The 288358-nt window shown below is 29.7% G+C and overlaps 2 protein-coding genes across 2 annotated transcripts; both read right to left on the reverse strand.

Moving 5' to 3' along the window:
• Window positions 1–13589: 13589 nt before the first annotated feature.
• Window positions 13590–171492, reverse strand: LOC129974927 (aminopeptidase Ey-like). Its single transcript, XM_056087727.1, has 19 exons — window positions 170807–171492; window positions 94798–94953; window positions 68680–68782; window positions 63979–64099; window positions 63184–63338; window positions 59136–59384; window positions 55715–55780; window positions 55563–55628; window positions 40906–41069; window positions 39960–40048; window positions 36671–36801; window positions 33795–33850; window positions 30702–30849; window positions 27199–27278; window positions 24431–24544; window positions 23134–23301; window positions 19733–19876; window positions 19560–19641; window positions 13590–17898 (listed from the first exon to the last, which is right to left on the reverse strand). The coding sequence occupies exons 1-19, from the start codon at window positions 171475–171477 to the stop codon at window positions 17746–17748; spliced, it is 2916 nt and encodes a 971-aa protein (XP_055943702.1). The 5' UTR covers window positions 171478–171492; the 3' UTR covers window positions 13590–17745.
• Window positions 171493–204214: 32722 nt separating this feature from the next.
• LOC129976203 (cuticle protein 6-like) lies at window positions 204215–238569 on the reverse strand. The gene is made up of 2 exons (XM_056089654.1): window positions 238438–238569; window positions 204215–206512 (listed from the first exon to the last, which is right to left on the reverse strand). The coding sequence occupies exons 1-2, from the start codon at window positions 238450–238452 to the stop codon at window positions 206078–206080; spliced, it is 450 nt and encodes a 149-aa protein (XP_055945629.1). The 5' UTR covers window positions 238453–238569; the 3' UTR covers window positions 204215–206077.
• Between the last annotated feature and the right edge of the window lie 49789 nt (window positions 238570–288358).

Consider the following 288358-nt stretch of genomic DNA (forward strand, 5'->3'; position numbering starts at 1 on the left):
CCAATTTTTTAAAATACTTTTTTTTACATTACTTATCATATGTTATCCTTTTAAATATTTGCTTCTTTTCTGTAAGCAAAGGGGATAAACTTAGAATTCTAAAGACAACCTATTATATTATTTTTATTATATTATACAACCTATATATTAATTACTAAATTTTTTAAAGGTTATATAGTTTCTTTGAGATATCTAGAGCATGTTATTTATTTGGTTAGTGTTTTCATCACTACTTGCATTAAATAATCTGAGTTGAAATGTGTTCACATTAAGCACTGTGTATTGCATTGTGAAGTTTTCTGTTATAAGAAATCTTTATATCATGCTTTTACTTTTTTTTTTTTTCATTTACTACCTCATATTTGAATTTTATTAAACCTGCTTAAATATTTTTACTTGCAGGTACTTATTACTTTACTACTTAAATAAATACAAATACATGTTTTACTAACATGCTTTACTTATTGAACAAAGAACATTTTTTTTTTAATTTGAAAGTAATCAAATACATTTTTCAGCTTTATTTATTGTATTTACATTCAATACATATCTTATTGGCAAAAAATATGTGTTGAAAATTAGTTATTTGATTTATGCATATTTTATTTAAATAATAATAATTTTGTTGTATTTATTATATAGTTTTTAAGAATAGTCTATGATTAACATTCTCTCTGAAATTCAAGTTCATTTATTTTTATTCTCTAAGTATTATTTGCTGCTTTTTCAAATTTTTGATTTTTTTATAATGATGTGTGCAATATATTGATTTCAAAGATATGGTACTTAATATATGCAAAAGAGAAGAAAAAAAAAAATCCTCATAATAGGAATTTGAAGTTGGTTCAGAAATTTAAATTTTATAGAAATACAATTAATTAAAAAAAATAAAATGTAACATATGCAATGTGATTTTCATTTAAATTTAGTCAAGCTAAATTGTAATTTCTATATTGTATCAATCTTTATAGATTGGATCCTAGTAATTTTCTGAGAAAAAGAAAAGATTGGCATTTTATGAAATGTTTAAAAATAATAAATTCTTTCAATAGATGATTTTATTATTGTATCTGTGATATTCTGTCTAGTCAGAATGAATCTCTTCAATCTAGTGAGAGTTTTATGTTTTAATCTTTTCAGTGTATTTTCTTATGGAATTAGAATAAAAGCATAATAAATGTATTTTGTTCCTTATTTTATTTCCTGTATTTTTAATGAATTATATTTTGAATTTGTTCCATATTCTCAGCTTTGATTTTGTATAGTATTAATAAAAAAATAGTATTTATAGCAGTAGAAAAAGCTAAGAAAGTAGTGTTTATGCTATGGTCATTGTGAATAGTAGGTTATTATTAATACTAACCGGTCATTATTAATAATAACAAAACCTGTTAGTATTAATAATTATTAACAATAACCGGTTCATTATTAATAATAATCAAACCAATTGGTATTAATAATAATCGATTATTCACATTGACCATGAAGAGGGTTGATTAATCCACAAATATTATTTATCATAATCTGACTCTATGCAAGGGTTTGGAAGCAATCGCTCTACATTTATTATCAAAAATGTAACTTTATTTTACAACCAACAATATCGCGCCTTGTCGCTAAGACCTACTCTGCATATATTCTTCCCGCTCTCTGCGAGGCAGGAAATGCTGAGTCATGCAGCTCCTCAATGCGATTGGATGATTAATTGAGATGAAACACACGTCACACTTTGGCGCGATCTCTTCGAGAATTGGAACAATCGCTATAACCATAACTCGCATATTATAAATGAAATTCCCTATTTTTTTTTTTTTTAGGAACTTTACTGTTAAAATAATAATGCAACATAGTTTTCATAGAATTTTGCCTCTTTCTGCAAAAATGCATAAGAATAACTGGCAATAGTAGTCACCCCAGAACTTTCTCGCATGAAGTCTAATAAAGGTGAAGAACCTCTGAAAAACATTGTGGTCTTTGGATAAGACAAAGAATGCCTTACAATGGCAATGACATATAATAGTTGTGCAATAACCTTTTGACTTTGGCGAGAATTTAGCATTTTTACTGAATATATCGTGTTATACTTGGTGAGATTTTTTTTTTTTTTGGAAATTAATACCTGGCATGCAGTTAATAGTATTTGAAAATCGAATTTTTGTTTAGACCGATTTGTGTTGTTTTCCCACCAATTAAAATAAAAATTCCACGCAAAATTACATTTAAAGTCACAAACTCTCATACCAAATTTGATGTACGCAAATCTTCCGTTTTTTTTTTTTTTTTTTTTTTTAATTATCATGTTTACATATTTCTGAAAAATACATACTGACGGAGAGTCAATCCCTTGTTAGATTTGACTCAAAATTTGAAAGGTATTTGTTCGGTAAATATCATAATCTAAATCTGTTAATAGACATTTAGCAGACGATTCCTTTTCAGACATTTTATAACTGCTACTATTTTTATTTTGTTAAAATATTATTAAAAAGTAAAAGCAAACGATTTTTTCTTTGATAAACATATTTTGTTAATATTATTTCGTTTATTTTTTGTATAATAACTGAGGATCAATTGTAAACCTTCTGGAATCTGGCAATTTTTGTAAGATACGTTATGTTGAAAGAACAAATAAGCCGATGGAATTCTAAATTGCTTGGAGTATTACTTTAGCTTTAAGAATTTAATATGCTCTTGCAAGCTATATTTTAAAGCTTAAGAAAACGGGTAGTTTTCTAGAAAGCATGCAAAAGTATATATACTATAGATGTCAATACTTTGCATCGAATGTTATCTATCTAGCTCTCTTCGTTTTGTAGTTATCGTGTTAAATTATATTCGCAGAGCCGAACAGACAGACTTCCTCTGAGTAGATTTTGCTGAAAATGTGATAGAAGCCTACAAATGTTTCCTAAGCACCGTATCCCAAATTTCATCCGTCAAGATCAAAGCATTTTTGTCACAGACAAACGGAATGACGAGCAGATAGACATAATTCTAAAAATTTGTTTTTTGGACTTTGTCACAAAGAAATATACATTTTTTTAAATATGTTTTTCGAAACTCACAAACTCAAAAATTCCATACACAAAAATGCAGCACTTCTTTCAATTCTACAAAATTCCTTATATTTACTATTAACATGTAAAGTTTCTTCAAGTTGTAGAAATTTTACACATTATAAATGTTAGTGTCGGTTGATGTCCAACATACAACATTTTACAAGCACAAATTAATAATTTACTTCAAATTTCTAATATTTTCTTGATCTATATTTAGTTGTTTGGTTTTGTAGCTCAAGAACCAAATTTAATTAATGATTAACACAATATTTCACAAAAATTCCATACCCAAACATGGAACACTTCTTCCCATTACAGGAAATTTTATTTACTATTAATTTACAGAGTTACTTCATATTGCATTAATTTTAAACCTCATTATAAATGTTAGTGTTAGCTAATATTCAATAAACAACAATTTACAAGCACAAACTTACTTCTTATTTAATAACTTACTTCAAGTTTCTAATATTTTCATAATTTATGTTTAGTGAGGTTTAGATTTGTGGCAAAATAACCAAATTTGATCTATGATTAACTCTGAATATTTGAAAAATATGTTTCACAAAAATTCCATGCACAAAAATACAACACTTCTTTTACTTATACGAAATCTTATTATTAACTTACAAAGTTACTTTATTATTATTAACTTACAAAGTTACTTTATGGTGTAGAAATTTTATACCTTATTACAAATGTTAGTGTTAGCTAATGTCCAATTGATAACATTTTACAAGCACAAATTAACAATTTACTTCAAATTTCTAATTTTTTTTAAAATTTATGATTAGTTTGGTTTTGTTTCATGGCACAAGAACCAAATTTGATCTATGATTAACTCTGAATATTTTACAAAAACTCCATACCTAAAAATGTAAACACTACTTTCAATTATACAAAATTTCTTTAGACAAATATTTTTTTAATTATTATTTTCCCCTCTTTATTTTTAGGAGAAAAGAAAAACAACTATGCAAAACAATTTATTTACAAAGACCTTCATTAAATAATATTTTAGAAATACAAAGTAAAATAATAATTTACTTGAAATTTTTTACTGAATTTTCTGTAATGACTTATACACCCAAGCAAAATCCTGAAACTATGACTTATAATTTAGAAGAATAAATAATATTGACACAAAGTAATTTATAAAAAATTTATTTAAACTTTATTTATTATGTAATACTTGAAGAGTTTGAAATTTCTAAAAATCCACACACATTTATATAAATATTCTATATATGTATAACTGAATCTTCAGCTACATATAAAAAATTATACATTTATTTATACATTTCATTTTTCCTTTTTGGTGAACCTAGAAAACAATTATAATAGTAATTGAGATTTCGCTTCATTTAAAAGTACAAATAAAACATTTGTTGACAAGTGGACATGAGTAATTAACAAGCAAAAGTCTTATAGAACTTCATAAGCATAATATTTTTGTTCTGATACTGGACTGTGTAAGCAAACTTTATAATAATGTTTAGGATAATAAAGAAAAAAAAAAAAAAAACTCATACTAATGGGAGTAAAATTTATGTTACTGTTATATGAAATGCGAAATACTTTGAAACTATTCATATAAGAGAACTCAAAAGTGCCTGCATAATCTCAAGTTTTAAAGTTTTTTTTTTTTTTGAAGTTTAAAATAAATACATTCTGCTAAACTTTTTTTTAGCCTCATGTCAAAATAAAAATAATTACACAAATGTTATTTCAATACCAAAATATAAAAATGTTATTTAATACTTTATTAAACTTCTTTCATAGAAAAATTGTAAATGAAAAGGAAAATTAACTAAGCTAAATAGAATTAAAATCACTTGAATTGTCAGTCTGAAAAAATAATGAGGTTGCCATTAAAAAAATTTATTCAAATTATATAGAAAAATAAAATTTGTACAAAACAAAATTTATGCCTTTCTAATTAAGGCAAATAAGTTTTCAGATAAAAAAATCAGAAATTAAAATTTACCTACTTGTCATTCAAGCCTATCACATTGCAACATTTTGAAGTTTTACTACATTTTTCACGTAAAGACATTACATATTTTGGCACTTAAACACATACATCTGATAAATCCTTGATTGCTTCCACTGCTCTGAGTAATTGCAACTGACCAGAGAGAAATTTTCTGATTTGGAATATCTTCAATTCTAAACAAGTTCTTAGGATATAAAGTGAATTGGGACATATAATTGTTTTAAATTTCCTTCTGATGTTCCAAGTAGGTAGAAACCATACTCCGTCACATTAATTATAACTTCCAATATTTTGCTCTTTCTTGAAGTCAGGAATAGAAACTTGCACAGTAGTTTCCAAAAAAATATTGAGAAATTTTTTTTTGTTTATATTTATAGATCAATTTTAAAATTTATTTTATTTTTAATTGCATTTTCAGTTTTGAAACAAAGGTTGCACAAAATTTTTATTTCATTGAATGAGAGATGTATTTCATACTTTGCCAGGTTGTCATTTGGCATTTTATAGAATGCTTAGAAAATGTATGAAATACAAATTGTTTCATACATTACTGGCTTGTTTTAGGCATTATATACAATGCTTGGGCATTCTATAGAATACTGGATTTCATATTTTGCTGGTAATACATATAAAGAATTATACATATACTTTTCTTCAAGTTCACTCTTCATTTTGCAGATTTGATGAACCTAAAAAACATATTCCTTAATTAGAATAATGATTGAGCTTTCACTTCTTTTAAAAGTGCAAATAAAATATTTGTTGACAATTGGAGATATGTAATTAAGGAGTAAAATAGATATATAGAACTTCATAAGCTTGATAATGTTTTCAATCTGATAAAACTATATAGGCAAATATTATAATAATGTTTAGGACAATAGAGAAAAATAATATAAACTAATGGGTGTAAAATTTATGTTACTATTTTATGAAAGGTGAAATAAACTATTCACATAAGAGTATTCAAATATAACTACATAATTGCAAGTTTTAAAGATTTTTTTTTTTTTTTTTTTTGAAATTTACAATAAATATATTCTGCTAATCTATTTTTTTAGCTTTATGTCGAAATAAAAATAATAACACAAATGTTATTGCAAAACCAAAACATAAGAACGTAATTTAATATTTTTTTTTAAACATTTTTCATTAGAAATTGTTGTTAACAAAAGGAAAGGCACTGTAAATGAAATGGAAAAATATCTGCAATAATTTAAGAACAGACACACACAAAAAAAAAAAGGTAGGAAATAAAATCACTTGAAAAGAATACAAACAAGAAAAGAAATGATAATCGTAGCTTACGCCTAACGCTAATAATATCACGTGCAACTCCATGTTAAGCAACGAGTTCGAACGGCTTCAACAAAAATAATCTTTTTTATTCACTATTTAGAATAAATAATATATTATTTACAAATATATAATAATAAAAACTTTACACTTACCAAGTTTCTTGAAATGACAGTATGCGTTGCTGGTTGAATTTCAAAATCCAATACACGCCAGGTGATTCATGGGAAATTTCTAAAATATGTTCGCATAGCGCCACCTAGGAAAAGCAACTTTCCCGACATCGAGGCGACTATGGGCCGATTGCTTTGAGCCGGTCTTTTTCACTAAGTCGCCGTAGGAGTTCGCCCCGATGAAAAAGCGATCTTCAGAGGCGACAGAAAAAAATATGGTCAAAATCCGATGTCGCGCCAATGCAAAGGTGACATTGGCAAAATACGGGCGGCGTATATCAGATGGCTGCGATGCTTGGCCAATCGTTTAGCGACTTCTCTTGCTGCTTGGGAAGGCATCTAAAACATAGAGTTTCGTAAAAACTCAAGTTCGAATTTTTTGACGATTATTATACTTTCTTTATACTTTATATAAGAGAGAGCAAAAAAAAAGGAACAGAAGATATTTGGAAAAAAATGGCGATGAACAAGCAGACTTAGTTGAAATCAATTGCAAGCAAGAAATAAAAAATGCTGAACAGAAAAAGAAACAACTAAATGCTTCGTTTGCATATTACATTCAGATGCGTATATGCAGAGTACAAGTAATCCTGCCGGCGTCCTGGCATAAGGGTAGCGCGATTCCTCGTGACCTGGGCGTCCTGGGTTTGAGTCCCGGTTCGGGCATGGTTGTACTTCATCTGTTCTTCTGTGAGATGTGTGAATGTCCCCCCCCCGCAAAAAGGGGTTGTGCAAGCGAATGTGATGCGTAAGTAGCTAAGATGTACTCTTGGCCCTAGTTGGCGCTACTAAAACAAGAGACGCTCCCTTGGCTTAAAATCTCTGACGTCGTTAGCGAGCTTGTCCATGGCAAGTGCCATAATAATCAACAACAACAAGAAATCCTTCTTTACTTTCTCGTATACGTAGTATAGCGAAAATATAGTAATCGTCAAAAATTTCTAACTAGAGATTTTGTTGAACCTCCACTTTTTAGATCTCCTTGAGTTAGAAAAACACATTTTTGGGAAACGTCTGTCCATCTGGTTGTCTGTCTTTAAGAAAGATAACTCTAAAACGCTTTGAGCTAGACTAATGACATTTTGTATATGCTCTTTATACCAAATTTGTAGATTTCTATCATATTTTGAGCAAAATCCGCTCAGAGAAGATCTGTCTGTTCCAGCAGTATAATTTAACACGATAAATACAAAACGAAGAGAGCTATATTGGTAAAATTCGATACACAGAATTAACATCTATAATGTAGACATCTATCAAGTTTTATGCCGAATCCAACAAGGTGTTGATCGTCTGTCGGTCTTTTTTTTTTTTTTTTTTTCAGAAACATGCATACGCGATAACTCATAAACTTAATGATTTGAATATGTAAAGTTTGGTATGGAATTTTGTGACTACAAGTATAGTTTTGTATCAAATTTTAGTTTCAGTCGTTTGGGAAAAAGGCGTCTAAAACATTAATTCGATTTTCAGATTCTATTAACCACATGTCAGAGATAATTCACCAAGAATCACACGATAGATTCAGTGAAAATGCTAAATTCACGTCAAAGTATTTCGCAATTGTTAGCCTTGCTGTGCAAGGCATTCTTGGAATAATACTTTTATTGCGAGAAAGTTTTAGGGGGACCATTCCTACTGTTTTTTTGTTGTTGTTGTTGTTGCTTTCGGAAACAGAATTCACAATGTTGTTAATTTCCATCACCATGTTTCTTTAAATTTAAGCAAACAGCTGATTTCACGGGATTATATTTTGCTGCTACAAAATTCAATATACTCAGTGCTAAAAAAATGTTTTTTTACTTTTTTGCAAAATAAGAGATATTGAAAGCTAAATGCCAAGTGATGGTACTTTGATATGAAATTAGATATTAGCACATAGTCTAGTAGCATCAAGACTAAATGCTCTTGAAAATTACTTTCTTACTTTGAAATCTCTTGAAAATGCATTAAAATTAAATGCAAATTCCAAATAAAACGTAATGAAAAATAATAAATGAAAAAAATAATTTGGACCCCAATTTTTTTTTTTTTTTTTCTCTTTTACTCCAGTTGGGGTTCATGATCCATAATTTAAAAATCCTTGATCTATAAAACTGATTAATGATAGTGTGTCCCCCACACTGTAAACATATACTTATGCTAGAGGGGGAACTGGATTAATTAATAGGAAAACTAGGCAATAACCTAGAAGCCAAAAGGTTTCCAGATTTTTCTTGTGATATTTTCAGAGAAATTTAATTTACAAGGGTTATGCACTCAAACTTGTTGAAATAAAATTAAATATTGTTTAAATTTTAGAACAGCATTTCCCCCGAATTTTGCAAATCTTTTGTATTGTCAAGTAGTGAAAAAGCAGAAAAATGGTTTATAAATAGTTTTTATTTTAGAAAATTAATTTAAAATAATATTATCATAAGACAGATAAAAACTCTAGAAAATCATCATAAATAAAAATGAATATCAACTTTTAGAAGAATTACTGAAGAATTATGGTATGACAGAAGAATCGTCTGCCATTCAATTAACTTCCTTTCTTTATCGCTATTTATTTGCATATTGTCATACTCGTGACAATACTACGTAGAGATGCATAATCCACGATTTTCTGAATAACAGATAATTTTACTATAGTTATTTTTAAATATTTGTTCCAGATATCTATTATTTGAATCATACTAATTATAAATTATTAATTAGATTAAATATAAAATTTATTAACTGTAATTAATACTTAATTTGCTAATTTAAGTAACGTGTGATTGACTTAATTGATCTACTTCAGCTTAATCTTTAATTTTTTTTTGAAATCTATTTATTTAAGTTATTTATTGGAATAAAGCATTTTCTGAAAAAGCTGAATGAAAAAAAAGTGTTATTTCTTTAAATTTTTCGCTTTAGTTCTATATTCTGCCAACAAATGGCGCCAGCAGAATGAATACCATTAGAAGGTCATGTCACAGGCAATTAGAAATAATCTTTATGGGATATAGCATCATCAAGTCACCGCTCCATTCAGTAGAGATGTATAATCCATGATTTTTTAAATAACAAATAATTTTGCTGTTGTTATTTTTAAATATTTGTTCCAAATATCTGTTATTTCATTCATATTATTAATTAAAAAGTATTACTTAGTATTAAAAAATACTTAATTTACTAATTTAAGTAACGTGTGATTGAATTAATTTATCTATTTCAGCTTACTTCCTAAATTTTATTTTTTTTAAACTATTTGTTTTATTTCTTTATTGGAGTAAACCCTTTTCTGGAAAATTTGAATTAAATATATATGTCATTTCTTTAAAATGTTTACTTTAGTTCTATATTCTACCAATAGATGGCGCCAGCAGTAAACTGAATATATGCAATCAGTCATGTCACAAGCAATTAAAAATTATTTGTATGGAATAGCGCATCATCAAATGCGAGCATCGAAAGGCAAGGTCACTCTCATGAAGTGGAACGGCTACTTCACATTTTACAGTGAAGTTACTGCTCCGATAAATTTCAGTGATATGATAATTCCAAGAATAACCGGTCCGTTCACTTTTCAACCCATTCACAGATTTCTCCTTTTCTGTTTTGTTCGAGAGCTTTCATTGGACAGATCGTATCGATTGTTTCTTTCTATCAGGATCCAAAACCTGTAATCAAAATATCATCATAAGATCGTATCAAGGATTTGAATCACACCCCTATTTGAAAAGTATTGATCACTGGTATTATGATATTGGTTATGTAATAACCGCTCGTAAAATATTCGTCATCCCTAATACTACTTTGCTTCATGATTTTAATAACATATATTGTTTTATAACTAAAAAACTATTTGGTCCTATAATCTAATGCGTTTAGATTTTATTAGAAAAATTGTGTCATTTTTTTTATTGTTATTTCGTTTAAAATTATTTTTAAATTTGAATTTTTTAAAGGACGATATACTTTTTAAAAAAGCGACTTGAAATTAAATATTTTGTTATGTCAGTTTTATCAAAATCTATAATTTAAAATAATTTATGTTGAGATTAAATTTAAAATCAATAAATAATCTGGTTTTAGAAATTAGGAAGGGAAATGGTGGCCCTGAGATTTATATTGCCTAAGGGTTCCCAGAGGACTTAATTCGGCCCTGGTAACAGCAGCATTCTATGTTTGGCTATTTGATAAACATAGTGAAGAAAATCAAATATGCAAGTTGGACCTCTTTTCTTTACTCGATTAAGTCCAAAATTCGATAGAGATGTACAATTTTAGATTCACATTCTCATAAATCTGTAGTCCATTTCTATTTTGAGTAACAACATTGATACACATACGAATACTCTGAATGACTGAAAAACATCCAATAATTTTTACGGATTTAATCTAAAATTTATTCACGTTGCAATTCTGATGATGACACCAGTATATCAAATTTTTATCCCCGAACATAAATAATGCACTCAAACGGACACAGAACTATAATTCGAAACATATATTTTCGAAGCGGAGTAAAACCTGAGATACATCAAATTCTCGTTGTTAAATTCTTTGGCGATTACGTTTTTTTTGTGGAATACAAAGAGAAGTTTACAAAGAGAAGGCACAAATTATAATTTAGAAAAGTACATTCTATTTTGTTTATGTACTGCAAAAAGTATTGGAGCAAATTCGTAACCTTATTGATTGTCACAGGCGATTTGTTTGTATTATTATGGATTCGTAAAGTTGCATCCCAGTGCAGTAAATTTCCTGGCAAGAGAGGACTTTACATTTAATTATGAATTCCGAGCCAATGACTTTTGACGTTGTTGTACTCCGTTCATGTTGCGTTATCGCTAAGATTCCAGAATCAGCAAGAATCTTAGCGATAACCTTTTTAGGATGCGAGTAATAGATATTTTTCCAGAACCTTCTTTGCCTGTTAGGGAAACTATAAAAAGCCGGGAGATGGGTGGGAAGTCAGTTAGTATTAAAGCCAGTAGTCAGTTGAGTTCAGTTTAATAGAATAATTGTGCGAGTTCTCTCTGAGCGCTTTGTGCTCTTAGTGATATCTGTAACAGATTCGCTGCTTGTACGCTGCCATTTACTGCAAATGTTGTTTTTGAGTACATTTTGTCTGAATTTTGTACTTTCGTATAGAATAAAGCGCCATTACTGGTTAGTGAGTCGTCAGACTGTTTCCCCATGCATCCACTGTATTCAACTTTGATTTTGTGGTGAATAGCATATAAGCCAGTTAACAGTTCTGCTACCCGAACAATTGTTTTGGTATCATGGTCATGTTACTGGACTGCGAACCATAACGTCCAAGGTTCTATCCCCGCGCATAAACCGCAACCAAAGTCGTCAGACTGACTTGACGCAGCAATCAAAGTCGCCAGACTCACTTGGCGTATCAGCATCAGCAACCACTCACTCATACACACACTCGCTACTCAAACTGGGTACAGGCGCATTAGAATCAACAGCTAAATACATCACCACTCAACAGCCATATCGTTCGTCTCACCTCCGACTCACTGGAGGGAGAGTCTGTGGTGACTAGCATATAAGCCAGTTAACAGGTCTGTTACCCGAGAAACTGTTTTGGTATCATGGTCATGTTAGTGGACTGCGAACCATAAGGTCCCAGGTTCTATCCTCGCGCATCACAGACCGCTAAAATTTTCTGATTCAATTATATAAGAGCGAGAATTAAAAAGCGCAGTCAACAAGGTAAAAGAAAATTTCATATGTGAAAGTGACACCAATATTTTATACCTTGTTCGAATTATAGTAGACTCAAATAGGCAAAAGGGAAGAGGCACAAAATATATACTCAATTTTTCACCAATATACGATGACGCTAAACTCAAAGCGCGCTTTATATATAAATGTATATGAAAGAGTATGATTACATCTGATTATTAAGCATTCTATCATGAACATGTTATAGTAAAATGGAATTTAAAGTGTGCAAAATGACTAAATTCTTTAGTGCATTCTTTCTTAGTGTAAAGAGAATTTTTATGACCTATAATTCTCAACAAATAATACGAAACCCATAAAATGGTCATCAAAGACGGATAGATTTTAATATGTTCGTGCATTTTTATTTATTTATTTTTGCTGATTTATTAAATAAATATGTATGAGCTAATTCTTTCCAGATTCTAAAATCTTGAATCGCACAGCAATTTTTTATTTAAGAAAATAAAAGCTCTTCAGAAAAATATTACGAACTTCTTTTGAGATTCCCCTCATTTTAATGCATTAAATTTCTTTCAAGAAATATGGCCCTGTACTTGGAAAAGGATTTCGATCTTCTTAAGACGTATTTCCAGAATCATTAGGGACAGAAGAGCCGTTCATGTTGCCAAAGGAAATATTTTTTTATGATTGATATTCTATTCTGGATTCTAGGTCGTTTTAAGACTAGGCGGGAGATTAATGTTCCATTTAAATCGCTCCTGGAAACGAATGTTTGAATCATATCCTTTCAGTTTATTCGAGATTTTCAGAACTATTAAAGAAAATGTATGTTGCTAGTAATAGTGGCGAAATTTGGGGATAAAAGAGTATAGCGGGCCTTACAAGAGGGCATCAATTTTGTAGGGTCCAGTAAAGACAAAATAGTAATGGAGATTTTTCGCTATTTTAGTCAAATAGGACGACAGACAGACAAAAAAAAATATTTAACACTTGTTATGCAACTTTATACTTGAAATGGTTGCTGGCTACTAGAAAATTCATTAATACTTTGCATTAAAACTTTAAGAAAGTAATAATTTTTTTTCGGTGTTACGTGTTTTTGAATATTTGACTAGTTTACTGCTAGAAAATTCATTAATACTTTGCACAGATTAACTTTAAGAAAAATATCATTTTTTTTTCGGTGTTACAGGGTTTTATATTTTTGAAAAAAATTTAAAATAATTTAAAATATTTTATAAATAATTTAATAATTTAAATAATAATAAAATAATTTAAAATATTTTATTAAATATTTTTCCACACGAAAAAAAGAATGCTTAGATGATTCCCCTATTATATATATATATTTTTTCATATTACCATAAACATACACACTGACAACAAATATAACGTCTACAATAAACTGTATTTTATTTTCAATAAAAAGTGTAAATACAGGAAAAGTATGTTTCATACATCCAGAATTGCCCGATTTCTTTCGTGTACAATGGAATGTAAAACTCATCCACTTCGATTGCAATTTGATATACGCGGCCATAATCAAACCCGCATGTTTTAATTTTTCTGCTAAAAGATTTCCCAAAATATTAGCTTTCTCTGTAACACATGGAGTTTCAAAATGCATATTACAGAACATATATATCAAACATATTGTAAATAACAAACTTCAGTCAGGAAATTATTCGAAATGCCTTCCCATGAATTATGTTATCTAATTAAATGTGTATTTCTCATGCAGATGTTCTGAATATGTTTTATGTTACTGAAGATTCCATATATAATTAAAGAGAAAAAAATTGAATTTATGTGTTGGCCTTTCATTGAAAGCATTCATATAATTATATGTTCATATTGTAAAATAAGTCATATGTATTAAGTAGAAAATTAGCTAATGCTCTGCAATTTAGAGATAAAAATGTCAAATGATTTATATTTTTATTAAAAAATATTTATATAATGCTAGTCTAAAAATGTTGAAATGGAAATCTGGATACATACAATATTGAATTAAATTTAAATGTATACAGTGAAAGCAATATATATAATTTATTAATTGGTTTTGAACAATAAATTTCATAATTCAACTAATTAATTCTGACTCGCTTATATCCAGTGTTTCGAATATATTAATATCTCATTTAGAAGTAACATAAGAGTTATGTTGGGATAAATGATTTAAAACGCGGTCAGATAACGAGGACAAAATCTGGACTGATATCCTTTTCTCCAAACTTCTGCATCAAATTGGTATGAGGACCTCTTAACTTTCGGCATGGCGGCTGGCCTATGCACGAGTTCACGTACATGATGGATTTTTAGTAGAGTTTTTCGGTTTACTTGGGCAAGGAGTTTTTTTTGTGGGTGGGGGAGTTTCGAAGCCTTATCTTTAAATCATTGCCCAACTCCCTCTCTCTCTCCCTTTTTTTTTGGGGGGGGGAGGGTCGAAAGATTCGTTATGTTATGAAAACTTCAGCTATAAATTAATCTTTTAGCTGTTTTATTTGCTTTTCTATACTTATTGCGCGTAACCTTCCACTTTAGAAATGCATTATTTATTGATTGCATGGTCCATCCAATGCTTGAGATGTTTGTAGATTTTTCGTCATTTTAAGATAGAATTATGGATCTTATGAAGGATTTTGTTTCAGTCTTCAAGTTTAAAAGTAGAATAAAATAGCGGTCATGTATGCTAAGGGATTTAAAATAAAAATTCTTCTCATTATGAAATTTATACGTTATGGCCGTTGCAAGTTCGTGTAAGCTCTCTCGCGATTTTATTTTGCATGAAAATGACATAAAATAATTATAATATGTTGAGTAGTATATCGGTTTTTGTAAATTTTCATATTATGTTAAAGATAAAAAATCAGAATTAAAAAAAAAAAAGATGCGTAAAAATGAAAACACTGGAGAGATTCCTTTTGCTCGTTTTATGTATTTTGCTTTGTAGAAATGCTACATTACATAATTTTAAAAAGGAAAGAAATGGTTCCTAAGTTTTTCATAGATAAATAAAATAAGCATCTTCAGTCTTTTGTATTTATTTATACTACGATTCCTCGAAATATTACTGGCAGATATTTTTATTAAAAGGCCACGAACTGTCCAAAAACTATCAAATTTTAAGTTTTAATAACTTGAAATATTTAATAAGAATAATGAAATTGATTTGATTTGCAACTATGAGATCGAAAGTATAGTAACAAATATGAATTTTTAGGTTATAGTATTTTACAAATCGTATATTTTTCTCCAAAAAATAACAACCTATTATTATTTGTTTTATTCACCATTTTGATAAATTCATGTAAGATAAAACATACAATGAACATCTATACACAATGAATACATTACATAAAAACAGACTTCTTTTCTAAAGTTGTAATAATACTTCTAGTAATATGTATTTTGAAAAGTTTTCAAAACTTTTTAGCTTAACTCTTTGCATGATTTTTCTTAAAATGTTCTCTAGTATGCATTTAATATTGTTTGAAAGAGATAAGTTTTTTTTAGTAAAGCTCAAAAAATTCACTAGTTTAATTTTTTAAAGATAGTAAATGGTAAATAATATTAAAAGAAAACGGATGAACTAGTTTTAGAATGGTATTATTTATAATGGAATCATAGTTGTAGGTATCAAAATAAGCTAAGAGCTAATCAGCCAGTTTTCGGATTTTCTAAAATTTCAAGTATTGCTTTCATGGATTTTAAATTTGTAATTGAAAATGAGAATTTCTTTTATATAACTTTTTTTTACATTAAAATGGATGATTCACAGTAATTTTCAATCGTCTACTCCATAGATGTGCATTCGTACATTTGTATAATTGAATGCATATCTTCTATTCAAATGCTACAGCTATACTTGATGTAATCGTTAGTTAGATAAGCATTTATCATAATAATATTAAAAAATATAAAATTAGCAAATATTTATATACTCTCGCACTATTTCACATCATCTGCCATGCATAATATTTTAATCCAATGCAAAATACACAGTTTTCAATGCGAGTTCGCAAATTGTACAGACTAAGTCTATGGCAAAGGATACCGACGTGCTCTGATTGGTTTAAGCCTTGGGAATCCTTTTGCCAAAAAGATGCCATACCGAAATATATTTTTACAAAAATAAATAAAATTTGTGGATTTATCCCCCCCCCTATTTTTTACGGTTTACATGTAATATTAATCTAGAACACATATACAGCGGAAAAGATCAAATCCTGAAACCTAAATTCAGGAAATATAAAAATTACAATTTATTGAAAATAATTTTCTTGTGTGTTTCTTCTTAATATTATTTTGATATAACTAAAAAAAATTAGCTACGAAATCACATATTCCGTTAAAGCTTACATATTTATACGTTTTGGGCATTAAGTAATCATCTCCCCATATGTAGTTGATGGGAAAGTAACAAATGCTCAGTAACAATTTTCAATGACTGCATAAATTATCTAATAAAGGCACGAAAATCATAGAAAAATAAGAATTATTTAATTGCTGCATCATATGTTTAGTAATTACTTTCATATAGTTTTTATACTTCTGTGCATAAACAACATTAGTTACTTGTATTACTAGTATCATTAGTAATATTTATTATTATTATTATTAATTAGTATTAGTAGTATTACTACTAATATTTAGAGAAAACAATTATATTAATAAAAATTAGACCGTGTTGATATTCACTCGTATCTTCCATAAAACTAATGAAAGGTACAAGGTTTGAACCAAATAAGTGAAAACTAGACTATTATGAGTGCAAAACATTACCAAAAGGATGCCAAGATAAATCAGAGCACGTCGGTATCCTTTACCATAGACTTAGTCTATACAATTTGCGAACTCGCGTTTTCAATGATAGCATAATTTTAACATGCTTCAAAAAAAAAATTCAGTGAATTGTGACAACATTTGTTTCAAAATCATAGTTCAGCTAATCATTTCGGAAATCGTTGCGGTTTTTTATCCTTTGAAAACCCACTAAAGAGGCGATTCATGGTAAAAAAATGATAATTTAATGATTATTGAAAAGATTTTATATACTATGACTTCTTTTCATCTAATTTTGGTAGTAATTTTTTTTTTTGTTCCATGAAGTCAATATTTGTTCAATTGTGTCAGTTTAATTTTAGTAAACCATTGCCTATATCGTAGCATGGTATAAGTCAACATATATTTAAATGTTATACGGCATACGCAGAACTGAATTGGCATCGATATACATATATCTATATATATATAGAAATATAACATCAACAACGCGAGGTAATATGATTTGTGAAATGATATAAGATTTACACAATTTGTACTGAAGAGAATTACCAGCGCCTTTCTGATATTTTCATTGAGAATTGACAACGAAAGTGTGGTGCGAATCACAGATGGCCGAAAATGAATCGCCACTTGATCTCTTAAATTGTAAGGTGACCATTCGTTTTTAGCCACATAAGCGCAATTTGATGAAATGAGATCTGCAGTTTCGGCTAAGATATTCCCAGGTTTTCTGTCAGTCAGTGGATGATTATGAAGGTCACTTGGTGCTAGTGTTCTCGAGCCATTGGACGATGTGTGCGTAGTTGGTGTCCATCCACCGGACATTCGCTTCAGCGTTCTCGATGGTCTGCTCGAAGGCTCTCTTAGCTGTACCCAAATTATTCTTGTGTTTCTCGTAAAATTGCTTCAGCTGAAATATAATTTATACATTACTTAGTGGATTTAATTTTTTTTTAGGTTAGTACATAAATAATTATTTAAATATTTTTTTAATGCATTTCATTTTTAGAACGGATTAAAAAGTAGAAAATAATTTTTTTTAGTCCTATACAGATTGTCTCGAAAATTTGTGTTGTGAGTTTTAAAAATTCACTATCATAAACTTTCAGGACAATCTCCATGGGTTTATAAATCTGGTTTAAAAATGGAATTTTAAAAATTCACAATCACAAAATTTCAAAACAATCCGTATTAGGCTAGGAGAAGGTATTTAAAAGTTTTGAATCCATTTGAGATACGGGACACATAAAAATTTTTCAATTAAATAATTATTGTCTATTTTTTAGAATAATTTGTTTGCAACAGAATTTCAAATAACTTTCCAATGGGTTACACACAATATTGAACTTTGCACCGAACAGACAAGAAAATGAGTTATTATTTCATTGTCGTCCAGATTATATTTTCAAGTATGTATTTCATCAGGAAAGTTTAAAATCGATGCATAATTTGTACCATACAGACAAACAGACACATAAGAAAACGAGCAAACAAAAACATAAGAATAAAAAATCATTTTCAGAGCTTTTTAAAGAAAATTTCCTTTATATACTTTATAAAGGAAAAATTATTACTTGTAAACGAGCCTTAAAAAAAAGATTTATGCCTTATTAACATCAGACCGAAAAAAAGTTACTTATTTATTTACTAACCAACGGGAATTGTTTCCCTCTAATAAATTTGTCATGCTAGAGAACGCTTTACATAGCATTGGCATACAATAGCTACGAAATATTAACTTTTGGCGTAAATGTAATATTTTTACAGAATCTATCGTGTCATCCTTGGCGAGTTACCGAGCGGTTAATCCCTGGCATGCTTTAATAATATCCAAAAATGAAATTTGTGTTTTAGACATGTTTTCCTTAATCGAATGATACAAAAATTTGATATGAACCTGTATTTGTAATCACAAAATCCCATACATAATTTTATATATTTAAGTCACTGTTTTTTTTAATGATCGCGTTCGCATATTTCGGAAAGTACAGACCAATCGACAGTCAACTTGTAATTGGATTTTGCTCAAAATTTGAGAGGTACCTACACTATAGATGTTAAATCTGTATACCCAATTTTATCATCCAGCTTACTTTGTTTTCAAATTATCGTGTTAACTTATATTGAATAGGCAGACAGACGGACTTTAATTGAATATACTTTACTCAAAATTTGATAGAGATATGAAAATGTAGTACTAAGACCGGATGCCAAATTTCATCCGTCTAGCTTAAATCGTTTTTGAGTTATCTTTGTCTCAGACATACAGACGGGTATGTTCCGAAATTATAGCTTTTGAAACTCATGGAGGTCTAAAACGCATAGATTCGTCAAAATCTCGAGTTCGAATTATTTAATGATTATTATATTTTTCTGTACTACGTATACGAGAAAGTAAAAAGCATTTTCAGTTCTTTTTTAAAAAATTTTCCTTTATATACTTTATAAAGGAAAAATTACTCCGTACTTTAAGCGTGCCTTAAAAAATGAAAGAAAGCTACTGCGTGTCTTATTAACAACCGACCGAAAAAGAAAAAAAAACGTTCATTTATTAACTAATAAAGTTCATACCTGAGATAATTCAAATTCTGTATTAAGTGATGAGGTGACCGATTTAAGTAAACCACTGATGGCGAAGAAGGACTTTCCGTACCTTTAAAAAAGAACAAACAATATTTTAAGTTTTGTGGAATTATTGGAAGGGGATAAAATTCCACATTTTAAGAATGAAATGCACTCCTCACCTCTTGAAGATAACGTCCCACTTGTCCCGAATATAATTAAAAGTGAGATCTCGGCCATACAGTTTTGCGCCAACAGAACGGAATACGTAGCTCCCGTCTTGACGACGGATGCCGGAATCGGATGTCAAACTCCAGTTCAAGTACCTATAAAGCAAAACATATTTTTAAATTACCATTGGAATTTGTAAAAGAAAATGGCACATAGTTATAACAACTATATGACAGTCTATTTATTTCAAAGCTTATAGATAAAATTCCTTAAAATTGAAGAGTGATACGAAAGTGTTACAAATATATTCTTTCTCGGCACTTTGAAATCTGTAAGAAACATCCAATCTATATAGAGGAACGCAAAGTCATTAAGATTAATTTTTCAGTGTAATCAGGGCCAGTTTAACGAATTTAAACACCCTAGCTATAATAATTTTGCATCCCCATTAAAACGAGCGATATTGATCTTCATTAAACTTTCTCGCATACTTCACAATAAATTAGTCATGCCAGAGAACGGCTTATCTGGCATTGGCGTACAATAGATACGAAATATTAATTTTGGCTTGAATTTTGCATCTCCATTGACTCTATTGTATTATCCTTGGCTAGTTTTTTTTTTTTTTTTGGCGATTAATCCCTGTCATGCATGAATAGTATCCAAAAATCGAATTTTTGTTTTAGACACGTTTATCACAACCAACTGGAACAAAAATTTGGCACAAAACTACACTCGTAGTAATAAAATCCCATATCAAATTTGATTTATATAAGTCTTTGCATTTTTAAATGATCGCGTTTATAAATTTCTGAAAGTACAGACCAACCGACGGTCAAACCGCCGTTGGATTTTACACAAAATTGTCTTGTAAGTATCATGTTAACTTATATTCGAACAGTCGGACAGACAGACTTTCTCTTTTATTAACAGATAGAAATCTGAAAATTTGGTGTAAACACTATATACCAAATTTAAACCATCTAGCTGAAAGCGTTTCTGAGTTATCTTTGTCACAGACAGACAGACGGACACTTTCCAGTTTATATTTTTCGAACTCATCGAGATCTAAAACATGAAAATTCATCAAAATCTCAAGTTCGATGGTGATTACTGTATTTTCTTTATACTACGTATACGAGAAGCTAAAAATAATCAGGCATTTCAACACTGCGTGGCTCAACGAAGATACATGCTTATTGAAATAGTTAAGGAAAAAAGTAATTTGTTCAGTGATTAATGTTTTACCATTTTGCAAATCAGAACTTTTTCAAAAGAGGATTTGGTAAAAAATTTTTGCCATCCGAGTATATACATCTAAGTATATACATGTTATATGTTTTAATAATCATATACAAAAAAATTCTATATATTTGTCAAAAATAAAAAAAATGCAGTAATGTACTTAAATTTAACTTAATTAACATGAAATTCATAACATTTTGTATGGTATTTAACTTTCATTTTAATATTTGTTTCATTGATTCAAAAATATATATATATATATTTTATTTATAGCATAGGATATAAAAGTTATAATTTTACATTACAAAATCATTGGCTATCTAGTTTCAAGCCCTAATCATATTCTATATTTTAAAATATTTAAAATTATAATTAAATAAATTTATTGATTCACAATTAAAATAAAATCAATATAATAAATTGTTAGGTTCTTTTGAATGAATGTCTTCCATGAATATGTAAGGGGCTGCTTCTAAGGGGCCAAAGCGGTAATGAAGTAATGTGTAAAATAGAATACTTAGTCCTTGTAAGATCTTTCTTATTATTCAAGCTAAGTTATCAATAACTTTTATTTCATATTTGCCTTTTGTTGCTATGAATAAAGTATTTTAAAATTTTCACATTTTATAGATGACAAGAGAACTTTTCGATGTACATTTTCCATGCAATGATGTTAACTAAGCTTCGTCTTGTTGATCGTGCAAAACGTGTACGCCTGAAGACACCCGAACATAGTTGGTGGCAGAGCTGCGGGCTCGTCTTTTCCTATCGAATATCAGTGGGGAAAAAAATGGGCAAATCATAATATATGAATTGTGGTATACCACACATAAACATTTTTTGATTTGTGTGTGGTACTCTAATACACCACACATAAATCAAACATTTTGTAGCATTCATTGAATGTTTCTATTGGCATATTAAGATATTCTGTAGATAATCCCCGTTTTGAGGCCCTTCTGTTAATAAGATGGTCTATTTAATAATGTTTTTAACAAGCCAATAATTTATTCTAGACTATTATTTTTATAATATTAACTTTATGAATATGTATTTATTTTTATATATCTGTTATAATTTCAGATTACCTGGTATATTCACTTTTGTACACAATATTATTAAAGCAGATGTTCGATTTTATTAATAGTCTGACAACTAAGTGAATCAATTGAAACATATAGGAACCTGACCAATTATACTTGATAAAGTATTATTATTATCCTAATATTTTATAACTGATAATTCTTGTATTTTTTATCAACTTATTTGGCAATTGGGAATTCAAATCTACCTGCAGCTATTTAATCTGCCTATTTGAAAATCCGCTACTGCATGTTTCCATAATTTTTTGTTTACGCCTATCACATTTCTATTTTCTTTTTAAAGGAAATAAATTCTATGCACTCATTTTATATTCGAAAATCTATTGATGAATTAAATAAACTTGCCGCAAATTTGCAAAAATGCTCGCCGAATTTTCTTTTATTTATGAAGAAATTTTCTTTAATTTTTTCTGATGTTGAGAAAATAATTAACATTTTAAATTTTAAATACACTTATCTAGAAAATAAGTTGGATAGTTAAGTCGAAGTTGGAAAATAAGTCGAAGATATTATAATTGGAAAGCACACTGAAATCAAATGGCACGCTAGCAATTTCGTCCCAAGAATAGAACATTTCAATAACCATCTGTAATGAATGTTATCCCAGAGCATGATGTTGAAAAAATGCTTTTGAATTTTAACTTACAGGGTATATATTGATGATTCCATAAATGAAACAATAAACAGATTGCGATTGTTATTCATGTAATAATGACAGAGGGTGAGATTCAGAATTTTGTTAACATATTTTTCATGAGAGTACCAAATTCCGTTGATAAATGGTACCCCAGATTCATATATTATCAATCATTTCAAAACAGGAGGTTACATGATCATGGTTTTCTATGCAAAACATTCCGATACAGTTAGTTATATCTATCTGGATTCATCCGGGAGTTTATATCCGTTATCACCTATATGCATAATCGGGCCCATTGTTATTAGGAATACGTTTGATTCCTATGATTGTAACACTCACAATTACTTTTAAAATTTTGAGAAATAGATTATAATTTAATGTCAATAATTGCTTCGAAGAATGCATGTGGCGAAAAACTGCTTACCTGGAGAGCAGCCATGGCTCTCTGGCGCATGCCAGAGCATACATGAACTTGTCCTTCTCGGATGCCACTTGAGCTGTTTTGTAGCGTTCCCACAGGAAGTCCCACACTTCCTGTCCGCCATGGTTGACGGCAGTGCAGTACACCACGCTGCGCAAGTTGGGAGGCACTCTAAAAAAACATAAAATCGATTAATCTTTATTTTTAGCATAGCATTTAATGTGGGTTATATAGAGAATGGGTCTAAAAAATTTAACAAACTATGCAAGGGGAAAAAATTTCAGCCTATTATAAAAATAAATTTTACATTGGAACATGGAGTGGCAAACACAACATAGATCTTTACAGTGGTTACACTAACGATGAAACATAAACTGTAACCCTGGCTGATACTTCCAACTGAGTTTATTTCATGATGAAAACTGCATTTCCAAGGAATATTATGATGAACATACATCACTGACACCTGTAAACATCGAAAAGCTCTCGAGTAACAAGATACATAGAATACATAGCATTGACGTTTGTAAAGCGAGAAATTAATTGCTCCTGTGACCTGCACAATTCGACGCGAGCATTCACGGACAGTCTTAAAAAAATCTCAAAAATTAGGACAAGAATCATATTTTCTTTAGTATGGCATTTTGCTCCTTTTATGACTGAAGAGTAACAAAACATTCTTTTGCAGCCATTACATTAGTGACAATTTGTTTCCATTTAATGTTGCCTTATTTTGAAGAAAATTCCATATAATAATATTATCCCCCATTGGGAAGATTCTGATGAATAATTCTTGGAACATCTGATTTTTGTATTTCTCCGATCATGACAATTATATAAAGGGTATACAAAGAGTTTGTAAACAGCTAAAGATAGACATATATTTACTATTAGAAAAGGGCTTTAAATGATGGGACGAATTATATTTTATGCCATTTGTGTCAGTAAATATATTTCCAAAGAAAATTAATCCTTTAATTTTTTATAAGGATTTAAGGTCCTATCATTTATACTTAGTGAAATATTCTTAAGATAGTAACATTTTACACACACACACACACACACACAAGATTACAATGGAAAGAAACTAACAAATTAAATCACCCAGAAACCAATTCATAAATACTTTGGATTAAACACAAGATGAGAAACAAGATTAACTGCTTCTTCACTCAGCAAGCAACAGAAGTGAAAATAATTCAACAATAAATATCACAAAAATAGCAACAATAGATATAAAACATAAGGATATAAATAACTTTCTTGTAAAGATAATAAAAGATAAGTAAAAATTACTTACATGTTGACATTTTCAGGCTCCTGTTTCCATTGATTGAACTTCTCCTGGGCCTTCTGGACACACTCTTTATAGCCGTAACCGCATAGCCATGCTAGTGTGCTCACACGCTTGTATCTGTAAAGTAATGCAATCTTAATTCATTCTGAATTTAATTCATAATTCTATGAGAGATATATGAAACATAATTAAGAAGGCTTTATTAAATGAGATGACAAAATGTACGGTTTAGTTAATTTAAGGAGTTGGTGTTAATAAAAAACATCCATATATACACAGCAAATAATTTTCGATGGGAAAAAATATTAATTACCCATATATTTAATATAAAAAGAAACAATAATGAATCAGTACTCAGCCTTATTCACTGGTCCGATTTTGACAATTTTTGTTTCGCATGAAAGTGCCTTCCTTCGATCATAATTTTTGAAAGAGACCGAGAAATACATCTCTTCACTGTACATTTTCTATGGAGAAAAAGATCAGTGGAATTCGCAGCCACAACAGCTGGGCCCATTTTGAAACGTTTTATGTCTTATGAAACCGCCTGACCACCTACATGAAACGTCATATGTCACCTGCTTCCCATTGCTCATCATTTTCGAGAGGAATCGAAAAAACACTTCTCCACTAGTATTCTCTATGGAGGAAGATCTCTGATCAGATTTCTATAAGCTTTATTTCATATGAAAGCTCATAATCTCCTAGATGTGTCATCAGTATTGTCTGCTCCCTCCTTTTTCTGCATTTAGATCAGGGATGGGCATTAAACCGATCGTGATCGACCAGTGGACCACCAAGACATTTTGGGGTGACCGCCTTTACTAAGACTTAAGACGCTCATGCCAAAAGAAGTGTATTTGTGGAACACCGATGAAAAGTTTCAAAAATATTCCTGACGAGTTGTTTAAAAATGGAGGTATGTTAAACAAAGAGAAATATTATAGTGAAATAATAAAAACTCACTCCGAATTAGAGGGATGCTTTCAAGAATTTACTAGACTAGAACCAATCGTTACATTCATGTATTACCCATTTGGCAATGTTGATGTGAAAGAAGTAACTGAAAATGTAAATTATATATTCTCTTTATCTCCCGAGGAAAAAAATATTCTCTTTTTGACGAAGTTTTTCTCCTTCAGAATGACATAATTTTAAAAGCACGCAGTTCAGAATCTATGAATAACTTTAGGAATCTAATGGACGAAGTAAAGTACCCTAGTTTAGTTTAGTTATATTAACGTTCCGTTGTAAAGGACCACTAGGGCTATTTTAGGATGGGCCTCGTAATTTTGAACCGCGGTCAGATGACGTGGACGACATCTGAGATGGCACCCCCCTCTCCACACCACACTACACCAGTGAGAGGACGTTTGGCATGACGGATTTAACGTGCAACAGACCCCCTTACACGACGGTTCTTCGGTGGAATCGGGTCTCGAACCTGAAACCCTACGGTTCACAAGTCGAGTCCTTACCACCAGGGCTGTAAAGTATCCTATTTTTTTTTTTAAAGTTACTATCATTTAACATGGTTTTTTTAGTTCTACCTACTTGTGTGAATCTGCATTTTCAACGATGAATATAATTAAGACAACATATCATTTCTGTCTCACAGACGACCACTTAGAATCCAAGATTAGCAGTTAGGAATTGTATACCAAGATATTCAAGATTAGTGGACAGTATGCAGACTAAGTCGTCTACTAACTATAACAAAGAGAACTAACCATAGATGAAAATGGTTTATTTTCTAATGAATTTTGAATTGTTTGATATTGTAGTGAAAGCTTAAAAGCCAGTTAACAGCTACGCTACCCGAGCAATTGCTTTTTTATCGTGGTCATGTTACTGGACTGCGAACCACAAGGTCCCAGGTTCTCCGCGCATCCCAATCCGCCACATTGGTGACTTCGGACGATGAAACTTCAACCTTCATACAGCTGTTGTGGCGCCATCTACCCGAAACCCAAAGTCGTCATATTCACTTGACGCAGCAACCACTCACCCACACACACTCGCCATAACGCTTGGCGCTACTCAAATGGGTACAGGCGCATTAGAATCAACAGCTAATACATCCACACTAAACAGCCATATCGTTCGTCTCACCTCCGACTCACTGGAGGGGGAGTCTGTAGTGAAAGCTTATAAGCCAGTTAACAGCTACGTTACTCGATCAATTGCTTTTGTATCGTGGTCATGTTACTGGACTGCGAACCACAAGGTCCCAGGTTCTATCCTCGTGCATCACAAAATGCTACAACATTAAATGCATCATTTGATGTTATTATATTTGAGGCTATTATTAGTATGTTGTACTTATGTAAGTAAGTACATATTCCACATTTATTATTAAATTATAATAAATATTGTATACCTTTTTTTAGCTCACCTCACCTACGCCACTGGGTGGACCGAAACACCTTAAAAAAATTAGGAGTAGCCATATCCTGGAACAGTCTGCTCACCCTTGCCTTAAAACGTGGAAATTTTTCCAAATCGAGAGATCCCGACAACAATATTTTCTCTTTATTATATTTCATACGAGAGAATAAAAACGGATCCAAGCATAGCCAACTTAGAATTCAAGTCGTGGTAGAATAAGAAGGGAAAATAATGCCGCAATAATTCCCTCCGCCGAAGAATAGGGGCTTCCCTCAGCAATGCGAATTTATCGCTTTTTCTGGTGCCTCCCCAAACTCCATTTCTTTGCGGCGAAAGGAATTTATTAGATGAGGAAAGAATTCATGAGGTTCGAGCCTACTTACTGAGTGAGGATGTTCTCATCCGGGCTCTCCTCCCAGCCGAGAAGTTCGTAAGTGCGCTTCAGTTGTTCGATAAGATACGTCTGCAATACAAACAGGAATTAGAATTCTGGATCATATGCGACCTTAGGCAATGTATATTATGAGCCACTTCTTTTCTAATATATCCATTTAGTTTTATATTTCAACAGATTTTTAGCTTTTAACTTGTTAGTGATTTAGTTTAGTTATTTGCTAATTTTAATAATTTTGTGAAAATATGTTTTTATTTATCTTTTTTTTAGTATGCATATAAGGAGACAAAAGTAATTAAATAAATAAAATTCTTGAAAAATAAACCATTATCGTTGGTAAATGATTTTCCAATTTATAATATAAACATTTAATTGTTATGAAAGCTATGAAGAAATATTAAATTTCAAATAAAAATACAATATGAAAAATTACTATTTTACAATACTGTAAAGTGGAATATAACTAATTAACGAATAATTAATTTTTTAATGTATTATTTTTTTCTAAAATATTATTTATTTTGATTATTTGTTAATTTTAGTAGTTTTGTGAAAATATGTGCGCTTATTTATATCTTTTTAGTATGTATACAAAGGGGCAAAAATAAATAACTAAATAAAATTTTTGAAAAATTAACCATAATCATTAAGTAACATAACAGGTAATGATTTCATTGACAGCATTTAACTGTTATGAAAGATTATGAAAAAATAAAAATATAATATGAAAAATTATTATTTTATAGTATTGTCAAATGGAATATAACGAATAATTAATTTTTAAATACATTATTAAAAATTTATTAATAATATGCATATTTTAATTAATACATTTAATCTATAATCTATATTTTATCTATTAATAGTTATATCTATAATTTACTTCATAATCTATATTATATTATCTATATTTTAATTCATAACTTTCATAATTCAATGAGAGTATATACTGTATTCCTAATATTTTATAATTCAAGCAGCTTGCATTTCAGATGGATTTATTAATTTGTTAAGTAGTTTAATAACACTTTTAATTGAATTTTCAGCGGTTCTCTTGAGTCTTGCAGCCCTAGGCAGCTGCCTACTCTGCATATTCAGAAATCTGTCTCAAGAAACATATTTCAAGTTTGTTCTTCAAAATTTTGTCGCTCCTAATGAGAAATTTATTTAGAAACAATTATATTCTTATTGTCGGATAATTGTTACAATTGGTTTAGTTAACTAAAAAACTGAATTTTAGCGATATTTTTATAAACAATTAGTTTAGTTTGGCTATCAACTTATTTAACCGAAACATTAGTTTTTCTCAATGTAAAATTATTATGGATATTTTGTAATTTTGTCCTCCAAATGGGCACTATTTCCATTATGGGGTAAGATTAATATACTAAATTTTAGTTTATTATTTTAGCGAATAATAAAGCATTATTTATTAATTTCTTTAATTAAAGAAAACAATTTCTTTAATCAATTTCTGATCTAATAAAATAAAAACTGTTAAAGTTTTGACTATCAAGCGGAAGATTTTGTTTTATTCCCAATTTAAAGATTGAAGAGTCCATACTTCCACTTGCAACTTCAAACTGTTATATTCTTTGTAGATTTACCGAAAGAGCGTTAAATAACTTCAATACATACTTGAATAAAACTTTAAAAAGAAAAGAGTTATGTACCTCTAAACTATTGTTTTGAATAAAAACGAAAAAACAAAAAATGAAAATATCTTTCTTTGATATTTCCAATGAAAGAAGCTGTCTTCTTTTGCACCGTATAATTGATATGAGTTTTGAATAGCCATGATTCTATCGAAACATGAGGAAAATATATAACATACAGCAAGAGAGAATTTTTGTTACCACAAGATATTGTACGGAATCTTCACGGTACTCTTTGATATTCTGAATGAAGTCACAACATCGTGAAGACATTGTAGTAATATTGTTGGGCATTTTGTGCTAATAGGGATTTGTCTTATATGATAAAAATTTTTTGGCTATAATTTCTTGAAAGTATTTTTAAACTTTTTGGGTGATTTGATGACATGATTCTGATTCGTGATTCGGTGATTCATGACTTTTTGGTGTCATGATTCTGTTGAAACATGAGGAAAATATATAAAAAACAGCAAGAGAGAATTTCGTACAATATCTGTTACCACAAGATATTGTACGAAATCTTTAAGGTACTCTTTGATATTCTGAATGAAGTCACAACATCGTGAAGACATAGTAGTAATATTGTTGGGCATTTTATGCTAATAGGGATTTGTCTTATATGATAAAAATTTTTTGGCTATAATTTCTTGAAAGTATTTTTAAACTTTTTGGGTGATTTGATGACATGATTCTGATTCGTGATTCGGTGATTCATGACTTTTTGGTGTCATGATTCTGTTGAAACATGAGGAAAATATATAACATACAGCAAGAGAGAATTTTTGTTACCACAAGATATTGTACGGAATCTTCACGGTACTCTTTGATATTCTGAATGAAGTCACAACATCGTGAAGACATTGTAGTAATATTGTTGGGCATTTTGTGCTAATAGGGATTTGTCTTATATGATAAAAATTTTTTGGCTATAATTTCTTGAAAGTATTTTTAAACTTTTTGGGTGATTTGATGACATGATTCTGATTCGTGATTCGGTGATTCATGACTTTTTGGTGTCATGATTCTGTTGAAACATGAGGAAAATATATAAAAAACAGCAAGAGAGAATTCCTGTTACCACAAGATATTGTGCGAAATCTTTAAGGTACTCTTTGATATTCTGAATGAAGTCACAACATCGTGAAGACATAGTAGTAATATTGTTGGGCATTTTATGCTAATAGGGATTTGTCTTATATGATAAAAAATTTTTGGCTATAATTTCTTGAAAGTATTTTTAAACTTTTTGGGTGCTCTTGATGTTGCATTTTAGAATTAATTTTTCAATTTAGAACAGCAAAGTTTTCAGACTTTAAGATTTAAAGATACAGCAAAGTATTTCAATATATTGCGGAATAACCATAATTTTAGCTTTGGTCATTATCATTTTATAATATTACATAATATTTTTTTTTATTTCCATGATTTGTATGGAAGACAGAGACGATACTTAAGAAGACTTGATAATTAACAGTTCTTGTATATGGAATTTTGAGATATCTTGCCCAGATGTCTTATAAAAATTCGAATTTAATTAACGCATGCAATGTAGAACTGAAGGTATCACCGAATGGTATCAGATATAATAATCCAATTTTTAAGTTTGTAAACATATATTAAATCATTTTCACTTTGAAAGAAATTCATGAGGAAATCTCTCGCATCTCTCGCGTCTGTGATTACTAATTCGATTTAAAAAGCAAAATAACTTCCGAAATACAACACATAATCAAATCAGGCAGTCAAAAAAATAATACTCTAAATAGCAAAATAACATATTTTGTATATAAATAAAATATAGAATAATTTTCCAATGTAGAATTGCAAAAAAAAGTACCTTCCATTTCCCATAGATGGCGCTTCTACAAATCATGGAATCTATGAATGAGAATCCGTGAAGAGCTGCTTTCCAAGGCAGGTAAGCATCCTCTTTTTTCAGATAAAGTGTAGTGTTCAGAGCAATATGGTAATTCAGTTGACCGGCTCTAAAGAAAGAAAAATATAAAAAAAAAACAAAAAACATTTTAAAACAGACTCATATTTTATTTCTATTCTAGAAGAAACAGCTACATAAGCAACTATGCAGAAAATATTTTACACAGTTGAAATATACATACCCAAGGAAAAATTATTTTTATTTCTCCTTAATACATAATACATCCAATACATTTTATATAATATATCTTACCATGTACCGTCCGCCACAAATGCATCAGGATATTTCTTATTATTCTTAATCTATAAAAGCTAAAGTCAAGGGAAATATTTCATTCAACTTGGAAGTATGCCTTCTTTAAAAATTGGAAAACTGCGTCATCAGAAGGGGCCAAAAACATATTTATAATTGCACAATTTTCAAATTTTCCAACTACAACTCTTAATTTTTTTTTCATCCTTTAAATAATTCCGAATAACAAGAAATCTCCGGGTATAAAATTATAGGCAAATCGGTTCTAAATAACTGGAGATATACAATAAAAAATATTTGGGGACTTAAATGTAGCAAATAGGTCACTCTACCAATGCTTCAATCGTCCTCAAGTTTTCATTCCATTTAGTGACTTTGCTCTAAAAAATTATTTTTTTTAATGTTCATTATTATGAAGGAAGAAGCATGACTAAATAACAATTTGGAATTCATGCTTTTATTTGCATACATAGTAGTAATAAAATAGAATTCTCAAGGCATATCGTTTAATATAATGAAAAATTCCGAATACGTTTAATAATTACTATTAATAAAACATACTTAAATTACAAAATAATGTGGAACAGAAGAAATAAAAGATAGATGCTTATTCCAGGAACTTTATAATTGATATACAAATAGCGTAATACGGCTGATTTGCATATTCAAAATTCCAGCAAATGATATTTTAAAGGATCTTTTAAAATTCTTCTTATATTCAATCTCTATCAGAAAGAATAATAAATTAGAACTATATATATATATATTCCTACCGAGAATAATTTTTTAAAGTTAAGATGCCCACAAAGAAAACAAAAATAATGCTGTTCGGAAGGTTTACAGTTTTTGTTATATATCTTGAAAACTATTGATGCAATGGATAAATTTGAAACAAAGAGTTTTAGGACTTGCATCTTTCATTGGCAATAAAATTTTTGCGAATTTCTATTTAAAAAGTTTCAAACTTTTAACTTTAAAAACTATTAATAAAACATGAAATACATTCTTATACTTTTCCAAACATATGACTTCTGCCTTTTTTATAAACAATTTTAATATGAAAAATAATTAATATCAGATATTCAATACATTTTGAAATGTATAGGGAAAAACGACGACTTTCATTGAAATTGAAAATTAAATACAATTCATTCATATTCATTAAAAATTTATAACATATTAATCTTTTATTAAAAATTACAAAATGTTACATGTATTCAAGCTGTTTTTGATTTTGAGGATTCGAATATGCATTCGATATAGGGTATTGATATTTGAAAAGATTGAGTTTGTGTAAATCCAAATACCAAATCAACACTTTGTATGAAAAAATATTTTATATACTTTATAAACATCATGCATTTACAGCTTTCTTATTTAGTTTCAGAATAACGTGCAGCGTCTGGATAATTTTTTGATGGATTGTACATTAAACGATAATGAACATTATCTTCTTATATCACAATTGCTACTTTTTCTCATTTTTCCTTACTGCTGTGGTATTACAGAAGGACGATTTATTTATACTTTTTATTCATTAATCATGAAATATATCTTCGTGAAATATTGTCCATGAAGACTTATATCTTCATTGGAAATCTGTAATTACAGTCTGCAAATACAAATTAAATTGCAGAATTAAGAGACGGAATTAAGAGATTAAGTTATCAAGATTTCTGTGGTCCTAGGTAGTGAACATTAAAAGGCCCCTTTTTTAATAAATTGGTGAATTTCGTTTCACATTTCGGCATATGTTTAATATGCTAATAATTTATTTTGAGTGGATATTTTTAATTTTATTAATTTTGGGAATGTGTATTTTTTTTATTATAACTCTAAATTTTCCGGACTTGCGAATTTCTATACAATATTGTTGTCGCAGGTATTCCGTTTTAGAATTATTCTAATAACTAAGTGAATGCATTAGAACACACAGATACATGAGCAAATATACTTAATAACATTTTAATATCATCCTATATTTCATCAATCATAGAATTTTTTTTTTTTTTTTTTTTTTTTTTTTGCAAACTTATAGATCTATTTGCAATCCCCCTCTCAACTTAGAAACCCTAGGCAGATTAGTTGAAAATACATCATAGTTTCGATTAAGTTATGGAATTGTTAGAAAGAAAATGCAAGAAAGTTTTTATTGTATAATAGAGTTAATAGGGAAAATAGAATTATATAGAAGAGCATAATTAACGAAATCTTTTTATTCTTATGGTAAACCCATCATTTATTATTACATATTTTATTCTGATACATTATGTATTTGAATAAAAGCTTTTAACAGCTGCAAAAATAATTAAAATATTTTTACAAGCCCATTATACAAATAATCCCTTCCAATCGTCGATATCAGCTTCGTTCTTCCAATTAATTGCCCTTGTTACTTTTATACTAGAATTCAATAAATGCAGAAGTGGTTATGCAATTTAATTAAATGTATTGCATTAAATGCACTACAAATGCTTATTTCAATAAACAAGTAGCTTTTGTAAATCAATTCAATGTTAATAAGGGAAAACGAGATTAATGTTTATAAATTCGAATTCCTACGTCGACCTTAAATATTAGCCGACAGAGATATAAACGAAGCTGTCAGATGTCTTTGTAAAATTAAGTATTCTAATGAAAAGAAATCGAAGCATTTTTTTTTAATAACAACTGTTTCTGAAAGAAAATTTATTTTTTGCTACGTATTTCGTAATAAAATTTAGGGAAGGAAGTTAAACTTACCTCGCTAAATCTAACGAATCATCTATGATCTGAGCTCGATTTACAGTATGGATTTTCTGAAAAACCAAAACACTACGTTAATTTAAATATTATATTTTCATACGAGTTTCAGAAAGGATATGAGCTTAACAGTTTAGCAATTTTAAATACCTTGAAAATTTTGCAATAAGGGTTTTTGAGTTCAAGACAAGTTTTTAAATTTACAAATAACAACCAGTGGGCTTGATCTCTCCAAAACTTCCTCCCATAATAGGTAATAAAAGTGTTATCTTTCTCCCTCCCCCCCCCTGCATAAAACTGCGGGCTAGGCCCGAATATCTTGCATCGTAATTATAAACGATAGTTACAATATATTGATGTTTGGCTTGAATTACATCTTTTTTTTGTACTGAAAATATAGTGTGTTTTTTGGCTATTTTTTGGACTATTAATCCCTGATATGCGGCTAATACACAGGTACCTGAAAATCAAATTTATATTTTGGTCGAGCCCGGGGGGGGGCACCTCGAAATGAGGATGAGATGCATGGTGTTTGGATCTCGCCACCCTGGAGAATACACTAATAGATGTTGGATCTGACTCCTCCCATCGATGACGGGACGTACTTTCTTCGGGGAGGGTTGTACCGTGGCCGGTGATGAGCCTTAGGGCTCGACCAGAGTTCCCGCCAATGTTGCTGTTGCGGTGGTCAGGTCATTCAGTTTTTATGGTTTAAATCTGTGTGCCTTCGTGGTGGGTCGGAGAGTTAGATGGCTGGCTTATATTTTGGTCGCCTCTTTCCCGACCAACTGAAACTAGAATTTGATCTAAAGTTTCAAATATAGTCTCGATATGATATATTAAATTTTATTTATTTAAATCATCGTGTTTCTGAAATATTGCATTTAAAGAATGAGACATTACAGACCGAAAGAAAATTAACTATTTCTAAGATTTTATTGAAAATGTGATGCAAATCTACACATTAGGTGCTAAAACTTTGCACCATATTTCATTTATCTAGTTATTTACGTTTTATAGTTATCATGTTCAGTTATATTCGAATAGCTGGACAGAAATATGTCCACTGAAATTTCGTCAAAAAATTTGCTAGAAATCTACAAATGTGAAGTAAAGTCTTGTGGCAGATTGAATTGAGTGAGTGAGGATAGAACCTGAGACCTTGTGGTTCGCAGCCCAGTAACATGACCACGATACAAAAGCAATTGCTCGGGTAGCATAGCTGTTAACTGGTTTATAAGCTATTCACCATAGACTCTCCCTCCAGTGAGTCGGAGGTGAGACGAACGATATGGCTGTTGAGTAGTGATGTATTAGTTGTTGATTCTAATGCACCTGTACCCATTTGAGTAGCGCCAAGCGTTATGGCGAGCGCGTGAGGGTGAGTGGTTGCTGCGTCAAGTGAGTCTGACGAGTTTGGTTGCGGGTAGATGGCGCCACAACAGCTGTACGAAGGTTGAAGGTTCATCGCCCGAGGTCACCAATATGGCGGATTGAGATGTGCGAGGTTAGAACCTGGGACCTTGTGGTTCGCAGCCCAGTAACATGACCACGATACAAAAGCAATCGCTCGGGTAGCGTAGCTGTTAATTGGTTTATAAACTATTTACCACAGTCTATACACCAAATTTCATCCGTCGGCCGCAGCATTTATTTGAATTATCATTTTCACAGATAAATAGACAGACATAATTCAAAAATGTATTTTTTTTTACTTTCTCGTATGCGTAGTACAGAGAAAGTACAGGAATCGTCAAAAAATTTGAACTGGAGATTTTAATGAATCTCCATATTTTAGATCTCGCCGTTTTTGGAAAATTTCTGTCTGTCTTTGTGAAAGATAACTCTAAAACTCTTTGAGCTGGACGGATGACATTTGGTATATGCTCTTTATAGCAAATTTGTATAATTCCACCAAATTTTGTGCAAGTACAATTCAGAGGAAGTCTGTCTGTCCGACTCTTCTAGTATAAGTCAGCACGGTAACTACAGAACGAAGAGATCTAGATAAATAAAATTCTATGCGCAGAATCAACATCTATAGTTTAAACACCTATCGAATTTTGAGCCAAATCCAGCGAAAGGTTGATTGTTCTGTTGGACAGTTACTTTTATGGAGGTATCATGTGTGAAGGTATCATGTAGGCATGATACCTCCAAAACGTAATTATTTAAGCACATCAAATTTGGTATGGGATTTTGTGACTACAAATGTAATTGTGGGTCAAATTTTTGTTTCAATTGGGTGGGAAGAAGTCATTTACAACAAAAATTTGATTTTTGGATACTATTAATGTGACGCCAGAGATTAATTGTCAAATAACACGCCAAGGATGGCACGATAGATCCAGCAAAAATGTTAAATTCTCGCCAAAGGTTAATATTTCGTAACTATTGAACGCCAATGCTGTGTAAGGCATTTTCAAGGTAACACCTTCATGCGAGAAAGTTTGGAGGAGACCACTCCAGCTAGTTGAACTCTGGGAGTTCGGAAACATAAAGCGTCACCAAAATTGAGTTTGATTTTTTTTTAGTAGACAAGGTAATAATATCTTTATCTAAATATTTCCTTTAAGAAGTTATACATAATGCAAATCGTTGGGTGGGTTATATTTATTCATCTTATTGAATCATTCTAGAGAGTACTCATTATTCAAAAGATAGTTACAATTAATATGATAACAATATGTAGTTTCCATTATTTCATTCTGACATTTCTTAACACGTTAATAATGTTACATAGCAGTTATATAAATAAACGATGTTTTAAAAGAGTATATATTAAATAGAATCCTTTTTTATTGGTATATTCTGTAAATAAAATTTAATTTTTACTTGGTCTCTTAAATAAATGGTCCACGTGATGGCTGACTTACCTTGTGATCATCCTGGAATTGTTCAATAAGTAATTTCCAGTTATGCTCATCGTAGTTCACTCTGTAATAGCCAACCTCCTGAATGTTGGCCACGACCCAGTGATTTTTACCAGGAAGGCCACTAAGACTGCCTACAAATATACAGAAAAAATTTTGATTGATTTCCTTGAAAATGATATAAAAGTAAACACTTTCTCCATTTAAAAGTGCTTTTTTTTTTTCTTTCAATCTATACTTATATAAAGCTCAATGTGTGTGTGTGTGTGTGTTGGCGCTCTACAGGCCAGACCGTTTGATCTACAACTACCAAATTTGGTACATGTATACCATGGACGTCGGGAATGTGCATCTGGAGTCCCTTTTTTGAATTTTTAATTAGAATTTTAATTATTATTTAAAAACTAACTTTCCCGCCAAAAAAATCTTCATTTTCCCCACCACCAAATGAATAAGGCTTCAGTTTTTTTCCCCACACTAATACGGCTATGCTTAAGATTTTTCGGCCGATTATTTCAAACGATTCTGTTTATTTTCTTAATGTTTGATGCATTTAAAATTAAACATTGCTAATGAATCGATCTTTCAGATTCATTCTGAAGTACTTTTGAATTAAAATAAAACAGAATAAAGGAAATTAAAAATTTCCAATCTGCATAGCGTTACCCCAACTGGCGCATTTGCGTTACCGTAACTGACGTTGAAAATTCACGCATGCGCATTGTGTTCTGATTGTTGTGACTGATTGCGGACTAAATAAATTATTTTTAAATTAGTTGCCTGCTTTTGTAATTAAATTGTATTTGTGTTATTTTTATATATATATTTTTTGTATATGCTTATAGTTTTAAGTACATCGTTTTTTAAGTAGTTTTTTTAATCTGTTTTCAACCGATTATTTAATACGATTCGTTTTATTTTCTGAGTGTTTGATGGATTTAAAATTAAACATTGCAAATTAATTGATCTGGTCATGAGGAATCTGAGAAAGTTTGGTTGACAAATTCTTGAAATATTACATAAATTAAGAAAGATATTCTTTAGTGCCCATAAGGTTTAAACGCTCAGTGACTCTGTTTTCAGTAATCTTATTACAAAAAAATACTTTGTTTCAGTAAAAAATATCTTTATATTAATTGCAGATTAATCCTTTCCACTTTAATTTAAAGTATAAATTCTACGGGAACTAACAAAAAATTACAGAGATACATATTACGTTATGACTGAAGGCCTTTATAATATTATGAGTGAATTATATGACTATTAAAATTTAGATTTAAAAAATATTTTGATGAAGAAGCTATGAAAGTAGGAATTGCATAAAATATTTAATTATTAAAATTTTAACGAACATTAAGATTGGCGAACCGGCTGGTCGCCAAATGCGGCTAGTATTACATAAAGCAAAAATTTCTATTTACTTTCGAATGGTTTAAAAATTTATTTTAGAATAGCTACTATACCCTCGTATTCGTCTGCGTCAATTTGTTGTATAAATATGTAAAAAGCTAAATACATATTATTTTAGGTTATAAGTTTTCTTATGACGAATTAAAGCATTTTTTTAAATTCTTATATTCGACGTCTTAAGATGCTTTAGAACTATCAATGCGAATATTCCAGAATTTGGCAGCATAAATTTGTGTGTGGGAGAAATTTGAAGTTTCTGAACTGATACAGACATGTTTAAGACATAAAATTTTAAATTAAGAGAGCATCAATTTTAAAAGAAAATAATCTAAAAAAATTCTTTGGTTTCGAATATTTAATATTTCTTTGATTTATTACTTGATGTAGTAGTATAACGTAGATTTTTCAATATTAATAGCTACTTAACAAAAAACAAAATATATGAAGAAAATTTAAAAAATAATTTTTCTGCAATGTTATGTTCTAAAGTTTGGCGGAAAAACTAAAATTAATAAACCCCTTTTTCACCCATTTTAGCGGGCTGTATAAATATTGTAATAGTGTAGTTAATTTTTCTAAGTGCTACGGAACGAGTGTGCCAAATTTTATTTGAGTTGCTAATTGTATATAGTTTAAACAAACAAATAGGCCGGCGTCCTGGCATAAGGATAGCGCGTCTTCCCCATGATTAGGGCGTCCCGCTTAGGGCATGGTTGTTCTTCTGTGTTCTATCTGTGAGTAGTGTGAATGTGCCCCCCTGTAAAAAGGGGTTGTGCAAGCGAATGTGATGCATGAAGTAGTTAAGTCGTACTCTTGGCCCTAGTTCGCGCAACTGAAAAAACAAGAGATGCTCACAGGGCTTAAATCGCTGACGGATAACTGTCAGCAGGCTTGTAAAGTGCCATAAGTCATAACACAACAACAAACAAATCGACACTTAATTTTATTTCTAGGTAACATCTAAATTTCTTACCAAATGTAAGGGAATTGAGTTAAAATACTTTCCCCCATATAGGTGTACTGTTTTAGCTAACACTGGAAGGCAACAATTTGTGGAGTTATCATCAATTAATACCAAGGTATGAACTGTTAGAAACCCTTGGATTAATTAATATTTCCATAATATTAAATCCAAAAACTTCTGGCTTTCACAGTCAGCCAATGAACTAAGAATTCATAATCTTGAGAGAAAACAAAAAGACAACAAACGAAATACAACATATTAAAAGGGAAATGGTACTTCAATTACGGCAATAAAAGTCAAGATACGTGTTAACATCTGTTAACATTGATGGAAAGGGAATCCTAAGGGTTTTTGAACTCGCACCAGGTTGTAAGAAATAAAAATGAGAGATAAGTTTAAATGCCGTTCTAGAATGATAAACAGAAGGGAGACTGAAAAATCGATGAAAAATCAGACAGCAAAAAATTGTTTCATTAAGTTTAAAATCCCGAGGTTCTAACCAGAGTACATCAGCTTGTGATTTCATAAGATATATTTTAAGAATTATTTCTGGACAGTCCGAACTAAAAGGGTCTAATATTATCGAATTCATCATTAAATTACAGGATTCATATAGAATAGAGATATGTGGAAATTAATAAGTTAAAATCTTAATGAAAGATACATTGGAATTCAATAATTTGTTGGGTATGACTATGTAATATTGAATATACGAGAGGCATTAAAAACAAAGATTTGAATGTGCCAGTAATATAATGCGTAATTCAAACAGCATACAAACTGCTTAATACTTTAGGAAATTTTAAAATAAATTTCAGTACAATACAATACATTCTTTACTTGTATATGACATTATTTTACATCTATATATATCAATTTCTTCAACAAGTCATCTCTAAGAAATAAAATACCCCTTACCATTGGTTTTGTGAAGCCACATCTTTGTGTTTGGAGTCCAATCAGGATTCAGACCATCGGTATAAGTAAAGGGAATCTCCCAAGCGCTTCTATTAAAAAAAATTATATATATATATATATATATATATATATATATATATATATATATATATATATATATATATATATATATATATATATATATATATATATATATATATATATATATATATATATATATATATATATATATTGTAATGTGGATGTTATAAACAACTGTCTTGGCACAAATAAACGGATGCATTATTAATTTAATTGAAAGCAGAATAACAATAAGAATTTTTATTATTTAATCGAAATTTTACATTGAATAATGCAAAAACACTGAGTTATAAAAACGAGTGTGAAATATTAATGTTTTGAATTTCATTATAATAGCGGAAAATGTTATAACAAATTAAATATTTTAAAATGCTTATCAAAAATGAAAGAAAAATGTCCATTAAACAATTGCCAAATTTAAATATTTATGCAGTGAGGGAATCCTATGATATAGCTTTCGAATGAAGAATCTATCTAAAGTTTAAAAAACTCTAAATAGAAAATTACTCAAATATCAAAATATTCCATCATTTAAAAAAATCGAAATTTCGAAAAATCCTCAAGAGGTTACATTTCTTACCCCTCAGTGTTTCAGACAACAAATAGCTGCACACTCATATATAAAATAAAATAGTAATATACGTCTTAAGATAATCATTAACTATATATACCTAGTATTATAACTATTATACTAGTAGTAATAATTATATTGTAATTAATTAATTATAGTAATTAATTATATTACCTAGCACATAAATTCAAATCTCTTCATATTATTAAAGTTCTTCATGGTAAAGAGCTTCATAATTTTACTAAACATTTCATATTCTTATTGAAAAAATAATTAAAGGGGGTTTGAACTCACGTGTCCATGGCACCACCCTTTTCGAGCAGGAACCGGACTTGCTGGACGGTAGCTGTGCCTGCTGAATAGTCTCGGATAACACTGACCACAGGGTATCCAGTCTGTAATGTCCAGGAATCCATCACTTTCTTTACATCGATGCGATCTGCACCGTTCTTCTGAATCTGTAAAATAACAGCACCGGTGAATATAAACCGTCTAAAATTTCTTATGCCAGTTTCAGGAGAGAGGAGCTGGAATTTCAGTCAGAAAATTATTTGTGTAAACCTTTTACATACTTCACATGTTTACTGACGAGGAAAAAAATAAACTTCAGTTAAACCTTTTTAATAAGTCGTTCAAAGGACATCCCAAAACGACATATTAAGAAGAAAGATGAACGATCTAAACATGATAAACTACTCATATTACTTACACAACATGCATGTGTAGATATAGGGGAAGAAATTTAACTGAAAAGTACAATATTATGAACAGAATTTTGAATATCTTTTCGCCAGTGTTTTGAGAGATAAAACAAATTCGAAATTTATCTAAAGTGCTCGTTGAGTCTTTAAAGGAATGTGGAATAACTCCTCACATTCGTCTCCGTTTTTTAAATTAGTATCAGACAATTTCTCTTCTATTAATTCGAAAATCATGACCCCCCCCCCAATGCCGGTAACTAGTCATCAATAGCACTTCTAACCGATATATTACATGCAATGCAGTATCAACAAATTGTTGGAGAACAGACATTTCCGGATATTTCAAATAATCAAAACACATATTTTTAAATACTATTCAAAATTATTTAATAGAAATTTAATATTGATTAAATACATATATAGGTGAAATATAAATTAATATTATTTGTTAGATATTTATAATTTTTTTTCCATTTTTTTTAGGCTAATTTAACATTAAAAACGTTTAACATCATTTTCATCATCATTTCGTTTTAACATCAAAAAACTCTCCTAAAACGTTTTTGCTATGAAGAGTAACTCCAGCGTTTTTATATAAGCCGCGGTGGCCTGGTGGTAAGGTCTCGGCTTGACAGCCGTAGGGTTTCAAGTTCGAGACCCGATTGCTCCGAAGAACTGTCGTGTCAGGCGGTCTGTTGCACGTTAAATCCGTCATGCCAAACGTCCTTCCGATGGTGTGGTGTGGAGAGGGGGGTGCCAGATCAGGTGTCGTCTTCGTCATCTGACAGAGGTTCAAAATGACGAGGTCCGTGCCAAAATGGCCCTTGTGTTGCTTTACAACGGGACGTTAATATAACTAAACTAAAACCAATGTTTTTATATTCATGTTGAAACAAAAATTCCGTTTCTTTTTCTTTTCTTTTTTTTTTTATTTTGCTAAAAAATTCTTTTGCTATTAGCTTTGTTGTGAGGCAGAATTCCAGAAGAGAGTATTTTCGCGGTTTTTTAGTTTTGCGTATATACCCGTTCGTAGTTTTTCACTATATATCTGTTAATTCCGGAATTTTCATCTAATTTCTATAGAAATTACGGGAATTCCGCAGGTACTGAGGATACGTATCAGAATCACATTTCACATTCTTTTCGAAAGTGACTTCGAAATCAGCGTGGGAAACGATGTATAACTGAAACTTTACATCATATAAATAAAATTATTTATCATTAGAATGGGTATAAATGAATCGGAATGTGAAATGACGTATAAATGAGAGACGCATAAATGGTGCTTTATTGAATAAAAATAAGGAAAAAAATTGCGAAATTCCATTAAGAATCGAAACGGTGTGTGGAATGTTACTACAACTTATACTCTTAAATAATAGGAATAAATCAGGTTAAAACAAACCAACACACTAGTGGGGTTTCACTGTGCAATAATTAAAATCTTTAAATTCTGAAACATGAAAATAACTTATAAATAGAATACATTTTATAACTTGATTAAGAAGGGGTTTAAAACAAAATGTATAAAACAATCACAATTATTCAAAAATTGAAACCTAGTAATTCAAAAGGAACATTTAGTGCATTTTACATTTATCATTTCCCGGATTTTATTCTAAAACGCTTTGATGCTGAATAAGACAATTAATAAAAAAGTTTCTGTCTGATTGGAGATTTATAATTCGTAAAACAAACGATAATTGTAAATTTTGTTATTTGTGTTGTGATTTATGGCACTTTACAAGCTCACCGACAGTTATCTGTCAGCGATTTAAGCCGAATGAGCGTCTCTTGTTTTTACAGTAGTGCCAATTAGGGCCAAGAGTACGACTTACCTACTCACACATCACAATCCTTTTTACGGAGCGGACTTCATTCATGCATTTCAATCACTCAACCACAGATGGTAACTTAGACCTGAATCAGAGAACAATCACCTCTGAACCAGTACCCCCAGACAGTATTGACGTGGAGACCAGAGGATTTTGTGACCACGACAGATTTATACGTGCGCCAGCCACCCCACACACGGAGAGTCTTCGGCCGGCGGGGTTCGAATTCGCAACCCAAGGGATGCGAATCCAATGCACTACCAACTAGGCTACCCTGGCCTCATTTTGTTATTTAATAATACAGATGAAATGATTTATGTAGAAATATAGAATTATGTAGAAATAAGGAAACACAGTGAAAATGACCTTGTTTGTTAGAAAAAAATGTCAGATAAATAGCTAAGATAAACACAGTCAAAAAAATGTATCTTTCAAAAAGCAAAGACATTTTTCGCCTAAAGTTTTATATCTCAAAAAATGCTTATCTATTTTCATTACAGAGAAAAGCAAGCATGCTTTTTTTAGATTTTCATGAACTTAAGGCATGCATGGAGAGAAAAAAAACAACAAAAAGTTTACATTTCCAGCAAAAAGTTGGAATATAATCAATAAGGGAAATTATGGTAATCAACTTTTTCTTTCAACGGAATTAAAAGGTGGCTATCATTGTTACAGAGAAATTGTTGATTCTAAAGCTTCGGTTGAATTATACAAGATGGAGAAGCCACGGAAGTTTCTAGCATTATAATGTGATAGTAGAGAATTACAAGGAAATTTTTACAACAAAAGATAAAAGGTCGTATTCAAAACAAGCTCCTTGAACTGTAGCAAAAATACTAACTTCATCGTGACAGTGCAAGGCCATTTTCCGCAAGATCATTTGAATAGAAAATGAAAGTGATACGAGTCTTACTGAAAAACACCCTTGTCAATTTGTTTTTCTTCTTCTCTATAACAAGTTATTAGATAATATTTAGAAATGAAAACAGCACCTTGAAAATTTTCGGGTATTCTTATTTATACTGAATGATAATGATGTATATGAACATAGCTATTGCCCTATCATGATCATATCTTGTGATTTCAAAAACGCTACTAGGCATTCAAGTAGGAAATATTTTGTGTGTGTTTGTTAGGTGCGAAAGAGCTGATTGAACATCTGGAGAAGAGATTTTTTAAATGCGTGACTGTATGGCGTCTATCACTTTTTCAGCAATGAAATTTGACATACAAGTAGTAGTAATGGTGGTGAAATGCAGCTCTAAAGCCTGAATTTTAAAATATAATATAGAAAAGTTTTTATTTAACATTTTTTTGTTTTATTTAACATTTTTTGCACATATTTGTCCATGATATCGCTTCTAATAATGATCGAAAATCGGTGTATCACCGAAGAGCATGAACTTTGCCGTTCTTTTAAAAAAATTGTTTAAAATTCCTGACATAATTTATCGAATTTTGAGAGATTTTTAAGAAATAACAACTTTACTTGAAAAAGTTTAGAAATTAAATAAAAGTTCTTGCGTTCTATATTTAAATACCATTATATTTCCAAATGTATTGATGTTACTAATCGGAAATTTCTCTGTAATTTAAAACAAGAAAACTTGTAATAATTCTTTGATTTTAAGTTCAATTTTTCTTTCCTCATGAGTTCAAAAATTTTTTGCGCATATCCGCGGGGATCGGCATTTGGAAATCAAGAGAAGGAATAGGGAAAATTATATCGGCATAGTTTAAATTCTAATAAAATCATTTGAAGAAACATTTCTAATTCCGTAATCTCTCCTTTGCAGCGCGTTTTTATCTTCAGATAATTGTTTTGATTTTTTTTCACTAGATGATACCATTATCAATAAGAGACGTGCAAAATCAATATGCTCACGAATTGCTTAAAATATTTTTTTTATTCCACTTATTATCAGAAACAGCTAACTTGACCAAATTGATCATAAATTAATAATTTATCCATGATACTGCAATTGATTTTGGCTCTTCAACTATATTAACAGCATCAGCTGTCAGAAAAGCGAGTGAGAGAATCAAATATTGAAACCAGCTGTTAACTGTTTTAAGAAATAAATTTAATGAGTTGGCTAATAATTAACACGCCTATATTGATTTGAAAATCTTTTATATCGACTTGGAGGAATGCACTTTCGGAAACAGCGAATGAATATTCAAAAAATTCTTAAAATCTTATTTTGAATAATGCATTGAAATGTAGAAAATAATTTTTTTTAAAACAAAAATCAAATTGATGAAAACAAAAATCGTCAAAAATTAAAGCACCGATATAAATACTTTTGAATAAATTTGAAATTAAACCATATTTGTAATATATTTTAATGCTTATTTAAGAATTTTATTTTTTTGATAATTATTGTAACTTTTCACAGCTCCATGCATTTATAACTTTTGCTCTGAGGACCGAATTCTTTATAGAATTTGTCACCTTAGTAAACAAATAATAGTTTGATTTTGAAAAAAAAAAAATTCATATCCTAAAATTTATTCTTCAGTACATTTCATTATTCATTCATGATATTTTTTATGGAATAAACTTATAACCAATCTTTTTCAATTCTTTTAACAAATGCCATCTTTCATACTGAATGGAAATGAAATTCAAATAATTAATGTAATAAATTTAATTCACAATTAAATTGTGAATTTATTACAATATGCAGTTTTCGCAATTTTAAAAACAGAAAAAAAATATATAATTTCCGCAAGTGGTCGAAAGTTTGAAACACTAGGATATAAGAAAATAAGTGAAAAATAAATTTCGAATTTCTCTCTTTAGAAATATGCAACAAGAAAGTTAAATAAAAGAGTAAAAATAAAACGCTTCCAGCAAATATTGTCTCTTACTTTTTTTTATCAGTTCGACAAATTTTATCTAAAAATTTTTTAATTTAATGAATTAAATACGCATAATTCTGTTATCTAAATACAAACAGATATATTTTTCGTTGTTCAGAAAACTAGAAATTAAATTCTATATTTCTAAATTTTGATATGACGACAAAGAGATTATTTTTTCTATACAAATTACTTAATTCAAATAAATATATCTTGTTTAAACATTTCCTCATTCCCTAATTACTAGTTATTTATAGATTAGCACCTTTGACAACCAACTGGCTTACCTAGAAAATTGATTCTAATTATTTTCAATTAATATATTGTGGATAACTTATTTATTCTTCTCAGAAGAAAAAATGTGTAAGCATCAAGTTATGGACGACATTAAAGCCGTGCCTTTTTTAATAATCTTATAATTATTGTTTTCATTGTGCATATAAGCCAACCGAAAAGAGTCAAGCCCTATGACATCATAGCGCTTTTAATGTCATATTCATCTGTCTTTTGTAATACTGTTTCACTTTATTATTCATCATAAATAAACATTTAAAAAATCCTTTTTCATCTGCTTAAAACATAAAAATGATCATTAAAAAGGCTTTTTGATTAGACTAAATTACGTATGAATAAAAAAATATTTTTGTTAAAAAAATTTCAAAATGTTGTAAAAATTGTTTTTTAAATAACATTTCGAGAGTTATCGTGAAAAAAAAATCCCAAAATCTCATTTAATTTTTAATTAATTAAAATCTTAATCAAAATGTTTTTAAAAATCACCCTGCGTTACACATACCGACTTTTTAAAATATATCTATGCCAAAATTGGTAGTTTTAAGTCAAAAAGTCTGTCTTGCCGAAAGCCGCCACACCCGCAGCCCCCCCCACCACACAAACAAACAAGCATACACACACACACACACACAAACAAACAAACAAACGTACACACACACACTTCTTTCTGTATTATTAATTAGCCGTCTTTGGCGACCATTTGGTTGTTAGATTAATGGGTGATAAAAATCACAGTTAAATATGGTCCTTATAGTTTCTTTGGCAAAATGATTTTGGACAGATTTCTATCAATACTCATTTTATTTTAAAAGCCTCATGCAATTCTGTTCATTATACTGTACGTTTTCTAATTTACTGTCTGAATTTTAATACACCCAATTATATCACAAGAAAGTGAAACAGAATTTTAAAATGGTCTTTCGCATTTAAAAAAAATTTATCATTGTTTTATTCTAAAGTTAAATTTCAATTGTAAATAACAAACTTTCAAATATTTAATTAAAAGCATGCCTTATCTATTCAATATAAAAAAATAAATCGAATCTTCATATTTAAATCATTAACATTTAAAAAAACAGAATGAAATATTAGCAGCAGTATTTAAAAAATGAAATATATTGTAATAAAATAAATTAAAAACATTTTTTAAATCAATTGGAAGTAGAAAAAAAACATCCGACAGAAAACTGACATCATTGAAAATATATTTTTTATTTATTTAAAATGATTAAAAACCTTTTCAGTGCAATAATATTTTCGTAAGTTATCACAGAAGAACCCTCAACTTTAAATTTTAATTAAAATTCCATTTAGATTTTCTAAAAAGTATTGCTTTCAGTTGCACACTCCAACATATATATATGCAAAATTAATAGTTCAACATCTAAAGGTTTGGTTTGTAGAGCGTCAATACCAACACACATATAGAACCATTGATAAACATAAATACGCGTAAATGCTTTTTATCTTAATTATTATTAGAGCTCAGATTCATTCAAATAAAACTATTTTAAGTTCTGGCAAACTTATCTTAAAAATATACCATTTTGCCTTATATCAATAATTAGTTCATGGAGGTTAACGACACTTTTGAATACATGGATTCAATCAACCTACTCCATCATTCTAAATCATTAAGGAATTTAATTGAAAGAATTTCTTAGAAAATCTGAGCAAGACGAAACGGAAGAGTTTTTCAATATATCTCGAAAGATTCATTTACTTATACTTTTAAAAAAGTGCGACTCAGTGCTAATATAAAAAAGTAGAAAAGTTCATTGACTTCGTGCACTTTTTTTTTTTAATCCCTCAAATTCAAAATATGTAGGCAGCTTTCAAAAAGACATAAAAAAATTGCAGCGTTTGAATGAACGGAAATCGTGATTAAGAACTCATGTTAAAAATATGAACGAATATATTTCTAGAGTACTCTTTCATATTTGTGTGATTTGTCAAAAAAATCCCCCTTTAAATATGAAAAGTTTGAAATCAAGATGCAAAAAGAAAATTGTATTTTTATATATATTAAAAATACTATGTGGGAGGGCACAGCGCTTTTAACAGACGATTTTTCAATCAAATAAAAAAAAATATGGGATTCATATATAGTTTCGTACAGTGCAGCTGATGCCAATGCTGTGATAGAAAAGTTGACTAAATATCTATCCACTACTTTGAATTACTAACATAGAAATTTTTTTTCTCAAAAAATTGTTGTTTATTCCTGCATTGTTTGTATTTTACAAAGCCACCTTTTTTTCTCCAGGAAACTCAAAACAAACTGACACGACCTGTCATCGGACCATCTTTCCAGAAATTTCAACTACCTTTTTTTGAAATCTGTAGAATAAATATGTTATTCACTTTCTTTTCTGCACGCATGAAATGTTTTTTTGTTTGTAAAAACTACCATTGTATCTGTAAAACCTGTTTAGTGCATTTCAGTAAAATTTGCTGTTTTGAACGATCAACATATCTGTACATGTGGGTAGATCACTGAAGAAAACAAAACTGTAATACCTGCAATTCTTTATTTCGTAGAAATTCGTGCGGTAATTTTATGCAAAATTCAATGAAGTTTAATTCACTAACGAATTAATTTGCTACTCCATGACTAATTTTCAGAGGACAAAATACATTTTTTAGCCTTATAATTTGGCCAAAAGTACTATACAATCTTCTCGCTAACAAGCGAAATTCAGTTTGTTTAATCAGGAAGAATTTTTTAAAATAATTTCAAATGCTTGTTTAAATTTTTCACCAACAATATTTATTAACATTAAATTATCTCATGTCTTTAGCAAAGTTGATTCCCGTCAAACGCAGTGGATGAAAAATGTAATTTAAAGGTGGGTTTACACTTAGCCAGTTGTAAGATTCCAGTTAGCCACGCATGCGCAATAAGAAGATTGTGCAAGCACTGAGATAGCAGACAATAGCATGTTTTTGTCCCGACGAGACAAGTACTTGCTACAGTACAGTTTTACAGTTTCTGTGCATGCTTGGTTTTGCTGGATGATTTAACCCCCGGGGGGCACCTAGGAATGAGGATGAGATGCTTCCGGCATGGTGGTTGGATCTCGCCACTCTGGAGGGTACATTAATAGGTGGGGGATCTGACTCCTACCATCAATGACGGGACGTACTTCCTTCGGGGAGGGTTGTACCGTGGCCGGTGATGGCCCTTAGGACTCAACCACAGTTCCCGTTAATGTTGCAGTTGCGGCGGTCCGGTCATTCAGTTTTTATGGTTTAAATCCGTGTGCCTTCGTGGCAGGGCAGAGAGTCAGATGGCTGACTTACTGGATGATTTGTAGTTGGCTGGGTGTAAACCCACCTTAAAACAATATTATCTTTATTTCGTGCTTTTCTGCAAGATGCATTACATTTTCTTAACCTTTATATATATAAAAAAATTAAAGTTCATAATAGCAAAAAGTGGTTAATTTATCTCTAAACGATTGTGGCGATTAGTTTTTTTTTCCTCCAAACAAAACCGGTCGCTTCGTCCTGCTAGAAATAACTTCAGAATCATAAACTATTTCTGTATTAATTATGTTGTAAAAAATCATTTCTCACAAAAAAATAAGCTTATGCCGTATAATTAAGAATATTTCTGACATTATACGGAGAAAAGAATATGTGTCGATCAAACGAATGATATGGAATACAATGATTTCAAATAAGATCAAATAGAAATTAACAGACTGATATAATTTTCTTCTATTGAATCAAATATTTACCACTGTACTGTATTCTTGTTCTCTTTTGAATGCAGATAAATTTTATGGCCATGTATATGGAAACAATATGGGCATATTATAGGTGTTTCTTTTGTTTCAGGACTCACGAATGTAAAAGATAAGACCTCTTCCCTTTGGCTCAAACTGCAAATCCCGCATCCAGAATTTGGTAAAGGTTTACAAGTTTGGCATTGAAATTCAATTTCATCTATGTAAGTTGTATTTTTGTGCTATCGAGTATACATACACACCAATAACTCTTTGATACATTTGGTCCAGAATTTGGCACATATTCCATAAATTAATTGATAAAACTATATGTTAGGCGTTATCCTAAATCGTTGCATTTTTGTACTATCGCGTTCACATGTACATGCATGTCATTTTGTAATCCAGATATCTATTGCAACCAGAATTACCACTGAAATGGGATATGGACGGATATAATGCCATCCTATTCACCGATAGTAGTAATCCTAAACATTATCTTACTAATTCAATGGGATACGGACTGACATCAACTCACCTCATAACATTGCTACTTATAATCATTTGGATTATGTTAGTTATTTGAAAGGCATATGGACAGAAATGAGATCACCTCGTTTACCAATAACTTAACTATTCAGATTATTTTATAATCGAGTGGGATAAGGGCGGACATTAAACCACCTAATTCTCTCTATAGTTGTAACCATTTAAATTATTTTATCAGTAGAATGGACGTGGGTATAGATAATGCCACCTCGTTTCACCGATAGCAGTAACAATTAAGATCATCTAACTAATTTAATAGGATATGGACGGGCATCAAACCACCTCATAACACCCATACCTATAATCATACGAACCATGTTATAGATTTGAAAGACATATGAACAGAAATAATGCCACCTAGTTTCCCGATAACTTTGATCATTCAAGTTATTTTAGTCAGTTAGGATACTGACGAACATAAAACCATCTCATGTCCTCGATATTTATAGCAACTCGAATTATCATTTAAATAGGACATGAATGGACATAATACTATCTCGTTTCACGGATGTCAGTAACCATAAGGTTATTTTACCAATCTAATGGGATAAAGAAGAATATCAAAGTACCTCATACTACCTATACCTATAGCACTTGGGTTATCTTATCCATCTCAATGGAATAAGGATGAGATAAAAATTACCTCTTATTACCAATATCTATAACTACTTGGATTATCTTATTTACTTCAATGAGATAAAAACGGATATCAAAATACTTCTTACTACCAATATCTACAACCACTTGGATTATCTTATCCGTTTCAATGAGATAGAAAGACATAATGCCATCTCGTTTTACTGATGCCTGTAACCAGTTGGATTATCTTATCCGTTTCAATGGGATAGACAGACGTAATGCCATCTCGTTTTACTGATGCCTGTAACCACATGGATTATCTTATCCGTTTCAATGGGATAGGCAGACATAATGCCATCTCGTTTTACTGATGCCTGTAACCAGTTGGATTATCTTATCCGTTTCAATGGGATAGACAGACATAATGCCATCTCGTTTTACTGATGCCTGTAACCACATGGATTAACTTATCCGTTTCAATGGGATAGACAGACATAATGCCATCTCGTTTTACTGATGCCTGTAACCACATGGATTATCTTATCCGTTTCAATGGGATAGACAGACATAATGCCATCTCGTTTTACTGATGCCTGTAACCACATGGATTATCTTATCCGTTTCAATGGGATAGACAGACATAATGCCATCTCGTTTTACTGATGCCTGTAACCACATGGATTAACTTATCCGTTTCAATGGGATAGACAGACATAATGCCATCTCGTTTTACTGATGCCTGTAACCACATGGATTATCTTATCCGTTTCAATGGGATAGACAGACATAATGCCATCTCTTTTTACTGATACCTGTAACCACATGGATTATCTTATCCAACTAAATGAGATATGGACAGACAAATAGACAAACTTTCATATCTTTGTTTGGCAGTTTCAGTGTGCAGGCTGAATTCTAAATTTTGTTCATCTAATTTGGTCCGTACCCGAGTTATCTCGTTAATATACAAACATTATAGCGAAAATATTTTATTACATTTCAATCAGATCTAAATCTTCCAGTCAGTAAGATGAGACGAAATTTTTTTATCGATTACCACCCTTTTTTTTTTCGCACTTCGTTAGGTGAATGTGAAGAGATAGCATACTTATAAGGGAAATGACATTCTACCTCATCTGGAAAGTTAATCGAAAAGCCAACGCATCTAAATGAGGGAGATTGTTCAATTTATAAAAATACATCAGAAACAGAAAAGGATTTGATGCTCCTCCACAAATTAGTTTTCGGAAAGAAATTACTTTTCGGTCTCAGAGGGAGGTGAGTTCTCATAAGCTTGAGGGTTTGCTTATTTTCGCGAATTCTGTCTTTTGAACAAACGAATATAAATAGAATATAGTAGAGTTTAAAGTAATTAAATAAGTTAATAGAAACTATTTTTAAAAGCAATATTTTATTAATGTATTAAAAATAGAGTTATTTCAATTATTTTCTACATACTTTTTTCTTTAATTTATAATTCATTTCTATAAAATAGGATGGAATCTTGAAATCAATATTATCTCAAATTTACTATCAGATGGCTACATACGCTATAGAACCAAGATTCTACAAAAGTAATTTATTAAGACTGAAAATAAATTTCAAAAGTCATTAAAATAACGTGGTGTCATAAAGAATACATAAGTGTAATTTTTAAAAATTTTTTTAGCATATTAGGAAGTGGGGATAAATAAAATAAATCAGATTAAATAAAAGTTTATGGTAATAAAAATACCTTAGAGAATAAATTACAGTAAAAAAGGCAATAGTGCATCGTCAACTAAATAACAAGCAATACTGCATAAGATATTCAATAAATTACCTTTTAATGTTTGCCATCTTAATATATTTGCATTTAACGTTTGATTATAATATATTTACATTGAACATTTGATTTCCCACTTTTTAATGGTATTTTAGTGAAAGCTTATAAGCCACTTAACAGCTACGATGCACGAGCGTTTGCTTTTGTATTGTGGTCATGTTACTGGGCTGCGAACCACAAGGTTCCAGGTTCTATCCTCGCTCGTTACAACCCGCCACAGTATTAAATAAACAGCTTTCAATTAATCACAGCTATGGAACTCATTATTAAATTTTTCAAATAACTGATTTATAACTAAACATTCTTATCTGTTTTTTGGATAATTTAGTTTCAAATTTTAAAATTTTCTACATTTTGAGAGTATTAACTGAGAAGACCTAATGGTTTAAGGTTTTGAATGAGTAGCTTTTAAATATTACATTAACCAGTTAACTGCATTCGGATCTCCATTTTGGTACGGTCATTCTGTGTACACATTGTATAAAATAAAAATAAAAAATTACCATTTGATATAAAAATTGAAAACTTCAATAAGATGTATTACAAATTTTATTTAGTGATTAGTAAACATTTTTCTAAATAATACCAATCAGTCTTTTATAAATTTTAAAAGAAATTAGGTTAAATTTTTTTTGTACAGAAATTATTTCAAGTACAATATAGCTTTGCAGAACTGTACTGTAACTGTATATCGAGTATCGTATCTTTACTAACTGTAATCGTATCTTCACTAACTGTACTTAACTTGTATATCGAGATTTTCCTGTATTTTATTTGTATATTCCTTGAGAACGATTGTAACAAGATAAATAAAATATGAGAACTTTCAAGTTAATGGAAAATTTTTAGTTCGTGGGAACTACGTGATACTCATAAGTTTAAAAAAATCTTTCTTTGTGTTCTTTAACTATTGTCAACATTAACATTGGTCGGCTAACTGCAACACTTAATCATCTTTTCGAAAAAAAAATTCCTCAATACCAGCAACAGCATCAATTTTGCTACTTTGGAAAATCGTTGGCAATATTTTAGCGCAATTTTTAGATTTTTAATAACAATACTTTTTTCAACAATGAATTGTTAATTTTTTTAATCTACTAAAAATGAAATATTGTTCGAATTATTGTAATTTTCTCACAGAGTTTATTAAGCAATCATTTGTATTGCGTCCTATCGTGTATACACGTCATCACTTGATTTTGATTATGCAGTACATGATGAACTTTTAAAAATAAATTCCGCAGTTAACTGATTAAAATAATTGATTATTCAATTTCTTGAAAAACTGATATATAATCAGTTATTTTTTATTTAAATTCTTGATTATTCAGTTTCAAGTTTTAAAATTTTCTGACATTATCTGAATAGGTTTTAATCTGTTTTTTTCCCTACCCCTTTTCTAATAAGCTGGAGAATTAGTTATGAATTAATTCCAAATTATGTTGTGTTTTTTTTTCTCTGAAAAATAATAGTATATTTACTTTAAATATTTACATCCTCATTTAACAAATAACACGATTTACATCAACTTCTGTATATCATAAAGGAAAAAAGAAAATAAATTTTTTCTCGACCAATAAGAATAGCTTTGACTTCTTTTACGTCTGGTTTGAATATGAGACCATATGCTCATATAGACTTTTATTTCAGGTGTTATCAAGCAAACGAAAATTGCATTTCTCTTGGTAGTTGTTTTCTTAACCGCAAAGCAATAATTAGTCACCAAAAAAATCATTAATGTTATTTTTTTATTGTTCACTAATGGTGTCATGTACTCAGCAATTTCTAGTAAAAAAATTCGCGGCTGGTGGCCTTCTTGTATGGTCGCTCCTATGGAACTCGAGGGTCCCAGGTTCAAGACCCGATTCCACCAAAGAACCGCCGTGTAAGCAATTCTGGTGCACGTTAAATAGGTTAAGGCCAAATGCCCACCCGCTGGTGTGGTATGGAAGTTTGAGAAGGTAGTGGTACCAGCTCAGTGGTAGAGGTAGCGGTACCAGTGAAGGCCAGCTCAGGTGTAGTCCTCATTATCTAAATAACCTTAATATTGCCGAAATGGGACGTTAATGTACCTAAACTAGGCTAAACTTCAAAAATCCGCTAAAGATGCCAATTTAATCATAACTCAAATTTGCTGTGTTCATCACCAATATACAGTGAAGCATTAGTTCGCTAATGGCATACGATTAATATGCAAGTAGCCTTCTTATTACAAGTTCTTCACATATGTTTGGTTATATATAATTCCCAAAATAGCCTTAGTTTTGCTTTAAAACGGGACGTTAGTGTAACTAAACCAAACTAAACTTGGTTATATATAATAAACCAAATGGGAATGAACTAACTATCGCCCCATACATAAAAGTAATTTGAAATCAATTTTAAAATCAAAATAACATCCGCTTTTATCATAATAGCAAAAATATATTTCAGTTATCATAAAAAAAAATCTGCATGAAATATTAATATTCATGTAAGAAATGACATCTTTAAGCAATAAAGACTAATCCGACGATATTTCAATGGCGCATTTGAAATTAATAATAAAAAGAAAGATAAATGTCCTACTCACAGCAGTCAAATGTTCCCAAAGGTCGTCTTGCACTGCGTTGTCGAATTTTTTGGCATTTAGATAGTTCTGTAATGAGATGGAAGGACTGTCAGTAATCTTTAACCTACAATAGCATGGAATCAACTTTTGTATTAGTTTATCTTTCGACTTACCATCAATCCATTTTTGAAGTTGTCATCACCCAAAAAGTACTTCATCATCCGAATGATGGAAGCACCCTAAAGTATAAAAAGAGACAAGTTATAACATTAGAAGTTATATTGATTTCTTATATATATTTATATATAAGAAGTTATATATTGAGATATCACTTATCAACAGCGTTTCTCATATCAAAGACAATTTGAGAAATTTGATAAAATTATATGCTTTCTAACATTCTGTGGACAATCATGGATGTAATTCTGAAACGATAATAGCAGACGGTAATAAAGAAGAGATTTTTCTATGTCTTTCAAAGGACTAACTTAAAAAAATATATAAATAAGAATGCATATACACTCATGTCCAAAATTAAGGTCACAAAAGTGTTTTTCAAAGTAATTCTAAATAGCTACCAGTAAAATTTAAACAAATTATATTTTATATATTGTGAAGGACCGGCAACATGATATTAACCTTTGTTGTGGAAAAAAAGGTTGTTTAGCATTAGTTTTTGAGGAATTACTGAAATTAGACCGTTTAGGCATCTGGGATTTTTGTCTGCAATTTTGTGAATATTGAATTAAAACAAAAAATTTAACATGTTTCCGATGAGAATAAGTTCTCATAATCGTTTAGACGAGTAATTGAGATGGAGAGCCGTTGGCAGGCTTAAAGCAGGGCAGTCTCAAGTGGAGGTAGCTCGATGATTACAAGTGCCACCGAAAGTGGTATCCAGGTTGTGGAATAAATTCCAAACAAGTGGTATTGTAACCAGAATGGCCGACCAAGGCCGTCACAGAACAAAGACGCCTGCACAGGATCCCTCTTTGGCATTAAGCGCACGACGACATAGGCTGACAACGGCTCCTCAACTTGCTCTTGGCCTTGCTGCTGCGTCTGGAATAAGAATTTCCAGACAAACTGTATACAGACGTCTAGCAGAGAGGGCCCTTTATGCCCGGCGACCAGCTGAGTGCGTCCCTTTTACTGCATCAGAGAGAAAAGCCCGGTTCTTGTGGTGCCTAACACAGCAGTATTGGGCACAGCAAGAATGGGGGCGTGTTCTTTTCAATGATGAGTCGAGATTTACCACACAGAGTGACACTCGTCGAATCTTCATCTGGAGAGAGTGAGGAGCTCGCTATCATCCCTCCTACGTAAAAGAAATCAACAGATTTGATGGCAGAGGAATCCTTGTCTGGGGTGGCATAATGTTGGGCAGTTGTACACCACTGCACGTCTTCGATGCGGGTACTGTCAATGCACATCTCTATAGCGATGAGATCCTTGAAGCCTATGTAAGGTTGTTCCGGGGTGCTTTTGGCCCAGACTTCATATTTATGGACGAAAACGCGTGTCCACACAAAGCCCAGATCGTTGATGATTTTCCTGAGGAAGAGGATATTCGACGTATGGATTGGCTGTCGAGGTCTCCGAATCACAATCCTATTGTGCATGTTTGGGATGGTCTCGGAAGAGCTATTGCACTGCGTAACCCCCCTCCTAAACCCTCCAAGAGTTAAAAGCCGCGCTTTTGGAAGAATGGGCTTTGTTGCCCCAAGCATTTATTCACACCCTCATAAACAGTATGAAAGCTCGTTCTGAAGCCTGTATAGCAGTGCACGGTGGTCACACTCCATATTAGACAGGCTTTTTCCGAGATAAATGCTTTATCTCTGATTCATAATGTAACACTTTTTAATATACCTTGTTTCTTAAATCCCAATTAAAATATTTTCCACGTTGTTATGTGTCTATATTCTTTCTTCCATTGTAGTGTACCTATGTGCCAAATTTCGTGGCAACACAGTGAATAGTTTTTCATTTTTCTCAGATTTTATGTTTGTGACCTTAATTTTGGACATGAGTGTATTTGAAATATTAGTAATCAGCTTATAACGATATAAATTTAACGCTATTAGTACAAATTCAAATAATAGTATATTACTACAGTATATCGAAAAAAAAAATAAATTTCAAAATTAAATATTTTTAATAAAAATGAGAACACCTAGCTTTCAATGCATATTTTGAATATTAATTACACATTTCGTAATTTATACTATTAATGTGAATACAGGTACACATTTAATTAAAATAAAAACGAGCACGTGGTCTATGAGCATTAATAATATCATTATGGAACGAATTAATTTCTTGAATATTTTGTTTTTTCATCAACCTTTTGTCTTCTTTTATGTCGTATAAGAGAAGTACTTTACAATGGTATGAATTAAAGGATATTATGATGAAATTAAATATAAATGAGAAACGTATAATATGTTTTATTATACCAGAAATATGTCACTGATATGTTTCTGGTATAATAAAACTGGTATAAAATTATGGTTTTTGGTATAATATTTTTTGCCATCTGGTACAAGATGACATAAAAATAGTCATGGTTTATTACATTTCATAAAAATTGGAGGCATTAATTCACAAATAAAGGTCCTATTTAAACTACTATGGTTTAGTTGCATGACCGCACATTTGAAAAAAAAAATGCAAGTATTCGATTGGGAAGTTTTGGATCATGTAGCTTTGGACTTGCTACTCTCAAACTTCCATCTGTCTGGAATCATGAAAAGGTTTTCCGTCTGTTAGAAATTAGACTTTGGCAACAACCACAAATGGCATTCAGTGCGATCAAAATTCGCACATTGTTACAATGATGAGATAAAAGCTTCAACATGAATAGTAGCTACTTCGAAAAGTAATAAAGTTTAATGCTTTCAGTTCCGTTTCATATTATAATGCATATAATAATAAAATTTTTATTGATATCTCTAGTATTTTTTCATAATAAATGAGTTCTGCAGACATAATGAAAAAGTAATAAACTTAAAAAGTGGTAAATTTTTATTTCTATTTCACATGTATTATGTTTTTTTACTATTGGTTCAAAATTATATGCTTTACTTATCGATATCCTCAGTATTTTTTGTAAGGTAATGAAGTTCTGTATCAGCACAAATGGTGACTCTGCATATGCAGAGATGGTAAGAAATCTCTTAAAAACAGCAATTTGCAAATTAGTAGCATCATCATCAACTCCAGCCGTTTGGTCTTCGAGAACTTTGGACTTTCGATCATTGCCTGGCGATTTTACTTGCAATCTCAACAGATAATTGTTTACCAAAAATATTCTTACTGCATCTTAAGTATTAATAATGCTACTAAGCAGTAGTAAATCGATTACCATACAATAATTTATTACCATACAGAGAATTTTTAGAGCCAACTTGAACCACAGATTTTATGCGGCTGAAATCTAAAATCAATCATATAAACTTTTCTCAATCATATAACTTTTTCTTTGAACCAAACATATAATCTTTTAATTTCAAACATTTTTAATCTGAAGGCACCATAATTTCAATGGAATTCAAAGAAACAACTTTAAGGAATAAAAGATCCATACAATACCTTTCCATAGGAGATCCTATCAAATATCTCGTTGATCTCGTCAGGGTGCCTGACGGGCAGCGAGATAGGATGAGAAGTGCGCAGGCAATCCAACTCAAGGACATCCTGCAGATCATCCAGGACAAACTGCTCGTCCATTTTCCACTCGGGGTGCACAGCATTCACTCCTAGGTATTCCACGTAGCTGGCGAATCCCTCGTTCAACCATAGATCGTCCCACCAACGAGGCGTAACCAAGTTTCCGAACCACTGCGAACATTTAGGATTATTCAGAGTAAATATTTATAGTCTCAAAAGCAAAGTAAAAAAAAATCGTTCTTAATATTATTAGAACGAATATGACGCGTGATGGTTGAAATTACAGATAAAATTTTCCCTCTCTTTACCATCTGTAAAATTCATTGAGTTAAATCTCTCGAAAAGACTGTCTATTGACGTTAATCTAATCTAGCATTAACAATGAGATCTCATACCATCAGACCTTCATACGGTGAATAAGGTCATCAAGACAGGTAGAGAAAGCTACTGATATCAAGTGAAAAAGCGCAAATACAAACTACTGAACAGTTATGTACAGTTAATAAAATACGAAGAAAATAATGAATGAATATTGAATTAAATATTAAATACGTAGAGAAGAAACTGGTCAGTCTAACATCATCTAATTTACTTTCTGCAAATTCATTTCTCTTTCTTACTTCTTTAGTGAAATTTAATTGAGCTTGTATATCATAAATCGATAAGCAAGGATCATTTAATTATCAGCCGAAAACTGTAACCGTAAACGAATACCAGCTGTGCCAAAGCATCCTGGGTAATCTCAAGAGCAAGCCGCCGCAAAAGCATAGTCAGGCACTAAACTGAACTCAGAATGGTCCCCATTACCCATACAACTGTGTATGCCCCGACATCAGCACGGAGGCAGCTTAGCAACACGCCATTTCTAGACCCACCAGGGAAGCAGGGATGTATAATGCCCTCCTAGTAACCGGTCAAATCTATATCTCATCAGTTCAACTCGCTAAACATATATCTCCTCTTTGTGCCTGTACTTTATCGCCAAATGGCATGATTCGAATCCTCACTTTCTGGTGCAAAGCATAATTTAATCGTGATGTATAAAACTATATACTTCTCATAAAGATTGTCATTACCATTAACAACAATAACCGTTCTTGACGGCAGATTATTTTAGCAATATACTCATTTTGTATGTTCTTTTTAAAACGAAAAGTAAGTTATCACAGCTACTTTGATTGATTAAATTGTTGTAGTTTGAATCAGTCCGAGTTGGATTTTAGGTAGTTAATTTTTTTGCGAGAGTTTAGTACGAAAAAGTGGAATCATGTGACGATATTAACTTATAAATAAAATGAGCGATGTGTTTAAATTCTCTCTCTAAAAATGATTATAACTATCGTGATAACGATTTGGAACCATGACAATAACGGTGAAGCATGGTACAATTCATAGAAATATGAATATAAGAAAATTATTGATCAAAAACAACCATCTGAACAAATGAAAGAATTCCATGTCTGTAAACTAATGTATTAAGTCTGGCTTCTATGTTGATGTGAAATTGATACTTCCATCGATATCACTATTATTTTGTTTATGATTGATTTTAATAACTTAAAATATCTCGAATAGGAGAACTTAAAAGATCTTGAAGATCGCATATTGGCGTGAGATACATGAAAGCAGAGGCTTGGTGGAAAGATGGCCTCTATTTCCAAAGAGTTAATATACCAAAAACAAGAGGAAACAAAAGTTACTTTTACATGAAATGCATGACTTCTGAAAAATAATTTTCCTCTAAAAGGATACCCGAAAACGGAATCACAAGTAATTGAAAATTCAAGATGGTCAAGTAATTTTTCTAAAAGAAGTCAGATTATCAAGTATTCCTTTATCAAACAATACAACCTCTGTTTTGTTGGCATCAGCAATAGCAGTCTACTTAGGAAGCCACTTCTGGAGAAGTAACAGAAAAGTAACTTTCTGACACAATCCAAAAGAGGAAACCAACTCCAGTATCATTTGGAGCTCTTGGGGCATGATGTCATGATAAGACAGAAATCTGAAGTGTAGCATATGGTCCGCAATCCGAGTTTAAGTTTCTTCGCAACGACCATTGTAAGTGAAGTCTCTTTGTATCACAACATTAAAACCCTTTTATATGTAAAATAATTCTGATGGTTGAACTAAGTACTTCCCTTTCAGCTTAAAGACATAGAAAAAGGTCTTTTTTTTAAAGTAAAGCAGAGACAATCTAAAACAGAGACTAAAACTAATTCCTCAAATGCAAACTGATTTTAAACTTTCTAGACGTCACAGAGTAAAGCATTACAATATGATATGCATAACCGTGCATATGTACAATAAATATGAAAAATCGATCAAATCAATACAGTCATGTTACGAAAAGATTTTGGAAAATTATGTGGAATGGTTCAAAGAAAACGAATAATGCGAAAATAAAAAATAAAAAAATGCAAAGAATCAAAAACTCTGAAGAATTTTAATAATTAGAGCGAAAATGGGAGGTAGAAATGAAGTTAAAAATCTGGCATAAGTGGTCTCCTCAAAATCTTCCCGCATATTCTCTAATAAAGGTGTAATCTTTCATTCCTAGTATTAAATTGTGGAATGCCGGCGTCTTGGAATAGGGGTAGCGCGTCTTCCCCGTGACCTGGGCGTCCTGGGTTCGGGCATGGTTGTTCTTCCCGTTCTATCTGTGAGAGGTGTGAATGTACCCCCCTGTAAAAAGGGGTTGTGCAAGCGAATGTGATGCGTGAGTAGCTAAGACGTACTCTTGGCCCTAGTTGGCGCTACTAAAACAAGAGACGCTCTCTTGGCTTAAAATCACTGACTTCGTCAGCGAACTTGTCCATGGCAAGTGCCATTATAAACAACAACAACAAATTGTGGAATTCAGGTTAGACCATGAATGCCTTGCATGATATTGGCGGATAATAGTTGTGGAATGTTGATCTTCAGAGTGGATATAGAATTTTTACTGAATCTGCCATCATAACATCTTTGGGTAATTACTTCCTCTCCTACAATTAATTCACAAATATCCAAGGGTTTGTAATTTTAATATTTTCTTCCGTTTTACTAAATCCAAATTCGACGAAGAACTACAACTGTAGTCACAGGATCACACACCAATTTTTTAAAATTTAAGTTAGTTCGTCTTTTAATTATTATGTTTACATGCATGCCGACCGAAAGACGGTCAACCCTTTGACAGAATCTTGAAAAAAAATCTATATATTAAATGCTAACCAAATGCTGTACCAAAATTTTATCGTTCAAGCTCTTTCCATTTAGCATTTACTGTAGTTCACTGGTATTCGAACAGTCAGACAGAGAGCCATCCTCTGAATAGATTTCGTTAAAAAAATTGTTAAAAATCTGCAATTTTGGTAATATACCCCCATTTCAAACATCTGAATCAAAATGTTTTTAAGTTATTGTGTTCACAGACAAACAGTAATAATTCCAAAAATGTGTTTACGAATTCACAATCATGGGAATCTAAAACGTAGAGAGTCGTTAAAATTTCAAATTTTTTGACGATTACAATACTTTCTCATTATGCACTTCGTTTATGAAAGTAATAACTATAATTTTTGAAATTCCAATTATGTTTTCGAATCCACTGATAAGAATAACAGGGGTGTTTGAATTTCTGTTTTTGTGAAACCAGAATATGGAGGAATATTGACAATTTCGAGGATATTTTCTTTAAGTGATGGCTTGTTTCTTGTATAATAGGAAGATAGATGAACGGGAAGAAGAAGGTCAGTGATTGACCACTTTGTAGCTAGGGGCCAACTGCCCCGAAGAGGATGTCAGTTTGGTGAATCGATCAGTGTTATGGATGGACTAAGCTAAAGATAGCAGTCGGTCACAACAAATCCTGTCGATACTGCTACGTTCAGTGGTGGTGGGGTGGTCGGCTATACACAAGAAGAAGAGGCAAGAATAATAGAAACAGATGCACTCTCTAATATTTCAATCAGGTTAAAGCGAATACCTGATGAGCGATTTCGTGGGAAATGACAGTAGCCACACGCTGCATGTTGCTGGCGGAGGAATACCGAGTGTCGTATAATAAAGCCGTCTCTCTATAGGTGATCAGACCCCAGTTCTCCATGGCGCCAGCGCTGAAGTCAGGAATTGCCACCATATCTACAAAAGAATTATTATGTTTACCATTTTATAAAAGATAAGCAAAATTTAAATCATTCTGATTTGCAGTTAATTATTTTCGATACTTTAGACAAGTGCGAAATTATACAAGCGAATGTTATATACTAAGAACAGCGCCACCTTATGGAATGGACAGTAACTAGAAGTATAAGCTATGATTTCAGAGAGCGAATATATACTCACACACCTGATTAAGATTTTGTAAATTGTGAATTGATAATCTAATTGCGTTTATCTATTTTATCGTTTTATTAAAATGCTAAGGGGATGTTTAATGTTAATGTGATACATTTAAGTATTTGAAGAAAGCTAACTGATGTCATAAAATTATAAAAGACAATGGCTTTTACGTGCACATTTCGTTTCGAGATCTTAAAAATTGTGTAAAAAATACTTCGAGTGAAGGGACTTCCAATGCCTGAAATGAATCACTTCCGATAATTTCTAGAAATAAATCAAAGCTATCGAATTATTTTAATCCTATTACAGAAACTTTCATTGTGTTCAATCTCATTCAAAGAAGGCCAGGATAAGTCGGGCATAAAAATAATGAAAGAAAAATGCCTTTTTTTTTTTTTTAATTTGAGAAAATACGAAACTAAAGCAATAATGTACGTACCTGTTTTAGGCAAGGGGTACTTAACCTTGAAAAACGTTTCATAGAAGCTGAGAATCTTTGGACCCACTTGCAAGGCGTAGGCGGTAGTGTCAATCACAGATTTCCGGCTCCACACAGCAAACTATTTGGGAAAATATGAATACTATTAGATTCTAGGATATTACATTCTTTTTGAGCTCAGATTATAGATTAAAAAAAATTCTGAATGAATAAAATAATAATATATGGAATGCTGAGAAAAGGCAAATCTATTTTCCCCTGAAATAGATTTGAAAGATTGATCGAGATTGGCATTCAATAGCATTCGATAAAGATTTTATAATCAATATTTTCTTCGTTTAACGTTAAAATTACTTTGTATTCTGGCTTACACTTGGTTCTGGGTTATTCGTGAAAATGTTGGACACTTAATTGGATCGGTAGATAAATAAAAAGTAATTGGCATTTCAACTGTTTTGAATAGGAATGGAATTCAGGATTTTTTAAATACCTATTCGGTTAAATGTTCAATCAAAAGAATAAAAAAATTGATTTTATGGTAATTTTATTACTATTATACATACATCATTCTAAAATTTAAATTGTGAACAAACAAATTATCGTGAAATGTTATTTAACTTTTAATTAGTTCAGAAGCATAGTTTTCATTGTTATTTCTTTTCAAAAAAAGAAAACATTTTTACGCTTGACTAATTATCGATTAAAAACCAAAAAATGACTTAGATCATATTTTTAGAACAGTCTACCAAAAAAGTATTGGAACACACAACAAGTTCACCTATTTTATCATAATATTTTACTTAAATGTACAAATGACGCTAAAACAAAGATTATTTTGATATATACAAATCACAATAATTTAAACAAAACTCTAATATTAATGCAATTATTGCTATAATTAAAAATAAAAAAATCAAGTAAAAACACGTTCTCAAAAAAGTATTGGGACACTTCCCAATAGATTAAGAAATACAATGCAAACTTAAAAGTTAATATCTTATTGGGCCGCCCTTGCTTTTTATGACCTCTCGTAGTCTATTTAGTATGGATTGAACTTTTTTTTTTGCAAAATGATCAATCGATTTTAACCCACTTTTAGACCAAATGCTTTCTTAAATACTGTTTGTTAGAAATTTGATATTCATACATTTTTTGCTGCAAATAATCCCACACATGCTCAATGGAATTAAAGTCTGTCCTTGTGCAGGAGTCTTAATAACAGTAGGCCAGTGGTAGAGGATCCATAACTTGTAAATATCAGCATAACTTATAAATATGTTTCGGGTCATTATCTTGGTCTATCTTAAAATGTCTTGAAATTTCCAGCTTGCTTGCACTGAACTTTAAATTTCACTTGAGAATGCAATATAGACATATTTATTAATTGTTCCTCCAATAAAATGTATGTACCCGGCAACAGTGTTTGCCATACAACGCCAGACCAATTTGGACCGCCAACCCAATTTAGTTTCCACCAAACTTTTTGCCTCCCGTCTGATTCGAATGTATTAAATTTGCTTTCAACAACAAAAATTTACAATTTCCCAAAATTCTTTTGGCTGCTTTACATACTTTTAGCAAATACTAGCCTAGCTTGTCGATTAGCTTTGCTGATGTAGGGCTTTCTTTGAGGTACTCTGCTATGATATTTATGTTTTCTAAAAACATTTCTGACAATTTCAGGATTTACAGATTTTTCAAACTTACTTTTACATTGCAGAGTCAATTTTACTGCACTAGTTTATGGATTAAAGTGAACTTTTTTCACAATCCACCTCTTTTCACGTTCATTAAATGTCCCTGGAAACCCCGATCTTCGCTTGTTTTTAATACTGTTTGTTTTCTTGAACTTTGAATAACGTTAAAAACAGTAGACTTGCTCAATTTCAAGATATGCTCTATACTACGAGCTGATTTTTCAGTTTTCTAATGACTTATTAGAAGATTTCGTACATCAACCGATATATCTTTGTTTCTCCACTTTTTTCTATAAGTAATCTTATTATAGAATTTAAAATTATAGTAAGAAAAAAGTGGTAGTAAATTCAATTTAATTGATGTGTTATAAATTTGTTGAGTTTCTCATTTCAAAAGTGTCCCAATACTTTTTTGACTCCTATTTTCTTTTGAATTATGTTTGAAAAGCTATATCAAATTATAATTCTAAAATATCAATCAAATTTTCCTTACAAACTGTACACCAAATGTTAAAATATTTCTTGATTCACTTTCTTTTTATTTTAATGTGATAAATAGTTTTATAAATAGATTTGCAGTTAGTCACGCCTAGTGTCCCAATACTTTTTTGAGTGACTTTATGAATAAATAAGCCTTCAGTAAGAATTCGGGAAAGAAAAACTCAAATTCAGTACAAGAATTCAAAATTGTATTTTTAAATATATGTAGCAATTTTTGAGAATTGTTAGCACACTATTACTAAGAAGATCACGAATCATGAATAGATTTTTGATGCCAAATTTTAAACAGTATAAATCAGATCGTGCAACTATTTAAATCTCAAAATCCTATAATTGTTAACCTATTATAGTTCTAATTTACGAAGATTAAGAAATTTATTCTCATTTTCAATAGCGATATTTCTTTTTTCTGACATTTTGAAGTTTTTTACAAGTTCCTCGGATATTTTTAAGAAAAAAGAAATGCTCATTTTCTACCTTTTCACATGTTATACTTTCTTTTTCTCATTTTTTGTATACTCTAAACCAGATGCAATTCGAGGTGAATTTATTTTGAACGCAATACAATGCTTATTTTCACATTTAGAGAGATTTAGCTAACATAATTTATCTATTATTATCCTGTAAATTTTTTAATGAATGAAATCACTCCGTAATGTGGGGTATTCTACACAATATAGTGAATTCAAGTGAATTATATATCTAATGTAACTATAGATTTAACACGTCTCTGCTATGATTTAAGCATGTAATTCGGCTTACCAATCTAATTAATCGAATCCTTCGTTGATATTTTTTAACTATAGAAGAGAAATGGGTTTTCTAATTAATGACTGATTATTCACTAGGGCTACAGAATTACAGAACTTTTTGAAATTATTTTTAAAAGCCACATTTTTTCCCCTTCTTATTTTCCTACTATGACATTTTGATACTCTTTGCTTACTTTTTCACTCTGAGAGTTCGATGTACAACAAAAATCGAACAGAACAATAAAAATGTGAAAAGAAGACAGAGCATAAATCAATAGGCAAGAGAAATGCAGGTCGGGATTGTTTTTTGTGCAGCCCATGAAAGCGCACAACTGATTGAGTAATTTGAAGACTATACGCAATATGTTCTCTTTGAATTAAGAGGCATTAAAAGTGCAGGAAGATGCGACCAGCTGATTCTTTTTTTCATTCAAAGTTTGCTTTCTTTCTCTTATTTTATTATTTTTTTCTTATTTTCATTGGCTATTTATGAGTTTCGGTTTCGATTAAACAGAAACACATATGATTTTCTTGAATATTCATTTTTTTGTTAGTAAGGAAAAAGGTTGGTAGTAATTTTTAAAATTTTTATTCAAATGAAAGTTTTTGAGAGATTTGTTATTATTAAATGTGAAAATCGCGAACATAGAAGATCAATTTCTATACATCTATCTGATATTCATTTCTGAACGAGCATTAATGAGCTGACTAGGCGAAGGTGGAAGCGAGTGTAGAGAGATATTACAGATAGTTCTAATAAATGTTGAAGGCCGCGGTGGCCTAGTGGTAAGGTCTCGGCTTCAAACCGGAGGGTTTCAGGTTCGAGATCCGATTCCACCGAAGAATCGTCGTGTAAGGAGGCCTGTTGCACATTAAATCTGTCCTGATCAAACGTCCTCCCGCTGGTGTGGTGTGGTGTGGAGAGGGGGGTGCCAGCTCTGATGTCGTCCTCATCATCTGACCGCGTTTCAAAATTACGAGGTCCATCCCAAAATAGCCCTAGTGTTGCTTCAAACGGGACGTTAATATAACTAAACTAAACTAAGCTAATAAATGTTGAATGGATGCCAAGTCAGTAAACCTTAGTTTTAATGACAAATGTGTCAATTTTGCGGAAAAAAATGAAGAAACAGAATATTCAAGAATCTTGACGAAATAACCATTAGGATTCGAACCTCAGTGTTTTTTATTAGAAGTTCCTTTGCCTTGTCACGTAAATTATAGGAAGCCGAGAGAAAGAGATGAAGAGAATCACTGGTAGTCAGTCGAGTCGAGTGTAGTTAGCTGGGCAAGCTCAAGCAAGTAGGCGATCGAAGTTTGTCTTCGGAGTGATGATATCCAACGAGTTCTCTTTGGAGGCTCAGCACAGTTTCGGTTGTTTAATATCGACTTGTTGCTTGTGTGTTGTTGATTTCTGCAACGGCTGTTTCTTGTACACTACGTCTGTGCATTTTTAACCTTTCTTTCTTTCCTTCGCCACAGAATATCCCCGAACAAAATCCATGTACATTTTTAACCGTATATTATGTTTTTGCGTGGAATAAATTTATTAAATTGTTTCTGAACCTGTTGGACTTTTCACAGTATAATCACAGCAAGGATTCCCCCCCCCGTAACAATATGCTACTTTAACTACTGACAGTAACAATATGCTACTAGATAACTGTCTAACGTACTTTTAGTACAGATACTCTTAAATTTAGAAACAGCATATACATGACAAATAGCAGTGAAGAACTGAAATCTCACACCTGATCCGTTCCTCTCTTTCCAAAGTCGCAGACGATGAATGCCAACAGGTAGGTAGACATCCGCACTGTTTTCTGGAATCGGTCGACTACCCAGCCTTCACCCCTGAAATCATAAAATTGCAATGATTGTGCATGATTTTATGCTTTTTGAAAAACGTACAAATTAAAGAAAAATTAATTAAATATTACACTAGTGTAAATATTATATAGTGTTGATTTGATATAGATGATCAAAAAAATTATAATCTCAAAAAGAAATCAGAAATTTCACCATATAGATTTATTAAAAGTGTTATTTATTTAAATAATGAGTAAATCCAGTATTTTGAGGAGTTGTCTGACTTCTTACACACAAATTGAGCATTTCTTAATATTTCTCAACCAAGTTCTTCTTAAGTTATTCAGTGTAGATTGGAAGTTCAAGAAGCAGAGATACCCCAGTGACGGTGAATAATTGTTGTAAATTTGCTTGTTAAACTAATCGACATGGAGATATCATTGTATTTTCTTAAACTCTTTTTTTAATCTTTTTTTATTATCTTTTAATTAATCCTTTAATTCCCATATCCAAGTGTCATATGTGCATCGAATTATCGCTTCGTAAAGTTATAAGCTCAAATGAAATCTTATAACTTTAAACGAGTAATCTTATTCTATACATATAAATTTATTTCTTGTATCTCGGAAACGGCTCAAAGGATTTGGATCAAATTTTATATTTAGATAAGGTTTTGCTTTTTAAGTTTATCGTTATAGGTGTCTTTTCTGAAAAAAATGAAGACTTTAAACACACAAAAAAGCTTTTTTAAAAATTAACTATTAGAGTCTTTATCTATCTGCTCTGATGCTGGCAATGTCATATAGCGCCGTCTCGTAAAGTTTTGTTTTACTTGCATTGTTGCCATAGGATGATAACCTACTGGTACCTCAAAATTTTGTGAGATGGCGCTGATTGATGTAAAATGGGATAAGACTGGCATGGCACTGGGTAATGGGCTGGGGATGTAAAATGGCGTAATGGAATATATTCATATGTAATCAATATTTGATTAGCATCAAAATATTTTCTCAATATATATATATATATATATATATATATATATATAATTTTGCAAAAAAAAAAAAAAAAAAACCTGCTGAGCGAAGCTTGGTTTTCTTGATATTTGTTCAAATATGTTATAATTTGATACAAAAGTTACACATAAACCTCAAGCACATCCAATAAATAAATCAAAAGAACAGATAATTCCGAAATAGAAATTATCATCTAATTGAATAGAAAAGAAAAGAAAATAGTTAAGGGATTAATTCTCTTGCAATCCGCTAGAAAATAGTTAACGAGTTGAACTAGACACCTTCATCGTCCATCGAGTCGGGAGATAACATTACTTGAGAAACAATCAGCAACATTGTTTTGGGACAGCGATCTTTTTATCTGGATATCGTCAGTTGTTTTTGAACAGAGATCTTTTATCCGAACATCGACAATTGTCTTGGGACAGCTGTCGATGTTAAATTAAAACACGGAAGAAAGGAAGGAGATGAAGCGATAAAATCAAAACTTTTCGAAATGGAAAACAAGAGAAGATGAACTTGCTAAAAAAAATTATTTAATTAACTTAGGTGAAATAGACATTTACCACATGTTTTTAAGTAGGTATTTTAAAATCATACAAAGATCCTAATAAACCTATTTCCTTGTGACAATCAGAGATAGTGCTGAAAAAACTGAATAATATCAGAATATTTTCTGAAAAAATGTTCTCCATTCAAACACAAGGAAAGAGTTAACCAGGCTTATTCTCCCTTCTAATTTCTAGTATAATTCCGCACCATGTAAATTTTGTGTTTAACTTTTTAGTAAAGTAAAGAAAAGAAAGTACATTTGAGATTCCTTCCTCCTGATGGATTAGAGCCAAATTATTTTGACATACACTTACAATAGTGATATCGAGACCGAATTCCTTATTTCATATTTTTAACTCAGTGAGTTTTTGAGTTTTCACATTCACATCCACAAAGACATAAAAAAAATGTTAACTATTTTATTAATTTTCTGTTTTGAAATTTTTATTTACAGTTATGATACTAACGTTTCGCTGGTTCAAATACGGAGATAAGTGATAAAGAAAATTTCTTTCACATAAAATAAATTTATGGCACGAGTGAAGAAAGGTTTTATGCTTCCATAAAATTTCGTCTAAGGTAATAACTGTTGATTATTACTCTATTTTCAAGATTTGTTTTTCTGTAGTAGTTCCGTCATGATCTTCGGACACGTGTATCCATAAAATTTCAAAACTTCTGTACTTTAAAAATTATATATGTACTTTCTTTTATTACTGAAAACTTCCAACCTTTAATGTATTAGCAAATTGCGTTTTTAATGATAATCATTATAATAAATAAATTAAATAAAAATATATTTTGTGAACTAGAAGGTGGCATTTTCAAAATTCAATTACTTCTCATTTTTGTCTATATTCAATAATTTCTTATTATGAAACTACAAATTCAAAGACCTGTTTCGAAGTCTTAAAATTGCTAGTTTCTCTAGAAAAAAATTATAAATAATTTATCGGAATCTTAAAATTTTTTAATGCATTTCGTCTATTTTAAACATATGACCAAATGCATAACTTGGAGCAGAATTCTATATGAGAAGCCTACATTTGGTAAGTCATATCATTGACTCTCCGACCCACTCGAAGGCACACGGATAAAGAAAACAGAATGACCGGACTACCGCAACAGCAACACTGGCGGGAACTGTGGTTGAGTCCTACGGGCCATCACCGGCCACGGCACAACCCTTCCCGAAGGAAATACGTCCATCATCGATGGGAAGAGCCAAATCCCCCACCTCTTTTGTGTACCCTCCAAGGTGGTGAGATCCAACCACCATACTGGAAGCCTCTCATCCTTTTTTCGAAGTGCCCCCCGGGGGTTTAGTCTATATTTGGTAAAAGAAGCGAGAAGAGATTTCAATATTCAAAACTGGATACAGTTAAGCAAGCTAAAAAAATATACATTAAAATTTAGTTATTAGCATCAATAAATTACAAAAAAAAAGGGAAATTTGATTTTTTTAAAATATATATATAATTTTTGTAAAGGATAAAAAATTGCTGTTGGTTTTTACTATAACAACAGACTATAACAACAAATTAGGATCGATAAATTCTAAATAAAAATCAAGTCCCTATATTATCAAAATTATATTTTGTTAAGTTCCATCAAAACCGAAAAACTAATAAAATATTTTTATTCATATTTTTAGAAAAAAACTTAAACAAATAAACATTTATCTAATATCTCCTTCTCTCTACTTCTTTATTTATAAAATATAACAATTCTGACTTCTAGGAATTAGGATGATTGCCGAAATTTGCGGGAGAAACGACCTCAAATTTTTCTGGGATATTTTTCAATAAAAATGTTATACCCTTCTTCATACATAAAGAGTGCAAAATTGTGTCCAGAGTTTTATTTTCAGAGTAACGACAAGAGCGTTTTGTGCTTCAATAACGGAAAAAAACTGAGAGAAGCGTTTTGAATGCCTTTTTTTCAACCGAATAAAATCAAAATTAGACACAGAACTACTATTTTCGCAGCAAAATCGTATACTAAATTTCATCATCTATGCCATTGTATTTTTGAATTATCGTATTTGCAAATAGCAGACCTACAGACAATCAGTTACTTGGGAAATATAGTTTGAAATTTGAAACGGACTCATATTTAAATGTTAAAGCTGAGTGCTAAATCTTAACTATCTCGCTCTTTAAATTTTAAAATTTTCATGTTCGCTTGCGCTCGGATGGGTAATAGACAAACGTTAGGGGAATTGATATAAGAGTTTAATAAGTTATTCTACAGCTTATGTTTAAAAACCACATACCAAATTTGAATCGATAAGCTTAAAGTGTTTCTGAGTTGCCTTATTCACAGATATGTCCTTATAATTCCAAAAATACAATAATTGAACTCTGGCATGTTTGAAAAGTGAAGATGTGTCAAAATCTCAAGGTGTTTTTTTTTTTTTTTTTTGATGATAACAACAATTTTTGTTTGTATATTTTATATTCCAGAAACTAAAAAAAGCGACTCACAACCACAGATCTAAAATCATTAATAGGCTATGGAAAGTTGAAAAGAAGCGAGAAAAAAATTATTCATACTATTTTTACAAACAGCACTATTAAGACGGAAATTAAGATGTTTCTAGAGGTTTACTCGCATGGAGACTCTATAAACTCGGTGTTATTAAAATAACTACTTCCTTTATATAATAACATCTGGCAGAACACAAAATAAACATAAAATATTTTTATTTAACAGAAAATTATATATATATATATATATATATATATATATATATATATATATATATATATATATAATAAGTAACCAATCTATCAAAGTAAGAAATATTTTGAAAACGAAACGAAATAATTACGGAATCACAACTAAAAATTATTTCTTATTCAAGCTAAAACCAAAAAGGAAACAGGTAAACACATCATAGTATTTAGAGAGCGCAAATGCAGCTACATTTAAAACACAGATAAATTGAGACAAAAGTAATAAAAATCAAGTTAATATGAAAATCAAATTAAACGAAATAAAAAAGAATCCGGCCTTGAAGACTTTTTCAAGGGTCACCCTCAGGCAGGGATTCAAAAAAGGGGATTTTTTCTGTGAAGGAATGCAGACTAAACAGTCAGATAATGATTCCGCGTAACCCGAAAATTCCCTGAAATTAGGCCCAAGAGAAGGAAGAAATGAGGCCCATTTTAACAGAAAGGAAAATGCAAAACAATAAATTAGAAGAATACATCCACTAACAAGCAAAAATACAATAACAATAATAACAAAAAATACCATATAATAACACTCAAACCAGTAATAAAAACAAATATATATATAGATAGATAGATAGATAAATGGATATTTGCATATAACAGAATATGTAACTAAAAGTTATATGTTTATAGTTATAGGTTTCGAAAACAATCAAGTATGACTTGCGGCAAATTGAATTCATTAGCGCCCGAACAGGATTTAGACATAACGTGACTACATGCTGTGTGATATTCGAGAGCAATAGTAGCCTAACAGAATATATAAAGCACCAAACAGTATATTTAAACCATTTAAACTATGACAAAATGGATCAAACAAATGTGAAAACATTATCTGTATATTTACTAAATTCTGAAACATATTTGTATTCAAGGAAAAGAATCTAGTCACTTCTATAAAATGAAACCAAGGTAAGATTGGTTCTAGGCTAAGCGAAGTGGTTCCCCCCCCCCATTTCTTCTTTCCTCTTGTTTCCTTTTGTCTTTTTGTCAATGCATTTGAATGCACTGCCTCGAAGGAATAACCTAGAATAGACTGCAGAGAAAACGTTTCAAGTTTTTCGCTTTCGCTTCAGAGTTGACTGAACTCAGAAATAATTTTTTTTTTCGCGGTCGCCGCACTTTCAGGTCATTTTCGATTTTACTTTCACAGCAAGATTTCACGGTTCGATCGGTTTTTTTTTTAATGTTACTTTCTTTGCTTTACCTAATTAATACAGGGTTTTAAAACGGATAAAAATTTGAATTGCTTTTTGGCACAAAAATGTGCTTGGATTTAGAGGGCGGAAAATGATGTATATTTTCCTTGAAGAGAGAAATGGGCAGTAAGAAATTCTACAAATAGTGAGAAATTGTTGTCTTACATTTTTAATCTCTTTCAAATGAATACAGTAGACTCCCGATTATCCGAGGTGCGGATTATCCGCGCCTGTCGCACAAAGTTTTTTTTTTTTTTTTTGATTGATTTTTTCAAAAAGGTGCAGTTTTACAGTTATGCTTTTGTAATTACATAATACATTACAGTATTAAAACAGTACATATGTATTAATTTTTCTGTGTATCCTTGACGCCTCTCGTAAGTACAAAGCACTTTTCTGCTTTCATTAACAAAATGCATTTTAGGTTAGTTTTGAGTGATATACTAAAATATTAAGCGTTAGTCAAACATTTCCTGCTGTTTATTCTACGTTTTATTGTACATAAAACGATTTTTCAAATTTGGAATGACTGTTTTCTCTTTTGCTATACCCGTTTTTAGCTTTTTTCGGATTATCCGCGATTTTTGTTATCTGCGGCGGCCGCGCCACCCAATTCCGCGGATAATCGGGAGTGTACTGTATATTATTTTGTCTGATGCTTAGGATAAAGATTTTTTTTTCAATATGTCAATTATTTTTTTTTCTTCTTAAGTATTTTCTTTTCAATATGCTGAAACGTAACATTCATTAGTTTGAGAGATTTCTTTCAGACAAAAACGATATTGCAATGATATGTCGCGACTTTAAAATATGTCTGCAGATTTTCACCAATAATGACTTAAGAATATATATATAATAAATTCAATTTATCCGCATTCTAAAAATATTTATGTTTTAATCGCCTGAACTCAGGCTTCACTTTAAGTTCTGAATTGTGCAAGTTATTAATTTCCGACATTGATTTTGCACGTTCTGAAGCCAAAAGTGCCGTGCCATCAAATTCCGTTCTAAAACTATACAAGTTCCGACTACATTCATATGCTCTGTTTTTTCTGTTTTCTGCTATCCCCACACCAGTGCTTTGTTATGATTCTAATAAAAAAACTTTCAAATGATCTTATAAATTACAATATTTTCTTAATCAAAAAGAAAGAGAATAAAAATGGGTTATTTGGTACTATATATATATATATATATATATATATATATATATATATATATGATAGATTGTCAGCAAAATAATTCAAGTAATTTTGGTCAGCCTTTAATGTGCGAGGTATATGTTGTGGATAAGGGGAAAACCACCAGCGAGTTTGTGGATGGACAGTTCAGTTCAAAAGGTACTGAAATGGTTTGAAATAAATTTGTATTTCTCCTTAACTCCTTTATAATTGAATTTAGAGAGAAATTTGAAATTAAACGAATAACCATCTCATCAAAAAGTAAAAAATTTGCGTTGAATTTTTTTTATAAACTTCAATAACTTAGGAATTAATTGTTGAAAAATGAATGTGAAAAACTTTAAATTAGATTCCTTCCTTTGTAGGTCTGATAAATTGTTGGATAAACTCTCATCAAAAGCAATCTTTTCCACTCTTTTTCTCATACTCAGAGCTCTAATTGATAAGAAATTAGAGGCAGAAATAGAGAAGGTCTGGAGATGAAATTATATATCCTTACAAAAAGATTCTATCGTCATTTACTGTCTTGCTAATAGGAAATTTCTTATATGTCGACAGCTGCACGTCTCGAAATTATAGTAATCAACCTATTTTTTTTAATATCCAACATACATTGAATTTATATTGAAAAATAAACTTTCTGTATGTTATATATATTGATATAGCAAATTTTTGTATTACTTAATTAATAATGAACGCTACTTTCATATTTTCCTAAGTAAGTATTTCATAGATATTAAAACCGTTAAAATGGTGGCTCCGAGATTTTGATGATTTTCAATGTCATAAACCTGATTAAAAAGGGATTTAATTATGTCTAGTTTTATTATTATACCTGAATTGAGTTAATACATGCCTGAAATTAATGCATTTTGTTTCTTGAATTTTTGAGTTATCTTTTGAGTTAAGAACGCAGGAACTGAAATATAAATATACACTCAACTTCATGATGAATTGAAGCCAAAAATATAAAGACGCATTTTAATGGATAAACCCACACATAACATTTCATTCTTCTACTTAATATATAGCAGTTATTCAATTCATAAATGTACAAAATTCCAAAAATATTTTTCTCCGATTCATGGAGACTTGCAAAGAGAAGATTTCACAAGATTTCAAAGTCGGAGTTTCGATTATCACACTTTTTCTCTCTTTACTACTTTCGTTAGAAAGTAAAAAAAGGAATGCTAGGTAAGAATGGAATTTAACATGTAGTCTCGATATTTATTTACACTGCAGTTTGGTTTCTTGCTTTAGACAAAATCAGTGTAAAGCGAAAAGATTTTTTTTTTCCTTTAAGTCTCATCAGTATTCTTTATTACGGCAAAATACTGAATACTACTTAAGAAAGATAGCAGTTTTACTTTTTCTTTCCACAAGAAGATACAAGCAAAATTTGTATTTACATAAGAAGTATCAGGAATATTTCATGCGCATTTAGGTGTGGAAGTAGAGATAAGATATCTGGAGACTTTTATTGATTTATAAAGTGACAGCTTTTATCTATGAATTTTGTAAATCGTACCGAAAGGTAAGAACAAAATATCCTGTAATTTTATTTTATTTTTCTGAAATTAAAACCATACCTAGAAAAGGGATTATTGATCAAGAATAGAGTATTTTAGTTTTAACAATAATATGTAATTCTGTGAATGGTTGATATATATAGTTGTGCTTTTTTTAATTTTGAAAGTCTGTTTTTAAAAATTGATATTTTTAATGCGATATATTCATTTAAACACAAATTCTCTAGAAAAGAAATATACGAATTTTTTAGTAAATAAATAAAAACTGCATTTAGATAATAATAGTATGAGCAACCTGTTGGTCCGCTGGGAATATTTTCTGAAAATTTATTGGTTGTGTCCAGTTTCAGTTACATTTCTAATACATTAGATATTCACGATTTCCTTAACAAAGTATTTTTTAGAATTTAATTGTTATAGAGATAAAAGTGCGCTATTTCTATAGCCTCATAGCTATTCAATTTATTATGAACTTGAATCTTCTAAATGAAGTCAAATCCTGACATTCATGATGCCATTAAGAGAGTAAATGTTAAGGTAATCTATCCTCTAACTGCAGATTGTTTTTCGCGATACTCTAACTTTACTTTTTTATTTTTCATATAAATCAGAATTTTTCGCCCTTAACTTCCAATAATAAAACAAAATACTTGTTTTCTTTCATTTTTTTTTTTTTTTTGCCCGATAAAATGGCATATTTTTATTGTTCAGTTAACAAGCTAAAATAAAACACATATCTCATCAACGATGTTTATATGTATATTTAATAAATGCTTCAATTCTATAAATAACAGAAACTCCATTCAAATATTCCTAGAAATGATTTAAATAAAAATCTTTTTTTTTCCTTCAAGAAACCTTCTTGAACACGTTGTTTACCTATCTTGAAGGAATATCTGGATATTTGTAAAATCCTTATGAAATAAAAAAGTTCCAGAATTAAATATTAAATTCTTCTTTATAAAAATGGCAACACTTACGTAGGGTGGAATATTACTGCCATTATAGAAGCTTTTGCGGACCAAACATGATTAGCGTGTTATAAACAAACTCTTTAGAAAAAGAAATATTTCTGCTCAGCAAAACAATTTCGATTTTCTTTTCGCAAAAACGATTACTGTAAACCATAATTATATAGATTTTTTCTGAGAAGATTTCTTTTTGTTTCTAGGAAAAGAAAAGTATAATAATGACTTATTGTTCTTGAAAAGAGACAAAAATTTTAACAAGATCCGCTTGTTTAGAAAATTAATATTTTTCATATGAAGTGTATAACGAGCTTTAAGTAAACATTTCTCTCCAACTTCAAACATTATTTAACTATAGAATTTTATGGTTAAATAATTTAACCATATTTATTTAACCTCAAAAGAAAATACTAAAATTTTCTTTTAAAGAAATATAAATATGATTATTTAATAAGAGCTATATTTATTTATTTAAATAAGATTTATTTATATATTTTATTTTTTATATATTTTATTTAAATAAGAGCTATATTAAACCATATTTATACGGTTCGTAAGACTTTTATTTCATAAAAAAAGAAGAAAATCCGTCTTAAAATTTTTAAAGTATTTTTTCAAACCGAAAAAATTCGTGACCTGACACACGAAAGTGTGACATACTTTATTTATAGTGATAAATACCAGAATAGCTTGATAATCTTCAGAAAGGAATACACATTGCCTTTAGTGTAGCAAGGGTAGAGGGCGATCATATCGCACACACCCACCACATACATTTATTATAACTGACCTTATAAAATGCAATAAGTGTACTAATAAATTTTGGCTTTGCAACTGAAAAATGGGCCTTTTATATCCCCTTGCATCTCGTCGCTACACCACTTCATCGATTGAAACATTACGATTGTAGAATGAATAATCAGACATTGAAATATGAATCTGAAGGTTATGGATACTACCCTCAGGATGTGCTCCAAAGTTATACAAAGAAATTCCTAGATCTATACATGGTTGGTATAAGGAGTTTCTCTGCTCACGAAATGCATCTTTTTCAGCATCTATTTAATACCTAATAATAATAGAAAAGGGAATAAAATTTCTGTTTTTAATTTTTTTTCTACACAACAGTATAAATTAAAGATTCTCAGTATAAAATTCAAACTGCGTTGTGTCGATACTTTTGGATAAAGATGTGAAGGAGAAATACATATGCAACCCAGCTTCAAGCGAAAAGTTTCTACGAAAGCAATCTATCCCCGTATATTAAATATAAATCCAATTTCTACCTCAGGTATAATATTTTAAACGAGAGCCTAATTTTTTAAATCTCAAAAACTTTAACCAATTCAGAGAACAGGTAATAATTTAAAAATAAATTATTTATTAAGATTATCATAATCAGCTCAGTTAAAATTTTAATATTTATTCTAAACATTTGCAGGAACACAAGGAAATTAATCCTCATCCCAACAAAGTTAAACGCTTGCCTAAAAATTATAGACACATAAATCGTACCAAAGATAATTTTAGTCGAAAAATAAGCCAACCTGCGAGAACTTTAATACTCGTATAGGGTGGTTGTAGTCTGGTGGTAATGTTACAGCTGCGGGACCAGAATGTTCTAGATTCAAAACTCGATTTTACTTAAGAAGCACCGTGTAAATGGTGCTGGTACACGTTAAATCTGTCGGGGCCAAATGTCTTCCTACTGGAGTGGTGTGGAAGTTTGGAAGGGAGAGCTAGCTCTAGTGCCGTTTTCGTCATCTGGCTGCGATTGAAAATTACGAGATCCGACAGAAAAATAGCTCTTGGGTTGTTTTAAAAATCGGGATATTAATATTGTTACGAATCTGTAATGCTGCTTCCCAGCATATTTGGTTCCACCATCGGAAAGAATGTTTCACAGTCATCTATATTGGACGGAGTCCGTATGTCGCGTCGGAGGTCCCGGAGCTTGGCGACCATTTGGCGACTTGGCGACGAATTTGGCGACTTCTCGCCAAAATAGATTATACCCGAAACATCGAGAATTTTCCCGACCGTCCAGTAGGAACCGAGATACGTCTCGAACGTTCCTGATTGGTTGAGAGGCTTCTAGCCCCGCCCCTGAGACCTATAAAAGGAGGCGGCCGCGGCTGCCAGGAGTAGTCGGAACCGACGGTAAAGAACTGGCCTTCCAGAGCTAAGCGGAGCAGCGATGGAGTGAAGCTAGTGCTGAAATACGCTGTGTACTACTGTCTGCAGTAGAGTATGTTGTATGCTGCTGTGTATGCTGCACGTCTCGGCTGAAGATAATCGTCTTCTGTGCTGTATATAGTTGTCGTCTTTGTGCTGTCCTGTGTGTCTTCGTGTAAATAAACGTCGTTGTTTTATTTTCTACTGCCGCCTGGTGATTGAGCGTTCTTCACACCTTATAACCCTCACTATCCAAACGAACCCCGGAAATTTCGTAACAATAAAATGCACTAATCACTTAATGATCCTATTTATTACTTTTCCTAATATGTATGAATCAAGAATACATTTAGTGCGGCTGCAAGTTCTCAGAACTTTAAAGCAGTGAGAATCTGATACCCGAAATTCAGATCATGATATTTAAGATTTAATTTCCTAACATGGTGGTACCTGGAAGCTCGAAAATCGCTCTGGGCAATAGAAGATGTCATAATTTTCTTTCATCGCGAAATTTTGATTCATTGAATTCGACTAAATTTCATAACCAAGTGGTATTAGAGTGATATAAGCTCTCGATAACCGTCATCGATTGACTTGTTTTAAGTGAATATTTCTAGACTTATTAACTGCCAACTCTGCCGGCGTCCTGGCATAGGGGTACCGCATCTTTGCCGTGATCTGGGCGTCCTGGGTTCGAGTCCCGGTTTGAGCGTGGTTGTTCTTCCGTTCTTCTATCTGTGAATGTGCCCTTCTGTAAGAAGGGGTTTTGCAAGCGAATGAGAGATGCGTGAGTAGCAAAGTCCTAATCTTGGCCTTAGTTGGCACTTCTATAAAAACAAGAGACGCTCTCCCACCGGCTTAAAATCGCTGTCTTCGTAACAGCGGGCTTCTCCATGATAAGTGCCATACGGAACAACAACTGCCAACTCTCCCTTAAAATTGCCTCTAGAAACTTTTTATGGTGATGCTTCTTGCTGCACTGATGGGCACAGAAAGAATGTGGGATCTACGATTATCTCCCAACATATGGCGAGCCGTCACTCTTAAGGGAGGGGCTGTACCGTGACCGGTGATGGACCTTGGGACTATAATTCCTGCCTATGCAGTAGCAATTTTCTGTTATTATATTTTCCCATTTGCTTCAGAGATGATTTCCCGATTGTAATTGCGATTCTCTGATAGGCCAGTGAAGAAATATTTGCTAATATTCTGTTTATGTATGCCCAATTCTGCCTTTATTGTCGGGAGTCATATCCTGAATATCTCAGTGGAATCAGTCATCAGCTTTCGTGGAACAAAAAATGTATCACACTTAGAATAAATATCATTGAAGGAATTTTCATCATTCCAAGAAAACTTTTGGCAAACAAATCTACTGCAAGTAAGCAAGAAAAGAAATTTAATAATATTCCGGTGTTACGACGATGTTACAGCAGATTGTCACAGATGCAAAATATGCAAGCAACTGCAAGCTGGTTTTTCTACGCAATCACCTAGAATAATAAAACGATATATAAGGAAATGAAAATCACATTTTTGTTGGATGTCATGGAATAAAATTGCTACTAAACATGAAATCTCCGTTCTGCGAAAGATATTCCGAAATCGAATTCCTTTCGAATTTTTGCGGCGCTAGTTGCATGAGAAACGATTGCGAAAAACATACAGCAATAGACGAACAACGTAAGACTTCTTCAAACGATTCTATCTAGTTCACACGCGGCTCGTTTTTGGTTTTTCGAGAATGAGATGCGTACATATTTAAAGATTATCTCTGACCTACTCTGAAATGTTTGTTCTGAAAATATTAACTAATTTGGCTTTGTATATTTACATTTCCAAGTAAACAAATAGGTTAATATTTTGTAGAGAAATAATTACCAAGGGGATTTACGAATAAATTTTTTAAAAAACCTAAAAACTAGCATTAGTTTAAATTAATTTAGTTACAATAATGTTAATGTTTAAGTTTGAAACAGCACAAGAGCCGTTTTGATACAAGCATCGTAATTTCAAACTATGGTCAGATAACCAGGACGACACCCGATTCACTCCATACAATCAGAAGGACTTTTTCGCCACGATGTCAAACATATTATATCAATATACACTACGGAATTTTAATGGAACCGGATTTCAAATGGAATTCTTACGGTTAACCTCAAACCTAAAACCCCATTCCCAAATGCGGCATGCAGAAATAATCTGATATAATTTCAAATAATTCATTACTACGATACACATACGTATATTAATATTTTATAAAAAAATATTAGTAACTCCCAAAGAACAATGTTGGTAAAAACTTTTGTCAAACTAAACAATATTTTATCAATCATATAATTTCGTGATATAAATAGATATGCATATTTTCCAAGCAAAATAAAACTGAAATTTTGGAGGAAAAAAAATAGAAAAAGAAAATGGCAATTATAATCATTACATCATTTCAAAACACACATAAACTGTTTCGTTTTAACGTTTTTTTAAAACATTATTCTTATGCTTAGTTTATTTGGGAAGAAGTGAGACTAAATTCAGCGACTCGAAGCATTTGTTTTATTTTGCGAAATAATTGTAAGATCATCTTGATCAACAATATATTTTGATGTAGATAATGAATCTTCATTTAACTATATCTAATACTAAATTAGAATTTAAATTATGCATTATAAAAGACATTATGAAAGAACTACTATCAGAAAGATAAAGATTAGTTGGAAATAAAGAATTCTGACAAGCTATTTGGTATTCAATAAATTTCTTCAAAATCTTTATTTCATAAATTTATGATCTCGGATCCATAAACTTCACATGCAGTTTTAGAAAAAAAAATTTACTTTGTATAGACTGCGTAACATTTTGTGATCAATGTCCAAAGGTATTTTAATGCCTGCTATAATTTGACCAATAAAACTGAGCGCATTTTGAATAGTAATATCATATAGCAAGTTTAAATAGTTAACTGAGTATTAGGTTGTGTGAGATAAATCGGAAATTTTCATTTGATGATTCTGATTCTTTTGTTCTTTTCTGTTGTTAATAAAAGTTAGAAAACGTTTCTAAACCAGCTGGAAAGATATCTCCATCTGACCGCCCCCCCCCAAAACACACATAATATTGTAAATCTTGGATAATCGCTGCGAAAGTCTTAAATTGCAATGGTTAACATAATTATGAAATATCAATCTTTGGCGTGAATATAACATTTTTACTGAATCTAAAATGTTTGTTGTTATTGTTTCTAATGACACTTGCCATGGACAAGCTCGCTGACGAAATCAACAATTTTAAGCCAAGGGTGCGTCTCTTGTTTTTTAGTAGCGCCAACTAGGACCAAGGGAAAGTCTTAGCTACTCACGCAACACATTCGCTTGCACAGCCCCTTTTTACAGCGGGGGTAAATTCACACATCTCACAGATAGAGCAGATGAAGAACAACCATGCCCGAACCGGGACTCGAACCCAGGATGCCCAGATCACGGGGAAGACGCACTACCCCTATGCCAGGACGCCGGCTATCTAAAATGCTATCTTTCACGATTAATCCTTGCCATGCAATTAGTACACAAGTACCAGAAAATCGTATATATATTTTGCATTATTTTTTCCCGATCGATTGGAAGCAAAATTTTACGCTGAGTCATATTTTACGTTGAGTTACCTGTAGTCATATGACCATATACCAGTTTCATTTATTTAAGTTTTTCCATTTACATGCATAAAGAAGGGAAGGTAGACAGACAGTCAACCTTTTGATAGAATTGGTTCAAAATTGGATAAGAAACAACATTTTCGATGCTAAACCTGTGTACCAAATTTTATTTATCTAATTTTTTATGTTTCGCAGTTACCGGGTTCGCTTTTAATCGTACAGCAGGACAGGCAGATTTCTTTTGAATGGATTTCTTTCAAAATTTGAAAGAGATCTATAATATGGTAAAAGATCATATACTAAATTTCACTCATCTGTCTCAAAACTATCATTTTTGAGTTGCCGTGTTCAAAGACGGATATAAAAAATATTTTACAAAAATGTGTGTTTCGAATGTAGGGACGTCTAAAATATAGAGATTCATAAAAATCTTAAGTTTGAATTATTGTAAATTTTACAATAGTTATACAAGAAAATTAAATATCAAACCGTTATAAGTCTGTTGTTAGCGCTATGTTGAGGGGAAACATTGAGAACGCTTGCTAATAACCAAGCAATAGACAGATTTGTCAGACATAATTGAAAACTGTAACAGATCTAATTAACATTAATCAACAACAGTGCATTCAATCTAAAAGGGAGTGGGGCAGAGAACGACATGTGGACAGGTGTTCGACAGATGTTCTGATTGATGGCCTGCTAATCGATTATGAAGTGCAAATACTTTTGTAAGTAATGCTTTAGTTCATTGCTGTTATTTTTTTATGGATGGGTGCCCATTTATCTCATTGTTTAAGTATTGTGTAGTAAATTGCACATTTCATTTAGTTGATTTGTTTCGAGTTTGCAAAGACGGAATCTTGTGATCGATGTTTTTCTCTCTTCCGGATAAAAATATGGTTGATGTGTATTTCTTATCATAATTCAATTATTCAAAATTCTCAAAGCCTAACTATTATTTAATGGGTTAAACAAATCAAATTTTAATTCCATATGAATGATTACACTCATAAGTAGATTGTAAAAAATTGATTCCCTTTAAGATTCCATTTTGCAAGGTTAATGAACGATGACTGATATTAAAATTTGTATTTTCAAAACTGTTTTCTATAATGTAAATAATGTTACTTGTAAATAAATTAAAATGTTCCTTATTTTGTTTTTAGCATCGCCCAATAGATATCAGTTATCTGGAGATACTGAGAATATAGTTATTTCTATAATTATATGAAGATAGAACGAATTTTATCATTCAATAAGGTGAGATTTCATTACATTAGGATTTTTATATTCGTAGCTTACCCGAATAGAGAGATTCCACAATGTTGGATAGGAAGGACATGTAACACTGATTTAACATAACTTAGCAAAAAGAGAAGAAACGCTGATTTAACATAATTTAACATAATTAAGCATTGATTTAACATAAATTATAAGCCAAAGTTAAAAAGTAGGAAACAATGAAAATAACATAATTAAGCACTGATTTAACATAAATTATAAACCAAAGACTAAAAAGTAGGAAACAATGAAAATAACATAATTAAGCACTGATTTAACATAAATCATAAACCAAAGGCTAAAAAGTAGGAAACAATGAAACTAACATAATTAAGCACTGATTTAACATAAATTATAAACCAAAGGCTAAAAAGTAGGAAACAATGAAAATAACATAATTAAGCACTGATTTAACATAAATTATAAACCAAAGGCTAAAAAAAAGGAAACAATCAAAATAAAAAAAAACAATTTTTTTTAGTATGTTGGTAAAAGGGTGTATTTAAAACTATTCTCATTAAAACCTTTCGACGAATATGACAAAAGAATTAAAAATATTAATTAATAAGAATTAATTCACAGTTATAAATTAAATAATCTACTAATGCAAACATCGCTGAAAACATTAATTAATAATAATAGGTTAATTAATGAAGCATCTATTATTGAAACATTATGAATGACCGATTTATGAATTTTTAAAATTAAATAATGAAGAGCGGATTCTGAAAAACTGAATATCTCATATAATTTTAATTAATACAGTCAAAAATAACAAAATAATGATAAGATGAGAATTTAGCCAGCAAGATATTATTTTTCAGCTTTTTCTGACAAAAAAAAAAGAGCAATTAAATATCTGTTTTTATTATTTGAATATTTTAGAGGTATTATCTAACACAATTCTTAATATTTTTTATTTTAACCATGCTTGCTATGTCATCAATCCTGTCTCGTTATATTTGATTGACACGGTTTGTTAGTCAAAAATGTTAAATATTTCCGCTTGAGAATCTGTAAAATGTCTGTATGTCTGCTGAACTCTTTCTTAAAATATTCAAAGGAAAGGGTAAAGAGAAATTCCTAAACAACAGTCTTCTTAACAAATTCTTAAACAACAATCATTATTTAAATCAACTCAAAACAACAGCATAAAGACTTTCATTTTCGTCGTTTTCCGACTTGTTAGTATAATGACGTACAATATAGCAAATAACGATCTCGGCTAATTAAAAAGAAGAAAGGTTGCGTGTCTGTGTGCGCAAGCGCGCGCGTGTGTGTGTAGATGCTTAACAGGGTGAAAGATTATTTGACCCGCCAAATTTGGCATAAATATACTTCGGTGAATGAAAATAAGTACGACGAAATGATCATGTTGACATTTTAATGAATTAAAAATTAGAAGATATTTTAGTGTTTTATAACAATAATTTAAAAAAATTTCTTGAACAAAATTATTTTTACTCCATTTTAAAATTAAAATAATTATCATTCTAATGATATCCATTTAATTGCCAAAAAATTTTATCCCTGAATTTTGGCAATTTTTAATAGTATATTTTCGCTTGATTTTCAATGCAATGATTTTAATTGTTGCACAAAGAGCGTTAAAAAGTTCTCATTAGTACATAAAATAGGATTATTATATATTGCTACATGAAATCTCCCGATTCTGTTTAATCCCTATTACTACTATTAAATAGCCTCCTTTGGCGACTAGATGGATTTTAGCAGGGATTAGAGTTAACCGAAATTATGAATATTTTATGTAATTTGGTCTCTTAATAACTTATTCAGCAAAACATCTTTAAACTTCAACTTTTTATAGTCAGATAACTCATACTAATATAGAAGCCCTAAGCCGTTATGTATTACGTATCAATTTTTTTTGTCAAACCCTGTAATTTTTTTTCAATTAAAGTGGGAATAGTTAAACTTAAAAACATTTTTTCCTGAAGCCTGCAAAAAATAAAACTGCACAATAAGGGTTTTTACATTGTTGTAAAATTTTAAAATTATCTTTTTAATGATATTACTTTATTATTCCTGAAACGTATCCTGAATTTTGACATTTTTAAAAAAATAGTTTTTGCTTTATTTTAAACAATAGATAAATTGCTGATCTTAAATTTAAGTTTCTTTTCCATATTTCATTAAGTATTTAATGATAGTATTTTCTTCTATTGCTGAAAATAAACATTTAGCTATTCCTTCTTCTATCGCTATTCAGTATAAAGTAAGAAAGGATGATTCTGTTTAATATCGGTGTAGTTTACCAGACGAATATAAAAGTGGATACTATAAATAAGAAAGCACCACACAATTGCGTTTTCAATCCGCTGCGATGGCTAATTAATGATTTGCTTTATAAAAATCCATATACACTTTAAACAGAAAATATCTTTCGAAAGAACATGCTTTTAATGTTTGACAGTGTGACAGAATCATGGACATAAAATTACATCTAAGCAATATGACAGAAATTAAATATCAGAGATATTCCTGCGATAATCTCTATTTTTAAATATATAGATATTCTTACAGCTGGTCGCCAAAGACAGTCAGTATCTGTATGATTTATAAGTTGTAAGAAAGTGCAGTTATAATACTGAGAAGGTGGTGACGCGAAGTTGAAAGATAAACCACCCGAGCAGCTACGCTTTATAAGCACTATGATATTATGGAACTTCGCTGTTTCGGAAATTATGAGCATCAAATTATAATTAAGAGATTTTAGAGAAATTTGTCACAACGAATATCTAAGGTGATATCCACACAATGGTGGTTATTTAATAATATCTCGTATTCAATCTACACTAACTACCTTCAACATTTATTATCGTTAACATTATGACCGTATTCTATTAAATCGAAATTTTTTTATTAAAACTCTAAGTAATTCAAACGTTCAGGTAACGCGATTCTTGCGATTTATTGAAGCATACAATGAAAGATAAGCTAGAGATCTGCTGGTATGTATCTAAAATTCAGTCAGGATAAAGCGTACCCTACCTCACAATTAAAGCCGGATGAAAACAGGCTTCTCTTGTGATTCAACACAATAAATGGCCTCGTTCGTGAAATATTCCATTCACTACTTTTGACAGTTTTTGTGCAAGCTCGTTTAGTCTAAATGAGATTCGTCTTTAGAGGGCAAAAAAGGTTAACTTCATGTGCCAGGAAAAAATAAAAATATTTTAAAAATCATCCGTTATTAACTTCAAATTTAAAGATACGAAATATGCTATGCTTGATTTTCAAAATAATCAGAGCTAATTACAATTCTTCGCATCTTAGTTTAAATAAAGCTGGTTTATTTATTGCTTATGTTAAAAATCGTATGTTATTGCTTATGTAATTGCTTATGTTTTTTTTAATCTTTTCGTATAACTAGGTTTTGGGAATTCTTTTCTTTACCAACTAAAATAAATTAACATCTGCGAATGTTTGAACCTCAATAACATTTTATACAATTCCAGGAAAGTCATTTTTTGTAAATTTTGAATAAAATTTCCAATACTAAATGGAGCGTTAGTCATTTGAAATACGTTCATCTAAGGAAGGATGACTTTTTTTAGCCACTCAACTGCTTCGACCTCTTCAGAAAATATTTATCTAAATTGTGCCTCCTGATTAATTATTACTCTTGACGAATAAACTCATCATAACGCAAAATGTAATTTTTCCATGACGAGTATACTCGTCAAAAATAATTAACTGCTTAATACCTACTCGGTTTACAGGAGGAACAAGATTGTGAATTCCCAGTACCCGAAAAATGTGCAATCGGAAAATAGATGACCCGCACAATTTGATGATATTAGGATGTCATGAAATATAGGAAGGTTCATGGAAGGAAGGTATATGGGGGTTCATGTACCAAAGTAAACGGAACAGGTGTAAGATTATGTAAATAACTAATATTTAGTATCTATTATATTTTGATGATTAAAAATACTTTGGAAAGGGAATTAACAAATTTTGCATAAGAGATTTTACTGAAATTATAGTTATATTTGTCAGTTTTTCCAGTGAACCAACTGGAGGCCAAAGGCGGCTAGCAGTGAATAAAGAATGAGTTTGAATCATTCCCCTCAAAACTAACTTGTAAAATTACTGAAGTATAACATGCACGTCGCATTGTTTTAGAAAAAATGTCATAAGTCAAAACACGCACAAATCAAAACAAATGAATTTTTCTGTTACAATTAGAACCACTAGTAATATATGGCTTTTAGTGACATTATACAGAGATCTTGAAGGAAATGTATCTAACCTATAGTATGTTGCATCAATAAAATGTCTGAGAAAAACTGGCATATGATATTTTGATAAAATTTTGGTAAAATATTTTACTATAATTAATGAAGGGTTTATGAACTGTGCGGCCCTAGGCAGCGCACATTTTCAGATTTCTCTATTTGAAAAAATGGTTAGTTTAGTTCCATATTTCAGCACATTTTTAGCTTAAATATCAAATTAATAATTTATATCAGATTATTTTTATTTTATTTTATCTAATCTTTGAAATATGTATGCCCATTTATTTATTTATCATGACTCATAACAAAGCGGAGTCCAGTTTTGCTGATACTTATATTTAAGCAGATACTTGACGCTTATAAATGCCATAATAACTAAATAAATATAATGAAACAGATAGGAAACATGATCCATTGTAGTTGGCAAAATATTAATGTTATTACTCAAAAAATTAAATTGTTTTGCACTAATATTTATTTAATAGCATTGGATGTGGTAACTCTTCAATTTACTGACTCTAGTCAGGAATTCGCCACTCATTGTAATGCAGAAACACTATAATATATATTTTTTATATATGTATTTGAATAGTAAGCATTCCAGGAATAGCTCTTTAAGTAATCACTAAGCAGTGGGCTATATTTCGGAACAAACAAACAAACAAAAAATCAGTCGTATCATCATCCACTTTTTCACTTCTTGGTCTCTACTACAGGCGCCACGATTTATTTCGTGACTATATAACTTCGTGGAAATATACGCACACGGAGAAATTAGAGACTCTTGTCCTTCATTAACCGACTAGTAGGAGAGGGATAAAAAAAGTCACCCTGCCACGGTGTTGCAGAACATGAGGAGAAAAATGACTGACAAGGATCAGAGATCCTTTACGAGCGAGTGGGAGATTTGGAAAAAAAAAAGAAGAAGAAGATGAATCGTAGTCCATTTGTTTTTAATTAGTAAGATGTGTATGTCTTGGAAACACTCCTTTTGTTATAAGTAAGTTTCAAATATACACTCAGCTTTAAATGAAATGATTTGGTTATGAAGGCGCCACTGTTTTTGCAGAAAATGTTCTTTCGTAATAGTTTTTATGAATTTTTAATTATAATTTTTGAAAAATGACTAGTGACATTTCAGGAATGGTGAAATATTCATCTTGAAGCAATAAAAGGAAATTAAGCCTTGAATGAAAATAAATTGGATATAGTAGAGCAATCAGAAAAAAAAACAATCATTTAATGGATTGGCATTTTATTTTTTTTAAAAATATAATATGAGTAGTTTGTTATGTAAAGTTAAACCAATCTTAAAAGTTGAGCAACAAACTAATTAAAATTAATATAGGAAAAATAAAGCATTTGGACATTTTTCCAGGGAAATAGCAGCCTCAAAATATGGAAATTGAAGGTTGTTCCTCGTTTTATAACTGAACCCAGCTGCTTACGACACAAAAAATTAATGATTTATTTCCATTAATCTTTTAAATACGTATATAACGAAAAATTGTTGCAAAAAATATTGGGAATACACATATTAAGTAAATAAAGTATATTTAACCGGATAAATATTTGTAATGTTTGACTGATTAATTAATTGATTCGTACGTATTTAAGCTAATTGATTTCTTTAATTACTATATAGACATATGTGTACGAAGGCATGCTTATAATACCTATATAAAGCATTTAAAGCTTTAAATTCTAAATAATAGCCAATGAAAATATGTTGTTTTTAAAAAATCGTCCCAATAATGGTTAACGTTCTGGTTTGAGCAGCACGAAGCTATTATGTCACGCAGTTATGAACCATTATCCGATGACATGAAATTAAAAGATATGAAATAAATTTAAAACCGAACAATTATTAAAACATAGAATGTGTTTTTCAAGCACTGATATTATTACGTGTTTAATGGTTTGTAGAAATTATGACAAAATATTAGAATTGTACATTTATAAAGTTATTGGAGTAAATATAAAGTAAATTTAACAAGAAAAAAAGCATACATTCCAGAAAAAGAATTCTGAAAAAACGCTTACTTAAATGTTATAAAATAACGAAATCTCAAAATATACTTTTAAAATTGTTGTCTGATAAACGGGAAACAAACAGATGCCCATTCTGTTTATTTATTATGGCAATTTTTAGGATATGTGGAGAGATTAGCTACAATTTACGGCTTATGGATATCTCTCAATACATCATATATATTCATGCTTTAGAAATCTTAAATAATTTTATTTAATTAGCAAAATTAGTAATTTTTTATGTAACCTAAGTTGTGATAACTCGGTTTTCCAGCAAAAATTTTAATTGATTTTTAAGGAAAGTGGTATGAAACGAGCTTATAAGACTTGATGAATACGTCTAGTTTGAATTAACCATAGTAACAATGAGACAAATTTTGTTACTATTTGCCTGGAATCTTGAAGAAATAAGATGTCTAATCAATACCTGGAATGAAAATAATAATATAGGCAAGAGTAAATGGTACCTAAGATTTTGGTACCATAGATCATTTTTGTCAAAAACTAGTTCAAGGCCATCTGAATTATTTTTTTTCTTTGCTTGTCCCAATACTGCTGAATCAAACCAACAGGAGTAGTACCTCCAAAGATTGCTCGAATATTCTTTAATAAAGATACCCCTCCCCCCGCTAAAACTGAGAATCTAGGTCAAGGCAATCAATGCCTTCATGGCATTAGTGAATTATAGTTTTGAAATATCAATCTTCGGCGCGAATCTGCCTTGCCGTAGATTCGCGCCAGTTTTAATGATCAATCACTGACTTGCGGTTAATACACAAATATCAGAAAATCCAACGTGTGTTGAGGGCGTCTTTCTTACGACCGATTAAAATCAAAATTTTGCACAAAATTATAATTTTAGGATGAAGATCACACACCAAATTTCATTTATTTACATCACTGCGTGTTTGAATTATGTATGGATCTACGCTTTAGGCACTTAATTTGTGTATGAAATTTTATCTATCTAGCTATTTTCGCTTTGTAATTATTGAGTTCATTTTTACTCATGCAGCAAGTTAGACAGACTTCTTCTAAATAGATTTAACGCAGCTTTTGGTACAAATTGGCTAATTTGATATAAAGTTCAATATCAAATTTCCCTCGTCTAGTTCAAAGCGTTTTTGAATCATTCTGCTCACACACATATAAATATAATTACACAAAAGTGCTTTATGGACTCAGGATGGTCTGAAACGTAAAGTCATTAAAATATCGAAGGATTTTTTTTTATTATAATACTTTTGTCTTTGTGTACTTTGTTTACTTTTTGTTTTTGTATACCTTGGCTTAATGAATTTCTTGCTTTCAGTATTCAGGTATGAGTAACCAGACGTTTACTTAGATCTGTGGTCATATTTTACTCAGAGGGCATCTTTTACGAAGACAGATTAAATTTGTCAATAAAGGTATTTTATAGAACGCGCCCAAGAATGATGTAGAAAACAACAATTCATCATTGAAGGCTATAATTAAAATTACAAAATTTTGGAAATTTTAAATTGTAACACTTACATTTTTTATAACCTATCTTCAGAATATGAAATCATAATTAGAACTGGAACTGTACCTGCAGCTTTAACTCCTTTCATAATTTTATTCTTTGTTGCGGAAATCATGAAGCTGCGAATAAGAAATTTAACTGAAATTAAATCAATATTCCTGAAGAAGCAGTTGGTCGCCGATTCGGCCAATGAGGATGTATACAATATTGATTTTTTTAAAGGAACACATTCACATTGCAACATACTATCAATAAATGAATTGTTGTCTCCCCCGTGATCTAGGCGTTCCGGGTTCGAGTCCTGGTTCGGGCATGGTTGTTCTCGTCCTTGTGTTCTCTCTGTGAGATACGTGAATGAGCCCTTCTGTAAAAAGGGGTTGTGCAAGCGAGTGTGTGTGCTATCTTCATTTGAGCTAGAAGTCAGACTTCTGCCTTCGGGTGCTCAGGGGTCTTTACCCTCAAAAGCTACTGAGCAAAATTTGGCTTAAATAGTCACACGACAAAAAAAAATGAATTGTTGTGGCAAAGAAACAACAAAGAATTGTTAAGAAGGCTGATAATCATTTATTTTCAGGTAGAAAAAAAACCCCTTCTTTTCCAGAGACGTTGTAGCGAATGAGTATAGTTAAAAGCTTTTGGCAGTGGCCTATAAATATAAGATGTCTGGACTAATTAAATATCAGAGACTATATGTCTTCAGGAAAAAGAGATCCGAACTTACGCGTTACAATTTCGAACCTCCCAAAACTTTAGAATGAACTGTTTCTCAGTGCATTAGGCATCAACATGTATACTGAGAGTTCGATACCATACAGTTTTTGAAATGACTTTTATCTTACTTCATTTCAAAACTTAAAATGATGAACGACTTTTCGGAAAGGTTGTAATGTTCGCAAGTATGAAAACTTTCGCAAACTTCCGCAATTATGAAAGAAACTTCGGAATTCCAATCAAATTTCAGACAAAAAAAATAGAAAAAATTTTGTTATTAAAGAATTGCAATCAACTAATTTTATAAAAGAATATTTAGCATTATAAATTTCTTGCTGTACGTACTAATTTTATGTAACGTTTCTAATTTTATGTGTATTAATTTTATCTAATTATATCACGAATAGGAGAGTGTCGATTTTTAAAAATTAAATCTAAAATAATTTTCGTTTCAGAAATTCAAAGAACAAGATGGCTTGTGTACTCTAGCAGTATGTAACTATTAATTGGATAACATTTGACTCTAAATGCCATTCAATTTCAAAGAAGTTATTGACACTTTTGCTAAAATGAAGCTCTAAATTTGCAATTTTACATCAATCACAAAATACTGCTAATTTACATTAATTTGGAAAAAAGTTGCCTCAAATAAAATACTAAGTGATTTTGCTACTTCTTTTAAATTATGCGATCTTTTAAATTCAATGAATAGTACAATAAAAAGGAGGAAATGATTTTAAAAATGGTATTATATAATTAGTGATAGTGACATGTTTGATTTTCTATGGTTTCTGATCTAATTTGCTGGAGTTGAGAATTTATATTACTGTTTATAAGTGTCTGAAAAAACGTGAGTAAATGCATGTAGCAAAATAATAGTTTAATACCAAAGTTTGGATTGACATTGTGATAGATAGTTTACTCTACTAGTGTAAGTGCTAATACATTTCGTGAGGAAATCTAACCGATATTCTCGGAGAAGTATTCCCAGATTTTTCCTGGTAAACGTTAATCGCATATGGTTTTCTTATCGCTACGACGTGGTCTTGACGTATCTTCTAACTGTCATAGGTTTTGTATAATAATGATCCATTGTACGTATGAAGACTTAAGCATTAAATTTGTCTAAGATTTTTTTTATTCATTTAGCATAAAGAAAAGGTATGTTCAAAAGAAAATAATAGTAATATTCGGTCTAAAAAATGAAATAAATAGATCATAATGAGAGTGGTATTTTTGGAAGAGATGTATCATATACCTGGGTTCTGAGGACAGAAGAGGCATGTTGGAGAGACTGGTCATGTTGTCAGGACGTACCAGGGTGATATTGAAGGTGGCTTTGAGAGCAGGTTCGTCGAAGCAGGGAAAGGCTCTCCGAGCATCTGTCGGCTGGAACTGGGTAGTGGCCAACCATCTAAAAAAAGAAACATCATATTACATTAAATTTGGGGATCGAAAATTATTCTTCCATTTTTAAACAGAGAACAAAGCACGAAATCCATTGTGATTCAGGGAAATTCGGAAATGTTAACACATAAATTGGGGATATTGAATTCCTGTAAAATCAGTTAGACATAACTTCAAGTCCATTATTTCTTCGAATTGTCAGATGTTAAAGCCGCGTTGTTTTAATTTTCTTACTTAAGATCGGTTTATCGTTTGCATGAACTTTTCTAATGGAGATCATTCTTATGATAACATAGTGGCATTAAAAACGTAAATGTGCTTCCAGATTTCAAGGCGTAATTTCATTTTTTTAAATTCAGCTTGTAAATTAAATTGATATTAAACAGAATCCTTATTCATTTGCTTTTAAAAATGGAGGAAAATCCTTCTATTAAATATTTGATGAAACAATGAAAACGGTTTGAATTCCGGGTCAACAATGTAAACTTTTGTTGGAAATGACGCAAAAATAGGTTTGTAAAAATTACTAAATTTAAGTACAAAAATTTCCATGCCAATTTAATTGATTTCATAAGATATTTTTATAAAAAAAATTTGGAACAGTGTAACTCATTTTTGTCAATTATATTTTCGGACTTTATCGTGGATAAACGGCAAAATTCCGCTCAATTTTTAATTAGTTAAAATTCTAATTAATATTTTTCTAAAAATTGTTCAGATGTGGATATTCCATCCCTCCGAAGTTAAAAACGTGCCAAATTTGGCGCATTTAGGTCAAACTGGCTGGTATGTAAAGAGCCAACATATATACATATTCAACTTTATTATTAGTATAGATTCGTTTCCAATTTATTATCTACCATAATTACTAAACGCTTTTATTTTCAGATGAGAGATCTTTTTTTATTGATAATTAAACCTTTCTAATATAAAAAGAGATTTTTTAAAGAATTTTATTACCTTAATATTTTTTCCCATGTTATACGTATTAAAATATGGAATAAAAAATAGTTTTACATAATTACTAATGCAAAAATGATTAAACGGAATCATATTATAAACTTGTTGATTAAGTTAAAAATGTATTGAAGCATTAAACTAAATTGGTCAATAACACTTTAATGTACACTGTGTAGGGCCGCAAAATGTTAAAATCCACCATTAAAAGCATATTTTAACTAACGAAAGTTAAAACTTTTTATTGCCCTTTTTAAATGAGGGGAGAGAGTAAATATTTAAATATCATTTTTTCTCTTTTTTTCTTTTATTTATAATTATTAAAGCAAACGCTCTTTTGTTATAAAAGAAAAAAAAAGACGATCATTCTTTCAATCATCACTTTTTTTCATTCACATTAGAAAGCTAAAATAAAATCGCATCTTAAAATCTAGGCAACCAAGCAAACTATTTCCGATTTCTACAATTTCACGTACGTAACAGAGTTTAGTTTGTAACAACTTCCATTCTCTAAAATGCCAACTTTTTCAGTAACTGCATCTTACAAAGTTTGCACAACTATTTGATTCTTTTCTCACGTTTTCAGTTCACTCCAATTCCGAAAAATAGCCCGATTTGGTAGATAAATAACTAGAAATATGTCTCGGGATCTGCCTTATTTTAACACAAATTCACAGAAGAAGAACAGCTGAAGTATTCAGGGAATCTATATATCAGAGGAAAACAATGGCCATTATTTCCAAACAAATTTCTGAAGAACTCGCATTTATTTCATGAAAATCGTTTTCACGAAAAGAGTCAATGTTGAGGAAAGTAAAAGCTGCGCATGCTTGGACTAATTTCAAAAGAAACGAAAGGTGCGAAATTACAGGAGATTTGTTGAAAAGTAAATCAAACTTCTTTGTGTATGAGAAGATAAAATGTAATTTGTAATGTTTTTATGAAAACCATTTTGCTGAGGTAGCTTAAGTTTAGCATATACATGTTTAATATTACTTTCAGAATTTATCCAACTTTAGTTTGATTGAGCTGAAATATCAAAATTTTATGCCGGTATGCAATATTAAAAAAATGAGGCTTCTTATACATAAATGGCAGTATTGATCAAATCAAGAAATTTTGCTTATTTTTGTAACTTTTAGTCGAATTATTCATTCTGGGCACTTCTTGTTTGTAAACAAATTTAGAGTTGTTAATGTAATTAAAAAAGATAGGACCTTTGCATCACTTACAGACATTAAGATTGATTTAAAATACATCTGCGAATAGTAAAAATGACCTCGTTATAAAATTTATAGCTTTTGTTTTCATAACCTAGTTTTAAAAATCTATCACAAGGCTAACAATCGGTATTTTCGAATATACTTAAAAGCAAAAACGTAATGACTAAAGCAGATGTAATTTGTTATGTATACTTGGTCCAAAAAGTGTAGCTCTGATCATATTTTGGGTTCAGTCGGCTGGAAAAAAGGTATAAAAATTTATACTCAATATTTTCTTTTACTATACTATGAAGTAAAAACTCTCATTCCAGGGACTAAAAATTTGAAGACTGCGAAAATATAAACTTAAACCTATGCGGCATTTATGGTCTATCTAAATGCATACAATTTTATATAAGGAATCACATGTTTATTATAAAATATACTAACGACTTTCGGGGCGAACACTTCCTTCAGCGATTTTAAGCCAAGGGAGCGTATCTTATTTTAGTAGCGCCTACTAGGGCCAAGAGTACGTCTTAGCTACTCACACATCACATTCGCTTGCATAACCCCTTTTTACAAGTGGGCACATTCACACATAGAACAGAGAAAGAACAACCATGCCCGAACCGAGACTCGAACCCAGGGCGCCCAGATCACGGGGAAGAAGCGCTACCCCAATGCCAGAACGCTTGCATATATATGTGTGTGTGTGTGTGTGTGTGTGTGTGTGTGTGTGTGTGTGTGTGTAATGATATTTTAAAATGTTAATTTAATCCAAATTAATTTCCAAAGCTTTATCTTAATTTAGCCCCTAGTAATTTCAGTATTTCCTGATCCAAATCCATTTTCTCTACTTAATTAATTCAAGAAAAGCTTTGTAAAACTGCTTACATTTGCACTTTACACTCTCCGCGTGAAGGGATAGAAAAATGTTCGGTAAGCACATTCTTTTTAAAAGATCCCTGTGTTTCCCGTACTTGTGATTGACATGCGTCAGAAATCCCTATCCGAATTAATATATTAGCAGTGTAAAAAAATATTTTCCCTATCAATATCTCATGTTATATAAGACGAGGGATAATTTATTTCTTGCTCTCTTCCTCTTCCCGACTTCTGCTTTTGTGTCGCGCTGTGGCGGACGTGCCTTGTCCACGCCTTGTAAATAAATCATGCCTGCCTCCCGAGAGAGAATTAATCGAATTTAAAAATTCCAAGTCTCTTCCCTGCTTGTCGCACCTGCATTCTGCTTAACATAAAATAATGCTTACATATATATATATATATATATACAGCGGTGGTGACATTTTTTTACAGTTTCATGTTTTTCAACTTTGCGTGCTTGTAGAATATATTAATTTTCACTTAAATACAAATGTTTATATATCACATTGAAGGTAATTTACTGTAAAATTTAATAACAAAAACAGTATTATAATATCTGTATTACAAAAAAAGTTACGCTCATTTTAGTAGAACAAACAAACACAAATCGTTTTGAATAATGACGTGTTTTGCAATAAAAGCGTACTAGCCAATCACAAACACTGTTCTGAGGACCCCATCAAATGTCTGTAACTATAGTTTAGGTTATTTGGTATGTAAAATAGTTATTGTTGTGGAAATATTTTGCGGAATGATGCATACAAGTACAATTAAATAGAGTATTGCTGTTTTTGAATATTTTAAGTCCTTTTTTCTAATTAAACTAATTTTAAACAATGTCACCAACAAGAAGAACTGATTGGACATCTACAAAAAGAAGCCGAATTGCCATATTGAAAGAAATTGTCCTCTCTTATGCTGAAATTGCAAGACAAGTTGGTGGTTCAGTGACTTGTTCTGGTGTACGAAAGTTCTGTTTACGTTATGAAAAAACGAAATCAGTGGAAAATAAGGCCAAATCAGGCCGAAAAAAGTGCACAAGTGTTACTGCCGATAGAAAAATTAAACGGCTATGCCTTTAAGATAGAAAAATTTCATCAGATGTCATTAGATGTTAAATGAATGCAGCGGGTATTGCAGTAAGTTCAAGAACAATAAGAAGAAGGTTATCAGGATTTAGACTACAAGCTAGAATTCCAAGGAAAAAACCATATTTAAATCAAAAGCAACGCGAAAAACGAGTTAAGTGAAAAGAACACATTAAATGGTCAGAAAATCAATGAAAGCAAGTAATCTGGAGCGATGAGACTAAAATATCGCTCTTTGGTAGCGATGGTAGAAAATATGTGAGACGTAGAGTAGGTGAAGGACTTCATCCTGATTGCATTGAAGCAACTATAAAAACTACAACAAATGCCATGATTTGGGCATGTATTTCTGCAGATAGTGTGGGCCGAATTCAAGTGATTGATGGCATCCTGAATGCCAAAAAATACATCGAAACTGTCCTGGAACCAAAATTGATACTTTCCATCAGGGATTTCTTCCCCAACAAATCACCATTTATTTTTCAGCAGGATTCAGCTCCATGCCACACAGCAAAAGTATGCAAAGCATGGTTTCAAAATAAAGGCATAGATGTATTACCATGGCCAGGAAACAATCCTGATCTCAAACCGATTGAAAATTTGCGGCAACGTTTGAAAATTCTTGTATGAAAAAAGCGTCCCTCCAATAAAAGACAACTTATTGAATCTATAATTGATTCTTGACACCATGTGATTACGAAAGATGAACTCCAAACACTCGTTCACTCGATGAAAAGACGCTGTGAAGCTGTCTTAAAAAATAAGGGTTATCCTACTAAGTATTGATTGTGTAAGTATCACTTTAAAAAAATGCAAATCTAAGATAGATCTTACTAAAATGAGCGTAACTTTTTTTTGTAATACAGATATTGTAATACTGTTTTTGTTATTAAATTTTACATTAAATTATCTTCAATTTGATATATTTCTAAAAAGATTGATATCACAAAATTTCCTATGAAATACACAATAAATTTGAATTACATTACATAAAATAAGGTAGCCCTCTGTTTTTTGTTATATCTTATACACACTTTTTCAATAAAACATATTTTCTAATTCAATAAAAATTTTTTATTTAACTATCAAAAGTTTAATATCGAAAATTTCTGGTATATTTAAACATTTTAAAAATTATATATAGTAAAAAGATATTTATTTTTGGAGATTGTCAATTCCTTTATTAAATTATTATATAAAAAAACCATTACACAGTAAAGAACATCTGTGCCGTAAAAAATGTAAATAAACAGCTGATAAAGTTTTCTTCAAGATACTTAGTTTTAAGATTAATGTCTTTTGAAAGATTTTATCGGCATATGTTTCAGCACATTGAAATCTACTGTCCGATTTTATCGTATCGAAATTTTAAATGTTCACACTCTAATTCTCACGATTCTTTCTTTTTCAAAACAACTTTCAAGTTATCACGATAAAGGTGATAAAATATTCATTAATGAAAGAAGAAAGATATTTAATGATCCATGAAGCAGTGAATTCTCTAAGATGCTGTATAAGGATCTTTGATCAAGCTTAAGAATAAAACAAGCAAGGAAAGGATGTTTATTTCAATTCAAAAGATTTGAAATTTCACTTTGAAACATGCAGAATGGAAATATTAAAATTGCTATAAAATCCAGTCTCGAGATTTTGGTAAATTTCCATGTGTTAGAGTTTCTTGAGTCCGAAAAAATAATGTTTAGAGAAACTTTACCTCTATATATAAGTATAAAAATTCAAAAAAGAAATAAATTAGATACAGAATTTTAATCAGGATTTCGACAAAATATGTCAAATCAAATATTCAATCCAATCGCCTGAATATATAAAGCGATAACTCAAACATGTAGCAATTCATAGAGATGGAATTTGGCATATGATTTTGATACCAAAATTACAGATTTTTTCCAAATTTTAGGCTTAATTTTTCAAAGGAAAGATCTCGAAATATCTTGTTATATGAAATTTTTTATATGAGGTCCTGAAAACAGAATTATAAATAGGAATGGAATTTTGATTTTAATCGCTCAGATGCAAAAGAATGCCAAAATTTGGCATATGATCGTGATACCAAAACTATAGATTTTTCTAAATTTTGGATCTAATCTGTCAAAGGAAACAGCTCCAAATATCTTGTTATAAGAAATTTTTATATTAGATCCTAAAAACAGAATTATTCATAGAAATGGAATTTTGAATTTAATCACTCAAAAGAGCTCCAAAATTTGGCTTATGATCTTGATACCAAAACTATAGATTTTTTCCAAATTTTCGATCTAATCAGTCAAAGAACAGAACCACAAATACTTGTTATATGGAATTTGGTTCTGAGATTATGAAAACAGAATTATAAATAGGAATGGAATTTTGATTTTAATCGCTCCGACACAAAAAAATAATCGTCCAGACTCAAAATGTACATTAAATTTTTAAACTATATTACGAAGAATAAGAGAAAATGCGGTAATGAATATATACGAGAGAATTGATTTCACTAGTCTTAAAGAGCCTGGTGGCTTGGTAAAAGTTCAAAATTTGTAATTCAGTTTTCTAGAAGAATTATCATACAAGCCCGTCTGATGCACGTTAATTTTATCGGACCATATCCTTCTCGTTGGCTTGGCATGGAAATTTGGAGAGTGGTTACCATTTCAGGCATCATCCTCGTATACCAATCCCGATTCAAAATCATGAGATGCATTTCAAAGTAACTTTAATCGTGCTTTAAAATGAGATTCTGAAATAACTGAACTAAATTGCTGCATCCAAACATAAAAAACTGCTTATATGACCGTCGAAAACTGAAGAAGCAAATACAAATGTTGTTATTGTCCGAATGAAATATATATTAACTGTCTAGCTCACATGCTTTTTAACTCCCATTGTGGCATGCAATTTAAAATTTGCTGAAAACAAAAGGTCTTTTCTTTTAAAAAATACTATTATTTATAATTTTTTTTAAAGTTTGTATAAATCATGAAAAATAAGGTGTCCTCTGGTGCGTTCTGTTATTTTCAGCCCGTTTACAGAAAGCAGTAAAATCAGTAAAATGAACATTCTTTTTTTGTGTGTGTATGTTATCTTTATCACTTTTTTTTCCTCATTCCTTTTAGACTATTGTGGATTTGGGCAGGAGCATTGATGCAGCTTTTACTGCTCTGAGATGAATTTTGTTCTCTCTCCCCCCGCATCCGATGCCAATCACCGGAAATAAATTTTTCCTCCGAAATATAGTCTGCGGATATAATGGGTCAGCGTACCTTTCTCCTTCAACTCGTCCGTCTGTCATAAAACGTTCAGATAAAAAAAAGTCTCGTCCCTTTTTTTTTTTTCCATCTAGAAAGAAGGATGCCCAATAAAAGAAAAAGGATCTTTTATTGTTCACTATTATTATCTGTTGAAGACGATAAGAAAAACTAGGAAAGGGAGTTTACGACGTTTTCGCCTTTCCATCGTTAAAAACGAAAAATTTTCGCAACCTTGTTATTTTCTTTCTTTGTGGGTGGAGGGTGGGGGCTGATGTCAGGGGGTTGTGAAGAGAAGCAATTCGAGACGTCTCTTCTCAGGAATAGATTTTATTCCTTGAATGGAATGTTCAACTGACTTTATTTCGATTCTTATATGCATGAGTTTTATTTCATTGCAGCAAGGTAAGAAAACGCTTGAAAAAAATTGTATCATCTCAACTACAATGCCTAAAATTGCAACTAAGCGGTTTCAAAACGGGATGGAGCTGATTAAAGATTCCGGATGACTATTTTCATCAAAACACCAAATGGAGCTAAGAATGCTTGAAAAACGTATTTTCTTGCATAAAAAAGTTGCATTTAATATGTTTTTATTTTCGTATGCAGTGGCGGTTCTGCTTAGTAGCCGCGGGGGGCTGCAATTTATCCTATATTTCTCGGCTTCGGCATAACTGCTTGATCAATAAAGTTCTCTATATATAAAACGCCAAGTAAGTGGAACTGAAATCGATCTTATTATTTACCGTCGAAGGGCAAAAGCCACTTATAAATATACAAACATTTTAGACTGCTGCATCGAATGCCTTTGGAGACGCAATTGATTCAGCACTTCACAAATTAATAGAGTTTCAGAATATTGTTAGAAATGCTTTGGAGAGAGTTCGCTGTGTTACGAAAAACTCCATTCAATCAGAGGAAAAAAGATATAATAGAAATCAAGAAAATCGGCATCAAATAGAAAGCTTAATGGAGCAAGAAAATAGGTGTAATCAGCGAGGGTAATCACTATGTTTTATCTCATTAAATTGACGATCATATCTACCAAAATTATTATTTAAAAAAAAAGTTTTTTACATTATGTTAAACCTCAAAAAATTACCTTTCCAATTTTATCACATAGTTTTTGTTTGTTTGTTTGTTTGTTTTGATGTAACACACAATATATAAAACCATTCATTTTACTGATTTATGCTTCTTACAAAATAAGGCTTTGCACGTGATCCTTTAAAAAAAACACGAAATCCTAGTTTTGGTTTATTCGTCCATAAATACGCTATTTGAACAAAACACCAAATACGGCGAACAATGGCATGCTTAACTGTATTTTTAAAGTTATGATTAAATTCAAACTCCTTCATTATAACATTTTATCATGTGCCATTGCCGATATTAAAATTAAGATTAAAAATTGCTTTACTTTCCTTTAAAGCTGTTAATATATAATGAATTTATATCCTGATATATAGACCTATATGTTGTTCCTCCATAAACTAAATTTAATTCTTTTAACTTGAAGAGTTTTTGAGTAATTGTACTCGCAGGCAGACTGACTAACAGACATAATGTCAGAAACCAAATGTCTGAAACGTGGGTATCCAAATAATTTCAATTCGCCAAAATTCGAACAATTTTTTTGACGATTATAATACTTTTTCTATATTTCGTATAGGAGAAAATAAAGAAGTGAACGAAAAAGCAAGTTAGTAGCACTTTTAAAAGTGTTTTTGTCCATTAAAAGTATTTTTTTTAATCCAAGTGTGCAAAAAATAATTTTTATGAACACGCCAATATGAAAATATTACATACGCATATCTATGTAGGTTTCCAAATCCCTGGATGGTTGTATTGCATTTGTGGGACTCAGTGGGGTAGTGGAAAGAATCGGCCATTCTAAGCCTAAGACAGTTTTAGTTGAATTTTTCAGAAACAGTAATTCTCAACTTCACCAAATATTATTATTACAAAAGAGAATATTACAAAGGCAAAATGACATCGTAACACGTATACGTTCTTTTTTTCGTCTTTTGGCCCATCTATAAAATACTAAAAGTTGTCAGCTTTGATTGATTTATTCATTAAATCACAATGAACGCCTCAAAAATATTAAAGGAAATTAGCTATTCAGTAATTATGCAGAACGATTTCATGAGCTGAGACATCAAACAGACGATCCGAAATTAGAGCGGGACGGAAAGCTTACTCAATGGTTGGGTACTCTCTTAATGTAAACAAACGCATCATTCGCTAGTGACGTCATAAGTATCTAGTATACCCCCCCCCCTCCCGCTCTAATTGAGCACTAGCGCTTTGGGCTTACAGTCAATGATCCCTTAGGGTGAGTAAGACCCGGTTCACATTCTCCTGACCTCACTAACCTACTTGGAAGTCGAAACTAGAAAGCCAAATTAATTTTTTGGAACGCCGATTCGCTTCTCGTAAGGATTGATGTTTCTGGTTTAGTGCTGGCCAATCAAACAAACGATGTACGATGCGGTTGGCGAAAGAAATCATACCGCAGATCACTCCGGCGAAGAATTCCTGCTGTTTAAGCGAGAGTAAAATGAATTTAATGGTACTTTTAGGACGCGAACAGCTGCTGCTTTCCCATGATGTTTTGACACAGAAAATATTTCATTTATGAAGTATTTCATAGATTTCAAAAGTTTAAAACGTGTACAGTATTATTATCATTGGCGGAGTAGGGCATTTTGCGGCATCAGGCATTCAGTTTAGATTTTCATTTAAATTCAGTTATGGATCGATTAATTTCATGTTTCAATATATTTTTATTGGTTTATTTTATTTTATTTTAGTTTGCTAAAGTGCATGCTTTTATTCATTTACTTTTTAATGCACATATAACAGAAAAAACAACTATATGGATCACATAATTAATCATCGGATGTAGTCTCAAAATTTTCTCGCATACTCTCTAATAAACTTGTCCTGCCAGAGAACGACTCACATGATATTGGCGTACAATAGTTAGAAAATATAAACTTTTGGCGTGAATTTAGCATTTTTACTTAAATTATGGTGTCATCCTTGGCGAGTTCTTTGGTGATTAATCTATCGAATTCATTAATGCTATCCAAAAATCGAATTTGTGTTTTAGACTTGTTTTACCCAACAGATTAAAATGAAAATGTGGCACAAAACAACACTTGTAGTCACAAAATCCCATACCAAATTTGATATATTTAAGAATAAGCATTTTTGAATTACCGTATTTACATATCTGAAAGCATGGACCGACAGATAGTTAACCCCTTTTTCGATTTGGATCAAAATTTGACAGGTGTCTACACTAAATTTTAAAACTTTGTACCGAATCTTATCTATATAGTTCCCTTCGTCTTGAAGTTATCGTGTTAACTTATATTTGAACAGCCGGACAGACGGACTTCTTCTAAACTGATTTTACTCAAAATTTGATAGAAATCTGTAAATTTGTGATGTAAAGAACGTATACCATGTTTCAGCCATCTAGCTCAAAGCGCTTTTGTGTTACCTTTGTCACAGACAGACAAACAGAGGAATATTTTCCAAAAATGTGTTTTGCGAACTCAGTGATTTCTAAAACACGGAGATTCATCCAAATCACGTGTTCAAATATTTCGATGATTACTAACTACACTTTATCTATACTATGCATACGAGAAAGTAATAATTAGGGATACGACGTAATTAGTAATAGTTAAGATTTCCACAATTGTTAATTAACGTATTAAATAATTAATACAGATTATAAGAAAAATATAAACAAAAAAATATAACAACAATATTATTATTTAACTGCATAACTGTATATTATTTAACTGTTCCTCAACCTGCGGTACGTACTCATAACTTCAGAGATACTCGAAATGATTTCAGGGAATACTCAGGAAAAGAAAGCCATGGACACTTATAGATATGTAGATGTTAATATAACAAAATTTGAAACCCCACCCCCATTATAAACAATGGGGTGAGGTTGGAGTATGAAGGAGAGGGATCTCAAATCAAGGGGTCTGCAAGCAAAAGAAGTTTTTGAGAAACGCTCTTATACAGGGTGTGCCAAGTGAAATATAACATAACCAGTAATAAACGAATAATTAATATCCCAATATATAATAAATAAGTAAGAATTATAGTTAATTTATTTAATAACGATTTAAATAATTTGAAGTAAACACATACGGCACTTCATATATTTTATTACTCATTAAAAATTTTTTAAGTTTAATTATTTGGCAAGTAGGTTAATAAAATTTTTTAATTGATTTGCCTGCTTCACCTCTCAACCTAGTGACCAAATAAGAAATCTACCACAGTTTACCATTCAGCGTTACTAGAAACATAATAATGTGATAGTTAATAAAATGAACTTTAATATGTGTTATATTGAAATAATGTTATAAAATGTCATGTTTTGGTGTGGTTTTTTGGCGCTTTTCCATGACAACATTCTAAAAAATTACTACACAAAAATTATTTTTACACTATTATAAATTTCAAAAAATTGTCTTTTCAATTACTTAAATAGATATGCATTTTTTTTTTTCCTGATATTCTGAAATATGTACTTGCATGATTTTCACTAACGCATTTCATTGGTGCAATGAAATTCAGACCATTTTTGCTGCTTTATTAAATACTAGCCGCCTTTGGCGACCAGCCGGTTCGCCAATCTTAATGTTCATTTAAATTTTAATAATTAAATAGCTTGAACCGGAGTTTAACCCCCATCTTCACCAAGTTGCGATAACGCGCCAAAGCTGGCAATCTTTATTATGCACTATGATTAAACATCTGCTCCTTTGCTTTTGAACATTTCGCAAGGCCGTTGTTGGCTATTTTTAAAAGCAGGGGGTTAAACTCCGGTCGTACCATTACATATTTTACGCAATTCCAACTTTAATAGATTCTTCAGCAAAATATTTTGAAACTTCTAATTTTGATAGTCATATAATTCACACATAATATTATCAAGGCCTTCAGTCATAACGTGATATGTATCTCTCTAATTTTCTGTTACCCCTCGTAGAATTTATGCTTTAAATTAAAGTGAAAATGATTAATCTGCAATTAATATAATAATATTTTTTACTGAAACAAAGCATTTTTTTTAATAATATGATTACTGATAATAGAGTCACTGAGCGTTTAAACTTTATGTGCACTAAAGAATATCTTTCTTAATTTATGTAATATCTCAAGAATTTGTCAACAAAATTTTCTCAGATTCATCATGAACAGATCGATTCATTAACAATGTTTCATTTTAAATGCATCAAACACTAAGCAAATAAAATGAATCGTTTAAAATAATCGGTCGAAAACAGGTTTAAAAAAATTACTTAAAAAACGATGTACTTAAAACTATAAGCATATACAAAAAAATATATAACTAACATAAATACAATTTACTTACAAAAGCATGCAACTAACCTAAAAATAATTTGAATCATTGAAAACAGGTTAAAAAAAATACTTAAAAAACGATGTACTTAAAACTATAAGCATATACAAAAAATATATAACTAACAAATACAATTCACTTACAAAAGCATGCAACTAACCTAAAAATAATTTAAATCGTCCGTTGATAATGGTTGTCATGGCAACAATCAGAACACAAAGCGCATGCGTGAATTTTCTTCGCCACTTACGGCAACGCAACTGCGTGAATTTTTCTACGCCAGTTGGGGTAACGCTATGCAGATTAGACATTTTTAATTTCCTTTATTCTGCGTTATTTTAATTCAAAAGTACTTCAGAATGAATCTGAAACATGGATTAATTAACAATGTTTAATTTTAAATGCATAAAACATGAAGAAAATAAACAGAATCGTTTGAAATAATCCGCCGAAAAATGTTAACCCTAGCCTCAATTCTGTTGGGAGAAAAAAATAACTGAAGCCTTACTCGTTTGGCGGTGTTTAAAATGGAAGATTTTTTTGGCGGAAAAGTTGGCGGTGGGGAAAATGGAAGATTTTTTTGTCGGGAAAGTTAGTTTTTAACTAATAATTAAAATTCTAATTAAAATTTCAAAAAAAGGGACCCCAGGTACACATTCCCGACCTCTAAGGTATACATGTACCAAATTTGATAGCTGTATGTCAAATGACCTGGCCTGTAGAGCGCCAACACACACACACACACACACACACACACACACACACACACACACACACATTGAGCTTTATTATAAGTATAGATTTCATAGCGTAAATTTCTTGCATTGATGCAAGCTAAAAAAAGGGAGGTTTTGTTTATTATCTGTGCAATTTTATAGGAGAACGTGCAATAAAATTATTTTACCTTTTAATTATTTCTCTTTCTCTCCCCCCCCCCTTTTATTTTGAAATATATGTCATAATCAGTTTACTATTCCATGAAAAATTTTCATTTTCATAACGCACAACCGCTTGCTTTGCAACTTCAATGCCATGTCAATACCTATATCAGCTGTTAAATTCAGAGGTTAAGGATCTTGAGTTCAAGAACTCCATAACACACCCCTCAAATCGGCATGATAGGATTATCCGACAGTTACGTTTTTTATGGTACTATAATGGGACTCGACGACTTCAATTACCGTAGTTCATGTAATAAATTGAATAGATGTATGTAATTTTATTAAAATAAGACGACTTTATTGTCTACAACATTCATGCTGACAATATGTTTACGCAAAAATCATGTGCTTCAAAATTTTATACAACTCAACAAAATGGGTATTTTCAGCGAAACAACTAATCGCCAAAGGCGGCTAGTTTATAATAAACATTATGAGGTCAAGATTGACTGCTTTCAATATTAAACCTATGAAATCTATTAAAATTCTATGTAATGCAGATTTTGGGTAGGCGATTTCTACGATTCACTAAATCATAAAAGGAAATAAACGTTAGTGAAAACTACTAGTATTTTAGTTAAGTCTGAATAAAGCATATTCTTCACTGCAATTAAAGCCGGGTAAAAACCTGTTCCCTTAATTATTCACCACAATAAATGGCCTTGTTCGTGAAAAAGTGCATTCAATGAGTAAGGAAAGCGCGCCTCCCCAGTGTTCTGAGCTTCCGGGCTTCTAGTGCTGGTTTGGGCATGGTTGTTCTCCCCCTGTTCTATCTGTGAGATGCGTGAAAGATCCCCCCCCCTCCGTAAAAAGGGGTTGCGCAAGCGAGTATCATCTTCATATGAGCTAGAAATCAGACTTCTGCCCTCGGGTGCTGAGGGGTCTTTATTCTCAGAAGCTACTGCACCCCCTTTTTGTTGTGATGCGAACATGACATCATCATCATCATTAATTCTTCGGAAATACTGAATATAAAAAACATTAGATGGAGTGGATTTTTGTTGTTTTATTTGTTCAAAAGATTAATAATCACACGAAAAAGAAAAGTTCTCCATTATCTTCTTCATTTCTCGAAATATTTGAATAATAATGAATAATAAATGATGTACTCCCCCTTTCAGCTCATCAGTCTAATGAAGAAACATATTTCATGCTGGAAACAGTATGGACAGCTTGAAATTTAAAAAAAAAAAAAATCCTTAAAACTCCTCCTGAAACATGTTTTATGCTCCTTTAGAATTTTTACCGATGTAAAGATTTTCAACAAAAAAATTATTTCGAGATTCAATAACTTATCACAAGAAAAATCAAAGTAGCTTTCCAAAACGTAACTTGCATACTCATTACAAGGGTGTTCCTTCTTCCTACCTACCATTAAGCACCTGGGAAAGACTGTGACCCCCTCCCCCTTCCCCCGAGTGCTCAGATTTTCATTTTTTGAATTCCATACATGAGAATTGTATGTTTAGTAATACAGTAAAGAAAAATGACACCACCTTGGCAAACAATAAGTATGAAATATTGATATATTTTGCGTCAATCAAACATTTTTATTAAATCTAGTATGTCATCTTGGCGGATTTTTCTTGCGATTGATAGCTAAGAAACAGTTAAAAAGCAAATGCCAGGACACCGAATATGTATTTTGGAAGTCAATTTTCCAATCGATCAAACGTTTTCATTAAATCTAGAATGTCATCTTTGACGTTTTTACGATTAATCGTTGACATGCGGTTAAAACACAAATGCCAGAAAAATGAATATGTGTTTTAGAAGTTTTCCGGTCGATCTAACGTTTTTATTAAATCTATAATGTCATTTTTGGCTTTTTCGCGATTAATCGCTGACATGCGGTTAAAACACAAGTGCCAAAAAAACCGAATATGCGTTTTGAATTCCAATTTTTCGACCAATTGAAACCAAATTTGATACAGAATTACAATCGCCGTCACAAGATCATATAATAAATTTCATTTATTTATTTAAGTGTTTAGGTTTTTGATTTATCACGTTTACAGGCATGTAGAAGTACAGATCGACAGTCAATGAAAATCCAAATGGACTTGGGTTTCAAATTTGATGCTACACATGTGTCTAAAATGTTATTTATCTGTCTCTTTTCACCTATTATTAGTTAATCTATTAGCTTGAATTAAGATCGCTGGATAGACAGACTTCCTCTCAATGTATTTTGTCCAAAATGTGATAGAAATCTACAAATTTGATGTTCAAACAGTATATTAAATGTCTTCCATTTAGCTGAAAGCTTGTTTGAATTATTGTATTCACCTACAGCACAGAATCATAATTCCATTTTTTTTTTTTTTTTTGACTCGAGATGTCTGAAATGGTAAAATTTGCCAAAATCTCAGTTCCAATTTTTAACAAATACATCATTTTTTCTACGTATATTTCCTAAATAAGGAAGGGAAAATGAGCCAATTGTATTTTGTCATCGAATCCTGATAATAATTGGTAAACTTTTATTTCGTCAGTTAAAAATAATGTTACTTTTTTAATTTAATCAAAATTCCAATGTTAAACAGCAGGTGTTCATCCACTGAATTTTTTATATACAAATGCAGTGTGATATTCTATGTGTTTAGCTTCCATGTATTATGAAAACCTATATCTTTGACCTATTGGGCCAAAAACTTCATACAATTCTACAATTTTGTTGGCAGAACCACATACTATATTTGTTGGGTTGTTGTTTCCAATGGCACTTGTCACAGACAAGCCCACTGACTTCAGAAGTCAGTGATTTTAAGCCAAGGGCGTGTCTTGCGTTTTTTCAGAAGCGCCATCTAGGGCCAAGAGCACGACTTAGCTACACACACGTCACAACCCTTGTTTATGGTGTGGACTTCATTTATGCATTTCGTTCACTCATCCACAGATCGTAAGTTAGACCCGAATCAGGGGAGGATCACCCCTGATCCTGTAGCCCCAGTCGTATCACTCTCGACACGGAAGATTTCGTGATCACGACAGATTTATATGTACGCCAGCCAACGCACACACGGAGAATCCTTGGCCTTCGGGTTTCGAGCTCGCAACCCAAGGGACACGAATCCAGCACCCTACCAATCAGGTTATCCCGGCCCCACATACGGCTTTTGAGTTATTTAACTTCTTACATTCTTTTGACGCTTACACACGCACACGATTAGACAGATAATTTTCATTGATGGGTTTCGGCTAAATTGTTTGAAAGTAAACAATTCTGGTTGAAAAAGTATAGGCCAAACTTCACCCATTTATCTTATTTCGTTTTTGAATTTTCCTTTACATAAGTACATAGGCGAGAAGGCAGATATAATTATTCACAATTTCATCCAGGTTCATACTTAGTAATAAAAACCTCAAATTTAATTTTAACCATCTAGTCTTTTCTATTTTTGACTCAGTATTTTCATATGTGTTGGTAACAGAAATTCATAAAAGTCTTAATGTTGAATTTTCAGACAACTATTCACTTTCTCCAAGTTTAATCTATTTAAAAGATGATTGTTGATGATGATCATAACGCCGCCCAATAATTCAAGTTAATGTGCCCAGCCTATTTATTTGGAGATCACGCAAGTAACTGTAGGTTAGTAGTTATAATTTCTAATAGTGTACCATTTCGTATAACGTTGGAGCCCCTAACTTCATTCTAATGTTAACTATACAGCAACAAACTGAAAAAATTTTAAAAAAATATGCGAGAAAACGAATTTTATTTAAATATGAGGGAGAAATTAAAAATTCATTCACAACATATCAGGAAAATTCGAATTTTCGGAAATTTGATTTTCTGTGTTTCTGATGTATCTAATTTGACATTTTAGTTTCTATTAACACGCAAAATAAAGCTCCCAACATATTCATTTCACAATCCCATTGCTAAAATAATTTTATTGTTTCAATTTAACTGCTAAATGGAAACTCCAGTAAATGTGGAAATATATGTCGTTGTCCTTGAAATTTTTGTTTGTGGAAACCGGATTTCAACAATTTCGTTTCTAATTGATTCAATTCGACATTTTAATGCTCCGTAATAATATGCTAAAAATATTGCATAACCTCTTCCACATTTTAAATATTCTTAATTGGGATATTCCATTCGCCTCAATTGTATTTCATATTCTCGGGAACTCATATCGCCTCTTTATTGCGTTGAGTTCATATATGATTTTCAAATAGTAAATATTAAGAGATATATTAAGAGATTTTATAAATGAAGGTGGCTTCTCGAAGATGTGCTTGAATGAATTGGTGGATAACTGGATAACAACTTGAAAAGACAAATTACAAATTACTAATTTTGATATCCTTCATATATATACATATCTAATTAATAATTATTTGAAATTAGTCTAATATTTATTTGAAATTAACCCATATAAACTTCATTCTAAATGGTTCTCTTATTTTCTGATCCAATTCCTCACAGGCGCTCGCAGGCGCTTTAAAAATCTTTTTGGTGTAAAAATTAAAAAATAAATTATATTATAACATTTTTTTGAAAATTTTATTCCGAGCGTAGTCAGTTTACTACTTAAGTTTTACTACCGACTTAGGTTTACTTTTTACAATAATTTTGCGAAAAAACTATTTTCTAATGCCAACACAAGAAAAACAAAAGTATTCGCATCATGTTGTGGTCACCTGCCATTACTGAACGAAAATCTTAAGCAGCATTAGAACAAAACAAATTCAATGCATATCATATCAAACAACACTAAAAGACAAAAAGACAACAACCAGAGAAACAAACGGTGCGAAAACAATCGCATGTTTTTCTTTCTTCCGACTTCATTTGTTCAGCCTCTTCCACCGGCCAGCGGGAACAGACACGCACGCAACGGATAATCATTGTTTTTACAGTAAATGTCTTACAGGAATGTTAAAGGGTGTCCAACAAAGGTCTCCATCATTATAAAATTCAATTACTCAGCAACGAAGGTCAGTCAAAGAATAAACCAATGCAATATTTACTATGAACCAGCAAAAGAAGTTTCATATTTAGATGCATAATTTAGCTGTCGGCAGGTGGCGCTATATGATACAGTAGCATATGAATACTGTTAGAGGTGGGCTCAGAAATATTTCTTGTGGTTTTAGAACAATTGTTACCTCCTCTATAAGATAAATAAATGTGTTCTCATCTGGTTCAGTTGCAGTTAGTTATCGGGTATTATTTGGTTTGGTTAGCAGTTATTATTAAAAGGAAATCGAATTGAGAAAATAAATTGAATGTATTTCATATCAACTACTATTGAAAGGCAAATGAACTGCAATTTCAGAGAAAAATAACTTAGGGAAAAAATGCATGTTTTTATTCGATTTCACTTGTTTAACTATTTTCACCGGTCACGAAAACTGACATTCACACAAAAAAATAATAATAAACATAACAATTTTTTGTTACCATTAACGAATATTTCTGATTTTTTTGACATCTGATATGAAAATAAGGTTTATTATCGTACTACCCGTGAAAAAAATCACAATTATTGATAACTGTTTGCGAAAAATTTAGTTTTTTGTTTTTCTATTGTAAGACTTCGAAAAATGAAATAAATGGACTTGCTTTTTAAGCGAGAATTTTTTCTTTTTCTATAGATTCCTTGTTAGAATATTATAGAGTATCAAACAAAGGATTACCTCATTACAAGATTAAATAACTTGGCAATGAAGGACGATCGAAGAATGAATCTAACGGTATGTTTATTCTGATGTTGCAAAAATCTCACGTAGTAGCTTCAAATTTAGTTGCAAAGTGTAAATGATGACAAGTGACACTATATCTGCAGTTAGATACATTTTTTTTAAAAAAGACACTACTACTGATCCTCCTTGTGGTTTTCTTAACCATTTGAAACAACTCCAATCCCTCCAAGGAGTCCAATCCCTATTCATACAACAGAGGTTTAGAGCGACATAGATTGGCTTCTGTATTCAACTGATTTCTCTCCTACGATTATTTCTTGGGGTGCATATAAAAAAAGCATTATTTACCATAGCGATCTGTTAATACTGCACATGCTTGAAAAGTTGATCTGATTTTGAAAACTTAAAATTAGTAAATGATAGAAATTTCAATCTTTGATAGCTTTTTACAGACTTACAATTAAACAGTTCACAATCTTCTTCTGAAACTCCGTGTAGCAACTGCATTGTGCATCACTACTTGTTGCAACATTTGTAACTAATTTAGGAATTTAGTATGAGATTTTTACAGTTTTCAGAGTAAATATATAAATGAATTAATCTTTTTAATAATATCATTTGCAGAGTTAATTTTAGCATGAATCCGTTGTGGTACCTGTATTTATTCTACAATTCACACAATTTTGTGGAAATATCTTCACAGTTTATTTGAACATAGTTCCCAGAGCTTGTTAGAGCTAGAGATATCATGTGAAAATGGTAACTACATGATGATGGCAGTTAACATGATTTCAATGAGATTGTAGGGATGAATGATATGTTGTATGAAGGGTGAAAATATCGGATGAGCACATAGGTGATCTATGCATCTCAAAAGGGATTGGATGTAGTATAATCATAACCGGCTACTCCGACCTGTTCGAAGGCAGTCGGAAAAATCAGAATGAACAGATCACCGCGACAGCAACACTGGTGGGAAATCTATTTGAGTCCTAAGAATTAACACTGGAAACGATACAACCCTTCCCGTGGGAAGTACGTCTCGCCATCGATAAGAGATAGCTGACTCCCACCATTTCTGTACACACCAGAGTGGCGAGAGTCAACCATCATATTGGAAGCTTCCACATTTCTGAAAAGCCCCCAAATGGGAGTTGAAAGTGATGTGGTGTGAAAATTTTCATTTCCCTATAACTCCCTCAACATTGAGGACAGAAAAATAATTCAATTTAGTGTTATTATACTGTATTACAACAAATAACTTCTGAATTGAAATTTCGGTAACTGCCACTGCTCAAAAACATTAGAAACTTGAAAATTATGTTTAACCTCTTATTCTCATCGTTTTTCAACTTTAGCTTGTGAAATCATATTGAAAAGTTCTCATCAGTAGCATTTTTTTCCCGCCTCATGGTTCTAGTGCCCGTGAAATCAAAGGAGGAGTATAGACAAATGAAAGTGGAGGAGTTCTATATTTTAGCTCTTAACCCAAGTATCGCTTTAAATCAAAGGTTGGTTAAACAAACTGAACGGCCTACTTTAATAACTTGAATAAACTTATCTTGATTTCGTGTTTTCCGTAGTAAAACTACTGGAAACATCTTTATATGAGAAATTAATTTTACAATTTTTAGAAATGAGAAGTTTTATTAAACAAATTGATTTAACTCAGCTTGTTCATGCTTGCAAAAATGGAATTCTGCAATAATTTTTTTCACAAAATTTCTAATGTGTTATGCGAAAATTTAGTATATATATGCATTGTTAATAACAACACACTATTTTAATATTCTCAGAACTTAATTATCAGTCAAACATTAATTGAATTAAATTTCAATTCTGCACCATTGGAATTATGTGTTTAAGAAACAATAAATTTCAAGAATAAAGCTTAGAAATAATTTTTAGAAACTTCTTCTACTTAGAAAATAATAATGCGATATCAAATCTATTAAATAGCTTTATTTTAATTTTACTTAAAAACCACAAATTTGTAATATGTGAAATCCGCAATCACCCAACTCCTGTTTTTGGCTAATATTTCAGGAAACATAACTTCCTCGATTAAGACATCGTCATAACTTTGTGCGACTGAGACAGTTTCCACATTTGCCACAAACAAGGATCCAGGAGTTTCCAAGAATACAAAAGGAGGAATTAGTAATTATTTCTTCTGATTCATTATAAGAATCGTCACATCAATCAGAAAGGATGTAACAATTCCTTTAATGAATCAGAAAAGAACTAATTTCCACACAAAACGCAGAACGGATGTGGCTGAACCTCAGCTCTATAAGAGAATTCTTAGAACTTGAAACGAGGTTACAAATTCAGTAGTTCCTTTCTATCAGCACTTTTGTTTTCAGTTTGTATTTCCGTATACAATTATATTGCCACCATTCATAATATTTTTAAAGATTATATTTTAGACTAGCCGCCTTTGGCGACCAGCTTGCTCGCCAAGATTGAGATTTTTTAGGTTATTAAATGATTAATATGGAATGTAATTTTAAAAATTTCAGTTTATTTTATAGGAATTAAAAATAGGACTTTAACTCAAACATTCTGCAATAAATTATTGTGACTATAAATTAAAAGTGTATATATTATGAAATATAAGCGGATGTAAAAATCCTGTTTTAGAATTAATGATAAAAAAAGTAATTTTTTATCTTAATTTCAACATTAGTAAAAGCACGCGATTGAATAATTTGACGGATGAGTTTGAATTTCATAACATTAAAAAATCAACCGAGGTGAGCATACTTTTAAAAAAAAGCTTTCTTCAAACCATATCTAACATTAAAAGCATCGTAACACTGTAAATTAAAAATAATTTATTAAAAGTAAAGAAACAATTGTATAGAAATAAAATCAATATCATTAAGAAGATAATTTTTTGAGTTTTAAGATAATGCAAAAATCTTTTGGAGAAATTAATAGTTTTGGAAGTTATATATTTCCAATAGATACGTCATAGCGAATATCCATAGACATGGTTAAATCTATTTTCACTCTCGATTACTAAACTCGTCGATTAAAGTTCATTTCTTCATTTCTTTTACATCTTTTGACTGAATGAAGTGTTTGACAAGATGAGCAACATTTATATTATAATAATTTCATTTAATGGTCGAAGTGTTGAATGAAATTCAATTGTAGAAACGCTGAAAAAAGCAGTCTGCTGAAACTTTCGTACATCGATATGTTTACATCTCATTATTACCATTCCGCAACAAGTATTATAAGCGATTTCTGTGATATTCCTCAGTATATATAATCTTTGTATGAATGTTTTTCTATAAATAAATTTGCTATTTTGATATTATATTCATAGTCGTATATAATGAAAAAGTGTTATTGCTGTTTGTTTGATTATAACATTAAATTCTGAATGATATCAAACACCCAGGTATTAATCTTAAAATTCAAATGCATGTTAATTTGAATGAAAAAAATAAGCTCCTTTCAGGTGCCTAATTTAAATTTCGATCATTTCATTTGTATGAAAGGGGATGCAAATTAGTGTCCTGGTACTGATATTAGAATATCACATTTCCTCTATAAATGATTGCAAGCGGAATAATTATTATGAAATCCACTCTTTGTGTTTATCGTTTCTGTTAGTTCAGTTCCTATTTCGAAAAAAAAATTGAAATTCAAACTTCGTATTGTTGTTCTGACGCCATTTCATTTCACGTTTTCGCAGTAAATGATAGCAAGCGGAAAAAAATACAATAAAATTATCCATTTCCCTGGAACTGACCTTCGGCTATCAGATTATACGTTCGGAATATATTTTTTCCTGGGTGAGGGATTTATTTAAAATCTCATTTTTTCTTTTTTAATTAAAAAATAAGAATTGAATGAAATCAGTTCACCACAGTTTACTGTGAGTGCAAATTAAAAGAAGTATATATTATGAAATAAAAGTGGAAGTAAAAGTCTCATTTCGAAAAGACCTCAGGAAAGTAATTTTTTTCGTGAGTAGATTGAATAGTATGATGGCACAATGAAGTAAGTTTGAATTCATCGTAACAATAAATACACGCTATATATATTATGTGCACAGTTAAATTTAAAAAGTTTATTCAAATTAGAAAAAAAAATGTATTGATATAAAATTTTTGCTGTTGTTGTTTCTTATGGTACTTGTCATGGACTAGCCCGCTGTTACGAAGGCAGCGATTTTAAGTCAGTTTTTTTGGGGGGAGGTCTCTTGTTTTTTTAGTAGCGCCAACTAGGGCCAAGAGAACGACTTTGCTACTCACGTATCACCCATTCGCTTACACAACTCCTTTTTACAGGAGGGCAAATTCACACATCTCACAGATATAAAATTGGTATCATTAAGTATATCATTTTTTTTCAATTTTAAGATATCGTGAAAAAGAATTTTTTGTATAATAATATTTTTGAAGATATAAGTGAAAAATAACAAAAATTTACTTAATTTTTTATTAACATATTTTAATTAGCATTAGGATTTTAAAGCGTAGCGATCCTTCTTTTGTTTTGAAAAGCATATGTGCCATATTTCATCAAAATCGGGCAAAATTATAGATTTATACTATAAAAAAAACTGCAAAAAAAAACATTCATGGTTACAATATTACAAAAAATTGATTCACAAGAGTTTGCAGAAATTATTAATTAAACCCCCTTTTTTTGTAGAATATTTCTCTTTATGTATACGACTTTAAATTTATGTATAAGTATTAATTTTTAAATTTACCCATGAACAAAAAAGGCAAGCATTTTCAAATACTAGAATGGATATATTGTAAACGCTTTAAAAATAAATAAAGGGAAAATATTACATAGATAAAGTTCCTTGTAATAATAAATCAACTTACGTTGCGGTCCTAAACAATGTCTTAATAATTTTCAAGTTTTCTTTTAAATTCTGTGGCCTTTGCCTGATTTAATATCGAAATAAAACAATTCCCTAAAAAATTTGAATAATATTTTTTACTGAACTTCTCTTCATTGATCAATAACCGAGTACCTAGTTTTACAAGGTCATTTTCTTATCAAAACTTTGTGGGTGACAGGAAACGGAACCATGTTATATCAAGAACCCAGTGTTTATTAGGGCGAGCCAAGAAAGAAACACACACACACATTTTTATCGATATTCAATTTGGCACACTGCGTAAAAGTTGTTATTCGATGTCAGTATTGACTGAATTATTTATATTTTTTCTTGTTAAGGTTTTGACACAAGCGACTTCAAGTTTTTATTTTGAAAGGGAAACAACCGGTGATAAATAGACTCAAAGAAAAAACTTCTCATAAGCGAATCAATATATGCTGAGTATATTAGCAGATGCTGTGTTAGATCAAAAGAGAAGCTTTTCAAAGTCCTTTGTTGTTGATAGTAAATTTTAGGTCTTTTTGACTATTATAGTTAATAACGGCTATAACATAAAATGACTATCCTCTTGGCTTATTATCAGAACCAAACAAAAGCTCTGAAAGTGGCTTTGGAATTCGAATAAACGCAACCAAGACACGCAACGAGAGAATGACTATAACATTTGATAAAACTGCATGAAAGAATTAGAGAACAATAAAACTTTAATTTAAAAATATTTTTAAAAAATTGACGTGGCATTTGAATGAGATCTGAATAAAATGTGCGATGCAATATTCTTAATAATCATTTGTACAGAGATATTGCGTTATATCGATAAAAGTTTTTTAAAAATATTCATAGGAAATAAAATATGCTAAAATAATGAAATATACAACGAAGAGCTCTTGTATTCAAAATTCTTAACTGTAAACTTTGGATGAAGCCGCAAGCTCTCCTGAATTAATAAAATTGTATGTTAAATTAGAAATATTTTTCAATTTAATGCCAAATATTTAAAGAGAGGGCCACAAATCTTACATAGATGAAAAAGATTTAATTGCAACTGTTCATGCCTCCAAGTTCATGCTCTCATCCTATCTCAATCGTAATTAAACCCTGCAATCCACTATTAGAGCTATAATTTAATAACATTAAGCTGCTTTAGTTATATATTAGCGTCTCATTTTGCAGTAATATTAAGATTATTTAAGCATCTTTTAATTCTGAACCATGATCAGATGACGTGGACGAAATCTCAGATAGTAACCTATCTAAAAGTTTCGGTTCAATATTAACGGTGGATCGTTTGCCCCACAATGTTATATTTAGCTTGCACTAATCTCATATCCATGACGAATTCATGGAACTAGATTTCAAATCTGGAATCTTTCAAAAATCTAACAACTGGCAGCCTGTTTTTTTAGTAATTAAAATTAGTAAATTCACTAAGCATAACATCTTTTCACCTATTGTGAAAGACTTTTGGCGAAAAGAAAAAACAATATTATTGATTTGATATATATATTTTTTAATCAATTTAACCTCCGAAATGCGGTTTATTTCTTTTTTCAATTATTCTATTCAATTTATACATCAAAATACATCACTGGCAGATGAAAGGATTTTCGAAATTTTTAAGCTGAACATTTTGTCTTTGCAGTTGAAACTTTTTATCTCAGTCACGAAGTAGATTTAGAGTAGTAATATCAACTGCTTCTCAAAATAAAACTAGATTAATTAAAAATTTTAGCTTTTTTAACAGCTTTAAATATTTTATCTATACATTAAAAAAATTTGGCTGGAGATTTTTATATTTTAAGTTCTATTTACCGAAATATATAAGCAACTATTGGCCAATTAAGTCCATTTTGAAAACAACGAGCTTAAAAATCCTTCAGAAAAACTGAATGTAAAAAAAATCATTAAATTTGTAGATTATCATTTACTTATCATCTGTAGATTACTTATTTACTTATCATTTGTAGATTATTAATTACTTACTTACATTAATGGATAATTATTAAATCTTAGAGATAAGTATGTACACTATATTGGGAGAATGCATCAAATCAGGTAAATAATTATATTTTGCATTGTTTTGAGTCAATACATGATTTAATGAAATAAATACGAAATTTAAAATTTTATACATCTTTAAGTCAAATAAATAATATTTAGAAAAGTATTCTTAATATACTGGCATTTTAAAAGAAAAAATTCTAATTTTGAGATTAAACTTCCGAGCTATGACGATTTGAATTGCATTATTTTAAGCCAATCAATAACGATTTCACGCAAAAATTAGCCTTTGATTGATTGATCTTAGTTGAGGCAACTGAAATGATCTCGAATTTCGATATCCAAAGCTTCATTACTTAATTAGTTTCAGTCGTAGAAGAATGGAACTTTCTCGTATAAAATACAAAAGGTTCGAGAATATTTTACTAAATATGAACTAATAAATCTGAAAAAGTTATGAAAACCAAAGAAAAAAAATTGCCCGACAAAGAAAGTTGGTATAAATGAAAAGTTAATTCTTTTAAGTTCTAAGTTAATGCAAAAATGGTTTTCATGCAATAATTAAAATTTTTAATTTAGTTTATATTCTAAAGCAGTTTGAAAACTGTTTTTGCGATAATATGCACTGATTTATTAAAATCATTAAATTTTCAATTTGCTCTTGACGAATTAAAAATCTAATTAAAATGTTGGAAATCTCCTTTTTAGGGAGCATTTATCTATAGAAGAAGTATCAAATTGCCAACTTCAATAGCTCTGGATATAAAACTCTGCCCTCTAGAGTTTTGCATTATTATTTTTGTATCACGTAATTTGCAAACAATATGTCTGTCTAAAAACAATACCTGGTTAAAAGTCTACTGTAAACAGCAAGCGTATTAAATTGAAAGAGAATTTTATTTAATCCACATTTACGAATCTTGCATTTAGAATAAGGTATCTTTGTTTAGTACTTAGAAATACGTAGAAAATAAATACAAACCATTTATTTTTAAGAAAGCGATTATATTTTTACATCATAGCAAGTTAGATTTATCAGAAAAGTGCGTATTTGGTAAAAGATTATTTATTCTCTTGGGGATTCTATAAGACGAGCAGCATCCATTTTGCAATAATGGCTGTAATAAAAAATGAATAATTTGGAATGCTTTAATCTTCATTTAAATAGAAAATAAAATTCTAACTCTATAGAGAATAAATGATAAAAGACTAGTTTTCAAAATATATTATTCATTTCTAATGAATGGATATAAATATTATTACGTATCTATTTTGAAAAATTGTTATAACTTAAATACAAATGATTTGTGTTTATACTATTTCTTTGAACTTAACATCACAACGCAATACAAATTTTTGCATATGATTTAATATTTTAGGTCACTTTGCTTTTAATTTAATTTACCTTTTCAACAATCTTAGACATTTTGTTTGCGTTGTTTATGCAATAAAGTTGAAGATGACTTAATTTTATTAGATAGTATACTGTCTTTACAAATTTATGCTATAAATTTTTATATCTAAGAGTTATGTAATCATTTAATTTTTATGCGTCCATTCGATCCAAAATTTATGGTAGGAATTTATAGATGTTCAGAGTATTCAAAGTTTTTGTTTCATTTCTAAGGTTTCAGGATATTTTGAAAATATTTAATTTGACAGTTTTATTTCAGGAGTTTTAGATGTTTATGTTAAATATGAGTTTTTTTAAAATTTGATATTGTCAAATTGTGATATGTACTATACGTCATATTTTTTGAAGTAATCAAAATGGTCAAACAGTGGGCCCATTCGTCTGTAAGGTAGATCGCCGAACCTGCAGCCATCAAATTTGTCATGTACTTACTTCTTCGGTTATAAGAAAGAAGAAAGAATTTCGCAATGTTTCAATTAAACTTTTAATTAAAAAATTTATAAAATTTCTATAATTTTCATTTAGAAATTAGGAACATATTATTATTTAAAAACCAATATTGCGCTACTTCAGGATTATTTATTAAAAAAAAAAATAAACTTTCAAATATGCTAACTTTATTCTCGAACTGTGCTTTTTCTAATTAAAAAGATTTTTGATTATAATTGTATACATTTATATAATAAATTAGTATGAAAATAATTTATATTATTATACATTTCATTGTTTTATTTATCACTGCATATTCAATCTCATTGTTGTGCTATTAAATGCATATCGTTATTGCTGCTGTGTAATAAGAGATAATTTTGGGAACTAAAAAAATAATAAAAGATAGACGAAGCAAGTCTAAAACTTATCTAAATGATGGCTAGGTCTACAGATTTTATCTTCTTTATAATTTAATACTTACAAACAATTTTTTTCCCTAGAAATCTGACAAAATATTTTCTGTATTGTTCTTTTCAATGATATAAAAAGCAATTTTCAACGGTTATTGAAACCAAATATTTTTTACGAATCAACAGTGAAACAAACATAGAATTCCATATTTTGAGTAGAAAAAGCGAAATATTTTCGAAATTGGCTGTAAAAATATAACCAAATGAATCTGAAAATAGTTTCAATTAGAAGTTTATTGCTCTAAATTGTTAATAGCAAACAGAAGAGGAATCTAGTGAAAGATTATCATGAAAATTTTGAAACTTGCTTGTATCAATTTAAGGAAAGATTCCAAATCCATGAGAAATTTGTTTTCTGCAGGATTTTGCGACTTTCAAAAGTAGTGCATTTGGGTATTTAGTGGCCCTAAGCAGTATATATTAAGAAATTTGTCTTTTAATAAGATGGTAAACTTAAATTCACTTTTCAATACATTTATAACAAGGTAATGATTTTTTTAAAATTAAATTTATTTTTATTTTTATTAAGCTTATGAATATGTACATATTTTTATTCATCTATTATAGCTCCAAACAGTCTGGCATTCACCTTTAGGCACAACATTATTGAAACAAATGTTCGATTTTATAAATATTCTAATAACTAACTGTACATATTGATCCTTTATTTACCGAATTATTTTACCATCGATTTTTCAAATTTATTTTAGAACTATTAGTTAAGCTTTTGGAACAGAATAAACTCGGGAAGAAGAAAAACACTTTTTAATTAATAATTTAATTAATTAAATTATTAATAAAATATTTTTAGTGTCATTTTTAGTTGATATCTACTGCTTTCTATTGTAAATACATTCTTCGTGTTCTTTCAAACACTGTAAGAAAAAATAACCATATATTTTGAAGATATCAGCCAAATTTAAACGGTACTTTAAACTACCATCAATAAATAAAAAGTAAAAACAAATGAAAACCTCACCATTTATATTTGATAAAGTATTATCATTGCCCTAAAATGTAATCATTGTCCTGTAATTTAGAAATTGTATTATTTTTTTACAAACATCTTTATTTGGCAATCATGAAAATAGAATTTCCTAATCGAACTGCTTGCGGCCCCCTTTCAGCCAAACGGCCCAAAGCAGCTGCCTAGTCTTTCAAGTAGTATTATTAAACGAATATACATTACTTTTTACTTAGCCTCGTATGGTTTTAAAATTTTCTCTAAATATTTAAACTTCTACTTTTGAAACAAAGTAACACGAATCCGATTGCATCGGTATGTAAAACCACAGATTATAATTTATTCATTGGAACAATGTTTTCGCAAAATCTTACGCAAGGATTCCAGGAAAGACGTCTCAATAATTAATGTTTCTACTTAAAATCGACCTCTTGTTGCCAGGCGTTTCTTAAATACGCAAATTGCGGAAGAATTTCTGATGAGGAAAGAAATATGCACATAACAAAGAATATTTCAAAAAAGAATAATAATAATAACGTTTCAGGAAGGGACCGTTTTATAGCGGTACACGTGATATGCCCGTGTCCTACTAACCAAAATATCACTCGTAGTTTGAATTAAATTTCGGAATGAATTATTTATTTTCAAATAAAATTTGACATAAATATTAATCTTGGAGCTTATTTCGTTGGTTATTATTTTGTATATTTTCTTTTTGTTTTACAAAGAAATAAGGCAGGTACGAAATTTCAGCGTAATAAAATAGCAATTTTAACATGAATGCATTTATTATAATTATCCTATGAAAAATTGTAACAGCTTATGTAACGATATTAAAGAAGTTAAGTCACGTTACTCCGTTGTCAAATTTTGAACGCATAATTTGATTAAAATAGAATTATCGCGTACTTAACCAGCGGGAATATTCTTCCCTCGATAAAGATAATAATAATACCTCTTTTTTTTAGCTTTGTAATATCTTGAAAAAAAAAAAGGAAGTGTTTTTTTTTGTTTTTTGTTTTTTTTTGTTAAACTTTCTCGCATACTCTCAAGTAAAGGTGAATGCCTTCATGACATCGGGGCGTAATAGTTACGAAATATTAATATTTGGCGTAAATTTAGTATTTTTACTGTATCTATCGTGCCATCCTTGGCGAGTTATTTTGGCGATTAATCCCTGGCATGCGTTAATAGTATCTAAAAATCGAATATGTGTTTTAGACGCGTTTTCCCCAACCTATTGAAATAGAAATTTGACACAAAACTGTACTTGTAGTCACAAAAATTCAAACTAACTTTGATATATTTAAGTCATTGCATTCCACCGTATCATCAGGAACCACCACAGTTCATGCCATAATACCTAAAAGTCAAGTGTAATCAGCCAGTCATGTAATTAAGGTAATAGTCCTATTCCAAGGACGGGTGCCCCGACAAGCCTACCATCGAAGTCGAAGTTGATATATTGCGTTTACATGTTTCTGAAAGAACAGGCCGACAGGCAGTCAACCCGTTGTTGGATTTCGCTCGCAATTGGACAGGTGTCTACATTATAGATGTTAAATTTGCATGCAGAATTTTATCTATCTAGCTCTCTTCATTTTGAAGTTACATGCTAACTTATATTCGAACAGCCGGATAGACAGATTTCTCATAATAAGATTTTGCTCAGAATTTGATAAAAATCTACAAACCTGGCTTTAAGCCCCGCATGCCAAATTTCATCCGTTTAGCTCAAAGCGTTTTTGAGTTATCTTTATCACAGACAAACAAATAGACAAAAGGGTGAGCATTTTCCAAAAATGTGTTCTTCAGTACTGTCTCTATATTTCGAAAACGAGAAAGTAAAAAAAAAAAAAAAATGTATTTTCAACTTGTTTACTTTAACCGATTAAGCGTACGATTTGATTGAAATCTCTAGTTTTCGGTGACAAGATCAAATATTGAAATTCATTTAACTATCTCGCTGTGTTTAGGAGTTATTATGTTGACAGCAAGCGATTAGATAACCATATGCGTTCTGGATCTCTTAGCACAGAAAACATTAACTGATTACTATCTCTATTTTTGTGGGAGAAAAAGCCACCTGTCAAATTTCATGTACTTATCTCATTGAATTCGCGAATTTTTGCGTTCACACTTCAGCGAATAGATAACAGAGTTTGCATTTTGAACATTTTCGTTTTACTTGAATGAATCTAAAGTTGTTTTTTTTTTAACTCTTTAATATTTGTGACAGTCCAAACGTAAAATGTATCGTACTTATACGTTCAATTTGTAAACTATTGTAAATTATTAACAAACTACCTAATATGCATTTTGGACTTCTTTGATTTGTTCGATTGAGTCCAAAATCAAGTTCTTTTTTCTCAAATACATATAGAGTTTATCTTAGTTATATTGCAGAGTTTATGAGAGATTTTATTCACACAGATATGAGTAGATAATCAAAAATGCATTTTGGATTATTATTATTATTATTATTTTGCTAAGCCTGATTTAGTTTGAAATTTGATTTGGATCTGTAATTTTGGTCTCAAAACCGCGAGCCAAATTTCTCATACTTCTTTCGTTGCTTTATATAAAAGCCAATAGACATAAAGACAGGTTACCAATCTGATATCACAATCGATACAAAATTCGATAGACATCAGCAATTCTGGTAATAAGAATTTTATACCGGCCCGGATAGCCTGGTTGGTAGGGCGTTGGATTCGCGTACCTTGGGTTGCGAATTCGAATCCCGCAGGCCAAGACTCCCCATGTGTGTGGTGGCTGGCGCACCTATAAATCTGTCGTGGTCACGAAGTCCTCCATGTCGAGAGTAATACCACTGGGGGTACTGGAAGAGGGGTGATCGTTCTCTGATTCAGGTATAAATTGTGAGTAAGTGATACCTGTGGATAAGTGAATGAAATGCTGGAATGAAGTCCTCCCCGTAAAAAGGGTTGTGATGTGTGTGTAGCTAAGTCGTACTCTTGGCCTTAGATGGCGCTACTGAAAAACAAGAGACGCACCCTTGGCTTAAAATCACTGACTTCTAAAATCAGTGAGCTTGCGTATAACAAGTGCCATTAGAAACAACAACAACAGAATTGTATACCAAATTTTTTCTATAACTTTATTATAGTTTTGAGTTATCACATTCAAAATTAATCAAACCAACATAATTTCAAATTTTTTTCCCTTCAAGAGGACCTAAAACGTATATATTCTTCAAAATCTTAATGTTCAAAACTTTTTAACTATTTCAATATTTTCTCTTTGTATATTTCTTATACAAGAAAGCAAAAAAGAAGATTATTTTAAAAAACCCTCAAGAGAGAATTGCTTTAGATAGAAATTGTGAGAGTGGAATAGTTTATGTTGAGAAAAAAGTTTTTTCATTTAATATTTTTTATGCTCTAGTTTGTATTAACAAGTAAACTAAAATTTTTACTTTTATAATAATTCAGCTCAACAATGTGTAAAGTAACATAATTAACATCACTCGCTGTTTCTTCTTCTATTGAAATTCCCATTAGAAAATCGTTTAAATCCGCAGAAACATATTTTGTTAAAATTTCAATCTTATATCTGTCTGAGTCTGAAAAGAAATTTTGACTTATTCGATCTGTGAAAACAATAGCTCCACAATGAAACAAGATATATACATAAAGAATAAAAAAAAATGTAATTTCCTATACGAAAAAATGTAATTTCTGTACAGTTTGCGCGAAATCTGCCAATAAGAAGTTTCTCAGTCTGTGATAATCTAAAAATGCAATGAATTATATGGAAGTGTTTTAACACCTTATGTTATAATTATAATTAGTTCTATGTCGAATTTTGAATCCAAATCTGCGATGATTTTGATGCCCATTGATGATGCAATTCACACGGATGTGAAAGTTGCAAATCAAAAACATAAGAAGCTAGATGGTTGAATTTTAATAGACGATTTTTTCGCCAAAATTTAGCATATTAATTTAATTTTTAACTAAATTCTATTCTGTTTTATGTCTATATTTAAATGAATTGATAAACTCCCAGTAAATAATATAAACAAAAGTTAGCATGAAGTCTTTGCATCTATAAAATTTTAGGCCCAATCGGTTTAGTTACATTAACATCTCATTTTAAAGTGACCCTGGGTCTATTTTGAGAGGGATCTCGTAATTTTGAATGGACGAAACCAATGACGAGGGTGACACCTGAGCTGGAACCTTCTCTCTAAATTTCCGCACCACATCAGTGGGAAGGCATTTTTTTTCCAACCAATTTTAATTTGTACAAGACCCACATACACGCCAATTCTTCAAATTTAGAAACTATAACTCTCCAGTCCCGAAGTTTGGGCCTTACTAAGTCACAGCGACTATAATCAGCCAACGGAAAGAGATCGAAAACGTACACTCGATTTTAATTTGCTATTCGATTCTAAACACAAAATGGGCTATATTATGTGAATATTTAAGGAAGTTGATGGTAGAATATACCTTCCAAATTTCTTTTAAATTTGTGAAAATTCTTTTATTTTAAGTGACATTAATTAATTTCTAACAGTCATATTAAATATTTGTAGTCTAGAAGCCTTACCATTAGAAGTACTAGCATTAAATATTGCATAATAATGAATACTTTTCATTTTTAATTGTTAAATGGAAATAACTTCAATCATTTCAATTTGCTTAATCTAAGCAGTGTTTCTGCACATATTTTATATAATTAGTCTTCTGAGGGTATTCGCAGTATATTCATCTATTTGTAAGAAAGTAGTTAATATTTTTATAAAAACACCTTCTTAGAAAATCAGTTTGTTTCTTTTGGGGATTTTTATAGCATCTGAATTTTATTTCATTTTTAAACCATTTCTGTAGCGTAGCGGTGTATCGATTAGGTGCGAAAATTCAATTTAACAAAAGCGCTTTATCAATTATGGATGCCTTGAGGGTTAAATTTCCCCAGAGCTGCGCACAACGCGTATTCACAGAGAAATGTTAAGTTTCTACACACCATTGGAATGCTCATTTTATTGCTGATTATTAAAACTATCTCTGCATTAAAACTATCTATGCAATTTCTGGTAATGATTTTTCTACAGCATTAAAGTTCCGATATAAAATAACGATATTGAAATGAAGGTAATTTACAACTAATTTTCAAAGAATATTTTTATCTAACATTTTTATTTTTTATCATTCGAAAAAAGAGTAAATATTATAAACGCCAAAAACTTGATAACGAAATTTCGACGAATCTTCACATTTTAGATTCTCCCCACTTCCGAAAAAGAAATTTTCTGGAATTATGTTTATCAATCCACCTATGAACATAATATCTCAAAATAGCATTAATCTGTATCAATAAAATGTAATATGTGGTCTTTATTAATAAGTTTGTATATTTCTATTAAATTTGAATAAAATCTGTATAAGGGAAATCTGTCTATCTGTCCATATGCATGTGAACTTGATAATTCAAAAACGGAAAGACATATTTTTACATATGCAGTCTTGCAATTAAAATTTTTTTTTTTTGAAATTTTGAATATATTATTTAGAAAGGAAGATGTTTTATGCATTATATGAAGAAATACAAAACGCACTGCTACACGAGGAAGTGCGGGGGGGGGGGGGGGGTAGCAATCACACTTGTGAACTGTCATGACCTACGAAAGTTTGTGTTGTCTTTTATTAGTTTTTCCATGACTTAAATTCGTGATTTTATGACTATTAACAATCTAATAAGATACATTGTATATTTTTATTTGTGAATGTTGAATTGTCGAGTTGAGTTGTTTTTATTTATTTGTCATGATTATGTAAATTTTATGGCTATGATATCATAACCATTCAGGCTTAATTACATGCTTTTAAACACTGGATTGTAAGTATATACGCAGTGTGTTACATTTTTAAATTAAGAATAAATATAGAGAGTTAGACATATTGCTGTTTTTATTTTCTAATGTCTTGCTTATTTTAAATTGAAATAAACTGCTTTCATAGGAGGTGAAGGAGTTATTTTGTAACAATAATGACAAACCATTTAACCCTATTTCCAACAGTTTGACATCTCTCTTTCTGTACTATCCTACCCTGCTATATGACAGGGAAGGAAGCAGAAAAGAGAATAGATGCCAGTCTGTCTTAGTATATTAGAAAGTTGAGGGGAGAACACTCTCAATAACTTTGTCTTGTAATTGTCTTTTATCATTTACTAGCTGGTACCCGGCGCGTTGCTGCTGCAGAAGAAATAACTTTGGAAATATCGTTTGAAATTTAAAATATCTATCTTGTTTAATTAGGAATGATATAAAGAATGATATTCATTTTCTTGATTTATGAATACATTCATTAAAATTTCATGATATATAAAGAATAAGTACAAATAATATTTATTCTTATTTTTGACTTTATTATTCAAGTGCTTTACTGTCGACAGATTTTTTTCCGCCTTCAACACAAAACAAACAAATTTCTTGGCTGTCGGACTCGTACGTATCCAGCACACAAATGGTCATGTGAAAGACGTGGATTTCGTAGGTTCAATCCGCACACTTGAAGTGATTGACCTTGCGCCTTGTTGATGGTCAGCGAGAAAACAAATCGAATGGGGAACTACAGTCGTTTGAAATTAAAAGGCATGTCGGTGGGAATAATGGGAATGTGGGAGAGTAATGGTGGGAATAATGGGATTGGAGCACATCTGCTCCAATCAATTTTCCATAAAGAATAGTTGTCTTGCCTCTTGCTGCATATTGGCCTTTTGATTATGATGCGCGTGATCAGGTAAAATATAAACGTTGCCTTTCGATTCTTGCCTCAAGTTGACCTTGAAATTCTGAAGCACGTGTATTTGCGGTTGGAAAACGAACTGCTTTATTGCTCATTTGACGCTCCTCATTAGTTTGAGAATCTCGAACTGGCTTATTTCTACGTGCTGCGCTGAAAGTTCTATTAAGTGACGAACGTTCGGGGACATATTTTTTGTCGAAGCATATATGCTTGTATAGCCAAAATTTCGTTTGTCGATTTTTTGAATAAATCGAAAAATTACTGTTTGCACTGGAAAATTACCATTATATATAACTTAACTTGGTCAGCATCGATAATAATAACTCTCTTTTGTATGTGAGCGATAAACTCTGCATAATATGTGCGATTTGCCGCAGACAAAATATTGAGCACGCTGAATGACAACATCCTGTGTAAAGACTATTCCTTAATGAGAAGAAAAGAATTAGAGCTTACACTAAATATTTTCAATTTCATTTCACTCACATTGATTGGAATCAATCGCAAGAATTTTATATTATGAATTATTATATTACGATTAATTCCGAATGACATCTGCCACTTGATGTTTACTGTTTGTCTTCAATTTTAAAATATAACCTTCGCGCAAGTGCAACCAATAAGTTGGCGAAGTTTCATCGCAATCGGTTAAACGGTATGGCAGCACATAAGGTACGAACAAACAAAAATTCATTTTTATATATTAGATATGGTAACTGTACTATGCCTATAACCTTCGCGCAGGTGCAAGCGATAAGTTGAGAAAGTTTCTTCGCAATCGGTTGACTTTATACGACAGATAGACTTCCTCAGAATAGATTTATTTCAAAATTTGAAGAAACCACAAATTTAATGTGCAATTTATAAACCAAATTTCATCCGATTAACTTGAAATATTTTTGAGTTATCGTATTCACAGACAGGTATAGATAATTCTAAACAGCAAAAATGACTACCCCAAAACTTTTGTGCATACTCTCCAATAAAGTCATATCACCCCTCCCCCACTCCAACTTAAAATTGGGCACTTTTGTTAAGGACAAGAAGGCCTTGCATGATTTTGGGAAGCATCAGTTATAAAATATAGATCTTTGAACGTTAATCTAATCTTTTTACTGAATTTATCATACGAATCTATACTTTGAATGCCTCTTTTCTGACCGACCGTATCCAACCTTGACCCGAGACTAAAGTTGTAACCATAATATATACTGAATCAACAGACCCTTGGTCAATTCTGAGTTAAAATATAATACGTATATATATTTTAAACCTGTATGCCAGGTTTCATTTATCTAGCTCTTAACCCCCCGGGGAGCACCTCGAAATGAGGATGAGATGCTTCCGGCATGGTAGTTGGATCTCGCCACCCTGGAGGGGTACACTAATAGGTGGGATGTCTGACTCCTCTCATCGATGACGGGACGTACTTCCTTCGGGGAAGGTTGTACCGTGGCCGGTGACGGCCCTTAGGACTCCACCACAGTTCCCGCCAATGTTGCTGTTGCGGCGGTCTGGTCATTCAGTTTTATGGTTTAAATCCGTGTGCCTTCGTGGCGGGTCGGAGAGTTAGATGGCTGACTTTATCTAGCTCTTCACGTTTTGAAGTTACCAAGTTAATATGTGTTGTAGACTTCCAGTGAACGGATTTCGTTCAGCGTTTGATGGAAATCCATAAAAATAGTCTAACGTTCATATAACTACCACTAGCTCAAAGCGTTTTTGAATTTTCGTATATACAGATAGATAAATTTAATGTCAAAAATGTGTTTTTTGAACTTCGAGAGATCTAGAAAATGTAGATTCGTCAAAATGTCAAGTTCATATTTTGATGATCAACACAGCATATTTTGAATTTAACCTTGTCTTCTAGTATGATCTTATCCGGTATGCATTTGCGATCTCGAAAAATTGTGGCAAAAATTCGATACATATCTAAACTTTTTACGTTAAAATCAAACACTAAATTCCATTTCATTTCATTGCTGCTTTCTTTTAGTTATTTTACTCATACACATACGAAAAGACTTAAAAACAGATTGTCTAACGTCATAATTTATATGCGAAATTTTATAGATTTTTGGATTTTGTGCTATTATGCTAAATTGCAAAGCATTGTTTGAAACAGAATGTCCTTTATCTATTTTGGTCCCGATACAATTTTCTACATATATATCTATAATTTTAATGTCGCGGGGGACATTTCTGTTTCAGATTTCCTCTTCACAGACATACAAATCAACAAGCAAGCTAATATATTTCCAAAAATGGTTTTCCAGATTAACGAGGTCTAAAATATGGAAATTCTGAAAAATCTCGAGGTCGTACTTTTCGACGGTTACAAAACTTTTTCTTTGTACAAGAAAATAAATAAAAAACATGCTCCAAAAATAGAAGCATATTTTTAATAACAAATATCAACAACAAGTTATTACATACTTAATGTAACAATATGTTTTAGGCCTATTTTTTATTTTAAAAAAAATAGTCTCCAAAATATATAACTAATTTTTAATTCGGTCTTTGAGAGGCAACATTATGTAACATTTCGGTTTCCTCCAAATAAACTATTTATTTCCACGAGAGAAAGGAAGTTTGTTTAGAGCAGCTGATATTAGTTTGAGTCAGACAAGCGAAGTCTTTTGCATGTGAAAGGAAATCAAAATCATCCCTACTGGAATTTAAACATGCAGTGGCCTCGTTTCAACCTCCAATTTAAAATGAAGCCAGCTGCAATTGTAGATACGGAAAATAATGCGCTGATGATTCGTAAAAGATAATAAAAATGACTTACAAGGAATCATCAACAACAATAAAAATAGAAGTATTGTCTACTTACCCTATGTATAAAAAACAATGGATATGCAAATTTCAGTTACATTAATTTCATTGTTAACATTGCCACATTTTTTTCAAAACAATAAATAAATAATGCTTTGCCGCAATATTTGCGTATTTTCCTGAAAGAGTATTTTTGTATCGAAGAGTAATTATCAAAATGCGCGAGAAAGGCTTTTGTTTTCTTTCAATTCGACTTTCTCAAATTATGTTTATTATTCATTTATTTGCATTAAAAAGTATACTAATTAAAAATAAAAACATTATTTTGATTATTGTCACCATAGTTTTCAAAAATAAACAATATTTTTTAATTACATTTTTATGCAAATTTTAAAAAAATTGCTAAGATTACAACTTTTAAAAACATCATATTATTGAAAGCATTGTCTGACCTTTCGCGTTTTTAGTCCTCGTCATTTGTATAGGTGATTTCTAGAATCTAAAATTCTAGAATTAAAAATGTTTTTTTTTTAATTATATCATCGTTATATCGGGAATATTGTTTCATTCAACATTCTCCTTTGTGATATATTGGAGTAAAACATTAATTAAATTTAAACATCTAATTCCAATAAATTATATCAAATATTATTAATTTAAGACAAAATTTTAGATGGGATGGTCATTAAGAATTCATTTGAAAATTTCAATCATCATCACTATTTAACGTTCCAATTTGGATTATAAGTTAGAGACACAAAGATATCACATTAATACTATCGATTTTCTCTGTTTATTAGTTGGAACATTCCTTCGTTTAATGGTGGCCTGGTGGGAAAGCCTCGGCGTCGGGACCGAATGGTTCCAGGTTCGGTATCCGATTCTACCGAAGAACCGTCGTGTAAGCGGATCTGGTGCACGTAAATTCCGTCGGGGCTAAATGTCCTCCCGCCTGTATGGTTTGGATGATTGGAGAAGGTGGTGCCAGCTCAGGTGTCATTACCGGCATCTGACCTCTTTCAAAATTATGAGATCCATCCAAAAATAGCCCTATTGTTGCTTTAAAACGGGAATTAATATAACTAAACTAAAGCGTCATCTAAAATCACCAGCAGGTTTTTTGACTTACCTCTGCTGTAATTGATAGCGCAAAAAAAAAAAAAAAAAAAAAAAAAAACCTGAGGTTTTTTTTTTTTTTTTTTTCAAAGAAAACCTTATCAGCTATCGTCTAGGAAGATAATAAGCATTCCATTGCAGTGCAAGAATTCAAAGGAGCGGATCATCACAGGAATACGATTACTTTCTTTTTGTAGTAAATTACTGATAGCCTCTATATACGGCAAATGGACGATCAGGTAATGAGAGTCATTAAAAGCCCATATAAGTCGCATCTTATGGGTTGCGTATATACAGCAGTGTAGAGTTTATATGTCTTTCAAGAAAACGACACTAAACGATGCATAAAAGAAAAGGTGCCAAATCAAAATATTTTATAAAAGTCTTGCTTAATACAAATTTTATGCAACTAATGGCTTTAAATATAATAACATTAAATTTTTTAAGGCAGTGCTAATATATTACTACATAGTATAAATAATATTAATCCATTTAAAAGTAACAATAACAAGTTTGTTAAAAGTACTAGTAACATATTAATACGTAATATAAATAATACTAATTCAATGAAACGTAATAATAGAAAATCTTTAAACATACCAATAATATATTACTACATAGTATTGAAAACGTTACGTTAATTAAAACTTAAATATTTAATTAAAAATATAATCCTCATCTGACACGCTGATTACTTACAAGTATTAAATGCAGTACCTTTAACTGAATTCAATTCATTGAATATTTTTTCTAGTGTTTTGGTGTGCACATATAATAAGTTCAATGTTTTCCAACGGATTCTAATGTGTCTTGTCTTTAAAGAAAAGTGGATACTTCTTCATCAACATTTGAACTAGCATCAGATAATTGGTCTTCTATCGATACATCAATTAAAAAACGCTTTCTCTCTTAATAGGAACGATGGAATAATAACTGTAGTAAGGTTTGCGCAATCAAGGAAAGGGAGAACACCGTGCATAACCTAAATTTTGCGTCGTATAAATAAATCACTTTGTCATTATAATAGCTATGAATATATAGGGGATGCAAAGAAATGATGTATAAATAAGAAACACATAAACAGTGCTTAATTGTAATATTTTCCCTTTTGACTAGAATATATTAAAACTGTTATATCACTGAAGGATCGGTTTCATTTTCTTCGCATAGTTAATTTGTCAAAACGGGATCTTTAATCAACCAGTCAATAATTTTCACAGCAGTCCCAGCGTGTCACCCTCCTGTGATAGATTAATTTATTGATAATTAGGAAATACAAAAATTAAACATACCCACAGGTTTTCGGAAGATCTCATCTCCGAAAATCAATGAAAGCACTTTGCAAAAATTTCTTAGCAATTCTCACAAAGAGGATATTTGAAATCTCATCTATTCATAATCTGAAGACTAATTCGTGCATAAAGTTTAGCATTAAATGGACTTTGTGATAAGCAGTAACATATGCACGAAATAGAGAAATATTCCGGAAAAGAAGATATCTTCCAGAAGAAAGAATATCTTTTGCTTTTATTCAGAATATACATATCATAATAATGAATTTGAATTATATATTAAATTATGTATTTTGAAGTTTTTTCTGAGGCATAAAAATGATGCTGTCACAAATTAATCCACTTTACCCATTTTTTTTTTAAATTTTCTTTAAAAAAACATAGCAAAATAATAAAATATCTGTAATTATCTATTCCTATATTTTTTTTAATTATACTCTCCTTAAAACTCTAATAGTAGATTTATTTTTAAAAAAAATCTTCAGCACATAAAATGCCAGAATTACGGACAATTTACCGAACAGTAGCTTTATGAGAGGGGGAAAAAAGTCGTTGCAATGAAAAAACAGCCTAGCTACTGGGAACTTATTCCAATGAGAAAGTTTATACAAAACTGGGGTTGATTACGCGGGTCATTCACATTTAATTATATGGATCAGAGTCCGTAATCAGCAAGCTGTATCTGCACTTCCGCTTGTTATAAGCCATTCATGAAAACAACTGAATCCGCCATTTGAAAAGAGGAATGGAATTCGAAAACAGTTTTCGGGTGGACGTAAAATAAAACTTCCAATTTTTGTTATTTATTGCGTTTTCTTAGTTAAATTTCAAATGGAATACTTAACATAAGCGCCTTACTTGATCTTTTTCGTTCTTTTCTTACTTTTAAGAATGGTATCTGAACAATAACGCACATTTTGCCCTGAAAACATTTTTTTTTTTGTCTCTTGTTTTCCTCCTTAAATGGTTGCCGATTCAACAGGTAGAAAAATGAGAATACAAAATATTTTCGTGAAAACAGAAGTTGACGAATGTGGTCTTACTGTAGTGTTATAAATAGTCTGACAATTAGGTGATTAAATAAGTCACGCTATCATACAGTATAATGTAGAACAACTTGATATGTCAACATATAATGAATAGACAATATAGGTAGTTGGGAGCAGTGACTACAATATCTTATCGAAGCGGGGAACGCGTCTGTTTAAGGCATTTTAAAAAAAGACGAATAATATTGTCCCGCTTTTTTCAGTGTTATTTTAAAAAGTTTGGCGACTTAAATTTTATATTCATCTTCAAAAAAATTGAAAAGAAAACGTTCTTAAGTTTCGTTATTCCTTCCATACAATGTTTATTCACAAGGTAAATTACAAAGTTATATATTTTTGGGTCTGAAAAACATAACGGTTACTAGTTAGATTCAGTTTTCACTTTTGGACTTTCCCCTCAGAAACATGATAGTATTCGCAACTATCCTTGGCAATTCTCATCGTGGAGTTAAATAGCATAGGCATAGGTAAATAGCATAGTTTAAAAATATAGGCTTTTAATGCAATACAAATATTTTTTCATGTATTTTAAATAATTTATTATTACAGACAATGATATTAAGTCTAGGAGCACTGTAATGTCCAATAATAACATTTATCGTTTTATGCCAAATTAACAACTGATATTTTTAATGAATCCACCATATAACTTACATACATAATACATTTTACGTGTATGCGTTGGTTATTAATAATGGTTTCATACTGACTACAATCGAGTATAGAAGGAAACAAGAAAACTGACATCAAAAAAGAAAAAAAAACATTTGAAGAAAAAGAAAAAAGAAAACAAACGAACATAAAATGATATTTTTCAAAATACAGGCTTGTAAGCGAATAAAATAGCATTGGAATATATATTCTTAAATATAATGAATAGTTAGTCAGTTCACATGAGTTAATACTTTTTAATGATTTTGTCCCTAAACGGCATTTATATTTTCAAACTTGAATAAATATAATTTAAATGTTACTTTTATCTCGCTTTTTCTAAAACACAAAAAAGGATATCCGTTTTATACTAAAATAAATTTTATGTTTCCAATTCTTTCAATAATAAAAAGCTGATTTTAGTTCCAATTTTAATGAAAATTCAACATGTATGCTTAAAAACAATTTTTTTGAAAAATTGGCATTTAAATGAAATTGTCTGGTCTATTCAAATTTAATCCAAATAATTTTTATATGACAACTAATTGCCTTTGGAGACCAGTTAGCCCAACGGGATTATGGTTGTAAAAAGTTTTAATCAAACAACATATGTAATCTGGTCTCAGTAGCTTCCTCAGCAAAATATCTTTAAACTTCAAAATTTGGAATATAACTCGCATCGTTTTAAATTCCTGAATGATGATTTTTTAAGCTTAAAATTTAATTGTAATTTAAGAAAATTTAATTTTTTTGAGAAGCATGCTTTGTATTGAAACCTACCCAATACGAAAAATAAAACAATATTTCATACAGTATTATATCCGTAACAATGAAAAAAAAATAGCCAGGATGAAATACTGATGGCAACAATGAAAACGATTTGAATTTCATTTCAACAATGAAATATATAGTTGCAAAATAAATTTTAATTATTTTTAAAAAATAATTAAAAATAGAAAAATTATAAAGCACAAAGATTGGTACCACTGTAAAGACAATTTTTAAAAATTTTTAACAAGATATAAAAATTATTTTTGTGCCGTTATAATCTCAGAAAAAAAAGCCAAAATTTCGCTTCATTTCAATTACCTAAAACTCTAATAAGAATTTAAAGAATCAATAACCCCATCTTTAAAGTATATATGTGCCATATCTAGATCAAACGATCTAATCTGTGGCGCACCAACACACACATATACATTCACTTTATTATTAGTTGAAATAATGGAATAAAACTATTATTCATATTAGAAAAGCGAATAATTTAAAAAAAATTTCTTTCATATAAGGAATTTCTAAGCTTTAAAGAATATTTCAAATAAATCTCCTGAATTTACAACTGTAGTAAAAAAGTATCGGAAGTCTTCATTTAAAAAAGTCTACATTAGATATTATTTGAAAACTTTCAGAAAACATATTATATACACATTTGAAAACAGTCAGAAAATATTTTTACGTTCATCATCCGAAAATGTATTTGTTTTTAAGGGGAAGAAATTATATTCTGCTGATTTTCCGAAATAGCAAATGCTATTATAGAAATAACATAAATGTAGTTTTCGCAATGAAATTGCAACTTCATAAGCTTTTGAAATTTTGCAAAAACTTTTAAAGACGACTGTTTATCAAAAATAAGGGCATTTGATAAGCATAAAAAATTTAAAGATAATATAAAATCCGTCAGAGCAAACCCACAATATGGTAAACCTACCATTTCGATTACTTAGCACGGTATCTATAAGAACAGTGTTTGGTAATTATCGTTTGATATTAGGAGAAATTATTGAACGAATTCTTACGTCACTTATATCCTGTCAAGCAATTATAAAAGATCATTTAGGTTTGCCATGTGTTCCAAAAAATTTTGAGATTTTTCAAAATCATCAACATGCTAGTGGCCAGTGAGGTGCTTTTTTCAAGGTGGTTATCAAGATAAAGGGCGCTTGAAAGGTGATGCAAGCTCTGAAAGACCATGTCAAAGTCGCTCAAAATCGAAGTAATATTGAATGCTTTCTGCGATTGTCGTGGAGTTTTGACAATGAATTTATACCAATTAGTCAGACGATTAATAAAGATTATTATTTCATTATTTTGTGCCATTTTCGCGTTTCAATTTGTTAAAAATGTCCTGAAATGTGACAAGAAAACTCATAGCTCTGCACCACGTTAATGCGATTTTTCATAATACAACTATTATTCGTGAATTTTTAGATAAAAATTCAAATTTTAGATAAAAATTCAGACAAATACAGCTTCTGAAGCTTTGTATTCACCTGATATGGCACTGAGTGACTTTTTCTTATTTCCATAGCTGAAATTCCCGCTTTGTAATCATCGTTTTGAGTCCATTAATTTGATAAAAGAAAATTCTGTACGAACTTTGAAGAGATTTCCCCAAAACGATAATAAGTCATGTTTTGATGAATTCAAAATAAACGTCGATAAAAGTACATTGTAGTGGAAGGAGATTATTATTTTGAAGGAGATAAATTTTTACTAGTAAATTGATAATTTTTGTTAAATGGCAACATTCCGGGTATTTTCTGACCAGAATAGTATATTCTAATATATATATATACACGCAAAATTTGATTTCATAATTTGCCAAAAAAATAAGCCTAAAGATAAACTATTTCCTTAAGCTAAATTCATATAACGGAAAAATAGACAACTCTTACTCGTATATTCACTAATTTGTGTGGAGTTAAAAACATCCTTTATGTTAAATCATTTAACTTTTTTTTTGAAAATAAAATAATTAATCTTGTTCATAATTTATTCCATTATATTTAACAACTAAAGCTTTATTACTACATCACTAATATGCTTATCTAAATCACTCCTTTTAAAAATATTTTTTTTTTAGAAAAAGCAACTATTTGACTTTTCAACCACATTTAAAAGCATTAATATGTCTGAAATGTCGTAAATAGCATCTCAGCTTTTCCATAATTTATAACAAGTTAAACAACTCGTAAAACTTATTTCCTGTTCATGAACCCCTTTTTGAAGTTCCACTATTCCCGTTTTATACGAGTCTCGTGCTAGTTTAAAACTTTCTTCTTTTTGACGAGGCAAGTGTTTTCTTCCGTTAATACATTCAAGTGTAGAAGCCTCCTTTCTCTTCCAAGTTCTCGGTCCGTCACCTCGCCAAGATAAACGATGCTTTGCCCTTGCTTCGCCTAAACTTGGAAAGAGTACTAGACGCATCGCACGCAACTGTCCGGATATCAGAAAGAGACAGAAAGTAAAAAAAGAAGTCTTTCGTCGTATATAAAATACATTGCTCTAAAATGTCAAAAATGCTGGATTCTATGAAGTATTTTAGAAAATATTGAGCTTATAAAAGTGCTTTTCGTCATGAAATATGATGCAATGGTTTGTTTACATTGCAAAATTAATGCAGTTAAAAGTTTCACATTTTATATTTTTATTTTAGCATAATTTATCCAAAGCAGAGGGAGGGGGTGGGGGGTAACGTTTAGTATTTCGCGTAAACTACCACTATATGACCCGTTCTGTGTTAACTTTGTTATATAATGAAGAGAACAAAACCCCTTCTTCAAACACATTTTCTTTAACTGATAACGTCAAAAGTTGCAATTGTTCTAAAATTTTACTTAATTACAAAATCATAAATCAAATTTTCTTGATATATAGTATACGAAGAGAGAATATTGTAATTACCAAAAAAAATCGATTTTGAAATTTTGAATTTCCATCTATGAGTCCCCTAAAATAAACACACGCTTACAAAAAAATAAATAAAATGGAATTATGTCTGTTTTTCTATCTCTGAACACGATAAATAAAAAACACTTTAAGCTAAAGGAATGCAATTTGGTATGAGGTTTTAATACCAAATTTGTAGATTTCTATCAAATTTTGAACAGAATACATTTGCAGAAAGTTTTCTTGATTAGATGTACAAATACAAAGGAGCACGATGACTCAAAATGTCAAAGATAAACATTGATACTAAGATTTTGTATCTGAAATGTAGATTTGTATCAAAATTTAAATCTGTCCACGGTTTCCAGTCTGTCCGTCTTCCAGTCTGTACTTTCGCATGCACGTAAAAGTGATAGTTAAATAAAACGATTTAGATAAATCAAATTTGGTGAACAGTTTTAGCATCTAGAATGCGGAGCTTCTTGCATGCAAATAAGTAAAAAAAACAGAACGCTTAAAATAAATTATGTTTGATATGTGATTGTATCATTAAAATTTTACTTCTGTGACAGATTTTAATTACAATCGATTGGGAAAAAAAGCGTCGGAAGGGCATACTCGATTTTCTTTATTATACTACGGAGCAAAAACTATTCTTGTTCAAGACTGTGAAAATAAGAATCTGAGCACTACTCAATTTACGGCCTCGCCCAAGAGGGAGAGGGCATAAAAAATTTATTAGAGAGTATGCGACACTTTCGGTAAAACCACAACCACTTATTAGATTATTGTGTTCACATGCGAAGGAATAGATAATAAACAAAAAGGCAGGTTCAATTAAAATTTAATTCAGCTGTACATTTCTATTGACAAAAGTATGTGCCAAATTTTATCCTTTTAGAGTGCTCCGTTTCTGAGTTATAGTATTCACATTTACAACCATATAAATTTTCTGCGGACGATTATCGTTGAAAATTAATAGAATCTATTTCAACTAAAATACAATGTATTTGTACCATATTTCCATTTTCATCCATTTACAAGCTTATTACGTTTTTGGTCATTGCGTTACAACATAAGATTAATATGATTTTAATAATAATTTTATCGAATTTCAAATATTCTAAAATGTGATGAATCATGAAAATTACGAAATAGAGATTTATATTATTCACAGTTCTTTCTCTTTCATAATTCATAAAAAAAAAGAAATAAAGAAGGATTGTGAAATTCATTCACAATCCTTCTTTATCATTTTCACAGTTCTTTCTGATGATAGCAATCTGAATTTCACAATCTGATCATTACGTGTGTGTGCACCCATTTTCCTCTTGTTTTACTATAAACTGAGGAATATTTTTCCAAATTTATAATACTTTACTACATCTTTCTTTCTGTTTCTAATTTCTCATGAACGAAGTACACAAAGAGAAAGCATTGTAATCATTGAAAATATTCGAACTCGAGATTTCGATGAATCTCCAAATTTCAGATTCTATGAATCCAAAAAACACATATGCTTACCTGTAAATACGATCACTCCAAGAATTCTAACTAGAAGGATGGAATTTTGTATATGGTCTTTACACCAAATTTGTAGATTTATTTTAAATTTTGAATGAAAACTATTCAGAGGAAATCTGTCTTCCCAAACGATAATCACAAACGGAAGAGTGTTAGAGGGATAAAATTGGGTACACATGTTTAATATCAAAAGTGCAGATGTATATGAAATTTTGAATCATATCCGTCAAGAGATTGACGTTCTACCGATCTTTACTTTCAGAAGCAGATAAATGCAGTAACTCAAATAAGCAATGACTTAAATATATTAAGATTGGTATGTGATGCTGTGATTACAATTGTAGCACTGTTTCAATTTGGTTTCTATCTATTGGAAAAATAAGCGCCCTAAATATGCACTCGTTGCTTCAGTTATTATATATTATTACCAATTGCATGAGGTTAATGATACATAAGTACATTTATTTAAGAGTATGTGAAAAAGTCTCTGGAACACCACTTTTGATTGAAGAGAAAGAAACCGGCTTCTGTAAAAATTAAACTAAATTACGTAGTTGAAAATTACAGGAATTAAATTAAACTTTCTTTTATAGACTTTCTAAAATCAAATGACACATACAAACATAAATATATATATATATATATATATATATATATATATATATATATATATATATATATATATATATATATATATATATATATATATATATATATATATATATATATATTAAATGAAAAACTTACATCTTAGAAAGAAATAGTTCTCATCAGCATGAATTTTAAAAGCTTCCTCAGGTTATGGCTCTTTTCCAAATTTTTATTAGAATTTACATAAATATTCACAGATTAAACAAAATACATTTAATTAATATTCTATTCTAACCAATAACATTTGAGAAAAATTTGCAATAGGTATATACATATTATTCGTATACTATTAACGCAAAATAGTTTAGGTTAAATTAATTAGGGGAAAAATAAAGAAAAAATCGAAAATAAAAAAGAGAGGGCACTTAATTACACTCGGATATAGGGACACTTAAATTTCCTGGGCATTTCGTTCAATACGTGATAGGAATCTACAAATTGGATGAAAGGGCCATATACCAAATTTCATCTGTCTATTCCAAAGAGTACTTGCGTTATCTCGTTCACAGCATATATAATTCGGAAAAAAATGTGTTTTTCAGGCTCAGAAAAATGAAATTTCGTCAAAATTTTTATTTTGAATTTTTGATAAATCATTGACATATTATTTGACAATTACATTATTTTTTTCTTTTTTTTACTTCGTATATTAGAAAGTAAAAAAGTAATCTTATGGATACTTTTCAGTCATTAGTTTATTTATTTCCTAAATTTAAATAATCCTAATTTTAAATTGGTAAATATCTTCTGTTCTTCCCTATCAAACTTATATTAATAGACAAAAAGCATAGTAAAAAAAAAACTATCATTTTAATTCAATATCTCCCTATATTAACTTATTCCTCTCAATTTATGAAAAACAATTATTTGTTGAATAAGAAGTTATTGTTAGTGCCGCATCTATTGTATCCAATTTCATTTATTACATGAATACGAATAACATTATTATGCAAATCTTAAATATAATACAACTATTACCTCTATGATTTTCATAAAAAAAATGTAATAATAAACTTTGGCTTAAACATTGGCAAACATTTTTAGAATGTTTATTGCTTTAAAATAATTATTTCGCCAACATTTTCGCTTAACTCTTAGAGATATGATTGTCTTAGTTAATTTTTATGACATCTGTATAAAAATATATATTTAAACCTGCAGGTTTTTTAAGAAGTTCTGCCATCCTCTGAGCTCCATAATACAACTTGACTCTTTTGGAAAGAAACCTGAATAATGATGCAACGGCGTATTGTATCATCTTCTTCCTTCATATTTATTTCTTACAATTTAATTTCTTTTGACACAAATTTAAAGCGGTCTCTCAATTGCATTTGATCTCCTGCGAGATATTTGAGTTGATGGAATCGTTGATTTCCTCATTTGAAAGTAGCAGAACGCCAACTCCAAAACTGCGTCTTTTTGAGGTTCGCACGTCAGCGGGAAGATTGGAATCAATCTTGCCAAAGAGGTGCCGAAGAAAGGGATCCTAATGAAGCGCGGAGGATCTTGGCATCGTTCCAAGAAACCCTATCCTTCCTTCGAGTGGTCGTACTTTTGGCGGGAGTTTTTTTTTCTTTTTTTTTTTCTTTCACATACACCAGCAGAAATGCCAGCTTTCCAGTAAATGAGCGAAACCGAGAGCTCAGCCTTCGAGGGTTTGGAAAACACAAAAAAAGGGGGTAGATAGAGATGAGAGATAATTCGTTTTTTAAGCGAAAATGTCTGACTGGGAAAGGACACGTGACTGCAATTGAAAGGGACCTCGAATCGAGATTGGGGTATTTCCTTTCAAAATGCTTTCTTTAAATATCGTTCCTCCTGTTCAAATTCAATCACTCACTAACGAAACTGAGAAACAATTGAGATATTACGATGAAAAGCCTTTAATTGTTTCGACAAGAAAGCGAATATGTCCGGGACAAACATCAATATGAACCAATATGAATTCTAGTTTGCATATACCTTATTTATGATCATAATATGTACGTCCTCATCGGTCTAACGATAGAGGTGCAAAACTGTTAAAATGCCGTGGCCTCGAAGTTTTAGAGGGCCATGACCCAAAGGGTTGCTGATATATAATTATACACAGATTGCTACTGTTCTATATCTTAAGATTTGAAAGTGGGACCTGGCTTTTAATATTTGGCCGGGAGATTTTATATCGTCCATTTACCTCTTCCACAACATAACCAACTGTAAGTTTAAATTGCCCTCATGGTTATGGTTACAGGGCGTAGTTGTGATGTGATGTACATTATGGAAAGCTCGTTTATACATTTTATCTGATAATTTTAAAAGTCTAACGAAATAAGTCATGAATAAAAAGAATAGCAACGGTTAGAGCATAGCAAATTTATTGCTTTGGAATGGTTATAGATCCCATCACTATTTGTCCTCTGATTGATCTGACTACTGAAGATTTATCATGAATGTAAATCTAGATCATTAACGGCTTTTTTATACACTTATAAAAGGGTTAAATGCCATCTTGCTGCCTTTATGAACCATTTTGAGATATGGAAAAAGATGAGCTTTGACTCCATCACTGTCCAATTAATCTCTATTAACGAGACAAATTGTTTCGAATGGAACAGAATAGCATAGAAACAGAGGCGGATTTTCAGCTAGGCAGATTAGGCAACTCTGCCTACGACCACTGAACTGAAAGGATACATCAGACATGTCGATTAAGAAAATGTTATTAGTCTATTTGCAAAATAAAGCAATTTGTAAAAAACACAAATCCTAAGAATCATTAAACATTAAAATAACATTGATACTTAATAATGAGTTAATTTTCTATTTGTTTCACAACGTTTAATAAGGAATTAAAGTAAATATAAATAACAAACAAATAAATAAATATAAATAACATCTGGTTAAATATAATTATGTATAAACATGGACCCCCTGAAGTCAAAAAAATAAATAAAACATACATTTTCATGAAATTACTAACATAAAAAAAATTAGCCTAAAATAAATCATTAAAAAGTTTATTGTCAAAAAAATTATTGAAATATAAAATCAAATTAATTAATTTAATGGAAGAGGAGTCTCATAAAGCGCATTGCTTAAGGCACAAAATTCCGAAATTTGTCATTAGTACTGAAGGCGCCTTTGACTCATTTTATACAGATAAACATTTTTGACAAATAAAATTTAGTAATCAAAATTGACATTGATCTATCTTCAAAATGGAGAATATAAAAATTTATATCTCTTGTTTGTGATCAAGAAACAAGCAATATAATATAGGCGATATGCTAATTTTTATCAATATAGCATATCGTTTTAAGAACATGATCTTCAAAGCTGTTTAAAAATATTTTTTAAATTTAATAAATCTTTAGTTGTAAATGTTAAAATCTCTAAATCTGTTCTGGCCATACTCATTTAGTTTAGAGGTCCTTCATATTTCGACTGCTTTATTCACAAAAGTAAAAGTTAAAAGAGTAAAAGTATATTCTAATTGTTCAAATTGCATTCATAGAGCGTTTCATCCATCCTAAATCATCCACTAAAGGTATTCTCAGTTCTTCACAGCTGTTAAATATTTTCATATGTTTCTAAAATGGACAGAATGAGTTACCTGTTCTCATGCCATGCTCATAAGCGCACCAAGGACTTTTTCCGCTCAAATAAAAGAATCTTCACCGTATGTCAAAATTGTATTATATCTACTACTAATTCTACTCCTATGCAACATTGGTTCGAAACACTCCATTAGGAAATAAATATTTAATTCTGTATGTTTATCGATCGACCCTTTTCGAAAATTTGCAAGACAAAAAGTCCATTCTTTGCAATAAATTAACGGTTTAAAATGATCTCACAGCTTCACTTAAATAGAGAGAAAATAAACAGTTTTAAGGAATCAAGATATCTTTCTTTGTTTTTCAATCATATGAAACGTCTACGTATATCTTCATGAGATATGAATTGTAGGATTTAAAGATCTACATTTACGATGAAAAAACGAAGTACATTGAGCGTCACTTAATATGGTAGTGGTTAATGTTACCATTTGCTTCCTACAATTTCAAAACAACATGTTCAAATGTACAAAAAAAAAAGTAGTGTACTACATATTAAAAGTAACATATTAAACACATAACATATTAACTACATATTAAAAGTAACATATTAAACACATAACATATTAACTACATATTAAAAGTAACATATTAAACACATAACATATTAACTACATATTAAAAGTAACATATTAAACACATAACATATTAACTACATATTAAAAGTAACATATTAAACACATAACATATTAACTACATATTAAAAGTAAAACTACATATTAAATTTCATGTTAATGTTTTATGTTATCAGATTTCGAGCTGAGAGCTGACCGATCCTTCATTTTCAATCAGATTTAATGATTGATGTTCATGGAATTTTTTGCTTCATTTGTAAGCAAACATCTAGGATGGGGTTCACATTCTTTTAGCCAAGCCATGGCTGCCTGAAACTGTTTATATGCACAGTCATGTTGTCAGGTCTAGCTTGAAATATGTTGAGCAGTTAATAAACTATTATTGCTTGCAACTGAATAATATAAGCAAGACGAAAAAAAAGAAAAAAAAAAACTGATTTGAGTGCTAAATACAACATAGAAATTTTTAACAGGCATGTAGTTTAGTTTAGCTATATTAACGTACCATTTTAACCCTTTAAAGGGCCATTTTTTTCTAGTCATAATATGTTAAAATATTTTTAGGCTTAAAATTAGAATAAGAAAAGCGATTCATTTAGCTTATTAGATAAATTTAATTTGATTAATTCATTAATTTGGTTAATTAATAATTAAGTGACAAACCAAGACACATCATTTTATGCGAGATAAAGAACTGAAGCATCTAAGTTTCTGTATTTCTAAAAAAATTTATCAGAACTTATGCCAACCTACATAATTTCATATAAAGATTGATAAATTTGGTGGGAAGCCTACTTCCCACTGCCTTAGAAAGGTTTAAAGCAATAAATACTAAGACTATTTTGGAACGGACTTTGAAAATTTTGAGCAACGGATAAATAACAAGGACAACACCTGAATTGGCACCTTCCTTTCCGAACTACCACACAACACCAGCGGGAGAACATTTAGCACAGATGGATTTAATTACGGAAGAAGATTAATACGGAAGTTCTCCGATGGAATCAATTCTCAAACAAGAAATTCTATTCCTGAAACAGATTCTACCACCAGTTCACCACGGTCTTTTAACAGGCGGTAAAATTTATGAAAAATAATTATAACATTATGCTATTCAGAAAATATTTCAGAATATCTTTTTTGTAAATTGTAGGAAAATCGTGAGACTTTTTGTCATCATCACCAAGCAATAAACATTGTTGATTACGATATGCATAAATGTTTTGAAGAAAGCACTTCTACAAACGCTGAAATGAGTCAAGCATTTTGATAATTTGTGATCCGACGTGCATTGTGCAACTAATTTTGGTTAAAAAAAATCAATAAGAGTGCGAACAGGACGTAAGTAAATACGAACAACATTAAATGAACTATTAAGAAATAATTGCTGACAAGTAATAATTAAGGATTTTTTAAATTTTTGTTACTGAAATAAATTATAAATAGTCCTGAGATAAGTGTTTTCCCCTTTTCATTTTGGTTATTGTTATCAATCAGTTAATGTTACCAAAATCCTTACCCCGAAATGATGACATTAAGCGGTGTTTAGTGTGAAACATAATTTTAAGAACTATTTTTTACGCTATATACAATAGAGTTTGTATATATTATTTATTTTTCACATTATTCACCATATTAGTCATTCACAGTATATGTAGATTGAATTTTTATTAGTTGTTTAATAGTGTCTAAAAATATATAAATATGACTTACTATCTGTCAGTTGCAACGGAGCTCGATGGTAAAATGAGGATCAACTGTTAATGACAAAATTTATTTGATCGTTCGAACGCTTGGTGTTAATGGGTTTTTTTTTGTCTGTTTTGTTTCTTCTTTGCATTGTTAAGCAAATACACAGACAAATGCACAGACTATGGCGAATACAGGAATTTCACGGCCCTAAGTAATATTATTATTAGATCCATCTTTTTTATAAATTGCCTAAATTGGTTTCACATTTCAACGAATTTTTAACTTAAAATCATGTTTATGATTTATTTTAGATTAATTTTTTATTTTAATAAATTGGTGAAAAGGTTTTTTATTTATTTGTTTGTCTATTACGACTCATGATTGAGAGGTATTTATATTTGCAAATGATATTATTTAACAGGCACTTGGTGTATATAAAACCTCAAATATTAAGTGAACGTAATGAAACGGATAGGAATTTGCGATATTGCACTTTAAAAAGTATTATTAATATCCTTATATTTTATAATTCACGAAATTTGCATTTTTTAGAAATTTACTTGTCAACTAGTCAAAAAAAAAAATGTTTAATCTTCCTTCCAGTGACGGTCTCCTGATAACCCAGCAGCCCGAGTCAATTACCACTCGCTTAATCTGATATCAGCCAGCAACACTAAACTTTATAACAGAGGAAATAATGCAGTGAAACTTATTTTTTTTAACAAATAAGAAAACTGCGTTAATCGTTATTAAGGATTCTTAATATTCTTCATTTTCAAAATTAATTTATTTGATTTTGGAAATATTTTAAATAACATTAAAACAAGGGCTAATAAATAACATTGATAACAACAAGGGCCATTTCCAAACTATCTCCCAATTTTGAGCTGTAGTTATATGAGGAAAATTACATCAAAACTAATACATCACTGTTCAAAACTTCTAATCACAAAAATCTAAGATATTTTTAAATCCTTTTTAGTAGATTTGTCCTGTAATAGTATTTTCTAAAGCATCATTTCCCGAACTTGCAGATTCTATTGCAGGGCCACAAAACTACATTAGATATCTGAATTTATAATCAAATGTGTGTGACAATTATTAAAATTGCAAGATTCAGTAATCAAGATGAAATTTATTTCTGACCAGAGCGCCTTATGGTTACGTTTAGTTTGCATAATGTTTCTATTAAAGGTAGGTAAGAGATATTTTATGATAGAAACAGGAAATTTAAACATTGATCCATTTATGAAGGCAACAGCTGAGCTGCTTCTCATTCTCCGAATTTCTGTGCTATATCAACGGCAAACGTGATCCAAAACGGCAGATTAAGCAGATGTCATACGAATTAGGTCGTATCATGGTGAACCTTCCTTGAAACTGGGCTTTTAAACTTCGATTCGTAGGTTACGGAACCGAGATTCTGCCACAATGTTGACTATGATTATGATCTCATGATTGATTGAACATACGTGTGGCCATAATTTTAAACTTTATATATTTTTATTAAAGAAATGTCATCACATTTGTTGAAAATGTGGTCAAATCTAAGAATTTTTTTCTGCTATCAGATAGAAATATATAAAAATTGGATCATTTTTATTTTCCTACATTATGGAATTTACTAAGCGTCCCAGTAAAAAAGAGAGTCGTTTAATAAATTTTTGATTTAACCATGCTTTTTTTCATTGTATTGCATTTACATTTCCATGATATTATAATGAAAGCTCTATCCCTTTGTCTTTTTGCATATCTGCCCATTTCTAACACCTATAACAAGTTGTTCTTGCTCTGTGTTAATTAAGTGTTCAAATTTAAAATGACAGAACCTCAAAAATAAAGGTAGTTTTTACAATTTTGTTAAGTGTATTTCATAGTTTTTAGTGTTTCATATTATAAAATATCAATAGGATTATACTTAATAATTTTTTATTCTAGTTTTCAATTAAATTATCCAGTTTCATGCTTATAATTGAAGTAAAAGGATTCTAATGTTTCCCTAAATTCAACCGGAAGTTAAAGTACACGAATTCCCTTTTAATGTTTTACTTGTTATTTGTTGACTTTTAAGCTTTTAGACGAACAATTTTTGATTTCTTCTTATTTGGGTTATTTTGGCATTCTTTCTCCTATTCCTTTCCTCTTGAACAACTTTTTTTTAAATTTAATCTTGTATTTTTAAACTTCAGGAAAATAAGAAAACATAGAATGCCATTCTGAAGTTTTCATTGCTTAAAAATGTATGTTACGTAATTTTTATCTTTTATTATTTATAAAAATGAAGTTTACTTATCAATAATATGATGCTGGTTCGAGTCAGTAGCGGATTTTGCCGTTTTGCGGCCCTAGGTACTGCATATTTTGAGACTATTCTTTCGATAAGTTGGTCAATTTAATTTTACATTTCAATATATTTTTAATGATTTATTTTAGGCTTATATTTAATTTCTTAAACTTCGTGAAAACATACGTCTTTATTTATATATTTATTATGATCTCATGACTTCAAGTACCCACCTTTATACATAATTATATTTAAATAAAATAATTACTATTATTAGTAAGTATAAGTAAAAGTAATTAAACAGATAGAACAGTTATACTTGTACCAAACAATTTTACGTGATTAATATTATTTTAATATTACCTATAAGTGCATTTTTTTTTTTTGCAAAATTTGTCGAGTGGGCTTATAAAATATACTTCATCAACCTGCCTGCGGTCATCTCTCATTTTATCAGTCCTAGGTAGTTGCCTAGTCTGCCTATTTGAAATCTGTCACTAGCTCGAATGCTTCTATTCTGTCTCAACAAGTAGATTACTAATGATAATAGCGATTAGCATATTATTTTCTGTTTGCCAAAATCATTTTAATCCACCTAAGCCGATACCTATGTCTGAAGTAGTTCCGGGAATCAGTCACTTTACCGGAAATTTTACTGTGTTTAATGGCATTTAATTAATTTATGGATAGCTTAGATTAGTCCCTCTACAAAGCGATTTTAAGCTTCAAATTACGATAGGTATTAAAACAGCGTTATTTCTGCCTTTTTATACCTGTTCTGTTTGTTGTACAAATATATTTCCTAAATGAATAAAATTCCCTGGCATCATAATACAATTGAACACGTTACTGTTCAGATGTTCTATTTTCGAATTGCCCAATGTCTTTCGCGGTACTGTGATTTCATTTTCTTATTTAGAAGAAAATATTTCATTTTTAAATAAATAGAAAAGATTTAATTTTTATTAGATTAATTACTAGGTTATTTTTCTCAATTTATCTAATCAATTTTTTTCTTTATTTTTAATTGTTTTTTTTATGTCACAATCGCATGACAAATATAGTTCAGCTATCAAAACATGCATTCGAAACATTTAGAATGGATATTCTGCTATTAACATCATTCGTTTTATTTACATTTTGTGCAACAAAATACGTTATTATTTGCAAGCTGGTTATTATTAAGTGAAAGAAGAAAAATTATCACAGAAATTTTCTTGAAGTCTCCACATAACATGTTGAAGCCAACATTTATATTTAAATATTGCTTACTAGCACTCTCTTATAATTATTCGGTAAATAGTTAGCAAAATTTAAAATGTAATCTAATAAATAATTATTAGAAAATTAGCGAAATGTATTGTACAATAACATTAGCATTATTTAGTTCACAATTACTTTCAAAGCATTAACAAAGAAAAATGATTCAATTGTAAGCAGAAAAGAATATTAAATGATTTATATAAATGCCTCCCATACCTGATTTGAAATCAAATATACGAACTAAAATTATATTATCGAAAAATATGAAGTAAACAAATTAACAATTATTTCAGTCTTTAAAAAAATTGTTCATTGAAAAACCAACAATGTTTCAATGCATGATAGATTCAAAATTTGAAATGATAAAGTCAAATCGAATGATCAATTTCTCCTCAATTGATACCATTCATTACCAAATGCAAAAGGTTACTTTTGTTCGAATTTGAAAGAAAGACTGTAATGTATTTCGAAACGTGATCAACAAAGAGTTACTGAATACTATTGACAAAATTGTTTAATGATTTATTTTTATTTTCTGTAATCGTTACTTCATTAAAACTGTAATGATATATCAATAAAATGATAAGCATTTGTGTGAATAATTGTTGAAAATTGCGTCCCGTTTTATGCTTTCTCATTTAGGAACACAAAAGAAAAATATTGCAATCGACAGGTAATTCGACATTTAGATTTCGATGAACCTTGATGTTTTTGACCAATCAGAATCTCAATTACCTTTCCAGTTATGTTTTCGCTCTGTCATTATATCCTTAAATACGATATAATACAACTGAAATGTTCAGACTACATTAAAAAAGCGCAATAGTAGATGGACAATATTTGGAATATAGTTTTATTAATAGTTTGTGAATGAGTATCAAATTTTGAATCAGGCCCATTACCGATTTTTTCTATTAGTCTCTATATTCGAATGTATTTGAAAGCGATAATTAATAATAAGCAAACGTTTTATCACAATTGGATTAGGTATAGTTTTGTTATAGTGAAGCCTCATATTTTTTATTGGACCTCATATTTTCAGCATTGATCATATAATGATGACGTCACTTGATACGGCACTTAATTTCAAAACTTTCGCACCACAAATGAAGGCAACGCCAAAATGTCATCCCTGTATGTCAAAGTGAAGAGGTGCTTTTCGAAATATATTTAACATTATGAATATGTGAAAGCATACGAGAAAGAAAGACGTTAAGCCATCTGCGAAATATATTCATTGTTAATCTATACTTATAATAAAGCTCAATGTGTGTGTGTGTGTGTGTGTGTGTGTGTTGGCGCTCTACAGGCCAGACCGCTTGACATACAGCTACCAAATTTGGTACATGTATACCTTGGAGGTTGGGAATGTGCACCTGGGGTTTCTTTTTTCGAATTTTTAATTAGAATTTTAATTATTTATTAAAAACTAAATTTCCCGCCAAAAAAATCTTCCATTTTCCCCACCGCCAACTTTTCCGCCAAAAAAAACTTCCATTATCCCCAGCGCCAAACGAGAAAAGCTTCATTTTTTTTTCTCCCAACAGTAATGAGGCTAGGGTTAAAATTTTTCGGCGGATTATTTCAATCGGTTCTGTTTATTTTCTTAATGTTTGATGCATTTAAAATTAAACATTGTTAATGAATCAATCTTTCAGATTCATTCTGAAGTACTTTTGAATTAAAATAAAACAGAATAAAGGAAATTAAAAATTTCTAATCCGCATAGCGTTACCCCAACTGGCGTAGAAAAAATCACGTATTTGCGTTACGTAACCGGCGAAGAAAATTCACGCATGCGCATTCTGTTCTGATTGTTGCCATGACAACGTTATCAATGGATGATTTAAATTATTTTTGGGTTAGTTGCATGCTTTTGTAAGTAAATTGTATTTATGTTAGTTATATATTTTTTGTATATGCTTATAGTTTTAAGTACATCGTTTTTTAAGTAGTTTTTTTAAAACCTGTTTTCAACCGTTTATTTTAAACGATTCGTTTTATTTTCTTAGTGTTTGATGCATTTAAATTTAAACATTGTTAATTAATCGATCTGGTCATGATGAATCTAGGAAAATTTTGTTGACAAATTCTTGAAATATTACATAAATTAAGAAAGATATTCTTTAGTGCTCATAAAGTTTAAACGCTGAGTGACTCTATTTTCAGTAATCAGATTATAAAAAAATGCTTTGTTTCAGTAAAAAATATTATTATATTAATTGAAGATAAATTCTTTCCACTTTAATTTAAAGCATAAATTCTACGGGTGCTAACAGAAAGTGAGAGAGATACATATTACGTTATGACTGAAGGCCTTTATAATATTATGAATGAATTATATGATAATCAAAATTTGAAGTTTTAAAATATTTTGATGAAGAAGCTATTAAAGTAGAAATTGCATAAAATATTTAATTATTAAAATTTTAACGAACATTAAGATTGGCGAACCGGCTGGTCGCCAAAGGCGGCTAGTATATAAATACAACTAAGTAAATCATAATATATTGAGTGCTGTTTTTGTTTCTAACGAGTTATTTAATGGAATATATATCAGATAGAAGCCTCTTGTTAAAAGAAATTGAAAACTATTTTTTTTATGATAGTGATGAAAAGAGAGATATTTTCTCTTCCCTCAGAAGCTTCTTTTTTCGTGCTTTCAGATATAGAGAGGGCATTCCTTGCCGTCATAGATTTTTAAGGACAAACATCGTGACTGCCAGTAAAATTTTTGCCATCGTAAAATCTTTGATAAGTCACGAATTCGTGATATTTTTTTTATTATGTTCAATAAGATTTACTTCCAGAGGAAAGGAAAAATAACTTAAAAGATTTTGAATGCATGGCATCATGCTTTTTTATAAATATAAAATGAACCGAAACAGAAAATGCACAATTGAGCATATATTTTGTAGAAATAATTATAAATATTAACAATGCATAAGTGAACAAAAAAAAAATCACTATGTGCATAAATAAACTCAAACGTGTGGTAATATTATGATGTTTTTAATTCTCAGTTAATAGTTAACCTTATAATCAATTCCTGCTTAATTTAGAAGAACGATTCACTTTTCGCCTTTTATTTTTTACATCGCTCGTAAAGAAAATTATGGAATTTTTTTAATGCATCGGCTAGTAAGTTAATTATGGCAAAATCAATTTTGCATACTTTGTTTACATCGACTTGGAATAAGTAGAATATTTGAATCAATAACAGTTCTACTGAAGCTTCGAATGGAGCAATCTACTGGTTTAAGAACATCTTTTGATGACAATATTAAATTTCGAGCTTCTTCCAAATACGCCGGATCATAATCCATGTGATTATTTCTTACCTTAAGTCACATTTATGCTCGCCTCTGGACACAATGGATCATTCGCAATGTGGATTATTGTTTCTGTAGCAGAAAGCAAACGCATACCTGGTACATACAGAATGAATACATCTTCATATACATACAGAAAACGTTTTTACTTCATCGTCAGTTGCTGCCACTTCCAACAACTCTTGTAGTAATTATTCAAACAACTCTTTCTGTAATTATTATGGTACTCTCTGCCTTTCCAGCGTGACGTCGAAACCTTCATGAGTTTTTTCGCGATTTTGATAATTTCAGCTTAGTTTGCAATTCCATGCTCCATAGCAATTTTTGTAGACTTTGTCGCCCCATTAACAGAACACCCTGTATAAATAGTTGCATTTTTGGGTTCGTTCAAATGCACGTTCAAATGCACTCGAATATACAGGCTCACAAATACTTAACCCATGGACAGATTTTGTCCGAAATTCGATACAGAACGACAATAACACACTGAATGTCATCTTTCTCTTAATAAATAGATATAATTAAGCTCTCATATGCAGGATAAGGAATTGACATCTACTGATCTTATTAATATACTTAAAGAGAAGAAGTTACTAGTTAATAGATAAACGTTTTCAGTAGATACCCGGATTATTAATGGATTGTTCCCTATTAGCATATGTCATGGACTTGTCTAAATAAATAAAGTATTCAAGGCAGCAACCCATTAATTATATCCAAACATCAAAAATATAAAATTTAGAAAAAAGTTCATTTTTCTTATTGAAGGTAGATTTTTAAAAACAAATTTAATTTCTGAAGCCACTTTATAAAATCAAATTTATCATCTTTTACCATTTCGTATACCACGTACATAGAGAAAAAATATAGCAATTTTCAAAAAAAAAAAAAAAATCGAAAAATTCCGTGAATTTGGCGAATTTCTATGCTTTAGACATCCCTGAATCAGAAATGCCTATTTTATTTTCAGAATTTTGTCTGTCTGTAAACTAGATAATTATTCGAAAACGCATAGAACTAGAGTGATGATATTTGGTATGCTGTCTTAATACGAAATTTGTAGATATACATAAAAATTCTGGAATCAATTTTTTGGAATTACATCATAATCTATCGAAGGAAAACCTGTCTGCAAGCATACGAACACAATAATTCAAAAATATTAAGAGTAAATTAAAATTAATTAAAATGTAAACGAAATTTGAAATACAGGCGTATCATCAAAATTCTAGATCTGAGTTAAATTTTAGACTAAATATGTCAAGAGGAGGTGATCATTTATTTTTTACATTTTTGTGAGTATGAGAACGCAATAATTCGAAAACGCAAAGTCTAGGATAAATAAAAATTGACATCCGGTATTGCATCCAAAATTATAGCTTTTGGATCCAATCCACAGAAATGAAATCATTTCAGAATGCATACTCAGTCTTCTTCGTTATGTTATAAAGCACAACGGTCCATACTACATTAGTACACATAGAAGTGAAAGAAAAAGGCCCACACTTGCGGACTGCCATCACCTAAGAGAGTTTGCTGCCTTTCTTCCTACATTAACATATCATCACTATATATTCAGAGTGAAAAGGAGGATAGAAGTAGACCAGGAAAGAATATGTAAGTAAAAATAGAAAGAAGAAATCGAAAGTTGATTTTCAAAGTTCATTTAAATAAATAAATGTGTCTTTTCAACCAGGAAATTTCAGTTGTGATGTTTTATTGACTAATATTATAGTAATTAATAGCTGCAGTAATCTGAAAGGAGTTTTTAAAAAAAATTTCCTTGGATGTCTTGAAGACAGAAATTTAGCTTCAATTAATTGTCTTGCAAATAGATGGAAAGGAAGAAAATAGATTAATAAAAATAATAATTATGTAACATTATAAATAAGATTAACAACTAAAGAAATATTTTGTTTTTTGTTACAGGAATTTTATGTTATGTTGTATGGCTTATTAATAGTATTACAGTGGTGTCGAAATCTGATTTCACCAGTACTGTTTTTAAGTTATTTCATTTAGCATCTGATAGTTTGCAGTTTAAGAACAATGAATCTTTTCCGACAAACACGCACACCGGGATAATAATTAAATTATTTAATTTTTCTCATTTGCTAAAAATGATTTACATAATTTGATTTTGCTAAAAACTAATTAAAATATTAAATAAAAAAATATATAAAGGAGATGAATGGCTTTTTACAATTTCCATTTTCAAACAACCATACTTATCGCCTTTTTTCCCCATTCAGACATGGTTTAAATATGGAACTGCAGGCAATCATTAACAAATAACAACGGCAGAAATTAATCAAGAAGTTTATCGCAGAATTTTTTTAATGGGATAAATATATAATTTTGAGTACAAAGAAAAAAAAACCCCTATAAAATGTAAACATATGCATTGACATTCAACAATAATTTAAATTAATTGGGTAAAAAGACACTTGCCGAAACGATTATCGCATTGGATTTATGTATATATATATACATCATTTCCAAATTTATCTTAAGCATGAATTTGCTATTGTGTAATTTATACATCATTTAATAAAATGACCGAGCAAAATGGAAACTAGCTATACACAGGTTTTCATTCGTTGCAAAACAGTTTCCAATTTGTCCTTCATGTTCACCTTAGAGACCAATGAAAAGCAAAATGAAGACCTTCCACCTGTTAGGAAGTTCAGTTTAATTTCCCTTAATTACACACCTCGCGTGGGCGACTCCGGATTCAACTGTTGCTGCGATTGTTTCTTCAAATCCAAACACGTAAGAAAGAAATTAAAAAGGTGCAGTTCACTGTGATTGCAAGACTACTAAAAGAATATATCTTCAACCCACTGGAGATTGAATTTAACAATTTAATTCAAAAGGCCTTGAAAGAGATTTGCAGAATTAATAAACATGAGAGAGGAAATATATATTTCACATTCACCATTTTGCATTATAAAAATCCGAAATTAACATTAAATATAAATCTCTGATTTATCATTTTTTTCTCCTCTAAAATAATTACCCGATTTCAAATAATTAAATATCAAAATCAAAGATTATATTGAAGTTTCATTAAAAAAAATTTTAAAAATTCAGTGTTTCTATAGTAAAGCATCATTTATACGTTTTTAAGGGACTAACGTTAAAAGACGCATAAATTAAAAGACGTATAATAGAAATAAACAACCATAAAGAGCTCAAATAATATTTGTATGTACATAATGTATGTATTCTTCTAAAAGTAAATTTTTATCTTGTACAAACGGACAGTAAATATTTAATGCATGTGCAAAACTCGAAAATTCTAAACATAACTTATCAAAAGTAACGAAATTTGCAATGATCATTATATATACATTCTAATTTCGATCCAACTGTTATTTTTATAGCCGTTAGATTATGTTACTAATTTCAATAGCAAACTAAATTTTAAATGATGTAAAGAATTGTTTTTATGATATTTCAGTCAAAAGTCGAAAAAGAAATTACAAAGTCTAAATAATTTTCATACAGTTCAGTATATATATATATATATATATATATATATATATATATATATATATATATATATATATATATATATATATATATATATATATATATATATATATATGTATGTATTTTGTCAAATACCCTTTGCTCCTCCTTAAGTATCGCCCTGGATTCAGCGTCTGCTTTCTAGAGTATTTCTGATTCAATTCTGTACAAACTGATTATTTTAACTTAAATCAGCGGCATTTGTTTAATTTAAAGCCAAATCTCGCTTAACTCTTATCATAACTTTCTCGCATATTCTCTAAAAAGTTGTCATCCCAAAGAACGCGTGCTAAGTGTTCGAGAAAATAAAAACAATAAAATGATAGATTCACAACTGAAATGGCATAATGTTGAAAGTAGAAGAAAAAAGGACTAGGAAAGAGAGAGGTAATCTTGAATAAATGTTTGACGTATGGAATAATATTAGTTATTTAATGCGCATTTATTTTATTTAGATTTGCTATTTCTTGTGAATTCTATACATTTAACAAAAAATACTAATTTCATCAAATAATTCTATCTTAAATATACATTTTCCTTTTAACAGCAACTACCGAAACACAACTCACGTATTCAATTCTTCATTTGTAGAATAACTGAATTAAGGCATTGGGCCAATTATCTTTCGTCTTCAGCAAATCATCTCGAAATTTGCATGTTTTTTAAGACATTTGAAAGCTTCAGTATAATTGTAAATAAGAAAAAGATGTCAAGGCATTCATTTGTGAAAAATTGTCAAACAATCAAGAATTAGAAACTAATTGGTAACATGTCTTTGAATATTATATTAATCATTACCTCAAGTACTACAAAGAAGAAAAAGAATTATAAGGATAAATAAAGGTATGATAAATCGCTGTTAATTAAAGATCAAAGAATTAATTTAAAGCAAAATCAAGTATTTATAAAATTTCGTATTAATATTCAGTTTCTACTCGTGAAAAGCCATTTTACTTTAATTTAGAGCGACAAAATTTGCGGATCTCTTGAAGTTCACTTTCAAATTCTCAAGTATTTATTTTTGTTCTTTTTCAGGCAAAGAAAAGATTCTGCTTTTTTTGTCTTCTTTCTGGACAAATCGATCCTATCTTTCAATGAAACGGAATTAATTACTTAAAAGCCCTTCCAAGTGCCCGGCTTCTTTTATTCACTCTGAAACGCTTTGCCGTGGGATTCCATTAACTTTAATAGCTGCCTTCCTCCTTATTTTTAATGAAAAAGAAAAAATTAATTAACACTTAATGTAATTGGAAACGTAAAAACGACTCCAAGGAAAGGTTTTATTTGTTTATTTCTGGTATATTCCTTTTTCTTCTCCGGTCTTTTGTTTTTCCATTTTGGACAAGCAATTACGGAACATCTTCTGATGTAGCAATTTTACGTAATCAGGTCTCAGCTCTTATTATAGAACTTTTTAAAAAGATCTAGCAATGCTGGAATTTTTCACAAAGAAAATATTTTATAAATGAGGTGAAAAGAAAAAAAAAAACCCCAACTAACTCTTAAACAGCTGAGCCCTCTCACGAAATCCATCATACCACTGCTATGGTTATGCATAAAAATAACCCAAAAATGCCATAACGCAAAGATAATTTTTAAAAATTCAGAACATGTTTCATAAGTAAAAAAAGATTTTGAACTCAAAAACTTTCCAAAGCTAGTTGAAAATTATTTAAAGATTGTTACAGCAAAAAAAAAAAAAAAAAGGAATGAGAAAGGAAAAAAAATTGCTTTCAAAACTAAGAGTAAATGCGGAATTTAAATATTACTTTGTGAAGAATATCTGGCAAGTATCTACGAATAAATTATCCGATTTCAACAATGGTCAAATCTCTTGGAAGAAATGATGGCCATGACCACTGTATAAATGTGCATAGAAAAAAGAAGCCACAATTCCAGTTTATTGGAGATACTGATGAATACGCTCTAATAAGTACTATAAGTCTATACTCTGCATGGTAAATAAGATTACATACACAGAGTAAATAAATGTTTTGTAATTTCATTAATTTTTTTTTTGTACGAATGAGCTAAAAATGACCATTATACATATCTAGGTATGTATCATGTGAGATTCGCCGAAAAAAATGTATAAATATGATTAAATTACATTATAACATAACGATGCCCAGAAAAGAAAATGAACAAAAGATTTTTAAATAAAAATAAGATTTTAAGTTTCATGAGAGCTATTTTAGGTGAGAGATATCATTAAAGCAATTTGTTTCAAATATGATGTACTTACTATGTGATATGCATCTCGTCAACATACACAATAGATTTTCTATAGATTCGGGCATCATTTGCAATTCTAATCCGAGGTTATATCACCAAGCAATCACAATCAAGGCATTGATTGAGCCACTTAAATGAAATGAAAATAAGCAATGTATTTTGGGTAAATTATTCAATTTCTGCCGTCATGGCCCTCTGAAGACCAAAATCTCTCATACCTCATGATGAAGAATTAATTTAATTAATAAAAATATTAAATAGCAGGCTTGATCAAAAAAAGTCAAAGCTTACTCAAGATTTTTTCACTCTAACCCAATCTTACAAGAAATGCAAATTTGTATAAGCAAGCAGAATGATGGACTTCTATGCAAAAAAATTGTAATTCAAAATGTGTTGATTTGACTTAATAAAACAAAATATTTAGGAAAAAAATTCGATTGCGAAAACAGTTTCAAGGCTTTGAGAAAAACTAAATATTCTTACAAATACTTTCACAGAATAAATTGATATTAATTGTTTAAATAAAACGATTACATTGTCAAGCACGGCATTTTTAAACAAAGCGTAGCAATCGTTATCACTCATCATAACAAGTTCAAAGTACTGTGATAGCTGGTTGTTAAAATCAAAACATTTAATGTTTTCTTTGACGCAAATCATTCAATTTTTTTATACGTACAATCGCATTCTCCATTTAAATCCAGTTAACTACAGAAACTGACAGTCATCATGTGTAACGTTGTTATACATACACGTGATAAATTCTGTCTCGAAGTGTCATTCATTAGATTTCCGTTCAACACGACTCTGGCGTTTCCACCATTGTTTAAATTTAATTGTTATGCTCGTGAAAGGAAAATACAAACTGAGCTTCTTTTTTTTTTTTTTTCACTTTCTAGAATATGAAATTAAAAATATAAATTGTTATAACCGTTTAAAAAATTTGACTTCGAGATTTTTATGAATCTCAAAATTTTATACATGTTTGGGTAGGAAACACACACTTTTAAGATTATCTCAGTCTATGAAAATGATAATTTAAAAATCGAATGAGCAAAACGAATGAAATTTGATATATGGACTTTATGTGAAAACTGTAGACTTGCACGAACTCAATAGCACTTTACAGCTCTGGGTATTGCAATTTATCTTTTAATAAATAGGTCGATTTGATTTAATTTCATTTTCAATATATTTTAAATCCATCATCAGGTTAATAATTTATTTTTGGCTGATTTCTTATTTTAACAAGCTTTATGAACATACATTAAAATTTGTAATCGCCTCTCTTTGTTTAAGTAGAGGCTCGGTCTTTACAAATGCTGCAAGAAGTAAGTGAACGTAATGAAAAAAATGATAAATCAATTATACTTAACAATATGTTAATATTTTCTTAATATTTTGTATTCGAAGGATCTGTATTTTTTACAGCTAACCTAAGCAGCTGTTGAACTAAAATTCACCACTGTTAAAAATAGGCAAGAGAAAATCTGCCATGCATCTGTCGAAAAATCTACATACGGCCTGCATATGAATACAATAATCTAAACCAGATGGGTGAAATTGGTATATGGTTTTATCGTTAAAATCAAATACCACTTACACTTCATACAAATTTTTCATTTCATAGTTGTTGGTAATAATGAACAATTATAACTTTAGCAAGGAATCTGCACTGAATGAATCTTCAGTTTAAATCAGTGATTTTGAAATTGTTAGCCTGCCGATTTAAGCAGTCATAAAAGGGACACAGGAATGTGATAATCTTGCTGCTCTTCATATACCTCTTGTCCCCATCTCGCCGCTATCATATAACTCTGCAATATAGCGAATTTAGGTCTAGCAATCAGAACAGAAAAGAGAAATGAGTATGCATTTTGAACTGCTGACTGCTTAGAACCAAAACTTGATAGAAATCTACAATTTTGATATCGAAACCGCATAACAAATTTCATGAACTCATACAAGAAATAACGTCCAAATGCACTCAAACCGCTTGTTATGTGGTTGACGGAAAATTCGTATGTACTTGCTGGAGCAGTATCTCCAAACTTTCTCCCATATTCTCTAATAAAGTTGTTATCTCCCTTTTCTCGCACAAAATCATGGACCATGGGCATGGCTTGAAGTTCAAAAGTGCTCCAATGTTTATTTTCAGACCCATGGCACGACAGTTGTGGGCTTTATAGTATATAGTAATGAAAACCAGTATTTGTACCTTAACTGCATGCACTGATGAACAATAAGTAGGAAATATCGATCTATATGACATGAATCTAGGGTTTTTACTGAATCTAGAAAGCAATATTTGGCAATTTGTTTTGTCTATTACTCACTGTCATGCAGCTAATACACAAGAACCAGAAAATCGCACATATATTTTGAATTCCATTTCTCTGACAACTGAAATCAAAATTTGAAACTACAATTATAATCACAGGATCAAATTTTATTTATTTGTTTTGCGTTCATAAGCATAGGGAAGTACAGACCGAACAGACAATCAATGCCTTGAGAGATTTGATTAAAATCTTGATAAGAATTTGATCTTTATATGCTATGATCCAAATTTACATTTTTGAACATCGCGTTTATATGCACGCAAAAATATTGACCAACAGATGGTCAACCCTTTGACAAATTTACATCGAAATTTGGTACGGAAAATATATTTTAAATGCTTAGCATGTGTACCAAATTTTATTTATGGAGCTTCTTACATTTTCTAATAGTGTAATTTACACTCAAAAAGCCAAACAAGCTGATTTTCCCCAAATGGATTTCTTTCAAAATTTGAAAGAATTCTACATGTTTGATGTAAAGCCAATATAGTCAATTCCATCCGTATAGATCAAAACGTTTTTACAGACAGACATAATGCAAAAATGTGTTTCTCGAAATCAGGAAGGTCTGAAATGTAGATTCGTCTAAATCTCGAGTTCGAATTTTTCGACGATTACAATACTTTTACTTTGAAAGCATCGTATATGTGAAGATAAACAAAATTACCAGCTAGTCTTTAATGTCTTACCTACCTTTTAATAACTGAAATTGTCATACTTTGAAATCTTATTGTTTTAAAAATCGCATTGTAGTCAAATTTTTATGTGAGAAAGTGAATTTTTTTTCTAGTATTTGCTTATATTTCAATAAATGAAAATACTTTTTGTTGAATTTATAAATGAATTTCTTTTAACTTTAAATAGTAGTTGTAAAAACTTGTCAAACAGAGGAGAGATCTACTCTATTCTATTGTTGAAGATGTGCTACGAATATAACTTCCAGAGATTACCAAATCACAAATATGTTTTGAAAATGTCTATTACACATAATTCAGCTATAGTCAATAAACACACAGACGCGGGCAATTAATGGCATCTCAACAATTGTTTTTTTTTTATTTTAATTTTAAAACTCTGGGAAAGAACATAAACTTAGATTTTAGCTTTTAAAGGACCAAACTGAAAATTTGTTTTATATATTGTTCAGAACAAGCTGGATTATTGAAAACTTGTTAATATCCTAATGTGTATTTAAACTCTATAATATTAATAAATAAATATTACCACTTGGATGCAATCGATCAGTTTCATCTAATATGTTGTTACAAATTTGTAATGTTGCTTCTCGGGTCAGTAATTCTTCTTGTAAGGAAGATAGTTTTACATACAACTCAAGCGGATGTCAAAACAATAACACTCAGTTTTGGGGGTGGGGGTGGGAAACTGACCACTTTATGATGAATTAGGCTATTTAGGTGACTAAAATGTGGACCCGGTATATCCATGAATCTTAGCGATAGTTCCATTAAGGTTCGAGTTTCATGATTACTCTAGAAGATCTTTCCATTATCACAGGAATTATAAAAGACCGAAAGTCAGTCAGTCAGTCTAGTGGGGGCAAGTCGAGAAATATGAGTAGTTGAGCGAGTTCTTTCAGAGCGCTTCGGGCTATGCGATTGTTTATTACCGATTGGCAACTTGTGTGCTGTGTGCTGCTTTTTTTACTGTTCTTTTGTACTCTTCTGTTGGTTTTTATTACTTATGTATAATCGTTTTTTTTATAGAACAAAGCGTCGTTATTTGTATATTGACCCCGTTTGGGATTTTTCACCGAACAACCTACTGAAAGATTTTGGATTATTTCCATAGCAATATTTATTCCTTTAAGAATTAAAGTCTGTTCAAATATATGCATATAAACTTTGTTATAATTTTAGATATGTTGAAAAATTTGCGTAACGAGCTTGTATATCTATTTTCAATATATTGTCAATCACTTGAAAAATGTATTTTGTTTTAATAAAAAACGTCTTCTTCATTCTCGACTCATTCAGATTCAACGAATAAGAAATTGCAACAAGAATTGCACCATCTGCTGATATTAACTTCCGAAAGAAATTTTTAATCTCGATTCGCCAGGTCAAATATTTATCAAAGAAATTTTCTTGAAAAAAACTTGAAAGGGATTCGAACTTTTAGCTCGAAACATCTCAATTCAATAATATTTTAGGATTCATTTACTTTTATTTTACTTTTTAAATGTGCCCTTAATTATTAATATAACGATAGCGTGCATGCAAAAAATCGGTGCAACATGCGATGCAACATACGTAACATCGGTGCAGCATACATAAATCCCGGAATTGAAACAACGATAAATGTTGCTTTAAAGCACATATAAAAATATTTTTAAAATTGGGGCGGGGGGGGGAATGAACAATAAAGATAATGGTATTAGTGAGAAACATAATTTTAAGTTTGAAAGTAGTATACACTAGTCATTTTAGGCGATTATCTAGTTACAGATCTAGACGATTATCTAGTTATTCGTTATACTTAATTCCAGATAAATCGTTTCGATATATTTTCATGTGTTGCTTTCGCTTGTACAAAAAATCATGCCTTCCGGGATGGAAATGAAACGAAATTAAAATTCAAAGTGTCTTCTCTGTCTTCGGCTACGACTCTGATCCAAAAATTATGTTTGCACACACACACACACACACACACACACACTGCAGCATTTGGCGACTTCTTTTTTTTTTTTTTTAGAGTTGGATTGAACGAAAAGAAAAATTAAATCAAAGAGTTTCGATGATAAATCGAAATAATCCAAAACGAAAAATTACGGCAAATGAAAGTATTGGAGAATTATTCGTAAGAAGATCCAATTGGAACGAAAATAGAACTACAAAACGAAAGTTTCCGAATTACAGAAACACAGACTTTTTTTTGCCTGCTATGCTTCTGGGGGGGATTCAAATGGAAAATGCAGAAAATGTTTCCATGATATAAAAAATATGTTTCGGAAAATTTATTGAATCCCCAAGAAGCATTGTAAGATTTACTAACAAGCGATTCACTTGAATAAAAAAAGTTTTGCAGTCATATAAGAGAATATAACTTTGCTTTAACGTTTGCTCAATTGAGATCAGAATTGATGAAAAATTAATGTTAGGAGGTCATGCAATTTGAAATAATTAAAATTTATTTTTAATAATGAATGTATTTATGTATTTCTTACTGCTAACAAAAGTGTGTATTTATATGAGAAGTGAATGTAGCGAGTTGAGATCACGTGGTGATGCCAAAAGAATCACAACATGATTCTTGGGAGTTGGTGAGCGGAACGAGCAGAAGCCGCAACCCCTTGTATATTAAAAAATCATCGTACAATTGTAATGATTAAAAGGCTGATTTTCTGATTGTTTGTTTTTAAAGTTTATTTGTAAACATTTTTCTTCATTTTCAAATAAAATTCAAAACCAGAACTTCCGTTGAAGAATCATGAAAAAGAAACCCCACGGTACTTAGAAATGGAAATTCTCTACAATGGAAGATCGCCAGATAACTATATCGAATTTTTTCCAACTAATTTCGAAAAATACATAAAAAATGCAGTATTAAACGATGATCCAACAGTATGGTAGCCGGTCATCCTATACTGAAGTCCGATAGCGTCTTTCAAGTCAGTTAATCGGGTATATGCCCAAATTCCTAGGGGTCAATAGAAATCTATACCAATTTACCATGTGTGTAAACCAGAAATTGTTAAAAGACAATGGAATCAAGTAAAATGTTTAAAATAGAATAGTAAATTCTGTTGAAAGTAAATCAAGGAAAATAAGGTTTTTTTAATTGTATTCTTTTAATGTCAATCCTAATATGCGGTATGTTAAATAATTTCTTAAAAAATGCATAACCAATATTCATAAATGAAATATAATATAAAGAAATTATTTGTTATTAACCAACTCCGGCGATCATATTAGTTGCGTTGGTTTTAATTAAATCTTTTTTCTATAGTTAGTGTTAATCATTTCCTGAATACAATACTTTTAAGGTTCAAATTATGACGGACGTTTAAGCCGTAATGCAACCGGGCCCCAAAACCATTAAAAATACAACCATCTCAGCAACGTCGTCTTCAGCAGTAATGTAATTTCAATTTCTAATTTATCACGTAAACTGAGCAGAAAATAAACAGATTTCTTTAGATTTCAATTATAGAAGAAAATCACCTATTTAATTATTTGATGAAACGTTTAAATTAGGTTAATTTCCATATAACCATAAAAAATGTTGTTGAAAATCGTGCCAAAAACTTTTTAAAATAATTTTTTAATTATTAATAAGAAAGAAAAAAATTATTCTACTAACTAAATCGGTGTCATCAATAAGTATTTTTTAATTTTAAAATGATTAAATTAGGGCAGTAACATTTTCGGAAATCATCACAAGAAAATGCCAAAATAAATTTGAATTAAATAAAAAAAAATTCTCTGTTGTGAACATTGCCACCCTCCAAAGTATATTCTTATCGAATTCGATAACTCTAGCTCAGTCTACTCTTTAGAGTAGATGCACAGGGAAAACTGCATATCTACTAATAACCTACTCTGTCTATAAATAACAAACTTGCACACACAGAAATGAAAAATTCATCCCACCCCTTTTCTCTAGTAAAATTTGAGAAATAAGGCGTGTAGCATTTCTTTTTAAGCAACAGTTTGTTCAATTTTTTTATATTAAAAACTTTCTTTCATTCGTTCTTGTCTTTATTACTATCATTCACTCTGCATTTTTGTGTAGGTTACTTTAAAAGCCAAAAGGCAAAGTTTCTAACTTTTGAAATAAAAAATGCCAGTAACAGATATTTAAAGTTTCAGTCAGAGATGCTTGGGTTGCAAAATAAGTAAACAAGATCATTTGCATTTTATTTGTTGTTTTTTTTGGAATTTTTTTTATTTTTTAGAAATCATACGGTTTTTTTCCCAGTTATACTTATTTAATTTTTTTGCAGGTAAAATCTTTTTAATCTTATAATCATGAAGAAATTTTTCAAAAAGCGAGAAACAGGAAAAAGGTCGCCAGAACATAAGAAACCCGATCCGAACTGAACGGTCTATTTCCTGGATTGGTGTTTCCCTGCGATATCGTAAAAACAATCAAGAAATTAGAGTAGTTAACGCTAACGCAACGCTTGTTACAGGCGTTGTTCACAAGGTGGCTCTTACTAAAGTAGCCTATTTTAGAGAAAGATGAAATGGGACTAAGAGGTGAACTTTAAAAAGCAAAAAAAAAAAAAGAAAAAAAGTTTATTTCTTTTGTTGTGATGTTATTGCGAATTCACCTGAAAAATTAGGCTATTTTAAAGAAATAGATACGGTTCAAGAAAATCGTCGTTTTTTTTAATGAAAAATTTCTATTAGTGCCTACATCCAAGAGTATTCACTTTTATTCGATTTTATAGGAAAAATAAAGTTAAGCAAATTGATCTTTGCGAATAGCTGAGGCTTATGAAAGAATGCTAGAAATCATATTTTATTTGAGAAAAAGGCAACATTTTCCTCTTTCATATAAATATTAGAAAATATTTACTTTGATGTCCAGCTATTTTGTAAACATTATGTATTTTAGAATGATCTTTCAACAAAGTCTAACGTATCAATTACTCATAGATGAATCATTCGCAATGCAAAACAAATAAATAAAAATTTCATTCAGATTTAAGGATTTTCTAACAGTTTAAAATTTAAAAACTGATTTTTATTAATAAGAAAATTATGGTATAATATTAAGTAAATGAATGATGGAATTATTGTATTTATACAAATTACGAACCAAAACAGTCAGGAAAATTAATCAACGCTTCAACTTTCATTTTATTAATTTATTAACGATTATTATTTATATATTTATAATAATTTTTAAGGTAATTTTAAAATAATCTAAGAGCATTAATGCACCTTATGATCTTGTATTTATGAAACCAGGTTAACTTACCTCGTCTCTCCATCATTTTCTTTGTAGGAGCTTCTGTAGAATCCGGCCAGTTGATCATTGAGGCATCCTACATAGTCCATTGCCACTTCATACTTCTGCCCGGGAGTCAGGCTACCCTTCAGGTGCAGGATATAGAATTGCCGTTCTTTGTCTTCAGATTTGAAAGCGATGGAGGGTGCGTCTTGGCCAGTCAACTGGACGCTTGATTCCATCACCGTCACATTGTTCACGTGCAGAGTTACATTGTCTGTGGCTTCTAACACTTTAATAATGATCCTAACTTTACCGTCGAAAGTGAAGTTTCCCGGATAGATGTAGGGTTGTAGTTCTATGTCATAGTGCTCCGGCACTATGCTACGCGGGAGCCGGACATAAGGAAGTGTCTTTGGGGTCTCGTCCTTCTGACTGTCTGCGTCCCCAGCCCTCGGACCGCAGGGGGCTAAGTATCCTACAAGAAGGCCCACCACCAGGACGCAAAGTGCAGCCACGGCACAAGCCGCTAAAAGGGCCCATTGTGGTACGAAATAACCCTTTCGCTGCTTGAAGCTGACCGTCCCTTTCCCGCTGTTCGACTCCATAGTATATCGTTTGCGAAAAGGAGAGAAACACCTGTTTCCCTCGTTCCGTTCCCGACTTGTGTTTTGAGCACGAACGACGAGCTCGGGCTGCATTGAGGAGTGACATCGCCTCTCGCACGTGACCCTCCCGAGTAAGCCAATGGGAAGGTGCGAGATATTCCGCTTTTTGCGCTCTAATAGCTGGTCGTTTGCGGCGCTTTTCTCGCGGCCGATTCCAGGAGTAATGGGAATCGGTCAAGTGTCAAAACCGAATAAATGGTGCGATAAAAGGTGAAAACAAGAAGAATGCTTATCATTTACCGCATTACTGCATTCGATATTTTGGTAACAAACGAAAGTTCACAAGGATAATTTTCTAGATCTTATTAACACTCGGGATTTTTTTCTCTCAATGATTCTTTAAAAGACCAAGCTTGATTTTTTGACAATTTATTGCATTGCTCCTACCCTCTTCATATATAATAAAATTTTCTAATATTATTTCTAAACGGGTGTTGTAATAATCGACGGATTAATAAACACTGATCACCCCTAATTTTTTTTTTGCATATTATCTAATAAAGATGTTATTTAGCACCTGCTCCTCACACGTAAAATTGTGGATCTTCGGCAAGACTGTTAATACTTTGCTTAACACTAGCGAATAATAGTATATGAAATATAGATCTTCGATAACAATCTAGCCTTTTTATTGAATTTAGCGTGCGAGCTAAATCGCAGTCAATTAAAAAACAGCAGGCGGTTAATACATATCCACCCGAAAATCAAATGTGTATTTTGACCGTTTTTCCTATTAATTGAAACCAGGTACGATATAAAACTATACTTACAATCACAAGATTACATATCAAATTTTAATTTCTTAAATCTTAGTTCGCATCAATAGATTATTAACCTTTTGGGAGATTTGGTTCCAAATTTGATATTAATCTAATTTTACATGTTAAACCTGTATATCAAATTGTATCTATCTCATTTTTTTTACGCTTTGTATATCATAATTACTTGTATTTGGGCAAGCAGACAGACCTGCTCTAAATGGAATTAGTTCAAAACATGATAAAAACCTACAAATTCTGTGTCCATATATCAACTTTCATCCGTATACCTTAAAGCCTTTTTAAGTTATGATGTCCACAGAGAGACATGCATAATATAAAAAATACGGTTTTCAAACACATGGAGATCTGAAATTTGCAGAATTCGTCAAAATATCGAGTTCTAATTTTTTGATGATTAACAATGCTTTTCTCTTTGTGTATTTCATCTACGAAAGCAATAAAAGAAAGCTTCCATCTGCATAAGTATTGATCCTCTAAAGAGCAGATTAATCAACAGAAAAACTAATGAAGCTGGCAAACTTGACAGACACACTTCGACGGTTATGACGTCGCGCCCCAGAGTAATTTTTAAAAAGTTTCAATGAATCAATAATTAATCAAACATTTGGCTTATTCTGTAATCATTTTCAAAAATTATTCGTACTCTATCTTAAAATTAAAAGTATTATATTTTTACTGGTACTAATTTAAATGCTGTTAAATTATTTTTCAGCATTGAGGATTTATTAAAAATATTTTATAAATAATTCCCCAAAAAATGCTTTTTATTGCTGAGATGAAATCAAAACCATTTCTATTGTTTCTGGAAATATTTAATTACTTCCGTTTCTTCGCATTTTTTAAATGAATAAACAAGTGCTCTAAATATCTTTTGTCAAGGTTGAAACGAAATTTTGCTTATTTTATTCCACGTCATTTTTGTTCAATTTATCAACAAAGTATTCTAGACAGTAAATATACTAGGAAATAAATTAGATATGATTTGTTGTTCTTTGATTCTCTTTTCTTAGTCAGCAAATTTCAGAGAGATTTCGGTTGAATGTGTTCACATATAGCACAAAAATTGCATCGGTCATTATAAAGTTGGAAGTCGTTGCGCATTCTATGATAGGAATGCGAAAGTTGTAGCAATGTATAAGACGATTTACAGTTAGAGGTTAGATAAAACAGACAGTTATGTATGCCGCTCAAAGGGATCGTCATTTGATTTTATTCTTTTAGAGATTCATATACATAATAAATAGAAAAAACGTTAAATTACTAAAATAAAAGGGCTTAAATGTTAATTATAATTTGAGGTTCAGAAATATATAATTGAGAAAACCATTTCAGTGCGATTTTTTTCTAAATTTTAATTAAAATTCTAATTAATTTAAGCTAAATTTTTTATGGCTTCCGCTATAATATCCAGAAATATTACTACATAAGCATAAATTTTATATCATTTCAAACTTTTTTTTAAAAAAACTATTTTATTAATGATAATAATTTAATAGTCATATATATTTTTTATTTTTTTAAAATTCTTTTTGCTGTCTAATTTCGAATAATCGATCGAATTGTTGCCTTGAAATTCAAAGAGTTTCCGTTGCTTTATCAAATATCTAATCGCGAAATTTTTTTCCATCATTGAAAATTTTAAAAAAAAGAACTATTCTGTTTAATATATGTAGTTTAGAAGAATAATTTTAAAAAATGAAAAGGCACAATGAAAGTTAAATGATACATGAGTCGTACATTTTGCTCTATGACTTAAGAATTGTTACCATTAAAAGATTTATCTGTACAACAAACAGAACTTAAGTAACACGGCTTTAATTAACAATTTGAGAGGATCTTAGATATGAAGTAATATCTCAACGATTTAATTGAAATTAAATAAAATCAATAATCCTGATTAATCAGCTGGTAACTACTGGTAGTTGGTTATAATCTTTAAAAAATGCTTATGATGCGACTATACGCAACACTGCAAAAAAAGCGATGTAGCATAATCAATGCAAAGATAATTATAAAGAATTAAAATAAAATAATTTCTAAAAAATAAATAAAAGTGGAAACTTTAAAAATTCGGTGAAATAATATTAGGAGATGTATCGCTGTATGGTACTATATCCATAGTTGAATTAATTTATTATTACACATTTATTATTTTATAGTAAACTACAAAATTCTCGATCCATAATATTCAGACTCAATAGTTTTTTAATCTCTTAAATTTATAATTTTAAAACTCAGTAAAAATTAGAAATTCCAATTGTATTTCATTAAAGTTAAGGTGTACGTACACACTAAAAGATTTTTTTTTAAATTTTAACTTCAAAAATCCAGTTTTTTCACAGTAGGTCATTAATATATGTTTAAGCTCATTTCAGTGAGAAAAAACCATACTACACTAATTATTAATTAATTAAATAATATTTAATGAGCTAATTAGCATATTTTGAAACATGATATCTTAAGTTCTAATTTGTAGAGACACACAACTTTAGTTGGAAATTGTGCCTAATATTAGTCTTCATGTTGTCTGCCTCAATCAAATTATAAAAATATATAGTTTTTTTTAGCAATTTTTTTCTCAACGATGAATAGAAAAAGCGAGATTTTTTCTGTCATTTTAACTTTTAAATAGCTATTAAAAAATTATTTCTATAAATATATCTTTGATTAAAGCACAAAACATCCGCTATTTCATACATATTATTTTGATATATAGATAATTGTATTTGCTTAATTTCTTATTGAGTTATGATTGTTTGAATGAAGCAACATAGTAGAAAAATAGCATTCTTCATAAAATGAGTTTTAAAAAAACCTTCACTAGAGTTTTTAATGAAAGCACCTCAAGAAAAACAATTATAACTGGAGAAATATTTCGAATACTGACATCTTGGTATCGTTTGAAAGCTAAAGAGTCAGAGAACATTATTAAGCAATAAAAAAATATTCGATATTTTGGACTGTTTTCGAAGTTTCAAGTGTGTACATAAACTTTAAGTATACTTAAAAAAATGTTACCAAACATGCATAAGTAAAATTTAAAATGTCTTATAAAATGTTTTTCCCAAAACCATAATAAATACAAAACCTAAAGCATTTCTGGAAAAAAATTTATAAATAAAACATGATTTTCTACAAAGAAAGTAAATAAATATATTTGTTCTTTGATTTGCTTGAGGGTTTGGGCTAGAGCCATTCACTAAATCATTGGCTAAAAGGATTCCGTTACACTATATGTCATATTTCTGCCTATGTATTCGTATCGTAGGCTCATGTTTATGTCACAAATTATTAAACCTTTACATAGTTTCAAAAAGATTAACAATAAAAATAATTGAAAACCATTTTTTCAAATTAACACACAATTCATTAACACATACCTTAAATAATGTGCTAAAAAGCAGAAACGTTGCATTCAGTGCTTGACATGCATCGTTCTGCAATTTCTAGAAAAATATGCCCTTTATAGAATTTTAAAATTCTGATTTAAAATTACAAAAACACCAAAGGGTTAATATTGCCTGCCCTGATTAAAATCTAGTGCTCCAAAATAATTTAATTTGTTCCATTTCTATTTTTAGTGAACCTTGATTAGACTAGTTAGGGTTACTTGATTTAATAGAATTCAGAAGAAATGTGAAAGACCTAAATACAAAAGCAGAAATGAAAATAAATCTAATACAATTGCTAAAAAAAATTAATCTTCCAGATCTGGAGCTTTCAGATCATTGCACTGGGAAAAGACGCGAATTAACGATTTAGAAAATAAGAATTACTTCTTATTTAACGCTTAGTAAACCCATTGACCCATCCTAGTTCCAAAAACTGTTCATTGTTGAAAGGGACTTTTTTTATTTTCTGAACTCTCTGCATCACTTGACCAAATTCGATTAACAATTTTCCTCCAAATCCAAGATTTAAAAACCGTAATTCCCTAATATTGAAATAATTTCAGATTTAAAAACAATATCTTTACTGCCATAGAATCTTTAAAACCATACGAAATTTAAGGTAAATCTAATTGTAAGATATTCAAAGCAATTTAGAATAACAATTGTTTAAAAATAAGTTAATCTGGGAAATCAAATTTCATATCGATTCAAATTATATAGAATCAAATATGATTTTTCCAGAAGAAATTATTTAAACAATGAAAAGAGATTATATAAATCAATGTTCCAAAAATGCGTTTTTACATAAGATTTAACTACAAGAAAAAGTAAAAATTATATAAAAATTTTTAAAAAAAATATTAGTCTTATATTAACATTTACAATAGTCGATTAAAATAACAGTTATTAGTAAATAGATTCGTATTCCATCTATCAATTAAGAATACGCAGACTAGTAGTAGATAAAATAAATTACAATAAATGACTTAAAGAATAGTAAGCTCTCTTAGTCAATAAATTTTAACTTACGATCTTATAAGTTGGCTTGAATATAAGTTGTTCCTCTCAATTGCTGAATTCCAAAGTTTATTTTGATAAAAGCTTAAAACCACAAACTGAAAAGAATTATCCAAACGATTTTTACAATGCCGTAAAAATGGTAAAAATAAATATTGTCAAGCATAAATAATAGAGAAAAAATAAATATCTAAACATACTGACAGACGATTTTTTTTTTCATTTAAAAGTAGATAAATAATAAAACACGTACTTGCTCAAAGGATCACTGGCAAAGCCTGTTTTATGTTATAGCATAAGCCAGTAAAAATACACTTCAACTCTAAACAGACGATTTTTTTCTTCTTTTTCAAATTCCTTTTTTTGTTGTTGTTGTTGCTTTTGGAATTGATTAAAGAAAAATAAAAAAAATACAGTGAAATAATTTTTTAATATTAAATTTGATTCTCTAATTAAGGAAGTGCATGTTTTATTAAATATTTGCACATCAGTCAATTACTGCTGAACTGCATCTTTTCGTTTACTGATTGGCTTTTTAAAAAAAACGTTACTGTTAAATTATAGAGAAGATTTTTCTGAGAAAAAAATAACTGCAAATAAGCAAAATGAAAAAAAAAATTAAGCCAAATGATTTTTGTTATTAAATAACCGGAAAACGATTTTAAAAGGCAATTTACTTTTTAAAGTCTTAATACTTCATTTAGTTTATTTTCTAACCATATTTCGTTTCTGTGTCTACTTCATGTTCTGTGTTCTACTTCAAAATTTTATTTCTTCTTCCAAACAAATTTAAAGTCATGAAAGGAAACAAACACATAGAAAAATGTTGCTTATTACATAAAATTTTTGTTCAAGCAAAATTTCCAAATGAAGGCGGTTTCTCAATAAGTACATAATTACGAAATATGCAATTTCAGATTTGTTTTTTCTCTTTCAAAATACTACAAAAATTTTCAATGATGTTTATAATATGACAAAGAATTTCTCAAAATTAAATATCGTATTATAAGCTATCTTTGGTGCTATATTTTGGAATTGTTCCAGTTCTGCAACTGAAACTGTACTCATATATACATTATTTAATAGTAAACCTGAAATCCATAAAAAGCAGAAGGTTTGTAACTGCATAACAATGCCCAATTAATAATGACATAAATATTCGCAGAAGGAAAAAAACCGAATTTCTATTAATTATGCATTCTCTTTCACAATACTAATAAAAATATCCAAATATTTAAACACAAGGCATTATGATTCCATGCATTTGCTAAAAAAGTATTATTTAATACTGAATGTTAAAATTCTGCGAAATTATTTTGTATTCTTATTTTGGGAATTTTGTTCGATACAATTACAGTTGAGACTCATCAACCATTTCTTGCCAGTCTTTCATCTAATTGCAGATAATAAAACCCCGGTTCGTGAATATTTGTACTATTATATAAGTAAAGCATTTCATAGAAAATATAAATAATTCATTAGGTAAATGCATGATTCACAGATCATAACTGATCATAAAATAAATATTTCTGTCAGTTTTTAATCTTTTAACCAAAGATAGACTATGATATACATTTTTGTAATGAAGACATTTCCATAATACTTTATACCGTATTATGGAAATTCCATTCCTTATAGCGAAATGATATAAAAAATTCTATTTATCAAAAGTTATAAAACATAATATATTTTTCATTCTTCTTATTTTAATTGTATGTGGCTTGCAAATTAAAATGACAAATATTCCTTTGAGTTTCGAAGTGTCTTTGCAGGCATTTTGAAATTATCTGATAAAATTTAAAAAGTCAGAAGTAGATACATAATTATTTAATGACAACGAGGAATATTCCAATCTAGAGTATCTATAAGTAATCTATAATATTTTACCCATGAAATAGATACTAAAAATAGACAATAATAAAAATTGTATAATAAAAATAGACAATACATATCTCTACTGATAATAAAGATGTGTGAATGTGTGTGTTGATGCTATACGGCCAAACCGTTTGACTTAGAGGTACCAAATTTCGCTCTATATATCTTACATGATAAAAATGTGCACCTTAAAGTATTTTTTAAAAAAAATTAGTTAAAATTTTATTTAAATAAGCATTAATTTGATGTTCTTCCGAGATAATTTCAGAAAATATTTCTACAAAAAAAATAAATTTAACTAGTTTAAAAGTTAAAAAATCAGCTTTTTAATTACACCAATTTTTAAAATGCTCAATTTTTTCTTATAATTTTGTCAACCTTTTAAAAATATTTTTTCTAGTTTCTAACAATAGATTTTGTTCTAAAATTCAAATCGTTTTTATTGTTTCATCAAATATTCGGTGATTTTCTTCCATTGGTGGAAACAAAGGCATAAGGTTTATATTTAATACTTGCATAGTTTACAAAAGGTTAAGAAAATGTGATAACCGAAAGTGTTTGATGAACCTAGGTTTATGTTTTTAATTGCACATGATATCAGGGGACTGATCACCATTTTAAAAGTTCACATACATTTTGAAGCCGGGATGGCCTGATTGGTAGGACGTTGAATTAGCGTGCCGTGGGTTGCGAGTTCGAAACCCGCCGGTCGAAGACTCTCCGTGTCTGTGGTGGCTGCTGCACGTATAATTCCGTCTGGCCGCAAAGTCCTCCATGTCGAGAGTAATACCACTGGGAGTATTGGATTAGGGGTGATCGTTTTCTGATTCAGATCTAAATTACGATCTGTGGATGACTGAATGAAATGCATGAATAAAGTCCGCCCCATAAAAAAAGGGTTGTGACGTGCGTGTAGCTAAGTCGTACTCTTGCCCCTAGATGGCACTACTGAAAAAACACGAGACGCAACCTTGGCTTAAAATCACAGACTTCTAAAGGGGTAGTGGGCGTGTCTGTGACAAGTGCCATTAGAAACAACACCGTACATATTGAATAGAACATATACAAGAGGAAATAACATGTTTTCATATCTGACATTTGTACGGAATTCTGATTATGAATTCATATTTAAACGATTTAACTGAAGTTAAATATAACTAATAAAACTGATAAGTGTGCTGGTCATCGAAGGTGACGAGTATCTAATACTCTCAAAAGCATTATAAATGGCAATATGATCCGTATTTAAAATTTCATATTCTGCAGACAAAGATCAATAACAAACAAAATGCTTCTTTTATATCACTGACGAGATTACACTTTATCACATAGTTTTATTTAACTTCTCGTATGTATTGATGGATTTTTCAATCGAATTTTTTTCTTGATATACTAGATTAAGCACTATTTTGATATTTTTAAAACTTGATTTTCTCTTAATTTTATTAAATTTTGAATTAATACGGTGTAATTGTTGATAATAAATTCGAGGGGTAAAATAATGACATAATTCCATGCTAGTTTTAATAATGAATCATTAATTAAAAAGCAAACATAGAATAAAAATTCAAATAAATTTTTCCCATTTGTTGGAACACTAATAAAAGCATGATTTCAAAAATTGTTTTATTAAAGATTTTTTAAAATTCTTTTTAATATCTACTTTCACAATTGTTCATTAATTAATTTAATTTAGCATGGAACTATATTATTTCGCGAACATATACCTGCATCTTGGATCTTCTGAACGAATTCAGCAGTAATTTTTGAGGAATTTTACATGACAGCTGCGGTTTAGTGACCAAAAGATATTATTAAAGAAAAATTCCATACCTAAAATGGACAAATCTATTCCGATTTTCAATTTACTTTTTAAAAAAACGTCACAGTACTGTAAAAGATATTATGAATTATTACTTACATTTATATTATACTGAATATGATCCTAATTTATTAATAAATAATCAATGCATTTTATTAGAATTTTATTCAAACTAAGTAGTTGATGTTTTACGTCATAAAATATTACTTAAAATGAAAGTTATTGAATTTTAGAATCTCTTGTAAAGACTTAAACCGCAAAGAAACTAATATTAACCTTTCATATCTTTCCTCACAGGCAATATAAAATGTCACTCCCTCTAGGTTACCCCAGAAATAAAATAATTAATTAGATGGCTCTTTTAAATTTATGAATTAAATTGTTATTTGCATTTCTATTGTGGCAACAAAATTAAACTGCACCAGTTATAAACCAAAATGCTGCTTGATAATTATCGGTTTCGTTTATATGAATTATAAAAAGTTGTTCGCTAAATTTATTTTTAAATCTTACTGAATCCTCCAAAATCACTTTTGGAGTCACATTTGACCATAACGCGATCACTTAAAAGTGTAAGAAGAAATATGAATGAAATTTGTTGTGCAACCTTTACATCAAAACTGCGGATTATTATCAAATTGTTACGAAATAAGCTAAATTGAAAATCTGTCTATGTTTATGTCCGTCAATTTTTATACAGACAAAATAAAAAAAGAATTATAACAATTCATATCGATGAAATTTTGCTTGAAGTTTCATAATCAAAACTGTAGCGATGTGTCGTATTTTGGAACAAATCTATGAAAGAATTTATTGTATGTCGATCGTGGATGCGACTGTAACAACCCCACTTTTTGCTTGTCATGCTAACATACATTTAAACAGACATTTTTGAAATATCTCAAGAATAATTTCAGTCTTCATATAAAAAGTTTGACTTGCAGAGCTACTACTGTACTGTCAAAATAAATTTATTTATAAAGATGTTATCTCAGAGAACGCCTTGAAAGGTATTCGCTTAAAACAGTTAAGAAATATTTACCTTTGGAGTGAATGTGGCATTTTTACTAAATCTATCAAGTCATCTTAAACGACATTTTTTTGACGATTTATCCCTGGTATGCGATTAATAGCAACCGAAAATCTAATTTGTGTTTTTGAAGCGATTGAAACAAAAATTTGACAAAAAAACTACATTTGTAGTGAAAAAATCCCATAGCAAATTTGACATATTTAAGTCATTGTATTTTTGAGTTTCTAAAAGTACAGACCGACAGATGGTCAACCCCATGTTGGATTGGGCTCACAATTTGGTAGGTGTCTAGACTAAATCAGTGTATTGAACTTTATCCATCTCTTCCTTTTATCTCTTCATTCTGTAGTTATCATGTTAACTTATATTCGAACAGCCGGACAGACAGACTTCCTCTGAACAGATTTTGCACAAAATTTGATAGAAATCTACAGATTTATAGTGGAGAGAGTTTACCACATTTCATCCTTAACTCAAAATGCTTTTAGTTATCTTTGTAACAACTCAAAATGCTTTTAGTTATCTTTGTCACAAACAGATAGACAGACAGACGGAATTTTCAAAACAATGTATTTTTCGAATTCAGGGGGGTCTAAAATGTGGAGATTCTTCGAAATCTCGAGTTCGAATTTTTTGACAATTACTATATTTTCCCTAAAGTAAAAAGCAGCGTGATTAAAGTCTCTTTAATGTACTTTTCTATGACATTTATTTTAATAATTTGAATCTCTACGTAGCATTCACTTTTGATTATAAATAATCATTTGTTTTCCGTGAATGGCTAGTTTGCCAGGAATATTGGTTCTGTTTAATTTTCATTAAATCTCTTATACACAACTTCATGATCATGATTCCATCAAAAACTAATTTTGAGCAACAAAGGGTTATTGACATTAGCCATATTATTTTGATAGCTTTACATTTGTTTTCTGTTCTCAGTGTCTATGTATCATCCTGATAATGTCCATTCCCAAGGCATTTTAGCTCTTAAAAACATAATTGTCTGGTTCACTTGTAGTTTCTTTTGCAGTAGTGTAACTTCAGTTTCATATTTATTATGCAAACTACACAAGTATTAAACAGAATCTTTCTTCTTAACTTCAAATGATAAAAGAAAATTACGCTATTAACTACTTGACGAAATAAGCGGTTTGACGGTTAGAATTTCTAAGCGATAATACAACCTATTTTTGAAAATTATACAAAAAATATAATAAAATAATATTACGAACTGTTGGGAGACTAGCTGATTTTATTATTTTACTTTGATGACCAGCTGTTTCCGTCTGTGATATTAGTTACATTTAACCATTATTTAAACCATTTAGATATCATTTCATGTCTATGATTCTGCAACAGACATTCAAGCAGCCTTATACATTGATTTTTTTAATTTCATTTCTATTTATTTTAACATTTAAAAACATAATTGTCTGGTTCACTTATAGTTTCTTTTGCGGTAGTGTAACTTCAGTTTCATATTTATGATGCAAACTACAGAAGTATTAAACAGAATCTTTCTTCTTAACTTCAAATGATAAAAGAAAATTACGCTATTAACGACTTGACGAAATAAGCGGTTTGACGGTTTGAATTTCTAAGCAATGATACAGCCTATTTTTGAAAATTACACAAAAAATATAATTAAATAATATTACGAACTGTAACATTCCCCGTTCCCCAGAACTGATAAGACGTTTACAGCCAGCTGTGTCGTCGCTGTTACTTACTAAACTCCTCGAGATAGCCAGATGGTGGATCTTTTCACCTGGGTGGTTTCCATCTGTTCATTAGCGACTACAGCGAAAGACCACATGTGGGAATTCCTCGTCCAAGGGATATTGATAGTACCTTCAAAGAGAAAGGGGTGTCCAAACATCTGGATGCTAAATGTTTCTCATTGTGAAAGGACAATGATAACTCCTTGTTCCAGAATAGTCAGTTACGAAAGGTGCATCACTTAAAGGACCTTCCCACGACCGACTGGCGCCGCTGAGAGAACATATGGCTGAACCCCGATTGGCCGAAAGAGAGCTCAAATGACCAATGTAAATTAAGATGCGGAGATTGTCGCCGAAATAAAGTGCAGAGTGATTTTTTTTAGGAGAAGGGAAGAAACGAATTGCAGGCAGACTGTTGGATTATGCCCATGAGTTCGGAGTCCGGAGAAATACCCCTGGAGTGGTCTTGTTGACTAACAACCTGTGAGTTCCCTGTGGTGTTGTTTCTCCGTATTGATGGAGAATTGAGTTTCAAGATAAACCTTCGACTTCGACTGTTGTGTCTCCTACTACAGGTGTAAATAACTATTTATTTAACCAAGATTAGAACAAGTTGTTCTTTTGTATATATAGGGCTGTAAAATAAAGAATTGTCTGGAAATTCTGCTTCGTTATTTGATCAGTCTAGATCAAGACATTACAGAACTGTTGGGAGACTAGCTGATTTTATTATTCGCTAAATTTACTTTGGCGACCAGCTGTTTCCATCTGTGATATTAGTTACATTTAACCATTATTTAAACCATTTAGATATCATTTCATGTCTATGACAACAATCATTCAAACAGCGTTATGCATTGATTGTTTTATTTCATTTCTATTTATTATGCACATGAATCTTTCTAAAGAAGACCAATCCCATACTAACATGGCATTGTTAAAAATGTAAATGTCTTTCTTTTAAATTTTACGATATTGAATTCCTTTTTATTCATCCTGTATTTAAAAAAAAAATTGTTTTCTATAACTTTCATCAATGGAAGAAAAGTATGCGATTAAATATTGGATGAAACAAATAGTTTGGATTTCAAGACAATAATGTAATCTATTTCTACAAATGAACCAAAAAGATACTTTTAAAAATTACTAAAATTCAGGAAAAATTCGCACTACTATTAAATTGTTATCTTTAAAGAGATAATTTTTTTTTAATTTTGAGCGGTGCAAAATCTATTTTTGGGCAATAATATTTTTGGAAGTTATCATGGATTACGTCAAAATCTAAATTAATTTTTATTTAATTAAAATTCTAATAAAAAAATTTGTAGAATCGCTTTGGGGTGTGCATTTTCAATCTTCTCCAAAGTATATATGTGCTAAATTTGGTTAATATTAGCAAAATATTAGCTATCTTTTATTTCAATTAAATCTTTTATACAAAATTTTATGCTCATGATTCTTTCAGGCAATATTTTTAAACATCAAATTGTTATAGAATTAAAACTGAGTTTTTCTAATTCCCTTACGTCTGTTCTGTTCCTTGTGTACATGAAGTTCCTTATAAAGTCAAGTCCAATGACATCATAATGCTATCAAAAGCGGGAATATTCGGAAAATCTAACTTCTAATTATACATTGCTTCACTAAGTATGGCAATATTCTTCTTTGAGATAATGAGCAGAATCTTCTTTCTTTAGCTTTCAATAATGGAAGAAAATCAGGTAATTAAATTCATCTTTTAATTGCACATTATTTTCGCTCAACGGTTACTAATTTCTCTCTCAAGATAATGAACAGAATCTTAGCTCTCAACAATGAACAAAAATCGCATGATCAAAACTATTTTCTAGCTGCGCATTATTTTTCGAGGAATGGTTACTATTCTTCTTTCAAAATAATAAAGATAATATTTCTTTCTTGGGTTTCAAGAACGGAAGAAAATCACGTGATTGATGAAACAATGGAAAAGATAGGAATTTAACAACACTAAAAACTATTGTTGAAAATTATGCAGAAAAAAATCAACTATCGACTTTTAGGAAGAAATTGAATGACTACTAAAGGTAGAATTTTCATTTATTTTAAAATGATGCAAAAAATAATGTTGTTCAACCATATTTCAGCAAGTTATCGCAAAAGAAATGCAAAAATGTAACTTCATTTTTTTATTAATTAAAATTTCCACAAAAAAAAACGTTCTGAAACTCACATTTTTCAAATCCAAAGTATATTTGTTTCAAGTTTACCAACTTTCGGTTAAATGGTTTGGCCAGAAAACACACGCATTCTTTTCTATAATTAGTAGAGAAAGGATTAAACTGCTTTCTTGTAAGACCTAAAATAAAATATCCACGGACTTATGAATTTAGGCTTCCTTTGATTAACGAAAAGAAAATATTTTTGTTCTTACATCCATTTGAACTTCATATTTCAAACACAGAAATTTCAAGTAACAAGTTAGACTTGAGTTACAGTGGCGTAGAGCTGTCGTCTTCTGTTTGGTAGGAATATGGATTGAAAATTCTGTTCTTAAGAAAATTTATCGAGTCTATTGATCAATGGCATCTTAAACTTGCCATACTGATTCAAACTTCTTTCGTTGAAGCAAGGCTTTGGGGATTTCTTATGTTGATGTAACTGGATCCGAATGGGATGCCATCCTCGTCCTCTAACAAAGGTTTGAAATCGCAAGGACTGTTGAAAATTAGCCCTCACATGACATCAGAATGAGACTTCAATAAAATGTAAATTCAAATTTCCCATAATTTCTTGAAACTCAGTAGGTTAAAAATGCTTTGTCTTCCCGAAATTTTAAGCATTCCAAATATATTTTGTATGCAATACGCTAATTTTGAAAAAACTAACCTTTGTCTAAGCTCATAAAAAAGGTGAGTGTGGGTTTGCATGTTTGAGTTTGTGTGTGTGTGTGTGTGTTTGTGTGTGTGTGTGTGTGTGTGTGTGTGTGTGTGTGTGTGTGTGTGTGTGTGTGTGTGTGTGTGTGTGTGTGTGTGTGTGTGTGTGTGTGGTTATGTTTGTTGGCGCCCTGTGTGACGCAGAGCTACAAAATTTGGCACAAATTTCTTCTGGAAGGTAGTAATGTGTTCTTCGGAGCAATTTTTTATATTTAATTAGAATTTTAAATAATTAAAACTTAAACATTTTTTTCTGGATTGTTTGCGAAAAAATTTTACATCGCTTAAAAAAAATTGTTAAAGTTTTTTTAATGTTACTAGATTAATATGTTTTTAAGGCCATAAAAATAACATGGCTTTATATCTACCACAATTTTATAATCAAAAATTAATCTTAGCTTTGTAATTATTTAATGATAGAAGAAGTAACCATAGTGTCTAGTCGCACTGAGAAAAGCGAAGAATTTGCAGCGATTTTCAGTGCTAGGTACTAGACTACTCTGGAATGTCTGCAGTTATAAAATGTATTCTCTGATGAATAATTTCTAAAGACTCTTTAGCAATTCTTGTGTAGTGTGTCAGTAATTTGTCAGTAATCAAGTTTTTGTCCCATATATGTTCTATCATGTTCTAATGTGGAAAATTCATGGTTTTCTTATTTTTGCTGTCACCGTTATAAATTGCCAAAAATTGCAAATTGTTGCAAATCTTTTTGACGAAATCTTAGCATCTTATTTATAATGAAGCTTGGCAGTCATAGCGTAATTTAAAAATCGCCTAGTAAATCCATTATCTTTGTGATATACGCATGATGGGAAAATCCATTATTTTTGTGATCTACTCATGATGGGAAAATCGCCAATTACTCCCATTATCTTGGCGTAGTCTGACAATTACCATGTAAACGTGCGGGCCGTAGAAGCATATTTTATTTAATCCTTTAGAATTTGTTAGGCAGAAATTATTACCAATTGCTCTCCTAAAGGAATTTTATTTGCGAATCAACTACTTCACGTATATATTGTTACGAAAATAGTCTAATGGATGTGCGATGTATGGATAATAATGATAATAATAAACCCTTTATTTCACGAATATTCCAGAAGACGCAAAGAGAAGTTTTCAAAAGCACAGCCACAGTATACACATGGAAGGGTACATGTACATGCTGAATATCGCTAATTAAATAATAGTAACAACACTCAGCGCCCACATTTTACCAGTTCATTCTGTGAACACAAATCCAGAGGGAGATTTACTCACAGTAGCATTTCATCTTTATATAGTTTTGTGTTTGGGTGTGACGTCACATGGAATTCTACAGAATAATCTATAGATCTTTGTTCCTAACAAAAACTGGTCCTTATTTTTTGTATTTTTCAAAATGTCAATCTTTTTCTTCAAGGTTCGAGTTAATATCTTGGAATTCTTCAACATTCTCTTTAAATCTCTCTTGCCATCCATAGGAGGTAGATGACATTGCAGATCCTTATGAATATAATTTAGCATTCGTGTTGCACTGATAAAAATGTGTAAATTATGCTGATTGTTCAGAATGATGCTCGTGCAAATCAAGAATCCATTTTCTTTCTACAAATGGCTTTCGCGAATGTTTTCCAGATTATTGCTTCTATCAAGTTGCAAAGAGTTTGAGGACTCATCTATACTTATATATAAAGCTCAATGTGTGTGTGTTGACGCTCTAGAGAAAAGACCATTTGACCTACAGCTACCAAATTTGGTACGTGTATACCTTGGCGGTCGGGAATGTGCACCTGGGGTCCCTTTTTTGAATTTTTAATTATAATTTTAATTATTAATTAAAAACTAACTTTCCCACCAAAAATATTTTCATTTCCCCACCGCCAAATGAATAAGGCTTCAGTTTTTTTTTCCATGCTAAAGAGGATAGGCTTAAGAAATTTTCGGCAGATTATTTCAAAGGATTCTGTTTATTTTCTTAATGTTTGATGCATTTAAAATTAAACATTGTTAATGAATCGATCTCTTAGATTTATTCAGAAGTACTTTTGAATTAAAATAAAACAGATAAAAAGGAAATTAAAAATTCCTAATCTGCATAGCGTTACCCAAATGGAGTAGAAAATTAACGCATGCGCCTTGTGTTCTGATTGTTGACAACTATTTTCAACGAATACGGACTTGGTTTTGAAGGTTTAATATGTTTTCGACAGATTATTTCAAACGATTCTGTTTATTTTTTTAGTGTTTGATGCATTTAAAACTAAACATTGTCAATTAATAGATCTGTTCATTATAAATCTGAGAAAATTTTGTTGAAAACTTCTTGAGATATTATATAAATTAAGAAAAATATTCTTTAGTGCACATAAGGTTTAAATACTCAGCGACTCTGTTTTCAGTGGTCATATTTAAAAAAAAAAATGCTTCGTTTCAGAAGAAAAAAAATATTATTATATTTATTGCAGTTTAATCATTTACACTTTAATTTAAAGCATAAATTATACGGCAACTAACAGAAAATTAGAGTGATACATATTACGTTATGGCTGAAGGCCTTTATAATATTATGAGTGACTTATATGACTATTAAAATTTGAAAATATTTTAATGAAGAAGCAATTAAAATGGGAGTTCCATAAAATATTTAATTATTAAAATTTTAACGTGCATTAAGATTGGCAAACCGGCTGGTCGCCAAAGGCTGGCTAAATAAAATCGAAACTCATCAATAAAGGAACATCGATTTCAGACCAGAAAAGTCCCCATGATTCCTACTCCACTTTAAATGGGTGAATTTACAGTTCGAGTGAGAGGGAAATAATTTCATTCATTGTGTTTTCATGCAAAAACTTTTTTTTAATTCAGATTTTCATATATCTAGATATACGTGTTATTTTATCTGTAATAAAGTCTCTTGCAATCTGGAGCGACATCAATTTCCACTTTCTTTAATAATTGTTGCCATGGTAGATTATCAAAATCTGTCATGGCATATTGCTAACTTTTTTGAAGTCATTCATTACCAGCGTCTTTAAACTGCAGTATATTTCTTGCAAACATTACTATGTACATGCAGACTACTATTCAGATATATCTATATAGTTGTGCAATTCTATAAGCAATAAAAATCCCCATAATTCTGGTTTTATGTCAATTTCTGTCTCTCTTAGCAATCATGATGATCTTTAGAATTTGTAACGGCACGTTTTCGATTTTGACCATGTAATCTGCATATTTCGCAAAAGTCTTCAAACCCTTTACAGAATCTTAACATGTCCATTCTAACTAGTTTTAAGTCCCTTTAGATCTGTGTTAGAGCAAATAAATTTAACTGCTGCTGGGCTAACAAGAACTACAAAAAATCATTACCCTCAGGGGTTGTGATTTGTCTACCAATTCATGTTCACTACGCTATTTAATAATCTTAAGTGTATTGCTACTGGGGGCATAGAGTGATGTTATGTCTGCTCTTCTTTCATTCTCCTAATCGCATGTCATTTCTCAGAGTTTATCAAATGTCTTCTAAATTAGGTATTCCTTTTCTCGCACTTTAAATTTTATACAACTATACGGACAATCCTTCGCATCAGAATATGAGGTATTCAATTTTGTAAAAAGAACGAGCACAGAAATTTTCATATTTCTGCGCCGAGAAGGTGAATTGCATTGCTCTATGTGACAACACTGACCTCGAATTATCAATAAACTAAACTACGACAGAAAATAAAGGATCTTTTGATGATTATCACCGTAATTTTTCTCGCCATTGTATTCAGCGAAATATTAACTTACAAAGTCATAAAAATAAGCCAATAAAATATTTCAAATTAGCAACTAATTGAATTTACACCTCGACGTTTAATTGCTAACAAATAAATTCATAAGCGTCTCATCTCCTTTTTCTTGCTTAGGAAGCGAAGAAAGCTTTTTATCCATGGTAAAAAATCGCAACTTAGCTCCTCATTAAATAATTTTCATGATTTAATAATTAGCTAATGACCCTTTAAAGACTAGAGTGCAGAAAATTTAAAGTTTAGTTATAATATATTGCATAATTCTTAAATTCCAATTAATTAATAACTAAGAATTTTGAGTAAGACATCGTTGTAATTCTGGAAGAAAGAAGATAAACATTTTTTTCATAATTAGAATGAACTTCTCTGCTACTACTGTTGTATTAATTAGAAATGTACGTTCTTTAAAAGTCTTAATATTGCGTCTTGAAAAAGAGAAAAGGAATTTTTTAGAAGTTTTTTTCGGTAAGTTTTCAAACAAATTTTAAGATCTTTACTGAAAATAAGAAACGAATGAGTAGGAAAAATAGCAATAAAAGCGATAAATATAATTTATTTTTGTCTTTTGTCTTCAAATCGTGTCTATTAATTTCGTTTAAATTATTTGCTCATAATATTGATTACTTTATATTAAATTGACAAGAAATGTAACACTATTTTCAAATTGAAAAGTATATTGATATCGTTTTGTGATTTTTATATAGTTTAAAGTATTTCACATGTTTTAATGTATATTAACTGATGTCTGCATGCAAAAAATTATTTTAAGTCGAGATCGAATGACTTATATTCCACAATTAAATAATAATCCAAAACTAAATATCAGTTATTTTTTCACTTGCTTGAAACCGAATCATTCTTTCGGTTAATGGAAATAAAAGTACGTATAAATATTAATAAAATTTATGCTACTAACAAATTATAAATTCTAATCAAACTGAACTAAAATGCAACGACTACAAAACTATTAAATAAATGCTTTGTTGATAAGTACAATAAATTGACAAAAATGTTCTACCACAAGTTTGTGTGCGACATCTATTGGCAAAAGTCATAGTTAGAAGAGATTGATATTATTTTATTACTTTCTTTTTTCACAGCTTAAATTTATTCCTTTAATCGAATAATCTTTTTTGGCACGGAGGTAATCGATGACTGGATATCGATGCAAAAAAAATTTTTGCATGCTTTCTAGAAAACTACCGGTTTTCTTAAGCTTCAAAATATAGCTTGCAGAGCATCTTAAATTCTTAAAACTAAAATAATATTCCAAGCAATTTAGAATTCCATCGGCTTGTTTATTCTTTCAACATAACAGCGTATCTTACAAACGTTGCCTGATTCCAGAAGGTTTACAATTGATCATCAGCTATTATACAAAAAATAAAAGCAATAATATTAACAAAATATGTTTATCAAAGAAAAAAATCGTTTGCTTTCACATTTTAATAATATTTTAACAAAATAAAAATAGTAGCAGTTATAAAATGACTGAAAAGGAATCGTCTGCTAAATGTCTATTAACAGATTTAGATTATGATATTTACCGAACAAAAATTAAAATTCTTAATGTTGTACAGAATAATTTAATCAAACATCAATTCAAATGAGTTAAAAAGTTATTTTACCTATCTAGTTTTTTCGCTTTGTATATAATACAAGCTGATATATCGGATGTTGCTCAGGATAAAAAGAATATTATATCTAATACTTTAATGTAAAAATTGCTTTTACATGAAAAAAAAGTATTACAATGCACAAAAGTTTCTTAACTTTGTGATGAATTTAAGTTGAATATTAAATCTTTTTATGAGTTTCGGTATTATTTTAAGCATACCTATTAATCGGGATGAGTTTGGGTCTATTTATTCACTGCCAATCTATTAACGTCGGGTTATTTTTGAATGTATTTAACAGCCATTCTATTAATTTCAAGATTTTCTTTTCTTTGAACATTCTGAAGAAGCTTTCCTGGATTGTTTTTTATTAATCGTATCTGTAAATATTTTCCTTTACAGTTTTGTTGTCGTTCTCTTTTTATTGGTGCAAAATACAGCTGAAGTAGATTATTCAAAACTGATGAGGTCATTGCAAGAATAATTTGTTACTAGGGCACTACGCAAGAGAAATTCGTTTCATATTTCATTGAGTGATGCATGTTATAAGGATGTGTTGATGCAGTTAAAGATATTAAAATATCGAAGTATCCTTCATTAAAATCTCCTGTGAACTGTATTCACTGCTTATAACACGTCTCCAAAAGTAATAAGAACAGTGCCGTATTGAAATATCTGAAAATCATAAGAAAATATCTGAAAATCATAAGGAAAAATCTCACCCACTGCTATAATTCCATAGGTGTTTTGGATCTTTGGTATTTCGGTGATGTACTAAAGTTTAATCCCCTTAAAGAGACGCAGATCATTGCTGAGTAAAGTATTTGAATCTTTGCCAGTTACTGAATACATGATTTCCAATGTTGGCCTGAATTTTAGCTGCTATTGAAATATCACCATAAAGTGAATAGGACAGACTGGGTAGTCAACCACCCCGCCACTGCAGAGCTGTACAGCATCAACACTATCAACCAATATATATTCTTCTATCCAACAGCACCATAGGCCCATACATCAGGCTCTTCAGACTCCTAGAAACGTTGGATCCCTTCTCTAATTCTAGGGACACGATATATTGAAAACATTTATCCATCTTCCCTATTCCCTGTGATGGGTATTTCTTAACCGTCATCATCATTCCCCGTGAATGTCCCTTTACTTATTCAGGACGGTTTGAAATCCATTCAACAGTGTGATCGATCTCTAACTGATTTCATCTATATTCCCAGCTTCACCTGCCGACCTGTTATCAAAGAGCAGACCACTTCGGCTTTTGAAATTCAAAATTGATAACTTTCCTAATACTCGAACTTACTACTTCTTTCGTATTCTTCCAACACGATCTGGAGACACCTGCAGAATTGTCTATCTGCCAGTTTCCTTCCCTGATTTTTTTTTAAGAATTGTGAACTTATATGATAACCGGATAGAGGTAGAATAGCTAACAGTCACTATTTGTTTGTACTGTTTTGAAAGAAAGCTGTAATCCATTAATTAAAACAATTTCTTCGTCTGTAATTGTAGATTAATGTCACAACCGGTCGATCAAAAGTTAATTATAATCGATATGTTTTAAGCATAAGTACAATATTCAAGCTAAGAAAATCTTGAGACACATAATGCGTATAAAATAATGAATAAAAATACCATAAGATATCCCTTGAAATGCTCAAAAATAATATTGGTCATTAAATTTCAAAAACACGAGGGATAAAAGAATAAACCGAATATCTGCATAACGCAATCATCTGCATAACAGGAAATGGCAGCTGATAATTCTTTTTCCTACAGGAAAAAAAAAACAGTGCCAAAAATATCTACGAAATAAAATATCCAACGTAAAAAGATAAATTAAAGAGGAAATGAAACCGTAAACAATTTATCGTCTCATATAAAAAAATAAAAATAGTCTAAAAATAATAAGTTAGAAATGGAAAATAAACTGTCCGTAATGTATCGTCTGCTACAGTAATCATGATTTAAATTTCATTTTGAAAAATTCATTAAAATTAATGAAAAACATGTACAGAAATAAAAATGATGCTATTGAAAAAACTACTTTTTTGAACTCTTTGATTATATAAAAATAATTTTTGAGCAATATGCTCCTTTTGAACTCCGAAATTATTATGAGAAAATAGTAAAGTTTTGGGTAATTTTTAATTAAGATTTCGAAAAACAGCAGTTCAAAAATACAAAATTAAAAACAAAGCCTATTTAAAACAAGCGTTGTATAGAGAATGCGATAAAAAAATCTTAAGATATCGCAGAAAAAGTTGGTCGAATCGGTACCACGACGTTCGAGGGACATTATAAAAGCTAAAGAATATGCCACTAAGTATTGACACTTTCTTTGTATAAGAAATATTACAAAAATATCATTTGGGTATTATCGTGTTTGTGAGGTAAAAGTCTGCATTTGTTTATTTAAAATGCTTCTAAAACATTTCATTTTTGAAAGTTTTCGGCGGTTGTTTTTCATTTTTACTTCAAATTAAACCATTTATTATATGTGAAAAATAAAAACACTATTTCATTTCTTCATCAAGTGCTATTTATATTGAAAGTTGGATTTATCAAGTAAAAGCAAAATATATTCTCAGTTGTTTGAGCTACTTTATATAGATGGATGACGCTGATTAGATAAATTGATTGATTAAATTCACATTGATTGATTAAATTCACATTATAAATCATTTTTCAGAAGAGAAGAAATCTTATTGTTATTTAACTTAAGGAATATGATTTGTAGGGCGTTGGATTCGCCTCCCTTGTGTTGCGAGTTCGAACCCCGCCGGCAGAAGACTCTTCGTGTGTGTGGTGGCTGGGCACATATAAATCTGTTGCGGTCACAAAGTCCTCCATGGCGAGAGTAATACTACTGGTGATACTGGATCAGGGGTGATCGTTCTCTTATTCAGGTCTAAATTACGATCTGTGGATGAGTGAATGAAATAAATGAATGAAGTCCGTCCCGTAAAAAGGGTTGTGACGTGTGTGTAGCTAAGTCGTACTCTTTGCACTAAATGGCACTACTGCAAAAATCAAGAGACGCACCCTTGGCTTAAAATCACAATGACTTCTAAAGTCAGCGGGCTTGTCTATGACAAGTGCCATTAGAAATAACAACAACAGATGATTAAAATAATGTTTAACGAAACCTTAATACTTTCAAAATATATTTTCAGAATTGAGCCAATTTTTAGTGAATTTCTGGATGTTCCATGCGATTATTTGTCGATACGCATAATTTAAACGCATTTTGTAAATTGTGAAGTCTTGATATTGGTGCCTTAATCTAAAATCAATAAGATGAGCTACCAGATTAGGCCAGAAGCTTCATAATTTTCAAGAAACATTTGTATATTGGAAAATTTTAATAACAATATTGATAGGGTAAATACAGTAAAGTAAAAAATACAGATATCTAAGAAAAAAATTGAATTTAAATTATGTCTTTTTCGAAGAATTCGCTTACTTTAATATCGTAAAATATTTATATTCATTTTTAGAGTAGTGTTTTTATATTGATGAACATATTAAAAATAATACAAATATGAGAAATCATATATATTTAATCAAAAACTGAAATATTCATATTTTTAGGGTTTTTTTTTAATACCATAAAATGTTTTTATATTCTAAAAGCATTTCTTGCATTAATAGCAGTTTTAAAAATATAATCTTAATATATATAATCTTTTTTGGCGATCGATAAATTGATAATTCAGAATTTTTTTTTAATATTTCTATTTTACTTCCGTTCCCTCCCTTATAAATGTTTAAGAAAGCAGCTGATATTGCAATCCACGATCAAATTACGAAAGAAAAAGAAGTACAGTAAAAAATAAAAATTGATTGTAAATACCGTGTTTTCCAATAGATGGCAGCACGATCATTTTTATTGGATATTGACTGATTTTCATTCCCATAAGAACAATATGTTTTTAAATACCATTTCATTTCAAATTTATATCTATACAATACCATTATTTCCATAGACTTATAATACATGTATTATTTATATCTATAATATGTCGATAAATCGTCTGATACTTAATGACAAATAATTCTCTTTATTAAAAAAATTTAATTCGAAAAAAATAATAAAAATTTTTTTATTCAAAAAAGTATTAAGATAGTAATTTCAAATTTTTAATAAAAATAAAATATTTGTAAGGATATTCATCTTGAAAATTAAAATAAATATTAATTAAAAAAGGAAAGTAAATTATACTAAAAACTTTTCAGTGACATCCAAAACAATAAAAATAAATAGCAATAATAATAATGGTTTAATTTCCAAATTCAAATCCAAATTTATTTTTCATTATTTTTAATTCCATCTATGAGTTAGTTATCAATAATTTTTTATATATTTTAATAAATATTTCAATTATGAATAAAATTTTAACTATTTTGGCTCTATAAACTCTACCTTGCATCGGAACAATTGTTTTCAATAATAATGTTATTATTTTTCAAATGATAATAAAAATTTGCGATTGAAATCGTTGCAGTAGCAGTGACTGAAAAACTCTACTCTTTCTCTACTGTGAATTTGCTGCAAATTATAGTGTTCTCAAAACTGGTCGAGGCATATTGGTATGATCGTTAATGATATATTTAGAAGTCGTGAGATTTGAAAATATTTGATATTTTTGAAAAAGGTTATCTTTTAAAAATATTTAATAAAATCATTTTAATAAAAAACAAAAGAGTGAGTAAATTCTATAACCAAATACGATAACATCTAAATTAAGTATTTTGTACGGTATTTCATTATGATACAAAAACCTAATCAAAAACATAATGCTTCAAATATGCCAATTCTGTTCCGAAGGAAGAATTTTGAATTTGTTCAGTTGCTGTAAGGAAACGAAGTACAAAATACACACTTTCTGCTACATATACACAGTAAAATTAAACTATCAGGCGTACCAAACATATTTTTGTCGCTGAGTGGTGCATGTAAAATTCCAAAAGCCCCAAATGGGGATCATAGCAACTATATTTCTTCCTAGTTCGCCGTTCCTTGTTTTGTGAAAAATCTTTTTAACAACTAAAGTGAAGAATGATCCTAAAGTTAAAGCGAGCAAAGTATTCAATATTAATCCCAGATGCTGAAAATTTTGAAACTTTAACAAGCGTACGAATTTGAGGATCAATTGAGTGTACGAATTTGAGGACCATTCTCTACTTCTAATAGTAGATAGCTTTTTTTTTTTATGTCTTCGTTTTCATTTTCATCTAGATTTTTGTAGAAACTCTTTTTGATTACACTTTTAAGAGAAGGGCACATAGAGATTTTTCTGTATTAGTCATGGGTCATTTTGTATAACAGACTCTCATTATTTAGATATCATTTTTTAATACAACGATGCATAAATTGTATGTAGTGACATATTCCTAGAAAAAGCATGAGGATGTTAAAGTTGGATCCTTAGAAGCAACATAAAGCTTTAATGTTTTTGCATTTATATCCTATTTCTGTTTAAAATAGTGGTAATTAATACAATATATAAAGAAAAAAAAATTGTGTTAACCAACGGCACATGATTTCATTATTTTCTATATTCTATTTTTTTAAAATTAAAACCCAATTCTACTATGTTCTTCGATAAGGATGAATACTTATAATCATTTAAATACGTAGAACTATTTCCTGCTTTTTAAGTTATGAATTTTTAAATTAGGAATATGCAAAAATAAATCTACATTAAAATACAACTTGCTGTGGATCAGTTACCAAAAACTGATAAAGAATTACTTTTGAATAAAGACTGAAAATTAGCAGAGATAGATGATTATAAAATGATACTGCCTTATTCATAAAATACCAGTAATTATGGTTTATAAAAGAGTTATTAAATTTAGCTTGAATCTTTTGCATTAATAATATGTTTTAATAAATTTCAACACAGCTTGAATCACAAATGACAAATCAAAATTTTTCGTTATTCATGCTGAACGTTAATGTTTCAATTTCACAATATATCACAAATTTTTATCTTAACGGGATTTTTACATATGACAATGAAGTGTACAGTAGGCAATCGCCGAAAAATCTTAATTTTTAAAAGCAATAAATGGCCAAATGGTAGATAGACTGTGCTCTTTAGTTAATATTACTGGAGTTTTCTATTGTTTTGAGCGATTTAACTGAGATTGGGGAAAAATCTATACCATATGCTTCAGTTTCTCCGATTCCTCTCATTCACATTTCTAAATTAGAATCGAATTTGATTTAATCTATGATAATAAAAGAATTCTAAAATATATTAATATTATTATCAAGAATATTAATATATTTTTTTATAATATAAAAATCAATGTTGCGTATATCATACTGTTACGAATTCCAATGTAAAATTAGAAGGGGGGTCTGCCTGGTTCCTCTTTCATTTGCATGTACTTTTTCTCTCTTCTATTTCTAAGATCAAATTAGTGGGAGAGGTATCTCCGAAATTTTCTCGTGTACTTACTAATGCTATGACCCCTTACTCCAGCTTTCAATTTGGGAGCCTTTGTTAAGGTCGTAAATGCTCAGATTTTTATTTTCAAAGCTCCTAACATGAGTGTCTTGTATTTCGTTGTATAGCGAAAAAAAGAATTTTGCACGAATTTGGCAACCGACCGATCGAAACTGAAATTTATCATAAAACTACAAGTTTAATAACAAATTTTGGAACTGTATTTCATTTATCAAAGTCATTGTGTTTTTAAGATATCTCATTTTTTTCTATCTCAGTCACAGTATTCGTGATTACATTCTAAGAACGAGGAGTTAATTTCGCTCACAGCGTTTTGAAAATCTTTTACCGACTGGAGACGATACCTGTTTGCAACTATTTCAATGTTTAGAGAAAGCATACTGTTCGTTTGAGGTTTCCGAGACGCACTTTTAGACTTGGCACTTCGCAAAGGGGTGATACTCAGAAAGATAAGCGGTTATTACACCTACTGTTCATTCACGGATTCAAAATTCCTCCTCATTTTTGTACATGCACCAGTATGCATTTATATAGTCAAAATAGAGGTGAAAGGAACGATAAAATGAGATGTTTTCATTTAACAACAGGGGGAACTCAGATTACCCTCGAACTTGGAAGACGTAGAATCTGCGGATAACGTGTAATATTGTCGAGAAAAGTAATATTTAACAATAAAATGGTTTGGAGCAATTTTTATTTACTGTAAAGGGCCAAAACATCAAATTATGATGAATAGATGGAAGGTTTCTGTTCTTAAGATTTGGTAATTCATTTTTTTACAAAATAATAAAATATGCTAACACTTCTTTTTGTAACTGAATTTTTTGATAACATTTTGATGTTAACAATAGTAGATAATCTCGGTCACATTTAATAATACTATTTTATGGGCTATTTCTGAAAGCATGAAAGCTAGCCATGTAAGCAATTAATGCGCAATTTTGAGTTAAAATAGTACGATCAGAAACGACACAATACTCACATCACATACATAGGGGGAAAAATTGAATGGAAAAATATCTAATGGAGCGCAAATCAAGGTGAAAGAATATAAAAAATGCGTTCATTCGCCCCTATTTCATCCCTTAGCATAGTAGAATCGTCAAAACGTGATAGTCTGGAGATACTGAAACGAGCAATACTTCTACGAATAATCTAAATTAATCCTATTTCTAAATATAAACCGTTTATCATTCAATTTTCCACTCACCCCTTTTTTGACGAAATAAATTCTTCTTGACGCATGCGCAAAAGCACTGAGGATATTAAAATCTGAGAATGAACAATGTCTAGATCTTTCTTGTCTATTGGAACTGCAGATAATAGTTCGAGTAATAGGATTTTAAAGATTTTACTCTATCATTCCATTTTCGAATTCATTTAAAAGCAGTCGCACATCAGGCGCAGCTTCGATCGCATATCGACATCCGTCATATGAGATCGATCGCTTTCGCATACCATCGGTCCACAAACAGGTAGCTCTGTCACTCGTTATTAATAAAATGCTCATTTTTTAATGAGCTTAATATATTCAGTAATGGAAATGTATTCGCTGACGAACAGAGCTAGTTTATTATTTAATTATAAAATATTATTATTTAATCTTAGTGGTGATTTAAGCAATATCTGTAAATGTAGGTTAATTGTTTCTATTTTAGATTTCCACAAGACACTACTTTTATAATATTCCTAAAAAGGAAGGGGCTATCGTTATTTCACAAAAAAATATTCTACGAATGAAAACAATATTATTCTACCCCTTTTAATGATAAACTGCTCATAGATATATTCTTAACTGTTTTATTAATTCACTTATTATGATTTTCTATTAAATTTTTTGTCGTTTTTGTTCTATTAATTTCATTAATCATGCTCAAAAAGTCAGTATTTCAACACCAAAGTCATCAAAATATATCACAATGTTTAAGCCTAACGTAATTTTTATATGTGTCACTAAAGCATGCAGTAATTTTTTTAATTTTTAAAAATTTATTTTATTTTTAAAAAGCAATAAATTACCAAACGGTAGATAGCCTATGTTTACTAGTTAATATTACTCCAATTTTCTATTGCATGGGGTGATTTAGCTGAGATTGGTGAAAAATCAATTACACATGCTTTAGTTTCTCTGATTTCTTTCATTCGCGTTTCTAAATTAGCCTAAGATTTGATTTAATATATGATGATAAGAGAATTCTAACTAAATTATGAAGAATTAATATATTTGTTTCTATAATATAAAATTCGATATTGCGTATATCATACTGTTACGAATTACAATCTCAAATTAGAAGGTGGCGCTGTAGGGCTCCTCTTTCTCTCTTCTATTTCTAAGATCAAATTAGTGAAAATTTTCTCGTGTACTTACTAATCTTATGGCTGCTCCCTCCAACTTTCAATTTGGGAGCCTTTGTTAAGGTCGTAAATGCTCAGATTTTTATTTTCAGAGCTTCTAACATGAGTGTTAGAAATTTTCGATAAATAAGCGGATTTCTTTTTAAAGACATTTGCTGAATAGTTCTTCAAGTTTTTAAACGTCGACTCCATCTAAAGTAGCGAAATGTATGATTTACCACTAACTTTTATTGGATGGAAGCAAATTTCCCAAGTAAAACAAAACAAGCAAGAAAAAAATAATTAAAAAAAAAACGTAAAAATTTGGATTTAAAAGTAATTTTCTTCCACAATATACTTTTCTCCTCAAATGGAGGGGAGGTGGACACATCACCTCCTACAGGAAACCACCCCCTCCCAAACCGGAACCCTCAATGTCTTCGGCCCTAATATAAAATAGGTGTTGATCGTAACAAATATGAAACAAAGTGGTAAAATAAAGAGTAGAAAAGGTGTTCATTCATTCTCAATATACTACACAAAAGAAAAATGTCTCGAATTTCACAAAAATCCTCATCTTGTTTTTATTATAACAGAAATTCATCATTCGCAAAATAACGTTTACAAAATTCCGTCCTTATGAACATGAATAGAATTAAATAAAAGCTTGTGAAATATATCAAAATAAAAACTAGCAATGGAAAACTGAATCGTGCTGTCTCCCAACACTATTACTTCATTCTTTTTTACTTGCCTTTAGTTCTAAGAAGAAAAGGAAACTACTATAGAGAGTAAGACAAGTGGTTGTCAATATTTCCTTGCTTTTCTGCCTGCTATTGCACCATAAGAACTGTTTGTTAAATGTGATTATGAACAATCTCAAATGTCTTGAGAGAAAATTAAACTTTCGAAAGAGGAATTGAAGGGTGGCAACTATCTGCTAGTTTGGATAAAAATTGTTCCAACGAAAATTCAGTAAACAAAATTTCAGCTTATTTTCCAGAATAATAATTTGAATTTTAACATTAACATAACATAATTTTAACATTTGAATTTTAATACACTGTAAAAATCAGATTATCCGGGAAGTGGACCAACAAAACACCTTAAAATCCAAAAATAGTTGGAAAGGATATAAATGGACAAGAATATGCTTTTGAATGATTTTTATTTAAAGTGAAGGACTTGAATTTTCCATTATGAATTAATAAATAGTAGATATCTGTGATTATAAAATTGTTTTACCTTTTATACAAAAAAAGAAGAGTTAACATTATTAACTATTTTAATAATTTAATGGAAATACACCTCTTTTTTTCGTTTATTTGCTATTGAAGTTTTCCATACGGATGATTCGAATTGAATCGATTGAAGTTTTTGAATAGAATAATTTTTTAATTTTTTGAAGAAATATTCTTAGAAATGAATTATTGAATCGGCTTGTTTCTGACGTCCAATATTTATTCTTTCTTTTGAGGAATTTTATATATCTAGTTCTAAAAAATTTCAGCCAGTGAAAAGTAAATTAAAATTGTTTATTGGAGTGCTAAACAGCAGATTTCATCTCCACAATATCGTGAAGATATCGCAGAAGTATTCATCATTATGTAATTTACATTAACAGATAAGCGTTTTTGTTCCACGAGTGAAGCAAGGCGTCCGCGCAGACAACTTCTCGCTCCATTGTTCATAGATTACTTGCATTTACACTTCAAATCCAGCTCCCTTTGACATATGCGTATTTAGTGCTGCCCTCTATATTTAGGAAGAATCACTATATTCGCAGATCGAATGTATCGCGTTCCAAATCTCAGAAATATGTACTTTTAATTTTCAAAAAGGATTTATTAATTTTTAACCTAATCGTATTCATTATAAATAAGTTACCACACTATACAGTTTTCACTGCTTCTTGCTATTATGTTTTGTTTTGATTTTTAAATTTTTGATAAGAGCAAAACAGTTTCTGCATTTAATACATATAATAAACGAATTTTTCAATATTTATTAATTCTTCACTTTCAAATACACATTTAATCGTTTTTAATATCATAGGATCTCGTAATATTTTTTGCAAATTCACTTACAAATAGTGTTATTCGTCTAGAATCAAATTTTAATAAAATTTAATCAATTAATTGATAAATGACTTCTGAAATCATTAAAATGTTCAACGGTTTATTAAGTTATATATATATATATATATATATATATATATATATATATATATATATATATATATATATATATATATATATATATATATATATATATATATATAAATACAAAATAAAAACACATCAAGTGAAATAAATATAAATAAAAAATAAATGAATGATAATGCTGCATAGAAATGAATGTAGCAAGTATATTATCATTTCACAATCTGTTTTGTGTATTTTTATGTTACAAGTTGTGTTTTTTAAGTTACAAGCCAGGCAAGTTTGTTTTTTTTAAGATCCGGTTTGATTTCATCCATTTTAAGACACGGTTTGATCAAATGATTTCATTTCTTATCAGAGACATTATTTGAATATTTCATTTTTTATATTTGACTGGAACGATGATTCTCGTGAGCTTCGTAAACGATGATTCTGAGATAATATGTGAGGGGAGACTTGTGAGAGCAATTGGAAATTGTTGAATATGTATTGGAAGCAATTGTCAACCGCACTCGATTAATTCCATTTTTGCATTATCCGACATTTATTGCACTTTTTTAAAATATTAAAATTGATTATCGTTTGCAAATCATTTGACTGGCCAATGGTCTGCAAATTCATTAATAAACAGAGCCAATTATCAATAGTTCAACGACTGAAATCTCTTTGGCGAGCCACATTTTTTTAACTTAAATTATACTGGTAAGTATATTATTATTCGCTTAATTAGAGTACTCTGACGCTGGTTTATACTGAAAATGTCCACTAATCAATGTACGTTCTCTATGGCTTGTGAGCCACGATATAGAAATAAGTACTGAATTCCGGTTGTGGTGGGCATCCTGTATACTAAATTCAACTTTTACTGAATTAGTTTCTATTTAAAAAAAATTGTATGTCCGTCATTTTACTTGAATCTTATTTAATCCCACAGCCTTAGATGTATTTGATTAATATTTGGCATACATGTTCTTTAGTTTTTAAAAGAATTAACTGCCCTATTAAAAAAACTGCTGCGCACCTTAAAAAGTAGGAGAATGGGAAGAGGGGGGAGGTAAAATGAATTTTCATTTTCCAGCCGAATATCATTTCGCACAAAAACTATTTTTACACCATTAATTTTTTTTAAAATTAACTTTTTATGGGATAAATTCCATTTTTTTTTTTCGACTTTTCCTTAATCAATTTTTCAAAATTAATTTAAACGCAGTTTATAATTTTTTTCCTATTCAAATATTAAACCTATTTCACCCGATTATTCGAGCACTTTTGCTACTGATAAAGTTAAGTTATATAGCTAGCTTCTGTTTTATTATTTTTTACCTAAAAGCTTTAATAATTATTAATTAATTACTATTTAAATCAGAGTTGGGAGTTCTAAAGCATTTCAAGGGGTTATATAAACGGATTGTATAATTGCGCGATATAAATTATAATCGTTTTCTTACATATTTATAGAAAATGAATAAATGCAAGTGGATCCACGAATACATCGTCTAGTTCTTTATATTCCAGAAATATTTCCTTAAAAAATTCGTTCTTTAATTTCACAGTGATAATTTTTATGACATTTTACTTTCATTTTGGAGATTTTGTAATTATTATAAGGCTTATCAATAATCCAATTATTACGAAGGAATTACGAAGTTAGTCTTTACTATTAAACTTATCTGGTTGTGAATAGAATACAGTCTGAGACAATAACATAAAAAATTTCAAACGCATTTTATTTGTACACACAGTAACATCATATATACAATGCATATTATTTACAAACAGGAACAGATCCATCAAATTATTGATTTTCATTTTTGAGGATCATCTCCAACCTGAATGACTCGAAAAACAATTTTCACATTTACAATTGAAAGTTACAGTTTATATATACACCGTTTATTGATTTTGAAAAACAAGTCAACTGAGCATAATTTTGCAAATTCAATTTTAATAAAAGTACCTCAGTTTATTCTTACATTGTTAAAATGAAACAAGGACTTAAAGTGCTATTACATTTGATAGAAAAATATTTTACAATAAATTTCAAGTAATCATTCTGTGCTAATTTTTTTTAATTTTTTATTTTCAGAAGCCTGTTACAAAAATCTTATTAAAAATTTTTATTATTTTTTTAAATCAAACATTTTTAGTGACTCCGTTTCATCAGGATTTTTTGTATTCTGTTATCATGCGACCACTAATGCATTTCACAATGCATTAAGCAAAAAATTTCTGTAAGATTAAAAGTTGAAAAATTCATGAAACATATTTAAGCTTCCATTAAATTTATGAAAATATGTAATATTCATTAAAATGGAATAATGTTCATATAGTATTATCTATGAATTGCTTGATTTTTAACGTAAACAATTTAACTTTGGATTAAAGTTTAAGCCAGTTAGAAAGTAACATTTTTCGCGTTTTTGTCTTTGCTACATGATTAAAATTCGAAAACAACTAATCTGGTTTGATAGCTTGATAAATCTCTAAAGATAGTATTGCATCTACTATATAAAGAAAAGAATTTAGCTTTTCTGTACAAATGTCCAAATTAAAAAAAATTGCCAAGAAAATGCGGGACAAATGACCAATAGAAATATCTCAAAAACGAGCATCAGTTCTGCTATCTAACTGTCATAGTAGACATCACAAATTTTCACTAGAATTTTCCAATTTATGACCATTTCCTTATCTAGTTTTCTTCAAATATCAGAAAAAAAAATGTATTGCTGAAATTTAATAAGAGATGACAACGATTTTTGATCCTATTATTTCATTTTAAATTTTACTTACAGATAGTAAACTAGGACCATCTTTGTAATTCTTAAGAATCCTACTATGGTTGGAAGAAATTTACTTAACAGAAATCATGCCTTGACTTAAAAGTTAAGTTGGGACGAGCGTCAAGTGTTACATTAGTGAAACTTGAATAATTCCAAGCATGTTGGGGAGAAAATAAAAATTCGAATGATCTAAAATTTCGAATTAAAGAAACTGGATCTTGTTAACATTATATCACATAACAAAAACATCGAAATTCAAATTATTCGAAGAATTTGAACTAAGAAAATTGAATTAGTTAAGCCACATTGTATTATAATTTGAGTAATAGTTTTTTCATCCAATATTTATATTGTTTTTGTTTTTATGTATTTCGATGGTGGTATACAATTGTAATAATAAATTATTCTGTAAACTTTGGATCATTTATCGAAACATTATACACCTTATGGTAATTTACGCTTCATGCACAGATATAATTTTATATATGAGAAACACGTGTATTTTTTTCAAGTCCTTCAGTCTCGTTCAGAATTAAAAAGAAAAGTTCCCTATGAGAATATATTTTGTACAAAAATTTTGATTAGAAATAGTGCGATAATTTCTCTCGCCGTGACTTAGTAATAGTTGGACAAAAAATTCGCATATTACTGAAGCAAGTAAAACTATAATAAGAAAATAAAATATACAAAAAAATTGCATACATTTCAAAACACGAGGAAAAAGTTGAACAAAAGGAACTTCCGACTTGTGCCTGGAATTCAAGATATGAATCTGGTAAGCATTCAAACCATCTTGAACCGTTTTAATGAAAAATGAGTGTTCACATCATTTTGAACCAGTTCAATGAATCTTTATGATGAAATAGTTTTTGCACCGGGTGATAGATGGATGGATTATTCTAGACAGAAGGTCAGCCAGCCAGGTTGACCACATAGCTGGTGGGTATGAAAGGCGGCAGAGGCCCGACAAATGGGGTTCGAACCTTCACAGCAGGTTTGGGTTTCATATCTGGTACCAGTGTTCTTGTCTTCAGAATGTGGAACCCTGTAGAATCCGCCATGTATTCCACCACTCTTAGGGCTCCAGATGGTTCTACGTAACCATAGCGGCCTTTCACTTCCCCTCCAGGCCCTCTCTCTTCTTGACGGAAGGACTGGTTAGGCCCTGGTCCAGTGTCATACCCGAACTTGTATGTACCAGGACCTGCAAAGTTCTGAATATTATAGTGGGCCCTCGTACCAGCCGGTATGGGCACCACTCGTCCATAGATGCCTGCTGTTGTGCTGCGACGAGTCACAGGCCCTGCCAGGATCCATGAGAAGCACTGAAGGCAGATGATCAATATCTGAAATGAAAACAAAAGCAGAGCTTTTAACTAAATTAAATTTCTAAATAAAGTTTAAAACTCAGTGTTTTTAATTAATGTTAAGAAAATGAATATTTTCGTTTATGCTTTGTAGAAGTTCTTTTAATAATTTATTCTTTTATTTTCAGAATACAAGGATATACTTTTACATCTAACTGTTGCAACTGAATGTGATAATGATTGCAAATATTATCATTTCATCACATCACTTTTATTTTAAAAAAAATTCCGTTATTACAGCAGGGTATTATTATTGAGTAGGCATTTGCCTAAGGACCCCCACGATTTCGAAATCCTTTGTGGTATTTTAAAAACTATTCAGTTTTGTGCTACGTTTTAATATAAAGGCAGAACAATCAAATTCATTAAAAATAAAACTAAACGTTGTTCGGATTATTTTCGGAGTATTATTTTATAACCATTCATAATTAGTTTCGATTTACAGATTTCAAATTATATTATTTTTGAAATTGTAAAAAATTTTGGTAAATTGCAATTTTAAAAAAAATTTAAATATTATTTAGACTGTGATCAGAAAATATTAGTTTCTTTTTTAAATATTTAGTTTAAAATTTATTTTAATTTCAATTTTGCAATTTTTATACGCAATCTACTAGAACCTTTGCAGAAAGTGATCTGCAATTAAACATTTTGGCACTTTAATTTGTCAAAATTTGATTTGTTTAAACTACATATATAAAAATTTCTTTAAAATTAAGAAAAAAAATTGATTTTAAAAATTTGCAGGGAAAATTGGCTAAGAGATTTGTATTGCCTAAGAATCCCCTAAGATTCTCAGTTCCGCTATAGATATAAATACATAGGAAAGACAATCATTATTATTCAAAATAAAACAACATCGTTGGATGTTTCCTGGCAGTGGGAATATATAGGTGGCGCCAATAGTCTTTCAAAGTTGTGCTGAATAGTATCTGTCACATTTCTGCTTTTAAGATTTTAGACCAAAAGATAAATAAATGCAATATTTTTATTTTTAAACATCTGAATTAAAATAAAAACCGAAACTGGTGCTTTTAATTAAAGTTGTTTTTAATTTGCCAAATAAAAGTGAGAACGAAAAAATGCAGTTTTCTAAGAAAAACCGTGCAAGTACAACTACATTTGAATACTTGAAATAATAACTAACAAATATGTTTTCTATTAATATTGTTTTAAAACCTCTAAACTAAAACAAAACAAATACATTTTTTAATAAATCTTATATAATTAAAGTCTGTATCAGTGTTATGAGGTCGATCAGATTAATATATTTAAATTCATAATTAAAAATTGACGTAGAGAAGATATTTCTATTAAGTATTTCTTTTATATGAAGAAAGCTCCAAAAATAGCAAAGTAAAAATCCTATGACATCAGATTTCGAAAAGTAGAAATTTTTATTACTTTTAATGAAATTGGCTTCCAACACATATTTTATGTTCTGAAGCATCTCTACTTATCATTAAGACGAATATGGATATGTTGGCTCTCTACAGGTTAGACAATTTACCTAAAGCTATCAAATGTGATACTTATACAACTTGAAGGGTGATAATATACACCTCGGATGATTTTATTTTTTTTATATTTTATTTCTAATTTTTAATTAAATTTAAGCTGCATTTTTTAAGCTGAAACATTAAAATTTGACTTGGTACAATTTGCCGTCAAAAGACAACATACCGTATTTCATTGATTTAAGTCGAGCGTGTTTATCGTGTTTATATGCATTAGAAAATATAGATCGTGAATTGGTCAACCATCTGACAGATTTGGGTTAAAATTTGATATGAATCTATATTTTAGATGCTAAACTCGCTTATCAAACTTTATTTATCTTTGCGTTTTAGTCATTATTGAGTTTATCTGCACTCAAACAGCCAGACAGACAGATTGAATGGATTTTGCCCAAAATTTGATAAAAATCAACAAATTTGGGGAATAGACCGTATATGAAATGTCATTCGTTTACCACGGTTAAAGTGGCTTTGAGTTACCTTTGTTTCAGACAGACGCCATAATGCCAAAAATATTTTTTTCTGATTCAGGAATGTCTGAAACGAAGAGATTAATCAAAATATCAAGTTCGAATTTTTTGTCGATTATAATACCTTATTTACATTTCGTATATGATAAAGTAACCAGTGAGAATTGTCTTTCCAAGACATTCAGGCATGCTCTCTAATAGGGGTATTATCCCTGAGAAATTTGCTTGGTATTGGAGTACAATAGTTATGAAATGTCAACTAATATTAACCTTTGGCATGAATTTGGCATTGTTAGTGAATAGATAGTATGATACTCGGCGAGTTTATTTCGCAATTTATCCCTGACAAGAGGTTGATAGAACCCGAAAATCGAATTTGCGCTTTAGGTGTATTTTTTTGCGATTTCACTGAAACCAAAATTTGACACAACTACAATTGCAGTCCCAAAATTACATACTAAATTTGATTTATTTAAATTTTTGAATTATTGTATTTACATGCTCCTGAAAGTACAGACCAACAGACATCTAATAGCTTGTCGGATTTGGCTCGAAATTTGATTTATTCATCTAGAGCTCTTCATTTTGTAATAAACGTGAAACTTATATTAGAACAGCCAGACAAACAAATTTTGCTCAAAGTTTGACAGAAATTTACAAATTCATCTGCGCATGTCTAATTGCCACTACTACAGTTTTTTTTTTCAGTTTTTATCTAGTTTATATCAACATTGATCTAAGCCTCATAATCTTCTTCAGAAAGATCAGCCGACTTTCCTATGAACCAGGATTATCCTCTAGATTGGTCCTAACAATGCCTTTATGCCGAACCACCTGGGCATCGAAACAGATCACTACAACCTGACTGTTGATCACTAGAACTGTCGAATTTTCTATAGATTTAGATACGAAGACCCATTTCTCGCTATTTTGATTAGTACAACCGATTAATCGTCATATTCGCTGTTCACTGCAAGCGGCGATTACTATTCTTCTCTATGCTAATGTAGATATTGTATCCAAAAATAAAGTCAAACATTGAAAAGTACCTACATTAATTGCGCATCTACTGTATATTTAAGTGACTTCTAAAGACTTGATCTATTCATTTTTGGTCTTGGAATAAAACTTTATTTAACATAACAAAAAAAATAAAAAAGCAGGGTCAATTTTAAGAACATAGGATGAACATATAGAACATTGAATCCTAATGAATTGGCAATTGTCTACAGAAGATGCAAGCTATTATATTTGCATGGGAAATGGTACTTTTCATGCACTGTTGCCAAAAGATGGCAGTTCAGATTCACTTTCAAAGCAAGACTGGCAAAAATGGAATTGGGAAAAAAAGTATATACATTTTGAAGGCAATAAATTGTGATGCCTAATGTAATCTAGTAACAAGGGAATGAATTAAAAAAAAACTGATTCAGTTTCTACGAGGAAAGTTTACCTGATCGTCAGGGAAGGGATCTTTTGAAAACAACGGTATTGAAATAATTTCATTTTGTGTGGCAAGTTTATATAAACATGCATTATTTTGTAAAGATATGTCTGAAAATTTAATTCTTTATTCCATACTTTCCATCCTAAGAGACGTTTTCTTCGATCTTTCCTCAAATTAAAATTCACATGCATATATATGCAAAAGAGGCGCCAATTTAAAATATTTCGTCAGTCCCACCTGTCGAGTCAATTAAAACATTACTGCATTCATTTATGCATTGTACAACGTCATTACTAAATTCTTATACGCAGATTATGCGTCAAAAGCCAACGTTGTACAAAATGTCTAAAAATCGGACTGCATTTCTGAAAACATGACATATTAATCGATATTTCCATCATTTAAAAAGTAATCTTTCTTCAAAACATGCAAAAGAAAATTATGCAAATCGAGCACGAAGAAAGGGATTTAAATCCAAAGCAGCAGGAGAAAATGTCAATACTGACCTACTTATTCCGACAAGGAAGGATAGACCATTTTGGATGATGATGTAGAAATCTGAAGGACAAATTCCAATGAAAAGTAATACATTTATTCTCTTACGAAAAACAGGCAAAAAATGTTTACTGAAAGTGGGTTTCATTTTAAGTGCAAGCTCTTATTCTAGAGAAAGCTGGGTCCTTATCAATACATAAAAGAAAATGACAGAACAGGACTGGAAACCATGAATTCAATACAACAAGTGAAATTCTTGAATTCTATACATCATAAATCACACACTCTAGTACCTTAAATTTTACTGACCCTAAATCGGTCAGTGAAGTCCGCCTTTGAAGTTTCAATCTACTTCGCTTTCACTTGGTTTACGAACTTAAGCAAAACTTCTTGAAATTCTACATCCTTAAATTTTTTTTACGTGGTTATATTTTCAGACTTGCATATATTCTTGGGATTATGAGATGTAATCATTATCTCACATCAATCTACAATGCAGACATTATACCTAAAAACCACCAAATTTGTTATATAGTTATTGTACTTCTTATATATATATAACATATTTCCTACCTTGATCTTAGCACCTAGTTCCCAGATGTCCAATAAGAAAGGATTTTTTTTAAAAATTAAACTAATTAAAATTAATCCGACTTTTAACATTTCCTCTCAATAGTTTCGGTACACATTACCGCAGCAAAACAATTTTTACACCACTTTCAATACCAATTTTGTTACCGCTCAATTTTTTCTGTAATTTTAATAACTTTTTCTTAAATTCATGCTAAATTCTGTATAGAGCGATGTATTTTTTTATTTTATTTTATAATGAAACTGAAGCCAATTTTATTGCTTCACCCATTCTTTAAATGTTTCTCTTTTGCTATTGTCAAATTTATGATAACAAATTGCTTGCTTCAGACTTTAATTTCAAAGCAATTTTTGTTAACGTTATTATTATAATGATTTAGAGTTGCATTTTTTTCTTCTATAAGCAACGAAACGTAAAAATAGTCACTCAGAGAACACAAACAAGAGAATGGCTGACATAATGAAGACTGAGGAATCAAATCTAAAAAAACTATGTTATTTTTTTTTCTGCTAAAACGTTTAATATTTAAGGAAATATTCTTTGAACTTTTTTTTAAATTTTGAGTTAATTTTAAAACAATTTTTGCTCTATAATATCTTCAAACGTTATCGAGAAAAATTACTCAATTTCCCCGAAATTCTCACTTATCCTTCAATAAAATTCTTATCCTCTTTCTTTCCCCACATAAACCTGTGAATTTTGGATAAGCCTATTGGATTGGTGAAAATAGTTACAAAATACGGATATTTGACGAGAATCTAGCACTTTAACCAAATTTATGGTATGAAACTGTATTTTCCCCCCCGATCGAGCGGAAACAACAATTGACACGGAACAACAGCTGTACTCGTAAGATGACATAACAAATTTCATTTATTTAAGTCATTTTGAGTAATTTTTGAGTTATTATTTAAATTATTTTTGAGATATTGCCTTTACATGCATAAGAAACAAACAGACAGACGGTAAACCTTTTGACAGATTTTGATCAAAATTTGATAAGAATCTTCATTTTAAATGCTGAAACTGCATACTAATCTTTATTTTCCAGCTGTACTTTTTGTAGTAATCCAATTTACTTGTATCCTGACAGCAAGACAGATTGTCAGACTTCTTCTGGGCATATTTTGCTTAAAATTTGATAGAAATCAACAAATTTGGCCATATACCCATTGGCCCATATCAAATTTGGTCATATATTGATTGGCCCATATCAAATTTGGCCATATACTGATTGGCCCATATCAAATTTGGCCATATACCCATTGGCCAATATCAAATTTGGCCATATACCCTTTGGCCCATATCAAATTTGGCCATATACTCATTGGCCCATAAAAATTTGGCCATATACCCATTGGCCCATATCAAATTTGGCCATATACCCATTAGTCCATATCAAATTTGGCCATATACCCATTGGCCCATATCAAATTTGGCCATATACCCATTGGTTCATATCAAATTTGGCCATATACCCATTAATCCATATCAAATTTGGCCATATATCCATTGGCCCATATCAAATTTGGCCATATACCCATCCTTTTAGCTCAAAGCGTTTTTGAGGTATTTTGTTCACAGACAAAGAGATATAATGTCAAAAATGTTTTTTCGAACTCAGAGATGGCTGAAAGGTGAAGATTCGTCAAAATCTCGAGTTTTATTAAAGATTACAATCCTTTCTCTATACTTTGTACGTCATAAAGTAAATAAAAATTACTCCGAACAATCAATTTGTATACGTAATAAACGGCCTGCTTTGTATTGCGCTAACATTCACACATTCGTCTTTATTATTAATAGAAAATACAGATTGAAAATAGTTCTTGAAAATAACACAAAAAGAAATATCATTTCTAAATTTTCAGACGTTAAAGGAATTATAAGGTAATTAAATCACCAAAAAGATAATTTTAAAATTTTAAAACGGTGCTTAATTTCTTTTTGCATTAATATTTAAAAAAGTTACCACAGAGGAATGCCAAAATTCCGTTTCATTTTTAACTAATTAATTAAAATCCTAATTGAATTTTCAAAAAACTTTCTCCGAGTGGCGCGTTTTCCCTTTAAAGTTATATGCACCAAATGTGTTAACTTCAAATCAAACAGACTGATTTGTAGAGCGCCAACACACACATACCCATTCTTCTTTCTTGTCAGCAGAGATAATTTAATTTATTCAGTTGTGAAATATGGGTTTCAATCTCATATTATTAGTCTTATTTTTTAAAGAACATTCATCCTTTATAATTCTTCTTCTTGAAAAGAAAAGTGCGGGATATTCTTTGAAACATTACAGGTCACTAGCTTTTCCAGTGAAGTCTCTCTACAGGATTATGGATTCTTGGAACTCAATGGCGCTCCCATGGCCATCAGATACTTCAGCCAAAATGAATTACCACCCTTCTGATTATTAAAAACAAAACGTTGAAAATTTTAGAGCAACTTGTTCATTCTACATGTATTAATGTTGACACGTATTATCTTTTGGTTGTAAATTTATATTTTTATGTTATGCAACTATATGCTTCCAACTGAATCAACAAAAATCTTATAAAAATATCTAAAATTACCCTTATCATGTTACTTGGAATTTTTAGTTTGCTAATCATGATATTTTCCGACGATAATTTTAAGAAAATTTTACCACAGTTGAAAAATGTTATTATTTATTGAATGATGCCAGTTTTGCAGTTGGTTTGATTTTTATTCTGCATTTTAAAACTTTTACTAATAACTACAGACCTGAAAGCATTCATACAAGATATACATTTAATAATTTTAATCGATGCAATCGAAATGTCGGAAAAAAGTTTGAAATGTAGTTATCTTTTGACTATCCGGAGGATAATGACCTCTTTGCCGATTATCTTCTTCTATAAATTCCGAAATGTTATTAAAAACGTTTCAACCGCAAATAAAGAAAAAAAAATTCACAGCAAAAATTTATAAGTAAATAAAAGATTTTTTTCATAAAAATATCAAGAACAAACTTGTGTTGTACATAAATCATATTTGTATGCATAAATATCCTATTACATAGTTAAATTGTTCAAAATAAATTCATAATAAAAACTGTTCAAAAACCTTTTTCTGTTTATTTTTCACTGTTTTCTGGTCGTTTTGTGGATTATCCAAGAAATCTTGGCACCATTGTATAAGTTAGAGATTATTGTAGCTACAAAATATATGTAATATCGTTATTCCACTTGAATAACAACATGCGTATTAAAAAAATCTTTTAAATTTGATTTTGTTTCATTTTTCGTTCTCATAGTATTGCTAAAAGAAATCAAATAATGAGAAAGCGCCTCATCTCACTGATAGATTCTGTACAAAATTTCATGCAAATTCATGTACATAAATTTTGACGTGCCCAATCTTATGCGCTTTATTCGTTGCTTTGATTGAAAATTGTATTCAGAAACACGTGGATAAACAGTCGTTCTTTCTATACAACTGCTCCTGGCATTGAAAGATATCAAGAGTTCTGATTTAAGAAGTATTTAATAAATTTTAACTTTCTAAATTGCTTTTTTTAACTATAGTGTTAACATGGGCTTATACGGAAAACCAGAAAAGCCTCCCATTCAGAATTTTCCATCCAGATTTTGGTACACCCAAAACGTTAGCATTAAGATAAAATCAGACATCTTTTATCGTGATCACTAATGTAACGATCAATCGGTTGTACTGATCAAAATAGCGAAGAACGGGTCCCCATATCAAAATAAATAAAAAATTCGCTGGTTCTAGAAATCAACAATTTTTTTTTTTGTATTCATTTTCAATATCCATACGGATTGGTATGGACGTTGTGTTGTTGTTTCTTATGTCACTTGCCATGGACAAGCTCCTCTGTTACGAAGACAGCGATTTAAGCCGGTGAGGGAGCACCTCTTGTTTTTTCAGTAGCACCAACTAGGACCAAGCATACGACTTTGCTACTCACACATCACTCATTCGATTGCACAACCCCTTTTTACAGGAGGGCACATTCACACATCTAACAGATAGAACAACGGAAGAACAACCATGCCCAAACCGGGACTCGAACCCGGGATGTCCAGTTCACGGGGAAGACGAGCTACCCTATGCCAGGAAGCCGGCATGGATGTTGCATTAGTGCCAATCTAGAAGATGACCTATATACATTGAAAAGTCAGTACATCTTTCCGTAGAATATTGTAAGGTCTGGTTCATTGTTGGTATAAATTGGGAAACACTACAGAAGAAACGATTGTCATGTACGGATGAATCGAAGAGATGAGAGCATACAGCATAAGGGCAATGACGATTAAAAGTTAAAAAAAAGAAAAAAGAAAAAAAAGAAAAAAAGAAACACCAGCAGTAAATGAAAATCTGTAAGCGCTTCAGTCCTAAAGATCATTAAATACCATGCTGAACATTATTCTTTTGGAAAAGTTGTGCTTTTCTTTCCAAAAAAATGCTTGAAAATTCAAATAGTCTCAATGACGTTTTCATAAAAATTAAATTAAATGAGTATGAACATTCTTCAATCCTGTACTTTGTATTGATTTTTTACTAATTAAAACAAATGAATTATACGAATTATATCGTATAATCTGTTTTTTCTGGCGTCCTGGTATTTCTACATAACTATTTTATTTTTAAGGCATTTCGGTTGTATTAATTTTTCGGATGCAGTGATTACTTTGGCTTGGAACCGAAGTGATCACTAAAAGCGACGTCTACTGTATATCAAATTCAGTTTGGATTTGATTGATTTTGTTTAACAACAAACAAAGTTATTTTTTTAAAACAATCAATGGATTTAAACAAAACATGGATTTTTCCGAAACACGAGATCAAATTTTTAACAGTTATAATGTTTCAATCTAAATAGTGCATATGTTATGGTCAATAATCATTAATAATTGCGATTATTATTAATGACTGGTTAATCATAATAAAAGTAACAAAAATGCGAGAAAATAAAAACCTGTTAAGATTTAAGAATGTTATCATGCAAATTTCGATGATATTTTGCGATTCCTTTAATACTATAGCATTTGTTTCTTTTACGACATTTATGCACAAAAAATGCCAACACATTTTTTTGACACGGAAGACTTTTTTTCTTGATGATATTCACACAAAAACCCAAGCTTGATTTTCCACAAAATTCGAACCTATTATTAGATTGAATAATTCATCAAATTCTTAGCTCTGGTAAAGAAAATTGGCGTCAAAATATAATCAAATGTAGCATGTTTCAGTTTTCGGTGTTCGCTTTCAATATTTTTTTTTCTAATTTATTTATTTGTTTGAACAATATAATTAAATAGATTAATAACAATAATAATGAAATAATAATAAAAATGTCTGCTTTTAATAAATTTTCTAATTTAGTTTTTACATTATAATTAATCACAAATATAATTAAAAAGGGCATCAAAATACGATCAAATAGATGTTTTAATCTTCGATGTCTACTTTCAATAATTTTTCTGTTAATGTGTTTTTTTCACGTTACGATATTATTATTATTTCACACTATATATGTTTCATCTATCATTATAATAAAGACGAATGTGTGGTTGGCACTCTACAGACCAAACCATCTTAAATACAGCTACCAAATTTGGCATATATATCTCTTAGAGGTCGGGAATGTACACCTCGGAGAGATTTTTTAAATAGAATCTTAATTAATGAAAAAATAATCTAAATTTCGGTGTTCAAAAAATTGTCTTTTTACTGATAGCAGTGCTTCAACTTAATAATTAAGTTTCTATTTTTAATAGGTTTTTTAAAAAAATATTTTAACTTTATTTTTCAACAATTTAATTCATACAAAATAAGAATAAAATTTTACTTGAACAAGCACGTTACGCATGCATGGGAAAAATTAAGTTCCCTCATATTGATAAAAGCTGAAATTAAAAAACAAGTTAACTATTACTGCAAATTAAACCTAGAAAAGTGTAATTTTCGGCTCGTGTTTGTATAAAATGGAGTAAATATGAAATATGATATTTTTTTTAAAAAATGAATGCGCGTTTTCTGTGACGTTTAAAAAACCTGTGTTATTAATCCAATAGTTTAGTTTTATTTTAGGAATACATAGTTTAATATATACAGGATATCCGTTCTAACCAAAGCTCAACAGCTACTTTCTAAAACTTTATTAATTAGACTATATCTATATCTATACTTATAATAAAGCTCAATGTGTGTGTGTGTGTGTGTGTGTGTGTGTGTGTGTGTGTGTGTGTGTGTGTGTGTGTGTGTGTGTGTGTGTGTGTGTGTGTGTGTGTGTGTGTGTGTGTTGGCGCTCTACAGACCAGACCATTCAACCTACAGCTACCAAATTTGGCCCGTGTATACCTTGGAGGCCGGGAATGTGCACCTGGGGGTTATTTTTTTGAATTTGTAATTAGAATTTTATTTATTTAAAAAATAAGCGAAATTTTGGCGTGTTTCTGCAATAACTTCCCAAAATATTACCGCACAAAAAAGATTTTTACATGAAGTTAAAGATCAGAAAGTTATCTTTTAAATGATACCAATGTTTTAACCTTAAAATTAAATTTCTATTTTAATGCATTTCTAAATAAACATTTTAACTATATTTTTCAACAATTTTTTTTCGTACAAAATAAAAATAAAATTTAAGATGCACGAGCACGTTTCGCATTCATGGGAAAAAATTAGCTTTTTTCAAAGTGTTGCCATCACATTGATTAAAGCTTCAACTAAAAATAAATTAAATCTTTTTGGAAATGAAATCTGCAAAAATATAATTTTCGGTACGTGTCTGTAGGAAATAAAACAAATGTAAAATATTATTTTTTTTAAAAATAAATTCAAAAAAAATTATTTTATGATCTTTTACACTCTCTATATTATTAATTCAATAAATCAGTTTTATTTTAAAGCAAGTTTTGTTTAATATGAACAGGATATCAATTCAAATCAGGGCCACACAGCTAATTTGTAAATCTTTAGTAAGACACAGATCTGATAAAATGGTCTAAATGGAAAATGATTATATTTTATGTAACTTGATTCAATAAATGCTCTAGTAAATAACGAATTTTTGATTTTACATAAAGCTTTTGCTGTGGAAATAACGAATAACAAAATGTTTTTGAAACACTAATATTTTAAATAAAAAGAGTTAATTTCTAATTAACTAAATCAATCACTTAAACTGACTGATTTATAAAAATTTGAATATCACTATTCAATAAAAAAAGGATAATTTTAGATTTTCCATTGATCGTTTCAAAGAAAATACGCCAATCAGCGCGCAGGTTTCTCAAGATTAATTGGCCTAAGATTATGAAAATGTTGAGTTTTTCTAAATTTTTAACATTCAAAACTTCATAAATAAGTCTTAGTTGATCGTTGAAAATAGAAACATTTATTCATTTATTTAAAATTTGGTGTGTCTAGAATATTTCTCAGAATCTGATACCTTACTGCATTAAATTTAGACTTCATAATTTTTGAAATATATTTATAGGCCGGAACAAAATATTTTTATTGATTTCATTTCAATCCTTTTGAAAGCAAAACTAAAAACTGAATTTTATGCTGAATCTGAGAAATTTTTGTTGAATTATTGTTTGAGATATTACATAAATTATGAAAAATATTTTGTAGTTCACATAAGACTTAAATACCGAGCGATTCTGTTTGCAATACTCATATTCAATAATAATAATAATAAAAAATTAACAATAAAAATGATAAATAAAATAAAAAGCTTGGTTTCATTAAAAAAATATGTTTATACTAATTGCAATTTCAGCATTTCCACTTTAAATTAAAGTTGAAGTTTTATCGCAAATGACAACACATTAGGAAAATATACATAGTAAATTGAACGAAACGATCTAAACAATAGTATAAGTTTGGTATGATTATCAAAATTTGAAGATTAAAAATGTTTTGTTTGAGAATCTATTAAGAGACCAGTTACTTAAAATATTTAATTGAAAATTGTAGCGAGCGGTAATACTGGATAACTGGCTGGTCACCAAAGGCGGCTAGTACTTATAATAAAGTTCAATGTGTGTGTGTGTGTTGGCGCTCTACAGGCCAGGTCATTTGACATACAGCTACCAAATTTGGTACATGTATATCTTAGAGGTCGGGAATGTGCACCTGGGGTCCCTTTTTTTGAAATTTTAATTAGAATTTTAATTATTAATTAAAAACTAACTTTCCCGCCAAAAAAATCTTCCATTTTCCCCACCGCCAACTTTTCCGCCAAAATAATCATCCATTTTTCCCCACCGACAAATGAGTAAGGCTTCAGTTTTTTTTTCTCCCAACAGTAATGAGGCTAGGGTTAACATTTTTGGGCGAATTATTTTAAACGATTCTGTTTATTTTCTTAATGTTTTACGAATTTAAAATTAAACATTGTTAATTAATCCATGTTTCAAATTCATTCTGAAGTACTTTTGAATTAAAATAACACAGAATAAAGGAAATTAAAAATGTATAATTTGCATAGCGTTACCCCAACTGGCGTAGAAAAATTCACGCATTTGCGTTACCGTAACTGGCGAAGAAAATTCACGCATGCGCATTGTTCTGATTGTTGTCATGACAACCACTTTCAACGGATGATTTAAATTATTTTTAGGTTAGTTGCATGCTTTTGTAAGTAAATTGTATTTATGTTAGTTATATATTTTTTTGTATATGCTTATAGTTTTAAGTACATCGTTTTTTAAGTAGTTTTTTTTAACCTGTTTTCAATTATTTAAATTATTTTTAGGTTAGTTGCATGCTTTTGTAATTAAATTGCATTTATGTTAGTTATATATTTTTTGTATATGCTTATAGTTTTAAGTACATCGTTTTTTAAGTAGTTTTTTAAAACCTGTTTTAGACCGATTATTTTAAATGATTCATTTTATTTTCTTAGTGTTTGATGAATTTAAAATTAAACATTGTTAATGAATCGATCTGTTCATGATGAATCTGAGAAAATTTTGTTGACAAATTCTTGAGATATTACTTAAATTAAGAAAGATATTCTTTAGTGTCCATAAAGTTTAAACGCTCAGTGACTCTATTATCAGTAATCATATTATTAAAAAAATGCTTTGTTTCAATAAAATATATTATTATATTAATTGCAGATTAATCATTTACACTTTAATTTAAAGCATAAATTCTACGAGGGGTAACAGAAAATTAGAGAGATACATATCACGTTATGACTGAAGGCCTTTATAATATTATGAGTGAATTATATGACTATCAAAATTTGAAGTTTTAAAATATTTTGCTGAAGAATCTATTAAAGTTGGAATTGCATAAAATATTTAATTATTAAAATTTTAACGAACATTAAGATTGATCATGTTTAATAAAATAATCTTAATACACTAATTTTTTAAATAAAAAGAAGCTCCATACCTTTATAATTAAAACTGATTATGAAAATTTGAATGCCTCTATTCTATTTCTATAAAAATGCGTGATTTTAAGCCTCTCTATCGGAAGTCTTGAAGAAAATCCGTCATTCAGGGTTTGGACTTTTTCCAAAATTAATTGTTTAAAATAATGAAATTGTTGATTGAGCTAAAATGATGATATTCAAAGCTTTATAACTCGGTCAGTCTTGATCGCAGGGGATCGAAGCTTTATACTGTCAATATAATTTTATTGAATATGGTTTATAGGACCGTAGGTCTGTATAAAATTGAGACTTCATAATTGTTTTTCGAATTGCATTTATTGGTTGAAATAAAATATTATTTACCAGATTTAAATATTTTTGAAGTTTAAACTGAATTTTATGATCAATCCAAAAAATTGTTATTGAATAATTTTTTGAAATATTACAAAAATTATTTTAAAAATATTATGTAATACACGTAATATTACAATGCTGAATGATTCGATTTTCTGCCGTAATTTTTAAAAAATGTGCTTGGTTTCAGCAAAAAAGTTTTCGCATTTATTGGACTTTTCTCTCATTCATTTCAAATTCAAATTTAATATCATTAAATTAGATCATGTATCAAAATATCATTTCAAATTCAACTTACTGCAAATTAGAGAGAGATATATAGTACAAAAAACAAAATGACATAAGACTTCTATAATAATATGAATTGCATGACTATCGAAGTATGAAGTATAAAAATATTTTGCATAAGAAGCTATTAAGAGATAGGCGCATAAATACTTTTGGCGAACTAGCTGGTCTCCAAAGGCGACTAGTCTTATATAAAAGAAACCCATAAAACATAAGATTTGTTTTAAAAATAATGAAATAGAGAGTCTTTTTTTTTCGGTTCTTTTTTCCAAATGTGAATCTGATCAATTGAATGACACTTATTTATATATTAAACGTTCAATATATTAAAAAATTTTTGTTGAAATTTATATTTACCAAATGATTTTGTTTATGTAACAGCATTTCAGTTTTGCAATCGCAAACAAAAGAGTTTATAGAAAATGAGATTTTGGACATCATATAGAAATAACTAACTTGAATAAATTTCCCTCCGAATTTTGAAATATGATCATCAAATCTACAGACCGCAATTCCTACGGTAACGAATTTACAATCCAGCTTTGATTACTTAAAAAAATTTTGTCGTTACATAATAATTGGAATTCAATTCACACCATATGGATTTAATTTATTTCAATGAGTAGTAAGTTTAGCTAACTTCAGTTTTAAAATTTATAGATGAAAGGAAATGATGCTATTCCTTTTAATTTAATGCAGAGGATTTTTTTAATGCCAACATTTTTTTTCTATACTAATTTACTTTCTTTATCATTTTGTAATAAGAAAAAGTATTTTTAAATCTGACGCAGTAAAATTCACTTTAAAGGAATGCTATATTATACATATTTTCTAAATAATTGCTTTTTTTTAGAATGATAACATTTTTAAGCTGGCATACTTTGTTTAAATTGCATCATATGACATGCATGATAAAAAAAAATGATTCAAAATAATTTACAAAGTAGATAGCTGGATATAGAGATATTAAACTTTAGAGATAGATTCCTCTTGGATAATATGTGTACACTTAAAAAGTTTTTTTAGAATTTTGATTGAATTTTTAACTGAAAATTAACTTTAAAAATGTAACATTGCCCTTCAATAACTTTGGAACATATCAAGCAACAAACAATTTTACACTACATACAATTTAGAGATAAGCATTTCACTATTATCGGGTTTGTTTCTATATAATTTTTTTCTTAATTTCAATTTTTTTTTGAAGATATTTTGAGAAAATACTCTTTTTTTTGGGGGGGGGGGGAGTTAATTAGTGGATTTAAAATTCATGAAAAATATGTCCATATAAAAAGAATTATTTATTATTTTTTGCGCGAGAGTTAATGCTGTTATATGGGTAAATATAGATTTTGAAAAAAAAAAAACAGTGGGAAGCTTCCTCGCATGTAGGGATTGCAATACCAGTATACCGGGATACCGAAAACCGGTATTTTGAGCCATTTGTATAATTTTGTAATACCGGTATTCACAAGTTTAAATACCGATATTTTCGGTATTTACTAGAATTTTTTAAAATTGTCTCCACTATATTTTCAGGGATCGCCAACATAGCAAAATAGTATACGTTTTTGATTTTATGTCTCCCCAACGGGCGAAATTAATTAGCTAATTAATGGCTTAAATGCTTAAATCTAAATTAGTGAAACATGGATTATCCCCGAAAGAAGATATTGTATCCACAATGACTAATGGAGCAACAGTTATGAAAAAAGTTGGGAAGTTGATTGGTGCAAATCAGCAATTGTGCTATGCTCATGGAATTCAATAAGGAGTAATATATGTATTATACCAAAAAAATAAAGGACAGTAGAATTCAAATACTATGGATATAGAAACTTCGCATTCCAATTTTGAAGAGAGTAAGAGCGAGAGTGATATTGACAATGAAGATAATGACAATTTAATTGTTGAAGAAGATATTTCTAATGAGGACAAGATATTAACCCATCAAGAATTGCTTTATATAATTTATAAAGTTCGAAAAATTGTTAAGATATTTAAATGTCCCCCTATTCTAAAACACATTGGAACAGTTTACGCCTAATGATGGAACGTTTTTTGAAACTGAGAAATCTAATCCAAAAAACAATAATTAACTTAAACCTGCAAATTAATTTTTCAAATAGTGAATTCTACTTAATATCCAGAACTGTATCCGCTCTACTTCCAATAAAACTGACTACTGAGGCATTATATGGGAGAGATTCTAATTTATTAACAGCTAATGCCACAATACATTTCATGTTGCAGTCACTGAAAGAACAGCACACACCACTATCTGAAGAATTATATATTACATTGAAAAATCGCACAGAAGAAAGGCATACCGAAATAGAAAATGTCTTATGGTATTTACATAATTATAATGATTTTCAAAATGAAAATGAAAAAGAAGAAAAGAGAATAAACAATTCAAATCTGATTACGTTTAGAGTAAATTTTCTTAACATTTTTTATCCACAAACCTATCCACATTCAGAAGAATTCGGTACAGTTATCGAAGATTATGATGCCATTAATGTCGATAGTGAAAAAGAATTGTCTTTTGAACAAAAATTAGAATAAGCGATAAATAAAAAAATTTCAACGAACCAAAATACAATACAGAAATCAGCTATATCCAAAACCATCCGACGAGAAATCGATTTATTTGAAGATGAGGGATTTAGAGGTAAATACTTGAAAAAATATATCGCGCATTGCAAACAGTACCACGAAGTAGCGTTGATGCCGAAAGAGCGTTTTCGACAGCTGGTCATTTTTACACAAAATTACTTTTCAGGCTTAATGACAGTACAATTGATGCATTATGTTTTTTTAAGATCCCATTTCAAAAATTTGTAATATTACCCCAGAATGAATGTGATATTTACCCCTCTTTTTTGTGATTTAAATAAATAAGATGTTCCTTTACTTTTTTTGTGATTCTTTATATACTGTTATAATTTATAAGTTACAAATTATTTTTTTTTGATGTTTACACTCTCTAATAAAACTGGCAAATAAAGCAAAGAACACCTGTGTTTTCTTTCTTTTTCTAAAGTTTCTAATACCGGTATTAAGATCTAAAAAATACCGAATACCGGTATGGAAATTTTGGTCCGATATTGCAATCCCTACTCGCATGCTATATAATAGATGCACTTGTGTATTGTAAATCGTATGCCATGGTTACGAAAGAGCCTATTAGAAAGCGATCATTCGCGAGATTTATTGAGGACTATTTGCTGAGATGCGTTTAATACAGAAGCAACAAGACATCGAAGACATTTTTTAATTTAATTATTTTTTAAAAAATATGATTTTCAAAGAATAACAGTCCGACAGTGATGTGCGCTGCTGATTTTTTTTTTTTAATTTAAAGATTGTACGAAATGTGTTTTCTTCGAGTATTAAGTTGCAATATTATCGTCATAAAAACCTAAATTATGAAATATGGTATAACTAGTGCCAATATAGCTGTAGGAAGCATAATTTTGAATGTATTTAACAAATTATTATGAATTCATTCAAAAAACGTTTTGTTGCATAATACATAAGCGGAACAATTTTTAGCCATGTTCTGAACAACTTCCTTGTGTGGGAGTATATCAAAAAGTAAACCAGAAAATGCTGTCGGGATTTCTTGTTTCAATAGGCTTCAAGTATGCCGAATATTGTCAAATACATAGTAAACCGCTCTGAGAAATAACCTTAGAATTTCACTTTAACTGTGCGAATTATACATTCTTTTGTCTTGATCTCGGGTGGGGCGTCCGAATTGTTTGATAGGCGAGGGTGTGTGCAGCCGCCCGCACGTTCATTCATCATATCGTGCTGCTTCACCTACACATGGACTAGCATTTGAAATTTAAATAGCAGAAAGTGGGCAGATTGAAACCCATGTAATTGGACTGCAGCTACCGGCACTGTATTCTAACCTTTTGTCGGGACGAGGCACTTGCGGTGATTAATATGGGGCATCCGGCTAAAAGACGTCCGAAAGTAATAGCTTATATACTAAAAGCTCTGCAAGTTTATTGAAGTTTGAGGAAATTCAACTCGAATTACCTTAATCTATCTTTAAATATCCGAACAGTAATCAATTACTTTCAGTTTATAGCATTAGAAATGATTTTAGATTATTTTTGCATAGAGTGTCGGTTCAGAAATTTCTTTTCAAGTTAAGTAAGTTTAATGCGAAGACTTTACAACAATCTTTTTCAATTTGTATCTTTTGAGTTACTTTTAAATTATTTCTCGCATAAAGTTACCTAATTACGCATTGTTTATTGGTTCATAATCATTTCTGGAATTACCAAGCTGAAAAGTCTGTTGCGGCGTTAAATTTGGAGATCTGAGAAGCCAGGCACATGTTGTAATCACATATTGATTGCCCATGCGTTATCTTGATATAATGGTGCATACCATTAATGTCTCTTCAAATGTCCGAGTAGTAATCAATTACTTGTAATTTAGTAGCCTTTGAAGTGCCGTTAAATTATTTCTTGAACGGAGGGTCGATTCGTCCAAATTAGGAATTTTTTACTAGATTAGAGTCATTTCAAAAAGATCTCCAGGTGGAAAGGATTTTAGTGTCATTATACATAATCTAAGAAATCAGGCAGTTGAGTCTATATACTAGCCTTTGAGTGTGCAATAGCATAAAAGATTATGAATGTTGTAAAAAGTAGCTTAAGGCCTCTGTCATTTGGTAATCTTGATAGTAGAAATGGATTTGGGACAATTTTAAGATGCGAAATTCCTGAAAACATCATATAGAATATTTTCAATTTAAAACTGTAATATTGAAAACTTTTAGCCCAGACCCTGAGTATTTAAGATACCAGAATGGGAGATCTGATTGTAGATCAAAAGGTTTGATTAGGAAATGGTCTTCGGGAATTTTGTTGGTCGTTCAATAAGTCTTTAGTTTATATCGATATGCTAAATTTGACCAATCGTTTCTGTGTTACTTTAAAAGTCAATTATCAATTAACCGAAATCACACTTCTGTTTTTTTTATTTTGAATTTTAACAATTGTTTCTTTATCATTTTAAAGCTAATTTTCAGTTACCGTCGAAACCAAACTGCTGTTATTTTTAAGAATTTCTAAGTTTTTACACTCGCAGTCTCCTTGAATTAAAACGATAAATTTTCACATAGATATTTTTATTTTGGCACAACCTCAAAATTGGAAAAATAGACATAAAATTGATTAATTATAATTTTTAAAAAATTCAATAAATATAATTAGTTAAAAATTTCATAGATTCTTTTGAATTAAAACTCCTTTTAAAAATTCTTTCTGTTTAGAGATGGTATAGAGCATAGGTTCCCAAAGTGGTCCAGGTGAACCCCCAGGGGTCCATATGAGACCCCACGGGGGTCCACGTAGACGTGAAAAGAAAACAGGGGTTCACACGAAGTAAGTGGGGGTCCACGAAAAATTTTCTGGTTTTCATAATAAAGAACACAAATTTTGGCTTGGATTTACCTATCAACGTAGGCAGGTAGCATCATTCACTAGGTAGGTACTCAAAAATATTCGAGACTCAGTTCAAACACAGAATTGAATAGAACAATAGATAATAGTACAAGTGGGGAATAGTGGGAAATTGCGAGAAAATTTTTGATAGCGTTTCCCTCGTCATAACTTGTCAAAAGAAGTTTTAGTGCCGTTACCAACCTGTTAACAAAAAAAGGGAGCAGATTGAACATTACAGAACGGGGAGATTTGAGATTACTTCTTACAAAACTGAAGCCAAATATTGATAATTTGCTGTCAATTCATCAAGTACATCTGTCTCATTAAAAGTATGACTATTTTTTTATTGTTCATTTACATTTCAGAGTTCATTGTTGATTTTATTGTCAATTGTTGATTGTTTGTAATGATAAATGTTTATAATTTTGTATAACCACAAGTATTATTTTAATAAATAGGACACAAGAAAATGTGCTACTTTTTTTTCTTCTTAACAGCCCCAATTTAGGGTGATATTTTTTAGGAGTTTTGGGAATACAGTAGAAATGTAGCAGCAAGGGGCCTACCGAAAATAGCAAAACTTTGAAAGTGGTCCACGAGAAAAAAAAAATTGGGGAGCCTCTGGTTTAGAGTCTAATAGAAAAGGCTCCGTGTGAAATCGTATGACACCTTTTTTTTCCGATTTCATTTCGGGACCAAGAACCACAGTTTAAAAAGCTGTGCTACGTAGTGATGGTAATTGATGCCTTCAACCGAATAAAACCATTTAATAACAAAATAATAAATAAACTCTCAAAAAATAAAAACAGATGATAGTTCAGCAATTCATCTTAGCATATATTGTTGTTGAATAGATTTTAAAAAAATGAACTAGTTGAATGCCAAAAATAAAGAACGAATTAATCATTTTCTTAATGGTTAATTCATAAAAATAAAAGTAGCAATCATCGTGATTATTTTTATCTTAAAAATGATTGAAATTAAATAGTTCACGAAAGAAATTTTTCCATAAAAAAGTTTACGCCATTTTATATTACAAATAAAGAATGATTTTATAAATAATCACAATTGAGGGTGTAAATATAGATAAAAAAATTATTTAAAATTCTCATAATGATAGGAATTACTGCAATCATCAAGTAAAAATGCTATAGAACATAATGGAATTATCACCAATAAAAATATATTCTGTCTATTATTATAATATTCTTTACCAAATTTTTTAATGATATATTTGATAAATGATATTTTTAATATCATTGTTAAGTAAGTATTATTCTAAAGCCTGGCAGTTTCTACAAGACTATTCTTAATTTGATTGCTTTGTTTATTTTTATGCTAGAAATATTTTTCGTTTGATTATTCTCTTTCAAGTCAGTCATTTTTCTGTACATATATTCCTCAACTGCTGCAAAGTTCCCAACTAAACCTTCAAAATGGAAAACTGTCCTTTCGTTCAGATTTTAAATAATGGAAAATACTATAAAGAATTCATTTACATCATTAGGATAACATTATTAAAAATTAATATGGAGGAGATAATAAAGAATCTATCCATTTTCTTTAGATAATTAAAAAAAATTGAGAAATCTGAAAATTTGTTGACAAATTTTTCACAATTACTTTAAAAAAAAACCCAAGCATCATAAGAAATTCAATTTCCGTAATATTTCACTGGTTTTTGCGAATTTCTTATTTTTCAATAATTTTTATGTTTTACTTTATTTTTGCTTAATTTTTAAAGAGCATACTATGAAATATAGATTGTCCTATATTGATTAGATTTTTTCACAGAGTATTTAATATTCTCAGAAATATTGAATCTCCTACGTGTATGAAATTTCCTACATACATAGTTTTATCAAACCAAGTTGATATCTAACCATAATACAAGAACATTCATGGTTCAGATTACTATCAGAACTGAAACGAAGTGAAAATAGTAGATATATTTCCACATTTTAAGGAAATTGCCGAAAATTAATAAGAATTCATTTTATGCTGCTTCTTTAAACTTAAAGGGAAAAAAAACTTTTGAAAAAAGTGCAAATATGAGCCTTTTTAAAATATAACTTAAAAATAACCTTAGAGAAATAGATGTTAATATTTGAGCTTTCATTTCCAATACATAGGGCAAATGGCTTACTTTTCTTGGAATTTCAAATCCTGTTCTCTTTATTAAAGTATAAGAGCCTCAGGCGGTCACCTGGTTTGCCGCGGATATAGATTATATTTGACTTCAGATTAATCTTCTAGGTATAACCTCATATCCATGATTCTGTTGAATTGTGTGCCCTTAAAGCCGCATAGTTTTAGTTGTCTCAATTAAGTTCTGTTTACTGCGCATATGAACCTTTTTAACCGAAACAATCCTATAACGTCATAGTGCTATTAAAACCATAAATATCCGATTAATCTTCCTAAATTTCCGATATTATATTGTCTCATTTTTTGTTTGTTTTCTAAATTACAGAGATACTAAACATAATACATCTTCTTAAATTTTTGACAATGGAAGAAAACTACGAAATTAAATAAGAAACTATTGTAGTGGTTTGACAATGTAATCTATTGTTGGAAATTGGGCAAAAGAATTTAAAATTGGTATCTTTAAAAAGAACAAAAATTATTTTTCTGCGATAATATTTTTTGAAGTTATCATGGAAAAACATCAAAATACTCCTTAATTTTCAATTAATAAAGTTTTACTTAAAACTTCGACGTGCATATTCCTATCCTCCAAAGTATATATGCGCCAAATTTTATAGGCCAATCGTTTTGGCCTGAATAACGCCAACATACACCTGCACATTCTTTAATAGTAGTAAAGATTTATTGGCAGTAAAAATAGGATCATTGCAGTTTTGGTATTTGTCATTCATTGTTATTCTTAAGAGCCAAATATTTATTTTCACCAATATTTAAATGTTGCTAGAACAAAATTGAATATTTTTAAACACAGAAAATTACAGTATATCATATTATGCTTTCAGTGTAACAAAAGCTCTCACAAAACTATAAATGCATATGACCAAAAATATAAATATGTATAAATGCATTTTTAATGATTATTTTCCTTTAACTATATTTCTATTTACCCTATCCCCCCGAATTTCTTTGTAGAAATTCGCATTGGATCTAGAGTAAGTAACAGTAAAGTTCTACCTCGAATCAATTACATTAAACTGCAGACTGATATAATTAAATAATTTCATTTTGTCTTCTCGTATGGATAGATTGATCCGAAAACTTAATCAAGAATGAAGATGAATGATTTTTTTTTAATTTTTAAATCTCTCTCTCTCTCTCGTTAAATGAAAGACCTCTTTTAAATTTAAGTGATGAAATTAATTTCACTTACAATATAATATTTTATATTGGGAAATATGTTTACAACTACCGAAAAATGTTTTAAAACTGTAAGAATTATGATACTTCTGCAATAATGTCTCTTTTTCTATTAATAATAAAAGAGAATTTTTTATTAGAAAATCAAATAAAATAATTGAAATTTTAATTAGAATTTTAATCTATTAAAATTTAAAAATATTTTAACATTTTTCCATCATAACTCCTGAAATTGTTAAAGTGCAAAGCAACTTTTTCATTATTTTAAAATGAATTTTTTTTTTTGTTCATTCTAGTAATTTTTTGCCCATAGTTTTTCCTATTCTTGATCAATTTCTTTAAAAAATATTTTATAATATTTTTAAACATCTTTCAATATATATTATATTTTATAAAATATATTTCATTGCAAATCGTTTTGATTATTGTTACTAATATTTCATCACGAATTTTTTTTTTCCTCATTTTTAAATTGCGTTCATTTTTAAGCACACACTGCTGCTCTTTATTCTGATATAATTGGATGATACAGACAGAAAATTAAGGAAATGCACAGCATGATTAAAGTATCATGTAAGGCTTCTAAAGTAATATGAATCAAAATTTGAAATTTAAAATATTTTGTTGAAGACTCCAATAAGATATCGATACTTAAAATATTTAATTAAAATTTGTAGCAATAATTAATCCTAATAAACCAACTGGTCGGCAAAGACGGATAGTTTATAATATAATTTTCATAGTTTTCTATGCATTTTAACTGCATGTGAAGATTAATATAGTAGAACTGAAAGTGCTTGAGTTATTAACTGTGGGAAAAAACCTCACTAGTCTGAATCTCAAGATTAGCCTTTCAGAATTAGATCCCATTTTTAACTTGGATAAACCGCAAAGAGAATGACACTTCGAATTATGAACAGTAAAAAGAATGATTAAAAAAATTTATCTTCTTTTATCCAAGATTAGCCGTAATGTTAAATAAACGGTGTGTGGTCAAAGCCATTATAAATGTGCTTTGCGGTTTCACAGGCTTTCAGCAGATAAACACTCAAATCAGACAAGTAAAAAAAATCCTGTGCATATTTAAATATGGATAAATTTGGTCGTAGAAATACAATGGTTCCTAAAAGTATTCGTGCAAAAAATTTTTTTTAATAAAATACAGCTATATATATTATTAAAAATTAATATTTCAGGATGAGAATTTTTAATAACATCTATAAAAAAATTTTTAGCAAAATTTTATTAAATATTTTAAGAATATACAATTTTATTACAAAATCAATATTAAAAAATTTATAATATTCGGAGTGCGCTCTCTAACTCCATAGATATTAAAAAATATTTTGATATTTCAGTCAGTTAGTAAGTACTTTGTAGGATATCTTGCAACATCCAATATTGCTTTTAAATATTTGAGCATAAAGTGCTCCAGTTTTATTGTTATTGTTTCTGCGTCAATGTTCATACATTTTTCCATCTTTTAGTTCGGTTTTCATAGTATTGTTGCGCCTTCGTATTCTAATTTCTTTTTGAGAGCGTTTTATTGGTTTAAATCCGTGAAGTGGAGATTAAAGATTATATAGTCAATTATGGAGACGCTAGAGGCAAACGTTAAGAACAGTGTGCTTAGGATCTTTATCCTATAAAAGTAAATTTATTTCCAATACTCATATTTTGGGCTGACAATTCTGTTTTAAAATATTCATATAAAAAGTATGATTCGTTATTCCATCAATAATATAAAATTATCAAGTCCTAATGTTGACAGCTATCTCCAAACCTTCACCACCATGCTTTATTCTTCCAATTAAGTTCGATTTTTCTTCTGCATATGTATAAAAATATACACTGTTTTTTTTTTCCTTTAATTTAAGCTATTTTAAAACGAGAAGTAAGTATACAAAGACTAAAGCCAAACGATTTTTAAAATGTTACTAAAATTTATTAAAAAAAATAAGTCATAAGATAATTTTGGATATGAACATATCAGAAAATGCTTCGATGTACAATCATTCATGTGATGCGTTTTATTTCTGCTTTATTACATTTTCGTTTTTATTAAAAGAATAAAATAAAATTTATTTTTCCCCTTCAGAATTACATAGAGATGATATTAAAAAAATATTGGATTTCATACCCGAATGCCAGGCTAAAGCGTTATTTCTTGGCATTTCAAATGTATACGAAGACTTTGGGGAGTCACTGTACTATCCATATGGTTAGAAAGGCTTTAAAGTTAGAAAGTGTAGAATAAAATTTATTTTATCATCCCGCCAGAAATTTAATAGTTTTCAAATTTTATACATACTTATTTTCCTGTCTATTGGAAAATTTAACTAACAAAAATGAATAGCGAAACCGGTCTTTTGTTTTCGAACTTTTTGTTAAAATAATTCAGCCTGGAAGAAGCTCAAATTGAAATTTCAAATATTTTCCTTTAAAAAAAAATGCAATTCTATAAACAAAATTACCCATTCATTAAAAAAAAATCCATTACAAGTATCACCTTTTGAGTCATTTTTGATTCTTAATTTTACAAAATAATATGCATTCTAAAAAAAAAATGTGATGATGAATATGTTCTACAAAAGAATTCATTCAGAAATCGTGTTAGTTAAAAATTAAAATTAAAAGTACATTTCATAGTTCAAGACTATTTTAAAAAAATTACTATTTACAATCAAACAAATTCAATAATCTTTTGTTATTTAAAATGTTCTTAGTTTATTTAAACAATTCTTTTTAAGCTGTAATAGAAGCTAATATTTGTTCTTGTTCCTGTTTTTAACGATTAAATAACAGTAGAATTCAATCGTTTACATCATCAATGTTTTTTTTAATCGTTTGCGTTCTTTGTTGAATATAATGATGATAACATAATGAAAAAAAATTCAAAATAAGAAAAAAGAAGATAATATGTGATAATGTAACGCTCATTATATGAATAATATTAATATAATATAAAAGATAAATATTTATTTTTGAAACAAATACAGTTAAGCAATAAAAAAACATGCTGTTGCTCTTTTCCAACATTTTTACAGTCAATAATAAGAATTCCGTCTTCTGAAAGTAATTTATTAAAATGTATTTTTAATTATCTCTTGTTTAATATCTTACCCATTGTTAAGCCTTAATGTTTACTTAATAAAACTGAAAGTCAAATAATTATTCATTTGCTATAATACTGTTATATAAGAATCCTTTTATTATTTGCTAACTTAATAAAGAAAAAGAAAAAAGTCAAGTTTAAAGCATTTAAATTTTTATGGAAAAAATATCGTCTGTAAATTTATTTAAATATTCATTTCAGTTATATAATGTTTCTTAAGTTTGGCAACATTTGCAGTTATGATTTTCAAAAATAAATTGACCGTAAAAATAGCTGGGTTTTATTCTTTTTCTTTATCTGTGCTTCTTTTGAAAGTAATTTTGAATTCGAATTCCAAAGATGAGTTAATGTTTATCAAGTCATCGTATGTTAACTGCCTTTGTGGTAAGTCAAAATATTCTTTTTGTTCTAATTATGATATAATGAATTATTTGAATTTCATATTTCATATATTCTTCTGTAACATTCTGTTTGGTGAGTTGTTGAAATACTCTGAAACAGTTTAACCTTCTTTAAGAATGATTGTAAATACATGAGATTCGTTTGTATTCAAATTAATGAATTTTAATGTATGAATGTAAAAAAGAGGGACTAAATTAAACGTTTTCAATTAATAATGTACTAAAATTGCAGTTTTTAGAATGTCAGTATTAGGTATCATAGATATTTAAAAGGTATTTAAAATAAATTCATACGCTATGAAACTTTTGAAAATTTGGTAAGTTTAAAAAAAATTCTTTTAATTTTTTTTTTTTTTTTTGCCGTAAATTATAGAATGCTAATGAAATTTCGCTTCTTTGAAATACAGTATATTTTTGAAATAAGATGGTCATAATAGAGATGCAAAAACGTTCCCAAGACGAAAATTAACAGAAATATTTGCTAAATAGTTCATCAACTATATGCTTTTATTTTGTACTGATCCTCTAAACTCTGCTTAATAAATATGCATTAAGTATAATTATTTGTTGAGAAGAAATAAATTATTAAATTGTCTGCATATTTGTGTAAATATTTGAATATTTTATTCATTAGTGTAAAATTGTAATATATATATATATTTAAAATTTATTTTTGATGCTTAAACTCTGGATAACAAGTCAGACTTAGTCATTAACAAGAAACTTCAGGCTAAAACTAATCACTATTTAATAAATATTCATGTTACAAGCCTTTATAATCATGAATGGAATTAAGTTGTAATAATTATAATTTTAATTATTATTTTAAAAAATGCATTACCAAAAATCTGGAAATGCCTTTAAGAAGAAAAATTAAGAAAAATAAATAAACTTCCGATAGGCAGCTTTTATAAATAAGTTTTCATTGGTTCAGATTTTTTTTTTATTTTAAATGTTTCTTATTTTTCATTCCATAATTATCAATTCTAACAAACTTAAAAGTCATTTTTTTAACTTTCTAAACAGGTTGCGATACTAACGAAGTCAGAATTTAAATTAATTAAATCGATTGAATTATAGTTAAATTTTGAAAATATCAATAAAGTTTCTATCTTTGAAAATGCAATTTTGCAATCGAAATGCATAATAAATCGATTGCAAAGTTCCCATTTTATAAACTTAACACGAATGTAGTTAAATAAAAATATGCAAAAGGAACAATTTCAAAAAAGAAAAATCTGTTTCACATAAAAAAATTGCTTTTCAACTACAATAATATGATTTCTAAAGATTATAGACTTTAAAACGTAAAAAAGAAATCGATTATTTGTTTTCATGTATCAGATTTATGATTTTTTTTCAAGAATGTTTTAAATCAAGTATTCAAAACTAGTTATTTGATAAGTTTAATTCAAGAAAATATTTACGGGTCTAAAATATTTGAAGAAAATCGCACTGCCGAAGTTAGAGCACATATGCTATATTTTGAAAGGATTTATAAAGGTGTGACTTGAACAGGGCTGTTTACATTGATAAATGAGTGCAAAGATTTATTATTCAAGTTTAAATGTGCTATGATTTTTCACATAATATTTTGATTGAATAAATATAGTGAGTCCTTAAAGTATTCAAATAAATTTAATAAAATCCATCTATTTTTTTTTTAATTTATTACGACAGATGATTATTCTAAAAAAATCATTACTCAGACGAAAGATTTTAAAAATTTGGAATTATAGGTTAAATTTTATTCTAAAAGGAAATTCACAGAAAAAAAGGTACGCTATTTTTTTTTTAGTGTATTACTTTTTTTCCGATTTAGGAATTATATTTTTAAAAAAAGAAAAAAAAAACATTATAAAAGATATTTCAACTAAAATGATAAAGAATGATTTCTAATTACCTTGCTTATGAGAAAAAGATAAAACAGACAGTAATAACTCACGCTATTAGAAAATTGTGCTTATTTCATTATCGTAATATGATGCATTTCATTATGATAGTTTATTAAAAATAATCAGTATGACAGATTCGAAGGAAGAAATTTTCTGGAAGAAAAAAGAATGCGACGGATAATAATAAAACTGATTTTCGTAGCTCTCATTTATTCAATCGCATCATTATTACGAGTACATATTAAATCCGATTTCGTAATGTTGAAATCCTAGAAATAAATAATTGGTTTGATAATTTTAAAATTCCTGATAATAATAAAAATTGAGATTGAAAATTGCAGTGTTTATCGAAACGATTGATGGAAATAACTAAATATTCGATTAATTTTTATCCCGGAAAAAAGAATTACGTGAAAAAAGATTAGACGTGTTCTTTTTATGTTGTCTCTAGAATAAAATGATCACTCGATTATTGCGACATTTCATAAAATTTTAATATTTTATTAGAAAGGAAATAATGATGTAAGATTGTTTAGGCGAAAATCACAAATTTAGATTGCCTTTTATAGATGATTATATTTTTCTTCACAAAACTGATATTGAATTAATACTTTTTTTTTCTAAGTTCGGAAAAAAGAAATTGAAAATCTGCTATTCTCAGTACTGGGAGATAGTACTAATGATCTCGTTAAAAAATAAAATAAAAAAAAAGATGAAAGAGATCTTGAAGGATGAATACCAATCAATATTAATAATATTCTTGGATAATCTTACTTTATCCTTTTATTAGTTTCTTTCATCGGGAAATTTGTTTCCATCCGCATTAGCATTTTTTTCTGAATAATAATTTGGATAATTTGGATTTATAATTAATGCATTAATGCAGAATTACGGAACAGCCTAAATGAATTTTTTTTATTTAAATAAAACATATTCCCTGTTTTACTGAGTAAAATTATTTCCATTGATAAACTCATTTAACTTTTATATTATTTGTTCAATAAATTTATAAAAATATTAGCTAATAAATTTAACAACTGTCAAAACAAGTAATATATTTCCGTTCCCTTTAAAAAAATGATAATTTTAAGGTATTTCTAAAGTAATTCCGGGGGAAAAGTTTCGTCCATCAATGAAAATATATATTTCGGTTGCAAAAAATTACTGTTTACTCACGTTTATTTAAATTATTTAACCTATTACATTTATATAAATTAATGAGGTATTGAAATTCTTTGAATATCCCCTCTCTTTCCAAATTTAGTTATTTCTTAAAAGTAGAACTGTAATTAGGAGATGAGAAAAGATATAGTTACAGGTATTTCTCACATCATTCGTCTAGAGAATCTTGTTTTAACCATATTATAGAACACATGAAATATTTGTCGGCAGGATAATGTGCGACCTAAACTTTAGCAAATTTTATATCGTTGATATTTTATGTAATAATAGGAATATATTACCATTACATATCTGTTAAATATCTACAGTACATGAAGTACAGACAGTCAGACAGAAGTAATAGTATGAATTATTTCGTTCCTGCTAAGTTCTATTCACAGGATTCTATTTACTGTCATTAACATGCTTTTATTTGATGCGCTTACTTTTATATTTTGGTTTATTTTATTTTACAAAAGATAAACAAGTTTTACAAGATATTTATTTTGCCTTTCTAACAACAAAGTTATTAACCAGAACATAAATGCAATAAATTGTCTGGACTTTTTTAAGAATGAACAAGTCATTTCATATATAATGTTCATTTCAGTATCATTTTATTCAACAACATGCAATTGAAAATGAGAAACACTTTTGCATAAGTTTTCTTAAAGAAAATTTTATTCTTTGAGCCCTTTTTCAAGAAAGGATATTTTAATGTTTTTTTTTAAATTTATGTATGTATTTTATACTTATTTCAATGGCTTTCTCAAAGTTATAAATTAAAAGGAGGCATGTAACTGAATTAGCAAAATTTGCATCTCTACTTTGTATAGTACTTTCATCAGCTGAATAATCTATCTATAAAATATATCTAAGCTAAATATGATCGCTCTAATAATTTAGAGGTGACAGAAAAAATATTTAATTATAATGAAGGTTTTGTAAAAGAATAAGAAGAAAAATGTGCACATTTATTTCTTTTATGGTTTGAAAGCTCATTTGAATGCGGTTTAATACTTACATAACAATATTTAGATTTATGCAACATTTAAATCGGTATTAGATTTTTTTTTTAAAAAGAAGCATGTAAAAAATTAAGAATAGAAATATCCTTTTAAAAATGACTTTTATAATGGAGAACTATAAGCAAAATAAATTATTTGTGTCTTTTTTTTTAAATAGATAATTAAATATTATTATTCCAATTTGTACATTGAAAAAAGTTAACAAATTAGTTGATTTTTTCCCTAAATATTTTAAAATTTTACTATCAAAATATTATTGAAGAATTTAAAAAAATGACAAAACAATAATGCTCTTTTGAAGGATAACAAACAAATTAATATTCGAGCATAAAAGGGAAATTCTCAAAAATTATTTAATAGGAATAAAAAAATTGAAATCCATGCATTGATCAAAGTATTCCGATAATGAATTTTTCCTTATTAAAAGTTCTCAGATTTTGGGAAAGAAACATCATAAATGATACAAGTTTATTTATTTAGTCTTATTAGAAATATCTAATATTTTTGTCTTTACTAGTAATTAAATGTATATATTTTTTTATATTATTAATTCATTACTATTTGGAATATTGCAAATTATTGGAAACCAATCATTGATTATAGTCAAGAATGAATACATCTTTTTAAAAAAATTGAATAAATGGTGAAATATTTAGAGTAATATGTTTAAAATCAGAAATTTCTTACAATTGCGTTTCAGCTTTCACGAACTTTTAGAACATATCAATCATCTTACGTAATACCAAAGATACGTGTTCACTCTACCATTATTGCCAAAAGCTCAAAATTCACTATAAAATTAGCATCATTATTAAACAAATACACTCTAAAATCCCTTTTTAATGCTAAAGATGTTGTGGAACAAGGTTTAAAAAAAGGCAGAGGAGCTAGTATCTAATATATTCTCGTATGAACAAACATATAGACTTACCGTAAAGAGCAGCATAATCCTCAGAGAGAAGGTGATGTTTTCCCGTCTGTGTCCACACGAGATCTCTGCTGGCCCAGGGATGCTCCCGAGTGACGGTACCGCACGTGAGAGGGAGGGTGTCCCCTTCTCCTTTCCCTCTCCCCTCCCATTCCTACCTGCTCCCGCGGTTTTGTGGGGTCAACCCTCGCAGATGATCGTGAGAAGTTTTCCTCTCCTGTCCGCTGGGTTTTGTTTTCCTCTGAGCACTTTGCACATTTCGGCTCTTTTCTTTTAAAAAGGCAGGGAGGGGGGCCGTGCACAAAATGAACGAAACCACAAATAAGGATATTATTTCGAAATCATTTAGAATGTTTTGTAGCAATACATAAAAGAATAAACACCACAAAAACTTTCACTGCTTATATTTGTTTTTTTTTATTATTATTGCTTGTTTATTTTTCTTAATGTTTAATAGTCTTAATAATTTAATAGTTTTATTTATTCTTAATGTGTTAGAGTCGGGCAAGTTGACACACTTAGAATTAGGATATGTTTGGAGCGCGAAGTAAGATTCTTTGATGAAATTATATTGAATTACTTTAACTGTATCATGAGCCTATTAGACAAGTCTGAATTCTCAAAGTTTTTTTAACGAAACAAAAAAATTATAAAATTTCAAATTATTAAAGGTTTTACAAAAAAAAAAAAAAAAAAAAAAGCATGACACAAATGACGCGGTAGTTTAAGTTGAAAAATTAGACTTATAAATTAAAAAAAAAAAAAAGAATTTCCCTTTTAGTTTGTTTTTTCCCAAAATAATATTTAATGCTTTTACGTGAATCAAATTCTATTAAAACCTATTGTTAAATAGGTAATTTAAGTAGAAAAATGTCGTTAAATTACTTTTTTCTCAAAACTATTATTTATAAGGATTTATAGGAGTATGAAATTTTCCTTGTTTTTGAACTTTTCAGAAGTATCCTATAAACTTTATGATAATTCTTATCATTTACTAAAATAAATATGTGTATCCCTATTAGGTAATGAAATAATATTGAGTATTTAGTACTAATATTAATTAGATTATTAAAAAGTTAATGCATTCATTTGAAAATGTATTTAATGTAACCGAATACGTTCGGAACAAAATTCTTGAAAAACTGGAATTTTTATTAATTTTTTATTATTTTTAGAGATATGTTCAATTATAAACATGAAAATGACGAAATAGGTTATTTTTTAAACGTGTAATTCTAATATTTTTTGTGAAACAGGGGAACTTGTAGTAAATTTTTAATTTGAAATGCCAAATTTTAATATCACAAAATGAATTTCCTTTGCACACAGATTACAGACAATAATTATCTATGAAGTGACCAAAATTCCAAGACAATTTTTGAAATGAAAGTAAATTAGGGACGTAATTGTGTGTAAATATGCATTTTTTCCCTTATTAATTTGCGACTGAACTTTAGCATAAACATCTATAAATAAAAAAGCATTTCACCAACTGTAGAAAATTTGCCTCATTTCATACTTCCCTAATTTGAAACTCATATTGTAATTGAAACAGTATTTAAACATTCTGTAAATAAGCTTTGGGCTCTCGTGTTAACGGTGAGAAATTTTTATGAAAAACAAAGTTTTGAGAAGATTGCAATTAAAGTTTTTCTTGATTACAAAACCGAGTTCATATTGCTTTATTTGATATTTTGGAATCTTTAATTAGCTTATCTTCAATTAATGTCCAATTATATGAATATATAAAAGTAAACAACTCTAAAGCAATAGTTTATATATGTATATAAGATATTCTAGACCATTATAGAACCTTTTTTGTTCCTATTTAAAATTTATTATGTTGTTGTTTATGAATAAGAATAAAGTGATTAAAGTGTTGGAATTATTCTCAGTTTTACCAAAAACTCAATTTTTCAGTAGCAAATAAATTCATAAAAAAAAAACCTCTGTTCATGATAGTTGTGTGAATTTTGAACAATGTATTTTCTCTGTCAATTTTAAAAAACATTTTTACGAAAGGAAATATGCAATTATTATAACTGTAAAAAATGGCAATCAGGAATTAAAGGAAAATCAGCCTTCCCCGACAAAAATTATTTATATATTCTAATCATAAGGAAGAATGAATTTTTCAGATCTGAAGTATCGATATGGTTATAATATTGATTCATTCAGCAATGAAGTGTTTAAGAATCACACATGCAATTTCGATGAATTTGGCTTTATTTTTAAATTTAATTTTCATTTCTACATTTGTTTTAAAGATTGTATTTTTTATGCATTAATTCATTTTTACTCACCAGCATGTGCAGTAAACAAAGAGGAACTATTTTAATTGTCAAAAAATTCGAACTCTATATTTTCACGAATATTTACTTTTCAGATCTTACTGAGTTCCAAAAACACGTTTTTAGAATTATGTTACTCTGTCTGATAATACGATAACTCAAAAGTATTTTGAACTTGGTAACTGAAATCTGCTACATGCATTTAAAATCAAATTTGTAGATTTCCACATAATTTTGATCGAAATCCATTCAGCAGAAATCTGTCTGTGTTGCTGCTCATATACAAGTAAACTAGATAGCTACAAAATATAAAGAACTAGAAACATAACATTTCGAACACAGGTTGAGATAATAAAATGTAGACCTTTATCGAAATTAAAACCAAATTAGTCTCTCGGTTTGCACCTTTGTTTGCCTTTAAATGCGATAATTCAAAAACAAAAGAACTTAGATAAATGAAATTTATTTCATGCTTTAGATTTTTATCAAATTTTGAATCAAATCTATCCAAGGATTGACTGTCTGTCGGTCTGTATTTTTTTCATGCATGCAAACATAATCCCTCAAATAATTGTAATTACTTATTAAATTATGTAATTACTATATAAAATTTGATATTTGATTTTATGACTACAAATTTTATATCAAATTTTGGTTATAATCGGTCTGAAATACACGTTCAATCTTCTGATATTTATGTATTAACTTCAAGCTAGTGATCATTCTTAGGTAATCGCTAGCATATGGTTAATATCCTTCCCTTTGTCAATTTGTGCCATAGATCGCAAATTAGATTCGCGACAACGATAGATATTTCGTATTTATTGTTTGCTAGAACCAACACAATTAATACATGGATACCAGCTTTTCTTATTATTCTAAGAAGCACATAGCTGTCAATGCTTACGGCCTTGCTCAAAGATTACAATTTTATGCTCAGGTAGAGGAAAGAATATCTCTATTAGCGAGTTTGCAAGGAAATTTTGGAGAAACCGATCCTACTTGCTGCAACTGCATGCCCACACCAATTTGCAGCATTAAATTCATCCCTTGGTTGCATATTGCTTTCCAGCAAGACATTTTTCAACTTTTTGACTAGCTATGAAACATATATTATGCTTATTTATTTTTTATTTTACAATGATTATTAAAATTAAAGAAAAAATATTTTCAGTTAATTGACAAAGGGGAAAAAATTGAGAAGTATAACAAACTCTCGATTATCCACTGTTATTAATCCCAAGATGTTGTTTTGAAAACTTCAATCATAAAAAAACCAGGGGGAGTGTCTTCTCAAAACGTTTCCCCTTTCTCTCTGCATAAAATTGTGAACTTTGGGTAAGGGAACGAATACCGTGCATGGTACTGGTGAGTGTTAGTAAATAAATTTAGAGCTTTGGCGTGTATCTAGCATTTTTACTTAATCTATTGAGAGAATAAGTATTTTGAATGCCTTTTTTTTATAGGTCGATATACACCAAAACTCAACACAAAACTGCAATTGCAGTCACAAGATCACTTACTGACTTCCATTGATTTAAGTCATTGCATTTATGGGTTATCATTTTAACATGCATGCGAGATTATACATCTACAGACTCTTAACCATTTGACAGATGTAGTCAGTAATTTGAAAAATATCTATGCTATAGATTCCATATCTGTGAGCTAAATTTTTTTATAATTCACTGTTAGCATTTTGTAGCTATCAAGTTCACTTGTATTCTAATAGCCAGACAGATTTCCTGTGAAGGGATTTCGATCTAAATTTAATAGAAATCTGCAAATTTGGTCGTAATTCCATGTACCAGATTTCAACCATCTAATTCAAAGTTCTCTTTTTAAATTATTGTGCATGTAGACAGACAAACATAAAGCTAAAAAAATGGTTTTCGACTTCAGAGAGTTCTCAAAGCGAAGATTCCTGAAAATTTCGAGTTCGAATTATTTGACGATTTTAGTATTTTCTCTGTACATCATATATACGAAAGAAAGAAAGAAAAGGATCTTTCCAAATAAACTTCTGGTTTTTTTTGTTTGTTAAACTTGGCAATATTGTTTATCAATTCATAATTTTATGTTTACGCTCCTATTTTAAATAAATATTGCCCCAAAGCATTTCCGAGTTGTATCTCTCCCCTCACCTTGGCTTTTGCGGATTATTTTTAGCAATTTAGTGGATAACATTAGTTTATTGTATTAAGTGCATGCTCTGCATTCTGTTAACATTTTGTTGCAAAGCCTAATAATATTTATTCTTATTACTTTCTGTAGATTTATTTTTATCTAATTAATTAAATAACTTTTCACACATTTTGCTAAATCGAATTGTGAGACACCAATACCTCTTAAGATCATTACATATTCGAACTATATGCAACCTGTGTTATTACACTGAATTAAAATGGAAGAATTGTATTCCTTTATTAACTACTATTTTAAAAATTTTAAGAAATAGTTAGAAATTCGAATTTGGCGAAAGAATCTAAATGCTTTTGCAATTTTAACTTTAATTCGTAATCTCACTTGAGATTCTATTCATTGCCTAAGTACTTTGAAGTGGAATGTTGATTCAAAATATCAGCTATTCGAATTTAAGAAGGAATGTCACCCTTTTGACTTTCTAATACAAGTACACAATTCGCTGTATTTGTATTTAGTTTCGATAAATGTAGAGACGAGACGAATAAGCATTTTGTAACAATCATAACGTTATCTCTTAACGTGTACCAGCTGGACCAACTGGATCCAAACTTTTTTACAGGCATACAGTTATAGGAACAAGACCACAAATAAAATTTCGTTTATCTAATCCTTTTTTTTTTTCTATTGTGTGTAAAATTCGCATACATACTGATTAATAAACGTCTTTGTATTTAATCCAATAAATTTATTCTTTATTGGATCAAATCCACAATTTGATATAGATATGCAATTTTGATTTGAAGATAACAATCTAAAATCCATTCATTCAGGTACCTATATTTTTGAGGAATCCTCTTCCCTTGTAAACGAAATTGGTTTACTGACACATAATGGACATTTGGTGGATTTAATTTAAAGCATAGGGCAGGCACATCTACAGCTCTGATTATTTTATCATTATTTTAGTAACACATTTACTAACTCATTGCATTATACTTTCTCTCATATGTATAGTATAGAGAAAGTGTTGTATTTGTCAAAAAATTCGAACTCGAGATTTTGATGAATCTCCAGTTTTGATCTTTGAAGGATTTTAGAAATTTTTGAGTTCGAAAAACGCATTTCTGGAAAATGTCCATTTGTCTGCGTCAAAGGTAATTCAAAAATTCTTTGAGCTAGACGGAAGAAACTTGGAATACGGTCTTTACACCGAATTTGCAGATTTTTATCAAAATTTGTGCAAAATCCATCCAGAGGAAGTCTCTCTGTCCTGCAAAAAAAAAAAAAAAAAAAAAAAAAAAAAAAACATCGATAGTGTAGACATCTTTCAAATTTTGAGGCAAATCCAAGAAGATGTGACCGTCTGTTTATCTGTACTTTCAGAAATATATAAACGCCGATAACGTAAAAAAAAAAAAAAAAAAAAAAAAAAAAAAATGACTATAACATATCAAATTTCGTATGTAATTTTGTCACTACAAATAGGTGTCGGTGTAGCTTTATATAAAATTCTTGCTTCAGTTGATTGGGAAAACGTGTCTAAAGCACAAATTCTATTTTCGGACGTTATTAACAGCATGTCAAGGATTCGTTCTTCGCCAAAATTCTCGCCTTCAATCATCAAAATTCTCACCAAGGATCACTCGATAGATTCAGTAAAAATGCAAAATTCACGCGAATGATTCGTATTTACTAACCATTGTACGTCAATGCCAAGCAAGGTGTATTTTAAAGTGGACTTTTGTTAGAGAGTATGCGAGAAAGTTTAGGGGAGATCACTCTCGCTGGCATATATAGTCATATATACTTATCGTGTCACATATACGATCGGATAAAAAGATAGGACTTTGATAGATTTCGACCAAATTTTTATTGAATTCTACTATTGTGGTGCAAACATATCAAATTTCATCCTTCTTAAATGCTAATTTTTGGATAATCTGTTTACCTGCAGATAGATAGGCATAAGACCAAAAATGTTATATTCGCTCTCAAAAGAATTTTAAACATAGAGATTTGTAATCGGTATTTTTTAAAATTATTACGCTTTCTCTAATTGTACTTTATATCGATAATTTGTTTCCCTAATAAATTTTGTAAATATGACAAAGCAAAAATTGAAGTATATAAAAATAATAGAAATTCACTACATTAACCACAGTTCAGAAGGGGTAAAAGTCGATCCGTCTTGGGCACTGGCCAAAGTCAAAGAACTGGAAGAAATAAATATCCACATATTTTTAATAAATAATAAATGCAGATATCTAACATATTCTTAGAAACAAATAAAGAATTCTTTCCTTAACTAGTTGCAATGTTAATGTATGGTTTTGCAGAAAGTCCCTTTAGAAGTTTGGGCTCATCACTCTCCCCCCCCCCCCCCCCCGCACACAGATTGAACTGATTATAGCTTTCTAATTGAATAGCCAGGGAAATCAGAAGCATAATCAGGAACTATGAAGGGTGGTGCGATGTGAAATGAATGCACCGAAGTATTCCGAAGGACAATGCCTGATGATATTGTCTCCCACCAACCAGGCGACTTTCTCATTCATTCCTGAATGCATAACTGGATTCGTCCAATCAAAACGTGAACTATCACTTTCTTTTCCTCGTAAAGAGAATAGAAGCGAAGCTCGCCCCCGAGGCGAAGTAGACAAACAGATTAAAGACAGAGAGCGAGGTATTTCCTCCGCGCACTGCCCAAGCGCCTCCCACACTCAAAGGGACCGCGCATAAGCTGACAGATAGGGACAGCAAAGAATAAAAATATATAAAGAAAAAGAAGTGAGCTTTTCTATTCTTCAGGGGATAGATCTTTTTTTATTTGATGTGGTAAAATAAGTCTGGGAAAAGGCCGCTTTTTTTTCCGTGAAGTGAAAACGAGTTCTGTGCTGTTGAAACGTTTTCTATGTAGTCGTAAATTTCTGTTTGAAAATATCTTAAAAGACATCGTTTGTCTCAAATTATAGATATTTTTTTTCTTTCATTATAAGTCATTAAACATATGCATTGCTATTTGTTCATATAGAGTTCCAAACAATCTTATTAGAGATATTAAAAATACAAGCGTTAGTACCAAGCTGAAAGTTCATACAAATATGTGAACAATTTCGAAATTTCTTGTCGAAATACAATGTATTTTCCGTACAATTCACATCGTTTCACGTGTATTCACATGTATTCAACAACATCGTTTTCTGTCTTGTCTCAATTCAGATATCACTCATAAACGGTGAATATGAAATTATTGTAAATTTCTCGTGTGGATGGTGACATATGGAATCAATTCAAAATCAAGTGGCATAATTTGATGCCCACTGTTCAGGAGAAAAGAAACGGAATATGATTATACAAAAGTCAACACATAGTTAAATAGCAAATGCTCAAATCTACTTCATTATAAGTTAATTCTGTGAACGGAATACATTTATTAATATTCATCAATATTTATGAAAGTACGCTAATTTGTATCAGCTATTCTAATTCCTTTTATTTTTCATTATCACTTTCATACTCTTTTATCAGTCACTTGCTTTATAAATTACCTTTCCTGAAATTTATTAAAGTCACTTGTATTGGCTCTGTACAAATACTAGAGCTCTGGTGTAATTAATAGTTCAGTTATAATTTATCTGCACTAATAATGAATATAAATGTATGTTATTATCTCTTTACATATCAGGCCATTTAACATAGATCTTTTAAACTTGACATACATTAATACTTTGGAAGGTAGGAATGTGCACAGCAGTGCTATTACTTTAAAAGTTTGCATTATCTTAAAATTTATAAAATTATCTTTTCAATGATATCAATTCGTTTGCGGTAAAATTATTTCTATTTTTTTAATTAATTAAAAATATTTTTAGTATATATTACAACAATAAGTGTTACTGTTGAAGAGAAACTCTAATCGCTTTCATTGTTACTAGCGGTTTTTTCCCCCTCATAATTAATGATTAAGATAGGAAGATGTATTTTATTTTCTAAAGGGAATAGAATCTTAGAGTAAATTTCAATATAGAGCATGTTTTTATTAAAATTCATGAAATTTCGCTGCACTTATAGTTAAATATTTAACTTCTAAAGTAAATAATGGCGATAATTTTTTAAAGTGCTTCATTTTAACACTGCTGCTAGTTATTACGAGGTAATTTATGTCTACGATTGTATGTCTGCTAAATAAATATATGAAGTTAAAATTAGTGAAAGGCATGGTCCAAAGAGAACAGGGTAAAGCTTATAAAATAATGCTAATTAAATGTCTGTCAAAGTTTGAAATTTATTAATGTTTTTCTGAAGAAATGATTGTGATCAAATTGATATTTCAAGAAATATTTCGTTGAAATTTTTAGCAAACATTAACCACAGCATACTTGCTGGTCGCCAAAGGTGGCTAGTGATAAATTTGTACTTTTCTTTGTCTTTATTAGAAGGACATTGTAAAAAAATTGAGTAGAATTTATCACCGCTGTATTATATATAGTACTAAATTATGTTATTTGAAACTTTCTTGTATATTAATTAGATGCATTTTCAAATACTTTAACATTGATATTTTGTACATAGTATTTCGCAAAATATTAGGGAGCTATTTACTAAAAATAAATTTTTATACAATGAAGAATTGTATTCAGGAAGCTCATTGATTTACTTTCACGTACTCGTATACGAAATATAGAATAAGAAAATAATTTAATAGTAAAAAAAATCATCCCAGGATTTTGATAAATTTGCACTTTTCGAACTGTCTTAGTTCAAAGAATATTTTTTTAGATTCATCTCTCTCTCTGTTCATAAATCCATTAATGAAAAAAAAATTAAAGAATTAGAAGGCTAAAATTTTGTGCATGATCCTTATACCCAAACAATAGATTTTTGTGAGAAAAAAAAATTTGTAAGAAATGGGTCCATGGGATGCTTTCTATCAGTCAACTTGCATTTGAACATAATGTATTGAATTTCAGTGAGAAAAAAGATGAAAGTTAGAGAAATTTATCATCAAATTGAATATTTGTTTGAAATTTTTGTCTAAATTTCACTGCAAGGTTGACTGTCTATAGGTCTGTTTACATACCTTATTTACATATCATATACCTTGCAACAAAACTTAAATTGAATTTTAAAACACATAAACTCGTGTATTAATGTCAAATTTATACACGAGATATACATTAATCAAAAACTATTTATTAATGTCAAATTTTGGACTAAATTGGGCAAAGGATAGGTTATTTTCGTGTCCTTTTATATATATATATATATATATATATATATATATATATATATATATATATATATATATATATATATATATATATATATATATACAGAAATGCGATAATTCGGTAATCCTAACAAACCTAACAAATTTACTTTGTGGGTCTTATATAAAAAACGAATATATGCATCAAATGTTAGACTCAGTCAGCTACCTAGAACAGGTCCAATAGATATCCCATAATCTCTTAATTTACGATACACCAGAGTACAAAGCACGCAATACAAGAAAATTCAAGATTTTAAATGAATTTTTTTTAAAAATATTAATAGATTTCAATAAATTTTACATCCTTAATTAATCTTAATTTTAGGATTTAAAAGTTAATCAAAATGTGTTTCTAAATTTATATCAATGCCGTCCAAACTATAATAGAGGATAAATATTTCTGATTTTCAAGTTTTGCTTATTTACATTTTGCTATGTATATATAACTAATATGCTAATAAGCTATAATTGGATAATAGTTCTATTTGCTCTGTTGCTATAAGCATGATATAATTTAAAATGAAACCAGCTTAATTATGTCACCATGATCATAGTACCTTCCATCTGAGGACAGAAACTCAAATTCATTATTTATAATATTTATGACATTTAAAATTTGCACATTTTAGCTTCTAAAATATTTTCTCTACCGTAAGGACTTTAAGTATAAATTGGATCTCTCAATAAAAAAAACATATAAAAATATTAATTTTTTCTTTATGCTTAGTTGCTTGTCTTACTGTATATAAATAAACTTCAATTCAGCCGTATTTGACTTTGAATCAAGGAAATTGCAGTTAATTATATTGAAAAGTGAATACAATACAATATATTGTAAAATAAATGAAATTATACTCAAATATTATATTCTTTTTTACTATACTGTTTGAAAAATTTGTACCAAAAAGAACATGGTGAGAAAAGAAAGGTATTTAGGAAAAATAAAAGTTATGCAGTATATCAGGAAAAAAGGGATGATAAATGACTTTTTTTTACCTATCCTAGAGGTTTAAATCAACACATCCTAAACTTTGAGTTGTGATCCATCGTGAGGTCTTAGAAAATAGTAAGGAAGACATGGAAACTTACCGAGTTCTCCGGTTAATCGTATTCTTCAGAATACGATTAGAATTAGAATCTATTTCATTTTGAAAAAAAAATGTATTTAGTAGCTGAAAATAATTTTAATTTCAATATTTATTTAATTATTTTTAAATGAATGAAAAATAATATTTAAAATGCTAAAAATGTGAAATGAAAAGTAACAAAATCTTTGAAACGGAATAAAGAAAAAAGCATATTATTGGATGTAAAAAAAAAGTGCAGTTAATTAAAAAAAAATTTTGAATTTTTGATAGTTTCAATCTAGCAATCTAAATTAAAATTTACGCATTTAGCAACAGTCAGGTGGAAGATCGGATATGTCCATGGATTTTATATCATTAAATTTGTTGATGAAATCGGATAATTCATATCATGACTTTCACAGTTACAACTTTTTTTCTATTTTCTAACCTATAATAATATGGAAGAGGAAAAGGATTGATTTATGGACAAAAAAAAAATCAACAAACTTAACAAGAATTTTTCTGTTGAATAAAATTTATGCATTTATTGATTATAAATAATGGTAAAATCGGTAAAAGCATGTTTTTATTTCAAATGCAGAACGCCATGAAGATAGCTGTATTCAATGGAATCTGCATTGTATGTATTTTGTTAGGACTTAAATTATAATGTTAAAAATGTTTTAAAAGCTGGCCGCAACAACAACAACAACAACAACAAAAACTATTTAGTTTTGGCTTTGTTCTCATTTAAACATAAAATCAATAATATGTCTGTTACTTAGTAAAAAAAAATATTTTTTTTTCGAATAAACGTTAGATTAAAATAAACTAAGAGCTTGGAATATAATTTTAAACATACACGTAGAATTATTTGCAAAATGTAACGAAAACTTTGTAACATATGTAACGAAACCGTTTTTTCAACGAATTAAAGCATTTATATAACTATAATAGCTATATTTCGGTTCACTCTTAATGTCGATTTATTTCGATTATAAACGTGTTTCTTATCTTTAACCAAGAAAAATTTCTTTATATAATACTAGCTGCCTTTGATGACCCATTGATTTGTCAAGATTGATTGTTATTAAAAGTTTCTATTAAATATTTTGTGCAATTTAGTTTCAGTGGCTTTCTTAGCACCAATTATATTAAACTCCAAATTTTGATAAGTATTGAGGCTCATAATATTTTAGAAGTTTTAGAAAATTTTGTTCATTATCCTATTCATTTCTTGAATTTTCGATTTAGATCTGTGCAGAGTCAATTGCACCACATGGAAAAGCAGCAATGCCCTAAGTGTTTAAAATGGTAGGTTGTAATTGTTTAAAAATGGACGCAGTTTAAAAGATTTTTCACCATTTATTGGTACTGAAATTAAAATTTTATTGCAAGCACAACAAAATAATAAAAATTTATTAAAACCACGATTAATACAGAAATCTCCTCAGTACTGAAAAATAAGCCAATCAGCAGCAGATGGGGAAAAGGAGATAGAAGGAAATATAAGTAGCATCAATGGAAATGATTTCAGTTTCACTTCAAATACCGATACCATTGAAAAGTTTAATAATTTTTAATTAATTCAAAATTTTTAAAAATTGCACCAATGTGCACATTTCTACCCTCTTTGCCATAAACGTCCCAAGGTTGATTGCTATCTAGTTAAAGTAAAACACACATATTCATGTTTATTATTTATAGAGATAATCTTTTCCATCCAGAATTTCCTCAACTTTCCTCCATTACCAATGTACCAGTTACCAACTAAAGTAAGTTTCGTAACTGAAGTTAATAAATATTAGAAACAACCATTCAGAAAAGTGATCCGTTAGAGAAAATGAGATTATTTTCAAGAAAAGATAGATTTATGACATGATGTTCATGAGGATCAAATCGCAAAATTAAAATTATTTCAAAATAAAAGAAAAAATCACTCAAATCCAATCGATGAATTGGGGGGGGGGGGGTGACCTACTCATAATTGATAATGCATTCGTTTTAAATTTAATATGAAATCTTTCATGCTTCCTTCAAGTACATTCATGAACGAACATATTTTCTGGGATAACCATTTATCCTAGATTTAATTGTCTATTCAGAACCAGGTCAAAATATTGGTCGAAGTTTTAGTATTATCATTATCATTATTTTCACGGATCCAAATGAAAATGGCAGGCAAAGCCACCACTTGAGAACAAAATGAAAAATAGCGTTGAGTATGCTTGAAGGTGTTCTGTGTGAAACATTATTTCTTTTATGCGTTTCTTCAAGTAACGATGTTATTTCTTCATACAGAAATGGTCATTGGAGGCGGGGGGGGGGAAATAAATACAAGCCCCACCTTGTATTTATTCTCTTTAAAAACATAATTTCCTGCACAATGCACTTTAATAATATTTTAATTTCGATAATACTCGAAATAACATCAGGTTAGAAAAGAAGTTATCGAACTATGGGCCGTGACTTTATTTGCGGTTAAGTAGTAGAAATTCATAATCATTAAAACTCTGACAGTGCGTTCTTCAAATTTAGAATCATCGAATAAAGCTCAAAAACACATACACATGCGTAAACTTCGAGCACAAAAAGTAATTTTGTTTATTTTAAAAAATTTATTAGTAGAATTTTTAAAATATTTTATTATTATTACTGTTTATTTCATTATTTTTCCTGAGTTCCAACAAAAAGTCGCTGCGTATGTAACAGTAAAATTTAACTAAATCGATTGCTTAATTTTTTAAAGATCTGAAGGTATTGAAAAAGAGTATGTCACTAAGAATGCATAAGAATGAAATTTGGCGACTTTACTTCATATGAAAGTGAGCGAAAAATCTTATATATTGTCCTATTAAAAAAAGAAAATACTAGAATTATTGATGCTACATTTCGAGAGAAAAAAATTACCCTTTCTTTTCCCAACCTTTTTTCTCTTAAAATCTTCATTTGACCATTAAAGGCTTAGAATTTGAGAAATCAGCTGTAAAAGTATTGCACTCGTTTCTCCTTATAACTTATGATAAGTTATAAGGAGAAATCTTAAGGAGTTATAATCATAATTATAACTCCTTATAATTATGATTTCCACAAATACTAGTGGAAATCATAAATTTCCAAAATGAGTGTATTATCTTACAAGAAAAATTTTAACAGCAAATTTATAACATTTTAATGCAAAACGAGGCTTTTTATTTGTGGATATAAGGATTAAAAAAAAGGCAGAAAAGTTTATGAAGGAAAATACAAAAATTGAAGAAGTTCTATATTGCAACAAAATAATATTAAAGAAAAGAATTGACCAGATGATAATACTGTACTTATTATATATTTAGCATTTTTACAGTGTATTTAAGTAATTATTACATTGCCGAATATCCCTCATCGGCCAAGGGGGGAATAAAAGGAGTTCGTCAGTATGTCGTTCAGACATGTTCCTGCAATATCTTCTCCTGTCATTCTAGCTTTGAATTTGATGCGATTACCAAAAACAGCTGAAAAAAATAATAACAATAAACGTTATGAGTAGAAGTGAGCTTTCATTCTCCAGCGTGTTATTTTTACAATTGCTGGAAGTGAAAGTTTCTGTTTTCTTTTTATTACTTTTTATTTTGTCGAAATGAATTTCAATGGATGGGAAATGGAAGAGAGAAAAAAATGTGAAGAGATAAAACGCCACACAATAGATGTGGAATGCGGCTCAGAGCCCTTCTTAAATCAGGTCTCGTTCTCGCCCCCTCCCCCACCTGTGGCACCTTCGACCCCTGCTCGTGACCTTGCACCCGAGCTGAGCATCCGATAAATTTTAGCTTTTCCCCCACACCCTATCCCCCTAACACTGAAAGCGCTTGACCCCTGACCCTCCCCCCTCTTCTACCGCAAGAAACAAAGAAAAAAAAAAAGAAAAAAAGGAAGATCTTTTAAAAGCACAAGCACTATCTCCGCTGTCAGGTACGAAGAAGGGACTCACGTACACAATCGAATCGCTGAGGGTGCACTTTCTTAATTCCTGTTTACTACCTTTCTCTTCTTCTTCTTCCTTTTTTTCTTTTCGCTGACACTACATACTCTTCAAACAATGGTATGCGCATGTGCAGACATGAACATGTGGGTGAGAGGTCGATGATATATATTAAAATTTTGGTAAGCTATGCATCTTTGTAGAATACTTACAAATAATCTATTCGTAGAATCCATAGACGCGAGGAGTGATGAAGACGTTCAAAGATGTCCCGTGAATTAATTTTGAGGGTGCGTTGGCCCGGTTAATTAAATAGGGGGGAAAAGGGAGGTCAGTTGCCTAAGATCAGAACCGACCGAGATGATTTCGAAAGGTGTCACTGTGTAATTCCCTTCACTGCAGAATGACTTAAAAAATCATTTTTATTATTTTGTATTAGTTAAATATTCATACATTTGAATGCTATAGCACCATTTACACACATTTCACGTCCAATAATTCAATGCAAAATGCTATACTTGAAGATGTGTCGATTACATAGTTCTAGCTATGACCCAATAAACTGCCATTTCTTTGAAAAAAAATGGAAACTCTTCAAATATGATTTATTATTCTGACATTATATATAACGTTCGGATAACATTCACACTTTGATTAAAGTCGGTCTCTGAAATATTGTGAAGATAATATTAATTGCATTGATTTATTTAATGAAATCAAAATTCATCATAAAGTTTTGCCTCACAGGATCATAATTTACCAATATCTATTAAAAAATAATAATTTATTTGTTATATCCAAATTCTGTCTTTAGGAATTACCGTCGTATCTATAGAGGATACTTTTAAAAGCTTAAAAATAAAAAATTTCTTGAGATCTGACATTTGTCACGAATGACTTACCTCTTTTAACTGACTTAATTGCTTATCTCTTTATATGTTGAATTTGAATTTATTTCCAAAACGAAATTTTACTGGTATTATTAAATACCTACTTACTTATAATTACTACTGGTATTATTATTTACTACATTAATAATTAAAATTTTTACCTTTGTTTCCTTATAAAATTGGAAAATTTTTTAATGAAAATTGATATTTATGAGAAAAGAAATGAGTTTTTCTTATATTTGCTTTCGAAATAAATCAATAATTTTGAGCGTTTTTAACTTAATGTCAGCGGCCCACAATATTTTATAGTAAAAATGTAACAGGCGGGAAAACTTGGAAAAGGTTTACATCGTTAAACGTACTGAATGGAAGAATAATATAGAGTTTTGGAAAATTAAACAAAATACTTCAATTACTTAATTTTCTAACATAATATAAGGAAAACAGTAAAAAAATTTTTTAGAAGGAAGTAATTGTTCAGAATTTTAAAATAATACATTTTATGAAGAATAAAATCTTTTTTTTCCCCTAAATATCAGCATTAAAAGAAAAGAAACCTGCAATATAGTAACTATGGAAATAAAATGAACATGAAATCTGTAATTAGAAAATAAAATAAATCTCAGCTATGACAGTAAAATATATCTATTCGAAATCAGCAATAGAAAATATTTCGCTCAATAAAAATAAGAAAATAATATAAAAGTCATTTCATCTAACACTTTTGATTTTTTAAATACTATGTTACATCAATCGAGTAATAAACAAAACTAAAATAATAATGAATAAAAAATAATGAAATAAAATAAATAAATAAAAATTTAATATATTTTATATTTCACGTATTAAGTTCACATCAATGTAAATTTAAGGTTACAGTTGACGTATTTTATATATAAAGCAACCAAATTTTATTAATCATAACTTTAAGAAATAAGATTAAAATATTTGATGAAGCTATAAAACGTAGTTTTATTTTCATTGTAAAAATTAAAAATGTTGTTGAAAATCCCTTTAAAATTTATTAAAATTAGAAAAAATTCCATAATTTTTAAACTTTTAATACAATATAATTGGTTTTGGATTTTATTTCGGTAAAACATACCTGAAAACGTTAAAAACTTCCTTAATTTTAATTAACTGACATTTTAACAAATATTTGAACTTAGAAACATTGACTGTGATTTTTCTCTCGTTTCAAAAATACACGAGTCAAAATTCAGCAAGACTAGACAGAAAAATGTGGATTTGTACAAAAACCTTATATATTGGATTAACATGCGTAAATACATGTTATAAATCTTTTTGAAATTCAAATTATAATGGCATTCCTACTATCATAATTTTGAAACTTTACACTTTCTTTTTTTCTAGTGCTTTTTTTCTGCCGAAATTTTATTTAACTTCAAATTAATTAAGATTCGAATTAAATCATTCCATAATTTACGTTGTAATTTCATTTGCCTGTTTTGCACTTTTAAGTCTACTGGTCTGTACTATATTAAAGGATACAGTACAGGATTAATACATTTCGCTTTTATTATTATTCAAGATTTACTTTTACGATTATTTGTTTTTGAAAGACCAATATGTTAGTAATTGGCCGTGATCTGATATTGATGTATATGTTGCGATTATTTTGACTAATCTTTGTTAATATTAACAGCAGATATTATTAATATTAACTAATTTATAAGTTTGGTTGATAATATTAATTACTGGTTACTATTAATAATAATATGTTAATCACGTTGACTGTAACATATATATTCTGTGCTAATAATAAAGTATTTTTTAATGAACTCATTTTGAAAGGAAGAAATTTTTATTGCAGAAATTTCTAATAACCAGCAGAAGTGTTTCCCAAAAACTACTCCCCATATTCTGTAAAAAATTGTCATCCCCAGCATAAAATTATGGATTTTGGGAAAAGACATAAATACTACAAGTACTCAGATTTTTATTTTCAGAGTCCCTCACATGTGAATTATGTGCTTTGTGGAAAAGTAAACTGGCACCTGGCATTAATTGCGTAGCCACTGGTGAGCAATAGGTTTTTGGCATGAATCGGGCATTTTTACGGTATCTTACGAACAATCAGGGGCAATTAATCGCTAGCATGCAGTTATTACATAAGTGCCAAAAAATCAAATATGTATTTTGGATATATTTTTCCCTGATCGATCGAAACGAAAATTTGATATAAAACTACATCTGTGGTGACAAGATAACGATCAAATTTCATTTATTTAAGCCTTTGCATTGTTGAATTAAAGTGATTTCATACATGAAAAAAATGGCCAAACCCTTGTAGGATTTGGTTCCAAATTTAATTTAGATCTACATTATAGATGCTAAAGCTATGTAATTCATTTTATTTATCTAGCTCTTTATGTTTTGTATTTATCATGCTCACTTACATTCGAAACTGCTGGGCAGACAGACTTCATCTGCATGGATTTTGTTAAAAATTGGATAGAAATGTACAAATTTAGCATTAAATTTAAATCAAATTTCATCCATCTAGCTTAAATAGTTTTTGTGTTGTTGTGTTCAAAGACAGGTAAAGTTTAATTTTCAAAATACGTTCTCGGACTCTGAAACATTGATATTTTTCAAAATTCGAGTTGCATTCAAAAATTCGAATTGGAATTTTTTGACTCTTTTTATACTTCGCACATGACAAAGGGAAAAAGTGATGGAACTCAACGGCATACTAAATTTCGGTAATCAATAATTTTTGTCAAGACTCGACTCATGAGAGAAATGGTATCGAATAATATTGGTTGCTCCATTACAAATTATAAATTTCTTATTGCAAAATTTAAAATTAACGTCTGTACTGTCAAATAGTAAAAAGTACAAATCAGTATGAGGAATTTTCACATTGATGCTATAAATAACAGCATTCTGGCATGAGTGTGTATGTCTCAAACTATTTAATGATGAACTAAAGGGAATTTATAGATAAATCAGAAAACCCAATAATTTTAATATTTCTAACTTATTTTCAAACGATAAAAGATACAAAAAAAAAAAAAAATGCTGTTTATATAGGAATATTTTTTTTCATCTTCTTTTTTTTATTGTGAATCTAGAATTTAATAACAGCAATAAAATGGTTTTACAATTAATGGAGTTAACATTAGCATTATATTTAAGTCAAAGAATTAACTTACAAATGTTCAACATGTCAATTCCATTTACGAGCTTTTCTGTCAGACGAAGAATTACAATTTCCAAGCATTTAAATATCATATGAAATGGTTTGACAAGCGCAACAGAAATGCGATAAAAAATCAATCAATCAAATCAATACGATGAAAAAAATTGATTTTTTTATTAAACATAAAAATTTATATTCAATTTCTATCTTTTCATCCCTCTTACTAGGGAAAAAATTCAAATTAAAAACAAAAAAAACTTTATAATCAAAATACTTCTGTTAATTAGAGATGCATGTTGCTCAATGATGAGTTTTTCTTTAAATTAAGTTTTCCTTTAATTTTGCGCTTGTCAGACCATATCATATGATATTTAATGCTTGAAAATTGTAATTCTTCGTCTGACAGAAAAGCGCATGAATGGAATTGCTCAGTGATGAGAGTACATTAATATGACATTAACTTGAATTAATTTCAATTTTTGAAATGCGACATTCTATCTAATCTTTAAATTTTAAGATGTCATGAAATATTCTAATGTTAAATGTCACGTCATACCAAGTAACTTTTTTCAATATTTTGCATTGAAGTTATGTACAATATTTAAAAAAAAAATTGTAGAAGACCTTACAATGTTAAAATTTTGTGCAGTTATTGAATTGTTAAATTAAAAGATTCTTGAAATTCTTTTTTGAGACAAGGAATGTAAAGTAATGCAATCATTATTTCAGCATTTTTTTCTTCAATACTCAAATGGATTGCTAAAATAAATATTGCGAATAATCTTCTATACAAAATGGGGAAGGAAATTTATCATTATATCTAAACCCCAAGATATTTTTATATTATCAAATCCATTACCCGTTCCTCTTATTCTTTTTTCTGATTTATCGAATGAAGAAAAAGAATCATGATAGAGTAGGCGATTTCAGACAATTTGCAAAGTGCTCGCCTTCGAGAAAAAATCGACGACAAGGACTTTGACAGAGTAGAGGCAATTTGTCCAAGGATAAATCCGCTCAGCAAGGGGCAAAAGGGGAGCATATGAAAAATGAGAATTTTCACTTTGAAACTGAAGGAAAACCGAAAGAAAAAAGTTAGCATCAGATGATTTATTATCTATTGGTAGGCATCGAAATTATCAATATTCTGTCTTGGAAATGGTTAGAGCAAAATCTTTGGCAAACGAGTTGAGCTTTAGTTTCAATAAAAACCTGAAAGGAATAGAGTGCTATTTAAATCCATGATTTATGATAAATGAATGCAAGTCACCAACAGATCGACTTTGGAGAGGATGTTCCATGATTTTCTGACTAACCATGTTGTTCTTCCTCCAGTTACATCTCTTTTTTGTTAAATATCATCCGTAGTAGTTCTGAAAAGTTTGTTCTACTCTTAATACATCAAATTTCTGTTCACTTCACGGTGTCATAGAGATGATATTTATCTTTTAAATTATTGTGTGGAAAAAAATCCATAGCAAGAAAAATTTTAGGGACATTTCCCAAAGATTTTGAGCTATGGAATTACTTTATTTTGAGATAATTAGTACTGATTAAAAATGATTATCAGATGGGAAAATTTCGATTATCAATTGCATTTTCAAAAGTATACATTATTTGAAAATGTTGAGTAACGCTCATTGTTGACAAACCACGAAGGAGTTCACTTAAAACTCCTAAAAGCTATCATACATACAGAATGTTCCGAGTTTGCTATTATCTAGAAAATTTGTGAGTAAATATCCGTTTTCGCAACCAGTTGCATCCCCGGCATATTATTGTTAATAAACTTTGATGAATCACTCTTATAATGAAAATACTATTTTAAATCACATATGAAAAATATAGTACATTCTGTTTGGTTCTTTGTGCAACCAAATTGGCGAAATTTAATCGGAAAAATCTGCCCAGTTCTTCAGGCTTAAGGCTGTGCTAATGTTTTATTTTGGCATAATATTCAAAACTGGAGGACAGGTGCACGGAGAAGAACTTTACTGAGTATGAGATTCTTTCCCCAATTTATTCAAATTTTTGTTAAACATCGTCAATTGTAGACTATATGTAATAGACCATGTGTTCAAAAAAAAATCTTTCCTGCACGATGACAGAGAGTTGATCATTAAATTTATATTTTAAAACAAATAATTAGGTATTTGGAAGATTTTTCAATGGAGCATGAAATAAGGTCAAGTAGAATTAAGGAAATTCGAATTACTATCAGCCTTAAAATATCATGGCCTTATAAGTTTTATTGTGACCACATATAAAAATACCCCCCTTCGAAATATGGATGTTTCTATGTTCCTATGTTTCTATCCCATAAATGCATCAAAATCTCAGAATTCAATAAATAACGACTTATCAGGGTCAAGCAAATTCTTCGAAATGAAATAAAAAGTTCTGCATAGAAGTTAGATAAAATCCCCATTTCTTAAAGGCAGAAAGTAAAAACGAATTCAAGGAACAGCCGCATCCTATTATTTAATTTAAATATAAAAAATATCACGATAGTTATAAAATTAATTTTGACTTCTATCATGATTATTTAATTTTTTATAATGCAAACTGTTCAGACTATTTTCAGTCAATAACTTTATTGAAATCTACAGCTATCAGAAATCTACTTTATCTACAGCTATCAAATTTGGTCCATATATATCGGTGCAATTCAGACAGATTTCTTTTTGAAATTTTAATTAGAATTCCAATTAATTAGAAACTAAGTTAAAACTTGCTGCTTTCCAGAGATTGCTTCCTAAAATATAATTGCACAAAAATAAATTTTACATCATCTCAAAATTAAAAAAATTGTTTTTAATGATTTCAATTTAATGGTCAAATGGATTTTTTTCTGCATTTTGGCATTTTTTTTAGTTTTTTTTTTCTTTTTATAGTTTCCAAATAATAGATGACATTTTCACCCTGAAATTCAAACCATTTTCTTTGCTTCACCGAATAAATAACTGGTCGCGAGATTTTCTTCCATGTTGAAAGCTACGGGAAAAGCATTCTGTTTAATATTTATGTAGTTTACAAGACAAATAAAAAAAAAGTGAAGTTACAATACCACAAAATTTAGAAAATTTAAGAATCAAGTACTGACATTTAGCTCTGTGTTCTAATGAGTCTATAATCAGATAAAAAACAAAACTTAAGTAAGACAATTAAAGTAAGATTTAATGTCAAACAACTCTGAACAATCGTATACATAAAGTTATATCCAAACAAATTATCTGAAATCCAATATAACCAGTATTCTTGGTGAACCATTTGGTGACTAGTATTGAAAAAAAGTTTCAGTAGATGGCTTGTTTTTAATAAAATTTTATTTTATTTAAAATTAAGGTTTAAATGTGGAATCAATTAATGATAAAAAAAATTTGTAAGTCATATATTTTTAAGCACTCTTGTTCTTTCCTGTAGTATAAACGGATGCATAAAAGTATAGATAGAAAATTAGAGAAATGCATTGCAAAATAAATAGATGATATAAAATTTCTAAAATAATATGAAGTATAGATCTATAAAAATAGATCGAATTAAAATATTTTGCTGAGAAAGCTATTAAGATCAAGTTGAACAAAATATTTAATTGACATTTTTAGCAATCTTTAATCCTGACAAACCAACTACTCGCCCAAGTAGGTTAGTAAAAAATAAATATATTTAATTCCCGGAATTTGATAAATACTATTGATGCAGCAAGTCGTTCTTTAAATTTGATATTTTCAGATCAATAATCTTACGCACTAATCTACTTCATTTAAAAATACTGAATTTTCAGCAGTTGCAGATTTGACTTATTAAATTCTTCTCAACATAACAAATTGAAAAAATGTAATTAATTATATTATAATTGGTCAAAATATGTTTTTGTAATTTGATAATTCATGTAGCAATCTCAAATGTTCATCTCAATGAATGAAAAATGTCGTCCAAAGTTTAGTTTAAGTATTTATTTTTAATTCTCGGAAATTTCATTAAATTTATATGAAAAATGGCGAAAAACTATTTCAATTTTCTGAAATTAAGATTTAAATAGGATTATCAGTAATATAATAGGATATTTTTTTACTTTTAATCCTTAGTTGTATGTACGCTTATATGAAGTATATATATACATAGAGAGAGAGAGAAGATATATATATATATATATATATTCTTTTTCTCTCTATGTATATATATATTTCATTATTTTAGCTAATTAGGAAAATTTATTTGTTTTCGTGTTTTACAAGATTAATTATATGTTAATTAATATAATCACCTAGTCCTAAAACAATTTTTTGAGATATTCCGAAGTTATACCCTTAAAGAGGTTAATAAAATGACAAAAAAAAAAAAAAATAAGACATATTGAATATCTTCTAACCAAATTACAGAGTATTTATATTCTTTTTAAAATAACGAGTAATCGAAAGAAAGATGAAAATAAAGTGTCCATTTATTATTTCAATTTTGTATATCGTCCTTAAGAGTCCAACCGTACAAATCGTCTAAAATACACATTAAAAGTTTCTTGACTTGATCATTTACAATGGAAAAAAATTAAAATGTTTTTTAAATTTAAAATAATTAAAGCGTCAAAAAATATTTCATTATAATACCTAATGGAAACGAGGAACTGTATAAACCTGTAGGTTTCTTAACTTTTTAGCATTACATTCACTAAATCTAACAGCGTAAAATAAAGTCATTTGCTCCAGTTAAAGCATTATTCCAACTGAAAATATATAATATATTCCTAATAGTTTAGAAATTATTTATGGGACTATAATTAGAGTGTATTTTCTATTGTATGTATTAATCTCAGTTTGAAAAAAAAATTCTAACAAAAATAGAGATGCGAAATAATTTTGAAAAAAATCAAAAGTATAATGATTTAGCCTTTCTATTACAACTGCTCAGTAAAGTGTATTTTATGTTAAACTTCATTCTGCAGTTATGAATACGATAATTTTTGAAAAATTGCCTCTTTTCAATGTCGGATTTAGACTAAATTTTGACACGAGTCTGCAATTTTGTTGCTAAAACTACAATGATTCTCCCAGCTCTTTGCAATTTGGATTTATTGTGTCCATAAATACATATGTTGAAAGATAGGTTGTCATTTGATGGATTTGATAGAAAACTTTATACAAATGTAATAGCAATATTGATAATAAAATAAAATCATTTTCATTGCTCAAGGAAAAAGCTTTGAGAAATTCAAAAGCTTTGTTCAAGCAGACATATTTGGTTCAATTGGCACAATTTTCTTTCTAGACTCTTATCTGAAAAATTATTGATCTGTGTTGAACTAGTGTTTTTTTTTCTTTATTGACAAACATAGAAAAATAACTTTTTTGTTTGCAAAACGTGAATAAATCTATTAATTAACTGAACATCAATCCAGCTGAGAAATGCTCTAAAACTTTTAATTATCTCAGTGTATAAGATTAAAATCCATAAATACAAAGAAAAAACCCTCTTAATTTTATTTCATAATTCAAAAACAAATTATAAATAGCCTCCTTCGAGTTTGACCTTTTAGCTCCAAAATTTTTTCACCATTTAAAAAAAAAAAAAAGAGGGGGGAGGAATGGGAAAACTTTTAGAAAATGGGTTTAGCAAAACAGAGGAGTTTATTCTAAATTTATATGTGAAAATTGGATCGAGTCTCTCTTGAAACAAAGAGTTATAATTTGCTTTAGTATTACTGTTTAATTCTCATTAATAGATATGGAGTCTTATATTCGCGATTAATGTGCCTTTTCTTAGAAGACTTTTTCAGAAAATACAACTGATTGCATAGCATGGAAATTTTGAACTCATTCAAAACTTGCAAATTTAATTTTTTTTCTATTTATGCAACTGAAGTGTGAGCAAATGACTTCGGAAAAACATGTAATATTGTGATAAAGATAATTAAAGGGATAAAAATGAATAAATAAATAAACGTCCATGCTAAATGATACAAGAAGCCATTTTGAAAAATCTCTTTTTCTAGCAATCGAATATTTGTGTTTTTAATATGCACTCACATAATGTGTTATCTTCCATCAGTTTCCAATTATTATGCGTTTATTTTATATGAATTCGGATTGCTGTAAATGTTTCATATTGCTACTGGGAGAGTTTAATTACTTCTCTTCTACATCCTACAGTGCAAAGCTTTTTAAAGCTACAATTTTAGTTTCTATTTCAATTAGAAAAATACCACCACGATTCCAAAATGGAAAATAGTTAAAGAAATCGAACATTCACTAATAATAACTAAAATGAAAATCATTTAAATTTAGAAACAATCAAATTATCAAGGTACAATTTTGTAACTCGAAATGATCTGATTGACTATTTTTTCTTTCAAATGTTACTGCATATAAAATCAGAATGCGTTCTTCTTTATAGCAAGAGTAATATCTAAGTGATTTAAGTAGATATTACAATTCATACTTAAAAAAACAAACATATTACGGTTGAAGAAAATCTCCCCTTTTAGTTCCTAAGAAATATTATTTAGTGTTGTGGTGAAGGATGATAAATGGAATAAAGACACTCCAGTTCCAGTTTTTGTGAAAAGAACAGGAAGAAGTGAGGTTAGTTTTTAATTTAATACTTTCTAAGTCCAAGATCGATAAATAAAGTAAGGAACGGAGTGAAAAATAAGAATTACATCTCAGGCTCCAATTGCCTTCGCTACGCCACTGAACGAAGCGGCGAAACCTTCGAAACAAAAACTGCTGGGAACACCTTTTCTGTTGGTTTTATTTCCCGGTGTTCCTTATGACGCCGCTGATCTCAATTAACCGGGCAGTCAAGACATAAGCTAACGGAATCGTTTTGCGGCCGGCCGAGGGCGGGACGACCGCAACTGCATCCCCATACAGCCACTTTCCCACGATCGCTACCTCTAATGGACCTCATAATGCAGCAGCACTATCTCCCCCTCCCCCCATTCCTGAGGGCAAAATACTTTCTCACGAAAAAAGTATTTTGTAGACTTTGTTTTTAACTGCATGAAAGTATATATGGTAAAGTACCTCTTTCAATTATCATCCCGCAAGTCTGGTCCTACAATCAGTTTTACTGACTTGCCGAAAAGTTCAGATATGAAAGCTAAATGAGAAACGCACATTGAGCGATTCAAGTAGTAATTTCTTTTAAAATCGCTTTCTTCATAGTACATTTCGAATTTAATGCACAAAAGTAATCAATAGTTAATTTTAAATTTAACTTTATTCTTGGAATAAATCCTAATCGTCTTGCTATATGACTTCCCGAACACAAGTAGATTATTCAGAATTATTTTTATATAATTCAAAAATCTAATTCAGAAAAACGTTAATTAACAATCTTGTATTCTCCAGTTTGGAAACACTAATTCTCAATTAGTCTATAGGAACAATTTAATTTTTTTTTAGCTTGTCTTCCAATTTTGAAACTACATAAGGGATATTTTCGAACAATTCTCGTGATTTTTGAGTCGCATTCTATAGAAGAGGAAGAAATGAGTCGAATTTCAATCCATTTTGCTCTCAGTTTCGTCGTATAGTGAAAAAAAAAAAAAAAAATGAATACGTATTTAGAAATATACTTTTTCCATCAGATTGATTTGGTTTATATTTTGAAATTGGTAAGTTATTTTATTGTAGATGTCACATATTAAAATTCATGCATTTAGCCTGTTGCATTTTTTAATTATCGCATTCACATATGCACGAAGAGAAAAGTTATCAGAAAACAATCATATCCGGGATAAATGTGATCCAAAATATCATACAGCTCTACAGTTTTGCTATAATGTCCATTTGCCGAATTTCATTCATTTAGCCCGTTTATGTTATCGTGCTTGCTAATTGTATAACTCCACATATGTATTTTTCAAACTCATGAAACTTTGTGGTAATTCGTCAAAATCTCGATGTAAAATCAAGGAATGATTATCGATTACAATACTTTGTGTATGCCTTATACGAGAAAATAATAAGCTATTAAACACAATTTTACCATGTTATTGCAGACACGTATACTCTGTATGTTTATATTGGCCTACCCTCTTAAGAATGTTTCCATTGACAGCGCATTAAATAATAAGGGTAATCACAAAATTTTCCCTTGAATGTAACTGGAATATTGTAAAAAAAACTATTATAAACGGCAGAGGGTTGATTCGATATATTGTAAAGACTTTATAAAGCTTTTAATCAGACCATTTATGTGAGTAAAATTCAATGTGAGCACCCTTGGTAGCTTGAAGAATGTGAAGGTGGTATTTCAGTTCTTGTCAAGTATTGTTCAATATTTCATCTGTCACATTAGATAAAGTATTTGTAATTCTAACTTTGTCTATATCAGTATCTTCAACTGGCATTGTAAACACATTGTCCTTTATGTAATCCCAAAATTGACATTGAATAATAATGTCCGATTTGAATTCATGGAGCAAAAAACATATTGAATTTTATTTTTTCCTTTTCACTCAAGCTGTTTCCATTACAATCGAATGTAAAAATCATTATCCTCGCTTTGGGTGCACTATAGGGCCAAACAAAAAGGCAATTTAATTATAAAAATTTTACAATATTATATTTAACAGGTTTTTTTTGTAATAATTTTTTTTAATCAGAAAAAAACTTTATGACCATTTTTTATATTGATTGTCTCTTAATTTTATTAAATTCAGTTAAAAAAAATTAACTCATAGTGATTTAAATGATATGTATTTTGATGTTGATTAGAGTGCCAAAAGTGGCGTTACAAAGGTAAAAAGCTTATAATTAAAATATAAAAAATAGAATTTAAATAGCTGTTAAAAAACTAGCCATTAAAATTTTTTTTTCATACATGTGTGCACAAGCTGCAAAAAAAGCTAAGGGCAGCCAAAGCAAATAAAAAAACCGGAACAAAAAATAAAGGAGCAAGCATAAATAGAAAAAGTAGAGAAGATCTAACTGACTCAGGCAGAAGAGCCTACATCAGGTGCCATCGTAACAGTATCATTGAAACACAATTAGTAAATAATAAAATTTACCAAAGATAGGCAGTTTAAACTTTGAAAACAGAAAAATAAAAATAAAATAAAAGAATTTAAAAAGAGAAAAATATAAATCATATGTATGTAAACTCATTGCACATTCTTAACCTCAAAAACTCTTAGAGTTGGCAGATTGGCCCCTGCAGTTCTACTCCATAACTTTAAATTCCGTGCGGAAATGTCTTCATGGCGAGCATTCATGGATGCTCTTCGAGAATTCTTTCCAGCCGTCCCCCGCTCAACCCCCCGCGTGTTCGCAACAAGTGCTCTTGCGCATTTCTCTCTGAACAATTACTCTGCAAGCACACGAGGGAATTCCACATTGATGGCTTTTTTGTTGGTTTTGTTTTTTGGCAGAGCGCTTTTCACGAGGGGGTGGGGGCGCGGAGGACGAGGCATCCCTACAATCACGAGAAAGCACCTGCTGATCGTGACCGTCTCTTCGTCACGACCCGACCGCCCACCGGTGGGGAGGGATGAGAGATCACTGACATGGATCGCTGTTTTTTGGATACCTTACAAATGGAAGGAATTCTTGGAAAATAAAAAAAAAAAAGTAAATTTGTACTTTTTTTTATATTTATACAACCCATTGTGGGGAGAGAAAACATCGTTTTTGTCGGTACTAACAATTTGGTTGTAATATTTGTTATCTGATGTAGACCATAATTCGCTTTTTTTTTCTTTTAGTTAATTCAAAATCAATACAAAAAATTACAAATTCTGAAATGTTCTCTATAGTCAAATGAATCTGTACTCTGTATCCAAAATGCATTTTTTAAAATGAGATCAATAACAACTGTAGTTTTTTAACAGCGCAGACATTGTTTTTAAAATGTTATACTTATTAAAATTATTTTATTATTACTTGGTAACTTATTAAACTTATAGACAGGATTTTTAAAGTATAAGTTTCACTTTATTTACAATATTTTTTAAAAATTTATTTATAAATCTGTACCTTTTATTAAAATTTTTAAACACCAAAGATAAATCTTTTCTTCCAATCCTAGCTAAAAAGATTCTCATTTTTTAATCTTCATAATTAGATTTACGTTTTCTTAATTTGGATAGTTTGAATTTTTATTATGGTCTTTCACCTTGACTTACCCAAAATTTCACAATATAAAGATAAATTAATATAAAAAGAAAGAAAGAAAGTTTTTGAATATGTTTAATACAGTTTTTCGAAATATATAATTTCTTTTTTCTTTGCAAGAAAAAAAAATGTTTTGTTCTAAGTAGCTTAATATTATTCTTTCCTCGTCCTCATTTTTTTTTTCATCTTGTTTTCCAAGAAACTAAAAATTATATTGCCCTTTTCCCACATATATATATATATATATATATTCTGTTTCAGGTAACTTAAAATTACATCTTATTTTTCCCACTAATTTTTTCCCTTAAAATAAACGCGTCTTTTTCATATTTTGTTTACAAGAAGAAAGCAAAACAGTGAAAAGTTAATTCAGGATTGTTAAGAAGATGCTCAAACAAGATTAATCATATATATCATGGTTTCTTCAACTTGAAGTCGCGACCCCAATTGTGGTTACGCGGAACAATTTGGAGTATCGGAAACTTTCACAACACCTTTCTCCGGTACTGAAATTCTTCGGAAATCGTTTTTATAAATTATAATGAAAATAATCTTGACGAGAGACAAAAAATTCTGGCCAATTACCATGTGTTTTAAGTAGAGTCGTTTTCTTGTCATTAATTAGTTATTTAGTTAGTTAGTATTTTGTTTTTTAACAAGTGGCCTTGTGGATTTAAGCATGGAAGGCCCTAGATTATGAATCAGAAAAATAAGGTTATGGTGCTTGTTTCTGATTGCTATTTTAACCAGTATCATTCAAAATCTGATAGATACTGTTCGTTTCAGCATCCTAAGACGATCACTTTTCAACAATTCTCACTAAGAAGTGAGACGTGGAAGGACATGCGCATTTACGGAATTTTTACTTTATTGTTAAATGTAAACATCTCTTTTCCTATAATATTTTCTCTCATCCTTATTTTGTCGAATTAAACTCATCATAACGCGTTTTGCGTTTTTTAATAAAGAACTACTTGCACCATTTAGGCACTAATGGATGTTTTCTTGATTTTCCTTCAAACAGAAGAGGAATGTGGACATTTTCACACCATAAACGGAACAGTAGTTTCTGGAAATGTTGGATATTCACCTATTATCTTCTTTTCTTAATCAGTGTTTTATTAGCTGCATAATGGAAATAATATTGTGCATAGAAAATTTGTGAGGAATATTAGAGAAAAAAATTATATGAATAATGATGGGTTTAGCAAGTACAGAAAAAAAAATATATGAGGGATCGTTTATAGAATAGCAATCAATAGGTTCCAGTTCAACCAGTTTCGCATGAAAATTCGTCAGAAAGGCAACTACCCTTGACATATCGAAGTTTAAGTTAAATTTTTACCTTGGGTGCTCATGGTCTGTTTGACCTATGGAACTTGATCCCTTTTCCCTTTATCACGGAATCTCTACTCACGACTGGTTACGATTTAGACTATGTGGGGTTATATTCGCCACTATCATGATCATATTTTTGATGTTTCATTTCGAACTCGAGACAAAATCTTTAAAAGAAAATGAGAATAGCATTAAACCCTGGCATAGATCAAAATTTCTAATGAAATATTAACTACCTAAAATGATATCACATAGAAAAGTTTGGAGAAAGGGACGATTTGACAACTTTCTTATTCACCCCTAATTACTTATTTAATCAGAAGTGGCTCAAAAATTCGCATTTTAAATGTTCTTAAACCCTAACATATATAAAATGTGGTTAAATGAACATGAAATTAACTATCCTAACTAGGTGATTTTTAGCATTAAAATGGGTTATCTAAATTATTAATTCCTAATCATTGCATGCAACAAGATATATTATACTTAGCTTTATATTCATACTTCTCTGAATAAAATATTTTAAAACTTAACTGTAGGCTATATATATGTAACTTATATGATTTCAGAAGCCTTATACCTGTTCCAATTATTTTAATAAACGCATGCGAATTCATTTTATCTGTAACTCTGTCCAGAGTTTAAGGTTTAATGTAAATAAAAAAAATAGTTAGGTTTCATCTAACCCCTAAATTTTCTTGCTGAATCGAAACATGAACATAAAATAAATATGAAGATAACTAGCAAACTCATTCCGAATCGGTGCATAATAAAGCAACATTTACAATTTTTAGAGAAATTAAAAAAATATATTTAACTAGTTCAATAAAAAATATAGTGCACTACATTTGGAAAACAAAAGTTTAATCTTATAGAGCGATAATATATATTTATATATAAAATTGTATTTCAGAAAATAATGAATAAAAGAATAATTTATATTCTTAAAAATATACATACTTTAAAATTTTTCATTATTACTTTCTTATGAAATTAATCTTTATTGAACTGAAGAAAAACAAAGTTTACAAATGAATAAAAAATCTAATTTCATTCAAATAAAAAAAAACAATGATTTAAAAAGAAAGACTTTATTTTTTCCGAAGCTAATTGTTTAATATTTAATTAAGTAAAATTTCCAAGAAATAATTTTGAAGTGCATATTCCTACTCTCCAAACTAGGCCTTTGCCAAAAATTATAGGTACAAGAATTTACTCTATAGACTATTTATACATGCATTTTTCATTTGTATTAGAGACTTGCTGCTTTTAATAAACAACTTTAATAGTTAGGAAATTTGGCTGTGCTTTTTTCGGCTGTGTTTTGTGCTTTTAATATGTCAAGGTATAGAATTTTTCGGGGGAATATTTTAAATATGATATATAATAGGCATTAAACTCGTACCGTTTTAGAAGCATTCTTATCAGTTCCATGTCTGTGCTTGCATGCACATTCTGTCATTTTCTAAATATTTACATTTTGATATCAAAAAAGAAAACATAATCAGAAATTAATATGGTTTTTTAATGATTTTGTTTGTATCTGCATGGAATTTTATTATTTATCTTTGCAATAAATGAATGAATAGACTATACGAATGAGGTTAAAAGTAATGGCGAAAGAACAGTGAAAGATTTTTGACATCAGATTATATACTTATGCACATAAATAGTGACTAATAAACAAATTTAAAAAATTAATAAAATTAATTCTTAAAAAGAAGTTATTTAAATATTTAAAACCGCTTTTCAATCATATTGTAAAAAATAAAAATAAATATTATTTTCGTAAAGAAATAGAAGAAATATATGATTAATCATTTTACGAGGCGATGGAAATAATGTATCATTTTTTTGTTGAGAATTCTCAGACGTAAAAATCAAAGAATAACTTATATTCATTGTCTACATTACTAAATATAATGTAATTTTGCAGATGTGATATAGTGTAATTCTATTATAATCATATACTATATTAATTATTATGGCTTTTAATATTGTAAACCCTTTTCATACAGGATAATGCTCCAACATAAAATAAAAATTTACAATGCTAAAAAATTTACAATGAACACAAACAGAAATTATGTTTCTAGTGCTATATTACTTCAAATGACAAATACTCTATTTTATATAATGGATAATAATAAATAAAATAATTCGCATATTCAAATAAAATTCGATAGAATTATTTCTACGCAGATTAAAATAAAGAAACAAAAATTTAAAAAAAATGAAAATGAAAACAGTGATGCTAAAGATGAAACTTAGAAAGTCTTGGGAAAATAGGTTTCTATGACAACAACAAAGTTCCATGATCAAAACAAATCTTTTATTCAACCTGTTTTCGTTTTTAAATGCTTAACAAGATTACGGAGTTCTTACTTAGTGAATATTTAGCTATATGAAAGAAAAAAAAGGAGGCTATAATGTTTTCACGCATTTTATAGATAGTGTAAATTAGCCACTTAATGCTAAAAAAAAGACTTTCAACTGTTCGTGTATTTGCGGCATATAATTTAACATTTTAAGCATAAAATGCTCGTTACAATTTTCAAAAGACATAAAAGTTTTATTCGCTATTAAATAACTGTAATATATATATAAAAAAACCGTGAATATAAAAATATATCAAACGTCATATCCACATTCAGCTACAATTTAATGACTTGGACATCAAAATATCTGAAACAGCCTTCGTGTCCCTTGTCTTAATTTAAAATATATGAAATAAAAAAAGAGAGTGATAAAGCAGCCTTTATTTTTATTCAATGCAAGCAAAGAGTAAGCCATTAGTATGTACTTTCGTACAAGTTTTAAAGAATTTCAATCAGTGAAATCACAATTTTCGTAAGCTAAATATTTTACAATTTATTTTGAATATTTTATGTTTTCTAGTTTAATTAAATTACAATCAATTTTTTTAACATGATGTAATTAATTTCCTGAGAAAAAAATACAATTGTAAGCCCACTTGGTCTAGTATATTTAGCTAAGAAAAGACAACATAGAAGCTTCTGTTGGTCAAAGTGACACCTTAGTTACATTTGAGAAATGACTGAGATCCCGAATGTGGGTTTTAGTTTATCTCCCTGGTTGATTTCCAGAGGAAACAGGCCCACATATCTTTCGTTAAGAGTGAAGCCAATGAAAATTTCAATAGACAACTTACTTGCAGTCAATGATTCCTTGCTAAGTATCCGTCGGTCTATCAATTTTTGAAAAATACTGGTTAAGAACTAGAGGATTAAACCCATTTTCTTTTACCTCTTCTTCTCTTTAGCTAAGCAATACTTTATTCATTAGCTGAAAATTATTCTTAAACCAATCAATTTTGCGAGGGAGAAAAGGTTTGATGAACTACATAGACAGGTCTTTTATCTTAATAATTTTAAATGTCTGAATTATCTTTTGAGTTTCTATGCTTTGGTGGTTGAGGGTATTCAGAAAGTTATTCCTTCGCCAAAATATTAAAAGTCTTTCTCACGTTTTAAGTTTACAGCGAAATTGTATTTATTAGACAAGTTGTAACAGATCTTTTAAAAGTTTTAAGCACTTGGGAAAAATATTACTTTTAACCCTTATCGTGGCAAGATTACTTTGTTAAAGAAAAGCAAAAAAAAAGTATATAGGTAGTTTCTTTACGCTATAAAAAACATCAAAAAATAAATTTAAAAAAAACCGTGTAACAAAAATTGTTTAATAAAATTAAGTTAAAAATTATTTTATAGTGGTAGTATATTTTTATAAAGTTGTATGTATGGTATACTATACAAAATGAACATAAGGGTTAATGAAAGATTTTATTATATTCCTTTAAATTCGCATTCGTGGCTGTATCTATTGTCTAAAATTAATTTTAATTTGATTTTCTTAATTTATTTTTGTGCTTATTTAAAGTTCTTTTGCAAGTAAAAATTTTGAGAAATCAAAAGTCTTCTCATTCAACTACAATACTTTCATTTACTTACTAGTATTTTAAAAAGAATAAAATTCCATTACAATGACAAAAAATAGGGATACTCAGATTCACAACAAGTTTCATTCCATAAAATGTTTGGCTAATATAATCAAGGATTTTTTAGCTATTTTTATGTCTCACTTCAAAGCAATTCAGGCTCCATTTTAGTATAGACTACGTAGATGTAAACCATGATCAGACGAAGGAGACGTCACAGGCAGCTCTACCGATATTGTCTCCATAAAAAAGTTTAATATCGTATCAATATATCAAAACATGGGCATATTCATTTCATTCATGAGCATAATCTGTGCATGATTTGTTCAATTCAATTACTATGTGTCGGTTATATTTGTTATTTTATAGAATATGTATAATTTGTTTGACAATGTTAAAATAAATTTTCAGAGAATTCATCCATATTTCAGAGATTTGTTCTTCATGTTAACCTTTTTCATATTCTAAAAAAATGTAAGATATTTTTATTTAAGTTATTGTTTTACTTCATGCAATTAATCCATACATTCAAATATAATTTGTGTCATAATATTTTCAATATTCCTTAAATATTGAGAATTATTTAATATCTCAGCAATATTTTGATCCATTTTTCGTTATCTGATCTATGGATAAATTGTCTGTTTCAAAGTTGCATATTTTTAGTTAACTGTTGTAAAGCTCAAAAGAATTTTACTACTTACATGAATAACTCGATATCTGTCGTAAGTCTCTAAAAGTCACATTAGAGATTAATTTTGAATACAAATAAATAAAATTTGAATAGACTTTATGTATCAGTAAATATTGGTGAAAATTAGATGTTATAAACAACAATACATGGCATTTCTTCTGTAAAAGCTCCAGGAATATTTTATTCAACGCGTATTCTTTAAATATAGTCTTTAATATTATTATTTTACAAAAATATTCTTTAAATATCATGATGAAACGTTGTACAGCCTCAATGCTCAACAAAAAACAACCCTTATTCTGGATGTCTTATGAAATAAGCCATTTTCAAGGACTAGAAGAGGTTTCTCGTGAAATAGTCATTTCAAGGAAGAATTATATAAATTTCAGAGTATTTTATTTTCACAGAAATTACAAAAATGTCAGAATTAGAAATAATTTATAGTTTTTTAAAAGCATCTTATGTAGAAAAACAATTTATCAATAATAGCCGCCTTCGATGTCAGCTATTCACCCATCATAGAAATTAATTTAGTCAAGTTAACCAAATTTGATGGACTACGTCTTATCACAACGAAAAAAAGTAATATTTTAAATTATACTTACACAAAACACATACATCATTTTAAGTGGTCAACTATCCTTTCAAAGTGCCAAAATCAATTAGCGAATAAATAAGTGAAATTGTGCTGACTCTGAGGAATCTATCGAAGTATAATTTTGCAAAATCTCTGGAAAATAGAAAATAATCGGAGACAGATAATCATTGTTTATGCATCTAGGAATCATGAACTTTCTTACGCAATAGAAGTTAGCAAAATCGGTTCAGTGGTTTTAGTTTAGCACAAACTACAGTGGTTTTAGGTGGTTTAATAGTGGAAATCCTATTAATTTCCCCCTCTTATATAATGCACAAACAAATAATTTTTTTGAGACTTCTCTCAAAACCAGAGATTAGTGGGGATACGAGACCATTAATGGCATAGAGATCATGAGGTTTCATGGGCATTAATTTAAAATATATAGATAGTGATGCAAAATTTCAATGCTCTACGCAGATTAATAACCTTATTCTTTATAAAACAGAGAGTATTCAAGGCATCTTTTTTTGCGTAAAAAGAAAAAGGATGTTCCAGTTTACAATTTACTTTATTATATATTTGAAATAAAAATAATCGCTAATATGTAAGTCTTGCATCAGGGTCACGATTCGTTTCATTCAACCACCTGTGCATTCCTTGCAACAATTAACTTTCTAGAAATGAGTAAGTAAAATTCTAGCAAAAACATTCCATTGTCTAATTAATTAACTTTACGAGTGCATCTGTATAATCGCACAAACTTTCGTGTCACATAAAAAAGATCGTTTGGTCTGAAGGAACGCAATTATCCCTCGGTGTTTTGTTTTTCGAACAAAAACATTCACACAAAGGGTCGATGTTTTAATGGTATCCAACGAGAGAAAATAAACTTTAGTGAGATTAATAATCAAAGATTGCAAGCAAATTAAATATTTTAAGATGTTTCGGTTGAAAATAAGATATAACATTGGTAATGAGAATGATGTTTAAAAATTCGAAGGTAAAACATGCAGCTTTTGTCACGTTTTATTAACGCTCATGTCGTTATGACTTCCAACTATTCCTCATTACCGTTTTAATTCGAAATCTTGATTTTTTTTATATTCAAAAGTAATGAATATATATATATATATATATATATATATTCATTCCATAAAAAAAATCCAACGTTTCTGGAAAAAATTCAAAAGTAAAAGAATTTTTTTTTCTCCATTTTGATTAATTCCTTAATTTAGAAAATATCTTAGCTTCGAAAATATTTTTTAGATGAGTCGAAAATCTAAAACTCTGAAATAGAAAATTTCAACAAACCATTACGTGATAATTAGAGATTTTTTCAGATCAATGTGCAATGCTATAAATATTTAAACATATAAAAATGTATTTTTGAATGGAAATATTTTAGGTATTTATTCAGAGAAACTATCTTCGCAATGGTTGCTAGAAAATATGTTCAATTTAGCGGCTTTTTAAAAAAAGAAGAGAAATAGTTTATATAAAAAATTTCTGAAAGCATATTTTCTCTATTCTGTGATCTATGAACGTTTTTAAATATAAAATCTAAATTTATAACTATAAATCTTATCCCGGCTTTTGTCATCAGCTTCCTTATGAAATATACAATTTTTATTTTTGTTATTTTTCTGTACTATAAATTAGTAATTATAAAAATGTATTTAAAAAATTGACATCACTACTTTTCACTAATTCATTTAGAAATATCAGTTATATAACCATCTTGGAAAAGAGTAATCTTCAACGAATGCATTATATATATTTTTTGTTTTATATCCTAAATGCATGGATATATATATTTTTTTCTTGTACAGGAATTAAAAAAAAGTGAAACGATTACAATAATCAACAAATAAATAAAAAAATTTCTTCGTCATTCTGACTAGATTGTTACTAGTTGATTAAACCGGCATTTTAGATAATAATTTGTTAAACATTCTCATTTTGAGCACATTTTTATGATTTATTTGCCGAAACTTTGAAACGATATTTTAAATTATCATAATATAAGATAATGTGTATATTTTAGTATGATAACTAACAGAGGAAAATCATTTTTGCAGTAATCAGTCTTGAAGAACAGTCGATTAATTTAATGCTTTGGAATATATAAAGCGTTTCGATCTAAGAATTTTGAAATATAACCATTAAAATTAAACTGAATATAAGAGGAAGTTATACTACGTGTGATACTATAAACACGATTATATCATGAAAAGATTTGACGTGAAAGAAAGCAACTCAGAATCACAAATTAAATAGCGGCGAGTTTGGTATTACCGAAATTTTTTCGTGTAATCTCTGATAAAGGTGTCATCTCCTCTTCATCCACATAAAAATATTAGACCTAGAGGAAAACTGTAAACACCAAGAATATTCAGATATTTATTTTCAGAACTCCACACTTGAGAGTTGTGTGCTTCTTTTCTATTAATAATGAAGATGAATAAATGTGAGCATGTTTGTCTATGTGTTTATGCGTGTTGGAGCTTTACAAGCCAAACCGTTTAATCCATAGTTACCAAATTTGATACATATATAATTTGGAGGGTAGAAATGAACGAAAATTCAGAATGACTTTTTTGAAATTTTAATTAGAATTAATTAGAACTGAACAACTAATTTTAGAGGTAAGCTAAATTTTATAATCTTTTCACTATAATTCCCAAAAATATTGCAAAAAAATTCAAAAATTTTCTAAATTTGAAAAAAAATATCTTTTTATTGATACAAATTTAATAATAACGCACATCTATGCTGAATTTTGGCAATTTTTTGCAAACATTTTTGATTAATTTCCAATAATAGCTTATTTTGGTGAGTAAAATTTAAACCGGCTTCATCGTTTTATTGAATATTTAATCGCTTGATTTTTTTTCCGTTGTTCAGTTCTGTTTAATATCTGTGCATTTTACAAGATGAATAAAAAAGTCAAGCTGCAATACTGCGAAATTTAAAACTTAGATGGACCAAACAATTGCGTTTTTAATAACACTATTTTGTCAAGAGATTAGTCTCCATTAGAAAGATTATATATACAATGAAAAGAAATATAGAAGACAATCAAAATAACATGGATTTAATGTCTGTCAGTTTACGGAATCATGGATATGAATTTATATCTAAGCAATTTAATTGAGATAAAATATAACCAATATCCCCAGCGAAAGAGCTGATGGCCAAAGTTGACTACTAATATAATAAAGCAAACTGATACATTTGTATCATTGAATGCATTTTATATGTGAACAATAGTTAGGGAACATCCAATTAGAGAGTAAACTTATAATACTAAAACCGAATATGTATTTTGGGAGCATTTTCTATGACCAATTGAAATTACAATGCGGTATAGAACTACAATTGCAGCCACAAGATTACATACTAAATTTCATTTATTTAAGCCATTGCGTTATTGGTTTATCGCGTTTGTACGCATACTTTGTATAATTTAAATTCAATACATATCAGCATTTTTAGATGATGAATCTATGCTCAGAATTTTATCCATCTAGTTCTTTTTGGCTTGTACTTATCGTGTTCTCTTGTACTCGGACAGAGCGATTTCCTCTGAATGGATTCGTTCAATAGTTGATAGAAATCTGCAAATTTGGTGTAAAAAGCATAGATAAAAATGTCATCTTTCTATTGAAAAGCTTCTTTGAGTTATGCATTCATATATACGATAATTACAAACATATATATGACTATTCACGCGATTATGATAACTCAAAAATGCAGCGGGTTAGATTAGTACTTTTTGAAATATGATACTGTCACCGGAATTTCAGCTGTGCTTCAAATTTTAGACCAAATCCATCCAAGGTTAACACAATCGATGAATCTCATTTGTGAATGTGGCACCTCGAAAACATCCCAGACTAGGAGAATGAAATATATCATGTGCAGTAGATATGAAAGTTGTAGATATGTTTCAAATAAGGTGTCAACAAAAATAGACGCATATGACGCACTCGATGTATTCACTCTAAGGCAAAGTTAAACATGGTACACATCATGTTGATAAAATATACGAAAAGTTGTCGGAGAGTATATTCTTTCTGGTTTTATTACAATATTTGATGGTCGTGTATAAAATGCATGATAACTCTTCTTACATTTTCTCGTGCAAGAAGTATCCAAAGAAAAAGTATTGCAATCATTAAAACATTTGAACTTGAGATTATGGCGAAAATCCAGGTTTCAGACCTTCTGAGTCTGTTCACGGTAACTCAAAAATTATTTGAGATAGATAAAATTTGGCATATAGTCTTTATACCAAATTTGTAGATTTCTGTCTAATTTTGAGTGAAATCAGTTCAGAGGAAGTCAATGTGATTGTCTATCTGCACATAAAGTAACAGAATGAGTAGAAAATAAAGAGACACAGATGAATAAAATTAGGTACATTTGACATTTAAAGTATGGATTCGTATCAAATTTGAAACCAAAACCGTTAAGGATTTAAGTAAGTCTGTAGGTCTATACTTTCACAAGCATGTAAACGTGATACTTTAAAAACACAAGAAATTTAGATGCATGGTTTGTGATTTTGTGATTGCAATTGTAGCTGACAAATCATATTTTAATTTCAATCAAAATGAAAAAAAAAAAAAAAAACCGTCCAAAATACATATTAAAATACAATTATCTTGTTTTCTTGTATAGTAACTGCATTCCATCTACTAGGCTCCAAAGATCGCACTTTAGAGGCGCAATAGTAATTATTGTGATGTGTGTTTAATCGTTTATTTTCTGCAAGTTGCTTTCTTAGACCAGTTTGTTTGCTGACATTAATACAATAATACAAATAGTATAACCGAAAGATTCGTGGATATCACTGCGGCTAGGATTTTTAGACATACTGCCTTGCTTTACAAAAATAATTTTTAGTCTTAACTAGTTGACTCATTTTTTTAAAAAATATTTTTCTTAAAATTTTTATAGCAGTGAGGTACTACTTTCATTTGATGTTAAGAATAATTTATAATTTTTCTTTAATTAAAAAGTCATTTTGCCATTAGATTGAGCGGCCGTAGAATGAAGCCTTTACTGGTTTAGAAAACTAAAATTAAATAAAACAATGAAAATTTTTCATTTTTACGGTAATCCTCGAAACATTGAATACAAATCCCAATGATCCAGTATATGTTTTGTATTTGTAGTTAGTTTGCTTCTTCTTTTTATTGTGATCTTGCTTTCGTTGCTTCGTAAGTGTAATTCTCTTCAAAGATTCTTTATCACTGTTAATATTTTCTATAAAAGATTCGAATTAATTTTTAGGATTTTCGTTACCATATTTGTAACTCTCTCCAGCACACCCTATATTTCAGCTCTCAACTCAATATTGGTAAACTTTATTCGTTTATTTTCTGCAAGCTGCTTTCTTAGACCAGTTTTCTTGCTGGCATTAATGGCTGCTAAAAATTTCAATTAAATATTGTTTTGTTATCATGGTTTTAATGGCCTTTTCGGCCAAATATTTTTAAATTGAAATTTGATAGGCATATAACTCTCAATATTTTAGAAATCGTATACCGTTCTGTTCATTATGATATGCATTTCCTCTATTTTCTTTTCATTTCTTTATGGAATCAATAATGTCGTAATATTTAAAAATACTTGCATTCAGAATAAAGCGTTCAACATTGCTTGGATTTTGAAGCTAAACCTTAATTATAAGTACAATCAAATTTCAAAAATCATATTAAAAGCTTAATTTATTCTAGCAATGAAAAGCATTTGAGTTTCACTTTAGCAGTGAAATATATTGTTCTAAAATAAGCTAAATATTTTTTTAATGACTAAAAATAGAAAATAATTATATGGCAAAAACTGATACTATTGAAAACATTTTTTTTTTTTTTTGTAAAAGATGATGTAAACGTCTTTTTCTGCTTTAATAATTATCACAGGAAAACGCCAAAATTAAACCTAACTTTCAATTAATTTCTCTCTCCGAGGGGAACATTACCACTTTCCAAAGTATGTATATTCCAAATTTTTGGATTCCAGTTAAACGGTCTGGCCTATAGAGAATCAACACACATACACATAGACACTCTCACATTCATCTTTATTATTAGCAGTGATGAATGTAATAAACAATATACGTTCTGAGCAACTGCCTTGAAGCAGTGCCAACTCACCGCGGAATGCGACGCCACTCCAGTCGAAGTGTTCTGCGAAGGCAGAAGATACCGAAATACTTCCACTAGAATGAATGATAACCAACATGTTAAGAATATATTTTTTGAAATGCAGCCTTACTATAATTTGTTAGACCAGCATTCTTGTTTCAAACTGTACTGGATCATTAGAAACGGAATGCATAATAAAAATCACAGCTCAATAACAAGGACGACACCCAATCTGGCATTCTATATTCTATAATACTGATAAATCATACCAATGTCACAAGAATAGACATTGGTATCTTTGTATAGAATACCTGTAAGATTTATGTTTTTAAATATGTAAAATCAATTTTTGGCCAATTTTAATAGTTTCTTTTCATTTATCAGATTCTTAACAAAATTCTTCTAAAAATTGGAAAGAAATGCTTATTAATAAAATTATTTATCCATTAAAGATTCAGGAATACATGAAAAAAAATATTTTTAATTACTTAATTTGAATGTCATAACTTTTGATACATATTCAAACTTATTTTGGATTTTTGTATGTTTAATTTTGCACTTTAATTCTTAAAATATATTTATAAACTGGAAAACAGAGTAATATAATTGACCATATTAATTTTTGACAGCATAAATTTGAGAAATAAAAAAATCTTAATCTTGAAAATCAGCTTTGGGAATCATAATTAATTTTTATTAGTGAATTATAAATGAGAAACAGCTAATTTAATATCTATGGATACGCATATACGCGTAATAAACAGAGTTTAAATGACCATATATTAAAATCATTTTTTGACTTCATATTATTCAATAAAATTTGATTTAACTTTGATCATCTGCTGTTAAATTCTTTATTTGCCCTCACAAAAAAAAACCACTCCTAAATATTACAAATGATTGAGTTAAAATGACAGCCCGGTATTTTTCAATTTTATCGCAAATAAAAATTTTTAATACTAAAACTTTTCGTTAGATGGCAGCACGAATGCATTCTTCATTACGGAGAAGAGTTACATTTGCGAGTCTCAGACTTCTGTAGAGTTTAATAATAAAAAAATAATATTAAAAATAAATTGAGAAAACTATGACAATATAGCATTTTGTTAGTTATTAGGATGGTAATAGGGAAAGTATCATTTTTAAAAAAACTGTAGGCTGATAGCAGCAGGAGAAAATCCCAAGGGCTGGTAGTCTTATGGTCTATCCACACTGTGAGAATGAACTTTTCGAAGACCTTACAAATAAAATAAATCTTATCATAAATAAAACCTTGTAAATAAAACAAATCGTAATTTTTCATTCATTGTTTATCACCATTAAACTAAATGAAATCTTGATTTCTCAGTATTGATGAAAGTGTTTCTAGTGATTTGCATTCTAGTTTATTCGAAACATTTAAACAATGCCAAATTTTGAGAAAGACTAAAATATTATTGACTTATATAAAAGAATATCATTATCTTTATAAAATTGATTCTTACTTTTCACTTAATTTTTAAATTCAAAGCAGAAAAATATTCCACTATTATAGAAATTGCAGCAATAAAACTGTTTTTTATCATTAAGCGTCCTTGAAGTGTATACTGCTTCTATTTCATCATTCCTGACTTTATAGAGGCAAGAATCTATTTTCAAAATTAAAAATTATAAAATCTTCCTCTGGAATTCCATTTGTCGAGAGAAGCTGCGTAATTTAGCGATACGGTCTAAGAAACATTCTTCATCTTAGCTGTTGGATTTTGAAAAAAAATAAATTAATTGTTAAAATAAAAATTTTAAGTAATTAATTTGATATAAAAAGTACGGAATTACTTCTCTATTTTTTAAAAATTGTAACACCCTTTAAAATTAATTAAAAGTATTCTAAAAATTCATTAATCATCTGGGAATATTAAGCGCTTTTAAAATTAACCATAATGGTGAGTATACTTTTCTAAAGATTTCATCCAAATGACTTGTTAAGTTACGCTACTAAAAACGTGACTTAAGAATTTGTATAATAGGAAGTTAAATGAAAAAAATAATATAATCTTTAGATAGTTTAATGAGGATTGAATGTTTTCACTTTATTATTTAAATTAATGCTTAACTGCGTATTGTGTGTGAATGTATTTTTTTAAAGTTCGGAAAAAAAATATTTAGACCTAAATATAGAAGGTATAGAAACATCTATCCGAAACATTTTTAGTGCTTTTTCCTTTTACTGTATTAAAAAATAGATTGTTCCTAAATCAAAAATAACAAAATAGTTTATTAATTAATTTTCTACCCCTTGTCTGACTAAATTATAATGTTCTGCAGTCAGAAAACTTCAGACATCAAAATTGTCGAATATAATTAGCTAGAAAAGGCTAAGAATGAATGTGGGCATAAAAATTTCAAGCTGGCTTTAGCTTTCAAATTTTCAAAAATAACTGCTTTTTATTTACATAATATATATTATTATTTATATATTAATGAATTAAGGAGTTTGTTTTTACTCCTACCTATAAGTTATTATTTTAATCAAGGAATCGTACTATTCTCACTTTATTACTTTTACTCATTTAATGCAGTTGAATTTAGATTCAGCACCACTCATTTCGAAGAAGACGTGTCAATTCTTTTTGTAAAAAACGATGTAATAGACGTGATATACAATGGAAGAAAAAAATTATTAGCTATCAGTGAGAGAATATATTTAGAATGTAGTTAAGATACAAATCCTCGTAAATATATGAATAATGTTGAAAAGTTTTATTACATATGTGAAGAATTTACATTTCTTTATAGTTTTAGCGATAGAATCGCCTAAAAACTATACTTTGGTTGTAATCTCAGTGAACAGGACAAATCTTTATTCATATGGATATGTGTTGAAACCAAATGGGCAATGACTGTTTGTCAGTAGTTGAAGCAACAGTCTCTTTGTCAGTAGTTGAATTTTTCCCTGACAGAGGAGGCTGTTTAAGGACATCAAGATATTTCTGGTTTGGAGAGACGCTATAAAGAGCAAAGGAACCTGTCCATTTTTGAAAACTACTGTTGGAATGTCAGGAATTATACAGCTGTAAATTCATAAAAAGGAATATATTAAAGAAACGATGAACGCTCAAGTAACATTCAGATTAATTTATGTTATTTATTTTTAAAGGTGACATATTTTTTTATTATTGTTTGAAATACATCGGAAGCGAAGCATTAAGTAATATTGCTTTTAAAAACCGATGAAAATAATTTGGATAATTGCATTTATCAATACATTTGTTTAATATTTTTCCCTAAGCCTTTGGAACTTATCTTCGCGCTCACATAATATTTCCCAAAGTGTAATCTTACATTTCTTTGCTTTATATTAATGAAAATTCTAGCTTAAGATAAATTTTATTAATTTGATTCTTAATCTTGAAGATGGTTTAAAATACTTGTTGATTGTTTTCATTACTTACATTGCCGTTCCCCTAATCAAAATTACCGAGATATAATTTGTGCTGCCATCTAACGACTATTTTTATTACAAATGCTTATACTTATCTTCATTTAACTTCATTTAACACTATTATTCGAAATCTTAGTTTGATATTAAAAAAAACAATATAACCACTGAAAATATGGCATTTATTTCGAAACTGATTGAATTTTTTTTTTTCTTAAATTATCTGCTTAAGGAACAATTCATTCTATGCTTCGGTTAATTCTTATGTCAATGAAATAAGTAATATTATACAACCAATGCTTAAGTTAAATTATGCAAAACGACATTAAATCTTTAGTTTTCCTTCATTCTGTAAATAAATCAATGTTTCGATTCAAATGATTTGCTAGCTTGCTGTGGCATAGGAAATAGCTGTTAATTTACATCATTATGTCATTGGATGTCAAAATGTTGATGATTTGATAAATGCCATTATGAACTTCTATTTCATATAGATATTTTAAAAAGATAAATTAGATTTTTTTAGAAAATATAAATTAAATATATTTTGGAAAAAGTATGAAATCAATTTAAATAGGTATGAAATTCCGGAATTATTTTCGATAGCATTAAAAAGAGCGCCATCTTTCGGAGAGCTACAAAATGTATTATAGATATCTTCCTGGTGTTTTTGAATGAAAATTAATTTTTAAAAAAAGTTTATTTATATTCAAGGAATTCAAAGCTATAATTGCAAAGCTATACTGCCTCTCACTGAATGACTGTTGGTATCAAGGAGAAAATATTTCTTTTAGTTCTTTTCATGCTATTTGATTTTAAAAAGTGAAATAACTTCAAAACTTATGCCATCATAGAGCCTCTTTAACTTGGTGCCCAACGCATCTATAAACTTTTGAAAAATTAAATATTTTTACCTCAACCGTAACTGATTTAGGCATGAATAATGCGTGGTCTCCTCTCAATTAATTCCCTAGTTGGACGATCAAATATAATAATATATCAATTCTCAAAATGGGTTTTAAAAAAGTAAGAAATTTTAAAATCGAAAAGTAAATAGAGAATTAAAACAAATTTTTATCTAATTTCTAAAAATACAATCAGAACTAATTAAACACAGAATTAAAAAAAAGAATAGAAGCTTATCTCCAAGTTACCAGGCGATCACAAATTGTATTATAGACAGGAAAATTTCCCTAGAAGGAGAATTGTACTGTTTAAAGGTCTATTTAATATAACCTTTTCTCCATTTGAATTTTGTTCTATGGTTTATATTTTCCTATTAACCGCCTATGGCGACCAATTAATTCGCCAACATTATGGTTAATAAAACTTTCAATTAAACATTTTATAACTATCTGAATGATTCCTTCAGGAAAATATTTTTAAATTTCAAATCTCGACAGACATATTTTTTTTTAGAAATCTTGGACTGTTTTGCTCATTTTCTACTCATTTCCCTGATTTTCTGTGCTGGTGTAACAATGAAATTTATCAAGTTTTAGACAATTATAATCTCCTTGATATTTTTCGTAAATGAGTAACTAAGAATTGTTTCTTGTTTTCTCGTCCGATATTGTTAATGACTGTCCACTTATAAGAAATGTGATGCATCAAATGTTAGGAATTGTTGGGATGTACAGATACAAAACGCAGAAGGAAATCAACGTGAAAATATATCTGCATTAAAAAATTTTGTATGCGATATATTGAGAAGTGATGCATTAATTTTCAATAATTCGGAGGTTTAAATGAAACATTTAATAACCATTAATCTTGACGAGCCAACTGATCGCCAAAAGCAGCATGTAGCACAAAGGCAATTTGGTATCAGCAATTTTAGTGGTGTTTCTGATTCTATTTAATCGATAATGTCTAGCCAAAAACATGAGCATATATGGATTAGAGTGTCATCTTCTACTGGTCGAAACATTCCGGAGCATTTAGATAGCACCAGAATTTTGCCCGATTTATCTCCAATACATAGAGGATGTTGCTTTCCTGAATGTTTTCACAAGATAAACTTGTTCATATATGAATTATACTTCGAAGAAAACCTGGTAGAATCGTCTTAATTCTTTGATTTTAGAGTAATAATTTATCTGGAGAAGAAAAGATCATCATATGAAATAATAGACTAACAAAGTGTATAAAGTTTACATCAAATATTGCAAGGCTAATAAACAGTAAAATCTCCAATAGTCCGCTCGACTGCAGCAAGCAATTTATTGCTAAATCTCTCATCGGTCATCCAGGTTTTAATTAATTTTGGTTATGAGTTTCAGTCAGTAGACAGAATTCATACCCTCTCATATCACTATTCCTTTTATTATTATTAATTTTCACTCTGAGTAAACTCATACTGTCGTTAATATCAAACTGTCCGACGTTTTTTTTTTTTGTTTTTTTTTTTTTTTTACTTTTTTAATAATGCCTTCAGTTTCCTTGACGGAATCCAGAAAATAAAGGTGTCTAAGGAATGAAATTTAATATCTACTCTGAAACGAATCATTAATCGATGCAGAATTCAAAGGTTGAAAAACTAGGATAAACGCGTCCTTAGTGCAATATTACAATGAAATGATGAATGATCCATCTACTTAATTACATAATAAATAAACTTAAAAAATACAATATAATTTTTTTTTCAAAACCAGTTAAACATTGAAAAATCGGAATTGTAAGTAAATCTTGAATCATGCACGTAAACTGGGGGGGGGGATATCAAAAGAAGCCACAATTCAATATTGTTGTGCGATGCTATCGCCAATAGAATCAGAAGGTGTTCGAGAAAATATTTGTCGTCAGATTGGCCCTTTTTTTCTTCCATAGCAGTGCACCTGCGAAAAAGCGTAATATAGCTGGGTCATACATCATCGGCGATGCCCGGGTAGAAGTCCCTCTGTAGCGCGTGTACTTCGGATTAATTTCGGGAAGTCAACTGATGACGATGTTTTTGATCTATGAGATGTAATCAGCTTCCGTTACGACATCACTGCGATAAGGAAGATATTTACTATATTTACAATGAAACCTCAGTAAATGGTTAGAGTCTTAATTACAGGAAACTACCGGGGTCATATTTCATCATGTATAAGACATGAAGGATTTTTAAAATGTTTTTTTTTTTTTTAATGTAAGGCCTCGAATGCTTTTAAATTAAAAATACTTCTAAATTGTTAGAAAGTTATTTATAAAGATACGCTAGTAATATGAAATATATATAGGACGATTGGAAATTCTGGAACAATTTTAAAACATCATTAATTTGAAAGCAGATGAAAATTGAAGAAAAAAAAAATGTTAGGAACGAAATTGATTTTTCTACCCATAGAACCAGAATTCATTGATTGAGTATTTTATAGCTTAAATCACCAAATGGTTCCACTTTTGTCGAAGCAATTCGTTACAGAAAATAAGACAGTGAATAGAGTAAAAGCTTGTTAATCACTTTATCGGTTTGTCGATACTCCCCGTTTCATCCACTTATTGCACTTTTCAACAATTATTAAGGCATTCATCAATGTTATAATTTTACTTAAAAATCATTTGGAATAAATAGATATTATACAAAATAAATAATTTAAATCTATTAAAGCTCGTTGCATGTTTTAGATTACTGAATTTTTATGCCTATGAATTGACAAAGGTTTAGGATAGATAGGATAGGATAGATCAATCAACTTACTGGTGCATTGATGGACTGGATATTAATCTTTTAAAATGCTATTTTTTTCCAGTCATAATATATTAAAATATTTTTAGGAGTGGGACTGACTTAAGAAAAATGATTCATTTAGCTTATTATGTAAATAAATTCAATTTGATTAATTAATTAATTTTGTTAATTAATAATTAAGTAACAAATCAAGACACGTCATTTTTCGTGAGAGAAGGAACTAAAGCATCTAAATTTCTATCTTATTGAAAAATATATCAGAACTTATGCCAACCTACATAACTTCACACTGAGATGTATACTTCTAGAAGCATATTTCCCATTGCCCTAGAAAGGGTTAAACAAAAAAGGAGAAAGGGTAAATTTTCAGCTAATCAGTTATGCGGTCGCTTTTAATCAAGGTTTTTAAAATTTGTGCTTCCACCTTAAGCGAACTGAAACATTTTGTGTTTATTTCATCATATAGTGATGAGCAGAAGTTTCAAACTTTTAAACATTTCAATCCACTTTTTATATTCTCGTATACCAAGTGAAAAAAGGAAAAATATTGTAATCGTCAAAAAGTTCGAACTCGAGATTTAGATCCTATGCTAAATCTCGCTAGTGCATTTCTGCGTGATTAAACATACTTCATGCAATGATGCAGAAAACAAAGAGAGCATTCTCCTGGTCCCCTCCAAACCCCCTATTATTATCGGAAGGGTGGAAAACATACCGTAATCGTATTTGATACACTTTCCTCCCCTTCACTGCATCCTTGTGTTTCTCTGGTGTTGAATCATGGGATGTTGCTCAATTTGAATAGAACGAGAGAGATTGGGGCATAGGGAGATGATATTCATTCTATTGCAGTCCCCCCCCCTAACATTTTCTGGGGAGAATATGCTTGCAGGTGAGGGGAACACAAAAAGCGATGAATAGAAAAAAGTGGTTGATTCGTCATACTGATGATAGGGTGGGAGAAATATGTATGAGCAAATACTTAAAATACATTTTTTAATATTTTCTTACATATAAAAAAATTAATATTTTCTTATATATTTAAAAAATTATATTCATAGGTTCAGATTTAAATTATCCTTTCAACAAAGGGACCAGATTTTCTGAATTAGTTGAGATGCTTTTGAATCCGAAAAGACGAAACTAATTGAGGAAGGGAAGGAGGAGAGAGAGATAGAAGGTCTGCAAAACATTGAAA

Source organism: Argiope bruennichi, chromosome 7 (genome assembly GCF_947563725.1).
Source record: "Argiope bruennichi chromosome 7, qqArgBrue1.1, whole genome shotgun sequence".
Taxonomy (NCBI): Eukaryota; Metazoa; Arthropoda; class Arachnida; order Araneae; family Araneidae; genus Argiope; species Argiope bruennichi.

Excerpts from the sequence above, each read along its gene's own strand:
- LOC129974927 (XM_056087727.1), bottom strand. The coding sequence starts at position 171,477 with ATGCAGCCCGAGCTCGTCGTTCGTGCTCAAAACACAAGTCGGGAACGG. Across the intron at positions 23,302-24,430 it reads GAGCCTGAAAATGTCAACAT|AGTGCCTCCCAACTTGCGCA; the intron begins GTAAGTAATTTT and ends ATGTTTTTTTAG. Across the intron at positions 19,877-23,133 it reads GAGCCATGGCTGCTCTCCAG|GTACTTGAACTGGAGTTTGA; the intron begins GTAAGCAGTTTT and ends TTTGCTTTATAG.